Here is a 288,358-nt window from a genome sequence, read left to right as displayed (position 1 = left end):
ATAAGTCAGGGAAAGACAAGTATCATAAGATCTCACTGATATGAGGAATTTGAGAAATAAGACAGAGGATCATAGGGGAAGGGAGGGAAAAATGAAACAAGATGAAACCAGAGAGGGAGACAAACCATAAGAGACTCTTAATCTCAGGAAACAAACTGAGGGTTGCTGGAGTGGAGGAGGGTGGGAGGGATGGGGTGGCTGGGTGATGGACACTGGGGAGGGTATGTGCTATGGTGAGCACTGTGTGTTGTGTTAGACTGATGAATCACAGACCTGTACCCCTGAAACAAGTAATACATTATATGTTAATTAAAAGAAAGAAAGAAAGAAAAAAAGTAATTTGCTTTATTTGTGAAAGACTTTTCAGAGAAAGAAATCCGATATCATCCCTTGACTTGCAGTTGAAAGATTGAGTGGCTGGTTCTTGGTCAGTAAATGTTTTGATACTGCCATCCACCAAAAGAAAACAAAAATGAAAACATAAAGCTTTTATATTTCAGACAGCTCTTACCAACTTCAAAATATTTTCAATTCAATAAACTTGGTAAGCCTGCTCTGTGTCAGTAATATTAAGTAGGCATCTTGATTGACACCTTCAGAGCATAAAAGATTTTAAGGACTAATATAAATATTCTGCTTCATTAGCTTCTGGTCCATAACTAACTCATTCATTCAGTCATCCATTCACCCATATTTATTCATAGTTAATATACATTGCCTGAGCACCAACAATGTACTAAGCACTGTACTAGGCCTTGGGAAGGCACAGGTTGACAACTTAGAAATTTCTTCTCAAGGAATTTAATGGTAAAGACAGTACATAAAATAAGGATTTCAACAGAACATAATCATGAACAGTGACACAAAGTATGTAACCAGTGCATTTAAATTGAATCTTAAGTCTAGACTTCTTAGAGGAAGTGATATTTCGCTGAATAACGAGAAGCCTTGTGAAGAGGCAACCAAAGGGTTTGAAAGTACATAATAGTGTGGACTGAAGTATGGAGGTTTAAAGCCAAGCCAGTAATTGATGGAGGAATTCAATGTGGTAGATTTGTCCCAAAAAGGAGTACTGATGCCCGGGAGTAGCAGAAGTTGAAACTAGAAAGAAACAGGAGTCAGATTACAAGGGATTGGGTGATACGTGAAGGAGAATGAATGTTATCTTGAACATGATGAAGTGGCATGGAAAGAAATTACACAAATTGCTTTTAAGAAACACTTCTCTGAATCCCAAAGTTCATACAGAAACACAAAAGGCTCCAAAGAGACAAAGAAGTCTTGAGAAAGAACAAAGCTGGAGGTATCACAGTTCTGATTTCAAACTATGTTACAAAGCATAAAAAAGACACATAGATCAACAGAACATTATAGAGGGCCCAGAAATAAGCCCATGCATATATGGTCTTCAGCATATATCTTCAACAAGGCAATTTCGTACAGGAAATTTGTCCAGGAATTGTTCTGAATCAGTGTGTTTCTTAAGGGGAAGGAGGTCCAGAGCTTCTCACTCAACCATGTTGCTGACATCTCTCAGGGAAATAGCATGAATGAGAGTAAATATACTTGATTTTTTTTTTTTTTTTTTGTCCTCTAGTCATCTTGCTCCAAAGATTTGTTTACCTGCCCTAGTACCATGTTTTTACTAAATGCCAGAATCAGTACAGTACTATATGCTATCTCAAAGACATTAAAACAAGCAGGAAATTAACAATGTCCAATATTGGGAAGGGGCTGGCCTTTATTTTCTAGGGACATAGGCAAAAATGAAGAGAAATGTGAGAAACGCCAAAATTGTAGAGAGAGTAAAGGTGAATAAATTCATTGTAGTCACATACAGCAGGGTGGATTAGCTAAAGTCATTTTCAAATTGACTTTTATAGATGAAGATATTACATTTAGAAAAAGCTTAATGTTTTTGTTAAATTTATGCCAGTTCTTTAATGCAGTTTTTCAGGTTTATATTTGTATTTGTATTTGTGTGCATATATGCATTTGGATTTAGAGTTAAGTTATGTGGTTCTTTAATTTGAGGGGTTTCAGTTTATCAACAACAGGACACAGTTTAAACTCTGTATCTGGCCATACAGTGTGATGGTATCTGACTTTTGCCAATCCCTTTATAATCATATTTTGCAGCCATTCCCTGCCTTCCATAAGCCAACAATATCAAACTGTTTAGGGTTCCTTCTCTCTTGCTTTTATTCATGTCTAAAATCTCTGAATTACCTGGTTAACCTTAAGTGTCAGTTTTGCCATTAGGTGTTCCAAGAAGCTTCACTGGACCTTCCCAAGCTGAGTTGTATATCTCATCCTTAGTATCTCAATAACAATGGACCAAATCTCCATGACTACATTTTCTTTTTTTGTCCCCCCCCCCCGCCCCCCCGCTAAGCAGGGAGCCGGATGCAGGGCTCGATCCCAGGACCCTGGGGGATCATGACCCAAGCCAAAGGCAGACGCTTAACATTTTCTACATTATTTATAAGTATATACCTGTATTTTCCCTCCTCGTTTCAATTTATTGAAAATGAACATTCTGACACTCTCTACCATGCTTTAAAAAGCTGGGGATCAATCAATACCACCAAGAAAGTGAAAAAGTCCCACATAATTGGAGAAAAGTTTTTCAAATCACCTAACTGATAAGAGACTTACATCCAGAATATATAAAGAACTTTTGCAACTCAATAATAAAAAGACAAATAATCCAATTAAAAATAGACAAAGGATCTAAATGGACATTTCCCCAAAAAAGGATATACAAATGGCCAATAAGCACAAACCACAATAAGATACCACTTCATAACCAGTAAGATGGCTATAATAGAAACAAGCGCACGTGCACGCACACACACACATACTCTATCAAATGTTGAAAAGGATGTGGAGAAATTGGAACCCTCATATATTACTGGTAGAAAAGTAAAATGGTATAGTTACTTTGGAAATTGGTTTGGCATTTCCTCAAAATGTTAAACATAGGGTTGCCATATGTCCCAGTGGTTCCACTCCTAGGTATATACCCCAAGGAACTGAAAACATATATTCACACCAGAACTTGTATATGAATATTCATAGAACCCTTAGTCATTATAGCCAAAAAGTGGAAACAACCCAAATGCGTATCAGCTGATGAATGGGGACAATTAGATGTTGGTCAAAGGATACAAACTTTTCAGTTGTAAGATGAATAAGTTCTAGGCATTTAATGTACAGTGTGGTGATTGTAGTTAACAATACTGTATTGCATACTTGAAACTTGCTATAGTTATAGTTAAGTAGATCTTAAATGTTCCCACTATAACAACAAAAATGGTAATTATATGAGGTGAAGGATTTTGTAATATACATGTGTATCAAATCATTACATTGTACACCTTAAACATATACAATATTATATGTCAATTATACCTCTATAAAACTGGAAAAGAAAATCCTAAAGCAAAACAAAACAAAACAAAAACAATGGGCAGTGACTACTAATGGCAATGAGTTTTCTTTTGGGGGTGATATAAGTAGTAGGAAATCCAAATTTTATTTTGGTAATGATTGAACAACTCTATGAATATGCAAAACAACAATAACAACAACATTGAATTATACATTTTAAATGGTTGAACTGAATGGTTAAATGGTATGTGAATGGTTAAATGGTATATAAATCATGTTTCACTGAAGCTGTTTCAAAACAACTCATGACAAAACAGTTACATTTCCTCAAATACTCACAACAGATCAGTTATGTTCTCTGCCCTCTGGGAAAGTACATGGGAAGTTAAATTGTAATCAAAAGCCTGCTTGATAGATACAGATTTAGAACAAAGAATTTTGGTAATCTAAGCAAGCTTCTGGCACTTATCTTTGATTAAGGAAATAAACCTACCTGTCAAGGGTTTTAGTATCTGAGCCCCTTTGCCTAGTCAGACTTTTCCAGATGTCCAGAATGGAGCATAATTCTCCTTTCTCACTTTTTTGTCTTTTGTACTGTCTACGGACACTTTCATAGAAGCCGTTTTATTTAACGCAGCTTTCTAATAGCATAGAGTAAACCAGAGTTTCGAATATCCCCCAACAGCCAGACTTAGCCTGAGGCTATTCATTAATATCTTGATTAGAAGCAGCTTCTGAGTCACTCAATTGTCAGGATGCTATATGGTATTACACTCTGAAGGGAGAATCAACTTTTCTCTGTTTACCCAAGTCCAGGGCCTTGTTTGATACAGAACATTGCCCCACAAAAGATCATTTTGAGGATCATTTGGATGTACTACTAAGAAATGGTACACATTTTGTTCCTCTGAGGTGGCCCTGATACTTTCCTACTTTCCCACGCATCTTCCAGCCAACCTCATCCAGAAGCATGACCATTGGTTTGACCCCCTGGCTGGGACCAGGTGATCAGGGGCTTTCCACCCTCTCTCCCGACCTTGGAATGTACGTTCTGCCCACCATTCTCACACTAGGAGCTCTTTCAAGGACATTGTTTTGAGGGTGAACTCTCACTGGACCATCTGGACTAAATATACAGTTGAACCCAATTAAGGCTGCTCTATACATGTTTAAGATCTGAAGGATGGGTGTGGAGATCTAGTCATCTTGCAGCCACTCAAGAAAAGCCTTGTATGTAAGTTCCTTATTTGTTAAAACTGCCACCTCCTAGTCTGGAGTGGCCTGCCTCTTTCTCCCATCTCCCCCTGCCCTCAGTATAGAGTCAGCTTCAGATTTCATCCAGGGAACTCCCAAGGTTGCCAACCAACACCTTAGCTTCACCTTCACCTCCATTGCATCATCCAGCTCATTCAGATGTGTATTTTGACATTTACTTGCATTAACAGAAGGAACCAATTCCTTTACAGTGAATGGATATGACAAATATGTTTCGTGCATGTGAGAGACTACCACAGAAACAAAACGTTTGCTTCTCTTGAGTTTTGTTCAATTTCAACCTTAAATAAGGACTATTCCAGCATTTCCAAAAACTGACCCAGTTAGTGCAATCAGAGAATTATGAAATTCTGTCTTCTGTTCAGGGTGTGCTCGTGACATGACAATGGAGGGATTGGGAACGACCTGGCTGGAAAAGCCTGCAGCGAGTTAGAAAACAACCTGTATGTGCTTTCTAAGAGTTGGTAAATGCGTTAACCACATTTTAGAATTTTTTTTAAGATTTTATTTATTTATTTGACGAGACACAGCGAGAGAGGGAACACAAGCAGGGGGAGTGGGAGAAGGAGAAGCAGGCTTCCCACTGAGCAGGGAGCCCGATGCAGGACTTGATCCCAGGACCCTGGAATCATGACCCGAGTGGAAGGCAGACGCTTAATGACTGAGCCACCAAGGCACCTCTTTTTTTTTTTTTAAATAATATTTTGCATTACATTTTAAATAAATGATCTGCAGCTATGGTCAATAATCCAGAGAAAGCATAAGTGCTACAAGAAGATACATTCTCCTCTGTGGAAACCACCAGTGTTGGTTTTTCCCCTCAAGATCCTTGCCTGCAAGAGATAATGGTAGCTGCTCCCCATAATTCTTAGAGTAGCTTTATGCTTTTGCAGACTATACTGATAAAAGTAGAACATAGTTCCTGGAAATGTGCTAGGCAGTTGCCCCCTCTTAATTTAAGTTTCTGTTTTTGTGGTAACAGTATTCAGCTAAATGGTCCAAAAGTGTAATATGTTATGGAGACAATAACTAGGTGTTCTCTATATGTGTGTAAATATGTAAATTCAAGAGCTGGGTAATATGTGGGACTGGTTTAAACTGATCTTGTGTTCTCAATTATCTTAATTTTGCCACTTCAGTCTATGCTGTTAGATGTCAAGAACATAAACAGGTGAGAAAACCGAAAGAACTATACCATCCATAATGGAAAGGTTGGAGAGTCATGGAAACTTGGCTCAAGCCAATTTAAGAAGCACTTACTGTAATAGGCATAATGTTACATACAAAGACAAATAAACTTCTTGTTTTGTTCCTATCTAGCTATAGGATTTAGAAAAAATCATCTTGGGCGCCTGGGTGGCTCAGTCGGTTAAGCGACTGCCTTCGGCTCAGGTCATGATCCCAGGGTCCTGGGATCGAGTCCCACATCGGGCTCCCTGCTCTGCGGGGAGCCTGCTTCTCCCTCTCCCACTCCCCCTGCTTGTGTTCCCTCTCTCGCTGTGTCTCTCTGTCAAATAAATAATAAAAATAAAAATCTTTAAAAAAAATAAAATAAAATAAAAATAATAAAAAAAAAAAAAAAAAGAAAAAATCATCTTATACCTCTGGGCTTTTTTCTGCTTATTTAAAAAATGATGGTGTTGGGATAAGATGACCAACTTTTAATGATTCTTTTGTTCTTAAATGTTTAGAATCTCATGAGTCACTTCTCTGACTAACATGTAACATAATTGCCTTATGCATATATTTAGCAATATTTTTGGATCAGTTGTTACTAAGTCATGAAGTTTTTCAAAATTCTCAGGTTATGTAAAAAAAAACAAAAACAAAACAAAAACCCCACAAAAACAAAGCATAATGTACACAAGGTCAATTAAAAATGCACATTGCAAAATGATTTTGAACATTCATTATTAACCCAGCCTTAAAAAGAAAAAAAACACTCAAGACACAGATATATTACAAAAAGGCCTGATAAGCACAAATGTAAAATAAAGAAGTTGAACTGCCTGATCATTTCTACTTGTGCAGTGGAGAAGATATTTGTCTTTTTTGTGGGGGAGGGCTGCTTCTCAGAACCTTTACCTCTTCTTCTGTTTGAGGATGGAGGGAAGCAAAGACACTTCAAATAATAAAATGTGAAATTGCCTGAGAGTGACTTTGCCAGTCCCCTAGAGATGGCCAGAGGCTCGTTGAGAACCAATCTGAAGGCCAGCAGTGGCCACTCCAGAGGTGAGACTCACTTTTCCTGGGGTCCAGGGGAAGGGTGCCCCACTGGCAGCCTGTGTGCAGGGCAGGAGGGAGCCAAGGCCCTACCTGTGTAGAGCAGGGCTCAGTGCTCACAGTGCTGGTGGCCTCACTGAACTGGTTTTGTGATGTTTGATTGTGGATGTTGGTCTGCCTGCCATATTATTGATGATTTTCCATGTTGTCTGCTTTCCCGTTGACACTGTAAATTGCTTATAGCCTTTCTATACATTTCTTTTGCTGCTTTAGTGGGTTAGAACCAGCGCATGATGTACGCAACTGATACTCTGGACTGGCCCAAACATATGGTCACAATCACTTGTGCAATAATGTTCAAGCTTAATTTTATAATTCTTTATTTATAGGTCTTAAACATGAATTGATAAAATAGGCTGATCAGAGAAGATATCTATTTTAAAGATTTTTTTCTTAAGTGATCTCTATACCCAACATGGGGCTCAAACTCACAACCCTGAGATCAAGAGTCACATGCTCCACCGACTGAGCCAGCCAGGTGCCCCAGAAGATATCTATTTTAAGGCATACATCTAATGGTGTGTTTAGAGTGCTGAATTGCTCACTATTTTCTTAATGTGTGACCTTGGTTAGGTTCATTAACTTCTCTAAAAATCGGTTCTCTCAGTTATACAAAAGGGACAAAAATCCTACTTACCTAAAAGCTTGTTTTTAGAATTAAAAATGTATACAAAAAATATTAAGCAAAGTGCTTTGTTCAAGTAAACAATAAATATAAGCTACTACTTTTAATAAATACATTCTAATTCATATTTACAGTAGAAAAAGAATACTTTTTGGATTCAATATGAAATTTAAATTTGCTTCTGCTTCATTCTAATAATATAATGTTGATGTTTTTGTTTAATTTCCGTCTCAGTTATCTCAATGTTTAAATTTTTAGATGACCTCATTAAATTGTTTTGTAGACTTATATGTGTGAAATAACCCAGGCCAATGGTTAGAGAAATAAGAGAAGCTACCTATTTTATGCAATATTTTTGGAACATTGCATTTAGTCTTTACAAAACTTGATTTCATGAAAATGAGACTTATAGAGTTTAAATGATTGCCTAGAGCCACACAGGAATACTTGGAGTCAAACCCGAGCAACATGGCTTAAAACCTTTGCCTCTTCCAATTTTTGATTCATGTGTGAAGCCCCACAGTAAGCACTGAATACATTTTAATTCCTACCCACGTTCCCCTTAACTTAAGCAAGTATGTTTATATATGAAAAAGAAAAAAGGGGGGGAAAAAAGCTGAGTGTTAAATTATAATAAAGAGTGACTGAAGATAATTGGTGTCATGTTCTTTCTGTCCAATGATTAGAATCCTAAGGGTTATTTCAGGCACTGTCGGAAGGACATTTACATGCATTCTGGGAGAACTAGTTCAACTCCCCTTTCCTTCATTTCTTGCACTTTGATGTCTCTGGCTTCCATTTCCTTATCTGTATAATGGGGCTACTACCAAAGTTTTTATAATGAATGAAGGAAACACATATCTGCCTTACCTAGATTAAAAATAGAGGCTATTGGGGGCGATTGGGTGGCTCAGTGGCTTAAGCGTCTGACTCTTGATTTTTGGCTCAGGTCATGATCTCAGGGTTGTGAGATCAAGCCCTGTTCAGGCTCCATGGTCAGTGTGGAGATTCTCTCTCTCTCTTCCTCTCCCTCTGTCCGCACCCCCCATCCTGTGCACGTGTGTGCATGCTCTCTCTCTCTAAAAAAAAAAAAGCTATTAATTTCCTTTCATCAGAGAAAAACAATACACAGTTGGAACCGTCGATCCAACTAAATAGTATCTAATTCAGCCAGACTTGGGGTATCAGCAGAAACTGTGAACACCAACAATAGTAAACAAACCCTTAGGCTAGGTTTCTGCAGCTATCATGAAATTGGATCAAGACTCTGTATGTTTAGTTTTCTATGGTTTGTCAGTGCAGCAGAATTATAACACCAAGACTAGACAGTCTGGCTGCATTGACAACATGGCATTAAGACATCAGTTGGTAGGATAAACCCACCTAATTCATATCTTAGTTTCAATTTTCCAAGGATACATTTACATGTATTTGTACAAATGACTAATTTTTCTGCAATTTCAGTTTTTTTCATAAAGTAAGTATTCGGTTTGTCTCTTTTTACTTATTTTAGAGCCAAGAAAAAAGGCCATTCTGCAATTTGTTCTGCTTATTATGACATACGTGTTTTGTTGTTTTCTTTAGACAAGGTGTAGAAATATGCTCTGTGTAAGTAACTTAAAAGGAATTAATTTCCTTTTCATCATCCATTTAATCCCTTAGATAATAATCTTGGATTCATCCTTGACTTATCATCCCCCAAATCCAAACAAGCATACATTTCAAATTGGCCCTCTCCAGCTTTACTACACAATCTGATTTCAGGCTCTTACCATCTCTTATAACTAAAGCTTTCTGTGGCACCCCAACATCCAAACTTATGTTTATCAAGGGCAGTCTCCACACAATTTATGCAATCATCTATCTAAATGCAAATCTGACCATGTCATTCCCAGGTTTAAAACCTACAACTAGTTCCACGTAGTCCTGAAGCTAAAGCTAAATCGCCTTAACAGGACAGAAAATAAAAAAAACAAGCCACCATAATTTAACCCGTTCCTGCCTATCTGACCTCACCTCATGCCATTCTGTATTTTATACACAAGCAACACAGAACCACCGGCAATTCTGCAGACATGCTATTACTAGTTCTCACTCCCATGTCTTTGTTCATGCCATATCCTACCTGGCTAGATCTTTGGTCTAGCTAATCCTCTTTATCTGGTGAGATTTAGCTCGGTGTTACCTCCTCAAAGAAGTTTTCCTGACCTATCTCTCACCACCAGGCTGATTGGTGTGTACATATTATCTCTGCCACTACCATTTCTCCAATCAAAAGAAAAACAATTGATTAGCAAGTCTGCTTTCTTCAAACTATTCCAACAGTTCCTTTAGAACAGAGAATGTTTGTTCATCATCATTGATCTTAGCACCTAGAACAATGCCTGGCATGATGCCTAGGGGATGTTTGATTACATGAATAAACTTGTGGCATAATCTGCCAGAAAATCTGTTTTCTGGTTGATTATAAATGTCTTCCTGAAATTTCTCACATTTATGAGCTGACTCATATTTTGCTTCAAGTCCACTGTGAAACCACCACAGTCACAGAAGACTTAATAGCACCATCATACATAAATGCAGATGGACCCCTTGAGAGTTTGCCTTGCACTGAAAATTTCTAGAGGTGATTTGGATAGAATTTTTACAGTGAGTTCTTTCAACTTTGGGGAATGTGTACAATTAACTAATTTAAGACACGTTTAAATACATCCCCACCAAATTCTCTGGCAAGGGCAACGTGATCTTGCTAACAGCAAAAAAACAAGAGTCAGCAACTGTGTTGTCTAGGAGATTAAGAAAAAGGTATCCTTTCTCAAAAGAATCAGTAATGAATAAGAGACAAATATGGGTTTGTTAAAAGAGAAGAAAGGGCATAAAATTCAAGAAACTGTTCAAAAAGAACAGACTTCATACCAAAGACATAATGGCTTATTCTCATATAAATAGGCTCATTACAATGAAAAAAAGAATAACCCTTTTTCCCTTCTGAGTTCAAATCTCTCCAGCAATGGCTGAACCCTTATTCATTAGTTGACTAATGATAAAAGCTTCTGTTTTACTAATAGTATATAGAGACTAAAGGCAGACCTTTACATAGGTGAAATTCGTGTTCAGCATTATATGCTAAAGGAAACAAAAAATCACAGCAAATTAGTCAAGCGGAAAGAGCTTTCAAAGAGCAGCATTATCTTTAGCAGTGCTGAGGGTAGTTCCTCTTTTTTTGCGTCCATCTATTCAACAAATAATTACTGAGGGAAGTATATGTGAAGAGTACTCGGGGTGGGATGGGGGGAGCAGGGAGCATGAACAACAATAGAACAATGGAGCAATAAGATGCCAGTCATGGTTCGATGTTCTTTACTTGAATTAACTCATTAATGACCCCCACAACCCTAAGACGCAGGCACAATTATCCCCAAATTACTTACATGGAAACTGAGACACACAGAACTTAAATTACTTGCCTACTTTTCACACAGCTTTTGCTCTGATTGCAGCATCTATGCTGTGGGTAAAATGCTAGGGGAGAAATAGACATCGTCCCACAAGTGCCATTCATGAGAATAAAAATATTACGAGCGGGATCTAACGAGTGATCGTCACATGTTTGCCTTAGTCACCCACCACATTATCCCTAACATGGAGAACAGGGCTTGGGATAGAGGAGGAACTAAGTTAATATTTGCCATTTGAATTACTTGAGTGAAGACATCATTTCTAAAGGTTCAGAAAGGAAAGAAAATGGGGAGAGAACTATTTATTGGCTGTCCAATGGGATAGGCACTATTACTCCCCGACTATCTAGTCTCGTGTGGTGGTGACAAGCAAGAATTCTGGCACTAGAGTATTTGGCTTCCAATCCTGGTTCTGCCACCCTCTGGTTGTATGAACATGGGGACATCTACTTTTTCTGTGCCTCACTGTCCTCGTTTATAAAATGGGGATAGAAATAGTGACTATGCGTTGGATTAGTATGAGGCTAAAATCACTGAATTAGGCAAAATGCTCATTAGAATAGTGCTTCTGCAGGGCTAGCTATTATTGTTGTGAGTAAAATTTAATCATTACTATACTCAGTGCCCAATTTTAGTGACTGGAAGAGAAGCCACATCAGCTCCAGTTCAGATGTTTATGCCCATTAAGAAATGTTAGAGGAATACAGGGGAAAAAAAAAAAAAAAAAAAAAAGAGGAGCGTTCAGGGAAATCAGGAAGGGGAGGGACAGAGGGGGTGAATGTGGGGAGAACTCAGGCAAATAAGAGTATGGGAGAAAAAAATCATGGATGCCAAAGGGCAGAGATTATTTTGGGAAACAAAGAGTAGTAAGATTTACTTGAGAGGAATTCAACCCAGTAGTTAATCTTTTCTTTCTTTCTTTCTTTCTTTCTTTTTTAGTAGTTAATCATTTTATCATTTTAATTTCATTCCAGTGTATTGATCTCCTCAGGAAAAACCAACAAAGAAAACATACAAGCAAATTTGAAATGTGATACCTTTTTGTATATAAGTCTAGTTTCTCATCTATTAAAGAGCCTATGAATTTCCACAAACTATTAGAATATCTGTTTTTATCAAGACTGAGTAATATCAATTTTCCTTGGTAATAGCACAGATCCTGCACTCCTGGTTTCCTTATGTTTGGTTGAAATCTGTCTGAGAGCAATGGTAGTCTATAGGGAAGGAAAGCTTTTCCCTTCTTCCCTTCTAGTTATTTTGGCTGGCTCAATAACTAAATTGACATAAAACAGATAAAGAGGAGAAAAACAAATTTAATTACATAGCTATGGGAGATCCACAAAGGCATGAGAGGTTCCTGGACCGTCAGGCACTGAGGCTTATCCACCATCCTGAGCTGAGAGGGGCGTGGGTCTGGGACTTCCAAGGGGAGGAAGACAGTTCATAGGAAGATGGGAAGAACAAATGTTTGCTAAACAAATGTTCACCATACAAAGAGAAGTCTTATGAAACAACAACAACAAAAACCCCCCTCTTCATGGGATAGGATCCCTATTTCATTTATTTTTTTAGCCAGTTAAGGGGGAGGTAAAAACCTCTTCTTGAATCTGTTGGGCCTTGAACATCTTTACCTCAAAATAATCCACATGCCAAAATGGCATATTCTGGGGCAGCCAGCCCTGAGGCCCATCAGACCTAAAGCCATACTAGCAGATAGCTAGTGTAATGGCTTGTTGAGAGAACCAAACAGGCCGTAAGGCAGGGCCCAGTGAATTGGAGTGTGCCTTCTAACTGACATTGTAATCGAAGTTTTCAACAGAGCAGCAAAGTAAAAAAAAAAAAAAAAAAAAAAAATAGACAGCCCTTTAATTCTGAGCAGTGGTCCCTCTGGATCAGGACTCGGGCATGAGGACACAGTAGTGCAGGACGGCCTGCTTTCCTGACTTCAGTGCTACGTGCCTAAATGCTAAAGATAGGCCAAATGATGATCCATTTGACATCTCTTCCCAACCCTTAATTTTTTATTTGAAAATACAGATTATTATAGAAAGCATCTTTTGGGGCTCTGTTGTTTTGGTCTGGGAAGAGTTGTGGAATGGAAATGCTCTGGCCGTCTAATATTGATTCTGAGAGGGAGTAAATGCATTCGGGCCCAAGCTCTTACCAAACATATTTGTTCCATGTGGCAAACTAAAATACTCTTGCGTTCTATCTCCAAGAGAAGTTTATTTCATACCTGAATCGGAGCAAAGGGGACACTTTAAATAATGACCATGTGCTCAATTTCAGGATGTTGGACTCTTACTATTGACCGTTATATAGTAGCCTGTTTATGAAAACAAATCACGGGGAATGAAGTCAGCACATCAGGTGGCTATGAAAGGAGGAAAAGAGCTTCAGACTTCAGCAAGAGACTATGCTAAAAGCAGCTTGCTGCATAAATATATTTAGTCAGTAAGACAGTGAACCGGAAAATCAGATTAGGATCTTTAATATAAAAATCTAGGGCTTAGTGGGAAATGCTTAAAGAGAAAATTCAGTGAGCTAGTGGAGAGATATGTTATAGAGGGCAATCCAATTGAACATGGCAGAGATTTTCTTCCTAGTTTGAAAGAATATAGAAGACAGTTACAAGACCAAATAAAGCATCCACCACTCTTGACTAAGGATACTTGTGAGATAAACAGTCTATAAGAATAAATTTAAATTGGAAGAATGTCAATTTTCTGCCTTTTATACAAAGCTGGGAGAGAGGGACATGTCAAAACAATGTACACATTTAAATATAAAATATTGAAATGCTGTACTTATTATTTGCAAACCCAAGCAAGAATGGGATAAAACAAATGGTGTATATATTTCCAGATACTTGGCTGACGAGTCCTTAAAATGGATTTTTTGCCAAAGTGAAAACACAGAGATTATTAAATTGGAAGTTGGAAAGGGGTGAAGGATTATAGAATGTTGACCAAAAAGAGAAAGTTGTTTATGATGTTAATCATGAATCACGCTTAAGTAATTCTCATTAGAGAGAAAGTTCCAGTGCTACAGGCTATTATGTAAGTGAAGGCGCCTTCTCTGGTTTTAGGATTTCTTGGCGAGGCATGGCATTTGTCAGTTTGTGGCGGGGGGGGGGGGGTAGTCTGCATTTTTGTGTGGATTTAGCAACAGGAACCAAGAAAGGACAGTAAACAGAGTGGGCATTATCTCTAGGGAGGGAAGGAGAGGATCTGTTGCAGCAATATATCAAAGCCACAGAGATATTCATGGATGCCGAGATTTCCAGGTCAGATAATGAAAAGAAAAAAGGGTATGAGACCACGCTACGTACAAAGACACTAAGTTCCAAAAATAAGGTATGTGGCCAAAAGGAGAAGGCCAAGAACTGGAAAAAAAAAAAAATCAGAAACAAGTGACATTAGGTAAAAACTAGAAATCTGAATAAAATATGGACTTTAGTTGGTCATAATGGATCAATATTGCTACATTCATTGTAACAAATATACCAAAATAATGTAAGATGTTAATGGGGAAACTGCAGTGTGTGAGAATTCTCTGAACTATCGTCTCAATTTTTCTGTTAATCTAAAATTGTTCTAAAAAATAAAGTCTATTAAAATTTTTTAAAACCCAGTAAAAAATCTTATTTGTATAAGATATATAATATTACTTATGGGATCAAATAATATGCATACATTTTAAAACTGCAAGGAAGCAAGAAGACTTTTGAAGAAAGTGGAGTGGTCTGTGTAGGCTTCATTGAAAAGCTCACATTTGAATAGAAGCTTAAAGAAGGTCAGGAAAAACTATTTTTGGTGGAAATGGATATGGATGGATCTCTAGTAGAAGTATGTTTTCAGGAGAGAAAACATCAGGAGGAGACTCCTGGAAATGAGAGAATGCTTGACCTGCCCATAGAGAAGGAAGAAGCCAGTGTGGCTCTCATGGGTAGGAGAAGTAAGTAGGACTTGAGGTCACAAGTCAAAGATTATAATTATGGGTGGGCAGATCTTGTAAAGCTTTGGATTTTTACTGTTAAAGAAATAGGAGCCTTGTAGTGTTTAAGTATAGAAGTAACATGATTTCATTCATTTTTAAAACAAGGGAAAAATTTAGGGAAATTTGTTGCAGAAAAATGGGGAAAATTGAGGTGGTGTGGAGAGGAGAGGTCATACTGAAAGAGGTGTGTAAATTAGTCTAAATTTCCAAACCCTAAAGAGCTTGGAAATTAGTCCACTTGTGACAAAGAACAATTAAATTCAACTACTCAGTGTGAGTCACCTAGCTTCAGGGTTCTCCTCTGAGTTCCAGCCTCAGTGGGGAAGAATGTAGTCTTTTTAAACCTTACTGATGATAATGAGGCCTTCCAGTCAATGATGAGCAGAGACAGGTATACAGAACCTTGGGGAATCAGCAATTCTATCAGCCTCAGGCTTAGCAACCACAAGAGCATCCCATAGGCAACCCACCTCCAATAGCAGTTTTGGAGTCTTTTATTCCTGGTGGGGGCCAGGGGGTGGGAGGCACAAATAAAGCTTCCCTCTCCAGCAGAAAGTCTAGTGACCAGTATTGAACTCATGGAATAGGAGGCCTGAGGAGGTACTTTCAGTATATTAAGGAAAGGGATCTATAGGAGAGAAGAAAGGCATTATCACTGGGGCATAGAGGAACATTTGGTAAATTTTCTTCAAAGTTAAATAAGTACAACATTATTTTTTTAAAACTTTTTTTTTTTATTTGACAGAGAGAGAGACAGCAAGAGAGGGAATATAAGCAGGGGGAGTGGGAGAGGGAGAAGCAAACTCCCACCTAGCAGGGAGCCCGATGCGGGGCTGGATCCCAGGACCCTAGGATCGTGACCTGAGCCGAAGGCAGGCACTTAAAGACCGAGCCATCCAAGCAACCCCCCCTTTTTTTTAAAGATTTTTTTTTAACAAGTGCATTATTTTTATCCCAAACTAATGACACAGGTTGTATAATGTAAAAGATCTTTCTAAGAGAGCCACATGCATGCCAAGTTGAAAGAAGCATTATTTTAGTGAATAGATGTGCTGACCATTCTGTAATATAATGTAGGGTGTCAGCATGGTGCAATGTTTAAACACACATACATAAATTTCATGTCAATTTAAGCTTCCTATTCATATTGGATCCTTCTATTAAAAGAAATTCCCATTTTCTATGTTGGTGGGTAAGGATTAAAGGACAGTAAAACTGGCATATACAATAGTGGGTTCCCAATTTGAATTGTTGTCTATCTATCTTGCTGAATTTCAACCAGGAATCTAGTGGAGGCAGAGTCCATGGCTTTCACAATAGCTTATTCTGTACAATTCTTTTATAATGAAAAATACTTTTCTCAGGGAGTCCAGAATTATAGTGGTTAAAGAACTAGAGTGGGGAAAGTCGAAGAATACGGATGGATGGATGGATGGATGGATGGATGGATGGATGGATGGATGGATAGATAGGTCATCTGTTAATTTTTGAAATAAGAAAAAAAATGTATATAAGTAGGAACTTCATAAAACATTTATGGAATCAAGAATTCTTAATTAACCTCTGAGGTTTATGTCAGAAATATTTTCCTTTTCTACTTTTGTATGTAACCTACCTACTATGGAGAGGAGAAGAAGCCTCTCTCCAAGCTGGGGAGGAAGCTAAGAAGAAATATTTAATACCTCTAATGTCAACACCCATAAAATTATGAAACTGTGTTTTTATGAAGCAGGTTTGCACTGGGAATTTGTGGCAGAAAGTATATAATCAGATAACTTCCCCCAAATTAGAAAGATCCTGCCTCCCTAAGATTAGGGCACTGATACACATTAGGAGACAGGGAAAGAAAAAGCTTTCATTATGAGTAACAAAGATTAGACGACACTTGTTGTGATGAGCACTGGGTCTTGTATGTGAGTGATGAGTCACTAAATTCTACTGCTGAAAACTAATATTATGCTATATGTTACCCAACTAGAATTTAAAGAAAAACTTGAAGAAAAAAAAAAGGATTAGACAAAAATGCTTGTTTGTGACCCAAATGACAACTCATTAAAAGTAAGTTGACAACAATTCTTATTCTCATGCTAGTGTCAGGGAAAGAGAAACAAGGTGCATCACTAGCCCAAGAGGCTCCTTGTGAAATAGTGCCAAGGTGCCTGTCCAGGTGGACACAGAGTTGAGGAGGGTGCGTAGCTCGGTCAGTGGAATAGGGTGGATTTTGGCACACATGTCCTCTCTGCCATGCACCCATGAGTACCAGGCCCTGAATGTTAGGGAACCAAAAAGTGGGTGGGGAGAGCAATGTCCCTCCATCTTTGCTAACAGCAATGATTAGGTGAAAGTCTGAATAGCCACCACAGTAGCATCAGTCCTGAGCACTGGCCATGAAAGTTTAAAAAATAACTCTTCAGGAACTCAAAAAGGAGTGGAAGCTAACTGGGATACACAGGAAAGAGAGGAAGAGAGATCTTGGCTGTCAGTTAACTTTTGCAATCAGTTACCATTTACATGGACATCCAAGCTCCCGGGATGTCAGGGATGGTACCGACTGCTGCTGCTAAGTATAGCCCTTCAGCGTTATGACCAAGCGTTACACTTGAGATACATGGTTCATAATCAAGGAGACGTTAACAAGTATAAATTACTAAAGTTGCACAGGTGGGAGAAATGTGATTTCTTCTTATCCATACTCAGCATAGACTTCGGAGAGTATCCGTTCTTGTATTTAGTTCTCCAGGTAAGTGAAGCTGCTAGAGACCAGCGACAGGCCTACACTTGCTAGAATGTCCCTGAGTAGAAAAATAAGTGTTAGCCTTTTTCTAAATATATATTTCTTTGTTTCTCCATATTCTTAGAAACAGATATTGGTCTCAACTGTAGGAGAGAATTGAAGAGAGTGTAGAAGCAGCTACAACTTTGATTTTTAGAACATAGTATGTTGGTGGGACCTGAGGATAGAAAAAGAAAAGTGAGTTGAAAAATGTCACAGGCGCAAGTCCCCTACGCGTCGGACATCACATTATGCAAGGAGAACACAACAGTCAAGGAGATACTGACCCTTCTCTACAGAGCTTAGCGATCTGTAGTAGTAGATAAAGGTGACTTCCAAGGACCGTATACTCTCTAAGTATAAGGCAATGTGCTCACTGCTGTAGCTACATCTATGATGTAATGCACAAACCACCCCATGAGAGAGGTATTGACTCGCCCCCTTCACAAAGAGGACATCAGGGATGAGAGAGCTATGACTGGTCCTGTGTGCACGAGATCGAGCTGGGATTCAAACCCAACATTTCTGACAATGAAGTTATTCATTCTTTATTACTATCTTATAAGGTTGAGACTTCTTTTATTAACCTTCTAATACTTGGGTTTATATTATGACAATTATTGGTGCTAATTTTATTGTAAGACTGTGGCTCTGAATGGAGGTTCCATTCACCAATTAGCAAATTAATATAAAAGTACCCAGGATATTACATTTATCATGCTTGACCTCTGAGAGCCACTGCTAATGAACATGTTAGAGTGTCATCCAAGTTCAACTATTAAAATCCTAATTTTAAAAGTTAGATATAATTTTAGAGCTTGGGAGGAATACACGAGGTGACATTCCAGCTTTTATTCATGTCAATGAACATAAATAATCCAGTGTTTTTAAAGGGCAAATCTGACTGAATTAGTGCTCAGAAAGTAAGTTTATAGCATGAAGTTTAACTTTGAAGCTTCTGCTTTTTTGGTTAATACACCTAGGAGAGATTTGAAAGTGATCACTAGTTATTTGTTTTTACCATAGCATAACCTTAAAAAAATTTCTTCAAGTGACATATGAGTTTATTTTTTAATTACCATTCAAACCTAACATTCTTTGTAATGGCATTATTTAACATCTGAGTGCCAATAGTTTACCTTCTGTTGTGTGAAGAGAGGAAGGCATGATTTTTTTGGCTTCCAATCAACAATAAAGTGTGAGGAGTGTGACAGATGCTGAATACTTAGTCAAGCAGTTTGAGGATTGAGCCATGACATGAGTGTCCTAGATAAACAGGCTGAATACCTATGTGCAAGGCACATTTCAAATGATATTTTTCCCACATCCTTTGCAGAATGTGAAAACACAGACTCTGAAACCTAAGTCAGAACAGTAGGGGGAAGAAGTGACGTCCATATTTTATCATCATAGTTGTTCTGTTTAACTTTCTGTGACACTTTACCTATTACTCTTTCCCTCTGTGCTACTTCGAAGCATTCATTTCTTCAGATGGCCCACCACAGTGCAAAGACTGTGCCTTCTTATTTAAAAGGAGCAAAGTAGATAGAGTGGAATTCTCCAATGTAGCAATTGGTGGGATGTCCTAAAAAAAATCCAAGTTTATGATAAAGAGAGAAATACCCTTTCTTTAATATATTTAATTACCCTGTTGAGATAAAGGAGCAAAATTATAGGATCTCAGAACCTGAGGTTTCCTCATCATTTAACCTACTAGATTTATGGATGAGACAACTGAAGTCCATAGGGGAAAAGAGCCAGTAGTAGAATTAATTGACTTTTGTGGCTTCCAGTGTAGTTCTCCTGAGTGATCCCAATAGGCCTTTTTGGACATTCCAATTCCATCTCATTTGAAAGCACTGGAAACTAAGAAATCTTTCCTAGCATAAGAGAGACATTTCCCTCCAGTTCTAGAGGAGTCTCCCCTTAAGCAATGTATGGAATATTCAGCTTTTTTCATGAGATTCCTGTCTTCCTTCCTTCTTTGTGTTTATCAGTATAGCAAGACCTATATGACACCAATATATTTGATTTTAACCAAAGCACACACAACCAAGAGAGAGACTGAGGCCGGAGACCTGACAGAAATTGTTATTCTATAGAAGGAAATCTTAGGTGCCACGATTCAAGCTACTCTCCTTCCATAGCTGCTTTCTACTTTTTTACTCTTGAGTCAAATGTTATCAAACGTGGATGGTGTAAGTTAGAAATAAATTGTATTTTGAGGACTTTGTAATTTTTTTGCAATGTTTTGTTTAGGTATTTATTAGACCTTCTGTTTTACATTTGATTAACTCCATATCACATATTACACACATATTGCAAACATATCTGAGGTCCAAGGTGGCAATTTTTGAAGATGAAATGTGAAACAGAAGAGGAAGATTCTGGATCTAGGTCTCTTGGAAATTTTGATGAGGTTAACGATAAAGAATTAAAATCCCATGTGTCATTTCACTGAAGTAGTAGAAGAGGAGGCACAAAATCACATAAGTAACTTATGGGTACATTTCACTGGGTTGGTAATTCAGGTCTTCTATCCCATTGTTCATTGTCTGTGGAAACAACTTTCAAAGACACCACTGAATTCACAGACGTTTGATAAGTAAAGTTGCTGATCAGTTTAAACAGCTACTGGAGTCCCAAAACAAACAATGAAAACCTAGTTTTGGAAGGCCTGGGAAGCAATTTACTCAGTCGCAGCAAAACTTATTGCCCAGAAAAAGAAAACTAATAATGCCAGCATATAAAATTAGAGTGAGTAAAATGCTACAAGATGCAGTATGATAAAACAAAAAGGTTCCACTTTCAAATAGTCAAGAAGTTGATGTATTGATGGTGTGTCACATCATGCTGAAAAGGTTGGACATAATAAACTGAAAAACAACAGCTCCTCTCTCCAGATTGATGAGTCAACAGATTTCACCAATAAATGTCAGGCTATAGCATTTGTAAGACTTGTAAATGATACTGAAATTCAAGAAAACTTTTTCTGTTCCAACAAACTGCATGAACAGGAAGCAAGGACAAGATATACTTAAAGTTCTGTAAACAAAAGATTTATCTCGGAGGAACTGGGCTGACATGTGTATTGATAGTGCCCTTTCAATGACTGGCTTCAGGAAATGTTTCATCTCTTGTAAAATAATGTCACAACACACGCTTTCTTTACAGAGAGGGGCTGGAATCAAAAAGTCCTTAGAAATGAAATTTTCAAAAAAAGTCTGGATAATGGTACAAAAATGGTTAACTTTAATAAAACAATGACATCTCACTTGCAGATGCTTTAAAAACCCTGTAAAAACCTGGAAAAGAGTTTAACGCTCCTGCTGCCTACAGAAATCTGGTGATTTATTTATTTATTTATTTATTTTTTAAGATTTTATTTATTTATTTGACAGAGAGAGACACAACGAGAGAGAGGGAACACAAGCAGGGGGGAGTGGGAGAGGGAGAAGCAGGCTTCCCGCCGAGCAGGGAGCCCGATGTGGGGCTCGATCCCAGGACCCTGGGACCATGACCTGAGCCAAAGGCAGATATGCTCAACGACTGAGCCACCCAGGCGCTCCCAGAAATCTGGTGATTTAGCAAAGGAAGAATTCTTAACAGAGTGAGTTGGAAGGTAAATTGCAGATGTTGCTGAGTGTTTTGAAAATGAAGAATGGCTATCGAAACCTGTCTGCTTAGACACTTTCTTTTTTTAATCATAGAGAAGATATATAAAAACACATACGTATAGTAATTGTATAACTGCTAGATCAGTATCTGAGCCTCATTATGTCCTAGTCTTGTAAAAAATCTTTGGCTTAGCACTATATTTTTATTCATATTGCTTTGGAAAAAGGTTTTAGTAGATTTACTATTAAACATTGCCAATAAAATAAATAAATAAATAAATACATTGCCAATAAATTCTCCTGTTGAAAATAATATAGTCAATTTACAACCTTTATTTAATTTAAATCTACCTTTAGAAATAAGAAATCCCATTTTGACTTAAGCCAGTTATTTAAAAGAAATTCACTGTGTTTTCTTTATGAAAAGAAAAAAAAGAACATCATAAATTGCAAGGTACTTCTAAGTATCTGATTTTTTTCTTGGGAAAACAGGACTATAAAATTCATTTTTAGTTTTAAATAGGGGAAAATAAACTTCTGCACATGCCACACACCATATCTCATTAGCATTTCAAAAATAGAAATGTGTGATAAGACTTTCAGGCCTACTTGGAAAAGGCATTAAAAAAAAATCAAGTAGGAAATCTCAAAACAAAGAACAAAAATTGAAGTTTCCTTTACCTATACTAGTAACTTGCATTAGTGATATCTTTTGTGGGGAGGGTGAAGCACACAAAAAGAAGCTACTAAGTTAGCCAAAATAAGAAGATTCACAGAAGAAAGGACTATTCTTTAGTCAAAACAGCACTGATTCGTACACATATTAAATTTGCATTGTCCTGATTCTTCAAAGACCATCACAATGGGTTCAAAGTAGTAGAATATACAATGTATAATGTTGAAAATCAAAAAAAAAAAAAAAAAAAGTCACAGAATAGAAAAAGAAAGGGTTGGAAATACATTCATTTAGCATGTCCGGCTAAACTGCGACAGAAAATGCTGGAGCAAGTGTTTGCTGCAGGAATTCAAAGGAATCTAAGATGCTCCCTTATGTCTATACTCAAGGTGAGGACAGCAGTATTGCCATTTTACTATCGATCAGATTTTTTTTCTTAATCATTAATAAGTGCGTCTTTGGTGACAGTAAGATTAAAGGAATTAACTATAGTAAGTACATTGCTTATTCCTCATCTGTTTTATATCTTTTCTCCTCAAGCTTTACAGTTTGCAGTTGTTGGAGCCTTAAAAGGTTTTGCAAATGTAACACATCTAAAACAGGTACTTTTCACTTTTGCGAGCTAGTGGTATCAATTAGCAAAATTAATGTGACTATACTGTAATTTAAATATTAACCACATTTATCCTTATGACATTGATAGAGTATACAGCCATTAATTCTTTGAAAATTGGCAGCAATGAGATTTTGGTGTAGAGTCAAACAGAAATGAAATAAAAGGAATCATATAATGAAGAAATATTCCCAAACCAGCTTGGTCTGTGGTTAGAGGGGTGTTTTAAAAAATGTGAGAGATCTGAAGAATATAAAACTTAATGTGATTAATTAAGAAAAATAATCCTGCAGTATTAGTAATTCTTATATTCTGAATAATGAACACATACCATGAACACAATTTCCCCTTGATGAGCCTAGAATTTAATAGTCTTTCAAAGAGAAAAAAATAAGAAAGGAAAAGCAAATAGATTTAACCACTGAAAGGTGGTGTCAATGAGGCTTTAACTATGCAAAGTACTTCAGTTCTTCTCCATTGGTCTTGGTAATACTGATTACATTTCTTCAGTTAAGATCTAAATTGTCCTGCAAAAACACCTTAAAGAATGTTTAAAGATTTTCATCTATCTGACTCTGAAATGTTTAACTTTGTATAAACAACTCATTTATATTCTGAAACAAGTGTGATAAGGATAATTGCAGATTATAAAACCATGGTCTTCACTTCTACCCTGTGGTTTCTTTTCTTTCTTTCTTTTTTTTGTTTTTGTTTTTGTTTTTTGTTTTTTTGGTTTTTTGGTTTTTTTTGAGCGAGAGAGACAGAGAGATCGTGCATGTGTGCTGGGGGTTGGGAGAGCTGGGGGGGTTGAAGAAGTGGAGGTGGAGGAGCTGAGGGAGAGAGAGAATATTAAGGAGGCTCCATGGCCAGTGTGAGCCCCTCACGGGGCTCAAACTCACCACCCTGAGATCATGACCTGAACAGAAATCAAGAGTCAGACAGTTAACCAACTGAACCACCCAGGCACCCCAATCATGTGGTTTCACTGTAAAAGATAGCCTTTGATTATTGCCTCCCAGGAAGTGCCTCTGGCCTAAGTTTCTCCACAAACTGCCGTTATTGGAATATTAACCAGAGTGATAAATATAATCTCTAACTTACTTTGAAGACCATTAATTTATTTAGTTTAGAAAACTGATTTTGTGGGGTGCCTGGGTGACTCAGTCAGTTAAGCATCTGCCTTTGGCTCAGGTCATGATCCCAGGGTCCTGGTTCCCTGCTCAGCAGGGAGTCTGCTTCTCCCTCTCCCTGCCTCTCCCTGTGCTCGTGCTCTCTCTCTCTGTTGAATAAATAAATAAAATCTTAGAAAGAAAGAAAGAAAGAAAGAAAGAGAGAAAAAAAGAAAGAAAGAAAGAAAGAAGGAAGAGACAAAGAAAAAGAGAAAGGAGAGACAAAGAAACAGAGAGAGAGAAAGAAAAGAAAGAAGAAAAGAAAAAAGAAAACTGTGGTATGCAGTTCCAGCCCTGACTTCTTTCCAGAACCCCAGGTTCATGGGTAACTCACTATCTGACCTATTGACAAGGGTATCTACTAGTCTAACAAGCTAAACTCAGCTAAAACAGAATTCTTTTTTTGTTGTTGTTAATCAAAAAAAGTTGATAAAACATTATGTAAATTTAAGTTGTACAAATGTTATTTTGATACATTTATGTGTTGTAATAGGATTGCTATTGTAGTAATATTTATCACATAATTAAAGTACAATATTTTTGTCTATATTAGTTATATGGTGCCAGATCTCTCTGGCTTATTTCCTACTTGTTGCAGTATGTACCCTTAAACAACATCAGTCTGATCCCCCTCCCCCAGCCCCTGGTAACCCCCATTTAACGTTCTGTAAAACAGAGCTCTTGATCTTTATACCAACTTTCTCTGATCCTCTATTTTTCTCCATCTTTCCCACTGGAAGTAAATGGCATCATTCTTTTACCTCAGTCAGTCACCAGAGAGTCTAAATTCCTCATACTTGTACTACCATGTGAGCAAGTCCTATGGGTTCTGTCTCTAAAACATATTACTAATCTAGCAAACTACCTTGCCTCATAATTGTAATAGCCCTCTATATTCTCAACAGTCTATTTTTTGCATAACAGTCAAAGCAGTATCTTAAAATAGAAATATAATTATGGCATTCCCATATTTACTAGCTTCTGGCATCTGACCCTGTTTAGTTCTCTGACCTGATCCCCTGTTCAGGATCAGGCCCCCCCTACCTCACTCAATAGGAAGGCCCATCTCTAACCATCTAATGTTAGGTAACTATTCAATTATTCTCTACTATATAAACACGGCAATAGTTTTCATGGTACAATATTATCATTACCATTTATTTTGTTTATTTCCTTACTTACTTATCTTTTTCCTGGTCATAAGATTCATAAGAAAAGACAACTTATCTCTTTATTATTACTCTATCCTCAACATAAGAGCAACAAATATAAAACAAGTGTTCAATAAATATTTTGTGAATAATGTATAAATAAATAAAATGTATTGGCAATTTGTTTTACCTTGACACATTACTGTTCTCAGGTTTACATAACATAATGTAACATAATGTAACAACACAATGATACAATTTTTTACTTTGTACTGTGTCAGTACATGAGCTTAAAACTAAAAGTTAAATTAGAAATGTTGTAAACTGCACTCCTCCAAACTCCTAATCATCTTATTTCTATTTCTTTTATATTAAGAGCTTTTAATATGTAATATAAATTTGCTTATTTATTATGTTTTGCTTTTTTTTGTCTCCTTACCCAATTATAATATATATGCCATATGGTCAGGTTTACATATACTTTGCCATTCAAATACTGCCTGGTACATAATAGATGTCAAATACATATTTGTTGATAAATGAATATTTGACAATCTTAATTTTATTAGTTCTTGATAAGCAGGTAGATTTCAAAGAGCATGAGAGAAATGGTTTCTTGTATTTGCACTCTGATATTTCAACAAGAGTGCATATATTGGTGGTAACCTCCTTGGGAACTTCCTGGGTGAAATCTGAAACCAGCCTTGAAACTCAGAGGGCAAGGAGAGGCCAAAGAAAGTGGCAGGCCACTCTAGGTTGGTAGGTGGCAGTTTTAATAAACAAAGGGAACTTACATACAAGACTTGTCTTGGGCAACAGCAATGCAAGTGAACCCCCACCCCCACCTGCCAAATTGTAAATGTTTATATAGAGGACTTAACTGCATTTAGTCACATATACCGGGCAGGTGTTCTCAACACCACATCACCATCTCAAGGGTATATCCTTGGAGCAGCCCCTGGGAGTGGGAAAGGCAAGTGGAATCCACATTCCATGGGCAGAGGAGGGGGCTAGGAGCCTCTGATTGCCCAGGTCACAGGTCAACCAGTGGTGGCATCTTCCCCATGACCTCCTCCAACACAGAGTTATCACATTACACAATTTTTGGATCAAGATTTAAATGATGTAGAAAAAAGAGACAGAACTCTTTGTATTTAAACTTACTAGTATATAAATTAAGCTAGATTTATCCCAAAATGTACTGAGAGAGATATAGACCCTCTAAGTACTTCTTGAAAATAATCAAAACCTCTCCATAATAGTTAACTAAGGAAGGAAAAGCCTATTTTATTAAACTGAAATTATATAATTTTCTTAAGTATGACCTTCTGTACCTGCAATTGCTGAGTTACACAATCTCATATGATGCTTCAATTTCATAGTATCTTATTCATTTAAATGTCACATCTTAGTCTGAGCTATTTTAAGCATATACTTCAATTCTTATTTTAAAGTTATCCACATTATCCAATTAGACCTGTTATTAGAAAACTCTAGTTTATGTACTTTAGTTAGCAGTGTGAACAAGAAAGTACATTATTTGGTTTGTACTGGAATATTTCCTGGTAAGCAACTCACTGTACTGTACTATTATGAGACATTTAAGACTTGTCAATGTTACCTAGAAAATACATTTGGACTAAATATTCATTTGACACCTACTGTTTGCAAAGTTATCTGTTCGGTACAGTAAGAAATGTACACAATCCATAAACCATGTTCCCTGCACTCCAGTAACTTGTAATCTGCAGTGATCACATACAAACTTAACTAATTGCAATAAAAGACAATATGTAAATTGTTGCCCATGGGTGGTGCCGGAAACAAGTCCTGTAGGAGTTCAGAAGAGGCTTAGATGAGATAAAGGAGGCTTAGTAAGAGAGGTGGTGTCTAGGCTGGAACTTGGATGATAAATAAAATAGAAACAGATAAACCAAGACCAGAAATATAAGCAAAAGTTGAGCTGATCAAAATTAACATGACTGACTATAAGTGGACTCACCTTGGCAAAAGTGCAAGGTTGCTGCAGAAGAATGTGAGAAAGGTAAGTGAGGGAAGCATGACTTGAACGACAGGCCAAGGACATTGGACCTTAATTATAATCAGTTGCATGATGTTAGAGACATCCGGGGGATATTATTGTGATGCCCATATGAAGAGTGGTTTGGAGAAGCAAGAGTTTAAAAGCAGAAAACCAACTGAGAACCTTTGTCCATGGACTCGCTATGAATTAATAAAGGCCTTGACTAGAAGTATCAGTAATGTTAATGGAAAAGAACATTCTATTTTTTTTTCCTCTTGATTCCAAAACTACTCCTGGATGGACTTTATCAAAATATTCCTGGAACTTGAACCCCATGTTTGTCCTCTCTATATCCAATTCTGCAAGTCTATTTGAATAAGTGAAATGAGTTTCATAAACTTGATATGAACTCATTAACTTCATCAGTGAAGGTGTGAAAGGCTGCAGTCTTCCTTTCCCCAGCCAAGTGGGTTGTCTATAATAAAACACCTATCACTTCAGGGATTTTAAATTAGCAAGCCATCTGGCGGAAAAAAAAATAATGAGGACAGCATTACTCATGAGGGAGGGCTTGGGTTTGACTCAGAGGGCTAAACAGCACTGAGGATGATCTGTTTTTTCTTTTGTTTTAAGTTAAAGTTTCAGTTCTTATTAAAACACCACACCTCTAAGGGTCACATTTTTAAATAGATTCTGTCATAAAGCCAACAATATGCACGCAAGAGTGGGTAAGTGATTAGGAACTAGATGTAGACCCCATCGATTAGTTCAGATCTAGATAGTACTATGCGAAGGTCTCATTAAGTGTTCAGATTCATTGTTCTCATGAGGCACCTGTTAAGGTCCAGTAGTGCATGGTTAAAATCACTGTCTGCAATACCCTCTTAATATGGCTCCCCTGATAATTCAGGCCTATCACCAATAAAAACAAACAAACAAACAAAAAACTAGTACTGGTAAGTGTAGGAGGGTTTATTCACCACTAGCTGGTAGAAAGGGGATGATTTAGTCTTTGAAGAAAAGCAATCCAGTAATATTGTTAAAAACAAAAAGGTTTTCTAACTTTTTGCCTATTAGTCTCATTGTAGATTTGCCCATATAATAATAACTAATTAAAATTAAAATAATCCTGATAGTCTAAGAGTAGGCCAATAAATCACAGAATATTTGTAGGCTGAAATATTATTATCTAGCTTATGACAGATGGGGGATTTTGAGGAGACACTGGACAAGGAGTAAAGGAGCAGGGGACCAGATATCTGAGCTTCACATTCACAAAGAGTCTAAAATATGGACTTTTCACTTTATATCCACATATCATAAATACTGTCACAGATATATATTTATGGAATTGTGGAATTGAAAATATATATATATATATATATATATATATATATATATATATATATATATCGCACAACTTTAAACTTGTTTCACACTACGTGATAGAAATTCTTGGATGGTAGGCTTGCAAGTAATATTTCCATATGTTTATTCAAATTTTCTATGATGAATATATATCACTTTATAAATAGGAAAACACACAATAAATTCTGTATTAAAAAAGCACACTGAGGAGATAAGCGGCTTACACAGTTGTTCTGCTCAATCCCTTTTAATTTGGTACATGAAGCACAGCAATGTTGGATGGCTAATAATAAGCATCTTAACACAAATGACAGATGGACTTTTTCCCCAACAATAAAATTCTTACTGGATGTCCAACTTTGTAATGTAAACCTCTCTTTGTTGCTAAATAATTGTACTTTGCTATTCTTTGTCCTAATAGGCTTTCTAGACACCCAAGTTAATTGTTATAGGCAATCCATTATATGTCCATATCCTCGTTTTCTGAAGTTGCATCATAATTGTCTTAGTTTGAGTTATCCCATAAACTGAACCTAAGACACAAATTTTGGTACAGGCATTTTGGTTGGGAGTTCATTACAGAAAGTTGAAGTGAGGGAACAGGGAAAACGTGATGTGAACTAGGAAAATCCAATAAACAGCACCTTCTTGAGGTCACAGCTGTATGCAACAGGGGCTCAACTCAACCAGGTCCTCTGACAAATATATAGAGTGCCTCAAAACAGTGTCCATACAGAGGATGCCCAGGGCAGTTATGCATCAGATCCCGACCCCTGCAGCATTAACACTCCTGCACTGCCAGCCAATGCCTGCCTGTGAGCTGAGTGGGCTTCTGCACTGCCAGGGACAGTTATGAGACAGAAATGCAGCCAGATGAAGGGCGCATGCGTGAGGGCAGTGTCAGCACGCGCAGAAGTGTCTGCCGCAACCATAACTGAATGTGCAGGTGGGGTAAGAGGATCTTAGGAAAGCATCTCCTCCAACACCACTCCGCTCTATTTGTAACCCATGTTAATTTCACTGTCAATTACTCCTCGGGGTGGTAACCAATCACATTCTCTTAAAAAAAGACTCAGTACTAAGGTTTAATGAGACAAGCTATAGTACCCTCCGCTGCAGTTTTTCCTGAGGTCATAATGTTCATTATCTGCATCCTCTAGCAGCCATTCTAGATTGCCCTCTGTCCAGCACTGTCGCAGTCTAGATGTCTGTCTAGTCAGATGGTGGGGATCGTTCCCGAGGAGTCTGAGACGTTTGTTGCCTTTTTCTTATCAATGACTGGTTGCTGAGAAATGCTCTATTAAGTCTCCATATTCTAGGTGAGCTGATTCAGATCTTTATTCCCGAGGGGTCTGAGCATTTGGATGTTTTGTTTTTTTTGTCAAGCTGTGGGAGATGCAATTTTCCTTCCACTCTTATCAGTCAAGAAAACTCGAAAAGATGCTTCAATAACTCTCCAAGTTCCAGACACATTCCTCCCTATTCTGACTGTGTGGCAGTGGGTCTAGCTCCTGATGATAATCAGAGCTCAGTTTTCCCTTAGTAGAATGGTAACTGTTTTCTTTCTTAACTAGTCTACTGGCATATGATGTCCCAAATGACAATACAGCTGTCATAGCTTCCGTTTTACTGAAAACATCATTGTGTATGGTGGGAAATACAGACGAATTCAGCAGAGATTCAAGTTATAGAGAGGGGAAAGACATTCCCAAGTGGGTCTCTGAGAGTAATGGCAAGAGGCCTAATTCTATGCATACCCTTTGATTCCAGACCCATATATTATAATTTCAGGACTCAACAATATTATATCGGTGTTTTACCAAACATTCTAGAGATTGATGCTATTATAAAATAAATAAATAAACTGGCTAAAGGAGAAAGTAACAGAGTAGGTGTTCTACTTTGCATGGGGCAATCGAGGAAGACTTCTCTGATGAGATGACATTTAACTGAGTACAAAATAAAATGGAATGAGCCATTTGGAGAGTTAGGGGGAAAATGTTGATCTATACTGTCTGAGGAAGAGAGAAAGCACAGGAAGAGAATATAGAGTGGAAAGCAGGAAAGAGATCATGCAGGGCATTTTTACCATGGAGAATACTTAGAGCCCTGTTATGAGTAACAGGAAATGATTATAAGGTTTTAAACACTAACATGATTATACTCATATTTAAAAGAAGTGACCCTTGTTGTGTAGAGAGTGTATTGGGGATGGAGACAAGGAATAAAGAGGGAAAACCAGCAATCATGGTTAAAGAAAAAAATAAAAGTATGCTGAACAAGGTTGAGGACTGCAAACAGAAGAAAGAGGATCCTAGAACATATCTGTGGTGAGAAATAATAGACTTTACTAATTGTAGAAAAATTAGAAGGAGATAAATTTGGACTTGTTATAAGGAATAATTGTGTCTTTATGTCATGGATTGTCACTGTTCAAAATTATGTCCTTAAGAGGATTTTACTTCCCTACCCCATTAACAACTATATTAATATTAATCGTACCACTTGCTGTGAACATTCAAATGTGAAAGAAAGTGATGTTTGCTGCTTCTGAGCAGAAACCTAAGGAGCTATCTTATGGCTCTGTCACTGCTCTTTCCCTCTTCCAGAAGCACAGCACATCCTGACAGGGGCTCTCCTCTTGTCTGGACCCTGAACTGAAAAAAAAATCATAAGTAGAGCCACAGATGATCCACAACACACATGTCATGTGAGTGGGAAATAAGGCAGAGACTTGAGGCTTGTTTGTTACTTTAACATTAGTGACTGATACAATATATAGCTATTTAAATCTCACATTTTAAGTATTTTGTAACACTCAATTATGTCTATAACTTGATATTTTCCCATTCATATTAGTTATTGCATATCTCAAAGAAAAGTTTGGAAGATCAATTGATCTATCCTCTTCCAAAATTTTCCTAGCATCCAATTTATCAGTAGCCAGATATCTAATTTATCATAATTCCCATGATTCTTTCTTTATTGGGCAATGTGTTACTGAAGGGAAACATTTAGACTTTTCTGGTTTAGATCAGAATAAGAATAAACTGAATTCTTCTGGCATATAACCCACTTAGAAGAATTACTGTAGCCATGTTACTTTCAATATCACAAAATTTAACAACCATGGCCATTACCTCTCCTCATTCACTCCTCTCAGAAGGTAGGAAGGATTGGGATTAATGGGGACCAGGAAATGCTACCCCAAAATACACCACTCTGGCATAAGGGTCATTTTGAACTGAAGGCAATTAAGAAGAAGCAAATGTAGAAAAAACCCTTTGCCATCCCCCGTCTGTCTAAAAGCAGAACATAAACTTCCTTCATGAAGGTGTTCTCCCTCTTGTCTCCTGTACCAGGAGGAGGAAAACGACTCTTATTACTAGAGATGGAAAGGTAGCACCAAGATGGGTCTGCACAAACAAACCTTACTCGAATAATTATCTTCCATTAGTTTCCTCCATATATTTACATTCCCACAATTTATTGCCCTTACAAGTCCAAACTCAAATCTCCTTTGTTTTGTCACTTCTGCACAAATTTATCACTCTTTGTTAAGACAGTATATAAGCCCCAAATTCTTATCACCCCTTGCAGTTACTCATCACTGAGTTCTCCTGCATGTGTGTGTGTTGCATGTGTAAATAGTTTTTTTTTCTCCTGTTAATCTGTCTTTTGTTAGTCTAATTCACAAACCCCAGTGATAGAACCCACGAGGGTAGTGGAAAAAGTTTTTTTTTAAACATTAAAATGTAATAAAAGAACATTATTATTAATAGATCATCATCTCATATTAGCTGCAACTCTTTTTTTTTTTTTTTAAAGATTTTATTTATTTATTTGATAGAGACACAGCGAGAGAGGGAACACAATCAGGGGGAGTGGGAGAGAGAGAAGCAGGCTTCCCACTGAGCGGGGAGCCCGATGTGGGGCTCGATCCCAGGACCCTGGGACCATGACCTGAGCCGAAGGCAGACGCTTAACGACTGAGCCACCCAGGCGCCCCTTAGCCGTAACTCTTATGTACTTACCACATAGAGATAGGTCTCTTATATCCTTTAGCTCTTCACTAGTATCTGATTCATGGGGAGAAATCTGAAGGATGAAACAAATTCTTCACCATCAGTTTTATATTACAGAAGGAAGCTCTAAAAGTTGAAAGAGAAAATAATTTTCAATGATGTCTTATTAGCTAATGAAACAGATGATAATTCTGAAGATTATTACCTGGAGAGCACCATAGGGAATTAATATTTAGTATTAATTTATTAGGGCTTAGCTCCACAGGAAGAGGTTAAAAGGTACAACTTATAAATTTCTTCCAATCTGGCTATCCACATAGCTCTTGTTGGAGCTATACACAGAGATCTATAAAAAAAATTAAATGACATAGGAATTTTCCTTTAATTTTCCTTACAGTTTTTCATGTTCTCTCTTCTTGATCATCCTAGTTTCTATTGTTTTCTTTCAACACTAAAGAACATAAACATTTAATTCAAACAGCAAATAGTGTATTTCTATGAAGTATGGGTTATTAATTAGGATCAGTCATTATATTATCTCCATTATCCTTTTCTAATATTCAACTAAATGGAAAAATTGAGGCAATCTTCTGTACTGTAGGAAGTTGCATATTTAAATTCTTTATCTTCCATGATTTGCAAATTTGGGCATGACATGTTACTTCTGTTTCATTTATTTCATCTAGAAATGAAATATTTTTATCTATTTCATCTAAAACTAAGATGGAGGTATGTGAGATTATATCTTTTTAGCATTTACCAAAGGCACCAAATTAAAGGCTTTGATTCTATTAGACTACTGACCATATCTAATTGATCCAAACAGTTCATCAATGTGGACTTGCTACCTATTTTATACATATACAATTCCATAAGTTATTGAATTGTCCCCTCCCACATCCGGTTACACTAAAAGGTAAATAATTATTTAAAATATCATCATTAAATGGAAAAATCACATTACAGGGATACCTCTATGGTTCATGTTCTCTCCAATTTAATCGTAAAGCAGGAGATCTGTTTTCATCTCCAAATTAAAATAAGGCCTAGATCAGAATTAAGACATGAAATTAAGGAGATTAAGGGGATGTTTAATAAAATGTATCCTTAACTTTGTGGAGTTTAAATCTTTCATTTTAATAGTGATAATACTTCATTACCTATGCCCCAAATGTTTCTCCAACATCCTATCTTATCTTTGCAGGGTGCAGTTCAAGAACAATTATTTTCCCTAGTCAAGCTTAAAAGTTGATACAGCACCCCCCTCCCCACTTTATGCATCTCTGGTTCTTGTCCCTTGACAACTGACAACTATATAGCAGGTCAAATGTAATTCTCAAACTAGTTCCATAGACTCCCCCTACCCCAACATACACTTGTGTTTCTTGTGTTTTTGACTGGGGCAGTCCCTGATCCCATGACAGATGCGATCTCATTTCCATTCCCATAATTGCCTGCAGGATATTTTGGTGATTTAAGTTGGGATTGGATATTTCCAGTCAGACTTTTATAAACTTTTATTTATAACAAGCCAGAGTGCGATGATTTTCATAAGACATGCTTCAGTGCCCAACTGTATTACTGCAAGGCATAAGAAGAATTTCGGAAAACCTTCTTTAGGTTTTTAAGTGGTATGACTTCATTTCTTTTTAGGACTTAAAGAAAATAATCTCCTATTTTTTTAGTTACTTTCCTGCAATAGCTCTAACAGTTTAATGAATTTCTCCCATAGCTTTAAAATGTGGCAAAGTCTAATCAGCCCCAATTGTCTGGGTTCTCTCAGGGGTTACAGCAGAGATTGAAAGGAAAAAGTCAGCTTTAATGTCCTTATCTACAACCCTCTCTCTGACCTCGGTCACCCCAGGCCTATATTCTGCTAGTTCAGAGTAACAAAGATTTTCTCCAGCAGTGTGTTCCCTTCTTCCAATCTGTTGTTTTATGGCTAATTCTACTAGGTAGCTAGGTTTGATCCTTCTCTCTCCTCCGAAGGCAAATGAGAAGGTGTTATCTAAATAACTTATTAATTTCATCATTAGTAGTAATAAGATGAAAAATATAATTTTTCCCTTTCCAAAGTTGCATTTCTATTTGATTTCAATTATTTAGAAATCCAGTCATTTTGCTTTAAAAGAGGAATACTAATATTATGGATGTAGCAATTGGCATCTCAGAATTCTTATTAGCTTAGAATTGAATTGAATCTAGCACTTCAAATATGTCACAGAAATGAATGTAAAATACTATAATTTTATCCAAAAACCTACAGCAAGTATACAGATGAAGATGTAACTTTATAGAATCCCATATAAAAATGATTTGGGTTTTCTTGACTCTAATTAACAATGTGATATGTATGACTAAGAGGCTAATGTGACCACATGTTACATTAATAGAAGTAGAGTGCCCAGAAGAAAGGATGTGATAGTTCGACTGTTCTCTGTACTTCTAAAGGAATTCTGCATCACTCTGGAGACATATTTTGTCTAAGTGATCAAAATGATCAGATGACTAAATAAAATTATCATATATTTTAAAAATCATTAGAAAAAAAGACTATGAGATGAGGATGGAGTAGAATGAATATCAGAGTTTTTTTGAAGGACAGTTTAATGAGAGGGAGGAGGGTGAATATTCCATTCTTATTCTATTACACACTCCTCATGTCAAAATTCTAATTAAATCAATTGATGTTTATTGAGTGCTTATCCTATTGCTGGCAAGATAATTGGGTTGATAACCAGGAATAGATTCCAATTCTGGCTCTTTAATTCACTGTTTTGTGACCCTGGGCAAGTATTTTACTTTTCTGAGTTGCAATATTCTCAACTATAATGTGGGGTTGATCAAACCTATTTCAGAGATCAGTGCCAACTGTTAAATTAGATAATGTGTGCAATGTAACAGACACCATCCTACAGCAAGCATTTGACTTATTTTTGTGAGTGTTGCTACTATTAATATTCAATATATTTTGTAGGTTCCCAGTGGAATGAAGCAAGACCAAAGTGTTAAAATTGCTGGTATATTTTTATTCAAATAAGCAATAATTTTTTGTTTCCCACATTCTTATTGGCCCTTCTTAGGCTTTTCTGCTGTTGTTTACAAATGCTTTGGAAATTCTCATAAAAGCTGTGAGCTCCCTTTCCATATATATGTATATGCACAGACAAGCACTAACACATGAATAAAATTTTGTTAAATATTCATGAGTGGATTGGTTCATTAAATTCCTTCCCTTAGTATAGATCTTCAAGAAATAAAAATTCAATTGGTAAAACTAGAAATTTCACAGAGAAGGAAAAGGAATGTTCTGCTACTGAGGAAAGTATTTGAGAATCCTGTTGGGAACTCTGTGCTTTCTATCTTTCTTAGTAATGATGCAAGAAGGACAAAGGACAAGAGATTGGAGATGTTATCTCAAGTCTGATTAGAAATTAGAGCTCATTGAGCAATATCCAAAGGATTTGCTAAATATTCCCTAGATATAGAATGGCAATGAGTGAAAAGTTAATCCTTGTTCTTTTGCTGACTTTTAGCAAATTTGTTTGCAAGCATCACATTGGGATCAATTTCAGAGTTTATGTTTTGTCAACAGACAAGTCCTGTTACACTCATTTTCTAAACAAATCCATAGTCTCTTTTGGTAAACATAAAAATATTAATCTCCCACTTAATGTAATTTGAAATTGCAAAATAACTAAATATTTTAATAAAAGTACTGACAATGCTGAAAATATTTTTTTGAAATTAAATTGTCCCTCAGAGATTCCAACATGACTCTCTCTATGCTCACTCCCCTCATGCTTTGCTTCCATTAACCCCCAAATTTATTATGTTCTTAATTTTCTATACTTTTGACCCAGAGAGAAGCAAAAATAGAGAATTAAAACAGTTATTCAAATTATTCTAACCAACATTTTTTCTTTAATTACTGTGGGGCCTGATATTTTTGTTTGGAAGGAGTCCTCTTCCCTCTTTCTGCTAACAGAACCTGGCCCCTGATCCTGAGGGCAGCCATGTGACCCAAGTTGGGAGACTTGTAATCCATAAACTGAACAAATAGATTGGTCCGGGGTGGAAATAATAATACAAGAAAGGACAACTGGAATCCTCTTCTGGATTTTTAACTGGAACTAACATATCTGTGTGTTGGAGTTGGGGATATTGTGTACACAAGCATAGAGTTGTATGAATGTAACACCTGAGCATGTTGCTTCATCCCACAGAGAATGAAGATGCACACAGAGAAAAGCAGAGATGAGAAACAGCAGAGACTACCCTGAGAGTATCAAGTTTCAATATGTCAGAGATGTTCTACAAGTCTTCCTTCAATTATGTGAAGTATGCTCTGTCCTGTCAATAAATTCTCTTTTTACTTAAGCTGAATCGAGTTGGGTTCCAATCACTCACAATTGAAATGGTTAATACAATTCCTAAAAATTTCAGGTTATTATTTGTTTTGATCATCAAACATTTATTTAAAGCAATGAAATCTTTTTCAGTGAAATAGTAGGAGGACCTTCACCCCACAGAAAAAGTTGCTTGGCTTGAAGCAGATAGCAAAGGTCCTGGTCCTGTGGTGCCTTCGTGGAGTTCCCCTTGTCCCAGAGATGACACCTCTACTTTCTGCAAAAAGGCCTTTGTCTATGCAAAACACTGTCTGAAAAGTAACTGGGAAAGTACTCTTAGGACAAAGCATACATCATCCTTCATCTGTTTCTTTCTTTCCTTTTTTTAAAAAAAATAATTTCAGCTCTATTGAGGTATAATTGTCAGATAAAGTTCTAAGATATATAAAAGGTACACTATGATAATTTCATATACATATAAATTGTGAAAGGGCTGCCCCTATCTAGTTAATTAACACATCCATCACCTCACATATTTATCTTTTATTGTGTGTGTGTGGGAACATTTAATCTCTACTCTCTCAGCAAATTTTAATTATAAATACAGTGTTATCAACTATATTCACCTTGTTTTTTTAATTTAAATTCAGTTAATTAACATGTGTATCATTAGTTCTAGAGATAGAGTTTAGTGATTCATCAGTTGCATATAACACTCAGTGCTCATTACATAACATGCCCTCCCCAATGTCCATCACCCAGTTACCCCATCTCTCCACCCCCCCTCCCCTCCAGCAGCCCTCAGTTTATTTCCTATAGTTAAGAGTCTCTTACGGTCTGTCTCCCTCTCTGATTTTGTCTTGTTTTATTTTTCCCTCCCTTCCCCTATGATCCTGTTTTGTTTCTTAATTCCACATATGAGTGAAATCATATAATTGTCTTTCTCTGATTGACTTATTTTGCTTAGCATAATACCCTCTAGTTCCATCCACATCATTGCAAATGGCAAGATTTTGTTTTGTTTTGATGGCTGAGTAGTATCCCATTGTATATATATATACCACATCTTCTTTATCCATTCATCTGTTGATGGACATCTGGGCTTTTTCCATATTTTGGCTATTGTGGACATTGCTACTATAAATATTGGGGTGCAGGTACCCTTTCAAATCACTATGTTTGTATCCTTTGGGTAAATAGTAATGCAATTGCTGGGTTGTAGGGTAGCTCTATTTTTAACTTTTTGAAGAACCTCCATATACTGTTTTCCAGAGTGGCTGCACCAGCTTGCATTCCCAGCAGCAGTGTAAGAGGGTTCTCCTTGGTCCACATCCTTGCCAGTATCTGTCGTTTCCTGACTTCTTAATTTTAGCCATTCTGACTGGTATGAGGTAGTATCTCATTGTGGTTTTGATTTGTATTTCCCTGATGATGAGTGATGTTGAACATTTTTTCATGTGTCTGTTGGCCATTTGTATGTCTTCTTTGGAGAAATGTCTGTTCATGTCTCCTGACCATTTATTGGTTGGATTATTTGTTTTAGGGATGTTGAGTTTGATAAGTTATTTATAGATTTTGGATACTAGTCCTTTATCTAATAAGACATTTGCAAATATCTTCTCCCATTCTGTCGGTTGTCTTTTAGTTTTGTTGATTGTTTCCTTTGCTGTGCAGAAGCTTTTTATCATCATGAAGTTCCAATGTTCATTTTTGCTTTTGTTTCCCTTGCATTTGAAGACATGTCTAGCCAGACATTGCTGTGGCCGAGGTCAAAGAGATTGCTCTAGGACTGTGATGGATTTCTGTCTCACATTTAGGTATTTCATCCATTTTCAGTCTATTTTTGTGTATAGTATAAGAAAATGGTCCAGTTTCATTCTTTTGCTTGTGGCTGTCTAATTTTCCCAACACCATTTGTTGAAGAGACTGTCTTTTTTCCATTGGATATTCTTTCCTGCTTTGTTGAAGATTAGTTGACCATAGAGTTGAGGGTCCATTTCTGGGTTCTCTATTTTGTTCCATTGATCATGTGTCCATTTTTGTGCCAGGACCATACTCTCTTGAGGGTTCCAGCTTTGTAATATAGCTTGAAGTCCGGAATTGTGATGCCACCAGCTTTGGTTTTCTTTTTGAACGTTCCTTTGGCTATTTGGGGTCTTTTCTGGTTCCATACAAATTCTAGGATTATTTGTTCCAGCTATGTGAAAAAAGTTGATGGTATCTTGATAGGTATTTCATTGAATGTATAGATTGCTCTGAGTAGCATAGATATTTTAACAATATTTGTTCTTCCAATCCATGAGCATGGAGTGTTTTTCCATTTCTTTGTGTCTTCCTCAATTTCTTTCATAAGTGTTCAATAGTTTTCAGAGTACAGAGTCTTTACCTCTTTGGTTAGGTTTATTCCTAGGTGTCTTATGGTTTTTGGTGAAATTGTAAATGGGATCAATTCCTTCATTTCTCTTTCTTCTGTCTCATTGTTAGTGTATAGAAAAGCAACTGACTTCCGTGCACTGATTTTATATTCTGCCACTTTGCTAAATGCCCATATGACTTCTAGCAATTTTGGGGTAGTCTTTTTGGTTTTCCACATAGAGTATCATGTCATCTGTGAAGAGTGACAGTTTGACTTCTTTGCTGATTCAGATGCCTTTTATTTCTTTTTGTTGTCTGATTGCTGTGGCTAGGACTTCTAGTACTATGTTGAACAGCAGTGGTGATAGTGGACATCCCTGCCGTGTTCCTGACCTTAGGGGGAAAGCTCTCAGTTTTCCCCATTGAGAATGATATTCGCTGTGGGTTTTTCATAGATGGCTTTTATGATATTAAGGTATGTTCCCTCTATCCCTACACTATGAAGAGTTTTAATCAAGAAAGGATTCTATATTTGTCAAATGCTTTTTCTGCATCTATTGAGAGGATCATATGGTTCTCATCCTTTCTTTTATTAATGTGGTATATCACATTGATTGATTTGCGGTTATTGAACCACCCTTGCAGCCCAGGAATAAATCCCACCTGGTTTTGCTGAATAATCCTTTTAATGTACTGTTGGATCCTATTGGCTAGTATCTTGGTGAGATTTCTTTGCATCCATGTTCATCAGGGATATTGGTCTGAAGTTCTCCTTTTTGGTGGGGTCTTTGTCTGGCTTTCTGATCAAGGTAATGCTGGCCTCATAGAATGAGTTTGGAAGTTTTTCTTTCATTACTATTTTTTGAAACAGCTTCAGAAGAATAAGTATTCGTTCTTCTTTAAATGTTTTGTAGAATTCCACTGGGAGGCCATCTGGTCCTGGACTCTTGTTTGTTGGGAGATTTTTGATTATTGCTTCAATTTCTTTGCTGGTTATGGGTCTGTACAGGTTTTCTATTTCGACTGTTCCAGTTTTGCTAGTTTATACATCTCTAGGAATGCATCCATTTCTTCCAGATTGCCTAATTTGTTGGCATATAGTTGCTCATAATATGTTCTTATAATTGTATTTCTTCAGTGTTGGTCATGATCTCTCCTCTTTCATTTATGATTTTATTAATTTGGGTCCCTTCTCTTTTCTTTTTCATAAGTCTGACCAGGAGTCAATCTTATTAATTCTTTCAAAGAATCAGCTCCTAATTTTGTTTATCTGTTCTACTGTTCTTTTCATTTCTATTTCATTGATTTCTGTTATTATCTTTATTATTTCTCCTCTGCTGGCTTTAGGCTTTATTTGCTGTTCTTTCTCCAACTCCTTTAGGTGTAAGGTTAGGTTGTATATTTGAGACTTTTCTTGTTTCTTGAGAAAGGCTTGTATTGCTATGTACTTCCCTCTTAGAACCACCTTTGCTGTATCCCAAAGGTTCTGAAGAGTTGTGTTTTCAATTTCATTTGTTTCCATGAATTTTTAAAATTCTTCTTTAATTTCCTGGTTGACCCATTCATTCTCCAGTAGGATGCTCTTTAGCCTCCATGTATTTGTGTTCCTTCCAAATTTGCTCTTGTGATTGAGTTCAAGTTTTAAAGCATTGTGGTCTAAAAGTACGCAGGGAATGATCCCAATCTTTTGGTACCAGTTGAGACCTGATTTGTGACCCAGTATGTGATCTGTTCTGGAGAATGTTCCATATGCACTCGAGAAGAATGTGTATTCAGCTGCTTTAGGATAAAATGTTCTAAATATATCTGTGAAGTCCATTTGGTCTAGTGTGTCATTCAAAGCCCTTGTTTCCTTGTTGATCTTGTACTTAGATGATGTGTCCATTTCTGTGAGTGGATGTTAAAGTCCCCTACTATTATTGTATTCTCATCAATGTATTTCTTTAATGTTGTTATTAATTGGTTTATACAATTGGCTGCTCCATGTTAGGAGCATAAATATTTACAATTGTTAGATCTTCTTGTTGGATAGACCCTCTAAATATGATATAGTATCCTTCCTCCCCTCTTATTACAGTCTTTGGTTTAAAATCTAATTTGTCTGGTATAAGGATTGCTCCTCCAGCTTTCTTTTGATGTCCATTAGCATGATAAATACTTTTCCACCCACTCACTTTCAATTTGGAGGTGTCTTTGGTTCTAAAATGAGTCTCTTGCAGACAGCACATCAATGGGTCTTGCTTTTTTATCCAATCTGAAACCCTGTGTCTTTTGATTGGAGCATTTAGCCCATTTACATTCAGAGTAACTGTTGAGAGATATGAATTTAGTGCTATTGTATTACCTGTAAAGTCTCTGTTTCTGTATATTGTTTCTGTTCCTTTCTGGTCTATGTTACTTTTGGGCTCTCTCTTTGCTTAAAGGATCCCCTTTATACATCTTGCAGGGCTGGTTTAGTGATCACAAATTCTTTTAGTTTCTCTTTGTCTTGGGAGCTCTTTGTCTCTCTTTTTCTCAATGACAGGCTTGCTGGATAAAATATTCTTGGCTGCATATTTTTCTTAATTAGCAGCTTGACTATATCATGACAGTCCTTTCTGGCCTGACAGGTCTCTGTGGACAGATCTGCTGCCAGCCTTATGTTTCTACCTCTGTAGGTTTAGGACCTCTTGTCCCTAGATGCTTTCAGAATTTTCTCTTTATTTCTGATATTTGCAAACTTCACTATTATATGTCGAGGTGTTGACCTATTTTTATTGATTTTGAGCGGGGTTCTCTGTGCCTCCTGGATTTGAATGCCTGTTTCCTTCCCCAGATTAGGGAAGTTCTCAACTATAATTTGATCAAATAAACATTCTGCTCTCTCTCTCTCTCTCTCTCTCTCCTATTCCTCTGGGACCCCAATTATTCTAATATTGTTTTGGTTTATGGTATCACTGTTCTCTCAAATCCTCCTCTTGTGATCCAATAGTTGTTTATCTCTATTTTTCTCAGCATCCTTATTCTCCATCATTTTGTCTTTTAATATCAGTGACTCTCTCCTCTGCCTCTTTATCCTAGCAGTTAGAGCCTCCATTTTTAATTGAATCTCAGTAATAGCCTTTTTTATTTCGACCCGATTAGATTTTAGTTCTTTTATTTTTCTAGTAATGGATTCTCTAGTGTCTTGTATGCTTTTTTCAAGCCCAGCTAGTATCTTTGTAATCATTATTTTGAATTCTAGTTCTGACATCTTACTTATTTCCATATTGATTATATCCCTGGCAGCGAATACTACCTCCTGTTCTCTCTTTTGGGGTTAGTTTTTCCATCTCGTCATTATGTCCAGAAAATAACAGAAGAAAGAGAGAGAAAATACAAAAATAGCAACAACACCAGAAAAATATGCACTAAATAAATCAGAAGAGAACAGAACCCTCCCCCGCCGCCCCCCCTCCCCCGCAAAAAAAAAGAGACAGGGAGAGACTGAGAGAGAGAAATCCAACAAGAAGTAGAACAGAACACAACAATAAACTAGATCCTGGGACTATTTTGGTCTGTTTGTTAGAAGGAACTAGATACCAAAATAGGAAAGAAAGAAAAACTTGTATATATACAAAAATAAAGTTGAATACAATAAAAGGAAACCAAAAATGAAAAAAATATATATAACACAAATGTAAAAATGAAAATTAAAAGAGACTTAAAAAAGAATCACTAAAATAAGAAAATAGCTGAAAAGGAAAAAAAATATAAACTGAAAGAGTAAGGAATAAGAAGAAAAAACCATGAATGCTATATACTGTCTTCCCTAAGAGCTGGAGTTTGGCAGTTCTGCATGATCAGTAAACTTGGTATTAGCTGGATGTTCCTGCTGGTCTTCTGGAGGAGGGGTCTGTTGCACTGATTCTCAGGTGTCTTTGTCCCGGGTGGAATTTCACTGCCCTTGCCAGGGGTCCGGGCTCCAAATGTACTATGTAGCACTGTTTTGCTCCCTGAAGGCTTTCAGCATGGATGTTGGGGATGAAAATGGCAGTGCCCCATCTCCAGCCCTGGAGCTGAAAGCTCATGCCCCCCACTCTTCAATGAGCCCTCACAGAAAAGCAGTCAATCACTCTTGTGACCAGGGAGACAAGTTTCTGTCAGAATTCTGTGTTTATCCAGCCTGTGACCAATGGTTTTTATCTCAGGCACCCAACCCCATTTTGAGTCTCTACACTTTACAGACTCCTGCTGCATGTCATTCCTCCTGGGGGAGTCATTCCTCCTGGGGGAGAAGAAGGGGTTTCTCTGTGCTTCTGCCTCTTGCAGGGCCCCTGCTTGAAGAGCACTCGCCTGACTCTGCTGCAGTTTGTGGTTTATGGCAACACTGAGCAAAAAACTGGCACCTGGGCTCACTGTTTGCAGCCAACTCTCCTGCTCTGATGCTTGGGAACTCTTCTGCACACAGACACCCCCATTCTTTTTGTGATCCTGGGGGTCCTGAGACCACATTGTCCCACCTGGGATTACACTCACTTTGCCCCCGGAGCACCTTTCAGGTAGACTTCTAAAAGTTCCGATTTTGTGCTCTGCTGCTACTACTTTCTGGTAGCTGGCTTACAGAGGCTCTCTCCCCCCATAGTTTATCTTCCGATATATTGCCTCAGATTCACTTCTCCACACCTCCCACCTTGTAAAAAGTGGTTGTTTTTCTCTTTGTAGAATTGCAGCAATTCTTTTCTCAGATCTCCGGTTAATTTCGCAGGTATTCAGAATGACCTTCAGACCTTATTCATCTTATAAGAGAGAGTTTGTACCGTTTTACCAGCCTCTCCCATATCCTTCCTCCCACCCCAACCCCTTGGCAACTACTTTTCTACTTTTTGTGACTTTGACTTTTGTTTAGATTCCATAGTTTTGTTTATATATATACATATACTTATATATACAAACACATATACATAAAAATATGTATATGCACACTATTCACACACATTAGCATGAGGATAACTGCATATTTCTATCACACTTTGTTCTGTGATATCTCTAGACAACTTCTGCCTCATCACACTACTTTTGCTAGAAGTATCCTTTACCTAACATGTTATATGAAAAATTCTGTGAGAGGATAATTAGCTTTAGACAAATACATATGATTCTACCAATTTCCTAATGTAAATATAAAATTTTGGTAATATATTTTTCTGAAAATTATATTCAAGTGATTTACATTTTATCATTATGTTTTCAATGTCATTTTCATTTGCTAGAACATGGAGTCTTAATATTATATAAAACCAACAGACCCAAGCTTTAAATTGACTTCCTAATTTTATTATTTTTTGACTTAATTTTAAAAGAAAAGTTGTATAAACAATATTTGCAAAGAAAATTCTATGAAGAAGAAAATGTGGAAAATGGCTCTAAATAGATTTTCTTGTTGATAATTAAGCTTGAAGAGTGAAATATAAAAGTTTAACTTTGTTATAGTGAATACAGTTATGCTTTATAGTCAATTAGTCCTTAAAATGGGAAATGGTTAAATGAGTTTCCTCTTTGGGTAATGAGCAAACTTCATTTTAGCAGAGTGCCTTTCACATAGAAGTCAAGAAGGTTGATACGATAATGATAATGATGATGATGTTTTTAATTTAAACCTCATGAGGCATCAGTTATCACAATTAAAGCAAATTAAAAATGAAAAAACATAATCAATAGAAATATAGCAACTTGAAGTCATCAGTTTTTGGGTTTTTTTGTTTTGTTTTGTTTTGTTTGTTTTTTAATATAGTCATTTTTGTTTTTGCCTACCCAGTGTTCTCTGCTCTCTGGTGCAGCATTTCAAATTGCCTTTGGGGGAATATCCTCCACCCACACTCAGGCAACAAAGTTCAGAAGGGGCTCTAGCCAGGACTACATTTGAAACTTAGTCTGGTCAAACAAAGCCCTAAATTGCCTTAGACCCAGGGATTGGTTAAAAGAGGGGCATATGACCCAAAATCATCCAATAACAGAGAATTCCAGAGGTTATTGAGGGAGCTGGTAAAAGGAGAAGCTCTATGTTTTAAACTAGAATAGAGAGCCTAGAAAGAAATCTATGCATCTACAGTTAAATGATCTCCGATATGATACAAAGAACATACAATAGGGAAAGAATAGTCTCTTCAAAAAATGGTGGTGGAAACACTAGATACCAACATCCAGAAGAATGATGTTTGTCTCTTATCTCACACTATATACAAGAGTCTACTTAAAATATATTAAAGACTGATATGTAAGATCTGAAACCATAAAATTCCTAGAAGAAAATATAGGGAAATATCTTGACATTGGTCTGAGCAATGTTTTGTGGGGTTTTTTTGGGGGGGGGGCATATGACATCAAAAGCACAGGCAACAAAAGCAAAAATAGACAAGTGGGATTGCATTAAACTAAAAAACTTCTGCACAGCAAAGGAAATAATCAAAAGAATGAAAAGACAACCTATAGAATGGTAGAAAATATTTATAAACCATATGCCCAATAAGAAATTAATATCCAAAATACATAAGGAACTCCTACAACTCAATAGCTAAAATTAACCCAATTTGAAAAATGGCTTAAGGACCTGAATAGCTCTCAAAAGAAAACATACAAATGGCTAACAGATATAGAAAAATATGTTCAACATTACTAATCATTAGGGAAATGTACATAAAAATCATAATGAGATATTCCCTCATACCTGTTAGAATGGCTATTATCAAAAAGACAAAAAATTACAAGTGTTGGTGAAGATGTAGAGAAAGGGAAACTTTGTGTTCTGTTGGTGGGAATGTAAATTGGTACAACCACTATGGAAAGCAGTATACAGATCCCCCCCCCCCCAAATTACAAATAGAACTCCCATATGATCCAGCAATCCCACTTCTGTGTATATACCAAAGGAAATAAAATCAGTACCTTAAAGAGATTATCTGTATTCCCATGTTCATTTCAGCATTATTCACAAAAGACGGCACATGGATACAATCTTTTGACAGATGAATGAATAAAGAAAATGGAATATTATTTAGCCACAAGAAAGAAATCCAGTCATTGGACAACATGGATGAAACTGGAGGACATTATGCTAAGTGAAATAAGCAAACACAGGAAGACAAATACTACGTGATCTCACTTATATGTGGAATCTAAAAAAGTTGAACTCAAAAGCAGAGAGTAAAATAGTGGTTGCCAGGGGCTGGGAGGTGGAGTAAATGGGGAGATGCTGGTAAAAAGGTACAAAGCTTCAGTTATGAGGGATAAATAAGTTTTGGAGATCTAACATGCAGCATAGTAATTACAGGTAATAATCTGTACTGTATATTTAGGATTTGCTCAGTCGATCTTGGTTGTCACCTCACTTACACACATAAAATTGTAACTATGTGAGGTGATGCATATGTTAATTAGCTGATTGTGGTCATTTTGCAACATATTGCACATCTTAAATATATACAATTTTTTTTCTTTTGCTAAGTATACTTCAATAAAGTTGGGGGAAAAAAATCAGACTCTGGAAATAGTGACTTAACAAAGGGCTAAAACCAGAGATTATTAACCAGGAGACGAAAGTTTATAGAAAACTTTGAGTTTTATATCTTAGTTAAATGAGTAAGATAGAAGTTTTTAAGAGGAGTAGGGGACATTTGATAGGGAGCAAATGTTAGGAGTGTTTTGTTTTTTTAAGGACTTAAATCTTATTTTATTTGTCTACTCCAGATCTCTGTACTTGAAATAAGCAGAAGCCAGATAAATAGGCATGTATTGGAGGAAATATTGGGAGCCCAGCCTTTGGCTTATTGAAATAATAGCCTATGAAGGGCCTTATCCTCTACTTGGGGACAAAACACAAAAGAATAATTCAAATTTCTAATTTAACAAAAGAAAAGAGATCCACATCCCCACCACTGTTTATTTTCTGTCTCTGTGGTATTACCCAATCCAGGGGAGCTAGAAAATTTGGCTCAAAGATGATAGAATATGGGCTTAGTGGTGCAGCAGTGTCTGGAATCCCTAAGAGGTCAGAGGGGAAGGTGTCTGGAGCCCTACATCACAGCCATCAGAAAATGTAGGTGCACACACAGGAGAGTGCGGTGAAGGCGGGAGTTTGTAGAAGTTTCTATCTGATTGCCTTTCTTTTTTTTAAAGTTTTTATTTAAATTCCAGTTACTTAACATGGAGTATATTAGTTTCAGGTGTACATTATAGTGATTCAACACTTCTATATATTACCCAGTGCTCATTACAAGTGCCCTCCTTAATTCCCATCACCTATTTCACCTTCTTCCCCCACCTTCCCTCTGCTAACCATCAGTTTGTTCTCTATAGTTAAGAGTCTGTTTCTTGGTTTGCCTCTCTCTCTCTCTCTCTCTCTTTTTTTTTTTTCCCCAAAAAGGAATGTTCTTATGGCATTTTGTATGTGGCCATTCTACACTTTATCTAGAAAAAATTTTTAGCTTCTGGCACACTTACATAATTTTTCCCTATGTCAAATGCAAGTAGATTATTTTTCTTAGCCTGTTGATAATTTTATTCAAATATGGAATGGGTGCTATTAGATGTATATATTTAAGCTGCTAATCTGAACTAAAGTCTAATAATTAAGTCTTCTAGTATAAAAGTCCATAGCTGAAAAAGATTTGCTGAACCTTTATAAGTAGGAATTCATCAGGTCAAGGAATGAGAAAAAATATTATAGACTTAGGGAGTAGCATGAGGCAAAAAGAAATGGCAGATTTATAAAAATGAAGAGAGACCCATGTGACTATATTTTAGTAATTACAGAAGGATTTATTGAGAAATAAGTCTGGAAAGGAAAGTCGCAATAGCTAATGAGAATTTTAATACCATGCTCAGGACATTGATCTTTTTTCTTCACAAAAGAGAGTTCATTGAATACTTGCGAGAATGGTGGTTATTTGATAGAAATATAGCTAGAATGTGAATAAATCGTCATGGGGGAATAATGGAGTGGGGGATTAGATGCTAAAAATAGACTTTTAAGGACTTGTGTGAATTAGAACAGAGACCACAGATGGGGTGTGGTAATATTGGTGGAAATGGTAGAATACTGTTTAGTTGATTGTAGGTTTTTTTTACAATTGCATTATTTTTCATTTTTGTATTCTATCTGGATAAAAGTAAAAAAAAAAAAAAAATGCCATGTTCCTTCAGTGTACAAGTCAAAGCACTTTGACCAGTAAGTCTCTAAAAATGACCCCTAATCCCTCCCCCAATCTCATCTACAGCTTCTCTCCTTCACTCTCTCTCTTCAAGCTAGGCTAAACATCTTGCCCTTTCTTGAACTTGCCAGATGTGCTCCTCAGAACTTTCACACTTACAGTTTCCTCTGCTTGGGATGTTCTTCCTTCAGAAATCTGCCTATCTTGCTCCTTCACCTCCTTCATGTTTTTACACTAATGTCATCTTATCCACATTTTCCATCCTGTCCAAAATTGCAATCTCCTTATCCCATTCCCTGCTTTATTATTTTCCCTAGCACTTAGTATCTAACATAGTAAATTGTTTAATTTTTTTATTGGTTTCTCTAGAACTTAAGTTCCATGAGGTCTGAATGTCTATTTTGTTTACTATAAACTCAGCATTTAGAACAAATGTTTCTACAATTGTACACACTCAAATATATTTGTCAAATGAATAAAGTGGTATGTTTTACAATGTATGTAGCTGCTTGTGTGCTTTTTATAGTTTTTTTTTTTTTTTTCATTTCATTTATACCCCCTATCACCACCGCTTTGTGAATTTGGCCAAATCAGTGTACAGAAAACCTCTGGACACTAGATACAACTCACCTAATCCCACTTACCAGGCCTTCACCCCACCCCTACGCTCTCTCAGAGAATGTAAGGGAAGAAAAAAATATATTTTTTGTTCTGACTTAGTATCAGCGTAGATGATACTATATTACACAATGTTTTTCTTCTAAGTGGAAAGTATGTATAGTGCATTATGTCAAGTTCCACACTGTGCCAGACACTCAATATTCATCTGAATCTCACTTAGAGTCTTGATTGGTTAGAAATATAGGAAGGGCCCTTGAGCTCAGTGAAAACAGATTCTACCAAAGTCCCAGGAGAGGTATCATCACTGGACTCCAGAGTAGTCATGATAATTCCATTGGCCAGTAATTAGTTTAGGAGTGGTCACGTGACCCAGTGTGGCTAGTGGGATAGAAGTGGGAGGCTACTGAAATGGGCTTCAAAGTCCCTGCTTTCCTGATAATAAGGTCAAATCTAATTGGCATGGTGCTTAACTCTTCTGCAGTTCATCCTTTCCTCTTTCCCATTCGTCCTGCCTGGAATGTGAATGTGATGACTCTAGGTAGAGCTGTCATGAGGTGATGAACATGAGCAGAGCCAATATGCTAAGACTGACAGAACAGAAAATCAGAAAGACCCTTGGTCTCTGATGACATCATTCAGTGCCTGCAAACAGCCTACTTCTGGATTTCTTGTGATGTGGAAAATAAAAATCTATTCGCATAAGTCACTGTAATTGGGTTTTCTGTATTTTTGAATAAATTCCTAATTGATGCAGTAGTGAATAAGTGATTCAAATATGTTGATGTAATTACCTAGTATTAATACAATAGCACCATGTGACACATCTTGCTTATTTGCAATAATACATTCCTTGTGAAATACTTTAATAGCAATGAGTTATAATAAAGTAATAATGGAGGGGGGCGCCTGGGTGGTGCAGTCAGTTAAGTGTCGAACTCTTGGTCTCAGCTCAGGTCATGATCTCATGGTTGTGAGACTGAGCCCTGCCTCCTCTCCATGCTCAGTGTGGAGTCTGCTTGAGGTTCTCTCTCCCTCTCCAGCTCATACTCTCTCTCTCTAATAAATAATCTTAAAAAATAAAGTAATAATGGGTTGGTAGGGAATTTCATATAATTTTAATTTATTGAAATGGGCAAATGGCTTCATGAGGTAAAATTATATCCAAAAGGGAGGACCTTAAAAAAAGGGGGAGGAGCTCATGATAAAAATAATAGCTAATATATATTATTTATTACAAGTGAGACAGAATTGTAAGTGCTTTACATTTAATTTTCCATCCAATGCTATGTTTGAGTGAAATCAATTTCATTCTAGATAGGACTGAGTCAAGATAGCTTGTTAGTAGGTGAGATGGGCACAAATTTAATATCAATGCCCCACTGAATGTCCTTTAAATTAAGCATGTAGTTCTTCCCATTATCACGAGCAACACTTTTTAGGTTGGTAACTCTCAGAGCCATTTCCTTTATTATTCTGAAAATGTAGTTTTAATCACTAATTTGAAATAACATGAAATAACCTAAGAGTTCATGACAAAATTTAAAATGTTGAATTATGTCCTTGAATTAAAAATAAGTGAAAGGTGAGATCCATTTTAAAGGCAATTTTAAAAACAAAACCCTTCTGGTTTCCGGTCTGTTATGTAAAGCTTAGAAGTTGCCAGTCTGTCCTAACAACAGTGAAGAAGCTGAACAAACTAAAAAAAAAAATCAACATTTCTTCTTAGACCCATAAGAGAGGTGAGGTACCAGAGCGGACAGGGGCCCCCCAAATTGGAGAGATAGACAGGCAAATACGAATAATCACTACTTACCAAGCAGGAACCTATGAGCAGCATATTCCACAGGAACCAGTGCCAGAGTAAGAAAACCTGAACAGTAATTGACAGAATTGCTGAAGTCTCAGTGTAGAAAAGTCTGAGAATTAAAAACTCCAGGGGAGGGGCGCCTGAGTGGCTCAGTTGGTTAAGCGACTGCCTTCGGCTCAGGTCATGATCCTGGAGTCCCGGGATCGAGTCCCGCATCGGGCTCCCTGCTCGGCAGGGAGTCTGCTTCTCCCTCTGACCCTCCTCCCTCTCATGCTCTCTGTCTCTCATTCTCTCTCTCTCAAATAAATAAATAAAATCTTTAAAAAAAAAAAAAAAACTCCAGGGGAACCCAGTCAGAGGAGGGCCCCATACTTTTTGGGTTGTCCTCTAGGAGCTTTACTAGGTGCTCACAGTGACTATCAGAGAAAAACTCCCTCATATTTCTGGCAGGAAGAAGGGTAAAGGAACCATTTTGAAATACTCCAGAGCATTCTATTTTTACTTAACAAGGTCTGCCCTCAGAAGAAACTATTTAACCAGAGCCTAACCTGCTGGGGCTTATCGGAGCTTAATTGACTTGAGGGAAGGGAAATACCCAACTCCAGCTGGCTGTAGCCTTCTACAGAAAGGGAGGGAAATATCTAATTACAGCCCCACTCTGGCTTTCCAAGAAAGAGAAGGAAAATATTCAACTCCAGCTTACTCTAGCTATCCTGTCCCACCCAGGGTTGGGAGGGCGGGGAGGGAAAATAAGAAGAATGTGTGAATTACACAGTGCAGGGCATAGACTCACTAAAAGACTGAGACGTAATCATAGGACAATAAAAAGCTGCTTTTTCTCCCCCCCACACATCACATTACTAAAGGCTTACTCAAGCACTTCCTTCTTCCAGTTCCTTCTACCAACATCTTGTCTGACAATCAAGGAAAACATCTACAAGACGTACTCAAAGGCAAAAAGCACAGCCTGAAGAGGGAGAGCTAGCATCCAAACCAAACTCAGTTATGGTAGAGATGTTGAAATGATCAGACCAGGAATTTAAAACAACTGTGCTAAGAACTCTAATGGAGAAAGTAGATGGCGTGCAAGAACAGATGCGTGATAGAAGCAGAGAGACAGAATTCTAAGAAGGATTCAAAAAGAAATCCTAGAGATCAAAAACACTGTTACATAGATGGAGAATGCCTTTGATGGGCTCGTTAGTCAACTGGACACAGCAGAGGGAAAACATCTGTGAACATGAAGATATCTCAATAGAAACTTTCATAACTGAAAAGCAAAAAGAACAAAGACTGAAAACAAAACTGAACATCCAATAACTGGTCCTACTACCAAAGTGTAACACATGTGTAATGGGAATATCAACCGAGGAAGAAGAAGAGGAAGAAACATTTGAAATAATGATGACTAAGGATTCCCTCAATTAATATCGGATACCAAACAACAGATCCAGACAGCTCAGAGAACACCAAGCAGGATAAATGTTAAGAAAACTATACCTGGGCATGTGATTTTCAAACTATAGAAAAGTAAAAATAAGCCAAAAATATCCTGAAAGAATCCGGGGGTGGGTGGGGGGGGACACCTCTCCTATAGAGGAGCAAAGCTGAGAATTACATCCAACTTCTCTTCAGAAGCCAATCAAGCAGGAAGAGAGTGGAATGAAATATTTAAAATGTTGAGAGAAAAAACACCACCAACCCATAACTCTGTACACTGCAAAATTATCCTGCAAAACTGAAGAAGTATTTTTTTTTAAAGATTTTATTTATTTATTTGACAGAGAGAGAGACAGCGAGAGAGGGAACACAAGCAGGGGGAATGGGAGAGGGAGAAGCAGGCTTCTCGCTGAGCTGGGAGCCCGATGCAGGGCTCTATCCCAGGACCCTGGGATCATGACCTGAGCCAAAGGCAGTCACTTAACCAACTGAGCCACCCAGGAGCCCCAGGAGAAGTATTTTTTAAGATGAACAAAAATTAAGGGAACTTTTCGCTGGTAGGCCAGCCTTTACAAAAATGTTGAGGGCGCCTGGGTGGCTCAGTCGTTAAGCGTCTGCTTTCAGCTCAGGTCATGGTCCTGGGGTCCTGGGATCGAGCCCCGCATCGGGCTCCCTGCTCTGCGGGAAGCCTGCTTCTCCCTCTCCCACTCCCCCTGCTTGTGTCCCCTCTCTCGCTGTGTCTCTCTCTGTCGAATAAATGAATAAAATCTTTAAAAAAAAATGTTGAAAGAAGTTCTTTAGAGAGGAGGAAAATAATATGGGTCAGAAACTCAGGTCTATAGATAGAAAGGAAGGACATTAGAGAAAGAATAAGTAAAGGTAAAATACAAACTTTTATTTCTCTTATTCTTAATCAATCTAACATAACATTTTGTCTGAAACAATAGTAGCAACAATATATTCAATTATATATGTGTGCATATATACATATACACATAAATATGCCTCTATATAGTGACATGAATGACAGCAATGATATAAGAGACAGGAGGACAGAATTAGGATTGTTTTGTTATTACAAGGTATTTGCACTACCCATGAAGTGACAGTTATTTGAAAGAACACTGGTTTAGTTGTAAATGTATATTGCAATCATTAGGCAAACCACTAACAAAGAAAGGGAAAAAAAGGAAATATAACCAATATGCTAAGAAAGGAGAGAAAACGGAATCATATAAAATGCTCAATTAAAGCCACAAAAGGCAGAAAAAGAGTGGAAGGAACAAAGTACAAGGGCAACACATAGAAAATAGTAATAAATATGATAGACTTTGCTCCATCTATTCAGTTATTATGTTAAATGTCATTGGTCTAAATGCACCAGTTAAAAAGGAGATTATCAGAGTAGAACAAAAAATAAGACCCACCTATATGTTGCCTATAAGAAACTCATTTGAAATATGAAGGCCCATATAGATTAAAAGTGCATGGATGGAGAAAAATATACTTTGCTAACACTAATCAAAAGAAAGTAGGAGTAGCTCTATAATTTCAGAGAGCACACACTTTATTTACAGCAAAGAAAGTTATCAGGAATAAAGAAGGGTATTATATAATGATAAAGGAATCAGTTCTCCACAATGCTCCTTAATGTGTATGTCCTTAACAACAAAGGCATCAAAACATGTGAGGTCAAAACTGATAGAACTGCAAGGAGAAATTGATGAACCCACTGTTAGAGCTGGTGACCTTCAATCCTCTATCAAAAATGGACAAATGCTGGATCTCGCTGGCAGAAAATCAGTAAGGAAACAGCTGAACACAACAACACTATCAAGCAACCGACTATAATTGACATCTACAGGCTACTTCATCCAACAACGGCAGGATACACTTTCTTATCAAGTTTACATGAAATATTCACCAACACAGACCACATTCTGGGCCATAAAACAGACCTTAATAAACTTAAAATAATAGAAAGTAGGCAATGTCTGTTTTCAGACCAGCATGGTTTTAAACTAGAAATCAATTAACAGAAAGAGAACTTGAAAATCCCCAAACATGTGGGGATTAATCATCATGCTCCTAAGTAACACATGGGTCAAAGAATAAATGTCAAGATAAATTTAAAAATACTTTGTAATTTTACAGAAATCAGTTGTAGCTAAGGTAAAACTCTGGTGGGGGATGTTGATGATGGGGAAGACTATGCATGTGTGGGACGGGGCGTATATGAGAAATCTCTGTGCTTTCTTTGCTTGAACTTGAAATTGCTTTAAAAAAAATAAAGTCTACTTAAAAAAAGTTAAAGGAGGGAAAATAGGCTGAAAGTGGTTTGAGGGGCACTGCTGTGGTGCAGGTAATGTTCTCTTTTTAAACTGAGTGTGTTCCTTCTGTACATTCCTGAAAAGCTAACGAACAGTAGACATTCATTTCAGCCCTTAAGAATGATTTGTATTTTGGCTGTGTTTGACTTCCAATGACATTAATCAATTATGTGTATTCTGAAAAAAGTAGTACCCTAATATTTGAGCTGATGTTGGAAATTGTTTTGATTAGCATAGTGTAGCACAGCATTTAATGGTCCTTAAGAAAAAGCTGCAGATTTCATTTCAAAATTTAGCATGAACATTTATTTGTCATTTTAATTTCATTTTTTTAATTTAATGTGCAATACAGGTTTTTCTTGCATATTATATAAATATATATGCATGTACTTTCCAAGAAACAGCATAGGCCTGCAATAAAAATAAGTGAGCAATAAGAAATAATTAAAATACAATAAGAATAGAGCACAAAGGAACATATACAATGCTAAATTGCATAATTCAGACGAAAAGATATTTTAGTTTTGTGTGCTTCTCCCCATCCCCCCACCCCAAAAAGAAGAACTGAAGCTTTGTAGACAAGAAAACTTATGATGAATATAAATATTAGAAAATAAGTAGCACCTTTGGTCAATAAAATGATTGTCAACATTTATTTCTAGGAAGCCTAAGAGAGCATTTCTGATTTTGTAAATAAAACTAGTTAATATGTACCATGAAGTTTAACTGCTGCATATTTCAGAACTTGCATAGAATGTTTACTGATGGAATAAAAATGAAATCCTCAAAATAGAGTATCAATTTTTAGATAACAAAAATGCTACAGGTATTTGTTTTCTGTATCTTACTTTGAAAATTAGCTAAGAGAATTCCTCTAATATCCATTCATCTTGCATCACAGGATACTGTAGTATTAATTTAATAATCTAGATCCATCCATTTATTTCAATAAAGCAGTTTTTCTGTGCATGGCACTTTGCTAGGTATTAAAGCTGATACTATAACAAAGATAACATCCTTGTCCACAAGGAGCTCACATTCTAGTAAGATAGAGATGAATTTGAAAGTATATTCAAAACTGCACGCAAAATATGTATTCCCATTAAGGAATTCAACATTTGGTTTCAAATTAGTTGTGCAAAGAAACAGAAACTACAATTAACAGAGACGGTATAAATGAAAATTGAGTGGCAAATGATTCAGTAGTCAACAAGTTTGCTTAAAAATGAAGAAGTAGGAAAAAATGAAGTAGGAACATATTGAACTGAATATACTTTTAAAATAATCAACAATATAATGTATTCCTGATTTAAATAAATCTACATTGTTTAAAAACAAAATATGTATTTGTATGAAAATCCTAGTTCTTTCATTTTGTTAAATTTTCCCCATGTTTTATTTGCCAAGTTCAGAACTACTGTATATGCAAAAATTATAGAAATAAACATATATTCCAAGATCAAATCACAATCACTTTAAGTACATTCATCTGTAAGAAGGCAAAAAGAAGTGCATTCTATCTTATATTTTAAAACTTTGACTGGCATTTAAATTATTTCCTACCATATTGATTTTTTGAAAAATGAAATATGTACAGCCATGATTTAGGTCATGTAAAAATAACTGACTGGATCATCTCAGGTGTCAAGCAAATCTACCCTTTCTCTTCATTTCCCTATCATAGTTGATAGACCATGTGACAGTAGGATCATTTGTTCAGTGGTCCTTAAAGTGCCTGGAGAACAAACAAATCAACTACATTTTTTTCACTTAAAAATCATAAAAATACAGCCCAAGATACAACTTATATTTAAAAAAATAATTCTACAGATTAACCCCTAAAGAATGCTTGCAAAAGTTAGCTAGGTTGGCCGTTGCCAAGCGATGTCTTCTATCTGTCTTCTTAGCAACATGTCATTATGTATAACTTTTATCCCAATAATCTTACTTTTAATATTTGCCCAAACTTACCAATGGGATAACAAAGAAATATTTGATGAAGAATATAAGTAGTAAATGTTTTCAGAAATTCCTCAGAAATAGGGAATAATTCATTCTAGGGAATACTAATCAATAGAGTAGTTTAACATATTCGGAGGGAAGTGCTTTTAAATAAGAAGCTTCAAATCAAATGTAAATTTTAGCAAATATATCTTACTGTCCCATCTTCAACATAGGAATTTCTATACCTGACTCATATCTAAGTAATTTTGTGATCTCATTTTTATCATATTACCAAGAAGGGGCGTTCTATTGATTGACGTACTCACTGACGCTACTGAGGCTTGCCCTGTCAGAAAGACAAGACAAACGGAGTATACATGGATGTCAGTTTGGCTGAATCTAACCAAAAACATCACTAACTACAAGTGCATCATGGGCCCTGTTCATGAAAGATTTTACTGTGACACATCAGTTTATCAAAACTTTTATTAAAGTATGTTCTTAGGGTAAATATCCTTGATGAATTAAGCAAACAAATACCGAGTACAGATTGTTTTTACACTTTTACAGAGCAAATTCCTAATAGCAACCATTCTCCCCTTCACTAGGGATCTTTTATTTAGAAGTGATTTTTTTTTTTCTGAAATAGAATCAAAATGGAAAATCTGAAAAAAAAATCTATCAAGATGGGGACAGAGGAAGATGGTATCACAAAGATAAAAGATACTATAGTTCTACAATTGCCGGACACCTGTTGTCAGGTTTTATGTTAACTACATAGAATAACCATCTAATAAAGCAAGAATTTTTGAGATAGGTCTTATCCTAATAATTTTATTAACTCATCCTCAGATTCTTGGATCAAGAAATATTGTTGGAACATTCTTTTCAAAGTTATACAATGATGATAATTTCTTGCATACAACTTAATAATTTAACAAACTTGCATCACGTGTTCTGTGCTCTGGAATTAAATTTTTAGGAAACAAGTGAATGATGCTTCTAAAATAAAATAGGAACATAAAGAAAGGAGGAATTAATGGAATGTTGACACACAATTCTATAAACACATTATTGGCGAGTATTTTTAATGACTTAGATATTGCTATAACAACATATATAGTGCAAAATCATTCATCCCACCAATTATTATGTCCAGTTTACTCAGAATTATCTACTGTGGGGATCATTAAATACCCTTCAAATTAAATTTACAAACATGATTTTGCAAAATATGACTCAGGAGAAATACACTCATTTTGGAAATAAAGGATTTATCAAGCAAGGCTAGAGTAAGTGTTTCCAGGTAAATATGTATTCAATCTATAAAGATTACCATTAAAATAGGATGGCTTATACAGTGCAATGGGGAAAAAGGTGGGTCAGGAGTCAAAAGACTTGGGTTCTACTTCCTACCCTGCATTTACTCAAAAGATAGATATATGTTTAGGCAAAGCCCTTAACCTGTTCTAGTCTTATTCTGTAAAAATGTGCATATCTAACAAACCTAATTTAGAGGGTTGAGAAGATGAAATGAATTAAATATATTTTTGATACATAAATATATCAAAACAAAATACAATACAAATCAAAATACAATTACATCTAATGCTTAGAAAATAAACACTCTAAAGATTTATTTATTTGAGAGAGAGAGAGAGAAAGCGCGAGCAGGGGGAGGGGCAGAGGGAGAGGGAGAGAGAACCTCAAGCAGACTCCACGCTGAACATGGAGCCCAACTCGGGGCTCAATCTCACGACCCTGAGATCATGACCTGAGCTGAAACCAAGAGTTGGACACTCAACCAACTGAGCCACCCAGGCACCCCCAAAATAAACACTTTAGTTCATATGTCTTTTCTCACTAAATCCAGAAATCTTCATACTTTAGTTACAAATAGAAAGCATGTGGTAGAAAAATAAAGTCCTTTAAATAGTATATCCAAAATTCGTACTCTACTCTAATGCACAAGCTATATAAACTAGGTCTAACTTCAAAATCTTTTTTAGATGCATATGAAAGTAAAATAACAACCAACCCAGAATAAAAAGCTTAGAGGAATATGTTTCAAAATTCACCCTGAAATTCATATAAGAATTCCGATCTTTTGTTCATCACAGAACTTTTTACCAACTTATGCCTTGATAGAATATTGAGTAGCAGTGTTTTCATACAGAGCTTCTTTAGCTTCTTTTGCCATATTTGAGTTTTAAACAAAAAAAGCTTGTTTTGCTATATGAAGAAAAATATTTGCTGAAAGAGTAATTAATTAATCACCTACTGAAATACTCCTGAATGTTACTCACACTATTAACAAGTACATATGGAGACTGAAAAACATGGCATTCATGCACACAGGGGAAGCATAACTAAACCCACCAAAGGAACAAGAATTCTGTATTAAAAATGCCCAGAATTGATGAAAAATGCTTAAGAACCTGGCCTAGACATTGTGAAAAACAATGAGAAGAAAATATTTAAAAAAATAGTAATTATGAGAAAAAAAGGTGAGAAGGTAAGGTAGCTCAGGATTGGGATGGGAGAAATAATTCAGTCTAAAAAATTCCCATATGCTCTATTAACACCAAAAATTGTTTGCAATATTACTTTTCCTCTTAACACAGGGACCTAAAAGTATGATTCTCAGTACTATAACAATGCTTTCATGAACTGTTCATAAGTGAAATAAAGCGAAGGAAAGGCAGTGTGGGGGAAGACTAACATAAACCAGATTGCAGGATCTTGTAGGAGTTAAAAATTAAATAGTGTACAAACAACTGATAGCAAAGAAGAGAAAATGAGAACTACAAAAAATGATGTGAGCTCAGCAAATTGTTCATGTTTTAATTATCAACAAAGATAATTTCTGATTTTGATTATACAAGCATTATAATCACTGATAATGAGCCTCTCAGCTTTTAAGTGGAGGGAGACCATGCACATGGATGTGTAAAAATCAAAACCTAAAAGACAAAGTGAGTTGAATAAAGATTCTAATCTCAATTTATATCTGAATAATTTTGATGCTGCTTGGTACTATGAAGTGTTGTGGTAAGAAATCTACTTGGTAAGATGTATCTAGGATCTCGTTGCATTGAAAGAGCATACAGGATATGTAATGGCGCGGTGCTGTCCTGGTAAGTTTTGTTTCTCAAAGTCGTGAGGCCCTTTAAGAAGATTAGAAACATCCAGGATAGTTAGATACCAACGACAGGAAGATTGATTTTTCTATATTCCTAAAAATCATATTCACTTATGTATTTATCATGCACAAGGAAGACTCATATTAACAAAACGTCTTCTAGATTATGAGCACCTTCCTTATCCAGGATACCTTAAGCCTCCAGTCACAGGAGTTCCTTCACTTGTGAAGTTGAGAGATCATGGCCAAGAGTACATACTGTTGATTCCAGGAAGACAGCCATTCCTACAAATCACAACTAAATAAGACTAGATGCAGCACGTGTGATTTTGTGAAAGATGTAAGACACTAGAAGTACACCATCTAAAATAATGCTAAGGAGACCACTATTCTATGGAAGTCAAAAGTCTTAGAGGGAAAGGACAAAAGCAAGGATACTTGTTCTGTCTACAGACAAATGGACAGAGAGGACAATGGCAGTTACAGATGTTCAAGGAAGGCTGAAAAATGATTTAGAACGTAGGGTTAGTTGCATTAAATGATGAAAATAAATATATACTGTATAGATGAACCAAATCATTTATATCTTATAATCTTTTTAGGTTTCTTTGGTAGCTTGGATGATCCTATAAATGGGAATCCCTATAATTCTGAATATAATGTTTTGTATGAAGTACTTTTTGAGTCATAATAAGTAGCCAGCAATATGGGAATTACTTATCCATAAAGAAAATAACATTTTTCTTCTAAATCCAACCTCAGGGAAAATATATTATCCCTGAGTCATATAAATATGTCATTATTTTTGTGCAGAAAGTCGTATTAAAACAATTATGGCTATTATACAATCATTACCACTATTTGGGGTAATATGCATTGGCTAGAAAAGCAGGCAACTTGAAATTATATATTCAGTTTATAGCAAAGTCTCTAATGAACGCTAAATAAATCAGAATACAAATTGCAGTTAAACCTAATTGGTTTACTGTATAGGGTTTAAATTTTTTGTATCTATATTTTATCTACCTTTGCTTCTATAGATTCTATTGAAGGCAGCATGCTAGTAAACATGCCAGGGGCTCTTTCTGCTTTTAGATAAATCTGAGTTTTAGTTCTGGTTCTGTCACTTACTACTTTCACTTCGGGTAATTAGCTGAACTTTGTGTGTCTGATTTTGTTTTGTTTCTCTCATCTGTTATGTCAGGTCAATAGCCTCTACTTACAATTTGGTTTGAATATTAAAAGGTATTATGTAGGCAAAATATTAGTTCCTATTAAATGGAGCCTAACAATCATGATTTTTAATTTTGTTTTATTACAAGTGTGCAACGTTACACATATGAGAGGGCTTTTTTTTAAAAAAAGGTACTTTGGGATGGAAAATAATTTTCAATTAACTGATTAAGGATTTCTCCACATTTTATAATATCAATATAAAAACTTACATTTACATCATACATCTTTTTTCAGTATCCTCAATTGTCATGTGCAGCCAGAAAAGGAATAAAAAAAAAAATCGAGATTTTAAAATGCACATTCAAATATGTCAAACTTATTTTACTTATTTTCTAGTGTCCAGGGGTGGGGCATGAGATAAGACAGTTGGAACTTGATATTAAAGAAGTGAAACTCATGTGAATTTACACTGAGAAAACGTCATGTCTTCCAACGTGAAGTACACTAGAGCCTGGCCCAGTGCCTCTTAAATGTGTGTTGACTGGACCCCCCCCAAAAAAAACATTGGGAAAGAGGGTAGGGATTGGTCAGGACAAGTCTATACCCAATATTGTATTCTTAAATTAGTGAAGTCATATTTAAGGTTAAATTGTGAAAAATATGAGCTGCTAGTTATCACAAGCAGAAAAATACTTGAAGTAGCCAGTGATCATGAATTATTTTAGTGCCCTGGTTGATAACCTCCCTTCTTTACCATTCCCCCAGTGGGGCAAGGGGACGAAAAGGAATTTTAATGGTGTCCTCTGATTTTGCTTCATGACATCACTGATTACTGCACACACAGAGGCCAACTATACCACTTCCCCTAGACTAGGTGAATGTTCTGAGCTGATATTCTCTTCTTGGTCTTTAAAGATTCTCTGAAAGCAACAAATATTCTCACAGGTTCAAGGGAGTGGAGAGTGTGAATGACTAGAAAATTATTTTACCCTGGAACGATTCTCAATCCTGTATGTGAGTCTCTGTCGCTGTTTCAAGTGTGTTCTAAATTAATTTTCAACATTTAATATAGGAATTAATATGTGTGCATATTTGTAACTTTGTGTAGAGCTGTTGCGAGGCATGGCTGTATACATATCATGTGCTTTGAATGTGCAATTTTACTTCCCTTTCTTTTTTGACATTTTAATATACAGTGTTAGAAATAAAAAGTTAATGAAGATGACCAAAAACCAACAGAACTGATGCAAACCTCATCAGTAAGTAAATAAACCTCCTTCCATGGAGGAAGGCACTGTAATGCACCCACCAGCTTGTCTCTACCAGCAGGTGACAAAAAGGACTAAAGCCGTGGGCCCAAAACCCCACTATCATTACTTGGCTGTTTATTTCCCCCTGGGATCTGATATGTATATTAATTTAAATATGTATCCTCAGGGAATTGAAGACTTTTTGGAAATGTTTAAGATTGGAGAGCTACTACACAATTTATGATGTTGCATTTCTTATGATGAGTCAGAGTTGAATACAAAAGGACTAAAAATACGAAAGTAGCTCATTCAAGACTCAAGACTGGGCAAAACTAAATTAAAACAGCCATACACTGCCACATTTTGCCTAATTTATTTACCTATGGTATTGGCACAAGTTGCTTCATTTCATATTTAAAAAATACAAATTCCTCTTCATCTGCTAACAAAATGAATGCTAAATGAAATATGGGACTTCTTATAGCTTCCTAAATATGAGCCACATGCTTAACCAGTGCATAAATTTTACAAATCAAATCCTTAATGTTAACTATTACAAAAGCTTGGGGTCCAGGTGCAATCTTATAGGAAATAAGATAGCATCTGCCTCCACTGCAATTAAAAAAAATGAACAGCAAATTCCTTTTGACATCTTAAGAGTAACATCACTTCAATAATCAAGCACTAAATGTTTTTCATTAATCATACTCTTAATTTAAACTTCAGATTTACTGATGTAAATACTTATAACTTTAGCCATAAGGCACAAATTCTTTCTTGTTTAAAAGTATTGTATTACTCTAAGTGGTATTTATAGTTCTGAGTGCACAGTAACTATCATATGCCTGAATATTCAAAGCTGATTCAGATTCTCAGATGTTTTAACATCGTTATGAAAATGAGAAACTGCTAAATTAAACTGGCCGGCAATGTTGCAGGCCTCTTGCTATCGTGTGATTAACTATGCCTACCCTTCCCAAGTGTGTATACAGAGTTACGTGCGGTCTCCAGTTCTAGAAACCTTTTCTAACAGTCTCCAGTCTCCCGGTTATGTTCCCAGGCAGGAGGAAGTCTCACCAGGAGGGGGTGGGATTTTGAGGTGCTGCCATTCCCCACAGCGTGAGGAATTTCAGTGGCTGGGTGAAAGGCCTGTTTGGATTTCTGTGTTTTGCTTTTGCATTTTAGGGAGGGGCGAGAAATGACAGAACCGAGAGGGCTCAGTATAAGCACCTCTCCCTCTTAGTCAGCTTTACTCAGATCACTCATAGCAGTAATCCTCTGATCACTGTTATGTGTTGGGAAAAATTAGAATTTGGCTTATTTGTCAGCCTGTCAACCACGATTCCAGTAAATTCCATCTTGAAGTCTCAGTATGACAGTGAGTCTAGACTGAGTTCTGATTAAAAGAAATCCCTGGTTATCACTTTCTGGATTAGTAACAAAAATCCTTTTAAAATCAATGAACGTAGCTCATTGTGAGGAGTCACTTAGGCTTTTAATTTGATTTACATATTAAGTAAGAATTCTGAAAATTATTTGAGGGTTCTATTCTCTAGCACCAGGTACTAATGACCGTCCTCAAAGAAATCATGTGCATGGATTAATCAAATCTAACAGTGCTCAGAATTAATGGTTTAAAATGGAGCGTTTTTTTTTTTTTCAAATTTATTTTATACATGCAAATTTTTTTTTTTACACAGTTAGTTGCATTTTCAAATTAAGATCATTCTCATTTTCACCCATGTTCTTATCTTTAAAATTCACACTGTAAAGTAGTATGCAGATATAACACATTTCCTCATTCTCCATGGATTTATTTTTAAAGTTAAAAAAAGTGATAATATTCTTTTTGAACTTACTTGTCTTTTGTTCTCTGGATACTCTGTGCACGTGTGTACATATAGGTGAGTGTGTGTGTGCGTGTGTGTGTGTGTGTGTGCGCGTGTGCACACCAGAAGAAAATTAATTTTCCTTCAATTCTATTTAACACTAAAAAATGAAATTTGGACAGGGTATTCTTACAGGATTAAACATACACCTTCTAACTACTTAAACCAGAGGTTTGGGATTCAGATCTCTATAACCAAGACTGGAAGACTTTAGAATTATTTTAACCACGACAACCAGAGTCATGTATGGAAATAAACCCATTGCATGGATTCTTTATAGGCATAATCTCAAAATTGGACTATCCAAACAAGTGTTAAAAAACAAACTTATAAAAATTTGCCATTGAGGAAAATCTCATCTCCATTCTTCATTATGACTCCTCATTTCAAGTAAAAACTTCCCCAATATTTTGAAAAAAAAAAAAAAATACTCCTAAGAAAGTCATAAACACTGAAATCAGAGATGTGATTCTTGTTAAATATTAGTTTCTCTTTCTGAGGAATTATTCTCTGTTCTTGTACTTTTGACGTTAACATCATGATGGTTAGATTTGTTCAAGGGCTCAGACTCTCTGGACTCAGGTGTATGCAGTTTCTTCTTCCTTTCTTCTTCCTCCTTTTCCTTTGCAAGCAATCTGTAGTTTATAGCATTGCCGATCAGCAGCCACACACTCGCTAGGAACACAATAGCCCCACAGGCTATATACATGTATTTATACTGTCCAGTTTGATCCACCAATTTCCCTAAGAGACAGAGAACATCTTTTAAGACAGAATAATAAAACAGCCGTAAAATGATAACATTTTCCAATAAATTCTTCCACAAAGTATGTACCCATTTCTTATTTAAGTTAATATTGAATGAGTTTTTAACAAAAAATATTCTAGATTATGAATTCTATGTATGCATTAAAAAAGCATATATGTATACACAGCATTATATTACCAGTATATTAAATTTATTAAAGATTATTCCCCTCAATAACAATGTACAACTAAGACAAAATAGGTATATACCTGTTTGTGTGTATAGTCATAAATACATGTATGTGTGAGGCATGTTTTTTGTATCTATGTGTATATAAATAGATATATTTATCTATTAACTTTTATACATTGAGACTGCTTCATCCTTTCCATGCTTCTTTTCAATAAAAAGGAAAAAATTACATTTTTAAGGAAAGACCCAAAGGCTTATTTAAGGTTCTGACAGGGCATAATATTTACTCAATGCTTTTTCTATGCCTATCATTAGGCTAAACACTTTTTTTTTAAAGATTTTTAATTTATTTATTTGAGAGAGAGAGCAAGAGAGAAAGCATGAGTAGGAGAAAGGGGCGGAGGGAGAGGGAGAAGCAGACTCCCTGCTGAGTAGGAAACTCAATATGGGGCTCAATCCTAGGACCCTGGGATCCTGACCTGAGCTGAAGGCTGAGGCTTAACCGACTGAGCCACCCAGGCACCCTTAGGCTAAACACTTTTAAATGAGGTAATACCTTATTTAATCCTTACAAAATCACTATGAAGTAATTTGATCATAGTTACATAGCCAGTGAACGGCAGAATCTGGAATCTAATCAAGGTCTATCTGAATTGCAGATTCTTTTTTTTTTTTTTTTAATTTTATTTACTTGACAGAGAGAGACACAGCGAGAGAGGGAACACAAGCAAGGGGAATGGGAGAGGGAGAAGCAGGCTTCCCGTGGATCAGGGAGCCTGATGCGGGGCTCGATCCCAGGACCCTGGGACCATGACCTGAGCCGAAGGCAGACGCTTAACGACTGAGCCACCGAGGCGCCCCTGAATCTCAGTTTCTTTTTTTTTATTATTATGTTATGTTAATCACCATACATTACATCATTAGTTTTTGATGTAGTGTTCCATGATTCATTGTTTGCCCAGTGCTCCACGCAGAACGTGCCCTCTTTAATACCCATCACCAGGCTAACCCATCCTCCTACCCCCTCCCCTCTCGACCCTCAGTTTGTTTCTCAGAGTCTATCGTCTCTCATGGTTCGTCTCCCCCTCTGATTTCCCCCACTTCACTGAATCTCAGATTCTTAACTATTCTTCAAAAGAGCTTCACCATACCTCTTGGTTAAGAGTCATATCATAACTTTTTGGGCTAATCACAACTTTTTAGTTTATCCAAATCTAAATTATTAAGGCCACACTAATCAGGAAGAAAGTATTTATTACATTTGATTATTTAGACATTTAAAAACTAGCCTGATATCATATAACCTGAAGATTTATTGACCCTTTTTTTTTTTTTTTAGAGAGTGAGTGAGAGTGAGCCCTGGTGGGGGACAGGGAGAGGGAGAGGGAGAGAGGGAATCTTAAACAGGCTCTATGCCCAGCTCGGAGCCCAATGTGGGACTTGATCTCACAACCCTGATATCATGATCTGAGCCAAAACCAAGAGTTGGACGGTCAACCAACTGAGCCAGCCAGGTGCTCCGGTTCATTGACTTTTAAAAATATTTCAGTTTATACTTAATTTTGCCTCTTGCTTATACAGGCACCTAATTCTTAACAATGATAGTGCATGCAAATCCATATTATTTATTATATGCATATTTGAGGTGATTCTGTAGGCCTGTTTTTTTAATCAGAATCTCATTCATTCTGGCTAGCATCTAGTTAGCAGCTCAGTATTAAATTCAGCTACTTGTGAAACTGCCTATTTGAACGAAGTTCTCGGTTTTAATTAGTTAAATGGTGGAATAGGCTTATTTGAGTGTGCCATATACACACACATAACAAAAATGCACAATTTAAATTTCTATTCTAGCTTTAGTCAAATATTTCTATTCATACAATGATTGTTACACCTCTAAATACATACACATTAGGTCTGTGGCCCCATCAGAGTTGATACCACTTTGGGCTGCCATATAAACATACTTTCTAAATGTCTGGGGAATTTTTTAGCATCATCAAGAAGCCAGGTATGATTTCCAGAACTAAAGCTTCAGCTCTTGTGAGTGCAGCAGTGAAAATGTGAGCTGAAAAAAATAAAACTAGAAATGGTACTGTATCTTCCACTGCTCTGCTAAAAAGAGTAGCAGCCCCAGCAAGAGTGTGAGAAGTAACTACAATGGGGTACTCATTTACCGAGTGCCTACCATGTACCGGACACCATTCTATCAGTGATCAGATGCTACAGAGAAGAAGCCAGTCCAAAAGTCAAGGAGGATCAGGGAGAGCAGGAGACAGAAACAGGATGAAAAAAAAAAAATGGACTTATTATGGCTACAGCCTGAGAGCTTCAACAAGGAGCCCCAAATTGATTCCTGCCATTGCCCCTACTCGTGCAATGGTTTGGCAATATTAACACAAGAAGCACTCAAGAGCACTGAAACTGATATAAATGTTATTAATACAGGTTCTCAGCACAGGTAGGAATAGTCAAATCAGATTCCTTCCTTTTCATCCTTAGAGCCCGCCCACTATGTCTGTTGACCTGACTTAATTTTTTTTTTAATCCCACCATCGCTGGTGAAATACAATTTTCTCTGTTGATACTAAAAATTTTGCTGCTAATGAATAGGCTTCTAAAACACATTTGGCAAAACCCATTCTGTAGGAAAAGATAGGTCAGTTGTAGTTGTCTTATGCAACAAAATCAATTAGCTGATAAATAAGACCGACTGGCTTTCGTTCTTCTTGAAAACTGTTTTGGTGCCATAGTATATCCAATATTAAAAGATATACCACCCAAAACATCTGTGCTAGATACAAAAGGACAGCCCTGGTAGATAGAAAAATTCAGTAACTATGCCATTCCTGACCAAGTGAAAAAGCAAGGCAAAACGTCAATGATACCTAAAGATCAACAAATTAAATACAAATTTTCCCAATTCAAAGTGATTTCTTGATGTATGGAATTGTTGAATCACCATATTGTACACCTAAAATGAATGTAACACTCTGTTAACTATACTGCAATTTTAAAAAGTGATACCTTGATGTCATATAGGGAAACAGTTTAAAAACTGGAGAAATTTACGTTTAGCCTGGCCGTTACTGTAACCACTAGGGGTCAGGCCAAGAGCCTAAGTGAATACCTAAGTTTAGTATTAACCAAAACAATGTCCTGGAAAAGACTGGCCCACAGAACGTTTTTAATATTTATAACATTAAAGTCTAAGACTGAACAAAGTCTTAACTTGAAAAATGCCCTTATACATGTGTCGTGGTCTCCTTACTGTGTAATTTAGCACAGATACTTTCATAGGCATCATTGAAAATATTTCAGATCTTAAAATCTATAGGTAATCATTACAATTTATAAATGTGGAATATATCTGTTCAAAATGAGTTTCTTTTCCTTACTGCATTTCATATACATATATATATATATATATATATATATGGGTATATATGTACATATATATGGGTATAAATATATACATATATTTCTGTCGGCAATATTATAAAAGTATGCTATCCTTAGGCATGCAACATATTAATATAACCAATGTACTCCCAATAAAAAAATAGATCCTGACCTTTAGTATCATTATTTTAAACTTTTGACTCATTTTAATATAAGCAGAAGAGAAATTTGTTCATCAATGATAAAATGAAGAAAAAGTGGAATTTTATTATTATGACACATTTTTTAGAAGCGTAAAACAATGGATATGGGTAAAAACCTGAAAGTTATGTTACTAATTATCAGTCTAACTTAATTTCTTAAGTTCATAGGTCCTGGCTCTGAAGGAAATTTAGGTCTAAAATCAACTATTTATGAAATTTAAAAATACATACATAATAAAACCTAAAATTAACACACCCACAGTCTTTCAGGCTATTAGTATTTATTATTACAAGCCACAACATACAATACAAAGAATGTCCTGGCTAGTTGATATTCATTTTATGCTTTTTGCTTTTCTGGATGAGAATTATTCTTACCAGCAAGAGGAGGACCAAGAAGAACGGGGCAACACTCCACCACTGTGACAAGTCCTACAGCGCTGGAAAACCTTTGAGGGCCAACCAGGTCCATGAGAGTTTCAAAGAGGACACTGCTAACACTCCCAAATCCAAGACCAAAAAATATAGCATATAACACCAGGCTTGTGTAGTCCTCTGCCAATGGGCACAAGAGATGGCACACTCCATTGAACATGACTGCAAAACTGAAGAAGTACTGGATTCGGGGGCGGATAAGTTTGGAGTTTGCAATGAGTCCTCCAGCAGGTCTAGCAAACATATCAACAAAAGCCATAATAGACAGCAAGAAAGCTGCAGAATACTCATCAATTCCTTTGTCCTTAGCATATGGAGCCAAGAATATAATGGGAGCAAAAAACCCTAGAAACATAATGACATTTCCAGATAAGTATATCAGAAATCCCCGATGCTTAAAAAGGGAGAAATCTAAATACGTATTGACTTTCTCCCATACTGATTTCTTCTTATGGCTTTTCTTCACACCTGAATCATCCATTCTTATGCCAATCTTATTTTTAGACTTATTGGTAACTTGTTTGGGTTCAACGGGTCTCATGAGGGACCCAGCCACACAGGCATTCAACAGGATACCTCCCAAAATCAAGAAGCTTCCTTTCCAGCCAAAAGTATTAAAAAGGTACTGATTGAAAGGAGCCAATGTACTTAAGAAAACAGGACTTCCTGCCATGGCAAGGCCATTAGCCATGGGTCGTTTCTTATAGAAGTATTTGCCAATGATCGTTAGGGCTGGTTGCAGGTTGAAGGCTAGACCTAAACCTAAAAAGAACAGAACAAAGGGAACAAAAACACAAACACATTATGTCACTCACAAAAGGAATTACTCCTTAAAATGTACAGTCAAGTGGGTAAGGCAGAACTAAAAGTGCAAAAGCAGGTAATAATTTTTGACAATTTTAAATATCATGGAATTGTGCATAAACAAAGAGGTTCTCACAACTGGACACTTGATATGTATGACAGCTTCATATTCCTTTCATGTGAAAGCAGAAAAATGAAATCAAGAACATCTACTGATGTTTCCATAATCACAGAACAGGTTGAAATTAAGATGAAATTATTAGTTCTTAGTTATAATCACTTAATACCACAGATAAATTAATCCTCTCTATTTACATAAACCTATTTACATGCATTATATTTATATACGCATATATAGAATAGATTCCTCCTTTGTGGGCAAGAGTGCATTTAAATGGGAACACTGTTTTTAAGAGTGGAACAGAGTGAACAGATTAAAAAGGTTGCTGTTTATGAAAATCTTAGGTCTCTCCAGAGATATTTCTTTCAGAACTGAGCAAATAATAAACAAGAGTAATAAATTAATGCCATTAATGTCAGCTCTACATCTTTCACATTCCACAGTTCATGACTATAGATGCACATGTGGTGTTGACTAAAAAATAAAATTTTTGCTTTAAACATTTTATTTCAGAGATTAAAACTCATTCTTTATATGATTCAAAGGTTCCTACTATTCCTACTGATTCCAAGGGAATCCCTTGGCAGGGCTGAGTATCACTTTTGAGAGATGAATTATTTCTTATAGCTTGCCAAAGTATTACCTAGCAATAGTGATGATTAAGTTTGCTTATAAAGCACATAAAATTGATTTAGATAAGGTACCTCTCTTTCCCCTTTAACCTAGGCATTATTCTGTATTAGTTTAGGGGTTAGAGAAGTAAGAATTCTGCATTTACCAATTTATGTAAATTGAGACAGTATTGCAAAGTGGTTAAGTATTTAGACTCAGGGACAACTCAGTTCTCAGTACAAATACTTACTGCAAACCTTTGATACAAATATTTTCTATGAGTAGGAGGGTCCCTAAAAGCTGACACAAAGGAACCGAGAATGTGCTTTGGAGAGTAACAGGGTAGTATGCTCTCTGATACTATCACGGCCCGCACCTGTGAGACATGCAGGATAAGTGTAATTTATAAATAAGGAAACTGTCAGCCTATGGTCAGTGGCTTGTAAATGGAAGAATCCAAATTAAAACCCAGGAATTTTGTTTTGAAGTTCAAATTTCTTTACCTAATGCCACCCTCCCCTAACCCCTGGCCCCATTCGGTCACCTAGAATTTTGCCTTCGGGTGTTAATCCAATTTCTCCTTAGGAGATGGTGGCCATCTATTTCTTATTCTGCAGGGTAAAATGAACATGAGATTTGAAATCCAAAGATCTGAATTTGCCTTGACTATTTACCTATGTACAGTGTTGGACATGCCACTTAGACTTCCTGAGTTCTAATCCCCTCAACAACAACAAAAGAGGGTTCTGCCAAAGTCAAGTAAGTTCTAGAACTGTCAAATGTTATATAATGACATATGATGATAATTATATGCTAGTATTTATTTAAAAGTAACAAAATTCTGGGTACTCTGTGAAGTACTATGTATTCATTTTTTACATGAATCATTCCAGTGACTCCCAAAGTAAAGAGCTTATCATTTTCCCCATTTTAAAGACAAAGAACTGAGATATAAGGAGGCTAGTGTGCTAAATTAGGTTTAAAAATTAGATTGTCTACCAAAAAGTACTGGCTGATTATGCTTAAGATAAATCTCTCATGGCATATTTAATGGTTGACTCTAGAAGCACCAAAGCCTTCAAGACTCAAGAATTGAAGTTAGAATAACATATAATGCTGTTGAAATTTGTGGTATAGTAATAACAAAATCATCTTTTCCATAATACATCTACTTGTGGGCCCAACCTGACTTCTATGGTCAAATATACAGTATTTCTGCACAAAGAAAGGACATTCTCTGCAGTAAGAAAATTCCTAGATATAAGATTCTCATTCATAATGTCAAAAGGTGTTTTACCACATCAAAAAGGAAGACAGTCATGGAAAGGTTGTAAAGAGAAAGATTTTAACATCACTATTACTTTAGGCTTTAATACATCTTATTTTTTTCATCAAATGATACAAAGTTCAAGGTTAGATTGATCTAAAATTACTTTAAAAAGAGAATATATTTACTGTTTTTCTGTGAGCATAAGGAAACGATTCAGTTTCTTTATATATTAAAATCTAATTTTTCTTAAAATTTTGAGTGTAGATTTGTTTAATGCAGTTTACTGTTGAGATTAATAAAAATAGTGTTTTCCAAATGTACATATTTAGGTAGGTTTGAGTCAACAGACATTACGCATGAGGAACAACTGTAATACAATGACAGTATGACATTTAAAAACATGTGTTTAGTGGCATATGCGCCTTACAGAGCCTTTAAACAATTAGAATCTTTTGTAAGGGAAAGAAGGGACGGCAATACAGAGCGCCACCACTAACCAGAACACAGACAAAAGGAATTCTGTTAGAGCTAAATCAATGCATGCAGGAAATATCACCGGCATCATTTTTAACCTATAATGAATGATAAGTCAGATACTCTAAAAAGTAATAAGTAATAAAAATAACTTTTAAAAAAAATGAAGCTTTTTATATGCCGGGAAGTCTGTGTCCATAATACCATCTTAACTAGCTGATGAATAAAGGGTGAAATGGTAAAACTACATCAAAACTGTTTTCTTTTTGACATTGATATCATAGCACCTAATGTATCTGATAACTTGTTTTTTCCATTTCTTGAAATAAGTTTGATTGGCTATTCCAAGCTAGTATTTCAGTGTACTAGATGAAAATACTTTAAGATAGCATCTGATATAAAAAGTAAACTCAAAGAAAACAATACGAATTGTTCTGTTGTTTATGCTTCTTACAGAGCTTTGCAAACAATGGAAGTGTTAAGAAGAGAATAAGCAGAAAACAAAACTTAACTTACCACAAATAAATCCCATTGTGAGGTAAAGCTCTATTACGTTGGTACTAAAAGAGGCTGTGACCATTCCCAAACAGCATAATAAACCTCCTACCATCACCACTGGTCGGCTACCATATTTATTCACCAGAACACTACTTATGGGACCTGAGATAGAGAGGAAATTAAGAAATGTTCAGTTGCTGGGTCATTTACTTATTTTTAACAGTTGTTAATTTTGAAAGCACATTTTAATGACAAAAGAAAAATATTAGTTCACATAGAATATAATGAAGACTTTTCAATACTTCCTAATCACTTTGATTGGTTACCTTTAACCATATATATGACAGCACATAAAATAATAAATTAGAAGTGTTTAACATATAGTTTATGACCATAATCATTCGACTTTTGATGGAAAGGTTTTCAACAGGACATAGCTATACTATCCAAATATTTAATAAATGCAAGCAAATTTATGTAACAATCTAGAGATTATAAAAATGACTTGTCTGTGTAATAATTTTCTTTCCTAGAATAATATATTTGCACACACACATAGATACTCTTAATTAGAGCTTAAATTGTTTTTTTTTTCATTATACCACAGTATGATTTTTCTTTAATACCATATTTCCTTGACTCTAAGATACCAACAGTTTTCATATCTTATGTTAGAAATAAAGATGTCTCACACTTGATGTCTCTTAACAACCCCTGTTCATCAGGTGGTAGTCATAGATAGCAATGTAGTGATCACCGCTTACGCTTGCTTGAATTTGGTTGTTATTTCTGTCACTTGGTTGGACAATGGCAATTCCTCACACTTCAATCAAACCATTTAAGGGCCATTTGAAGAAGGGATATGAATATGAAGCCTGATTATTGTCTAAAAAATCTTCTGTTGGCACATTCTGATCATGTCAAGAAAGTACCAGCATCAAAACTTACTGAATGGGTAGAGCAGCTTAGATGAAATTACCAGAGAAAAAAATGGTGGATCTCTCTATTAAGATACGCTGCCTCAGGGGCAAACAGAACAATCTTACGTGTGAAACGTGTACACTGAGAACTCGGACTCGAAAACTAATTTAGGAGAGCCATATACTGAATGGGAAGAGGTTTTAAGAATGCTTTACTCAATTTATTTAATGTACATTTCCCAATGTGTGCGTGTGTGTGTGTGTGTGTGTACATATAAAATATGCAAGAGTGATTAAAATGATTAAAATCATCTGTTTAACTATGTCTAAAAAAGCTCTTTTGGTAGTTATAAAACAAAAGTTCTAAATATTAATAAAGTGTTGTGTTTTATTTTAATCACAGCATTTTTGTTTTCTAGTGGTGCATCATAAAATAATGGTGCAACTTAACAACTGAGGTCATCTTAGATTCAGTGAAAGTCCATACTATTTTATGAGACCTGTCAATGTGTAAATAGTTTAATTTGACACTTCCTTCTTAACTTAAAATTATATTTCATCTAAAACAAGGGCCATTGCTTTGAGGGAAAAATATTACATTAGGTCAGAATTCTCAGTCCAATATTTAGCCTAGAAAAAATTTAAATGATTTTTAGTTAATACTATAACTTAAAAATTTGCTAAGTGCGATTGTACTGCATTTGAGAATTTCTACATAGATAGTATTTAAATATATTGAGATTCATTTGTCAGTACAGCTTTATTCTTTCACACAACTATAGTTATTATTTTTATTCCTTAAATATAAGTTTGAAATAAAAACTTCATGGCCTAATATTACTCCACAATATCTTTTGAAAACATATTGGTAAAAACACATAATTTGACAAAAAAACCTCAAAAATAGAATACTACTTTTGCATTTAATACCCCCCCCCAAAAAAAAAACTAAAAAGGGCCATATGAAAGACAGCTCTATAAAAACAACAGAGTTGGGGGAGAAAAATCAATGAAAATTGTACAAGATAATGTGAAAAGAATAGATTTCTGTCCTAATATGGTATAAACTCATATGATTTAGGAAATTAGCATTTTCATTAAAAAGCACATACCTAAATTCAAATGGCCTTTCTGAGAAATGAATTGATTAGCCTTGATTAATTGTTGAACTTAAGTGTGGGTTCCTTTTCTTAAAATTATTTAACAGTTCACTTTACTTCAATTCAATTTAACTCAAATCAGTTCAATGCACTATTTCTTGAGCTTCTAGTATAAAACCAGTTGATAGATGCCAAGTATAAAATAATAAAAACACAACTATAATCATCAACCCATTATAATACAGAGGGAGAAAATATCAAGTTATTTTAAGAACTGTGATGGATGCTTTGATAAATACTAGACTATCAGAATGAATCCAAAGGCATTTATCAATTACTTGGACTAAATTTTTTCAGTACCATTGATATTATATATACCATTTTCTATGTGATGCCTGGATAACTCACAAATGTACTGATTACTAAATTTTATAAATGTGTTTGCCTAAATGGTGTAAATTTAAATTTGAACATAGGTGATGAATCACAACTTAATTTGCAATGTGCGGCAAATAATTATATCTACAGTTCAGAATAACCACATCAAGGCTTTTTTTTCCACGACTGTGATTAAGAGTGGCCACTAAAGAAAACATTTAGAGGTGCAGTTTTTTTTTTTTTTTTGAAGAGACTGATAATTTCTACTGTGGTATCAGTCAAGATGCAATGAGAGTTCTAATTTTAACAAATGATTTTACTTTAAATAACACACTTTAATTAAGTGATGATCTATTAGATAATCTATAAGGCATGTATTTACATAATTCATCTATAATCTTTTTCTAGCAAAAAAGATATACTTTTTAAGTTGATTTGTTTAGAAATAATCAAAGCTCCTTACCCCTTAATATGAAATGCTTATAAAATGTCATATAGAATATTTCTAGTTTGTAATAGTTGTAGATCTAAGTGAAATTATGATACAGAACAAAATATACTTATTTTGTAAAGAACCTTTAAATGCTTAACATTAGCTTGAGGAGGCATCTAACACTAGATATATAACACAATGCTATCCAATACCTCTCTCTCTCCAACCTACAAGCAGCTTGGTTTATTGTATTAACAAGAAAGATGGAGTTTCAAGAAAATAAATAAATTCTCATCACATGTGATTTTTGTTAAACATGAGCTAGCCTCACAGGTGTCCCTTGTTGATGAATCTTAGGCCCAATTATATCCTGAGGTCATTTATTCATTTATCTATTAATTCAATCAGGATGGAAGCTTTTACTCAGCATATGTTTTTCAAGTAATCATGATGTTTAATCATTAGTTAAGTCAAAAAAGAAAATTCTCTACCTGCTGAGAGTTACATCTGAGCCCATATCTAAATAGAGCAAAGGTGTACTGTTCATCCGAATGCTTTGTTCTATTTGTTTGTTGAGTGGTTAAAAAAAATGATGTGCAAGAATAATATTGTCTTATTTCCAAAAACATTCACGCAAGTATCAGACTATATCTGAACCAGACTGATCTACCTACTGATTTCTTCTGCTGAGCTTTCCAAACTATCTCAGAATTTTTGGTGTCAAGTTTAAGAGTCACTTTCATGCTAGCTGTGAAGCTGTAAAGGAGGACTTCGTCAGAGAGCAGGGGAAGGATCACAATGTTGTCACCCATACTTCAGCTGCTTCTTTGTTTTCTGAAAGCTACTTCTGTCTTTTAATGGCTGTGGCTCCAATAACACTTATTCTGTTAAAGAAGCTTATGTGTGTTCTTATAAATTATAGAGAGTGTTTGCCCATTCTTAGAACTCCTGTTGCACTTATAGTTGGTCACACACACACACCCCAGAACACTTATTAATCCTCTATTTCATTTGTTTGAGTCTTGTTCCTACATCCTATTCTAAGCTCTGGGATGGTAGTTGCCATATAGACTGTTATTATTCTATTATTATTCGTTAATTTATTGAGTTATTACTCTTTGCAGGCAGTGTGCTAAGAACTGTGCATGCATTATTGCACATGATTTTCATGGCAATCTGATAATTATAGCAATGTAACAGTTGATAAAACTGAGACATGCAAAGGGTTGATAACTTGTTCAAGGTCACAACAATATAAGCGGTAGAGGGGCGCCTGGGTGGCTCAGTCGTTAAGCGTCTGCCTTCGGCTCAGGTCATGATCCCAGGGTCCTGGGATCGAGCCCCACATCGGGCTCCCTGCTCGGCGGAAGCCTGCTTCTCCCTCTCCCGCTCCCCCTGCTTGTGTTCCCTCTCTCGCTGTGTCTCTCTCTGTCAAATAAATAAATAAAATCTTAAAAAAAAAAAAAAAAACAACAATATAAGCGGTAGAATGTGGATAGGAGCCCAGAGTCATCTGATTATAAAACTTGTACTTTTCACTACTGTGCAGAAAAGAATTAACGTATCAGGTATGAGACTTCCATCCTCAGAAAGGCCTGCTTGCAAGGCTGGCTCTTGGCTGGCACCTGGGAACTTGGGGTTTCAGAAGTGTTTCCACTATTCCCTAACTGATAAGAGTGGCTCACTGTGCCTAAACCGTTTCACAAACAATGTGGTTTATGCTGAATATCTGCCTTCCTTCCCAGAGTGTGGACTTTTAGGCATGCAAGACAGAGAACGCCTATATGGCCAGCAACCCAACAGAAACCTTAAGCACTTGAGTCTCTAATGAGCTTCCTGATAGACAACACTTCAGCTACGTTGTCACAACTGGTTGCTGGATTAAGTCTATCCTTTGTGATTCCATTCGGAGTGGACTCTTGGAACTTTGCATCTGGTTTCTCCTGTACTTTGATCCACGTGCTTTTCCCATTCCTGATATTGTTTTGCATTCTTTCATTGTAATAAACCATAGTCATGAAAAAGACATTGTTGAGTCCTGTGAATCTTCCTAGTGAATCATGAAACCTGAAAGCGGTCTTGAAATATCTCTTCTAATTTCGAGTTTTGCATATAGTTATAAGCAAGTGATTTTTTTTGTTAAATATTTTAAAAATGTATGACCAACAATATATATGAACTGGTCTATTCCTTTGTATACTGTTATTCTGTTCTGTAAACAAGAATTCATAGTGCTTGTTTTTCTTTTGTATATGGCATGAGTACATGAAAAATGCTGTGAGAAAATTTGGAGAATATGTTATGTAATGAACATTTCATAAAATATATCTGATCAATCTAAAAACATGAACTGGAATTGACTATCAATTTGAGGTATATAAAAATTTTATGCATAGCATAAACACTAACAGAAGAAATGATAAACTGCTATAATTTATTTTTCTTTTGCTTTATTTCAAATTTGTATATGTGGTATCCTGTCAAATCAAATGATAAAAAGCACTAGTGCAGGACTGGGAAAAAGTTGTTTGCAATTACAGAAATTTATCTGTGTTTACTACTGTAGTATTTTTCTCCCTGACAGGGGCTTTCAAAATTTGAAAGATCTTTCAAAGAGATTTTTTGAATTAAAAAACTGTTGCTATTTTAATTTGGCTAGAGGATGGGATCCTCTTCATTAACTACTTGTTTGCCTGAGGTTTATCCCTGAACTGAAGCTGTATTAAAAATTCACCTGGTTTCTCTCTCCATGTGATCTCTTTTCATTTAAGGTCAGTGAAAAACATGAGGGGAGAATCCCTAATAATTAGGAAGCAGCTATTACATTTGCCTTTCTTTACAAAGGATGGAGATATAAATGTTATCCAGGTAAATCATCTTCAGTTAGCATGTTGCTCAATGATGACTGTGCCAGTTTGATATACGAGAGCTCATCCAGAGCTTATAAGAGATGAATCTTTATGGCAGATACTCATAGTTTATTCACTCAGCATTCAACTAGTATTTCAAATTTTAAGTATATAAAGGTTTTGAATGAATGGTTTGAGTAGTTGTAGAAATCAAGAAAGGGGTTGATTAATATGCTGGGTATACCTGATGCACAACAGAGACAGAAGGGGATTGGAGGGTGGCATGGTCTATAAACTCATCCTTGCATTTGCTGTTCCATTTGAAATATTCTCCCCTTTATATATAAATGGCTTATTTTTCTCATACTCAGGTCTCTGCAGATATATCAGCTTCTCAGAGAGACTTCTCACCATTCCAATAGATAAATCTACCAAACCTTAATATGGTACTAAATGCTATTTTAAAATACACCTAAACATCAATAGCTCATTTTCCACACCTTCTATATTAAACATTTTTCTTTCTGCATGTATCTCAATACCTGTCTGTCATCGGTGGGGTTGTGAGAAAAGTTCTGTAGTATTACTTTAATGGGAAGATGGTTATTTTTATGTTCCCTCATCTTTTCCTCTCTCTACATAAATTTCTGCATTTCTGTATTCATTTGTATGGGGGGAGGGGGGAGTAAACAAATTGACATCTTATCAAAATCCTTTAGTACCTATCAAAGGGTTTAAAAGTGGGCATTCCGTGCCCATGGACAGAAATGCCAAACAACTTCGTTGGTGTCTATAGGTTACATTATTCCCAACCAGGAAAGACATTTTTACTTCTTTAAGGCTGGCACAATGGCTACATAAAACAAAAAACCAAAAAAAAAACAAAAAAACATTTCTCTAGGACTCGGCACATTTCTAAACTCTTCACATATACAATCACATGTAATCTTTATAATCTCTCTAAAAGTTGCCAGTATTTCTTCATTCCCATTTTAATACATAAGAAAACTGACGTGCAAATCACAGCTTGTAAGGATTGCTCAAGCACTCTGCTATGACTGCCTGGGCTAGAGCATGCCTCGCACTACTGTGAAGTGTCATTTTTCCTGGGAGAAGTGATTGCATCTCTTTTACATGTATGATGCTAATTTCTTCAAAATAAAAATTTATATTTAATTTATGTTATGCAATATTTATACTTTATATTGCCTGCTCTTTGGAATAATTTTTAAGAAGGCAGAAAAAATAAGACTATATTGCAGAAACTGCTGGTTCCCTCCCCAAGAGACATGCCCCCTTCCTTTTTCCTAAATGAATCCTGATTTTGTTTTATACTTAATCACTTCTCTGACACCCCAGGCCTAACTTTTGGGAGTGAATCATAAGTACTGTAAGCCAATCATGATAAGACATGAGCATTTTGGGGCAATTTATATAGGATAAAATTTTCTGGGGGCTTCTGGGAAAGGATGCCCTTATAAAGCAATAAAATGCCTCTGTATGTTTTCAAGAGAATGTGATGTCTTGAGGTGCCACAGTCATCTTTCTACTATGAAGGGTGCTTGAAGATAAGGCAGATATTTATGCCATTGATTAGATCAAAGAGACAATAAAATCAACCAAACCAGAAGCTACTACCTACAGACTTCTTGTGATATGACATCATAAAACTTAAGTAGTGGTTAGTTTACCAATGGACACTGGATTTTTGCCTGGTTGCAGTCTAAGACATCCTAATATAGTAATAGAAAAAACTCAATTCCTATTAAAAATTTCATAAAATCTGTTAATATTAGCTCACACTAAAAAGCTGTTAACATTGGCTAAATACCCTCTTTTCCTCTTAAGCTTGTAAGGTTCCTTAGTTTCACAGAATTATCTCGGTGTGATCTAACTGCAGAACATTTAAAGTGGTTCTGATACTTTTCCAATTTGTTATACTCAATTAAATGTTATAATAATTTAACCTCAATAGAATTTTTGAAATGTGGATATGTAATTCATAATGGATCTTAAAATATACATATTTCCATTAGGAAAATTCAATTTGTAAACTGATGGTTCATACCTGTCTTAGGCAACTAATTAGCAATATGACCATTTCTAAAGCATGCTAAAATATATTTCTGTTCATGGATATTTTTCCCTCATAACTCTTATTGTACATAGAATATTACATGAAGTCCTATGAAATTTTATATTCTTTCCCTCTATCTATTCTTCAAAATTGTTTCAAAAACCATTATCATAATGCATTCCATGAACCCATCTGTCTAATATAATCCTTTAACCTTCTGGCTGCTATACTACTTTTGTTCCTATCTCTTAAGTTAGTATTAATACTCTACTTTGTGATATATTTGCATATTTGTATTAATCACTAGAATTTCATCTCTTGGAGGGTAAAGGCATATTGTTATTCATTTATAATTTACTTAGCTTAAGACAAATTATTTTATATAGTAAATAGTAATTATTTTCTATTTAATTAGATTAAATTATTTTCTAAGTTGCTTTAGAATTGTCATGTGATGCCATCATCACTTCATTGGAATGATATCAGTATTTATTATAGTAGACAAAGTTTCAAAGAGGATATATAATCTACTGGGTTCCTTTTTCTCCTTCTCTAAATCATATATAAAACAAAAAATCCAACACATATGCCAGGTTAAAGATCATTTTAGTCATGTACATGATCTCTATTCATTTTAACTCTTCTCTTTAAAAGTGCCTTGGTTTATGAATAAAAACTAATTTTAAGCAAACAAAATTCCTCACTAAAGGTGTGAGGACCACTTACCCCAACATCCCTGCCACTACCTACTATCATATTTGCGTATAGTGTAGCTGTATGTAGATGTATTTGTGTGTGGATGGGTGTGTTTTGAACCTAAGGGACACAGTACCAAGGGAGTGTGCTCCCACTATCCTTTGTGCACATTTTACATAAGTTCTGGTATAAAGTACTATAGAGTGATAACAATCAGTATTCTCTACTTATCCCCGGGAATAGTCATCATCAGAGAAATAATAACTAATCTCTAAATGAGTTCGCCCTTGCCTAATACTTTTGGTTATGGACTCTGCATCCATTTCTTCCTGCTTTCTCTTTTGAGAAATACTCCTTTCAGGAGTCTGCTTTTCACTGCACAGCCATGTGCTAAGAGAATTATGGAGGTGGGAGTAAATCCTGATTTACATGAAGAGCCAATTTTGATAGTCTCATTCCTTTCTCCACTGAATGATTTAGGGCTGGGCTTATGACACAATTCTGGCCAGTGAGATACGAGTGGAAATCTAGCAATATCTGGGAAAAGTTCTCCTTTTCTTAAAAAGAGATATAAAGAAATCACTAAGTGCTTCCTCGTCCATGCATGTTACTGTGAACCACGGCAGCCGTCTTGTGACCATGGAGAGAGCTGGCTGAAGACAAAGCTGAAGCACAGAAGCTAGAAGTTCCAGGAGCACCACAGTGAAGTGCAGCCCTAATGACGCCATTCTAGGGTCACTCTATATTTTAAATTCTTGTTAAATGAGGGAATGTTTTTACTCAGGGCTTAAACCTATTGAGTGTTTAAGCTGAAAGCATCCTAGCAGATAAACCTGCAGTAAAATAGATGACTTTTCCTTAAATATTGGGGTATAATGAAGGATAGAGTTGGATATACCAAGAGTAATCACAACAAAAAAAACTTTGGTTCAATCACATGTCTCACTGAAAAGCTGTAATTTTACTTTGAAGATCTGGGTATTTTGTTTTATAGCTTGTTTTACAGCTTTCCCAAATAAGTGGCACTCATGAATTTATTGCACTACATGCATTCATAAATTAAATGAAAACTTTAAGCTGACAAGGGTTTACTGATGTTCTGAATTTCATGGGGGTTTAGATAAAATGTATGACGTTGTCTAGATAGGTCTTTGTGGTTGGTTATATTTTAACCTCTTCATAACAACTATATTTTACACATACACACATAATGAATTCAAAATAAAATTTCAAGAAAAGTTACTAATGGCTTCAGAGGGGCACTTGGGTGGCTCAGTCAGTTAACTATCTGACTCTTGATTTTGGCTCAGGTCATGCTCTCGGGATTGTGAGATGGATCCCTAGGGCAGGCTCTGCGCTCAGGGGGAAGTCTGCTTGTCCCTCTCCCTCTGCTCCTTCCCACTGCACTCTCTCTCTCTCCAAAATAAAGAAATAAAGTAAAAAAAAAAAAAAAAGGCCTCAGAAATCTCATTATTTATTAACTGTGGGACATATATTTCTAATCTATGTAATATTGCTATCTATTCAGGGAACAATATATATATATTTAGTCACAATAAGACATTTTATAGCCTTTGGCATCATCTAGAACCTCTATGAGTAGATCCAGCTATAATAGTGTTCACAAGGAAGTCTAAAATGAATGAATGAATGAATGAAACCAACAGTTTAGCAAATAAATAATGTATGCTATTCTTATCTTTCTGAACAAGGATCAACTTCCAGAAAATACCAGATGCTACTTGTGGTAACAGTACCTGCAGTGAAGGCCAAGAGAAACAGGAGTGAACTGAACATGAGCACTGAACACTGGTTTCCAGAAGAAACCTTGTCATAGTACTTAAGGAAAAAGGAAGGTATTTGCAGAATATTTTTATTTAAAACAGGGTTTTAAAATATCCTAGACAGAATGTAGGAAATAATATAAAAAGTGAAGGAGTAAGTGTAAATATCTGGAAATATGAGTTCAAACCAAAACCAAAAGATGGAGAAGCATACTAATCACTTGGTACAGAAAAGTAAGAAATTAGACAAATACAAAATAAGCCTAAGATCACTAAAACTGAAGACAAATGCGGATTTTTGGAAGGGAAAGGGAAACTCAAGGGAAGAGTGATACTACATCTCAGGGAATTAAAACTAGAGTCATGAAGAGAAACAGAGAAGGAAGGGGATAGGTATGAGATTCAAATCAGATTTTTATGGAGAATAAATATGGAAGAGTAAGGAGTTTTTCTCAGCACTGACAGATGCTGATGAGGTAATTAAATCATTGTGTTAAGATAAAATATAAAGAACAAAGAAGATGTTAGAGAAAAAGTAGAGTCAGGGAAATATACACCCATTTCTCAGAAACAAACAAAAATATGTTTTCCATAGATTAATGAGTAATAAATTCTGAAGGTTTCTAGAAACAAATTAGAATAGATTATTGAAAGATTTTTTTTTAAAGTCTAGAATAGAAAGCTATGATCAATAGAACCCAACATGTTTATCAATTAAAACTAAACTTTTTTCCTTCTGTACATTTAGGTCAAAGAAATATAGAAAATAGCACACCAATCTTTTTGAAGACATTTTACCATATCTGTAATGTAATTCTAGTACACAACATGAAAAATGTGAGCTGGCTTTAGGGATTAATGGGTATAATAGGATAATAGTAATGATTAATATTAACCAAATTATAGGAAATAACCTGTCTGCCAATGAAGATTGGCAAGTCCCACCCAGGTCAACATTTTTACACTGACTTCAAGTCATACAGAATTTGTGACTACCAAAAAAACAAAAAAACAAGATCTCCCTCCTCCCCAAATTCACCTACATTATCAGAGCTTATTTTTTTTAATTGTATATATTTAAGGTATACAACATGATGATCTGATATGTGTATATACTGTGAAATAATAACCACAGTCAAACTAATTAACATATCCATCATCTCTCATAGTTACCTTTTATAACTTTAAAAATTAAAAAATACCTTAAACCGTTCAAGCAGAAGTAATGTGACCACATATCAAGAATATTGTAGAGAGATTTAAAGACTGAAGGTTGGTCAGACATTTATGGTCTTTTAATCCTAAAATTTCCAAATAAAATATTTCATATATCTTACCAATAAAGCTGCAATTTAAAATGTTAAGGTAGAAAATATGTGTGTGTGTGGTAAGAATTTATGAAATCTATTTTCTTAGCAAAAGTACATTGTTATTAATATGTGATATATTAGATCTCCAGAATTCCTCATCTTATAATGGAAAGTTTGTATCCTCAACCAACATCTCATTTCCTCCACTCTCCCCTGACCCTGGCAATCCCCTTTCCCCACTTCTACTCTCATAGAACCCTGGTTCTATGAGTTCAACTTTTTTAGATTCCACATATAAATGAGATCATGCAGTATTTGTCTTTCTCTGACATAATTCACTTAGTATAATGCCCTCAAGGTTCATCCATATTGTCACAAATGGCAGGATTTGCTTTTTTTTTTTTTTTTTTTTTTTTAGGGCTGGATGATATCCCACTGTGTATATGTGAGATACACATATTCTTTAACTATTCAACTGCTGAAGGACACTTAGGTTATTTCCATATCCTGGCTACTGTGAATAAGGCTGCAATGAACATGGGAGTGCAGACAACTCTTGGAGACAGTGATTTTCTTTTCTTTGGATATATACCTCGGATGTGGGATTGCCAGATCATATTCTCTTTTCAATATTTTGAAGAGCTTCATATTGTTTTCCATAGTGGCTGTAATGATTTTCATTCTCACCAACAGTGTATAAACTTTCCCTTTTCTCCACATCCTTGCCAGCATTTGTTTTCTCTTGGCTTTTTTATAATAAACATTTTAACAGGTGTGAGGTGATATCTCACTGTGGTTTTGATTAGCATTTCCTTGATGATTAGTGATGTTGAGCACCTTTTCATATACCTGTTGGCCCCCTTTGATGTGTTCTTTGGAAAAATATCTATTCAAGTCCTTTGCCCATCAGAACTCTTAACTGAGGTAAAATCTATTCTTCACATGGGACATTTGGCAATTTTATAGAATATGTCTGTTCTCATGGGTATTTGGAGCACTGTTAGTATTTGGTGGATGGGATCAGAGATGCTAAACCTCTTGCTATGTGCAAGACCCATTACAGAAAGATTTGTCTAATCCTAAATTCCATTAAGCTCCCACTGAAATACCTTGGGCTAGATAAATAGAAGTAGATTATCTGAAAAGGAGAGTGCTTTCACACATGAACACTTGATACAATATTATATGAGGAATGGTTAGAAAGAAGTATATATTTAGCTCGGATAAAGATGATTTAGGAAAAACATAATGGCTTCCTTTCATGATATGAAGAATATTCAGTTGAGAGGGTTATTAGATAGGACAGAAGTTACAGGAGCTTGATTCTGTATAGAAAAGATATTCTTAATTCTTTGAGAGGTAGTTACTTGCCCTTAAACTGTTCAAGCAGAAGTAATGTGACCACATATCAAGAATATTGTAAAGAGATTTAAACACTGAAGGTTTGTCAGGCATTTATGGTCTTTTAATCCTAAAATTTCCAAATAAAATATTTCATATATCTTACAAATAAAGCTGCAATTTAAAATGTGTTAAATTATAAATTCATTACAAGACTAATTCCAATCTAGTTTTGAAATGATTTTTGAGTCTAGTTTGCAATGGTGAGCCTTACTTTTTTTTTTAATTTTTAATTTTTTAAATTTTTTAGAGAGGGAGAGAGATGGGGGGCAGAGGGAGAGGGAGAGAATCTTAAGCAGGCGCCACACCCAGCACAGAGCCCGACGCAGGGCTGGATTTCACCACCCTAAGATCATGACCTGAGCTGAAATCAAGAGTCAGAGGATTAACCAACTGAGCCACCCAGGCGCCCCGCCTTACCTTTCTTAAAAAAAGAGCAATGTAAATTACTTATCAAAACTAGTTTCCTGCAATAAACATGCAATCTGTAGATTCATTATTAGGTAAAGTGCTCTATCAGCTTTTCTACCTTCTGTCGATTTTGCTATTTTAGTATTAACAGTCATTATTCATGACATTTTTTATAATTTTATTTATAGCATTAAAAAATATTATTACAAAAGAATGCTAGGAAAGCAGAGCACTTTAAAAAGATGCAAGTGAATTTCAGAATTCTGGAACATACACAGTTCATTCCTGTTTAAGTTAATAAGAAGAACTGTCTCCATTAATTAATCGCTCATCAAAAATTAGATGTTGAGCACACTGTTGGGAAGGTAGTGAGAGGGATGCTCTTCCAAACGTTTTGTAATGGATAATTGGTTTTTCATTTCAAATGGAGAAATGAAGATTAAATGGCAATGCTGTTTAGTAAGCTGGAAAAAAAGGGTCATGGTTCTACAACCTTGAGCGCATCTCTGAATACCTCCAATTATCAGTCAGCCTTCTGTGCTTGAGCAGTCACGGAGATCGTACTTTGAAAGAGAGGCAGATTTTCAGATTTTCACATCCAAAAATGTTCTCAGAAGAAGTGAGTGTTTTTGTTTCTGTCAATGAAGACTCTGGTTCACTTGATTGAATGATTGTTGAAAACCACTAGGCTAAGTAATTTTTAAGCTTTCTTTATAATAGTTTGACAATCCTATGCCTTAGTAACTTGTTCTGGAATTCATTTATTCAATCAACAAATATATATAGAGACAGTATTGTTTATATGCCAGGAATTTCAAATGTTTCCTTAGTTGCTGGGAATAAAAAGGCCTTACCTACCCTAAAATTGGGGGTGGGAGAATCTTACTCCAAAAGATCTCAGAGTTTAGTAAATGAGGGTGGTTCAGACATATAAGGAAACAGAGAAAATTGCAATCCCATATTGTTATTATGGATGTCTCAAGACAGTTATGAGAAAGGGCCACTTAAAGTGGCCTCCAGGAGTCAGGGAAATGTAATAATGGGTAAGAGGGAAAACATTCTAGACATTGGAAAGAGTGGTATGATTCGATAAATTGGAACTTTCTCTAGATAAGTGGTTTTCAAATTAAGGTGTACTTACCCTTGTAGGTAATGGAAACTTTCCAAAGGATAGAGTAAGTGTTAGTAGCCTAAGAGATTCAATTATTTCAATCCATAATTTCCATATGTACTAAATCCAAATATCACGTAGATTCTTCTATCCTACCTCTGCTTTCATCAGAGTCCACTGCTTAGGGTGTTAAAACCCCCAAGGCACTAAAGAGACAATTGGAAGTTTCCCTAGATGCTTTTAAATGATTAATAAAGGTTCAAACAAACAAACAAATACCTTGAAGCCTCCTGACTTTCTTTGTCTTGTGCACATTAATGTTGGGGATAATGCAGGCTTGTACATGGGGTATCTGAGGTCTTATTTTTAAGTGTTCAGAAATCATATACATTGTAGTGTGGATAGCAGAAGTGACGGTAATTTACGTTCAGTGATTTCGGTTCTCCTAACTACAAAGAATGCATTGCTCTTGAGGGAGAGTCTGATGAGAACAATGTAAAGAGAACATTGATAAAAATGAATGTTTGTTAAAGATGACTGTTTCAAAAGTTAAATTAATTTTTTTCAGCTATTCTCTCTTCTCACTCCTAGGACGCATCTTTGGAAATAAAAGCACCTTTGAACAGATGGAGCAGTTTGAATCACTGAAGCATATTCCTTTAATTGTAACTGAAGTGTTTACCAGAGTACCAAATTTTTACTTTAAATTCATGAATAAATACTAAGATAGCTGTTGGGCTAATTATATTTCAGCAGCATATACTTTTGTTTGTTAAATTCGTAAGAAACGTTCTAAATAACGAATCTAAAAATAAAGTGAGATATTTCTGAATATTTACACCTGATTCTTAAAACACTTTCAAGATTTTATTTATTTATTTGAGAGTGAGAGAGAAAGTGAGCAGGAAGGAGAGGGAGGAAGAATCTGAAGCAGACTCCAAGCTGAACACGGAGCCCAATGCGGGGCTCAATCCCAGGACCCTGAGATCCTGACTTGAGCTAAAACCAAGAGTTGGACTGACTGAGCCACCCAGGCTCCCCTTAAAACACTTTCTGATACATATTTACTAAAATGATATTGTGTCTTTTGTCATATTCTGATTTCATAAATAAATAATCAGCTGCATATTATACTAAATTATTTCAAAGTAAGTATCAGTAATAGCTTATAGATTTGTTCTTGTTTTTAAGCTTTTCACAAAAACACTTAAATATGTTCCAATGTTATTTTAATTTTAACTTTTATAAGATGTATCCTGTAAGTGGTTTTTAGCGCTTTTACAATAATCTTCAAATGCATATTAAAATGTTTATTTGAACTTGAAAATCAATTCAGACATTCTCTGAAATTAAATCATTTTAGCTGATTAGTTTGAGTAGGGACTGGCTTTGCTAATTAAGTTAGTAGTTATCATTTTCCCACACACTGAACAAGCTAAGTCTGCATCTCCAACATTTTTACAAGTATATACATAAAACATATAACAAACCTTTTAATCACAAATACTCTCTTGAAAAAGGTATATATTTTAATTTCTCTACCCTTTATGAGTTTACTAGATTAAAAATTTGCCTCTAAATGATAAAAGAGCACCATAATGCTTTATGATTAAGTTAGTTTTGGTAAACATTTTAAGCTAACTTCTCAGAAGTTGAGAGATCTATTGACTGAAAAGTAATTATTTGGTAAGTGAGATGATTTTCAATGCTCTTCTTTTCATAAAATTGAGGGAAGACTTAATTGAATTGTTAGCCAATAGGTCATCACAATTTTTTATTATAAATCATTGTGTGATTTTTGGCAAATTCAAAGAGCTGACTGATATTGCTAAAAATCAAATACTTCCAATTGTGATCTACTTTATTATGTAAACAGTTTACTCAGTGCTTACATCTATAGAAACAAAACAGGAATAAAATTGAGACAAATCTGTGTCTATTCAGCTAGCATTAAAGAATATTCATCTGTGAAAACACAGGCAGCCCATTAATTTCCTTAAAAGACACCTTTCCACTAAATGCTTACTTTTGGTTTTTATTTTGATCAAATCTGCTGTAGTAATACTATAATGAAACTCAATCAGAATAATTCTGTTAACATGCAATGCCTTATAATCCCAGATAATTAAAAACAAATTAATTTGGATTTATATGCAATGTTTTTGCAAAGAAAGAAAAAAGGAATTAAAAATACTTAAAAGCATGAAAGTAATTTGCAGAAGTATAATGGAAACATAAGTTCAAATATGGATTGAATGCAAAATTTGTCATTTTGTGTTCGAATGCTCATTCACTTATTTTTTTAGATGAATCATAATGGCCAACAGATCATTTTGGTATTTAGATTTCATTGCTGCTTCAGAAAGAAGTCACTATTTCTATCCTTTTCTTGTACAAAAATTTTTAGCAGAGAGAAAATTCAAAGAAAAACCTCTGGACCTGTCTGAGTTCTGGGAATGGTTGTTTGATAGTGCTTATGTCTCTGAGGGACAGTTTGCAAGGTTACTGGTTAATTCTAAGCACACCTAGAAATAATACATGAGCAAAGATACAACTTTCAAAATTTTATGAAATCTTACATCCAATCCACCGTCAATGTCATGACTAAATACATTCTATAATAAAGGAAATGTAATTATGAATTTATCTGAGACATCCCATTTGAATATTCAAGGGTAGATTTCAAGGTAGAATATGAAACAACTCAATAAGGGAGCTCTCCATGATGAGTTCTAAGAGACAGTATAAAGAGAATGGTTCCTTGCTCACCCACAGAATTCTGGCTTAGGATACACAATCTATGGAATTTCTCCAATAATAGGTTAAGGCCAGAGCAACTCTGACTCTAGAGCGAGAGACAATTCATTAATAAAGCAGTAGATTGGTATAGCCTTTCTTCATTTACTTTGCTTGAGTCAGTTGATATGGGAGTACAATTCAGCTGAGCTCAAGTGTACCATCCCTCCATCCTATATGGTAGTTTGGTGAGAGCCCAAAGTCATAAAGAAAGAAGCCTCTTAGGAGGACATAGTGAACAAAATTGGTAAGATCAAACACAACACTGCCTAAGGCCCTTCCTATTCATTCCTCCCATAGAATGTCTACCTTTAGGACTCCTTTTTGAGTAAATATTGGAACTATGACCAGACACCATGCAAATGCTCTGAATTTATGTTTAGAGGCTTGACAACAAGGGAATAAATAGAGAAACATGTGAAAATATATAGCCTTGCCAAGAGTTTCCTTGGGCATTTTGGCATTGTTGTTTTCCGGAAATTGTGCCTCAGCACCAGGGCATCAGGCATTTTCTTCTGTTTCTTGCTAAGAATGTGTGTTGTTCACTTGAAATAGTTACTGTTTAACCTGAAATGCCAAATGACCAATATTCATTGATAGAGACAAGTACTCATGTTTTTTTTTTAGAGAACAATCTATGCTTCAAATAAAACTGTATACTATGATCAGCTAAAAATAAAAATAACTTATGATAGCCAAATAAAGGTAAAATATGTAAAAGGGTTGAATAAATAGACTCAGATGCAACAGAGTTTAAGGTAAATCGCTATTTCCTGTGTCTTTAGAACATAGATTGCTAGTGAGAGAATCACAAAGGCATTGAGGTTTTGAATGTTACCCATTATAAATAATAAAGAAAGCATTTGTATATCCCCCAAGTTGAACTTAAGCAGTAAATGTATCAACCAAATTTTCAAACAGTTAGAAACCTACTGTGGGACACTGAGAGGACACAAGTATTTCTAATGCAGGAAAAAAAAAAAAACTAAATCGTATCTACTGATGATTTAGCAATGAATAGTTCTATGTCTTTGAAACTCCCTCTGATTAAGGTGCACTGAATGAAGGCTGTAGAGAACAAGTTTTAAAGATTCTACCTGCAAACATATGTACATTTTGCAGTAATCCCTGAAATTAAGGAGCAGATTGTCAAGATACATGTGAATTTTTTTGCAAATAGAATTAAATATTGAGAGTATTGAGAACTAGCTGGTTAAGAAAATACTTGATTTAATATTTAACAGGAGAATCCATGTATACTGTCACAAAATATTTAACTAATGATAATGAAGCCATTAGCCCATCTGCTTCTTACTTCCTATCTCTTTACTATACCCAAATGTAGTTTTACTGTCAAACTAAAGAGCTTAAGCTCCAGAATCTTGCACTTGCATGGGTCTCTTGCAAGGCCCTGGAAAGGTCATTTAGTAAAATCTGAAAAGTAAGATATTTTTACATTTTTTTTCTTGAAAAGTTTCCTCCAGGACAACAAAATCTAGATCTACTCCTAGAAATGTTTTTTGGCTGCGATATAAATAAAAGTTTCAAGTTTAGACTCAGTTTCACAAAGTCTGGATTGTTTTGTTCTCCTAACAGTAGAGTTATCTGTGTACTTCTTAGCTACTATAATCTGTGATTTTTAAACTAATGTGATCCACAGACTTGGAAAAATTCCAGGGTGCTAAAAAACCGTAACATTTAGTTTCTTTAGGACCACTGAGAACACAGGCCATCTATTTCTGATCCACAAATAAATCTCATTAAAAAAACACAATGGCTAAGTTTAATGTCATGCTAATATTAGTAACCAGTACAACAACTGAAGAAACAAAGAGTTATAAGAACTGACCTAAAAATAATTCTGCTGAACACAGTTTTCAGTATTTGCATAATTTACCCCTAAATACACCACTACATTGTTCTATCATTCAGAGGCAGAACATGAAAGCATTCTGAATTAAAACATTTTCCTCTGAATTTATCCTAAATATATCCCATAAAATATTTCCTGTTGTGTCTTAAACCCATAAGTCTCTAGAGAGATGTCTATTTCCATTTATTTTTAAAAAACTATATCCTTTTTTGGATTCTGGATTATTTTTCTTAGCCTAATAATTTGTAGAAAAACAATGGAACATAAGTGGAATTTATAATTTCATTATTCCCTAATTATGTCAAGAGGCATTAAGAAAAACACCCATAATATGAAGTGAATTATACAAAGTGAGTAAGAAAATAGGATATTATTTTAATGACTCTTTAATGTTTCTGAGAATATAATCTCATATGAAAAATGGATCTTTACAGATGGACAGGCAGGTAGATAGCTAGATTGATAGATTTTCTTTTTTTTTTTTTTTTAAAGTAGGCTCCACACCCAGGCACGGAGTCCAACACAGGGCTTGAACTCATGACCCTGAGATCAAGACCTGAGCTGAGATCAAGAGTCAGACACATAACCGACTGAGCCACGCAGGTGCCCCTAGATTGATAGATTTTAATTTAGGTACTCTACCAGATACTTCTTTGCATTTTATCATAAGTACTATTATAGAATGTTTGCTTAGTTTCATGCTTCTGAAAGATAAAAGTTCCAAACTATAAGCTTGTATACTCATAGCTAGTAATTATCACACAACGAATTAAAAATATGTCTAGTTTCAGAATATACATTCAGAAGTCATTCCTTATGCAGAAAAAAAATCCATCCAGAAGAGTCATGATAAAAATTTATGATTGACCCAAGAATATCTTTTATATCAAATTATATAATAAAGCTGACAGCCTTAAAAATGGCAACAAGATGACACAAAAATGAAAAAAAATATTCATTAAAATAATCTTATCCTAAAGCAGCCTGACAAATGAAGATGTTTTTATTTTCCAGAAATAGATGCTCAAGAATCAGTTAACTATAGGGGCACCTGGGTGGCTCAGTAGGTTAAACATCTGTCTTCAGGTCAGGTCATGATCCCAGGGTCCTGGGATCCAGCCCTGCGTTGGGCTCTCTGCTCAGCAGGGAGTCTGCTTCTCCCTCTCCCTCTGCCTCCCCCCCACTCGTGCTCTCTCTCTCTCTCTCTAGCTTGCTCTTTCTCTCAAGTAAATAAATAAAATCTTTAAAAAAATCAGTTAATTGTAAAATATAGACTTATTTTAAAATGGAGGGAAACAGGGACGCCTAGATGGTTCAGTCAGTTGAGTAACTGACTCTTGATTTTGGCTCAGGTCATGATCTCAGGGTCCTGGGATCTAGCCCCATGGCCAGCTCCACGCTCAGCAGAGAGTCTTCTTGAGGATTCTCCTTCTCCCTCTCCCTCTCCCTCTGCCCCTCTCCCAGCTCACACATGTGCTCTCTCTCTAAAATAAATAAATAAATCTTAAAAATAAAATAAAATGGAGGGAAACAGAAATGTGCACACAAAAATGTAACATGATGGAAAATTGCCACAGTTGAGAAATGTGTTAAATTTGTAAGATCTAGAAATGGTATTAAAATCTCCTAACAGTGGACAACGGTTTACACATTATTTTCAAATATGTATTATATACATATAAACTGGAAAACCATTGGTGACTCAGTTCATATTCAACTTTGCTAAGTATTCCTTTTTTTTTAAGATTATATTTATTTATTTATTTAGAGAGAGGGTGCATGCAAGTGGGGGGAGGGACAAAGAAGAGGGAGAGAGAGAATCTCAAGCAGACTCTGCGCTGAGCAGGAGCCCCACACAAGGCTCAATCTCACTACTCTGAGATCACAACCCTAGCCTAAATCAAGAGTCAGGCGCTTAACCAACTGAGCCACCCAGATGCCCCTTTGCTAAGTACTCTTAAAGAGAGTTCACACACACACAAAAAGAATTCTAATCTTAATCTCAGCCAGTTCACCCACTGATCAGAAAAAACACCATATAGCACTTGTACCAAACAGTCTTTAAAATATTTATCTGCAGGTTGTATGTGTCAAAACCACAGGTTCAACCCAAAAGACAGATATGCTGTGTGTGATAGAAAGTGAAGTCTATTTGCAGTATATCACACAGCACAATCATGGATATAATTCTTTAAAAAAAAAAATCAGGAAACCTTTATGGTCAAATCTCAGATCAAATTTTTCAATTAGTGACTTAGGGTAATCATATAACTTCTGTAATAGAGTTTTCAATCTATGATCTATAGACTACTTCACAGGATCTCTGGAGGATCAAATGATGTAAGGTACATTAAAGAGTTCTGGAACAGTTAAAGAAATAAAGTCCAGTTCCTCTTCCTACACCAAGATCACCTCTGCTTACATCCTTTTCAGTTATACAACTACAATACCATTACCCATTCCAGGCCTGAAGAGAAAGAATTTTAATCTGATTGGTTAGAGTCTGAGAATGGATTGAATCTATTTGATGGCATCATCTGCTTTAAAATATATAAACTAGGCACCTTGCTTACTTCTATGCTCTTCATTTCCTACTCGATTTTGCTCCTCCATTTAGCAAGCCAAAAAAAGGTAAGATCACAAGTTCTAGATATGTGGTGGGGATTAGAGAATAGGAAGACACATCTAGTGTTAACTCATTAGAATAACAAGAAAACAAATAGAAAATCTTTCATAATTTTTATAATCAGAAAATAAAGCCATATTACCTTACTAGCTGCTTTGGCTCAGCTCACCATTCAGTGTGAAACCATCCTCTCATTCTACTCTCTAAGCTTTCTTTAGACTTTAATTACTAGAGGAGTCCCAAATCCAAAATTCCAGATCAAAATTCTTTAATGGTTATAGCACAGGACAAACAAGTTCTTTCCAGCATTTTCAGCAGTGTGTATCACTGACATTTAAAAATTAGTCAGGTCACGAATAGTGTTTCATTCAAGCCTCATAAATAAAATTTGCTCTGTTTCAGCATTCCTGATTTCATTTAGTGACATCACTATCCATTCAATCAAGCCAGAGAGCTAGACACCACCTTAGATAACTCTTTGTGTTTCATATCTTATATCAAAATAATTACAAAGTACTGCCAATTTTAGTTCCTAATTATACTTTGAAGCCATTTCCTTACCTGAAGCTGGTATCTCCTTTTACTAGACACAAATAGATGACCAGAGTGATCTTTCAAAAAGCATATTATTGATTGTGGTTTTTCTTCTCAAAACCCTTAATTGACTATCAGCTCCAGAATAAAGACCAAATATTTAAAAATAAGATACGACCCATTCATAGTATTACTTGTCTTTAACTTAACAATTTTCCACTTTGCTTTTTATATTCTTTCATGATCTATTATCTTTGTGAGTGTTATTTTAACACATCTGAGTGCCTACTATGTTTTAGGCAGTTTTAGACATTGAGGGTACAAAATGAATAAAAGAGAATTAAACTTCCTATTCTCCTATCACATTCATTTTAATTCTTTCTGCTTGGAATGACTTTTTTGCTAACATAGAAAATGTTACATAAATTCCTAATTTCATTTTGACTGTAATTCCCTGTGGACTTTATCTCTCAGGAAGAGATATTTTCTTCTTTACTTTGCATATATCACAACTGGTACAAGTTTGCATTATAACATGTATTACTTTGTTTCTGATACATCTGTCTCCCTCTCAAGAGTGTAAATTCTTTTGTGTCATTCACTGTGGGTTTGGTGACTAACCCACTGAATTTCTACTTTTTTTTGTTTGTTTGTTTATGTACAGAGTTTCTTCCATTAACATATTTGATTTAAATCTTTACTTGAAATTTAGCAACTTTTGTTTCAATTTCTAGGGCAATTACCCTTCCTCTGTCATTATCATCATTATCGTGGATGCTGTGGTTAACTCTCTAACATTCATTATAACCCCAGATGAAAAGTTTAGGACCCTAAGCCAGTGACAGAAATCTCATCCTTCTTGCTGGTACAGTATGGGGAAGATTAGAACTAAACTAATTCAAACCAATGAAATGGGAGAAAAGACTTTGTTAGGGCTTCTACAGTAAAATGCTCTTAAAAATGTAGAGTTTATCATGCAAGATTATGATGTCTCCTTTTCTCTTAGTATGTTTTTCTAGGTTAGAGATATTGCCTGAATGAATTTTAAAACCAAATGAAATTAAATGACAAATGACATGTTTTGTCAATATAACCTTGCTGTTTTTTAAAATCAATGCAGAAACATTCTATCAGTTTAGAGGTAATTTACAAAGTTTGCCTTTTATCCTGATTCCTTAGTAATTATTCTAAGTTCTCCTTCTCTAGTGCCCGCCTCCTAAATTTCTCTTTTTAACACAATGTTGCTAATTATTAGTAAAACAGCACAGTGAGTGCATTGAATAGCTGGTATTCCTGTGAATTTTTCCTCTGGAACATCAAGCATTGCTCCTCCAGCAGCCTGAGTGTTCTACATATTCAGCTCTGACAGTATGGTTCCTCCCTTGACAGAATACTTTCTGTGCATTAAATCATCTATTTGTTTAACAGTTTGCAGACACATATGATTTCTTGTAGATGGAAAGATCCTTTCTTAAATATCCAGTAAATGTAGCTTTAGTGACAAAACTAAAATAAAAATTATGATAAAAATTAACTGAGCTATGCAAGGATTTATATATGTAAACAAAACAAAAGGCAACAAGTAGAGAAATTAGAACTCTTATACTGTTGGTGGTAACGGGAAAAGGTGCAGCCCTTGGAAAATAGTTTAGAAGTTGCTCAAAATATTAAAAATGGAACCACCATATTATCCAACAACCCCATTTCTGAGTATTTATAAAAAAAAAAAAGAAAATCAGAATCTCGAAGAGGCATTAGCACTTTCCTGTGTACATTTAAGTACTTATTATTCACAACAGCAAAGATGGAGAAATAATCTAAATGTCCACTGATGGATGAATGGCTAAAAAAATGCAGTACATACAAACATTGCAATATTACTCAGCCTTAAAAAAGAAGGAAATTCCAGGGACGCCTGGGTGGCTCAGTCAGTTGAGTGACCAACTCTTGATTTCAGCTCAGGTCATGATCTCAGAGTCAGCTTGGGGGTTTTCTCTCTCTCTCCCTGAAATAAATTACTTATTTATTTCAGGGAGAGAGAGAGAGAGCAAGCATGAGCAGGGGTGAAGGACAGAGGGAGAAGCAGACTCCCTGCCGAGCATGGAGCCGATGCGGGGCTCGATCCCAGGACCCTGGGATCATGACCTGAGCCGAAGGCAGATGCTTAACCGATGCAGCCACCCAGGCCCCTAAATAACTTCTTTTTTTTAAAGTAAATTCCACAGTATGGGACAGCATGGACAAACCCTGAGGACATCACGCCAAGTAAAATAAGCTGGTCACAGAAGGACAAATGTTACATGACTCCACTTATATGAAGTATTTAAAATAGTCCAGTTCATAGAATCAAGAGTAGAATGATGGCTGCCAGGGGGAGACAGGGGAAATGGGGAATTACTAATCCAAAGGCATAAAGTTTCAGTTAAGCAAGAGAAGTTGTAGATATCTGCTGGACAACACTGTCCCTATAGCCTCACAATACCACATTATACATTTAAAAATTTGTTAACAGGGTAGATTTCATGGTAAGTGTTGTTACCACAATAAAATAAAACTTAAAAATAACTAAAAATTTAAAAAAAATCACAGGGGAAAATAAGATGAGGAAGGAGAATTTTAATGAGGACACAGCCCAGAGTAATTCTTTCAGAGATTTGTTTGAACCACTGCATTTTTGTTAGGATAAGATATCATGTTGACTGGTACTACCTTTCTGCCTTTGAAAGGTATTGCTAAACAAGTCAGTTATCTAACATCAGATCTAATAGCCAATAACTTAATCCCCCAATTTGATGACACTGCCAAAGTTTTCAAAGCAAAAAGTTTTCCTATCAACTTGCCTCACTTTCTAAATGCATGAATGCATTCTTTGTCCTGTTTCCAATAGCAAGCTGCCCTACTCAGATTTCTGACAATGTCACCAGTTACTCATTAGACCTGATGTAGTCATCTGACATTGACTAATATTTATTCCCTTAAGGTCTATTAAGAAACTGAATTGAAATTCATGGTCATCTATTTTATTTAAAGATGCCCATATCTCCAAGCCATTCAGCCACCCTATTCTAGTTCCAGTCAGGTCACTCACATTATATACAATGGCTATTTTATTTTTTTTCCAAATCTCTTCAAATTTTCAAGCCTCTCTCTTTCTTACTCTGCCATCACTCAACAGATTACCTTCCCAGACTTATGTAGAGAACACAGAAGGCATCAGACAAGAACTGCTTCCAGTGCCCAGACCCGTAAACTTTCTTGCAACCCACCAACTCAGGAAATATTAAGAAGAATAAGATTGAATATCAAGTATTTTTGCAATATTTAACACCCTAATTTGACTTTTCAGTTTGGCTATATCTTCCATACTCAGTTCCAATTTATGGTTGCATTTCATAAGCATTCACACATAGGCTTTTCAGAGTTATATTTTTGTTAGCAAATGATGGACTATCTTTGAAAATCTTACTGTATAGTTCCATACTTGGTGGAAAAATTTAAATGTATTCCTTAGAAGAAAGATTTTATTCTTGTGATGGTGTGACCTAGGCTGCTAAAGTGATTCTCCAAATCAAAACCAGAAACTTCCCAGATCAATTGTGGTAGGTGTGCTGAGAAGGAGAGCCTAGGCCAGATATCTGTCCTGGAAGGTGTTGTGAACCTATTGTTTTTCAAGTGCACTATTTCTGTGATAAAGCAGCAGGATAATGCATAGCCTAGAGCTCTCCCAGGGTTTAATTTTATATAAACCTCATAAACAGTGAATTGAAATATGAGAAGGGTGATCATTATTTCATACCATAGAGGCTGAGCATTGCTAGTTTTTGCAATCCGAGAGCTCTTCGGGTGTAGTCTAGTTTAGAGCACTGACTTATGGGACACAGGCTGAGACATTAAGCCATTAAAGAGACAGGGAGCTACTGCATTAGTTGGACTGGTTCACGAGTTGGTAGGGTAGAAACAAAACCAGAACCCAAGTTATCAGTCAATGCTGCTGTTCTACCAGAGTCAGGAACACTGGCTCAGAGATAACGGGGACAAATTTAGAGTCAGGGTGAGAGGCCAGGTCACTCCAAAGAAGCCTAGTTTCTTCATATCACAGCAATGGCATTAGAAAGACTAGGAAAAGTTTCATTAATTTATCCAGTTGCTCAAAAAGTCAGCTCCCTTTATCCCAGACAGAGCAATTAAGGAACATCAACAATTTGTTGGTAATAAAATTATTTAATGATGTTGCAAAAGGAATGGGGTTTTAGAGACTGCATTGATTATTTTAAAAGGCCCATTACTAAGCAATAATCACTTCTGAGAACTCCAATAAACTGGTCTGAAATTCCTCTTTCTCCAAAATGCAATCAGCCCGAATACTGGCATTTTAATTAGTTATAAAACTTCAATTTTAATTTGTCAATGATTTCATAGGATAATAAGCAGTCCCTTTATTGTTATTATTCTCTAAGCTTTTAGGTATGTACCAAAACTCTTTCAAAGAGGACAGCCTTCTGGTTAGCATTAGGTAAAGGAGGTGAAGTGAGTTGCACATCCTATTTGCAGCCGACCTGCAATGTTCTTTCTGCTTCACTGGCTCTCCTACCACATCTGCAATTGTGCCTTGGTGCATAAGCACAAATACTAAGTCTTGGAAGGGTGCGGGAGGGTGTGGGTGACATACTGTCACAATACTGTGGGACAACATGCAGCCACCACTTGAGAGGCAGTGAAGTCAGAGAAGAAACTAGGGCTGGCTTAGGATAAGGAGACAGAGGGCTTATTCACTGAAAGAGGCTGACAATGTAGAGACTAGAGAACATAATACATATACTAATACGTAGTATATAAAGGCAGTTCCAGAGAGCTCAGTGGGAAGGATTGGCAGGGATGTCAATGGGGGACTAGAAATCATTGGAGAAACATTGGTCAGCATGTGGAGGAAGGTATACATGAGGAGAACAGATGATCAGGAAAATTTATGCTTGTACTAAAGGCTAGACAGAAATAAGGAACTACTTAACTGTCTTCATTTCCAGGCAGAACTAGGCAGTGAAGTCTAATGAGGCTGGTCAAAAATTCTTTTGTTAGGACCCTAGAGTGATGTCTTCCCAGACTGCTGTTTGGAAGGGATTATTTAACTGCAGTGCTTACGGCATCTTCAGCAGTTCAGAGTGCAACGAGAGACCATCTGTAGCCTCCTGGACCAATCCAGCCTTGGTGTGATACCTGAACAGAAGGCTGAGGAGAAAATTAATTCACTACAGGGATTCACCCTTCAATGGACCTTAGTGGCTGCTATAGTTAGAAATTTGCATATTGTGTTTGAAATTACTTTTGAAGAGTTTTGTTTTTGGCGAGCATTTCACCCAAGCCTACTCTACCTTCTATTATTCCATATTTATTAAATCTCTGCTCCCAGATAAACCATTTGACATAACATCCAGGCTCTAAAAATTCTTCTTATTCTTTTGCCTCCACCATATTACATTATACACATGAGGTTCCTGCTCATATTTTGCTCTTCCTTTAAGACCAGCTTCAACTCCACAAAGTCTAAGGGTCTGTCCTAGGAGCTTTGCTCTCATGTTTCCAACCACTGGCGCCATCTATCGTCAGATGTGGGAATAAATCTCTTGGTTAGTGGAAATAAATCCCACTACCTGTTGCCTTGAATTCTTACTAAAACCACTCATTAAAATGTATTTTCCTACAAAAATCTTGTTATTTCAAGTCAATGGTAATCTCAATAGACAAATGAATGCTCTGCTTATCTTTTTTCCTATTGGACCAACCACAGAATATTTATAATTGATAAGTGTTAGTTTAATTTTATTCTAATGTTGATGTGTATTTAAGTATATGGTGATCTCCATTACACAAAATTGTTTAATATTTTACTTAATCCTTAAATATTTAATGACACATATATATTAAGAAACTGTTGGAACAGTGAAAATTATTGTTAAATTTGTTTAAATATAATGCAAAACTATCAATCCAATCTCTCATTTAAAAACAACTTCACGGGCGCCTGGGTGGCTCAGTTGGTTAAGCCACTGCCTTCGGCTCAGGTCATGATCCTGGAGTCCCGGGATCGAGTCCCGCATCGGGCTCCCTGCTCCGCGGGGAGTCTGCTTCTCCCTCTGACCCTCCCCCTTCTCATGCTCTATCTCATTCTCTCTCTCAAATAAATAAATAAAATCTTTAAAAAAAAAAAAAAAAATAAAAATAAAAACAACTTCACGGTTACCTATGATAAAGCACAGTGAAATGCATGATGAATGAGAACTGTTACACAGAGCTGGTAGACTTCTGACCTAAACCCACTTCACTACAGAGTTGTTCTCTTTTTCTACCTTTGGAAATGGGCATATATTTCCTGACATCAAGAAATAAAACCCACCACAAACAGAATTCTTATTCCCCATGAACTGATGTAAAGCAGCTTACTTCTAATGGCTGCAATGCATCATAAATTCAAAATAAATTAGTGGCCATTAAGCCACAGGCTCCTCATCATTTGTATTACAAATGATGCTTAGACATCAGGCATTACTGGAACCACCTTTCATCTGAAGAGTGATATTGATATTCTTCAGTCAGAGCACATTAAAATGATCCAATGAAATACACTGACTTCAGGAAGGATATAACAAGTTATGCTTGTGATGAGAATATTATTTAGGCTTCCTAGTAGCAAAATGCATTTCTTCCATTATAAAAACTATGTTTTTGAGGTAGAAATTAAATATGCCTCAAATCAAAATGACTTTTTCAGGAACCTGATAGTGGTATACTATTTATATCTTCGCTGTTTGCCACCTAAATCACAAAGCACATAGGGAGTGTTCAAAATATATTCATGAGCTATATAAAAGACAATTTTGCTTCCATTCTTGTATCATGTTTTAAACTCTTTTCAAGATGATTTAATTATATAGGAAATGCACTGGGCTTTATTGTTGGTGTCACAGAAAAGGAAATTTCAAGCTGAATTTTAAGAAACTAGAGAGTAATGCATGAATGTATGAATTTATAGCAATATGGGAGGATTTTTTTTAAAAATATGATTATAAACCTAATGAAACAACGTTCTTAATCTCTTCATAATTTTTCTTTGGAATGTAACATTTGAACAGTATCTAATTACAAAAATAAAATAAATTCAAGTCCCCAAATCCACATTATCACCTATATAATCTTTTTTTAAAAGATTTTATTTATTTATTTGAGAGAGAGCTAGAGTGAGAGAGAGAGAGCACACAAGCAGCGGGAGGGACAGATGGAGAGGGAGAAGCAGACTCCCTGCTGATCAGAAAGCCTGATGCGGGGCTCGATGCCAAGACCTTGGGATCATGACCGAGCCAAAGGCAGACGCTTAACTGACTGAGCCACCCAGGTGCCCCTCACCTATATAATCTTGAGGAAGTTTTAGGAATATTTGTGATTCTAACCTGAATCTCCCAGATTATTCAGTGGATTCCCTCTACAGCCAGAAAGTCAGGTTTGAATTGAGACAAGCCACAGCATCTTCACATCGAGAGTATGAAGTTACCACTCAGATATGTTTGTTCACCTCCCAGAGCCCTTGTGTCTCTCCTGTGTTGGCAACTTCAGGGCTATTTTTCACATGCAGAGAATGTACTGCATACTTTTTCAATAAAGACATTTTAAAAAGTGATCTCCTATGTAAACTTTATAGAAATCAGCTCTTTAACACCCTCTCTTTTGCAAAGTTGGTGTTGGCAGAAGGGGGTGAGGAGGCCTAGGGCTGACCAGGCTGGAAGTCTAACTGGATCGGCTGGAGCATGCAGGCACTTGAAAGGAGTGTATGGGGTGTGAGTCACACATGAAGGGAGACTCAGTATGGAATGTCGGTTCAACTTTTATGAAATTCTTTATAAAGCAGCAGAAAAATAGGAACCTTGGGTATTTGAGAAAATTAAGAAATAAAGGACGAAAATGGTTGTAACCCCCAGAGAATGGCAAAAGTTAAGCCAGTTAAAAATCACCCAATAGGCTTTAGTCCTGTAAGGCCTTCTTCCCATACACAGTACCCTTTCAAAATATACTTGCTTTGGCTTATTTCCTATAGAACCCATAAAGAGTTTGGAGCTGTTACATTGTCTGACATCAGGACTAATCCATGTAACGTTTTAAAATATACTACATATTAATGAGGCTTTTATACACATGTATGTATATTTGCATAGCACGTTCTCAGTGTATGAAGACCTTCACACTTTTATTTATTCTATTTGACTTCTCACATCACTGTAATGCATGACTTTCACTATAGTAGTGATGTCAATATCACTCAAAACCATCACTCTATAGGGGGCAAAACAGATTCTCACATTGTTTCAAGGACTTGCTGGGAATCATATAGCTCCCAGTGGTGGAGCTGAAGTTGGACCCTATGTCTTTACCTCTGGATGGAATCCTCATTACAAAATGCCCAAAGGTTACGGAATATCATGTGTTTACGTTTTAGAACAGTGGCACTTAGTCATTTTCAGAACACTTTCCCTTTTGAGTGCGGGTCACGTGCCCCCCGAGGGAGGAGCCAGGAGCCGCAGTAACCACATTACGTATGAAGGAGTCAGGCTCAGAGGGCTCAGGTGACGCGCAGGAGGGTCACGTGGCTAACAGTGGAATAAAGACTGGAATATGGTCTTTTTTATATTAAATCCAAAGTGTTTAGATAGCCAGTCAACTCAAGGATTTGAAAAAATAGAGATAAAAGTTAATGGGACTCGTATCTGGGGCTCTTAATCATGCTATCATACACTTCAAAGCCCTGAGCCAGGGGCTGCAAGGCTCGCTCTCCTGCAGACTAGTCCTGCGATCTTTCGGGAGTCATTTAACCTTGCAGAAGAGCAGTTCAGAAGTTCTGTAATCTAGAAAATGACGAGCCTATCATTCCCCAAACTCACAAGTTGTTTAAAATTCAAAGGAGGTAATTGGTGTTAAAGAATGCTATAAACTTTAAAATGCTACACAAATACAGAATGTTACTGTCTTTTGTCACTTAAGATTTCCTGAAAAACATCTGAAGGGTAGTTTCTTACTTGATTCATAAGTTTTGAGTGTACTTAAGAATAAAATGTAAAAGACTAAACATGTTTGAGCGTGAATATTTTGCATATAATTTCACTTGTGTTATGCATTATTAACTGTTTATTACATAAAAGGAACCAAACCAAGCCAAAAAAGAAGGCACCTGGGCATAAAGATATTTAGAACCTGTCCCAGCAGATATTTAATAAATGTGTTTGCTTTAGATTACATTTTCTCATGATTATTCATTTTATGGAGTGATATATTTTCCCCCCCTTTTGTTTCTAATCTATTACAAAGCTCTCCACAGGTCTAGGGATATGCGTGGGGAGGCTGGATGGATAAACACTATTATGGATAAGCACAGGTGGTGAGGAGACTTGAGAATTTGAAAGCTCCTGAGATCTATGAACAGAGTCATATTTTAGTGGAATAGTACTAACCATTCTATTCTGAAAAGCACGTATTTCAAGAGAGTTTCTGAACACAAAAAAATGCTACCTGGGATCTGAATACATGTCAAAATGAATTAGGAAAAGTAAAAGTAAAATAGATGGACTTTGCCCAGAAACTCAGGCAAAATGTTCTCTGTGATATGGCCACCAATCTGGTCCTCCTTAGCTAAGTCATTCCTTGTTTTTTTGGTGACTTCCCTTATTAAATAATACTGTTTTTGCTTTACCAGTATTTTACTCAGCTGTAGCTACCTAACAGTAAGTCTATAGATACTGCTAACAGATCTAATTCTCACACTAAAAATGTATTTATATACTACTACAGGAAATAGGGGAAATTTTGGAAACACCAGGAGTTTATCATTTTAGGAGCTGCATTTTCTGGTTATTTCTAATTTTAGAGAGCCCAATCTTCTAGAGCAGACTTAAGACTATTCCTTTGGATGTGGTTAGAAGATTAAGGGTTCTTTTGGTAGACGGTGCTGACAGAGATGTGCCTAAGTAAGTGTCAGAGGAATTTTCCTTTTGTGTGAGGGATCCCCAAAGAACACTGACAACAATAAAAAAATGTGGTGGCAATAAGTGGTGTGGACACCTGCAAGATAACACGTTAATAACTCCTGGCAGATCTTGAACTAATGACTGAGGACCTCTGTCCTGAAAATTCATTCTAGATTCTCACAAGTGGTTGGGTCATAACTGACCTCTGTGTGGACACTGAAGAATCTTTTTGAAAATGTGAAAGCTGGCAGGCCACCTACTACAACGAAAGTAGATCCTCAGTAATTATCAATAATTTTATTTATTTATTTATTTATTTCGATTGTATTTATTTATTTGACAGAGAGCTAGTGCACAAGCAGTGGGGAGCGGCAGAGGGAGAAGGAGAAGCAGGCTCTCCGATGACCAGGAGCCCGACGCGGGACTCAATCCCAGGACCCTGGGATCATGATCTGAGCTGAAGGCAGACACTTAACCGGCTGAGGCACCCAGGTGCCCCAATTATCGATAATTTTAAAGAAATCTCTTCCTAGGCCTACTTTTAACTTTTCCACAGAAGCAGACAACTGGATAGCACTATCTAGGTATCAAAGTCAGCTACATTGTCAGCAAGCTTCATTGTGCTGTTTGAAAGCTGTGTTTAGTTTGTCATGAACTGTCATTCTGTCTTCAGATGCCTACTTTTAACAGGCCAAGTTTAAGTGACAACAACTTGGTCTAGGCAAAAAAAAAAAAAAAAAAGATGAAACTAATCTGTTTACAAGGTAGGAATCTATCCACTTGTTGCAAGATTATTTTAAAAAGCCACAAAAGCACATTTTAGCAAAACCTATCTTTGTTGCTAAAGTTGAACTTCTTACGGAGAACGGTGAATCATAAAAGCTTTGGATTTCACAAATAAAGAATTAAGACTATAACATTTATAATCAAAGAGAGGAATGAAAAAGTTGAACGAATAATGATATAGGAATTAGAAAGTGACATTTAATAAAGAGAGAAATAAAAGAGACACAGAAAGACAGAGGACACCGTTCTTCTACACAAATAACTTTTTTGTTTTCATAGAACACTTACATGAAGTAAAAAATAAGGAGATGATGAGAAAAGGAAAGAAAATACCCATCTGACCAGCCTGGTAATCAACATGGTGACATAATACCAACAGATTCCCTTACCTCCTATGGATTCTATGAAATTGTGTAGATTTTAACAGTAAGCTCGATATTAAGAAGATATGACTTTAAGAGGAAATGTGAATAATTATGAATTTAATTATCCAAACTATGCACAGACACAATGAATGAGACTGTGTTGGATATCCAGTGACAATATATATGGGGCATGACTTTCACTCAATTTAATGGTACTACTAATAATCTGAAGTATTTTTGTAATTTTTAATTTATAAAAAATGAATTATAAGATAAAAGTTTAGACAAACTGGAAAAACAATCTCGGACAAATATCTACATAGAGCACCTATCTATTTGATATCTCCTTATTTCAGAAGCTGGTAAACTTTCAGAATTTCTAGGGTTCTATTTTCCTGTATAATAGAAAAAGAGAAGTATACCACAATATATAGAAGTGTGTGTCCCTTCCGGGGGACACATGGCTGAATATCGTACCATAGGTTTCACAGTGTGACATTCATTATCTAGAACATTTTTTGATGACAGGGTTTTAAGTCTCATAAACTCAAACACTAGTTTTGTCAGTAATCTGAGAGCATATCCAGCTTCTCAAGGGCAAACTCAGATTGACCATTTGCCATCCTAGTTCCAGCCACTGTCATTTACTAACAGACTGTTACATGCTGCCTAAAGAGCTGCTCAGAGCCATGAGGCTCATACCCAGGTGTGTAGCTAAGAGGAGAATATGCAATTAGTGTCACTGCATCACTAAAGGAAACGTTTGAGAAGAGAACTAGAACCAAGTGAGTGCCCATGCTCTTCCAGCTGGCCTGTTCCCATTATGCTTTTCTACCTTTCTCCTGTGCACCATGGAGGTGCTTTGTTTGTCTGTTTGTGTTTCATTGTTTTAACTTTTTTGAGTGTCATAGCTTTTCCATCACAAAACTACTTCCTTTGATACCCTTTCAGTTGGGAACTCTTTTATCCCCCCACCCAGGTACTTCAGGGCCAGAGGGCGGCATAAGGGTTCCCCCTGTTCTCTATCAAATTCTAAACTCCTTCTCCATCTTTACCCTTTCTTTTATAAATCTTTGTGCTTCTTGTAAGCTATTTCCATCAAGTTACAGCATTCCCTCCAACCTCCTTCTTGCATTATTGATTGGCACCTGGGTCTCTTACCCAATCACACTTTCAAGGCTGGCACATGGCTAGGGGTCTATCTCCACCTCACTGCCAATCACCTTTCTTAAGGGACATCAATATACATGTGACTTCTCATTTTTGGGGGCTTCCCCCCACCCGATCTTTTACCTTTGATTCTCTTTTTTGTCACATTCTATCTCAATGATACATCAAAATAGTCATAAGTTGGAATTTGTCATCAACCAATGTGGTTATTACTCTCCCCCCACAATTCAAATGCAAACGTCCCCCTCACCAACTTGGGCCCTTCATTTCATTTGCTCTATAATTTCTAATAATCTAGCTTTCCCATTGTCTGAGATTTCACACACAACTCTCTCGGTCCTCAAAGCACCAAATCTCCCTTAACTCAGACCCACCTCCCTATAGTCAGCAGGTGGTGAGACCAGAGAAGTCATCGCCAGGGACAAACTCATCTGAGTGGGACTACAACCCCGCTCTACCTAAATGTACACACTTATCCCTTCCCAATACAACATCTATAATCCATTCCGTATTTTCCATGATCTTGCTAAAACAGTTGTAATATTCTGTATCAGCTGGCTAAGGTTCCTGGACAGTGTTTGGATTGATACTGACAAGCTTTGCCTCATGACCCTCCTTTTGAACAACATTCTTATTTAGCTAAGTCATTGGATTTGGTATGGTTACTACTGCAGCTTAGAGTTTCTTTCTTAATATTTAAGGTGACTTTGTATATCTTTATTCTGATACACTTATGCATTGGCCATAAAGTATAAATCAATGGACAATCTTATTTCCAAATATTGTATCACATAAAATTCCTAACTTTTTCCCAGAGATGTAAGTAATGATTACTGGATGTTTGGAGGACTTGAACTGAGGGTGCTAAGGACAGGAGCCGGGGCACTGCTAGCACCATATGTACATCACAGCCAGCAGCCCCAACTGCCCAAAGACGGAGGATCCAAAACCAGCAGTCACGTTTCCTGGTGCCTGGTTCTGTATCCCGTTAATTTTCTTTTTTTTAATTTTATTTATTTATTTATTTATTTTATTATGTTATGTTAATCACCATACATTACATCATTAGTTTCTATTTTCAATGCTATTTACTAACTTGCTCACTGTTAACAGAGTCATTAAAATCTACTGGATCAGAAATTGGTTAATAAGATCTCAGACTATATCATTTGATTTCCAAGGTCAGTTAAGAATAGTGACAAGGTTGTAGGAAACAAACTGCCTGTCAAAGTTCCTGAAATCTGTATCTTCCCTTCCTTGTTTCCCTCCCTACCTTTTCATTCCTTTTTTCTCTTTTAAAATGGGATGTCTAGGGGCGCCTGGGTGGGCTCAGTCGTTAAGCGTCTGCTTTTGGCTCAGGTCATGATCCCGGGGTCCTGGGATCGAGCCCCACATCGGGCTCCCTGCTCGGCGGGAAGCCTGCTTCTCTCTCTCCCTCTCCCACTCCCCCAGCTTGTGTTCCCTCTCTCGCTGTGTCTGCCTCTGTCAAAGAAATAAATAAAAACTTAAAAAAAAAAAATGGGATGTCTACTTAAAAGCCATATACTTAAACGTCAACCAGTCTATACTTAAAAACTTTAACTACTCTGGGGCGCCTGGGTGGCTCAGTTGGTTAAGCGACTGCCTTCGGCTCGGGTCATGATCCTGGAGTCCCGGGATCGAGTCCCGGGATCGAGTCCCACATCGGGCTCCCTGCTCAGCAGGGAGCCTGCTTCTCCCTCTGACCCTCTCCCCTCTCATGCTGTTTCTCTCTCGCTCGCTCTCTAATAAATAAATTTAAAAAAAAAACAAAAAACTTTAACTATTCTGTTTTCAAAACAGTTTAAAATATTGATGAAAAAATACACACGTTGGCTAACTGAAAATAGCCATTCTTCATATTCCAAAGACCTTTCTCAAAGGAGTTGCAAGTCACGTTAGTTTTCCATATGAATGCCACTGGTATTCAGGGCTTTCTGGTAATCCATAGGTCCAAAGCAGCTCAACTTAGCCGCAGGTGCTGACTCCTCACTATTAAGTGAGATGACTTTAAACACGGTCGGGGTGGGGCGGGAGGGAATGAGTTAGAGGCTAAAAAATGCTTCTGAGCTCTACCCACTAATTGTTTGGATCCCTTCCTCATATCCCCAACTTGATCCACATTCCTTCTGTCTGCTGAGACCACACAAACAGCAATGTGGCAATTCAAATCACCTCTCTAAAGAGAAAGATGTTATGTTTTGAATGGTGCCAAGTAAACTGTCAACACTCAACAAATAAATTACAATAATAAGAACATGTAGGAGGCAGTTCAGGGAGAAACACGTGAAATGTCTAAAAGGCTTAGGGACTGATTTATGAGGGATGATTAAGAGAACAGAAAATAAGTAGCTTGGTCAAATAATACTAAGGAGGACGATGAAATAAGTGGTCATATTTTTTGAAAGGCTTAAATGGGTTGAAAAGTAAAAGCATTTATTCTTCACCAAGTAGGATAATAATAATACTCATGATACAGCTTATGTTTCTTGAGTATAATTTTCAAAATACATCTCACATATCTCAGAGTGTAATTAAGCGGTACAGAAATTTTAAGTCCATAAAACATTTTTTTTGTGTGTGGTGAAAAAATTTGAGGGAAGTTATTTCTAGTGGAAGAATGTTATGTACTATTTTTAATAGGAAGGCTAGAGAATGACCTAACAAGGAGAAAGAATCCTGAAAAATGACTTCCTGACATCAGACACCAATGCCCACGTCCTCCCACTGCTATTCACTATACGGCTTTCAAAAAACTCAGAACTTTCTTGGTCTGTTTTTATCTGTAAAGTAAAGCAGCAGTAAAGCCGAGGAAACTTTCTTCCACTTTGTAAAGGTCTATGAATGCATATAATTATGAAGCGAAGTGTGAAATGTTTCTTTAAATAATATTTAAATAATATTAAATTATATGGAGTTGGAAGTGGATTCTAGCTGTTTAATAATAAACTATTCCAATAACATAAGCTAAGAACCCACCAGCAACAGTCTATTTAGTTATGAATATGAGCAAATTATTAATGCCTGGATCCCTGTGATTCAATGTGGATGAGTTCTTGAGGGAAAGGATTCGTGCGACAGTATTTCTGGAGATGTACTATTATTCTTTGGCACTGGAATATCAATAGCTATCATTTTTTTTGGAATTGATTACACGGTGGGAAGTATACAACACTTTGTGTGATTTATCTAATTAACTGGTATTTTCATAACTAAAAGTTTTCTATTATCACCTTCATTTCACAGGTAAAAGACTTATATGTTGTCACTATACTCTTAAATGTAGAAATGCCATGTATATTTCAAGTTTAAAAAATTATTCCTAAAATACAAAAGCACCTCCATTCTTTAAGTATACTTTTAATGAAAATATTATGACATCATTAACTAGTTAACAATGCTCTGTGTAATTAAATTAGAATCACAATTATGTCTTAAATTCTAGCCCTATTCTGTTTTGTAACTTGGCAAACACCTCAGATATAAGCATCCAACCAGTTCCAGCAAGTCTACCATAAGTTCTATCTTATAAAACACAACATGTATTTACTTGGTAAATAATGTATCAGATTAGCAAGTTCAATTATGATTCTTTTTTTATTGTCTATAAGTGGTATAAAAGCCTGAAGACTAACCTCGAGAAAATCTTGAGATGTGGTTTTTAAAGGATATTGTTAATATTGTTTTTATTTAACAACTTTATTTTTTTTTCCTTATGGATATACACACCTGAAAACTGATACCGAACTACGACAGTAAGCTCTGGTTTCAGGAGAGATACCTGATATGTTCCTTGGCTGGTGTGAAAGGTGAAACAGCAACTTGCTTTACCAAATTAACAGTACTCTTTATTCCACTGTCACCTAATCCTCAGCACTAGAATAAGAGAAGGACACAAAAGCTGTATTGCACTGAGGATCTATGAGATGCTGCCCTGCACCTGACAGTCTTTCAGACTTTTCTGCTTTGAAGTTGTCTTAGAGTGTATATGACAACTTATGTAGCTGATATTAAAATCATATACATATATACATATACATATGTTATGTGTAATAACATTATGTATACATACATTTTTTAATCTCTACAATTAAATTTTTCATTGTCAAAAACAAATGAACAGAAGAAAAAACAAAACAAAACAAAAAGAAGAGACAAACCAAAAAGCAGACTCTTAACTATAGAGAACAAACTGCTGGTTACCAGAAGGGAGGTGGTGAGGGGGTGGGTGAAATAGGTGATGGGGATCAAGAGCACACGTATCACGATGAGCACTGAGTAATGTATAGAATTGTTGAATCACTAATTGTACACCTGAAACCAATATAACACTATGCTAAATATTTTGGAATTAAAATTTAAAACATCAGAAAAAATGAAACTATTGAAAAAGATTCTGCATAGCAGACAGAACTTGACCATAATCTTTGAAAGTAAAATAAAACATAAGTTTATCTAAAAAAAAAATTTACTTGTCAGTCTTTATAAACTGCATGCCTGTTTAGGAATGAAAGAAGAAGAATTTGTAAAATATTCACTAACTGTAAGCAAGAAAATATTTACGTACATGAAAAGACCAATGGAAATAAAAAAGCAATGGAAACGGGAACAGTTAAAAACAAATAATTATTGTTTCAGAGCTTTGTAACAAAACGTAGCTGAGGATTTCCAAATTTATGACCATATTCTCTGTGTATTTCCACTGTGACCTCATAATAGCACACAAAGTCCTATTATGCCATGCCTTGCACTCAGATATCCCACATTTCCACATTTTATATTATAGGAAGGAACTAATTTCAAAGATGATCTCTGTGGTCCTTCTACTAAAATGCTGACTTTTTCTAAACAGTTCAAATCCTCTCTACCCTCCAGGAGGCCGTATCATTCTCATTTCTATTCTTTTGACCATGAAGGCTATTTTTTTTAAATTTCTTTTCTTCCATAGCATTTCATATCTCTGTCTTTAAAATTATCACATAGATTTAAAAATTTTTACTTCTTTTTCTTCCCAAGTGGATAAAACTCCTTGTAAGGACCATATCTTTTTTGTCTTTGGACATCAATATCTACCATTGAGCTCAATATGTGTTTATTAAATAAAAGAAAAAAAAATCTCAATGAACGAATTTAGATTCTGAAAAAGTGACCTCTGAAAAAAATCATACCATTATAGACCCAGTTTTTCATGGCTTTTTTTTATGATTGTTACAATAATTTTGATAATGATCCATTTGTTCTTTCCTTTTAAATATTAAGCACCTATTATGTGCCAAGGCTTATCTACCCGCAGGGAACCCAAAAGTGAGCAAAACGGGAAAAAAAGTCCTTGCTCTCATGAGATTTACAGTACAGTTAGGGGCTGAAAGTTTACCTTCTGAACCTGCACTTCCCAATATGGTAGCCATTAGTCAACTGAAGCTCTTAAAATTTAAATAAAAGGAAATTTTTAAAAAAAATTTAGTTCCTTCCTCAAACTAACTTGGAAGGATTCTGCAACTCATGCATTCTCACTTCAGATAGCTTTTCTCAGTCTATTGCATTGAAATTGACAAGAAGGGAGGGGAAAGAAACCTAGAAGACAGAACATAAATCTGGTCTAAAGGTTAAATCATCTACTTTAGACAATGTCTAGAAGAAAGATAGGCAAAGTGTGGTCAAAGTCATAGAAAAATAGATCTTTTTTCCCCTTATTTTTGTAATTTTTTGTAGATTGACATCTAAGGCAAAGTTGGCATTATCATATGAGACTCTCTTTTCTTCTTAATCCATTTTTCCTAGTTTCCACACCAGAGATGCTGTCCAGGTATTTGGATAATTCTGATTTTTCAAAACAGCTTAAATAAGCTCAATGCTAGAACATTACCTTAACACACGTAGGTTTAGATGATAAGATATGTTTGCCCAGATAACCACACTGTTCTTCCTTATTGTGTATAATTAGGTGAGATGAAACTCATCAACAGAGAGTTTGGAAATATACTCATGAAAAGCAGCATGGATTTTTTATTTATAAGGAACTGAAGCTGAGAAGTATTAAGTAATTGGCCAGAGCTACTCAGCTAGTAAGCTGCAGCACTGGAATCTGAACAGAGCCAAATTCAAGTCCGTGCCCTAGAGCACTATTCCATTATGTTACACTACCTCTTTAAAAAAAAGGCATAAAAAGACTTCTTTTGTTTAGGAATTTAGTAAAGAAAAAAATCAGTTATTCATCTTTGAAAGTTTTTGGTATGTTTTGGAACAAGAATGGATCTAGACTCTTCACTTAAAAATCAATGATTATGCACTACAAAAGAATAAGTGAAACAGACTACCAGTGGATAGTTTTTTCTCCTAGAAAAAAACATGAACAGGGTGCCTGGGTGGCTCAGTTGACTGAATTTCCGACTCTTGATTTCGGCTCAGGTCATGATCTCAGGGTCGTGAGACTGAGTCCCGCGTGGGGCTCCACGCTGGGCGTGGAGTCTGTTTAAGATTCTCTTGCTCCCCACCCCGCCCCTGCATTCTCTCTCTTAAAGAAAAAACATGAAGAGTTACAGTTGGAAGGTCATGAATAACTATCATTGCAGGCAAAACTAATATCCAAATTTAGATAATTTAATTAAGGCCTATTATATTCATTCAATGGTAAAGAAATATTTATGACCTAGCTAAATTAACAACAAAAAAGTACTGTTGAAAACCAAACAGAAATTCAGATTCTTTGTGAGATGTGTTTTTCTGCTGCTACTGCTGACCCCTAAGGAAGAACGAATGAATGCTGAAGATAGAGAAAACAGAAAGCATTTCTGTTTTCAATTTTGATTCTCCACAAGTAGAGAGGAAAAAATACCTATATCTAATAGTTACTCAACATTAACTGATGTTTCATTCATTAAACCTAAGAGAATAAAATTAGTCAAAAAGACAAAATAAGAGGTCACAAATATGAACTTAAAATATGAAGTGAATAAAACTGTCTTCCTTTTTTCTCCCACAGACTTATTTTGGAATATCGGTAACATGTGGGTGGGTGGGTGGGGGCTGTTTTGTCAGGGACTGTAGTTTCGCAAGCACTTACAAATTGCCTCAAGCTTTTTAAACTAATATAGAAGCCAACTTTAAGGAGCAGAGGTTATGCTGCCATTGGAAAGTTTTATCCAGCTTCTAAAGCACATCATGCTTGATTTAAGGAACACCTCCAAGTAATATTATTGCCACAACATAAAGGTACTTAATATCCTTTCTTGTGTGAAGGAGTGTTCATGAGAAAGGCTTATCATTCATTTTATCAGAGTTAATTCCTTAAGCTTGTTTTACTTTATCTGAAAAGGAAAAAGTAACTCTACATAGATATTTTACATATATTTTAAACTGTGAAATACTTGTCTAACCCAAGCAGCGTTTGGAAGGTTAATGACAGCCTGTATGTGTTCAAGAGCACTCTAAGTAAGGTTATTAAAATTCAACCTTTTGCATATTTCTGATAGAGGGAAAAAAAGTTTGTCCCAGACAACAAGGTCATAGAATACAGAGAAGCTTTGAGAAGTTTCTCAATCTCTAGATTAATATCCACTCTTTGGAAGATGATAGAAATCTGTACCATTGAGACAGACCACGCTTTCAATGTTTCTGTAGCCCTGTTCTTGCCCAAAAGTCAAATAGCCAGCCAACCGTCTGTTCTTGATGCCACATGGATTTCACAACTTTCATTTCCACAGCACATACCATGTCATCTGCCCAGTAGTATCATGACAGTTTACACCAGTTGAGAGAAAATCTCCAACATTTTTAACTTACTCTCTGAATTCTTCTCCTAATTAATAGGATGTTAATTAATATTAAAATGATACTTTAAGTGCCTTGGGTATCTAGAGGATTCTTATACTTTCTATATCAATATAAGTCACGGTTATGAACATTGGATTACCTGGTGGAAGTTTGGAAAATCTGAAAGAAACTCCAAATCACTAACACACACATTTCTCCCTTTATTCCCCTTTGTTCATTATCAAGATTTCATTCATATTCTTGTTTACAGATTCTTTTTTAGTTATTTTCTGAAGAGAATGGATGAATCGGAAGTAGATCAGAGTTCTATTTCCTGGGCTTATTTCTTTTCAGCCTTCCAGGAGTGTACACTCATTCCTGGGGGTGCTGAGAAAATATATAGGTTGCTTCCATTTGGTCCTATGAATGAATCTCTAATCCAATCACTGACTGCATGAGTTGGTGAGCCCAAACAAGAACAATGTGAACCAAGAAAATCCTACAATCGTCAAATATACACAGTTTGCAGAACACATGCTCATCAGAATCATTCAAGGCTACGGAGCACCACCTTAGCATCAGTCTTCAAAAATCTACCAAAGCTTCCATAGCAGTTCTCCAAAGCTTTAGACTTAATGCCCTTCTAGTGATTATGATGATTCTAGGCGTAATTATTATTTCTTTAATAACTTGAGAAAGTTGTATTCCTTTAGGAGAACTTTGGTAAAATCTAGAGTTATAATCAATGTATATCTACATAAATGCTAATGTAAATAAAACAACTGTAATAAAAACACTGGGTAACTACAAATCATTTTACACAGCATGGGAAATAGCAATTCTATCAGAGAAAGTCTACAGGTAGGGTGGATCCTCCTTATTTTCAGATTTCATATTTAGGTGAACTTGCCTACTCACTAAAATTTATTTGTAACTGCCAAATCAATACTTGCAGTGCTTTCACAGTCATTCACAGAGATGTGCAAAGTGGGGAAAAACTGGAACCTCCCGACATGCAAGTTCCCAAGGTCAAGCAAGGTGACACTGCCATATTTCAGTTCTCATACTATAAGGAAGTGTTCTTTTCCTTATTTAGTGCCACGTTTTCCACATTTTTGTACTTTTTTGATGATTTTGCTGTTTAAAAATGGTCTTAACAGCCATGTGCCTTAAGTACGGGCTAGTGTTCCTCAGCACAAGAAGGCTGTGTTGTGCCTTATAGAGAAAATACATATGTTACATAAGCTTCATTCAGGTATGTGTTACAGTGCTGTTGCTGTGAATTCAATGTTAATGAATCAACTATTAAATAAGATGTCTTTGAGCAGAACACACATAAAACAAGGTTATATACTGATCAGTTGATGAAAATATGAGCAGGGGCTCAGAGGAACCTAACCTTGTATTTTCCCTAGGAGCAAGAGTTCAATATTCACTGATTCAGTGTCCACAGCAATTTCATAAAACATAACTAATGTGAATAATGAGAACTAACTGCATTTTAATACATTCAGAATTATGATCCTAAAATAGAACAAAAACAGGAAGAGTGCCCAAAGTTGTGATATTGGTATCCAAATGGCCATCTTCTGATTCTCTTCTTTTGTGTCTGCAAGGACACAAAATATGTTACCCAGGATAATTTCAGTGGATTGTAGACCATGAACTACACTTCTCTCCATCTTTTTATCATATGTCAATCACCTTCACTTCCTTTGGGCTACTAGAACTCTCTATGACCTTTCCCCCTTTAGGGCTTTCACTCATACCATTTGCTCTGCTTCAAATACTTTCCTTCCTTTTATTAATGCTGCATCTTCATCCTTCATCTTCAGAAAGAAACATTTCCTGATCATGCACTTATGAGATCTGTCTCTTTTCTATATAGTTTCATGGCAACTACTGTGCTTCCTCACTTATATATTTGAAAACTGCAATTAAATAAATAAAATTTATTATCCTGTAAGCCCAGCCTGTGTCTGATGGCTCTGTGTGACTTTCCTGAGCCAAGCCAGTACTTTGCACATTGCTTATGCCCAGTGTGTATCTGTAGAATAAATAAATGAATGAATGAAATTATATAGGGTTTTCTCCCCAGTTATGACACTGGATTACCCACATATCCCCACCTCTGATGATCACAAACAAATACTTGTGCACTAACTGGGCTGAACCAGAGTCTCTGCCACAGCCAGGGGCCCCATCTTAAGGTCAGATCTATGAACCCCATATGTGCATATCTATTTCCAACCAGCCGAGCAAATACTTACACAAGAACAGCCATCTAGATTAATCATTTAAAAACCTCTCTGGAGGGGCGCCTGGGTGGCTCAGTCCGTTGGGCGGCTGCCTTCGGCTCAGGTCATGATCCTGGGGTCTTGGGATCGAGCCCCACATCCGGCTCCCTGCTCAGGGGAGAGCCTGTTTCTCCCTCTCCATCTGCCTGCCACTCTGCCTACTTGTGCTCTCTCTATCTCTGTCAAATAAATAAATAAAATCTTTTAAAAAAATTAAAAAAAAAAAAAAAAAAAAACCTCTCTGGAATAGTGCAATTACTCTGCCAAAGTCACTACTGCCATGAGAAGAAAGAAAGAAAGAAAGAAGGAAAAAGAAGAAAGAAAGAAAGAAAGAAAGAAAGAAAGAAAGAAAGAAAGAAAGAGAAAGAAAGAAAAAAAGAAAGAAAGAAGAAAGAAAGAGAAAGAAAAAGAGAAGTAATCAAAGGATATTCAAATTTTCTGCCATAATCCATCAAACTTAAGTCACTCACAGCATATGAAAAAATGAAATTTAATTACTATTTTTATAAGGTCCTTTTAAAATAGTTAATTGAAAAAAAAAAGCTGTTGCATATTCTCAATCCTAATGCAAATGCTATTTGAGAGGGCATAGAATGGTTCCCTGTTTTGAAATGAATATTCACAGAAATAGTCTTCAAATTAATCAGTATAGTTCAGGAAAGTAATTCATGCTATACCTCAGTAGGACCTTTCAGGAACTTCACCTCACATGTATCTATTATATACCTATACTACTTGAACACATTCATGGGCGCCTGGGTGGCTCAGTCGTTAAGCAACTGCCTTTGGCTCAGGTCATGGTCCCAGGGTCCTGGGATCGAGCCCCACCATCGGGCTCCCTGCTCGGCAGGGAGCCTGCTTCTCCCTCTCTCACTCCCCCCTGCTTGTGTTCCCTCTCTCACTGTGTCTCTATCTGTCAAATAAATAAATAAAATCTTAAAAAAAAAAAAAAGAACACATTCAGTGAGGACTGACAGTAACTCACAGAATATTAAGGAAGATTAAGAAAAGTCCGAAGCTGCCTATATTAGTCAGCTTGTGCTACCATAACAAAATATAATAGACTAGGCATCTTAAACAACAAAAATTTATTCTCACAGTTCTGGAGGCTGGAAGTCCAAGGGCCATGGTGCCAGCCAATTTGATTCCTGGTGAGATCGGCCCCCTTCTTGCTGTGTATTCCTACTGCCTTTGCTTCAGGTATATGAAAATGAAGAGAGAGATATCTCCCTTCCTCTTCTTATAAAGCCACCAATCCTATTGGAATAGGACCTCATCCTATGACCTCATTTAACCTTAATTCTTCCTAAAAGCTCCATACCCAAATACAGCATATGAATTTGAGATTTGGTAGGCACATCCTACTGACTTCCAATAGTGACACCACTTTTATGCTGCTTCTGGATCATGGATTATCTGTAACCACCTCACCTGTATGTATTCCTTGAAGCATCCGTTCCTTCATGTCAGTAGTTTCTGAATCAAACCTGGCCTTCCTACCCTAGGTTGATGGGGCCTGGGTGCCCTAGATGCAAGGAATTCTGAGAAAGTGATTTTCTGGCTTTTTACCTGGGTAGGCAAGACATCATGAAGTTGAGAATCCCCTAACATAGGAAGGATTTCAAAGGTACATGATAGCCCAAAAGAATGACAAATGTCCACTCCACTACCTGAATAGCCGGAGGCAAAGGGAAATGCTACAGCAAATATGAGTAAACACCATGGAATTTCTTTTAGAACTGAGTAGTGACCTATTTATTTCTCACACTACCCTCTGTTTAAAAATCTTCCTGGCACAGGTTGTTCTAATCAGACTTACTATCTTCCTTGTACCTACTCTGTGGTTTCATCCTATAATGGCTAATATCAAGACCAATAACAACAACAACGGGCAAAACTCCCAGGAATCAAACACAAAAAATCCCTAGGCATGCAACTCCGTACTTAATACACATTGTAATCATTTGTTCATAACAATGACTCTGAGCAGTAGATACTGTATATACATACACATATTTTTTTTCTATGATTTTACAGATGGGGAAACTGAAGATCCAAGGTCAAATGGGTGGCCCAAGCCACAAAGTTGCCAAGTCCACATTTTATATCTGTTATTTTGGAGCTCATTATTTTAATGACAATGCTCTTCTGCCTCTCACTGGACTATTAAACAATTAATAAACCCTCCTGAGATCCCAGGATTTTCCATAGCTAAGCTCCACTCAAGGGGCCAACTCTTATAAGTGCAACTGAGTCCTCTAGAAAGTACTAAGTATCACATTTCATTACACGATCAAGTTTCTAAATATAGAATATGCATTTTGACATATATGTAACTAGCTACTTAGCTATAAAGAAACTATCTAAATCTAAAGTTACCCCTGAGTGATTAGTAAAAAAGCAACACGTGACTTTATTCTCGGGAAATCATATATTCGTCTACTTCAAAAATAGTAAAGTAGCGAGCACTGATTGTTTCGTCTCTTCACAAACCTTCCCTCTTCTGGGAAGAATGTCATCCTTCTATTAACTGCTCCTTTCCTGTCCCAAGTATATAGTTCCACTCAGGCTGCCAATGTTAGCCCCTCATTCATCCATCACCTCCAGGGGCTGATGCAAAGTGGGCCAGATCCTAGCCATCTTCCTTAGCATTTGTCAGATTATAACTTAGGGAAGAGGGGCAGTCTCATGTCAAATTTGAGATTGAGATGCTGGTAATCATCTTCCCTCTGTCAGGGGAAGTATACCAAAATAAATAAACAAAGCTGCCTCACTGTAAGAAGCAGAGGAGAGAGGAGAAAGAGCAGCCTGACAGTGGAGCTGGTTGACCTGGAAGACTCTGGTACCTCTGTGCCGCTTCTGATTTGTACGCAGGAACATTTCCCTTTAGACTCAGGTTTCTGTCATTTGCAACCAAAACACATTTGCATAGAATATGTAATAATGCAATAACATATTTTAGAGGAACTTAAGTCCAAAATCAGGAAAGATATTCTTACCAGGCCATAAATTAATAAGTAGGCTTTTTGTATACATTGGTCAGTGAAACGTTCACTGTCTAAAGAACACATATCAAAAAGGATTTAAATAAAGTTTCTTATATTTTTTTCTGCTGAAAATAAAATTTAGCAATAATCCCAAATTATTTGAATTATCAAGGACAGTATTTCCTGAATAGTCAGGACTAAGCATAGTCAAGATCTGTCCTTGATCCAGGCCTCCCTCCATTCCTGTCTTGGAAGGGACACAGAGACATTTAATCATAGAAAGCTCCACAGGCATGATTTGATCCCTATTTCTGTGCCTTGAAGTGCAAGTGCCTGCCTCTCACTTTTATCCCCACGAAAACTGGCAATGCTGATTTCCACGTCCAGCTCCTTTTTCATTTGAGACACTGAAGCCTTCCTCTTCTCTACCAGAGCTCTGAACCATGTACAAACCTCCTCATGTTCTCATGACATGAGCTAAGTGACTGAAGACATCCCCTCATCTGTTCTGGTCCATGCTTAGAATCTACATAATTTATATTGTAATCAAACAGCAATCTAAGCCTTCGTGTCTGTATTGATCAGGGTAATATAGGTTTTTCTGTTAAAACAAACTACAGAAGCTTAATAAAAATTTCTTCTTTAATTCTTCAAACTCTACAGTGGGTCAAGGATCGTCCCCTTGCAGCCAGGTCATATGAAACAAGACTTCTGCCAGGAGAAGAGGACAAAGGAAGAGGCACCCCAGCTGGAACTGTTTTGTCCAGGGGTCCAGGGATGACATATATCCTTCTACTCTTATTTCATTGGTCAGAACTAATCACTTGGTCTCCATCTGAGTGCAGGGAAGTTGGAAAATATATAGGAGCACATGAATATACAGTGAGCAAAATGATTTCTGCCACACTATACCATATTTCCTAGGAAAACATTAGCAATATCTATGTTCATGGATTAAAAAAAGTCTATCACAGTGTAGGTATAAAAGATGCACAGCCTGCTTGCTTGCATAGGACTATCCAAGTGTACTTTTGGGACTTTATAAAGCTTGGGTGAAAGCCCTAGGTAGATCTCAATCACAGGAATGAAATGAACTTTTTTTTTTTTTTTGGCTGCGGCTAAGAGACAGCACCATATGAATTATTTTAGTAGGCTCCTTCATTCAGCAACGTATTTAGAGCACAAAGCAAAATAATGTAGTGAGCTTAGACTTAGAAAAGAATAGAAAAATATACGTTCTATATTATGACCACCAACCTCCCATGCCTAAAACATTTTGCTTCTTGGCCTCCAGTAAAAAAGAAGGCTGAAGGGTCTGATGCTTGGCCCGCTGCGTAAAGTATTCCATCATCAAACCATCACCCTTACCTTAGTACAATTGGCAGTCACTGCTCACATAAAACATAAGAATATGTTACCATGGAGACAAAGCCAACTCTCTCCTCCAGAACGGCTGATTCTTCCAAGTCATAACAGATACCACCAGAAAAATAACATGAGGTATTCACAGAGATTGGCAGCCCCAAATCTGTATTCCGTAATTGTGTAGCTAAGCAGGTTCACATTATCTTTCGATAGAGTAACAAAGACAAACATTGTACTAAAAGATAATCCTATGTAATCACTGTTTATAAAATAAATCCCTATATCCATCTAAACAATGTGGAAAGTTTAATTTGTAATGTTTTCTGCCTCTACTTAGTGCTTTATTAATGGAGTGACCACTGTGTTTGACCTATTTGCTGAAATTTGCTAGAACTCCAGGAGACCATATGGATGACCAGATGGGTTGCTGTAATTTAATGTCATTATTCTAAGGATGAAGTAAGGGATAAACATAATTTGCATTCTTTTCCATCCTTCCTGCATACCTTTTATTAGTTCCATTTTTAATTCAGACATCAGAAGGGAAAATAATACCTTGCTACCAAGGCTCAGATGCCAACTAATTACTACAAGAAACTCCAGTCCTGACATCACAGGCCAGGCCTCAGAACACACTCCATCTTACCCAGTGACCCCACTGTGGTGATTAATAGGTTGAATGCTAAGCCCTAATGAGGGTGTCAGATCTTAGATGTTCTCTAGGCTAACGTAATTAGCATTAGGTTGAACAGAGTATTTCAGTTACTCAGTAGAGAGCCTCATTAAACTTCATACTAAACTATATGCCTTTTCACGTTATGGTCTTTGAATTTATTTTATAATCATCAACCTAAAAGGCCTCTATAAATAGAGGTCTTTTAAATATTAAGGGATAATTTAAATATTTTTAAATCAATTATTGATCTTCTTCTACAAGAGTGAATTCCTATGTTGTACATGAAGTGTTTTTCAGGGATACTTGCCGAAATGCAAGTTTCTGGTTTCCACCAACAGAAATTCTGCTAAAAGGGGGTTTGGGAGAAGACCTGCAACTATGCGTTTTTAACAAGACACACATGATTCAGAAGCAGAAAGTCTGTGGACCGCATTTGAAAAAACACTACCACTTTGGTAATAGGACTAACATCTGTGTCTTAGATTAATTGAGACTATCAGATTTTTTTTTGTTCTAAATAGCTATTATGTTTCTAAAAAAAATTATCTGCATCCACATAAGGGGGACTGTTTTCATATTGGGATTACAATTTTAAATGTACCAATTATTTCTTACTAAAAGATTAAAACCAATTATCAAGATAAGATTATCAAGATAAGACACCATGTAAAATGTAGTGAGTTCTCCATTAACCAGTGGATATGGCAGGTAAACATTTCTTTCCTGCGGGCCATCGGCCTAGGACTGCTTTTCCACTTTCAAGGGAAAGACCACAGTGTAGCAAAATTTCTACAATTACTGACTTTTCTCCATGGCCAGAGATGATAAACAAAATGTCTCAGTTCTGATGACTAATGACGCTAAGCAATATTCCAGCAACTTAGTGGATCTCACCTAGATATTACCATCATCAATTACTACATAAGTATCTTTATGTGTCTAGCATTTGCTTTCTTGAGACAAGCAGAAAATCCTCAATGATCTTTAATTTAGACAGATTTTTTCATCTATTACCCTAAACATTTTTTTTTTTTTAAGATTTTATTTATTTGTCAGAGAGAGAGAGAGCACAACAGGGGGAGCAGCAGAGGTAGAGGGAGAAGCAGACTCCCTGCTGAGCAAGGAGCCCGATGTGGGACTTGATCCCAGGACACTGGGGTCATGACCTGAGCTGAAGGCAGACGTTTAACCGACTGAGCCACCCAGGCATCCCCATTACCCTAAACATTTTAAGGTATTTTTTTTCTGAATTGATAACTACTTATTTAACCAAACTACTATTTTTTTTTTAAGTAGGCTCCATGCCCAGCATGGAGCCCAACACAGGGCTTGAACTACGACCCTGGGATCAAGACCTGAGCTGAGATCAAGAGTCAGATGCCTAATGAACTGAGTCACCCAGATGCCCCCAAACTACCATTTTTTTGATGAGCTTCAAAAGAGTTCTATTTTGTGCTTTTTATTTACTTATTGATTTATTTGAGAGAAAGAGAGAGAGAGAGTGAGAACAGAGGGAATAGGCAGAGGGAGCGAGACAAGCAGACTCCGAGCTGAGCCTAGAGTCCAAAGCAAGGCTCCATCTTATGACCCTGACATCATAACCTGAGCTGAAATCAAGAGTCAGACACTTAACCAACTGAGCCACCCAGGCGCCCCTCTTTTGTGTTTTTTTAACATGTATAATATGTATTAAAAATAGGAAAATAAGAACATGAATAAATTGAAAAATTTATTTAATAATAAATACATATTATAGGGATTTACATATTATTTATTTAATGGTTTGAGAAAAGAAATTATGTAATTCTTCATTCTAAACTTTTCTATAGATCCAGCCAGGGAGTGGAAGGCTATCATATGACCATGACAAGTCTATAAATATATCCTACTTTCATTGGATGAAGAATGATTGCTGGGGTATCAAGCTCTCTCTGAGACTTACTGGATGCTATCCTACTCTATTTCTTCCTCTAGGAATCCTGCATTTTCCAGCAATCCTGGCTCCTGTCTTTAGGTAGAGCAGCATGAGAATTCTGACCAGTAGAACATGTGCAGAAATGTTGTTTACCCCTTCCAGGCCTGGCCCTTAAAATATCCCACATGATCTTCCGTGCTGTTTGCGTTCATTCTGTCTAGCCAAGTGGAGCAGATTTTGGAAACGCCACAAAGTCTCATGCGATGGCATAGCCACCAGATGAAACACTGCTTGAGCAATAAGTAAACTTATATTCCTTTGAGGCACTGGGACTTTGAAGTTATTTGCTTTAAACTAATAAATTCAATTGAGACGACTTAACAAAAAAGTTATACAAATTTTTGTCTTGCTTATGAGTTAGTCAACTACCTATTCAACATAAAATTATGACTGTCTAGTTCAAATTCAGTAGACTTCTATGAATTCACTAGAGGAATCTGTTTCAGTTGTATTTAAAAGAGGGGGGGACTATGTATCTTAACATCAGCATATCTTGGAGCTCAGGACAAGATGACTTGTGTGTTGTTTTGGTAAAACATTATTAAATAACACCTAACCCCTGCAACAGAGGAACAAAACCAGGTACACAGTATTTATTGTTTCTACAGTCATCAGAAATAACACAGAATCCTTAAAGCAACTGTCCAAAGGAGATACTCAGAAAGTGCTTTAGAAGCAGAATTTTTCATTGATACACTCAAATAGCATTTTAAAGATACCTTCCAGTAGTAGAACAGAAATGCATCCATTTAATCTAACTAAAAAGCGTCAAGGGAGACATACTGGATTAATGTAAATCACTGACATATAGAAAGCAGAAAACACATACCAATATGCACACGTGTGTGCGCGCACATACACACACACACACAGAGGATCATTGGAGGATCACATTTTCACCTTGGTACTACCATAAAGAAACAATATCCTGTAGATTAATTATTATGTCATTGACAAATGACCTTGGTAGGGGTAGAACCTGAATCAGGTCTGTAGAAGGCCTGGCCTAGATCTGGCTCTCTCACTTTCTAGAAGTAAAGAGGAAGATATGAGAAAGGCAGAAGAGCACAGTGACTCAATATTTGGAGTCTCGATTTCTATCTGCCACTAATAAGCTGTTGTTCTTGGGAAACTATTTCATGTCTCTATTTCTTCAATTATAGAATGGAGAGAAAATAATACTTATCTCATGCATTGTTAAGAGGACTAAATCATATGACACATAGCAAGCATTTAGAGAGGACTTAGCTGAAAGTAAATACTAATAAATATTGGATATTATTGCTAATGGTATATCCCTATCACTAGGAGCAATATTATCCTCACCTGTAAGGTAAGAAATTGTGGTAGATGATTTGTATAATTTCTTTCAGTTCTTATATTCTGAGTCTACACCTGTCTCTTAAAGTCAAATATCCAGTTGAAAAATGAAAACTCTAAAACCTAAATATTTTACATAATGACTTTAAAAAATGTAGAGGCCATCTGGTCTGCTGTTGAGATTGACTTAAAGAAAATAAGTGACATAATAATGCATTAATAATTACATTTTTTAAGCATTCAGAAGTGATACGGTTCTTTGATTTGTTCTCCCTCATGAATCTTACCCTCAACTGAATATGGAATGTAACAGGATAATTGTCAGGCAACCATTTACATTTAAAAATGTCGTATTTAGGGGTGCCTGGGTGGCTCAGTCGGTTAAGCATCCAACTCCTGACTTCAGCTCAGGTTATGATCTCATGGTAGTGGGACAGAGCCCCGCATCAGGTCTGCACTCAGTGGGGAGTCGGTTGGAGATTCTCTCTCCCTTTCTATCTCCCTCTACCCCTTGCCCTGCTCTCTCGCTCTCTCTCAAAATAAATAAATAAATCTTTTTTTAAAACGTTATATTTAATGAGTACTACAGAGGTAAGGAATTATTTTGATCACACGAACTTGAATGGATCCAGACTGTACATGATAACACTCCATTTTTGCAGCTGAAGGTGAAGTACTTAGTAGGTTTACAGACTGTCAGCAACTGGAGTTTCTTTCTCATTAGGATGAAAGCATTTCTACCAACTGTAACAATGGTAGGAAATGATACTAACGCTATGGTATAGACTTTATTCCAGATTAAACGGAAAGGTGCCTCCCTTGGAAATTCCATAGTTTAGTAAACCTTACTTTGTTCAAAGAAATCCTCATTCAAATACTCTAGTCATACTAAAGAATGAAGTGAATATCTCAAGATGCAGAATGAATAAAATTATTAAAAATTCATTTGGAATTATATATTTGGTTGGTTTTAAGTGACTACAATACAAAAACAGAGCTTTAATATACCAAGACATTAAATGTAAAACACTGTGGCATGGAAGCATTGTTTTCTTAATCTGGAATTCCATTTATTCCCAGAAACCTTACCTCCTGCATACATAACAGCCAGCATAATGGATGATATCCACGCTATTTCACTGTAGGTAGTGTTGAATATTTGCTGAATTTCTTTGAAGAACACTGTGACAGCTTTGGGGAATGCATATGAAAATCCAATGGAGATAAAAGATGCTCCAACCACTACCCAGCCCCAGCCTCCATCGGGAGGTGGGTATAGGGGGGGGCCTACTGGTGGTGGCATTTCTGTTCCTCTATTCGAGATTCAAGTAATCTATTAAAAAAAATGAAATAATAGTTTAAACCTTATTTCCATTTTCAGATTTTACTCTTGATAGTCACCAAAATAATACTTTATGGTTATAACTATATAATTTCTCATGAATACTTTTTAATACTCTTATACTCAGAAAATTAACCAAAAAAATGGAATGGGGTATGTAACTTTCTTTTGGGCTAAAAAATGAAGCATTTAATTTGTTTATGGAAATAAAAACTACTCAAAAATAAAGAATTCAGATCTGTACTGAAGTACCAACCCAAAAATAAAAGCTATCTCTATCTGAATTCCAAGCATAATAAAAATGGAGCTGTCATCACTTAAAAACAGAATACTTTCTTAATCCAAATATTCAAGATTTTCTTTACAAATAAAAAGGACCATGGATCAAATCTGATAGATTTTAAAGAATTAAATAGTAGATTTTTTTAAATTATTAGAAATATTAGATTACTAGAAATATTTCAGAATTTTTCTACTTTTAATAATTGAGAATACTTAAAAATATTTCAGCATGGACCTATTTTCTAGACCCGTAGCACTAGAAGTTATACGGTTTTAATGAATTAATTTCACTGCACTTCTCAAAATGGTGCTACCTATTATTTAATGAATGATATATTTTATGCATTTTTTTCATAGCAATAAAATTCTTCCAAACAAATAGATGGTATGTTATAGTTTGTTAAAAGAAAGGACTTTCTCTTTGGATATGCCTAGGAACATTTAGCTGCTAGCTTTATGGTATAAGAGCACTCACTCTCCTGTGGAAGAAATGATCACATATAGCTTCACACAACTGAAATTAAATTAAAAACATCTTGGTTCCCTAAAATCAATGTTTCTTTGTGGAGTAATGCTGTTCGCTTAGCTTTTAGCTGTAACTGCCAGCACTTTTCAATATCTTCTTACTACTCTCATTTTATTTGTGAATATGTTTCAATTGAAATGTAGAAGAAAAAGAAACAATTTTCTATTGGTAAAATAATGTGGGAAATAAGTTAATAAAAACTAATTTTGCTGCATGTTTTCAGAAAACCCACCAAAAAACTAAACAGATATCTATGAAAACAAAGACTGGTTTAATTTTTGTTTACTGTCAAATTATATCAAGGGTATTTTCAGTGATCTTCTATATGCATTTTTTAGATTATGAATGAAAATATTCTCTACATTAAACTTTTCTAATTTGTCCATAGTTATACTAAAGGACTTGGCTTTCAGAAATTCATAGAGGAAAAATGATAAAAATGAAATTTAAAATAGGTAGAGAAGTTCTCTGCAATTTTCCTGTTTGCATAAAAGAACCTAACTGTCTTTCATTATTAATTCATGAGTTTAAACTATTGAGACTTTTATCACATCTGCTATTATAAACACTTAGAAATACAACTGGATGATTTGCTTCTCAGCCACTTCAAAAAATTTTTTCTAAATAATCTTAAATATATTATTTAAATATCATATCAATATGAATATTGAAATTTACTAATATTCAAATCATGTTATGAATATGAATACTGAAATTTACTAATGAGCTAGGTTGATGTTGCGATTTCTATTGTATAGACAGGAATCTATGCTCATAGAAAACTGAAGGCCTTAAAAAAGATTATGTGATTGAGCTATTTTTTTTCTCCTTAATCCTCCTTTTTTATATTGTTATTTTTTTCACCAGTTTATTTCTGTATGTAATCTTTTGTATCTGTTTCCAGCATATTGACTTGATTTATAAATGCATACTCCAGGTTGAGAGTCACTATTCATGCCTCTTCACTTCCTTATCTCCTAGCTGTTTAGTTTTTTCCATATAAATTGATATCTTATGATCTCTTAACTGAATTATTACAGAGTGGACCCTAACCAATTAACCCTTGAAAAATTCCATTTCCAAGATTACCACCTGTTCATTATTAAACAACTCTTGGGTTGATCAACAGTCAAGATCCAATTCATACACACTCACTGGTCTCATGTTATCTTCCTATGCACAACTCTGTAATATTTTCCACAACTTATACCTGTTGTGTCTTTCCTTTTATTTATGGAAATAATCAAGAAAAGCAGGAATTAAAAGTGTAATTTTACCTGTTGATAGATGCCAACTTGAACAGGTATTTTTGGATTATCCGTGGAATTTTACGTCTAGTCACTCTTCCTTGAAGTGATATGTGAAGGCAGTGCAAAAGGAGAGAGGTAGAGCAGACTCTGGATTATCTAAAGAAATGAAAAAAACAAAGGTTACATGTATAATAGAGTTCCATAGGCCCCATTAGAGCTTTAATTTATCCCAGGATATTGTGACCATGTTATAATAATTAGCAAAATTTCTTTGTCAATCCATTGATAGAATTGTTAATGTATGAACAAAATGATCAAACATGTATGCATGAGAAAAAAATTATAAGTATAAAATTAAGAAATAGGATTTTTAAAAAAATAAATAACATTAGATTGCATATCTACCATTATGAGAAGAAAATTTATTTGCATTCATTAGCTGTCCCTCAAATAATTTCCTATACTCATTTAAATAATTTACTCTAAAATTCAGTTAAAGAAACTATCCATTGACAATGGAAACAGAAAGTTTAAAAGATAATTATTAGAATATTATCAAACAAACTGAGGGTTTCAGAGGGGAGGGGAGTGGGAGTCGGGTAACGGTGACAGGTATTAAGGAGGGCATGGTTTGTAATGAGCACTGGGTGTTATACGCAACTAATGAATCATTGAACACTACATCAAAAACTAATGATGTAATGTATGGTGGCTAACTTATTAAAAAAAAGAAATATTATCCGTAATATATATGTCTCACAATGAGATAGACTGGTCATGAAAAGGACTAAAAGCATTTTAGGGATCTTCTGATTTAGAATTAAAACTTCCTAATCAGATCTGGGTGACAGATATTCCTAATACATCAAATACTTTCATTTCAACTTAAATCTTGTGCTGAATGCATAGAAGCTAGTACTTAGAGTTTATTTTGTTTAGCTTGGACATTCCTTTGCCTAGATTAAAGCTGAGAAAAAGTCGATTCTGAATTAAATAACCAGTTGCCTGCTTTGCATGTAGGGCCATGTATCCTAAAGTGTTGAAAAAGGCAATGCAGCCACCAGGCTAAATGAGATTTGTATGAGAGGATGAGGAAAGCCTGTGATCTAGTTGCCAAGTCAGTGAGAAACTGTGAGTAGGGACTAGAATGATTAGTCAGGGAATTATAAAGTCATGAATAAAATCTGAGAAATAGATAAGGCTGAAATTAAAGTTTTTTAAGAAGATTTATTCATTTATTTTAGAGAGAGAGAGAGAACCCGAGTGCGGGGAGGGGGTAAAGAGAGAGGAAGAGAATCTCAAGCAGACTCCCTGCTGAGCGTGGAGCCCCACACACGGGGCTCGATCCCAGGACCCTGAGATCATGACCTGAGCTGAAACCAAGATTCAGACACTTAACCAACTGAGCCACCCAGGCGCCCCTGAAATTAAAGTTTTAACTTGTGCTCAGAATAGAGTTTATGCTAAATGGGTCGCCTAGGTCTGGGGTAACAGGGGAGAGAAGAAATATCTGTTCTGGTCTTACCAGGAGTCTTGGGAACCTTGGTACTTTTTAAAGCCAGGTAAATCAGGGATGGCAGCCCCATCCTACTACACATAACCAGCCCAACCAAATGCAGAAAATCCTTTATATATTTTGAAGAAATACATTTTCTGTCAGTTTCCTCTGGCAGACAGAGATGCCCTGAGTTCAGGGCAAAGCCTCAGAGGAAAGCCTGAGGCATTTCTGAAAATTGGGCTCTGACCTTCCAGTCTATACTTAATTATCATCATGCTTTATGGAGGTCAGCGTAGAGGCCACAACAAGAGATCTTGACAAGTCCACATTGTAAACGCTCTCCAACATTTCTACAAACCTTTCATAGAAAGGTTTAACCTGACTAGCCTATTTTCTTACAGAAAGACCAACCCATACCCATGGCTTTTTTCAATAAATTGGCCAAAAATCCAAGAAGTTATAACTTCCTGCTTGGTAGTTATATAAATCTATTTTACATCCCTTTCTCTACATCTACTAAACTATCATATTTTAATATATGTTTATGCAAATATATTCATACGATCCATATATTGGTCTTTAGGTTTAAAAATGAAAAGAATTATTTTAGAATTGTGTGTCCTACTAAAAAAAAAACAGTAGATCAACTATCCTTAAGAATATGGGAAAATTTTCCTTTAATTTGAGAAAGCAACTATTTTGGAGATTGCCTCCTAAAGTCCAAGGAGGCATAAAGTTTATTTGTCCCTTCAAAACCTGTGTTAGTTACTACAGCTAGAAGTTGGACTATGCTCTCAGCTAATTTGGTTTCTTGGCAGTTTGCATATATGCCACTTATTTCATGATAACTTTTACTTATAACAGGATTCACGAAAAAAAAAATGCTTAACTTTTTTCCAAAGATTCAATTAATTATCATAATCCTATGAATGAAGAGGAAGTGATGTTTTTAATCATATTTAGAGATGAGGGCATAAAGAATCAGAGGTGCAAAGTGATTTTTCCAAAGTGTAAAGTCCAGTAAGTGATTAAATTGGTACCGAGACTAGTATTTTTCTTAGGCCCATTGTTACTGATTCCACTTTAACACAGCACCTTAGAGCCTGCTCTTTCTGCTTATTAATATACTCCTTCAGTTTTATTTCCAATGGTGAATTTCCAAATTTCAACTCTTGCACATATCCTTGCCTGTATTGTCCACCGGAATTCAAATATTTGTTCTTTGTAATTCTAAACCTCAACTATCCCTCAAAGTCTTTAGAAATTCATCATTATTTCACCTTATTTACATCTACGCTGTCTATAATTTTTTTGAGATATTCATTGTCATTGACAAAAGGGTGACTTAATGACTACTGAAAACATTTATCTATTTCAAGTGTTTTTAAAACACTTACGTGGTGGGATGTGCTAAAGCCCCAAACCTTGCCTTATCTTCTAGAAATCAATATGGGTTGATTAAGTAGAGGAAGATGTAGGACAAAGAAATAATAAAACTATTAGTGATGATCAATGGTGAGACTCTAGTGTTATATTTAAGGTCTTTTCTCACTTAGTTGTACAGAATATCAGAATTTCCTTTATATACTTTGTGAATAATTATTTCATCAACTACCCAAATCTAAATCAGGATGAATCAATTTTATGAACCCTTATCAATAGTCTAAGCCATGCAGAAGTTTATGTTTCAAAACATAGTCCAGAAATAATGTACTCAGCAAATTAAATCCCAAATTAAATCAATGGATGTTAGGAGACTATCAACTTGGCTATAAATTAAATCTAGATAGCCTATAGATAAAGCATGACTTGTTCTTCACATCCTACCTATAAAGTGGCTATGTTTTCACCTAAAGGAATTACTATGTTCCTTAAAGAATAATGAACTAGTCTTTATGCCTTCTACTTCCTTTTTCTTATACAAAAAGATACAGTAGTGTCAAATTAATGTACAATGTTTAAGTTTAGATGACAACTCACCCAATTTTGTAACAGGAATTAAAATAAATCAAATCTTCTCTTTTCCAACAGGTAATTGAATTAAAATTGGAATCTAATCCTGAGAGGTTATTTTATTCTTCCAGATGGACCATGTTTTAAATCCTATAGACTGATTTACTTCGACAACTAGACAAGAGACATATCAATAGTGGATAGCCCACAAAATGTCAGTAACACAAAACCTATTTTTAGATGTGAACTACTGCTGTAGCTAAAAGGACTCTGAGAATGCTAATTGATAATAAAGGTCAAACTAACTAAGACATTTTTATAATGGGCAAATTAAAAAAATAATAGAAGTCAGCACATATTTATAAGGAATTGGAAATGGATATCCCACACCAAACAATTCCTAATTTCTAATACTATACTTTAAGTGTGTAAAAGCAGTTGTCGTGGGCTGAATAGGGGCCCTGAAAAAGATATGTTCATGTCCTAATCCCTAGAACCTGCAATATATCTTAAAGGGTCCCAGAAACTGAGTGTTTGTGTTCCCTCAAAATTCATATGTTGATACCTAAGCCCCAGTTGTGATGGTATTTGAAGGTAAGGCCTTTAGGAGGCAATTAGGTCAGCAGGGTGAAGCCCTCATGAATAGGATTAGTGCCCTTATAATGAGGGCCCAGAGGGCTCCCATACTCCCTCTGCCAAGTGAAGACACAGTGAAAAATGGTTGTCTATGGGGACACCTAGGTGGCTCAGTCGGTTAAGCATCTGCCTTCGGCTCAGGTCATGATCCCAGGGTCCTGGGATTGAGTCCCACATCGGGCTCCCTGCTCAGCGGGGAGTCTGCTTCTCCTTCTACCTGCCACTCCCCCCTGCTTGTGTTCTCTTTCCCTCTGAGAAATAATAAGAAGAATAAATAAATAAAATCTTTAAAAAAATTAAAGAAAAAACTACACACCCACTTGGAAAAAAAAAAGAAAGGGAAAAGGAAAAGGAAAAGGAAAGAAAAAAGAAAAGAAAAGAAAAATGGCTGTCTATGACCCAGGAAAGGGCCCCAGCCAGACACTGAATCTGCTGGCACCTTGATCTTAGACTTCTCAGCCTCCAGAACTGAGAGAAATAAATTCCTGCTATTTATAAGCCACCTAGTGTATGATATTTTGTTACAGCAGCCCTAACAAACTAACATAAAAATTGGTACTTGGAGGGGAAGGCTGTCATAACAAACAACTAAAAATGTGAAAGTGGATTTGAAACCGGGTAGTGGGTAGAAGCTGGACCAGTTTTGAGGTGCATGAGAGAAAAGGGCTATTACCATAAATAGATCATTTAGGGTGATTCTGGTGACTAGCAATTAAGAAAAGAGGAGACTGTAAAGAAAGCCTGAGTCTTCTTCAAGAATACCAAAGTTAATCCTGAACAGAATGTTAGTAGAAATATGGAGGGTAAAGGCCATTCTGGTGGGGTCTGACGGAGATCAGGCACGTGTTATTAGATGGTGAGGGAAAGGCAATCCTTGTTCGAAAGTGGCTAAGAACTTGGCTGAACTGTGTTCATCTTCTAGCTCTACCGAAGAACTTGTGAGTGATGAAATTGGATATTTAGCTGAAGTTATTTCTAAGCAAAGTGTTGAAGGAGTGGCCTTGGTTCCTCCTGACTCATAGTAAAATGCCAGAAGAAAGAAATGATTTAAAGGTAGAACTCTTAATCAAAAAGGAAGCAGAATTTAAAGATTTGGAGAGCTTTCAGCCGATCCATACTGAAGAGATAAGAACGTGTGGTCAGAAGAGAACACTCAAGGTGTGGACAAAACCCTGTTTGGTAAAATTAGCCATCTCAACAGAAGCAGGGGCTATTGTTGAAGACAAAGGAAGAATCAACCCGAAGACAATTCAGAAATCATCAGAGCTGCCCTTTCTATCACAGGACCACAGTGCTAGGGCCCTGGGGGCAGAATGGTTTCAAAGGTGGGGCTGCCTGAAGGTGGTTTCAAAGGTGGGACCTTGGGGTGCATTGTCCAGTGCTGCCTCACATCATGGGCTCTGCTCACTGCACTCCAGAACTGAGCTCCTTGGCTGCCCCAGGTGTAGCTCTAGAGGACACAGGAGGCAAACTTTGGTGGTATCCACACTCCTCTACCATCTCTGTCAGTATGCAGAATGCAAGAGCCATGGGGGCATGGCTGCCTCCAACTGGATTCCAGAAGATGCCTGGAAGGGTTGCAGGATCAGAATCCTATTAAGGACAGCCATGGATATAAGACCCCATCCTGGCGGGGCAGAGCCCAGGCACAATACTTCTGCAGGGATAGGGCTACTACAGAAAGCCCCAATGAGGGTGATGCTCAATGGAGCCCTGGGGACAGGGCTGTCCCCAAGAACCCTGAGAGTGTTCACACTAACTGTGAGAGCTGCAAAGATGAGACCATAGCCCAGTGGGTCCAGAAGGCAGAGCATCCAATAAAAGATTATTCTTGATCCTTAAGATTTAATGTTGTTTGCTCTGAAGATTTAATATTGGGTTTTAGACTTACTTGGAACCCCTTCCTTCTTTCCTATTTTTCCCTTTTGGAATGGGAATGTCTATCCTATGCCTGTCTCACCATTATATTTTGGAAGATTTCACAGGTTCATAGCTAGAGAAGAATTTGCCTCAGGATGAATCATACTTTGAGTCACACCCATATCTAATTTTGATACTTAGATGAGACTTTGGATTTTAGACTTTTGAGTTGATGCTGTATCTTCCCAAAATTCATCTAACCTAATCCCCAATGTGATATTTGGAGGTGGGGCTTGTGGGAGGTAATTAGGTCATGAGGGTGGAGCCCTTGTGAATGAAATCAATGCCCTTATGAAAGAGGCCCATCAGATTTCCCTCACCCCTTCTGCCATGTGAGGGCACAAGAAGACAGCCATCCATGAACCAGGATGCTGGTTCCCACCAGACACAGAACTTGCTGGCACCTTCATCTTGGGCTTCCCAGCCTCCAGAAAGCCACCCAGCCTACGGTATTTTGCTGTAGCAGCCCCAAGAGACCAAGGCTTATGTCAAAAGAGGTGACTGAGTTAAGGATCTTGAAAGAGGAGCTGATCCTAAACTATCCAGGTGGTCCCTAAAGGCAACCACAGGTATATTTATAAAAGAGAGGTAAAGGGGGTTTAAAGCAGACACACAGAAGAGAAAACACAGAGAGGAGGCAGTGGTATGAAAATGGAGGCAGAGCATGAAGCCACGTAGCCATAAGCCAGGCTTCTAGGTACATGTGAAAAGCTATTAACAGCTGGTGCCTTTGGAAAGAGGTGACATATAATTCATATGTTTTTGAAATGTTTAAATGTTCTATAATGAGTATATCTTAGTTTTCTATTAATCTTTACAAAAATGCCCAACACAAAACTTTAGTATGCAAATATATATTCCCTTATATATTAATTTGGTTGTGAGTTGTAGCAGATAGTTCTATTTGTACTACATATAGGATTTTCATGTCTTTTTTTTAATGCTTTTTTTCCTGTTAGCTAAATTTTAATCATACTGCAGTAAAAAGAAATAGGCCCCTGTTTCTAGATCTTACCTAGTAGTTTTCACGGTGTGGCTCCTAGTGGAGGAGCATAAGCATTACATAGTAACTTGGTAGACACCTAAATTCTAGGGCACCAGCTCAGATCTGCTGGATGAAAACTCCACGAGTGAGACCTAGCAAACCACATTCAATAAATCCCCCAGGTGATTCTGATGTACAACATTGTTTGAAAATTGCTGGTTAGGCTTTTTCTCTAACACACCTGCAAGAATTGGCTGTAATTGTTGTAGTAAACTATCTACAGTTCTTGAGCTATCATGATGTTTCACCACTGCGTATCACACCTGCTATTTCTTCCACTGGAAGTTTTCTTCACCACTATCTTCTTCCATCTGACTACCTTCTGTCTATAATTTAAGGTATAGATAGACCTCAGCTCCCGTACCTGTGAAGTCCAACTGTAACCCCAATCCTAACTCCCTGTGCATACTTTTACCATAACACGTATATCACATAATAACATATATCACACTTCCTTGGCACTCTCCCCCATTCTTGAGGACAGAATCTATCTAATTTAACTTTATTCTCAGAACTTGGTAGTGTTCAATAAATATCCTCAAAGGAATGAAAGTGAAAGAGAAATGAGTGTCTTGGAAATAAGAATTTTTATCACTTATGAATTAGCATACAGCTATGCAGCACAGAAAAAAAAAAAAAGTTAAACACCCTTGTGTCTGAAGTCAAAACTCCCTGAATTCCCTGAATTTCCACCACATTTGAGATGTGACATTTAATTTCTTAGTCTCCACTACTGTAAAATGAGAATTTTAACAGTGACTATCGCACAAACTTAGTGATCAATTAAGCATTCAATAAAGCTCTAGTAATTATTAGAATTATTATCCAATAGCATTAACGGTATGCAATCTAGTTTGGATTAAGAGGAGTCAGCCCAAACTTTTAAATATGTTTTCATGTCTAGAGAAAAACTTACCTGAGTATTTTACCTATTAGCACGTTTATAGTCTTCTCTCCCAGAGCCATAAAATATGTATGGCTCCATAGTTAGGGAGGATTGTAATAGGTCAGTGTGGTTATACTCTGTCTCTCCTTTCCCTCTACAGTTTTCAAAGCCATAGAATCCTTTCTAGAAATAAAGTCTTACTCAGAATCCTAGTACCCAAACCTGCTACTCTGGTTTATGGCGGGTAGGGTGGGGGAGTCATAAAGATCCTAAATCTCTATCTATTATCATTCCCTGACTCCCTCTGTGAAATTGTCCCTAAGGTTCCTCTTAAAGTACTTAGAATTCCTTGGAGCATAGTTGGAAAGCCATTCAGATTATCTTTCTCACCTTTCATATTCAGTGACATTCTCTGGTCAACCTGGAAAAAGTGGAATTCTCTCTAACAGATTTTGGGTCTTCCATTTTGCATTTAGTCTTCAAAGATTTTCTGGTGTTTGTTTCTTTCTTCAATTTGAAAAGAAGGTAATAGACTGGCACTAAGGGGTGTTTAAAAAAAAAAATTCCTGGATTTTTCTAGGAAAATTACAGGGTCAGAGAATACCTTTCTCACTTTTCTGTTAAAAAGCCCATTTCAAAAATCGAGTAAAGAAAAAAAATCCATAAGATCTCATGCTACCAATTATGAGATTCAGAAATATGCTAGAATCCCCTAGAAGTTTCTTTAAAATACAATACCGTTGGGGGCAGGATTAAGAAATAGTAGCAAAGCAAGGTGAGTCAATCTGGCCTGAGGCATGAAGTAATATGGTCTTCCATTTCACCAACATAAGCTCCCCTGGTCTACTGATTCCTCTGCCCACCAGGTGGTTGAAGCTTCCTATGAAGCACTGCTCTTTTTAGAATCCTGAAAATATTTAGTTCCATCTATGACATGTCTCTTTGTCACCCAATGCCTTGTCAGCATAGTTTCATGATTCTAAAACCCCTGCCTCCTCTCTCCCTTGAGTAATCATGTTTATAGTATGGGGAAACTATAGACAACCTAATGCGCAAACTTGGGAAGTGGGTGAATATATTACTGTCATTCACTTGACAGACTGTTATACATATATTAAATGATAATTATGAAAATTGTGTAATATGGGAAATATTTATGAAATAATGTTCAGTGAAAAAAGGATGATATAAACTTGTATGATAGCAAACTTCAAAATATGTGACAAAAGAGATGAATTAAAAAAAGTATATACGGGGTGTCTGAGTGGCTCAGTCGGTTAACCATCCGACTCTTGATTTCAGCTCAGGTTTTGATTTCAGGGTTGTGAGTCCAAGCCCTGCATTGGGCTTCACACTGGGCATGGAGCCTACTTAAAAAAAAAATACATAGGCCATAGTCTTAGGGTGAGGTTTGTAGGAAAAAATGTATTTTTTAATTATACTAATTTGAAATAACATTTATTATAATATCTTAATATATAAAATAACTTAAGTTAATCTTACACATCTAATTATTTGCCCTAATTTTGGGGTTTATGTCTGCTTTGAAAAATAGGTTAACTCATCTACAACCAATTCAAATATGGTTATTGTAAGTAATACAGTGAAACTGGAAGCTATATTTTTAAAGATCTTACCTCCATTTTTGTTTCCTTTTTGTCTTGTTTTATATTGTTTTGTTTTTAGTTATACCTAAATGAAATTATGAGGCTTTTCTATAAGTTGTAGAGAAGATACCCAGAGATGGTCTCCATGCATCAATTTAGATACAAATGACATTTGCTGATTATCAATTACCCACATAAATAACATTTGTTAAAATGTTATAACATTGCCTCTGAAGCTACAAGTAAACATCACTGATTAAGACACCTGACACTCTGACATGTGTTTTTTCTATTCTGTGTAGTAGTTATTGTCTCCATCTTGCAGACAATGAAACTGAAATTCAATCATGTCGAGCATCTGTTTTTGAGTCTATCTGCAGCAGTGGTTTCACTCTAGGACGGGGCTCTCACAGAGTTGAGCACTGCACACGTCCTACCATCTTCATGTTACTCTGCAATCATGGACTGCTAGTGGCGTTCATACATTGCCACCCTTTCTCCATCCTACTAGATTTTACCTGTTCCAATCCTTGCCTCACTTTTAGTCACTTGCTTAGGATTTTTGCCCTCCCTCCCCCCATTTCAGCTGGATCCCTCCCCAGAGACTCCAGGAGACACTCAATTGGTTGGTAATTGCCAAAATAGGAAGAGGAAACAAAAGCTAGAGCCCACAGAAAATTAAGCATCCAGTGGATTCAGGGAAACGGTATCAGCAGTCAAGATTATAAAATTTAGAAGGGAAGGGCTGTGGAACTCTTAGGAACCTAATCAAGTTGATGGTTGTTTCTTCTACTATACATTTATGAGAGAATTCAATTGACAATTATATTTTTTATTCGTAAGTATCTGTCCTGGTCTACCGATCTTTGCCATGCTTCTCTGCAGGCAAAATATATTCCCTTCCCACTAACTTTGGATATGCTTTGTCAATGGGATATAAACCAATAAAGTTTAGGCCATATCCAAGAATCACCTTAAAGTATGTTTGCATGTTTTGACTCTATACCTTTAACCCTTACCTTCTAATATGAAAACATGTCCCTAGATCCGTGAAAATGAGAATATGTTTGAAGCTCAGCCAAGAGCCGAACAGAGCAAAAGTTGACCCATGTATCCAAGTAGTGTGAGTAAGAAATGACGTCTATTGTTGTAAGCCTTAAGATATTAGACCTGTTTGACAGAACAACAAAATCTGAGGTGGTGTGTGTAAAACAAAATCCTAAAATGTGTGGCAATGGCTGCAGGGATGGGCAGATGGTTGAGAGGACCCTGTTAGAAGAGATGAGAGAAATGACAGCTTACGTTAGGCAGAGACAAAACATTTGGTAAAACTATTTGTGTGTGATAACTTGGAAGGCAGAAAATGTACACAATGCAGTTGGGGTTTGGGGACAAGAGATATGGATAAAGAATGTTGATTGCATGAACTAATTTTTTTTTAAATTTTATTATATTATGTTAGTCACCATATAGTACATCATTGGTTTTTGATGTGGTGATCCACGATCCATTGTTTTCATATAACACCCAGTGCTCCATGCAGTACGTGCCCTCCTTAATACCCATCACCGGGCTAATCAATCCCCCCTCCCCCCTCCCCTCTAAAACCCTGTTTGTTTCTCAGAGTCCATAGTCTCTCATGGTTCATCTCTCCCTCCAATTCCCCCCCCATTTTTCCTTCCTTCTCCTAATGTCCTCCATGCTATTCCTTATGTTCCACAAATAAGTGAAACCATATGATAATTGACTTTCTCTGCTTGACTTATTTCACTTAGCATAATCTCCTCCAGTCCCATCCATGTTGATGTAAAAGTTGGGTATTCATTCTTTCTGATGGCATGAACTGATTTTAATTAGCTACATTTAATAAACACTAGCAGCGGCAATGAGGTCATTAATAGATTTTATCCGCTTGCAAGCAGAGATGAAAAGGAAGAAGGGACAATCCATGTATTACTGGGACTTGCAGGGTTATAAGACACACTTTCCCCATATTTAGCTTGGTAAAAGATTCTCAAATTAAGACACTGTCTCAATGCAAACACTGAATCAAAAGGTCACAAAAGCAGGGGAAAAAGACCAAACCGAGGGTGTAGCCTTAAAGAGATTTTATTAAAATCTCTTACAGGCTTAAGTCAGACACCAGTAAATTCTTTCAGTTAAAAAAAAAAGTTGGAAGTAAGGGTGGAGAAGATATGAATAGTGCTAGAAGGTCTAGTAAACTTAAATTGTCTATAATTAAGTGTATTTAGAGAGGCATATCTCATAAAGAACTGAAGAGTGTTCTTATTTATACTAACTAGAATCAAATAATTTAAAAAATATTTTTTAAAAAGGCTATATTATAAAATGTACTATAAGCCTAGATAGAAAGGAATAGTGTCTGTTGGACATGTAAAATGACCGAGTGATTAAAATGACTCATATCCTGTATCTTGCTTTATGTGACATACAGAGATGTAACACTGGAAAATTCAAATACATATATTACAATAAATGTCACTAAAGTGTTGTCACCCTTGAGCAAGTAACATTCACACTGGCTCTTAGTTTTTTTATTTGTAAAAAGACAGCAGGATTAAGCGTTCTCTGACGTCCCTTTCGGTTTCTATTTGATTCCATGACACTAAAATAGTTCTATTTTATAGACTTTCTTAGCCTGTGAAATACAAACTTCTTTCCTTCTCTGGAAAAATGCTACCACCATTCAAAAATAAGTAACGAGCACATAGTCATTATTTGGGCAAATTTTCCAAGATTCTAAAAACTATGGGCTGAATAAGGAAAGTTCTTTTGAAAGAAGGAATTCCATTACGTAAGGGGATTAGGCAGTGTGCTTAAATACAAGACGCTCCTAAAGGCCACGTATTAGCTCCTTAAGTGTGCTTAGAATTTTATTCAATTCCCATACCACAATTTAGTTTCCATAAAAATTATTATATGAGATCCTCAGAGGATCTGGTATGTGTTTGAATGGTTTTTCATTATCAAGTTTAAAATAGTGAAGCATATTTCCATGTTCTTTAACAGAGTATGTTCCCATAAATTTGGGACAATTTGGCTCAATGTTTCAAATAAATCACATGAAGATATTTTTCCGAGATAGAATGAAAACAGCACCTCCTACATTATATATTCAAAGTATTTTAAAGAACTATGTAATATTTCAACTCATAGACTATATATATTTAGTTCCCATATTAGTCCAATTTCTATATCCTTAAATAAAAAAAATTATACTATACAACTACCAAATGGGAATCATATCATCATATATTGTTCAGTAAAAATATCATGTTCGATAGAATTTTAAATAGTCACTAAAGATACCATTAATAATGCATAAGAACTGACTACTTACAAACACCAAAAGGTATTTCTCTTGTCAAACTTATATATAAATTTTCTGACACTGACATTGGTGGGGACCGTTAACTGCAGTCATTTCTTACAAAAGATCAATAAAACCTAGCTGAAATAAGAGACAGAGCTGAAAGTGAAAACTTTCATCCCGTTTTATGACATTCTCAAGATTCACTATGAAGATCTTCTCTAAGGAAGACTCACTATGAAGCTCCCCAGAATTCACAATTTCAAGCCCTCCTATTTAGAACCTGATGTTATTGTTATGTGATATGCGCTGAACACTGATAATGAAGTTGGTGCTGACTGGAACAAAAATGAACCCAAAATTAAATATAACCTAGATGAGAGCTACAGGAGTCGCTGAAAATAAATCAATTGGTTCGATCCTGCTTGTCACTTCTGGAAGGTCACCAGAAAGAAGCATCATCCCAAATGCAGAGAAAAGAAAATCAGCTCATTCCCTTTCTCCTTTCCTTACAGTACTAGTCAAGACTGTGAATCCCACAAAAATAAAGAAACAAACAAATGCAGTCCTCTGAGAACAGATGACATACTTGCACCACACCAAGTGAGAAGTAACAATATTATTAGAACCTTTTCATCTTTGCACACTATATCCGTCTTTCTCCCCCCTTAGCTTTCTCCTAAAGGCCAGGAGGCTTCCCTCTCTCAGGTTTTGCTGCCACCTGGCCAGGGAAGATACTGATAATTCCAAACAATTTAATCCTAATTTAATTTCTCTACCTTTTAATCATTTTATTAGTTTGATTTTGTTTCCACCTTGTCCTTCTCGCATAGATCCTGGCATCCACCCACCCTCTCAGAGCAGAGACCCTTCTGCCTCACTGGGTACCATTCTATTCCAGATGATTCACTCATATTTGTTCTGACTCTGCCCAGGCCAGGGAAGAGCTCTTAATTCCTTGCCCTGAGGCCTCCTTTACATTCCTTCCTGCTTTACCAGAGAGCGCTAAGCTTTCTTTTGACTTTTTGTTTGCCAGTCCCACACATGCCAGTCTAACTGACAGCACGACAAGCAGCCAGGGTAGGAACTGTGAACTGCAACCCTTTCTCACTAGGACTTTCCAAACCTGGGAACAGCAGAAAGGGGATTCCTATCTTTTACCCCCATGGCAAACAAACCTTTCCTTCTTGTTCTGTTCTAGACAAAAAGACATCCTTTTTTCTCATGCTAATTCATTTACTTGTCATTGTTAATGAAGTCTCTCTTGCCTTTCTAAGGGATTTGGCTCCGATAATTTTCACACTTCATTTTTAATTTTTAATGTATTGGTCTTTTCTGATTCTTTCCTTTAGTCTACAAAATGTGTATATCTCCTCAAGCCTAAAAAGAACAGGAAAGTGGGGCACCTGGGTGGCTCAGTCCGTTAAGCATCTCAGGTCATGATCCCAGGGTCCTGGAATCCAGCCTCACACTGGGCTCCCTGCTCATCAGGGAGTCTCCCTCTGCCCCTCCCTCTGCCCACTTGGGCTCACTCTCTTGCTCTCACTCTCTCACTCAAATAAATAAAATCTTTAAAAAAAAAAAAAGAATAGGAAAGCATGACTTTCTCTAGTTACTGTTTTTTCCTTGTACTGTCATTATATTTCTCTCATTTTCACTTCAAAACTTCATGCAAGGGCCAGCTTTCCTTATAATCTCTACTTTCTCACCACCTACTCATAATTCTTTGCTTTGAAACTTTCACTTGCAAGCTTCACTGAATAAATTTTCTCTTGAAAATGAGCTATGACTTCCTAATCTCCAAAACCATTGTGGCTCATCTCATTAGAATTTTCTATGGTATTTAACAATATTTAATTATACTTTGTACTTGAGACTTCGGCTTCTATTTCACTATTTCACTATACCTCCTTCTATGGCTAGTTTTCCTCTTTAGGTCAAACATATGTGGGTTCTCATAAAGGCTGTATTGTTGATTCTCTCTTCCCTTTCCTACTCTCCATTATATTGTCTACCTCTATAAATTCAGTTACCACTTTTATACGTGGTGTGTTCTAATTCTCTATCCTTTGTAGCAATGCTTTTCCTCAGTTATAATTCTTTATTTCTTACTACTTCCTACACATTTCAAAAGGATACCCCACTGAAATGTTAAATTCCCTTAAGTCTATTAATTGTAATAACAGTTCCTAGGCTGAAAAACCCTAAGTCCTTTCTTCTACATGCATAATTTTCTCTAATAGCTCTTGAATGCATCTTTCTTTCCATTTCTCTTTGAAGAACCATAGTTCACACCCCTGTTCATCTCACACTGTCCCCTAAGGAACTGTCTCATCTTCAGTATCCCATGCTTGCCTCCCATACCTCTCCACACATCCAGCTTCCCTTTGATGCACTTAGCAGGATTAATCTCCCAACAATATCCTCAGATTGGGTTACCCCATCACCCAAAAACTTCAATGGCACTGCAGAGTCTTGAATTCAAGGCATTGCAAATTTGACTCTACTAAATCTTTCTTGCTCATTTTTTACCATTCTCAATGCAATTTACCATTCTCTATGCAATTTAAAACATTCTCATGTTTTAAAATTGCATGATACTCTATCAGGAAACACCTGTCCCACAGGATGTTTACAGACATTACAAGGATATAAGTAATCAGGTAGATTTGAGGAATTCTCTGCTAAATGGTGTATTTATTTCACAATTTCTCAAAGTCTTCACTATATTAAAATGCATTTCAATTTGCTTTAGTTATAGGACAAAAAGCTCCCAGACTTGTTTTAGTGCAGAAAGTGTTTATTTTCCCCCCAAGAAATCTACCACCCCTTCATTTACCCAACCTTCCTACATTGTCACATGAAGAAATAATACCCATTCTTCCATACAAATAAACGATGCCTTTTAATATAAAATCATGAAAGTCAGTCTAATAATTTATGAGAAAGGAAAATCTACCTTCTCTAAACTCTCAAAGCTATTTGATTCTACCATGCTATATTTTATTTTTAAAATTATTCATGTCTATCTCCCATCCTGGACTGTAAGTATCTTGAGACCATGAACCATGAATAAATCTTATTTCTAGTCTCTATAGTAACTACCACAGTAACCTCAGATTGAGTAAATAACTTCATTCTAGGATATATAAAATTTGACACTTTTTTTTAATAGTATTTCACTTCTAGCCCTTTAGAATGAAGAAATTTATGTACATTCAATTACATAAACTAGCACTTAGTAATAACATAATAATCCTAACATGGTGTTTGTTACTCACACAATCCTAAAATAGATATTGGGGCTAGAATCTGCAGATAATGGCAAAATTTACTCAATGGATTTAGTTTAAATGGCTAAATTTATTTCAGTAAATGGAGTACAGGATTCACACAGCACTAAAAGAAAGTAGGTAAATTTTGGTCTCACAGAAAACTTTTTTTTTTTAAACTATTTTCTTTTTTAGATTTTATTTATTTATTTGTGTGAGAGAGCGAAAGCATGCACAAGCAGGGAGAGAGCGCATAAGCGGCAGGCAGAGGGAGAAGCAGGCTCCCCAATGAGCAAGGAGCCTGATGCAGGACTTGATCCCAGGACCCTGGGATCATGAGCTGAACCAAAGGCAGACACTTAACTGACTGAGCCACCCAGGCATCCCCTCACAGAAAACTTTTTAAAAGCCAGTCAAATTCCAGTCAAACTACATAAAATTCCTAGTTTCACCCAGTTCTTTTGGGGTCAAACATGTAAAATTAATTACCAAGGACCTTGGGGAATAAAGCTGCATCAAGGGATTCATGGAGTCTGGGACTACTTGGCTCTAAGCTGGCCCCTCTAAGTGATGGAAATAAATATACCTTTGAATCTAGCCCTATCTTGAGAGGAGTTCAGACTGACTACACCGTGTCCCTTAGAGACCTATGAAAATATAACCTGAATGTCACTAATGCCATCTATACCTAGAGCTGACTGACTCTCTCAAAGGAACCAGTAACAGAGATCCCCATCCAAATATAAGAAATACTATAGGCTGAATCACTATTTGAAATATTACATTCAATAATAATTGACCTTAAAAAGGGGCTGCAAAATGAGAACCACTCTTCATTCCCTCTTCATTCCCTACCATGCTTACACCTTTCTCTAACTAGGATGCATCTCTTGATAAACAGGGAGATTATTATAGCAGATAATTTGGTTAGGAAAAATATTATCAATAATTTTTCTACAATTTTTGAAGCAGTTCTATTTTTAAGAAAATGTTTATAATGTGCAATGGAGGCTTCTAGATTCAAAGGAGAACAGTATGTTTACACAGAGGATTGTTCTGATACAAGTAAAATGGAGGTTCCAAACTATGCTCAGAGAGCTAGTGAACTAAAGATGATTCTAGGAATCCATTTGCACGAATTGATTTTGTTTCATCGTTGTTGTTGTTTAGTCTTGCTTTGTGGCTACAGGCTAAGAGCTGAGTGCATGGAGGCCCACAAAAGAGTAAAATAAAGCAGTAAACAAGATGGATGGCATGGTACCCATGCTGTCCAGTCTGCAGATTCTAATGGACAGAGAGTCCATTAGAAATGTTCTCCCAAGATTTTGAAGCTCTATGCATACTGATGTTTTAAGATTCAGAAGATAAAGTTTGGTATAAATTTGTACAGGGGGCATTTTCGCCATTACTGCCTGCATCCCAACTTCAGGTCCTAGGTAATCAATTATTTTGGAGCATCAGAAGATAAGGTCTTTTCCATAGGCAATGTTTGTTTTTGTTATTGCTGTTGTTTCCACTGAGGGCATTAAGAATGGTGAGAAATAGTAGTGGCAAAGCTCACTTGAACTCTTTCTGATCTCATGTGATTCCCAGAAATATTTGGTAGAAGACTTTTCAGAGAATTCAAGGCCCTTGTGAAAAAGCAAAGGGTGAAGAGTCAGAAGAACTGGGATTATTAATATCAAACTAACTCCATATTCAGTTAATATTCAACAAATATCAACTGAAAGCCTACTATGGTGGCGCCTGGGTGGCTCAGTCACTAAGTGTCTGCCTTCAGCTCAGGTCATGGTCCCAGGGTCCTGGGATCGAGCCCTGCATCGGGCTCCTTGCTCAGCGGGAAGCATGCTTCTCCCTCTCCCACTCCCCCTGCTTGTGTTCCCTCTCTCACTGTGTCTCTCTCTGTCAAATAAATAAATAAATAAAATCTTTTTAAAAAGAAAAGAAAAGAAAAGAAAAGAAAGCCTAGTATGTGCCAAGTGCAGTGGCTACAGTACTGAACAAAATGAATTCCCACCCATAGATGTGTATTTCAGTGGAGGAGAGCTACAAAAAGAAAGTTATAAATATAGGAGGAGGGGGAAAGATGGCGGAGGAGTAGGGGACCCTATTTCAACTGGTCCCCGGAATTGAGCTGGATATCTACGAGACCACTCTGAGCACCCACGAACCAGCCTGAGATGTAAGAAGATCTGGATCTCTACAAACAGAATATTGCAGGCAGTTGGTTTTGAGGTAGGAAGGGGAGAGCCGTGATTCTGCGGGCAGGTATCAGAGGATAAATGGCGGCAGGAGGGTGCCTGGACATGAGGATCCTACACCGCCGGTGAGTGACAGCCTCGCACCCTGTGGACGGGGCACAGACTCGCAGACCGGTAGGGTCGGGAAAGGACTTTAGGGCAGCCCCCGGGGTGGAAAACCAGACCGGTGGGGTCACGCGCACGCGAACCACAGCCCCCCCCCCCCCCCCCCCCGCCCCGGAACAGAAACCGGAGCGATGGTCGCCGGCACGCGAACTGCAGCCTCCAAGACGGAAACCCAGTGCGCCAGGGTCTTGCCGGTGAACTGCAACCCCCAGAGTGGAAACCCCAAGTGGCGGGCGCGCGAACTGGGAGCGGCTGGCAGTTTTAGAAGCACAAAGGGCAGAGACGTGCCCCGACCTGGAGGCAGGACTGGGAGTGCTGCGGAGGGGCGCACAACCCAGGACGCTGCAGTTTATAGCAGCACGGACAGAAACGGAGACGGTGTGGCCTGGAGAGCTCACTGAAGAACAGACTAAGGTCTCTCTGCTCTGAGGCAGAGGGTTGGAAACGGTCTCTTCTGCTCTGACTCGCGGAAGAGATGCGGAAAGCCGCCAGGGAAAGGCGCCAGAGAACAAAAGCCCCAAAGACTGATTCCCACTGAGCCCATCCCCCGCCACAGGGGCGCAGGGCAACTCCGCCCAAACAGGGTTGCCTGAGTAACAGCCCGGCAGGCCCCTCCCGCAGAAGACAGGCTGGGAAAACAAGAGGCCAGCAACCCTAAGGTCCCAATAAAACAGGTGCATCTTGCTTGGGTTCTGGTCAATAATTTGGACTCTATACATTCCCTCAAACACCCATCAACAGAATGACTAGGAGGAGGAGCCCCCAAAATAGAAAAGACTCAGAGATTATGACTTATGCTGAAGATTTACAAATGGATGCAGATATAACCAAGATGTCGGAGATGGAATTCAGGCTAGCAATTGTGAAGACAATGGCTAGAATGGAGAAATCGATTAATGGCAACATAGAGTCTCTAAGGGCAGAAATAAAAGGTGAATTGGCAGAACTTAAAAATGCTATCAATGAGATCCAATCCAATCTAGATAATCTAACAGCTAGGGTAAGTGAGGGAGAAGAACGAATAAGTGATCTGGAAGACAGTGTAATAGATAAAAAGGGAAAAGAGGAGGCCAGGGAAAAACAACTCAGAATCCATGAAAATGGATTCAGAGAAATAAGTGACACCATGAGGCGTTCCAATGTCAGAATAATTGGAATCCCGGAGGGAGTGGAGAGAGAGAGAGGGCTAGATGTATTTGAGCAAATCGTAGCTGAGAACTTCCCTAATCTGGGGAATGGAACAAACATTTGAGTCCTAGAGGCAGAGAGGACCCCTCCTAAGATCAAGGAAAACAGGCCAACACCCCAGCATGTAATAGTAAAACTTGCAAATCTTAGAACCAAGGAAACCATCTTAAGGGCAGTTAGGGGGAAGAGATTCCTTACGTACAGAGGGAGGAACATCAGAATAACGTCAGACCTATCCACAGAGACCTGGCAAGCCAGAAAGGCCTGGCAAGACATATTCAGGGTACTAAAGGAGAAGAACATGCAGCCAAGAATACTTTATCCAGCAAGGCTTTCATTTAGAATGGATGGAGAGATGCAGAGCTTCCACGACCGGCAGAAGTTGAAAGAATATGTGACCACTAAGCCGGCCCTGCAAGAAATATTAAGGGGTTCTATAAAAGGAGAAAGACCCCAAGAGTGATCTACAACATAAATTTACAGGGACAATCTATAAAAACAACGTCTTCACAGGCAACATGATGACAATTAATTTATATCTTTCAATAATCACTCTCAACATGAATGGCCTAAAGGCTCCCATAAAACAGCACAGGGTTGCAGACTGGATAAAAAGACAGGACCCATCCATATGCTGCCTACAAGAGACTCATTTTGAACCTAAAGATACATCCAGACTGAAAGTGAAGGGATGGAGATCTATCTTCCATGCCAGCGGACCTCAAAAGAAAGCTGGGGTAGCAATTCTTATATCAGACAAATTAGATTTTAAACTAAAGTCTGTAATAAAAGACACAGAAGGACACTATATCATTCTTAAAGGGTCTATCCAACAAGAAGATCTAACAATTATAAATATCTATGCCCCCAATATGGGAGCAGCCATATACATAAGCTAACTGTTAACCAAAATAAAGAGTCATATTGATAACAATACATTAATTGTAGGAGACCTCAATACTCCACTCTCAGCAATGGACAGATCATCTAAGCAGAAAATCAACAAGGAAACAAGAGCTTTGAATGATACATTGAACCAGATGGACCTCATAGATATTTACAGAACATTCCACCCTAAAACAACAGAATACTCATTCTTCTCAAGCGCACATGGAACTTTCTCCAGAATAGACCATATACTGGGTCACAAATCAGGTCTCAACCAATACCAAAAGATTGAGATTATTCCCTGCATATTCTCAGACCACAATGCTCTAAAACTGGAACTCAATCACAAGAAAAAATTTGGCAGAAATTCAAACACTTGGAAGCTAAAGACCACTCTGCTCAAGAATGTTTGGGTCAACCAAGAAATCAAAGAAGAACTTAAACAATTCACGGAAATCAATGAGAACGAAAACACATCGGTCCAAAACCTATGGGATACTGCAAAGGCGGTCCTAAGGGGGAAATACATAGCCATCCAAGCCTCACTCAAAAAAAGAGAAAAATCCCGAATTCACCAACTAACTCTACACCTTAAAGAACTAGAGAAAAAGCAACAAATGACGCCTAAGCCATGCATTAGAAGAGAAATAATTAAAATTAGAGCAGAAATCAATGAATTAGAAACCAGAAACACAGTAGATCAGATCAACGAAACTAGAAGTTGGTTCTTTGAAACAATTAATAAGATTGATAAACCACTGGCCAGACTTATCCAAAATAAGAGAGAAAGGACCCAAATTAATAAAATTATGAATGAAAGGGGAGAGATCACGACTAACACCAAGGAAATAGAAACAATTATTAGAAATTATTATCAACAACTATATGCCAATAAACTGAGCAATCTGGATGAAATGGAGGCCTTCCTGGAAACCTATAAGCTGCCAAGACTGAAACAGGAAGAAATTGACAACCTGAATAGGCCAATAACCAGTAACGAGATTGAAGCAGTGATCAAAAACCTCCCAAAAAACAAGAGTCCAGGGCCTGATGGATTCCCTGGGGAATTCTACCAAACATTCAAAGAAGAAATAATACCTATTCTACTGAAGCTGTTTCAAAAAATAGAAACAGAAGGAAAACTTCCAAACTCATTCTATGAGGCCAGCATTACCTTAATCCCCAAACTAGGAAAAGACCCCATCAAAAAGGAGAATTTCAGACCGATATCCCTGATGAATATGGATTCCAAAATCCTCAACAAAATCCTAGCTAATAGGATCCAACAATACATTAAAAGGATCATCCACCACGACCAAGTGGGATTTATTCCCGGGATGCAAGGGTGGTTCAACATTCGCAAATCAATCAATGTGATAGAACACATTAATAAGAGGAGGGAGAAGAACCATATGGTCCTCTCAATTGATGCAGAAAAAGCATTTGACAAAATACAACATCCTTTCCTGATTAAAACTCTCCAGAGTATAGGGATAGAGGGAACATTCCTCAAGTTCATAAAATCCATCTATGAAAAACCCACAGCGAATATCATCTTCAATGGGGAAAAGCTGAGAGCCTTTCCCTTAAGATCAGGAACACGTCAAGGGTGCCCATTCTCACCACTGTTGTTCAACATAGTACTAGAAGTCCTAGCAACAGCAATCAGACAACAAAAAGAAATGAAAGGTATTCAAATTGGCAAAGAAGAAGTCAAACTCTCTCTTTTCACAGACGACATGATACTTTATGTGGAAAACCCAAAAGACTCCACCCCCAAATTACTAGAACTCATCCAGCAATTCAGTAATGTGGCAGGATACAAAATCAATGCACAGAAATCAGTTGCTTTCTTATATACTAACAACGCAACTGTAGAAAGAGAAATTAAAGAAACGATTCCATTTACAATAGCACCTAAAACCATAAGATACCTCAGAATAAACCTAACCAAAGAGGTAAAGGATCTATACTCTAGGAACTACAAAACACTCATGAAAGAAATTGAAGAAGACACAAAAAGATGGAAAAATATTCCATGCTCATGGATCGGAAGAATAAACATTGTTAAAATGTCTATGCTACCCAGAGCAGTCTATACCTTCAATGCCATCCCGATCAAAATTCCAATGACATTTTTCAAAGTGCTGGAACAAACAATCCTAAAATTTGTATGGAATCAGAAAAGACCCCGAATCACCAAGGAGATGTTGAAAAAGAAAAACAAAGCTGGGGGCATCACATTGCCCGATTTCAAGCTATACTACAAAGCAGTGATCACCAAGACAGCATGGTACTGGCACAAAAACAGACATACAGACCAATGGAACAGAATAGAGAACGCAGATATGGACCCTCAACTCTATGGTCAAATAATCTTTGATAAAGCAGGAAAAAACATGCAATGGAAAAAAGACAGTCTCTTCAATAAATGGTGCTGGGAAAATTGGACAGCCACATGCAGAAGAAAGAAACTTGGCCATTCTCTAACACCATTCACAAAGATAAACTCAAAGTGGATGAAAGACCTCAATGTGAGATAGGAATCCATCAAAATCCTAGAGGAGAACATAGGCAGTAACCTCTTTGACATCAGCCACAGCAACTTCTTTTAAGATACATCTCCGAAAGCTAGTGAAACAAAAGCAAAAATGAACTTTTGGGACTTCATCAAGATAAAAAGCTTCTGCACAGCAAAGGAAACAGTCAACAAAACAAAGAGGCAACCCACAGAATGGGAGAAGATATTTGCAAATGACACTACAGATAAAGGGCTGGTATCCAAAATCTATAAAGAACTTCTCAAACTCAACACCCAAAAAACAAATAATCAAGTCAAAAAGTGGGCAGAAGAGATGAACAGACACTTCTCTGAAGAAGACATACAAATGGCTAACAGACACATGAAAAAATGTTCATCATCATTAGCCATCAGGGAAATTCAAATCAAAACCACACTGAGATACCACCTTACACCAGTTAGAATGGCAAAAATGGACAGGGAAAGAATCAACAAATGTTGGAGAGGTTGTGGAGAAAGGGGAACGCTCTTACACTGTTGGTGGGAATGAAAGTTGGTACAGCCACTTTGGAAAACAGTGTGGAGGTTCCTCAAAAATTTAAAAATAGAGCTACCCTATGACCCAGCAATTGCACTACTGGGTATTTACCCCAAAGACACAGATGTAGTGAAAAGAAGGGCCATATGCACCCCAATGTTCATAGCAGCACTGTCCGCAATAGCCAAACTGTGGAAAGAGCCGAGATGCCCTTCAACAGATGAATGGATAAAGAAGATGTGGTCCATATATACAATGGAATATTACTCAGCCATCAGAAAAGATGAATACCCAACTTTTACATCAACATGGATGGGACTGGAGGAGATTATGCTAAGTGAAATAAGTCAAGCAGAGAAAGTCAATTATCATATGGTTTCACTTATGTGTGGAACATAAGGAATAACATGGAGGACATTAGGAGAAGGAAGGGAAAAATGGGCGGGGGGAATTGGAGGGAGAGATGAACCATGAGAGACTATGGACCTGAGAAACAAACAGGGTTTTAGAGGGGAGGGGGGAGGGGGGGTTGGTTAGCCCGGTGATGGGTATTAAGGAGGGCACGTACTGCATGGAGCACTGGGTGTTATACGAAATCAATGGATCATGGATCACTACATCAAAAACTAATGATGTATTGTATGGTGACTAACATAACATAATAAAATTAAAAACTACAAAAAAAAAAGAAAGTTATAAATATAAACAAGATAATTACATTTGATACCTTACATAAAGAAAATAAACAGGATATTACAATAGAAATTCATCATCCAGGGTGGGGTAAACAGAAAAAGAGTCTGCAAATAAAGTAGCCAGGGAAAGGAAAATGTGGAGGAAATTTTGTTTCACTTACTTCTAAAAAGCAGAAGCTGAGGAACCTTCTTCCTGACTTCTTCTCAATTCAAAACATAATAACAATCAAGATAAGTCATCCTCAGTCTAAGAGAAATAAGACTAGATATAATCCCTATGAAGTTCAAAGTTGTTTTTCAAATCTGGTTAATCATTATCTGGAAAACATTATATTGGAAAATGCCCCTCATTTCCTGTGACACTGAGCCCCAGGGCTCTTGTAAGCTCTAAGGATCCATTCACTTGCTCCCTGCTTCATTCTTTCTTGGTTATGGGTCACAGGGACTCAGCCTGTTTTGTTTTTTGTTTGTTTTTTACAATCCACATTGTTTTCATTTTTTTAGTTTTAAAGATTTTTTTAAAAATTTTATTTTATTATGTTATGTTAATCACCATACATTACATCATTAGTTTTTCATGTAGTGTTCCATGATTCATTGTTTGCATATAACACCCAGTGCTCCATTCAATACGTGCCCTCTTTAATACCCATCACCAGGCTAACACATCCCCCCACCCCCTACTCTGAGAAACAAACTGAGGGTTCAGCCTGTTTTCTAATCTTCTTGTCTGTTGCCTCTCTGTCCTAAGAGTTCTACTCTTGCAGTTTGACTGCAAAGTGGGATAGTCTCCCTAAACCTTTCTTTTCTTGATGGTCCTAACATTAGGCAGAAAACTCCTTTCTTTTTCAGGTAATTATGAATCATCCTTGTGGAGAAACACATGGGGATAGTAAAAATGATAAACATGGCTAAGTTCTACAGCTTACAGAGCATTAACTGTGCTGGTCTTCAATTACAGATCTTGCCTTTCTCTAAGATAAAGTAGAAATGAATTTCTATCTTGAGTTCTTATTCCTGAAGATAAGGAATAAGCCTCTTCCTTCATTCTAATTCTGCCCTTATAATAAAATCAAGATAGAATATTGTGTTTTCATATGTTCTTATTTCCAGTGTTCATTCATCCATTCACTCACTCAACATTACTGGTATCTCATTTTATGCCAGACATTAAAAATATAAAGATGACTAACACACAAAATATTGTCTCTGACCTATGAAATAACTCAGTATAGGAGGTAAATTATGAAGTAGATGATTACAACATAGTATGATAAACATCATTACATGGGTAAATTCGGATTTCTATGGAGAAAGACAAGGAAAACTGAGACTATATGGTGATAAGTTAAGGAACTATCCCAAGAGCAATTGAAGTCACAATGACCTGGGTGAGCTGAGTCTTGAAATTTGAATGGGATCCACTCCTGGGATAGACTGAGCAGGGTGGAATTGGGAGTGTTAACAGATGATAAGAAAATATACCAGTTGGTATGTCCCAGAAATAAGAGACAGCATAACATCATGATGCTGTTAGAGAGAAATGAGGTGAAAGGACATATAGTCTATTCATCTTAGAATTTTGAAATTTACATTCTGCTTTTTGAGCAAGGGAATGATTTAGTTAGCTTGCATTTTAGAAAATAATCGTAGAGACTAATATCCAAAATCTATAAAGAACTTATCAAACTCAACACCCAAAGAACAAATAATCCAATCAAGAAATGGGCAGAAGACACAAACAGACATTTTTGCAAAGAAGACATCCAAATGGCCAACAGACACATGAAAAAGTGCTCAACATCACTCAGCATCAGGGAAATCCAAATCAAAACCTCAATGAGATACCACCTCACACCAGTCAGAATGGCTAAAATTAATAAGTCAGGAAACGACAGATGTTGGCGAGGATGCAGAGAAAGGGGAACCCTCCTACACTGTTGGTGGGAATGCAAGCTGGTGCAGCCACTCTGGAAAACAGTATGGAGGTTCCTCAAAAAGTTAAAAATAGAGCTACCATATGACCCAGCAATTGCACTACTGGGTATTTACCCCAAAGATACAAATGTAGTGATCTGAAGGGGTATGTGCACCCCAATGTTTATAGCAGCAATGTCCACAATAGCCAAACTATGGAAAGAGCCAAGATGTCCATCAACAGATGAATGGATAAAGAAGATGTGGTATAGATATACAATGGAATATTATGTAGCCATCAAAAAAAAAAAAAAGAAATCTTGCCATTTGCAACAACGTGGATGGAACTAGAGGGTATTATGCTAAGTGAAATAAGTCAATCCGAGAAAGACATGTATCATATGATCTCACTGATATGAGGAATTCTTAATCTCAGGAAACAAACTGAGGGTTGCTGGAGTGGTGGGGGGTGGGAGGGATGGGGTGGCTGGGTGATAGACATTGGGGAGGGTATGTGCTATGGTGAGCGCTGTGAATTGTGTAAGACTGATGAATCACAGACCTGTACCTCTGAAACAAATAATACATTATATGTTTAAAAAAAAAGAAAAAGATAGTAGGAAGGGAAAAATGAAGGGGGGGAAATTGGAGGGGGGAGATGAACCATGAGAAACTATGGACTCTAAGAAACAAACTGAGGGTTCTAGAGGGGAAGGGGGTTGGGGGGATGGGTTAGCCTGGTGATGGGTATTAAAGAGGGCACATATTGAATGGAGCACTGGGTGTTATATGCAAACAATGAATCATGGAACACTACATCAAAAACTAATGATGTAATGTATGGTGATTAACATTATATAATAAAATAAAATTAAAAAAAAAATAATCCTAGAGATAGGGTAGAGAAGAAGATGGTTAAAGAGATGGTTTAACAAAATAGTTAAATTCTATTACAAGAATCTGGAGAAGACATGAGAAAGCAGTAGCCATGGAGACAGGAGGGCAAATTTATTAAAAATAACAATGGATATACAATATAAAACAGGTAAATTATGACATCAAAGACATAAAATGTGAGAAGGGAAGTAAAGGGTAGAGTTCTTATATGCAATTGAAGTTAAGTTGTTGTCATCATAAAACAGACCATTGTTATCTTTAAAATGTTTTATGTTAGCCTGATGGTAACCACAGAGCAAAACCTACAGAAGATACACAAAAGATAAAAAGAAGGAAATTACAGCATACCACTAAGAAAAATCACCAATTTATAAAAGAAGACAGCAAAAAAAAGGAAAAAAATAAGGGAGCTACAGAATAGTTAAAAACAGTAAGATGACATTAGTAAGTCCTCACCTATCAATAATTATTTTAAATGTATGGATTAAATTCTTAGTCAAAAGTCATGGAGTGACCAAACTGGAAAAAAAAAAAAAAAGACCCAACTATATGCTACCTATAAGAGACCACTCCAGTTTTAAGGATACACATAGGCTCAGAGTGAAGGGATGGAAAAAGATTTCCATACAAATGGAAATCAAAAGAAATTGGGGTGCTATGTTTATAGCACTCAAAATAGATTTTAAGTCAAGAATTCTAAGCAGAGACAAAAAAAGTTATTATATAATGATAAAAGGCTCAATTCATCAAGAGGATATAACAACTATAAATATATATGAAGCCCAAAATGGAGCACCTAACTGTAGTAAGCAAATTCTAACAAAACTGAAGAGAAGAAAAAGACAACAATACAATAATATTAGAGGATTTAAATACCCAACTTTCAACAATGGATAGATCATCCTGACAGAAATCAATCAGGAAACACTGTACTTGAAATATACTTTAGTCCAAATAGACCAAACAGCATATATAGAGCATTCCATCCAACAGCAACAGAATGCACATTCCACAGAACATTCTCTAGGGTAGATCATAAATTAGGTCACAAAAGAAGTATTAGCAAATTTAAGGCTTAAATCTTACCAGGTATCTTTTCCACCATAATGGAATTAAACTAGAAATCAATAACTGAAAAAAAATTGGGAAGTTCACCAATATGTGGAAATTAAACAATATACTCCTGAATAACCAGTGAGTCAAAAAAGAAATCAAAAATTATCTTGAAACAAAAGCAAATGGAAACATAACATGGCAAAACTTATGGGAAGTAACAAAAGTAATTCTAAGAGGGAAGTTTATAGTGATAAACATTTACATTGAGAGAAAAGAAAGATCTCAAATAAACTAACTTTGAACCTCAAGAAACTAAAAGAAGAACAAAATAAGCCCAAACTTAGCATAAGGAAAGAAATAACAAAGATTAAAGCAGAAATAAGTGAAACAGAGACCAGAAAGACCAGAAAAAATGAGAAAAGATCAATGAAACTAAGAGCTGGTTTATTTGAAAAGATAAAATTGACAAATCTTTGGCTAGACTAAGATAGGAAAAAGCACATTCAAATAAACTAGATCAGAAATTAAAGAGGAGACATTACCATTGATACCATGGAAATAAAAGGATCATAAGAGACCACTATGAAAAATTATATGCCAAAAAACTGAATAACTTAGAAGAAACAGATACATTCCTAGAAACGTACAACCTACTAAGACTGAATCTTGAGGAAATAGAAAATATGAACAGACTAATAACAAGTACGGTGATTGAATCAGTAATCAAAAACCTCCCAACAAAGAAAAGCCCAGGACCAAATTTATTGAGTGGTAAATTCTAACAAATATTTAAAAAAGAATTAATGCTAATCCTTCCCAAATGCTTCCAAAATGTTGGAAAAAATATCAGGATGGCTAAAATGAAAAACACAAGGAACAAGTTTTGGGAGGATGTGAAGAAAAGGAACCCTCATGCACTGTTGGTGGGAATGCAAACTGGTGCAGCCACTGTGGAAAACAGTATGGGGGTTCCTCAAAAAATTAAAAATAGAATCACCATATGATCCAGTAATTCCACTGCTGGGTATTTACCCAAAGAAAACAAACAAACAAACAAAAAACAATAATTCAAAAGATATCTGCACCCTTATGTTTATTGCAGCATTATTTACAATAGCCAAGATATAGACGGCCTATTTTTTTTTTTAAAGATTTTATTTATTTATTTGACAGAGAGAGACACAGTGAGAGAGGGAACACAAGCAGGGGGAGTGGGAGAGGGAGAAGCGGGCTTCCCGCGGAGCAGGGAGCCCAATGCGGGGCTCGATCCCAGGACCCTGGGATCATGACCTGAGCCGAAGGCAGGCACTTAATGACTGAGCCACCCAGACGCCCCTAGATGGCCTATTTTTAACAAGACAAGAGATAACAAGTGTTAGCAAAGATGTAGAGAAAAGAGAACCCTGATGTACTGTGGGTAAGAATAGAAATTAGTAAAGCTACTATGGGAAAGAGCAAGGAAATTCCTCAAAAATTAAAAATAGAATTATCATAAGATTCAGCAGTACCAATTCTGGGTATATATCCAAAGGAAATAAAATCACTATATCAAGGAGATATCTGCAGCCCCATGTTCATTGCAGCATTATTCACAATAGCCAAGACATGGAAACATACTAAATGTCTGCTGATGGTTGAATGGATAAAGAAAATGTGAGATATACATATACAATGTGTATATGTATACACACACACACACACACACACACTGTGGAATACTGCCATTTATGACATGGATGGACTTTGAGGGCATTATGCTAAGTGAAATAAATCAGACAGAGAAAAAGAAATACTGTATGATCTCACATATGCAGAATCTAAAAACATTGAACTCATAGAAACAGAGAGTAGAATGGTGGCTGCTAAGGACTGAGGGGTGAGGGAACTGGGGAGATGTTAAAGAAGAGTACTAACATCCAGTGATAAGATGAGTAAGTTCTGGGGATCTAATATATAGTACAGTGACTATAGTTAACAAAACCTCATTATATACTTCAGAGTTACTAAGAGAATAGATCTTAAATACTCTCACCACAAAATAAAAATGGTAATTATATAAGGTGATGGAAGTGTAAACTACCCCTATTGTGGTAATCATTTTACCATATATAAATGTATTAAATCATCACATTGTACATCTTTCATTTACACAATATCTCAATAAAGCTGAGAAAAACACACACAAAAGCAGTGGATCAATACAAAGTTTAGAATAACAGCTACCTCTGGGGTGCCTGAGTGGCTCAGTGGATTAAAAATTTAAGCATCTGACTCTTGATTTTGTCTCAGGTCATGATCTCAGGATCGTGAGACTGAGTCCTGACTCAGGCTCTATGTTGGGTATGGAGTCTGCTTAAGATTCTCTCTTTCTCTCCCTCTCCTTTTCCCCTTCCCCCTTACTCTTTCTCTCTCTCTCTCTCTCTTAAAAAAAAGAAAAAAAAAAAAAAACAGTTTAGAATAACAGTTATTTCCTTTGGGAGCAGGTTGGGGATGAAACAGGAGAGGGATAAAGTCATTTCAAGGGATGTTTCTAGTAAATTCTTAAGTTGAATGGTAGGTTTCTGGATATTCATTATATTAATATGCATTCTAATTTATGTATATATTACTTAAAACCTTTTGTATTTATCAAATATGTTTATGTGATAAAGAAAATACATAATAATAGTAATGTTATTTTATCTTCTTGGTAGATAAAAATACTGTAGGAAGGAATTATATATTATTTTCTCTCCCTCCATTTCCTGCATTTTGTTTCCTTTTCAAGGTGACATACTTTAATTCTTTAAAAAAATAATTTTATAACATTATAATAGTTGAAAGTACTACTGAGAAGAAAGAGAAAAGTTATTTCTTAGTTTTCTGTTTTCCAAAAATTATAAGCTCAGTTAGTGAGGGCTGTACCTAATTGTGTACGATTGTTTTTCAAGTACATTTGCTGTGCTCGAATAGATAATTGTAACAAAAATCCAATAATTAGTAAATGGATTTTTATATAAATATGAGGTTTACTGTTAGGTACAAATTAAAAAAAAAAGAAATCAGGAGCTACTTGACATCAAAAAAGAAAAGAGCAGGACCACATCAGTATACTTAAAAACACACTACTACTATGGGAAAGAGCAAGGAAATTCCTCAAAAATTAAAAATAGAATTATCATAAGATTCAGCAGTACCAATTCTGGGTATATATCCAAAGGAAATAAAATCACTATATCAAGGAGATATCTGGTTTTAATTTAAAATGATTAGTTTATTCAAAAGTCACATGTCCTCAATATAAAAGAAATTGAATTTTTTCATCCAATTAGTGAAAGCACATAGTCAAAATACTAAAAAATGAGGTAAATTGTTTTTTACCTAGAAGTATAATAAATCAGAAGCAAACTCTGTCAAATGTTAGTCATTGAGAACATCAATCCGTACAATGACTGCTGTCAACTTCAGGTTTGAGGCTTAATCATTTCAGAAGCAAGAAAGCCATGAGTCATATTTTACCCAAGAGACACTTGAGAACACATATTCATGCTGTTACTCTCATAAATTTCTTGACAATTTGCCTCAAGGTCAATTGGCAATGAAATAATAGAAATTTTAAATTTTGAACAGATTATGTGAAGGTGGATTTAATGAATACGTAGCCTGTATTGTCATTTGGTCTCATGTACGTATCCATCGGAAAGTATGAGACAGCCTGCAAAACTAGTAAAACATGTAATAGCCCTGAAGTACACTTCATAAGCGTGTGCATGACATATAAGCCCTGAATGATATCAGGATATCTGACTCCAGATCATTTTTTCTAAAGGGTTAGTTTTTGGGGTTTTTAAAAAATGTTTTATATCCAAAGAAGCATAATTCATTAATTTATGATACCTACATAAATTTTATTATATTATGCATCATATTTATTTAAAGACCATAATGTTAAAATGGTAATAATGCAAAATTGGCTAGAAGTTATTCCCCTCCCTGTATCTACCTTTCTAAATTGTTCCCTTTCATGTTTACTCTGGGCTTGGCCATGTGACTTATGGTGCGTGTATTAGTCTGTGTGGGCCATCCTAACAGAACACCATAAACTGGGTGGCTTAAACAGCAAAAAGTAATTTTTTCATACTTCTGGAGGCTGGAAGTCCAAGATCAGCATGCCAGCATGCTTGAATTCTGGTGAAAACCTTTTTCCTGGCTTGCAGAAAGCCACCTTTTGTGTGCTCACATGGCTTTTTCTTGATGCATGTGTGCAGACAGAAAGGTATCAAGCTTTCTGGTGTCTCTTCCCACAAGGGCAACCATTCCATCAGACCTTGTGCCCCACCCTCATAACCTGGTTACCTCTCAAAAGCCCCATCTCCAAATGCCATTACATTGGGGATTAGGACTTCAATAAATGGTATTCCGGTGGGGGGCCCAAAAACATTTGGTCTGCAACACTGGCCAATGGAACAACAGCAAATATGAAACAAGCAGATACTTAAAAACCATTTATGCATTTGAGACCCTCCTTTCTTGTTGTTCTTGAGACCTTGTCATCACTACCCTATAAAGGAACCCAAGCTGGCCTGCTGCTACAAAGGATCATATGGCCTTGTTCCATCTTCATTATTGCTGATCCAGACTATCTCAGTCATGAGCAAAATTACCTGAGAGCTGAGGATCAGTCTTACCACTCTCTGACACAATTATAATCACAGATTACCACCACTCTCCCCAACTCATTGGGCCTTTCAAATACTAACATTATTTCATATGTGACTTAGGCCCACATATTCTTCTCTGGACACTGTGATATTCATTAATGGTCACCTTAATCTGTTCTACCATCAGAGTTCTGCCAAAAGAAGCTGCCTTTATTCCAGCATTGAATTCACAAATATTTATCAAATAACTCCTACATTGAAAGAATTCAATAGACTAAAATTAGGGGCACAACAGTGGAGCAAGATGCAGCTCATGCATTCATACAGTATGTAATTCTTTGGGAGATAACAAGAAAAGGTGGAAAATTATAATACTCTGTGGCAGCTTTTCTCAGCTGCAATGGTCTGAACCAGCAAATACAGAAATGACTTGAGTGACTATTTCTTCAATTGTTCCAAGTATGTCACATAAACATTATGCACCTCAATGCAAAGGAGGTAAGTTAATTCAATCCATTCTAAGATTTATGGCATTAAGTTGTAAATTTCTCATCAAACCCTAGTTGAGAAAAAAACAGTATATGGTAATAACCATTGTATTAGGAAGTACAATCAATCCAGCCTGAGATTATAAATATATTTTGCTTTAATCTTTATTGAGGAACATGAATAGTTAAGTGAAAAGAAAAGAATAATCCAAAAAGAATATTTTGGGGGTGCCTGGCTAGCTCAGTCAGTAGAGCATGCGACTCTTTTTTAAGATTTTATTTATTTATTTGACAGAGAGAAAGAGAGAGAGAGAGCACAAGCAGGGGGAGCAGGAGAGGGAGAAGCAGACTCCCTGCTGAGCAAGGAGCCTGGGATCATGACCTGGGCCAAAGGCAGACACTTAACCGACTGAACCACTCAGGCGCCTCAGCATGTGACTCTTGATCTCAGAGTCATGCATTCAAGCCCCACACTGGGCGTGGAGCCTGTTCAAAAAGAAAAAAGAATAAAGAAAAAAAAAGAATATTTTGCACAGGTTCTTGGTAAAGAGATGCTAGTACACTTGGAGAACTAAAAGATAAAACTGACTTCCTCTTTCTGATCGTTAACCAATGATGCCCCAGAAAATGTCACAGCGAAGTCCAAAAGAGACTAAAGTTACTTGGAAGAACTAATAGAATGAAAAACACAGTTGTATCTTTATAAAGTGTTTCCAATATTAAATTCAGTGTTATGATAAGAAATGGATGTTATGGTTTTTTTCATTGTTGCTGACGTCTTCCTAGCCTATATGAGACAGTTATTCACTATTTCCATGATTTTCACCTATGCTAAGGAGAAAAAAAGAGTCTTAATTAAATATTAATATAAAATGTTTTATTGCTGAAAAATACAAAGGACTACCAGTAGACAAAAATAAAAACAAATACAAAAAATAAACATATTCACCGGTAACTTGTCTAGTCTATAAGTAACAGTGCATCCCTTTACTGAATTAGGTTTAATTTTGTTTCACATGCTGGGATTCTTATCTTCAGTATTTATTCTGTCTATGTTGATGACATGGTCTTACCAGGATATTTCAGAAGTATCCTCAAGAAACAACTGTATCTATTTGCCAATTACTGTCGGAAAGAACAGCTCAGTATTAATTATGCCAAACCTAACTCATCATTTTTGGTAGATGTTCTTCTACAACCAGATATAAAATGCTAAAAATTCTATCCAACAGGTTAGCTTCATTATATGTGGGAGTGTTATGTAGCAAAATCATCCTGACATGCTTATTACACTGCTCAAAATTCTAAGTTTTATAAGAGCCTTATAAGTTATTTTATGGACACTTCTTGCCTACAAAAGTCAGAGTCAACTCTTTTACACTTTAGAGTACAGAATTCTGCAGCTTTATTAAAGCTTTGGTTCAAATAGCTGACTAGATCCAAAACTGTATTTGAATTAAAGTCATTGGACTACTATAAAAGTACTCTTACAGAACCATATTGGTATGGAGATGGCACATCCTTCTTCTAGGTAAGAATACAAGCAAGGCTCTGATTTTTATATAATAATGTCATTTTTGCAACCCACACAATTAGAATATAAAGCGAGTCTATCTTATTGTAATAGGTGATACAGAATGGCCAACCACTTCAGTCTTTATTGTTTGCTATTCAACTTTAGTCAAAAGTCAGCTAACAGATCAAGATATTTCTGTAGGGTTGCTGGAGGGGAGGTGTTCTGGAGGGATGGCTTAAATAGGTGATGGGGGTTAAGGAAGGCATCTGTGGGTATTAAGGAGGGCACGTACTGCATGGAGCACTGGGTGTTGTACGAAAACAATGAATCGTGGATCACTGCATCAAAAACTGGTGATGTATTGTATGGTGACTAACATAACATAATAAAATAAAATTAAAAAAAAAAAAAAGAAAAAGGAAGGCACCTGTGATGAGCACTAGGTGTTATATGTAAGTGATGAATCACGAAGTTCTACTACTGAAACTAATATTACACGATATGTTAACTAACTGGAATTAAAATTAAAACCTTAAAAAGAAAAAAAAGGTATTTACTTAAATTTGCATTTGGATATAAGCCCTCTGCTGCAAGCACATGATGATGAAAAATAAAATCTGAAAAGAGAAAACCAAAGTAAATAACTAAACCTAATGATAATAATCCTAATAATAATAGCAACAACAGTAAAAATCTCCACTGACCAGAAGCACACTGTGGTGAAACATGAGTCTCCTGGAATCTGGAGCCAGAAGCAGTCAATGAAGCAAAAGTTTATGTTCTGTATAATAGAGAGGAGGACTTGAATAAGTGTTTCATGCAAGATCAGGGATGAGAGAATCACCCACTGATATAAGCCAGGAGCCAGTCTAGGCTTGTCTTCCATTCCCTTAATTCCTCCTGAGTGGAGGAAGAAAAAATAAAACTGTTGCCCCTCACCACCTGGGATAATATTTTTTTTACACTGGAGCCAATGGGTCACAGGCAGAACTTTGCAACAGAAATTAAATGAAGCTATTCCATGGCTGACATCTAGATTTCTATAGATTTCACACAAGCACAGAATGTGGAACAGTGAGAACTCTCCCACACATTGAAAACTGCTTGTTGAAGCTGTGCAAATCTTACAATCATCAATTTCTCTCCTATGTACACATGTTTGTGCACAAGAAGACAGGTAAAGAATGTTTATAGCTACATGAAAATAAGAGTTTTAAAAAATTGATAACAATTTAACTGTATATCAATAAAAGAATAGATAACTAAAGTATGTATATTCTTGTTAAAATGTCTATACTACCCAAAGCAATCTATACATTTAATGCAATCCTTATCAAAATACCAATAGCATTTTTCATAGAACTAGAACAAACAATCTTAAAATTTGTATGGAACCACAAAAAACTCCAAATAGCCATAACAATCTTGAAAAAGAAAAGCAAAGCTGTAGGCAACATAATTCCAAACTTGAAGTTATATTACAAAGCTGTACTGACCAAGACAGTATGGTACTGGCACAAAAACAGACACATAGATCAATGGAACAGAACAGAAAACTCAGAAATGGACCCACAACTATATGGCCAACTAATCTTCAACAAAGCAGTAAAGAACATCCAATGGAAAAAAGACAGTCTCTTCAATAAATGGTGGTGGGAAAACTGGACAGCAACATGCAGAAGAATGAAACTGGACCACTTTCTTACACCATACACAAAAATGAATTCAAAATGGATGAAAACTTAATTGTGAACCAGGAAATCATCAAAATCCTAGAGGAGAACACAGGCAGAAACCTCTTTGACATTGGCCATAGCAACTTCCTACTAGACACGTTTCTGGAGGCAAGGGAAACAAAAGCAAAAATAAACTATTGGGACTTCATCAAGATAAAAAGCTTCTGCAGAGCAAAGGAAACAATCAACAAAACTAAAAGGCAACCTAATGAACGGGAGAAGATATTGGCAAATGACATATCTGATAAAGGGTTAGTATTCAAAATCTATAAAGAACTTATCAAACTGAACACCCAAAAAAATAAATAATCCAGTTTAAAAATGGGCAGAAGACATAAATACATATTTTTCCAAAGAAGACACAGATGGCTAAGAGAAACATGAAATGATGCTCATCATCACTTGGCATCAGGGAAATACAAATCAAAACTACAATGAGATATCACCTCACACCTGTCAGAATGGCTAAAATTAACAGCACAGGAAACAACAGATATTGGCGAGGATGTGGAGAAAGGGGCACCCTTTGCACTGTTGGTGGGAATGCAAACTGGTGCAGCCACTCTGGAAAACAGTATGAAAGTTCCTCAAAAAGTTAAAAATAGAGCTACCTAGGATGCAGCAATTGCACTACTAGGTATTTACCCAAAGGATACAAAAACACTAATTCAAAGGTACACATGTACCTTGACGTTTATAGCGTTATTATCAACAACAGCCAAATTATGGAAACAGCCCAAGTGCCCATGACTGATGAACGGATAAAGAAGAGGTGGTACACATACACAACGGAATATTACTCAGCCATAAAAAAAAAGAATGAAATCTTGCCATTTGCAACAACATGAATGGAACTAGAGAGTATTATACCAAGTGATATAAGTCAGAGTAAGACAAATACCATATGTTTTCACTCATATGTGGAATTTAAGAAACAAAACAGATGAACATAAGGGGGAAAAAAAGAGAGAGAGAAACCGGGAAACAGACTCTTAACTACAGAGAACAAGCTAATGGTTACAGGAGGGGAAGGGTTAAATGGGTGATGGGGATTAAGGAGGGCACTTGGAATGAGCACTTGGTGTTGTATGTAAGTGATGAATCACTAACTTCTATACCTGAAACTAATATTACACTGTATATTAACTAACTGGATTTTAAATAAAAACTTGAAAAAAAATGATAAACAGAAAAAAATTATGTATATTCATGGAATGGAATATACAGAGTTAAAATGAATGAGCTAAAGCTACATGTTTGAGTGGCTCCAATAAAGCATATGGCAAAGGATTAATCTAGTATGATGCCAATATATGAAGTCTGATAACTCATAAAACTTTATAAAATATTATATATGGACACATATATATAGTATATAGTATAGTACTATAATATAGTATATACTATTAGTACTTAAGTAACTAAGACAACATTTAATTACTCTATCAATAAATATATTATGTACATACTATGTGCTTGGCACCATTCTAGGCACTGGGTATAAGCAACAATAAAAGAGACTAAAATTCCTGCCCTTACAGAGCTTATATTCCAGTAGAAAGAGAGGAGGAATCAGAGAAGTAACAAATAAATGAGATGTGAAGCTTTCCCTATGATGACTACTCTGGAGTACAATGAAACCTAAAAGGGAAATGTGGAGAGCTGAGGGTAGGGTGCTGCAATTGTAAACCTCATAGTCAGAAAATGCCTCACAGAGAAAGCCTCACTAAGAGAGAGACTTGTAAGCAAAGATGTAAGAAGGTGTGAGTACGAGAAAAAAAATTGTCTGGAGGAAGAACACATGCAAAGGTCCTGAGGCTGCAGTGTGCCTGACAAGTTCAACATGAAACAGATGTAGAGGCATACTGTAAATTATACACAGCTATACAAAGAATAGTTATGATGTAAAGTTATTTTAACAGAACTATCAGGATAGGTGGGAGAGAGAAAAATGCACTATACATGGATTCAGGTCTCCAAGAACTTCAAAGCAGCCTATATCACTCTGAGAATAAGCAATAAAAGAAGGAACGAAGGCTGAAGAGGCAAAAGATAAAAAGTGGAAATACTAGTTTCCCTAGAAAATTTCCAAATCCCCAGTCAACTTTTATCGGGGTTGGGGGGGGGCGCAGACAAAGAACAAAACACTTTGCAAAAAAAAAAGTACTTCCTTTCTCCTATACTCCCTACCTGTGATGGTTAATTTTATTCATCAACTTGGCTAGGCCATGGTGTCAGTTGTTTGGTCAAACAATAGTCTAGATAACTGCTGTGAAGGTATTTTGTAGATGTAATTAACATTTATAACCAATTGACTTTAAGCGAAGAAAAGTACCCTTCACAACATGGGTGGCCCTCATCCAATCAGCTGAAGGCCTTAAGAGCAAAAACTGAAGTTTCCCAAAGAAGAAAGAATTCTGCAGCTAGATAGTTATCAAACCATTCTGAACACCTACAAACTCAACAGGAGAGGGGCAGAAGGTATACTGGAGCAATTTTAGCAGAGAACTTCCCTAATTTGGGGAAAGAAACAGGCATTAAAATCCAGGAGGCACAAAGAAGCCCTCTCATAATCAATAAAAATAGGTCAACACCCTGACATCTAATAGTAAAACGTACGAGTCTCAGAGACAAAGAGAAAATCCTGAAAGCAGCTCGGGACAAGAGGTCTGTAACCTACAATGGTAGAAACATTAGATTGGCAACAGATCTATCCACAGAGACCTGGCAGCCCAGAAAGGACTGGCATGATATATTCAGAACACTAAATGAGAAAAATATGCAGCCAAGAATACTATATCCAGGGGCGCCTGGGTGGCTCAGTTGGTTAAGCGACTGCCTTCGGCTCAGGTCATGATCCCGGAGTCCCGGGATCGAGTCCCACATCGGGCTCCCTGCTCAGCGGGGAGCCTGCTTCTCCCTCTGACCCTCTCCCCTCTCATGCTGTTTCTCTCTCGCTCGCTCTCTAATAAATAAATTAAAAAAAAAAAAAAAAAAAAAGAATACTATATCCAGCTAGGCTGTTACTGAAAATCGAAGGAGAGATAAAAAGCTTCCAGGACAAACAAAAACTAAAAGAATTTGCAAACACGAAACCAGTCCTACAAGAAATATTGAAAGGGGTCCTCTAAGCAAAGAGAGAGCCTAAAAGTAACATAGACCAGAAAGGAAGAGAGACAATATACAGTAACAGTCACCTTACAGGGAATACAATGGCACTAAATTCATATCTTTCAATAGTTACCCAGAATGTAAATGGGCTAAATGCCCCAATCAAAAGACACAGCCTATCAGATTGGATAAAAAAACAAGACCCATCAATATGCTGTCTGCAAGAGACTCATTTTAGACCCAAAGACACCTCCAGATTCAAAGTGAGGGGGTGGAAAACCATTTACCATGCTAATGGACCTCAAAAGAAAGCTGGGGTGGCAATCTTTATATCAGACAAATTAGATTTTAAACCAAAGACTATACTAAGAGATGAGGAAGGACACTATATCCTACTTAAAGGGTCTATCCAACAAGAAGATCTAACAATTGTAAATATCTATGTCCCTAACATGGGAGCAGCCAATTACATAAGCCAATTAATAACAAAATCAAAGAAACACATCGACAACAATACAATAATAGTGGGGGACTTTAACACCCCCCTCACTGAAATGGACAGATCATCTAAGCAAAAGATCAACAAGAAAATAAAGATTTTAAATGACACACTGGACCGAATGGACTTCACAGATATATTCAGAACATTCCATCCCAAAGCAACAGAATGCACATTCTTCTCTAGTGCCCATGGAACATTCTCCAGAATAGATCACATCCCACGTCACAAATCAGGTCTCAACTGGTACCAAAAGATTGGTATCATTCCCTGCATATTTTCAGACCACAATGCTTTGAAACTAGAACTCAATCACAAGAGGAAAGTTGGAAAGAACTCAAATACATGGAGGCTAAAGAGCATCCTACTAAAGAATGAATGGGTCAACCAGGAAATTAAAGAAGAATTAAAAATATTCATGGAAACCAATGAAAATGAAAACACAACTGTTCAAAATCTTTGGGATGCAGCAAAGGCGGTCCTAAGAGGAAAGTATGTAGCAATACAAGCCTTTCTCAAGAAACAAGAAAGGTCTCAAACACACAACCTAACCATACACACAAAGGAGCTGGAGAAAGAACAGCAAGTAAAGCCTAAACCCAGCAGGAGAAGAGAAATAGTAAAGATCAAAGCAGAAATCAATGAAATAGAAACCAAAAGAACAACAGAACAGAACAACGAAACTAGGAGCTGGTTCTTTGAAAGAATTAACAAGATTGATAAAGCCCTGGCCAGAATTACCAAAAAGAAAAGAGAAAGGACCCAAATAAATAAAATCATGAATGAAAGAGGAGATATCACAACCAACACCAAAGAAATACAAACAATTGTAAGAATATATTATGAGCAACTATATGCCAACAAATTGGATAATCTGGAAGAAATAGATGCATTCCTAGAGATGTATCAACTACCAAAACTGAACCAGGAAGAAATAGAAAACCTGAACAGACCCATAACCACTAAGGATATTGAAGCAGTCATCAAAAATCTCCCAAGAAACAAGAGCCCAGGGCCAGATGGCTTCCCAGTGGAATTCTACCAAACATTTCAAGAAGAATTAATACCTATTCTTCTGAAACTGTTTCAAAAAACAGAAATGGAAGGAAAACTTCCAAACTCATTTTACGAGGCCAGCATTACCTTGATCCCCAAATCAGACAAAGACCCCATCAAAAAGGAGAATTACAGACCAATATCCCTGATGAACATGGATGCAAAAATTCTCACCAAAATACTAGCCAATAGGATCCAACAGTATTACATTAAAAGGATTATTCAAAACGACCAAGTGGGATTTATCCCCGGGCTGCAAGGTTGTTCAACATCCACAAATCAATCAATGTGATACAATACATTAATAAAAGAAAGAACAAGAACCATATGATCCTCTCAATAGATGCAGAAAAAGCATTTGACAAAGTACAGCATTCTTTCTTGATCAAAACTCTTCAGAGTATAGGGATAGAGGGTATATACCTCAATATCATAAAAACCATCTATGAAAAACACACAGCAAATATCATTCTCAATGGGGAAAAACTGAGAGCTTTCCCCATAAGGTCAGGAACACGGCAGGGATGTCCACTATCTCCACTGCTATTCAACATAGTATTAGAAGTCTTAGCCACAGGAATCAATCAGACAACAAAAAGAAATAAAAGGCATCCGAATCAGCAAGGAAGAAGTCAGACTCTCACTCTTTGCAGATGATATGATACTTTATGTGGAAAACCCAAAAGACTCCACCCCAAAACTGCTAGAACTCATACAGGAATTCAGTAAAGTGGCAGGATATAAAATCAATGCACAGAAATCAGTGGCATTTATATACACCAACAAGACAGAAGAAAGAGAAATTAAGGAGTCGATCCCATTTACAATTGCACCCAAAATCATAAGATACCCAGGAATAAATCTAACCAAAGAGGCAAAGAATCCATACTCAGAAAATTATAAAATACTCATGAAAGAAACTGAGGAAGACACAAAGACATGGAAAAACGTTCCATGCTCATGGATTGGAAGAACAAATATTGTGAAGATGTCAATGCTACCTAGAGCAATCTACACATTTAATGCAATCCCTATCAAAACACCATCCACTTTTTTCAAAGAAATGGAACAAATAATCCTAAAATTTGTATGGAACCAGGAAAGACCCCGAATAGCCAGAGGAATGTTGAAAAAGAAAACCAAAGCTGGTGGCATCACAATTCCAGACCTCAAGCTCTATTACAGAGCTGTAATCATCAAGACAGTATGGTACTGGCACAAAAACAGACACATCAATCAATGGAACAGAATTGAGAGCCCAGAAATGGACCCCCAACTCTATGGTCAACTAATCTTCGACAAAGCAGGAAAGAATGTCCAATGGAAAAAAGACAGTCTCTTCAACAATTGGTGCTGGGAAAAATGGACAGCCACATACAGAAGAATGAAACTGGACCATTTCCTTACACCACACACAAAAATAGATTCAAAATGGATGAAAGACCTAAATGTGAGACAGGAGTCCATCAAAATCCTAGAGGAGAACACAGGCAGCAACCTCTTTGACCTTAGCCGCAGCAACTTCTTCCTAGAAACACTGCCAGAGGCAAGGGAAGCAAGGGCAAAAATGAACTATTGGGACTTCATCAAGATAAAAAGGTTTTGCACAGCAAAAGAAACAGTCAACAAAACCAAAAGACAACAGACAGAATGGGAGAAGATATTTGCAAATGACATATCAGATAAAGGGCTAGTATCCAAAATCTATAAAGAACTTATCAAACTCAACACCCAAAGAACAAATGATCCAATCAAGAAATGGGCAGAAGACACGAACAGACATTTTTGCAAAGAAGACATCCAAATGGCCAACAGACACATGAAAAAGTGCTCAACATCACTCAGCATCAGGGAAATCCAAATCAAAACCTCAATGAGATACCACCTCACACCAGTCAGAATGGCTAAAATGAACAAGTCAGGAAACGACAGATGTTGGCGAGGATGCGGAGAAAGGGGAACCCTCCTACACTGTTGATGGGAACGCAAGCCGGTGCAGCCACTCTGGTAAACAGTATGGAGGTTCCTCAAAAAGTTGAAAATAGAGCTACCATATGACCCAGCAATTGCACTACTGGGTATTTACCCCAAAGATACAAATGTAGTGATCCGAAAGGGTATGTGGACCCCAATGTTTATAGCAGCAATGTCCACAATAGCCAAACTATGGAAAGAGCCAAGATGTCCATCAACATGGACATGAATGGATAAAGAAGATGTGGTATAGATATACAATGGAATATTATGTAGCCATCAAAAAAAAAAAAAGAAATCTTGCCAATTGCAACAACGTGGATGGAAGTAGAGGGTATTATGTTAAGCGAAATAAGTCAATCAGAGAAAGACATGTATCATATGATCTCACTGATATGAGGAATTCTTAATCTCAGGAAACAAACTGAGGGTTGCCGGAGTGGAGGGGGGTGGGAGGGATGGGATGGCTGGGTGATAGACATTGGGGAGGGTATGTGCTATGGTGAGCGCTATGAATTGTGTAAGACTGATGAATCACAGACCTGTACCTCTGAAACAAATCATACATTATATGTTAAAAAAAAAAGATAATAGGAAGGGGAAAATGAAGGGGGCGGAAATCAGAGGGGGAGACAAACCATGAGAGACTATGGACTCTGAGAAACAAACTGAGGGTTCCAGAGGGGAGGGGGTTGGGTGGATGGGTTAGCCTGGTGATGGGTATTAAAGAAGGCATGTATTGAATGGAGCACTGGGTGATATATGCAAAGAAATCATGGAACACTACATCAAAACTAATGATGTAATGTATGGTGATTAACATAACATAATAAAATTTTAAAAAAATAAAAATAAAAATAAAAGAAGAAAGAATTCTGCCTCAAAACTGTAACATAGAAACCCTGCCTGAGTTGCTAGCCTGCTGACAGGCCCTATGAATTTTGGACTCAAGACTGAAACATCAACTCTTACATGAATTTCCAGCCTGCTAGCCTGCTCTGCAGATTTCAGACTTGCCAGCCCCTGTAATTGCATAAGCCAAGTCCTTAAAATTAATCTTTCAGTTTTGTTTCTCTGTAGAACCCTGACTGATACAGAGGACAGAGCATGGAGACACAGAGAATTGTTCTCAAGCCTTAAAACCTAATGGAACTTGTTCTGCTAAGATGCAAACTTGCTTTAGACCAGTGGCCCTTTTTCCTTCCAATTTCTCCCTTTTTGAAGAGGAATATCTATTCTATATCTGTCCTACTGTTTTATCTTGGAAGCAGATGACTCACTTTCTGGGCTTCACAGGTCCACAAATGGAGTGGAGTTTTGCCCCTGAGGGCAAATACCCCAAGTCCCACCCTTTAACTGATTTAGATAGCATTTGGACTTAGAATTGACACTAGAATGGTTAAGACTGTGGAGGATATTAGGATTGGGTGGATGTATTTTTTACATGGGAAGGACATAACTTAGGGGAGGATCAGAAGTAGACTGTTATGGGTTGAACTGTGTCCCTCAAAAAAAAAAAAAAAAATACATTTAAGTCCTAAGCTCCAATACCTCATTATGTGACCTTATTTGGAAATAGGGCCAATGCAGATATAGTTAAGATAAGGTTATGCTGGAGTAGGGTGGACTCCTACTCCAGTATGACAGGTATCCTTATAAGAAGACGGCCAGGTGAAGAGATAGCAACACAGACAGAATGCCATGTGAAGACAGAGGCATAGATTGGAATCATGCTGCCACAGCCTGGGGCTGTCCGTAGACAGAAGAGGAAAGGACAGGATGGATCCTTTCCTAGAGGCTTCCAAGAAAGCACAGAGGAGTGAAAGCTCTCATTTCAGACCTCAGGTCTCCAGAACTGAGAGAGAATAAATTTCTGTTGTTTTTAGCCACCTACTTTGTGGTACTTTGTTATGGCAGCCCTAGGAAGTGCTCAATAAGGATTTATAGTCTACCAGGTAAAGTTTTATATAAATTGACATGATTCTCATACTAAACAAGTGAAGGAACACTATTATTATTGTTATAACCCCCATTTATAACTCACTTAACAGAGGCTCTTACAGGTCATGTGATTTACCCATGATTTGCAAAACAACTTACCTGTGATGCTGAGGCTCTGAGCAGTTTTTCCAACACCTACGCTTTACAGCATTGAAAACATTGGTACTCTCTGTTTATCTTTTAGAGAGATCTGGTATGTGTGTGTGCGTGTGTGCATGTGCACACATGTGCACTATCTATAGGTAACTGCCAAAGAGCCTTAGTGGATTTTTCAGCAATTCATGGGAGTACATCTGATAATGGGCTAAAGGAACAGAGACTGACTTTTTGATGGTAACTTGATTTGCGTATTTCCAAAGGAAAACTGAGAGGGTGAATATCCAATGGACACAGTGAATGAGAACAGCACCTACATTTTAATATGTGCAAGCCTGGTTCTGAGTATCTAATAATAAAAGATGAAGAGAAAAGTCTACTAAAAACATGATAAGAAATCTATACATACTCCACTTTAAAAGAACCACTGTCTTCATTGTCAGGGTCTCAAAATTTAATTTTTTAAATCAGCCTAAGTCAAATAATCGTTTTATCTCTGGATGGCATGCAGATTGCTTCAAAATTTAAATGAAGATAATTCATATTTATCTGCATATTTTTATTTTACTCATTTTTACATTTCTTTAATTAGTGAAACTACAGCCACTTAAACATTGTTATAAATTATGAACATGTAGGCATGGTTTTAGTGTGTATCAAACTGAGTATTGGCAACACTCTCTTCTCTAACCTTGAGAACTTAAATATACCTAAGCAAGTCCATACACAGAAAGAAGGATGAGACTATATGCACTATAATAAATGGACACACAAATTTTAGCAATGCCAAGGGTGAATCTGGAAAATATCACTAGAGAATTATACCTTAAATGCCAGTGCTTATTTAGCTACACCTCCAAATAAAAATGTATTAAGGCATAAATATGATTTTCCATTCAAAAACAGTAGGAACATGACTGATAAACCATTAACTGTATTGTCCCCCAGTAAATAGAGACTTTAGTTTTAGTCCCAGCTCTCCCAAAAGTTGTTACTTTCCCTCTCTGGACTCAGCTCCTTGTATATAACGTGATGTTCTTCAAGGTTCCTGCTAGCTCCAAATTTCAGCCCTAAGATCACTGACTGACATTTAATTGCAGTTCAAAAGAAATGTAAATGGAAAACTACCACAGTAAAATTTAGCTTTTAATATTTACTCATCTTTATCACCTGAATCTCAATACAACCTGTAAAACAAATTTTCTTGGCCTGGAATACTTGCTGAAATAAGATAACAATGGCCAGACACTCCAGAAAAAAAAACAGGACTCTAAATAAATTCTTCTAATTTGTGCTCTAGTGGCTTAAGCAATATCTCTCTTTATCTTGGGAACTCAATGCAGAATATGATTACTCTGTAAATGTATAGAGTAAATAATTTTATTTTTAGAAAAGCTTTGAAAACTGTAAAATTTAGTAAGCAATGTCTTTAATTACATCTCAACTACACAGACAGCATCACCTGCAATGTAACTGTCAATAACTTCTTATCTTGCCATAACATAATCCCAAACATTTGAGGAACAAATTACCTAAGCCCCATAAAAAAATCAATTTATTTTTACAATTTTTTCAGCAAAGTACACACAGACATTTATAAAACACAATGATTTAAAATAAGAAAAATTAGATTATCTTTGACATTGTTATATAACATCAAATAAAAATGAAATTTTAGTGATTAAAGACTGTTATTTTCAAAATGTCAGTCATAAGCAAATTTTAAAATCTTCCTTACTAATGAAGACTTGGCAGGCTATATAATATACCATATTATTTTAAGTAATTATGATTAATACATCTTTCAGCCAAGAGGTTTAAGAATGACAAGTTAGTTTTAGAAAAACATTTAAAAATCCTGTTTTCCTAAAGCAAGCACAGAATACCTCATTAGCCTTAACTCCATAAAACTCAAAAAGCAAAATCTTTAGAGAAGGACTAGTCAACATTTATAGTTTTTCATTGTTCTTTCATTAAGCCTAGAACATGTAATTAGTTGATATTAAAGAAGTGAAAAAAAATCCACATGTCTATAATCTAAAGAATAGCCTAACATGGGTACAATTTGTATAATTTAAAAGTTACCTGAATAGAGAACAGTTTTCCACTTTTCTCAGGGCTCAGAGCTGGGAACAGAGGCAACGGATCATTAACTTTTAGCCAGAAGCAAACGTGCACACATACCTCAAGAGACTCTGTGCTTTTCCCTTCCCTCTCTCTTCTCTCAAATAGGGGAAAGGTAGCCCTCTCTTTTCTTGAAGAACATGCTTTGACAGGCACAGTGAGTTCATACTTTTCACTGGGTAAAGTTAACTTGGCTTAGATTATATCCTGGGTCAAAGAAGGTAACCAAGTCTGTCAATTTGAACTGCTAAATTTAATCTTCTAATTCTTTTTCTCTGAGTTTATATCATGTAAAATACACATTTTCAAGTGTATTTACCACCATGTGATTTCATATTATGTCTAGAACACACTGCAAAAGTCCTATAATATATAAATTAATGTGCCAGTGAATCTTCACTGAGTCTAGGACTAGATAATTCAGTAAGGTATGAGCAATAATAAAGAGGCCAAGGTCAGGGGCATCTGGGTGGCTCAGTCAGTTAAGTGTCTACCTTCTGCTTAGGTCATGATCCTTGAGTCCTGGGATCAAGCCCTGGGAGCCCCGGGTGGAGCCCTGGGGCGGGCTCCCTGCTCAGCGGGAAGTCTGCTTGTCCCTCTCCCTCTACCCCTCCCCCCTAGCCATCCCCCTCCCTGCTCATGCTCACTCATGTGTGAGCTCTCTCTCTCTCTCAAATAAATAAAATCTCTTAAAAAGGAGAGAGAGGCCAAGGTCATGTGTTGAATTCCTCGAGGAGCAGTTACCTTCCTTTTGTTGCCTAATTATAAATCACACTATTTGACCAGCCATTCTGTAAATGCATCATGCCCTCTGTCAGAAAGGGTGACACTCTTATTGAACTAAGAGTGTGACAGTGATTCTGATGGTGGGTCAGTGTTGCCATCTTTGTATTTGAAGAAATATACTAACCTTTAGAGAAATGAAGAGCTATCATTTACTGGGTGTTTTTCATATGCTAGGTAGTATTTTACCAAATAATTTATATCCACAACCTCATTCTCTAAACCATATAATATAGACATTATGATACATACTTATGAGGACATTGAAGCTCACAGTTTTGATTACTCCTATATAAGGCCATTTGGCTGATAAATAATGGGTCCCGGATTCCAATATTAGTTTGGATCCAAATCCTCTCCACTGAATAGGAGGCCATCCTTCCTATCCATGGTCAGTAGGTGAGGGGAATTTGATTCCCCATGTAAAAGATTTCATTATTGAGACCTAGGCACTAAGCGATAGCTAGCTGTAAAATATGCTGCCCAAATATTTTAATTATTTAGTTAGTTCATTTTAAGTAGGCTTCACACCTAGCATGGAGCCCAACATGGAGCTTGAACTCAGAACCCTGAGATCAAGACCTGAGCTGAGATCAAGACCTGAGCTAATATCAGGAGTCAGTTGCTTAACTGACTGAATCAACCAGGAGCCACCCAAATATTTTATTAGGCTGATTTTCTAAATGCATATACTGGTTACAATAACCAAGTGATAACATAAATAGTTTCTGGACATTTCCTCTAATTTATTTAATGAAATAAAGCAAATGTCTTTATATAATATGACATGTGGTATTTTTCTCTCTTCTTTATTAAAGCTAAATTCAAAAAATAAAATAAAATAGTTAAGAAATTTTGCCTAATACAATATTAGATATACAGTGAAGCTGTAATACACTGAACAAATTGTACTATGGATTTCACAATTATGTAGTATATCTGATGATCAAAGCAGAGAACATCTTTACTGACAACTCTTCAAATACCTTCATTCCAACACAGCAGTGTTTAGAAGCTAGCAAACATTCAATTATATTTATTTGGGGTAAAATTACCTGATGGGATATAGGTGATTAATCAATTAATAATAACTTCATTTTGTACTCTATAAATATACCTCAAAGTAGATTATTTTTCAAAGCAGTGGAAGAATAAAATTTCAACAAAATCATGTGCTTTATCAACAGCTTTTATATATAGCAAATATGACAATAAGACTCAATTTTATGCAAAGAAATGATTATTAACTTTAAGTAAGCATGCTGTTAATTATACTGAGAATGCTACATTTAAAAAGCTCTTAAATGTATAATTAATATTTTCCACTTAGTATTATTTCTAAGGTTAAACAAAATGAGAAACACAAACATATATCTAAGTTTGATATGTAAAAATTATGTCATCAAGAAAGTAACATAAGGTCTAGAAAGATTAGAATTGGAAGGAGGCTGTACAATGTATTTTGTACTTATTTTGTATGATTTTGCTTATTGTTATCACAATATTAAATCCTTGAAAAATTACAATCCAAGTGATAGAACCCATGGTCTGTTAACTTAATAGAGTCCGTTGGAAAAATTTAAAGAGCTCTTAATTATAAATAATATATTTGCTTTCTCAATGTAGAATTTATTTTTCTGCATATAAGATATTTCTCCTATTTTATCATCTCAAATATGCATTTTTAGCAGATCTACCAAAAAGTCAAAATTACTTAATTTAAATTAGTGTTTGCTGAAGTAGAAAAAATGGCAAATATAACTAATAGGCTTTAATATGCAACTTTGGACACCTAAGTAATCACAGTATAACATTCAACAATTTGACTCTTTTTTTAAACGAGAAATGTATCTTGGTTAAAGCACAGAGAAATCATGTTATTAAAGCTGAACAACTAAGTTCTGTGGGGTGTGAGATAAATACAGACAGTCGTGTTTGCTACATAAACCTTTGAGAAAAGAAAAGCCTCATGCAAAACAGACTTGTGCATCATGAGCCCTGGGGATAAAAATGGCTGAAGGTGACTAACCTTTGCCAAGGTTACAAATTCTCAAGAGCAATTTCAAAAATATGATAATGTGAGACTTTTTTTTTTTTAATTCCAGTTTCTAGAATTCTTCAATAATGTGGGGACAGTAGAGAGAGGAAATATATTCTCAGGGGAAAACCTTGATGAATAGCATGTGTGCTCTCGGAACAGGTTATTAATTCTGCATTTGAAACATGACAATAAGTTCTTGGCAATGAATTTATTTATAGCATTATTCCCAAGTTCCATGCAGCATTTGTACATTTCCCTTGTGAGATTTTGATGTTTTGTGTATTATGACTAAGAAGTGAAAACTGAATTAATGTGGAAAGCCCAAGTTTGTCATCTGAATAAAATGTGCAAGAAATTCCACAGAGCTGAAAGTTCGGGTATATACTTAGGGTGAGAAAAGCAGACAGCTAGTCAAAAGGCAAAAAAAAAAAAAAAAAAAAAAAAATCAAATACCTCCCAAACATGATGGGAATCGTTTAATGGATTGCTTTTCTCATCTGAATAAAACTTTTTTTCTTCTTTTTTTCCTGGAAAGAGTAGCATAACCTGAACACTCATTTTGCACAACTGATTGTGATCCTATTATTTTCTGAATTCCAGAATTATAACAGAGATAAAAAGAGCACATAACAGAAGAAAACAATCCTGAGTTAATTATCCCACAGAATTACAATGTAAAAAGGAATCTTTTTTTTTTAACCTTGATATGCATAAAAGGGAAAAAGTCTTCAGTTAAATTTGCTTTCACAGAATAATCCCTTTAAGGTTTTAACATGCCGCAGGAAAATATAATGGAAGCAACGTGGTCCTAAACACAAAATAGACAAGTATTCTACCATTTCAAGACTTCCCCCTTTTTGTTGACAAGAGTGGCTCACTAGTTGAACAGAAGTATTGGAAGAGTGATTTGTGTACATGGAAACATTTAAGACCCTTCCTTCTTTGACTGTCATCCAGTCAATAGAAGATCCTACCATATTCAGCCAATCTAGGAAACATGTTCGGAGAAAGAGTGCTTTAAAAATACCTTTCGAGGGCGCCTGGGTGGCTCAGTTGGTTAAGCGACTGCCTTCGGCTCAGGTCATGATCCTGGAGTCCCTGGATCGAGTCCCACGTCGGGCTCCCTGCTCGGCAGGGAGTCTGCTTCTCCCTCTGACCCTCCCCCCTCTCATGTGCTCTCTCTCATTCTCTCTCTCTCAAATAAATAAATAAAATCTTTAAAAAAAAAATAAAAAAAAAAAAATAAAAATACCTTTCGAGTCCCTGGCCTTCGATTCCACTCAGCTCTCTGCCATTCCCCTCAGCATGCACTGGGATCTCACAGCTTTCTATTAAATATCCCAGCATCCTGCCAGGGACTCAGCTCAAAGTCTCAGAGTCAGCAACACTGTCTCCCTTTCTCTATCTGCCTCAAGGACTTAAGTCTATCTCCTTTTCTTCTTTCCCACAAGAACCATTTAATTTCAATAAATTTGGTAGCTTTCCTATTGTTATCCCAGCATCCAATCTACTTGACTAAAGCCTCAATAACTTTGTCTAAATTATACAGCTAATATAAGCTCAGACCATGGCACACTCCTAGTCAAAACTGGTCAGTACCTTCCTGCCTCCCCTTCCCAACACTGACACACCACAGCCATCTATATGTGTGCATACACACACACACACACACACACACACACATACACACACACACGCACACACACACATGCGCACACACACGAATACCAGGGGACAGGTTATAAAATAATATGATCAAGTGTGTAGTTTCCATCTATCACTATAGCCAGTAATACTAACATTGGTGTTTTAATTGTGCTCTGGCTTTTCACTGCCATTAGTAAATTAGAAGCCATTAATTCTCTTGGTTTTAAAAATACTACAGAGACATTAGACATTAACAAGATACAAATAAATGGAGTTTAAGGCAACACTCCATCTACTGGCCCTGTCATACCTCACCAGGTATGAGATTCTTCCACACCTCAAAATAAGTTTATATCTTTACTAAAAGTTAATAAAAACCTTAAAATTTTTGAGTTATTTTATTTCATTTTTAAAAAGATTTTATTTTTAAGTAATCTCTATACCCAGCATGGGGCTCGAACTCAGAACCCTGAGATCAAGAGTCACGTGCTCTACTGACTGAGTCAGCCATGCGCCCCTTAAATTATTTTAAATGGAAGTATAAAACCTTCAAATGTTGATGCAATGGAATATAGATAAGAAAAGTAGAATGGCTATGGCCAAAAAGACCAGAAATAAATGCTGGAGAGGATGTGGAGAAAAGGGAACCCTAGTGCACTGCTGGTCGGGATGTAAAGTGGTGCAGCCACTACAGAAAACATTACAGGGGTTCCTCTAAAATTAAAAATAGAACTACCATGTGATTCAGTAGTCCTACTTCTATGCATATATACCTGAAGATATCACTATCTTGAGGAGACATCTGTGCTCTTACATTCGCTGCAGCATTATTCACGATAGCCGAAATATGGAAACAACATAAGTGTCCATCAGTGGAAGAATGGAAAAAAAAATATATGATATGCCCATGTGCATAGAGGTGCACACACACACACACCATAAAAAAGATTGAAATTCAGGCTTTTATGACAACATGGATGGACCTTAAGGACATTATGCTAAGTGAAGTACGTCAGACAGAGAAAGACAAATAGGCATCATCTCATGTATATGTAGAATCTAAAAACATCAAACTCATAGAGACAGTAGGATGGTGGAGGGCTGAGGGGTGGGGAAAATGAGGAGATGTTGATCGAATGGTACAAAGTTTCAGTTATAAGATAAAACATTTGGGGGATGTGAGGACAGCATGGTGACTATAGTTAACAATACCATGTTGAACATTTGAAAGTTGCTAGGAGAGTAGAGTTGTAATTGTTCTCACCATAACAAAAACTGATAATTATGATAATTATGTAAGGTGTGTTAATCAACCTTATTGTGATAATAACTTCACAATATATATCTGTATCAAATCATCACATTGTACACCTTATACGATGTTCCATGTCAACTATATCCCAAGAGAGCTCAGAAATAAAGAAAAGTAATGTAAAGTCATACGGTAAAGGCAGTTTATAGGAGTTATAACCACTCCCTAGGACTTAATAAAAATCACATGGCTCCAATTTTTTTATTCCTCTCTGGTTTCCCTGTGTGGCCTCGACTTTCCTGGTGTCCCTCTGAGCAGCAGACAGGGACCTTATTTGCCTTTGGCTGGCCTTGTGAGACAGGCCCCAGCCTACTCACTAGCTTTCATCTGTCTGGGGAACCAGCTATTTCCATTTCCTACCAGGGTGCAGCACAACTCCTTGCTGTTCTTCTCTACACTACTTTAAAGGATTCTTTAAAAATAAGTGTTTGATTTAGTGTTAGAAAGTTTGGGTTCAGACATACACTCTATTTCCTACCTTGAACAAATTACCTAACTTCTCTGAGTCTCAGGTTTCTCACCTACCTACTGCTTTCCTATTTCCTTATGGAGATACTCCTGGTAAAATAACACTTCAGTTCATTCCCCATGTGATGGCTGAATTTAGAAGAAGAAAAAAAAACTAAGCAAGCTTAGTACAGACATTTCTGGGCTCTCTCTTAACCGTATGTGCCTTCCTACAGAGGAGAGAAATTCTGGTTTGGTCTATACCATGTGATAATTTTACTAGCGCAAGTTCTGTTCCTACAAAGGAAATGCTATGTCTTGGAAATAAGTTTAACTGGAAACCCCATTTGATGACATACCCAAGCCACATTTTCTAGTTTAGCATCATTTTTAAGAATTAAATAAATGAGTCGAAAGGAGTAGATGAATCTATTTCTTCCCTTGCGTTAATTAATCAATTTAGCCAACATTTGGTGAGCAGCTAGCATATGTAAGTTTTTGTATTATGAACAGTAAGGTAAGTAAGACAAGTTCTCTTTTCTCATATAGTCACTCTTCCATGATGGAAGACAGATTAATATACAGTTAACAAGTCTGAATTATTAAAGCTTAAATAGAGATAGAAACTCTTATTAGAGTTGTGATATACTATAGTTCTTGTATAATTTAACTCATTGCTACATACATTCACATACACTAAAGATAAGAACCAAAATCGTCTACCTACTCAAGGCATCTGCCATAACATCAGAAAGCTGTTAAATGTTAGGATTTGATAATCAGAACAGTATCATAGAAATGTATTCCCCTGTATCTGAAACCAATAGATTCATTATTAACTAGATTTTCCATGGACACATTAGCAAATGTGACTGAGTTGCTCATAGCAGGAACTCCCAATTTATTATTTCTGGACCATAACATGAATGGAGAAGACTAAATACTTAATTTAAAATTTTCCCTAAGTTTAAGATACTGCCAAGAAAATATAAATCTGGCCAATTCTGCCTGAAAGAAAAGCCCAATTATTGGTCATCACCATTGACATCAACCCACAGAAGCCACAGTTTGTATAAAGGAAATGAGGAGACAGTGAGTGACTTAGGGGAACGTCTAATAGGGAGAATATTGTCAGGCATGCTCAGTTTACCTCCCTACTGATTTCTTGATGTGTTTTCAAGGTAGAAAGGCATACAGAAGTAAAGAAAACATGACAAGGTATTTGGTATGTAATTTACTTGAAACCTTCCATTCACTCATTCATTCCAGTGATAATTTGTTCTTTTCTGCCACCCCCTGTCAACTGCTGGATTAAAGTTAAAGCTGAGGCAAGAGAGAGTGATATCCTTTGTAGTTTCAGTGTTCAAAAGCTTCTCTGAGGCCACACAATGATCTACCTATTTCCACACAGTTGAGTGCCTTGCGGACAGCCCCTCCTAATTTTCTGTGATTTTTTTAGCTATAGCCAGGCAAATGAGATGCCACTTAGTGAAGTGTGGGAGGAATGAGGCTGTAAAATAGAGGTTGAAAGAACTGACTAAAGGGTACCACTAAGATGTCAAATATATTTGAAGAAAAATAGAAATATTTAACTAAAAGCACACAATGTGAGTCTCGGTGTCTGTTTCTAAACCATATACTTAATTGGCCTGTGATTATAATTTTTAAGTATCCAATTGCTAGAGAAAACCTAGGGAGTTAAAAAAACAACAACAAGCAGAGATAAGTTATTCCGTAAGACCAATGCATGATCACAAACTATTTAAGAAATCACAGCATGTTCCTACCAGCCTTTGTGTGTAGGTAGCCAGACCAAGAGACCAGATCTCACATCCAGCCTAACTTCACCACTAGGACTCTACTATTTCAGGTATCACTGGTTCTTCCCCACCACACGAGGAAAGCCTTGAATAGACTTCATTCATCTGTTGACATTCAGAGGTACATGACACGTGTTGGCTGAATTAATTAATATATTGTGCCTTGGAATATAGCTACTATGGCCAAAGTCAAAAGGCTGACCTAATATATGCTATCAGGCCCAAAGAAGACCCACAACACCACTGCCAGACACAGAGAATGTCACATTGACAGAAGTAGCAATTTCTATCCATCCACTTGAGGCTCCTCTCTTAATGGAATGTCTTTGAAAATTCAACACTCAGACTAGCTGTTTCTCACTTGCAAAGTATTTTTTTTAATCTAAGACCTCTTTTTACAGGGTGCTGCATACTTTTCCTAGAACCAAGAAATGTGCATGCTTAAACAGTGACATCCAAACAAACCTAAAGACTTAAAATATGACAGGTAAAATAGAAATACACATGAATAAAATGAAGTGAATTATTTTAGAATATGCAAAATTTGCTCCATCCACATGTTAGTGATAATGAGAACAGACAAGGAAGAGAGTTACTTAAAAGTACAAGAGATTTTAAAAATTACCTTAAATAGCAAGTTACAAAGTTGACAGAATTTAGTTGCATTAAAATGCCTCTACCCCAAAGGCATTCACCCTAAAGTTTTGGACAGTTTCCTTACTGTACCTGAAAACAAAGTATGACTCTAGAGAGTACAATATTCAAGGAATAAAAGTAATAATAATAATAGCAGCTAATACTTATACAGACCCTGCTGTGGGCCAAGTACCCTTCCAAGTACTTAACATAAATTAACACAGTTAATTCTCACAGCGGCCCAATGAAGAAGATGCTTTTTACTCTTCTCATTTCACAGATGAAAAACATGATGCTTAGGCAGATTATAATTAGTAAGAATCAGGGCCAGGATTTGAACTCATCTACTCAGGTTCCATAATCTGTGCATTTAACTAATAAGAAACACACAGGGATAGCCAGTCCCCTTAATAAACCATGTATCCCAAAGGAACCATATGATGTATTATAACCTACCTCAATGGTTAGATGCTCAGTATGGACAAAACTTAACAAATCAAAGGAGCAAATCCCCCATGATTGACCTAATGTCCCCCTGGCATTAACTCACTCTACTCTCAGGCTTCCCCTATAGTTGCAGCATCAGCCTATATTAGTTTTTTATTGCTACTGTAATGAACAACCACAAACTTAGTGGCATCAAACAACACAAATTTATTTATCTTATAGCTCTGGAGGTCAGAAGTCTCCCTGGGCTAAAATCAAGGTGTCAGTGGGAGGCCAAGGGGAGAATCTGTTTCCCTGCATTTTCCAGCTTCCAAAAGTCACCCTATTCCATGGCCTGTGGCTACATTCCTTCATCTCCAAACCAGCAATGCCACCTGAAGTCCTTTTCATGCTGCCATTTCTCCTTCACTTATCAAGCCCCTGGTGATTACACTGGGTCCATGCATATAATCAAGGATAAGCTCAAGGTCATCTGATTAGCACCCTAACTTCTCCCTCACGAAGTAACATATTCATAGGGTGTGAGGATTAGGATGTGGGAGCCATGATTCTGCCTACCACGTGGACAAACTATGATTTGTTCATGAACTTGAGGTAAAAGACCATACAGTTGGTCTAGGAACTGTTCATGATAAACAGCTGACACAGAGTTGTAAATTTATCACACTCCTCTAACAATACAGCTAAAAATAGCTAGCAACCCAAATCCAAAAGGAAATTTGGCCAATTAAATATAATTCTGAAAAGAGTTACTGGTAATAAGAACATCTGATTTCAAATTATCTCTCTTAAAATATCATGAGTCTTGGTGCGCCTGGGTGGCTCAGTCATTAAGCGTCTGCCTTTGGCTCAGGTCATGATCCCAGGGTCCTGGGATCAAGCCCCACATCGGGCTCCCTGCTCTGCAGGAAGCCTGCTTCTCCCTCTCCCACTCCCCCTGCTTGTGTTCCTTCTCTCGCTGTTTCTCCCTCTGTCAAATAAATAAATAAAATCTTTAAAAAAAAATTTATGAGTCTTGATTCAGTGCTGAGCATCAGTTTTCTCATGCACACAGTGGGGTAATAACACCTGACCTGCTCTACACCAGGATTGTATTGAGAATCAAATTAGATTAAACCATGAATGTGGAAACTCTTTGTAGGAAAGCCTTATACAAATTAAATATAAGAAACCCAATATCATTATTTTTGTTCAAATTATAGTTATTTTTTAAATGGTCTCAAAAATAAATAATAAAGGTATATACCTATGATGTGGGAAACAAAAGCAGAAGGAAATGTAGATAAAATTAAATGTCCTTATAATCTGCATCCCATTGACAAACACTTGAGGCAGGCAGAGTATAATGTTCCTCCAGGAAGCTCCTACCTGTCTTAATGTTAATGCCTTGCTAGAGGAAAAAACAACCTTAGTTTGACAATAGCAAGCCCTCCTACGTCCCTGAGTCTTCTTTAGCATATGAAAATCCTTTTGGAACTTCCTTTATCTTTATTTACCCCAACCCCAAAGTATATAATCAGCTACTCCTCATAATCCTAGGGCAGCATCTGTTTCTGCCCATGGGTCCTGTACCTGTGCTTTAATAAAACCACCATTTTGGGATGCCTGGGTGGCTCAGTCGGTTAAGCGTCTGCCTTCGGCTCAGTTCATGATCCAGGGTCCTGGGATGGAGTCCCACATCAGGCTTCTTGCTCAGCGGGGAGCCTGCTTCTCCCTCTGCCTGCCATCCCCCTGCTTGTGCACGTGCTCTCTCTCCCTCTCTTTCTCTCTCTAGCAAATAAAAACAAATCTTTAATAAAACCACCATTTTGCACCAAAGGCATCTCAAGAATTCTTTCTTGGGCATTGGCTCCGGACCCCACCAAACCTTACCAAAAAACATGCAAAAACTATATCACCTATAGTCTCCACGTTTATTTTAAAACCAGCATTCACATTAGTAATAGTAGCATAATTCTTATTATTATTGAAATTTATCATTTATTACCTTTAAAATACTCTTCTGACGGAAGAAGTGTTTATATCCAGCTCTCTTTTATACACAGAGAAACTGAAGCTTCATCTCTTGACTGAGATCACACAGAATATGGAGTCATAGAAGGACTAAAGGCTATTAGTGCCAACTCTAAAATCCATTCTATTTTTAAAAACAGATTTAAACACCAGCCAAGTCAATATTCCCATTCACATTAACATCCACCAATTCCGCAAGCAGCATGACTTGGCATAACTAGACACACTGAGGGTGCTTACAAGTACTGTCGGCACTGAGTCCTCGAGTCCTTTGGTTTCCAAGATTCCCATGTCTAAGTTTTCACAAGAAAGCATCACATCTGACAGTGACTCCCAAAAGAACCTGAGAATAACCATCTAAATATTGAGACTCATGTTTAAAAAAACGAAAAAGGTATCCAACTCCATCTCTGAAAGTCTTAGCATGTAGCATTCTATTGCACTGGCTGAAACTGGTGTTTGCCTTCTCTAAATTTCCGAGGTTTTATTTCAAGGCCCTCTGTAGATATGGACGGATTTATTAAATTACTTCACATCACCACAAATCCTACATCGAAACTGTAGTGCCCGCCTTTGTGCCCTGCCTTTGTATTTTCTGCCTTAAGTCCTGTTTCCCAAAGTGCTAAGGAGTTCCTACAAAAACTTCAAAGACATTCACTTCAATTCAATGTATTCGGGATTTCAAAACAATAACCTGTTTTTAACTTTGGGGAGACTTTTCCCTCTACTTTTAGTAGGATAATGTATCAGTGTATGTATATGTCTGTTTATAAAGCAATAATTTGAAATTATTACATAAATACATTAAAATTCTATTTACATTAAATTTATTAATTTAAAAAATTAAAGCAGGAGTAAGATTTCTAAGCTCTAACAATAAATTAAGAACACTTTAAAAAGATCATCAAAATTTTTTAAAGATTATTTAAATATACTTCACAGAGCAAAGACTAAGAGGAAAGAATAGAGGAAATACAGTGTCATTTGGATAGCACTGGTATTGTTACCTCATTTCACCAGAGAACTCTGACATTATAGTCTAAAATGGAAGGAATTTGAGACTGGCAGTCAATTTGCTTATTGTGTTAAGTTCCAAGACTATAATAAGCAGACTACAGACATGTAATTTTCTCCTTTAGTAAATATCACATGAAAACTTGTCAGTTCTACCTGCAAAGAATTTCCTTGCAGTGACAATTAAATCCATTTGAACTTAGAATCAACATTAGAATACATTTTATAAAATTACTAGCATTATCATATCACAATAAGTAAAATTTATATGATAAAGTTAACATATCTAAGGACATAACATCCTACTACAGTTAATTTTCTTTCTGGCTTCAGTGACTATCACTGGAGTATGTAATTTTGAATTCATTTCATTTATAGATACAATGATATATTGGTACTATTCGCTACAATCCACTTTTGTCTGCAATAATTACATTCCTTATCCCATGCCTAAAAAAGCAACTTCTCTTATATTTTGATTCTCACATGAGATAAAATAATGCCACTCATATTTGAGAATGATGAGATAAGGAAGGTTTTTTTTCTTTTCTTTGTGTCTCAACTATAAACCTATTAAAATAATATGAGTTTAGCGGCCCCTGAGTGGGTCAGTCAGTTATGTGTCAGACTCTTGATTTTGGCTTAGGTCATAATCTCAGGGTTGTAACCCTCCCCCCTCCCAAAAAAAAGAATGTGTTTAGAAATTCTCTGATTTTTCTCTAGAACATTAGAATATCAGAGTTAATTTTAATTTACAGTATTTTGATATGCAAAAATAGGGCAGTAAAAGTTTTCTCATTTGCTTTAATGTGCACCCTTTTTTTTAACAGAAACAAACCTTAAAAGTATGTGTTTGTGGCTGATATGCAAAAAACAAAAGGACTAATTTGACAGTTATATGATCATATCCATTAACTATTTTTTAAAGAGAGGTAGTTAAAATGAAATAAAACATTTTCTATTTGTTTTGGCATGCCTTTTGACCTCCTGAGTAATCTTCACCTTGTACAAAGTTATGAAATAAGACCTTCTGAAACATGCAAGTCTATATCACAGATAAGTTTTACAAACGCTTTTACTAATTGGAAAAAAAAAAAAACTTATTTTATAGTCCCCTGAATATAAAATCAATACCAAATGCTTAGGTGTACTTCATGTCTAGAAACCAAGAAAAATTCCTTGATCAATTATGCTGAAAATCAACACAAATCAGAAGAGGAAGCAAAGAAAACAACAACAAACACAGGAATCTCTAAGCCTTTGGAAGGTTATGTTAATGTCCAATCTCTTATCCAATTATCAGATAGGAAAAAATAGGGTATTTTTAATTCTGCAACTTCAGAGGCCATTACTTAGGTGATTTAAATGGCCATACCTTTTAGGAAGAACCAGCAGCTATTTTGATATTGCTATTTTAATACTCCATGGTGTCCTAAAGTTCTATGTCTGGTGTATGGTCATCTCATAATTAATTGACAGGAATTTTCATTGCAACTAAAATGCATTACCCAAGGTTCATGGTCTTTTCTAACTTGTGAAAAAAATTAAGACATAAATAAAATGTATTTTTATAAAGGTGTTTATTAAAGGGGCTAAGTGTATGATGTAGAGGAGAGAAAAATATTATTCATGTTTATACATGGTTGGTTATTACCTCCAGAGTGATAAAAATGAAAAAGTATATTACCTGAAATAAGTAATTTTATTGATATATTTGACAAAATAGACAAGAATTCCTCCAAAAATAAGGAACTATTTTGGAAAACATAGCAAAACTAAAAGGAATATTTAACACTATGTAAATCCACACTCAAACTTTCAGAAGAAACAGCATGTAATCCTCTTCTCCTAGGAGAGAGTTTTCCCCTTAAACCTAGCAGCAGCATCCATTTATGTTTATAAACATTCAGTGTTCATTAGGGCTTAAGAAAAAGTTCTTCAAATGAATTATTCATCAGTCCCTCAATCAAACCTCCATACTTTATGACAGTAGTTAGCATTAGTAATAAAGCCAAAAATAACTGAGAACCCTTCCATTATTTTCCTTTAAATTTCCTTCTCTCTTCTTTTCCTCACAAGCCCAGAACACATATTTGTTTTGGAAGCAAGTGGCACATACTTAAAGGAGAACTTAAAGTAAGTTATTAATGATCAAGGCAAAAAATGTAAAATCACATCAGCTGATAAGTGGCTGACAGACCCAAGGTTGGAGAACAGTGAGGACATTATGGCAAAGCTAAAGAGTAACATTCCTTTTGCTTCAATGACTGGCATGCAGCACCAGGGCACCATGTCATACTCTTAGATATCCCAAAACAAATCCACTGTTTAAAGTTTACACAACCACCACACGTGATCTTTGAAAGTCAAAGGAGACAGAGTCGCCCAAGCCTTGTTACATACAACTACAGAAACAGTATTTAGAGCCACTGTATGTAGCCATTTTCATGGCCAACTTCAAGACATTCCATTGCACACCTTAATAAGCAGTATAATCTAATTAATCTCTAAACAAGTGTAATAAAATTACATGAGTAGAATATAAGGAAATGACTTATACCATCTCAGGATGAACATGAAGTGAGAAAACATTAAAACAAAAAGCTTTTGTTGCAGAACTTAAAAAAAAAATTTGAATCTAATCTCCTTCACATACCTTTGTTATGGAGATATAAATCGTCCTCCCTTCTAATTGAGGAAGTCAAACATGAAAGAAAATCGACTGGTATTGAAAACAAATATAATTTCTTTAGTATTGTACTGAAAATCAACCATGAAGAGGGACAAATCCAAAACACACTGCAGAAGCGTATCTTCATGATTGTGTCTTGTTGATGTGTCACCGAGTTTATTTCTATGATGCAGGTTGGGGTGGCTGTAAGGGGGCCTTGCATGGGAAATGTGAAGAGAGACAAACATATAGGAGCTTCTATTAGCTGTTTAGTTGCTGTCTCCCCAACAGCCAAATTTACATTTATCTTTCACTCTATGAAGCAAATTGTGCGCCAGAGCCTTTAGCAATATTATTTTTACATATGAGTAGGGTAGACAAATATGGTATGGTCCTCTTAAAAATGTGTCTCAAAACCTCCAACTAGAGGAAATGTAATTGACCAAAGGTCCCAAGCTGCTAAGCTCTGAAATCCATTGATGGATTTGCACGGAGTCCACACTTCCCACTGGCTGCTCCCAGCCTACACCTGAGCATAGCAGGGACATTAAAGCAGACTGTACCTGGGACACACTCCCCGTAACCAATTTTGGCCGGGGATTCCCACATAGTCTTGCCTGGCCTTAGTTGGGTATTCAATAGTTATCTTTGGGGAAAATAAACCATTATTACTAAGCTGTCAAACCCAGACTGCTTCATAAACATCAGAAATTGATTAAGTGTGAAACTTAGTTTTAAAGTAATTTTCAGCTTCCCAATGTTATTCCAGGAAGCTGAAGTACAACACATGAGTTAGAAAACTACAGAGAAAGAGATTTTTGTTCCATGTAAATATAACCTCTGATAGTCAGAGGTAAATGGACTGCTCAATCCTCTCAATTACTCTTTGATAATATTTATACCCCCATTTTACAGAACAGGAAACACTCGGCTTAGAGAAGCCAAGTTTTCAGGGTTACAAAAATTTAGGAGCAGGAGACAATATCAACCAACCTCAAACTTGCTCCAACTCTTACCATACAGTTAGAAGACATAACTTTCATGAAAAGATCTTGAATGTTTGCATCGGTCACCGAGGGATGGTCGAACTATGTGGTGTGTAAAAACACTTCCAGTGCTAAACTTTGATGAATTTTATGAGAAAATTCATGTGACAATGTCATAGCTGTTTTATTTCATATAAGCCAACTTTCTTTTTCATGCACTGTGGAACAAGGAAATGTATAGATAGAGACAATTTAAAATTCTTAATTTGTATTATAGTTGCCACAGTGCTAAGGTAAGACTATGTTGTTTTTAAATATAGCACAGGAAATTAATATCATTAATTAGGAATCTGTTCTAATAATCAAAAGATGATGACATATAAATCCTAAACACTAAATATTAAATCAATACAGTCTAATGATTTGATCTAGTGAAATATTACAAAGATATGTCTACAAAATATGTATTACTATCAGGTTTAGGATTTTTTTAGGTAAAATTCTATTAAGCAAGTTCACAAAACCAGAGGTATAAATCCAATTAATTTTATCCAACTCTTACATTGAACTGACCAACAAGGTATCAGCCCAGCACCTAGAGAACTTTAGACAGCACCACCCCCACTTAGTTCAAATGTTAATGTGGTTGAAGTCAAGTCATGGCACTATTTGGAATCAAAGAAACAAAATATCTTTATATCAAAGTTCCATTTACAAATTTGAAGCCATCAAATTCCACTGGTGCCTCTGGTCCCCATCACTCTCAAGGTCTAAATGAACTGTTCCTCTAATCACTAATCCTCTATCTCAATCTCACATTCCCAGGGTTAAGTATTTTTTCCCATTAGGTTTATGCTCTCACCCTACCACAGCCTCTTGAAGTCCTTCCTAACATTTTCCACCATATCTTCTTGAGCTCCCCTTTTTTTTTCTCCCGTTTTTTTTTTTTTTAATAAACAAACTTTCTTATTCCTAACATGGACATTGTGTTGTCTCCCTACATTCTTTTCTCCTTGAGGACCTGATTCACATGTAGTACTCTTGAACACATATCCATATCATCAAATCCAGAACACAGGCTCAGCAAAATCCTAGTTCCACTTTGTGGCTTTTGTATTGTTTCTTTTTTAACTCATACAAGGAAATCTTTCTTCAATTAAGTTCCTTTCACCAAGCTATATCACCCTGAATACTAGGACTCATCAGCTGTCAGGTCATTTCTTCAAAACCCATTTCTTTTCACTCTAAAGTTCCACCATAATCAATATGCATAATCAGTACCCATGCACTGCAACCATATCTTCTCCAGAGAATTCATGACCTCTATTCCCATTCTCATTTTAGTAACTCTCTTCCAACTTAAACCTAATGGCCAAGCTGAATGCCTCTACCACTGGAGTCTGAAACATTGAAAGTCTACATCTCACTTAGTTTCCTATCTTTCATGCAACCTTAAAAATGTTATTTCCATCAATCCTTGAAATTTTCCACTCCCTTGACACTGACATCTTCTCCCAAGTTATTAGTCCTTTTCTAACCTCCATTTCTTCTCTGTTCAGCTGCAATGCTGATCTTCATTCAAATCCCAGTTCTGCTATTTATTGGTAAAATATCTTGGGAAAGTTACTTAACTGGATCCCAGATTTGTTTTTTAAAGACAGGAATAGCACTTACGCCTCATCGTTAAGAAGGTAATAAATATGGCAACATATATAATGTACTGAGTATAATTCCTAGCACATTTTTAAGTACTCAGTAAATATTAACATCACCATGCCTTTGTCTTCCTACAACAAGGATTTTGAAAATTCCAAACTCAGAATGGGCCCTGTGACTATAGTGCTGAGTAGAACGGGGGAAAAAAATGGATTTACTGTATAGACTGATGCCACTACACATTTCAGTGTTAGCATGCTCCTCAATGCCCCTCTAGTAAGCTTTCCTCACACCTGCTGGCATTTCCCTTTCCTTTCCACTATAGTTCTATACATCCTCCCGTCCCCTCAAGTTCCCTACCCACCCCCAGTCATCACCTGTGGTCCATCTGGCTTCTTATCCTCAGAGAAAAAGAAGGCCATCAGACCCAGCATAAAGTCTCACAAAGTCTTATTCTCGCCTGTACATTCTGTATGCCTATTAGTCCTTCACTCATTCCCACCTCCCCTCACCTGAGAGGTGATCATTTCTTCTTGACCTTTGATGGTTTTGCCATCTGATCTAACCCCCCTCTAGTATCCTGTAATGCCACTTCTTCCCTTGCACTATACACTCTAACACTGAATTAATTTCAGTTTCCAGCTCGTTCCCATACTATTTCACACCTTTGTGTCTTTACTACCTTAGTCGGTGTCAATGCCTATTGAGGAACCTTCTCACTCCTGTTAGGCAAGCTCCTATTTATTCCTCAAGACCCAAGTTAAGAGTTCCTCCTCTGTGAGAGTGGTACACAAGAAAGACATGACGGAGAGGATAATGAGAAATATTGGCAGGATAAGAAACTCCCAGGAAAGGTGATAATAAGAAAGACCCACAATATCTAGAGTTGATAGATGATAATGACTTTCAATTACGATACTGGGTTTCATGCTTATTCACATGCATTTACACTTATTTCATGAAAAGCATTTCCACTGTTCCCTGACAGCTAAGAAATAGAGTCTTAAGCCTTTCAAATCTGCAGATAATTACAAAAATACCTCCAACTGTCAGGAAATTACCAGTTTTCCATCTGTTGATGAAGCGAGTTGAAAAGGGCAGGGCGGAAAAAGAAGTCAAGCTACAACACACTTGTATGTTGAAGAGGAAATCAAAATCAAATAAACAGACATCACTGATTTAGATTTTTCTGCAATTTTCACAAATTCCTTAACTACCAGTTAGTTATAATATCATTACAATACAGCCCTAAGGTAAATTCTGAAACTGAAATTTAGGGTTTTATAATCTTGAACTGCAATAAAGACAGGGCCTCAGTTGTTATTAACATCTGGCAACTTTGCATATTGTTTTGCTTTGCTTTGTTTGCATTTTTTTTTTTTGGTTGTTTAATTGTTTGTTTTATTTTGGCCATTCTGTTTTATTAAGTCCTATATGACATAAATTCTCCTAGCTTTACTGCTATTTAGATTTTATGCCAAATGTTAGCAATATCTGAGGCCAAATATTCAAACTAAACGCATACTCTCAGTATTTTAGTACAAAACCCACATGCTCAGAGTTGCAGCAGGATAGATACTACTTTTTTTTTTTTTTTTAAGATTTTATTTGTTTATTTGACAGAGAGAGACACAGCAAGAGAGGGAACACAAACAGGGGGAGTAGGAGACGGAGAAGCGGGCTTCCCGCCGAGCAGAGAGCCTGATGCGGGGGGCTCGATCCCAGGACCCTGGGATCATGACCTGAGCCGAAGGCAGACGCTTAACGACTGAGCCACCCAGGCGCCCCGATACTACTCTTTAAAGGTCAGTGTAATAATCATCTCCATGGATATTTATGCTTTTTTTGTGAACAGATGTAGGTCATTGTTGAGACAGATTCAAAGTCACCTTCCAACGCTGGAATACAGATTTGACATTTGGTAAATTTTCAAAACCCGTTAGTATAACACAATTTTCTTCAATTCACCAAAATTCCCTTTGTGCTGTGGAAAGGCCGCTGGAAGACCAATGTTTTCAAACTGTTCAGCTTGATTACCCTGGTGCGGTACAACTTATCTAAAGCTATTTTAAGCATCTTCTTGTGTTACAGTAAGCTATATTGTAAATCTAATTACATTTGCCCACAGGAAAGTAAGTACATGAGAATACTGCTCTGTAATCTACTTAATAAAAGGCTCTATATTTTTCTTCATAGCCTTTATCAAAATTGTTGTTATACAGTTATTTGTGTTTCTAATGCCACTCTCTGCCACTATAAATTCCACAGGGGCATGTGGAAGTGTTGTATATGAGTACCTAGTACAGTGCCCAGAGGACCAACCAATACATGTTTGATGAATGAATGAACGAATGAATGGTGACCATGTAAGAGATAACTAAATTTATATACATTTATGCTTGTCACTCTAAACTCAGGCTGAAAATATATACATATTTCAGGGACTTGTTGGGACATAGTGTGGTGTACTGTAATAAAGCATAGACTTTCAATTCTAATGGATGGATTTAATATCAGATCTGGTATTTAATATTTGTGTGATAAAGGCAAGTAGATTGAACTCTTTAACCCTTGGAGTAAGTATTAAAGATAATGCATACAAAAGTATGCAGCCCAGTCCATGGCACAGAGCAAGGCCTTAATGTGGTAGATAATATTGCTTATTTATATTTCATATAGCTTTTAAGTGAATTATATTAATATAAATTATCCCAAGGCTTTGTAAAATTGACAAAATAAATCTATTTTGAGCATATGTTGGCAGTGATAATTCATCAGTAATTTGTGGCACTAAAAGGAATTTTCCAACACCTTCATGCCTGTTTTCCCAATTATTATAAGCTGTTTAAGTAAGCTACTTTCAATTAAATTTCATCATTTCCTATTCTGTACACTATTTCCAAATCCTTCACAACTATTTGGAATCTCTCTCAATGGGTCTCCATAATCACAATCTTAATTCATGGCTAGTTCAATTCTCTGGCCTAGATTGCATGTTCTTTCTCAATCAACTTTCATTTCATTATTGCCCCTATTTTCCATAATTTCAATCACTCTCATAGCGGAAAAAGCAAATCTTCCCTAAATTGTGTTCTCCCTTCTGGACTGTACATTCTTTCAGGCTCTTTCTTCTGCATGAAAAATCAGATCCAATCTAAAGTCTTAATATTTATTTATTTGTTCATGGACATATACTAAGTACCATCCATGCTCTGGCATGAATGTTTGTGTCCCCCAAAATTCATATGTTGAAAACCTAATGTCTAAGTTAATGGTATTAGATGGTGTCGCCTTGTGGGAGGTGACTAGGAAAGGGATTAGTGCCTTAAAAGAGGCTCTAGAGCTACCTTGTCTTTCCCACCATTTGAGGATACAACACGAAATCCATGACCCAGAAGAGGGCCTCCATCTGACCACGCCGGCACCCTGATCTCAGACTTCCAGCCTCCAGAACTGTGAGAAATAAATGTCTGTTGTTTATAAGCTTCCCAGTCTATGGAATTTTGATATAGTAGCAAAATCTATATGCCAGATACTATGTTAGATTACAGAGTTACAAAGAGGAACACAGTATGGTCTCTAGTACCAAAGAGCTCACAATCTAATTAGGGAATGCAAACTTAGAAATAGTTATGAAAAATGTGGTAAGTGAAATAACTATGTGCATGGTTTTATGAAAACAGAGAAGGGATATCTAACTAGCCTGAAGTAAGTGATGGACAAGGACAGAATCCTGGAAAGCAATGGTTCTTAGAAAATAAAGAGGAAACAAGGGGCTAAAAGGACAAGGGGAGGTGTGTTCCAGGCCTGAGGGCCAGTGTGAAGCAATACAACAAACAATCATCTATTCATATAGCAAACACTAAGGCAGCAAATTTACTTTGAAACTCTTTTTTTAGCCAAACTGTGTAAAGAGTTGGGATGTCCTTCAACAGATGAATGGATAAAGATGTGGTTCATATATACAATGGAATATTACTCAGCCATCAGAAAGGATGAATATCTACCATTTGCATCGACATGGATGGAACTGGAGGGTATTATGCTAAGTGAAATAAGTCAGTCAGAGAAGGATAATTATCATATGGTTTCACTCATATGTGGAACATAAGGAATAGTGCAGAGGACAATAGGGGAAGGGAGGTAAAAGTGAAGGGGAAGAAATCAGAGAGGGAAACAAACCATGACAGACTCTCGACTCCGGGAAATAACTGAGGGTTGCAGAAAGGGAGGTGGGTGGGGGGATGGGGTATCCAGGTGATGGGCATTAAGGAGGGCACGTGCTGTGATGAGCACTGGGTGTTATACGCAACTAAAGAAGCATTGAACATTATATCAAAAACTAATGATGTACTATACATTGGCTAATTGAATTTAAATTAAAAAAAAAAAACTCTTTTGTTACATTAGTTCAAAAAGGTGTTTCCAGTATAAAAATGAGTAGGAAAGAGTTTGTTTTAGATTGTGTTTAAGAGGAATTAACATTATAATTTTTTTAAATCTGTAAATTCAAACATTTTTCTCTTAACACCATATAAGGCAATATTAGGAAATATCTGTTTTCTTGTATTTTATTCAGTGTTTCAGGTCACTTGGATACAGTCATAATATTCCAAAATGGTAGCATATTAGCATTACTGCACATTTCCCCACCAAACACAAATTCTAAACTGCTTTATTAGTGATATCCAGGAAAGACCACAAAGGTTCTCTATAAAGAGAAACTGACACACACGGGCAGACACAATTGATAACAGTTCATTAAGCCTTAGGTTATAGAAAAGCTTGGGAATTGGCTCCCTCTTTTCACAAATGGAGAAAGTAAGAACGAGGGAGGGATACCCATAATGTTTAGTGATTGTCTCCAAGTCAGAAATATGCACACTAAAATGACTCCCTTGAATGTAAAAATAAAAACATTATAAAGAGATTTTGAAAAAATAAAACAAGACTAATTTTATTTCCATTCTGATACATGTATAATAATAGCCCCAGAAGCTATCGCACAATTACAAAATAAATTCGGACCCATCAAAAAAGAAATTTACTTAATAATACAACAACTGCTTTTATGTCTCACCAGGGCAGGCCTTCAATTTTTCATCACACTTTCCCATCTCAATAAAAGTAAGTCCTAAGAGGGGCGCCTGGGTGGCTCAGTCATTAAGCGTCTGGCTTCGGCTCAGGTCATGATCCCGGGGTCCTGGGATCGAGCCCCGCATCCGGCTCCCTGCTCGGCGGGAAGCCTGCTTCTCCCTCTCCCACTCCCCCTGCCTGTGTTCCCTCTCTTGCTGTGTCTGTCTCTGTCAAATAAATAAATAAAATCTTTAAAAAAAAAAAAAAAAAGTAAGTTCTAAGAAATATTTTTGAATGAATGAATGAGTGAATGCATACTCTGTATAAGACTAACTCAGGAGAATTTGGTGGCAAATGAATACACAATGTCTCTGCCTTAGTAGGGGATACAGACAAATTAGAAGGATTGCTTTATATAAAGTAAAGGAGTGGGGGAAATGGCTCCTTGAGCCAGCTGACTAGGGAAGGCCTCTGTGATGGAGGAGGTGGGGGTAGGATACAGATTTACCAGGTAAATACTTCGTATGTTTCCCATATTTCTCATTACCATGCATCCTGGCAGCCTTCACATCTCCAATTTATAGACCGAGAAATTCAAGCTTACAAAATTTATATAAGATTGTTTCCAATAATATGTACGTGTATATGTTATGTGTAAGTGCATAAATACATAAACTAAAAAAAAGAATTTCTATACAGATGCTGCCCCCCATGTTTTGTTCAACTAGAAACCACGTTAGACTTCTCAGTTCGCCCATACAAGTCATTTTTCATACATGCAGTTCCTCTCAAAAAACTGGCACTATGTTAGTTTAAAGGTTCCCAAGAGAACTTGGACTGAGCACCAAAATATTCCCTTTTTAAATTAAAAAAAAAAAATTGGAAAAGACATTTAGAATATTAGGCTCTTTATTTTTTTTTATTATTATGTTATGTTAATCACCATACATTACATCATTAGTTTTTGATGTAGTGTTCCATGATTCATTATTTGGTTAGCCTGGTGATGGGTATTAAAGAGGGCACATTCTGCATGGAGCACTGGGTGTTATATTAGGCTCTTCATTAGACTGTCAAGATGAAAGGTGGGTATTTGCAGTTGTTAATACATGGCAGCACTTGTTTTTAAGGAGCCACCAGTGACTTCCATCATATCTGTCAATCAAATGGTAAAAAATTAAAATATCATTGAAAAAAATCCTACACAATTGCAAGCACTTGGCATGATAAATAGTTTTAGTAGCCAACGGTGGCAGGGATCCTCCTGTTATCTGGGTAGATAAAATCCAAGATTATTTTAGAGAAAGCACCAATTTTTTTTCCCCAGAATCTCAATCATTTAATTTCTTGTAGCAAACAAAAATAATGATCACGATGTTTAGAAAAATAAAATTCTAAAGTTTTTTTTTTTCGTCAGAATGCAGAGCTCAAGTTCACGTAAGATTTCATCTCAAATGATAAAAAGGGACATTCATCAAAATTTAAATCAAATGTATAAGTTGAAATCATGAAATTACCCCCAAAAGTTAAATATTAAAAACTAAGAACAAATCACAAATGTCGTTTTGGTCTGCTTATTTAATATGTAAGTCCAACGTCTCCTATATTTCTAGCAAGATTCCCGGGTTTCCTTACAACCACTTAAATTTGGCACAAGGCTGAAATACAGGTCAACAGGCTGCTGATGTTGCTCTAAGTAGAGATGGGAATCATAAGCCTATTGAAGAGAACGATCCAGTGAAAATGGGTGCTATTCCTTATTGGCAATCCTGCCTCTTGCTACATTACCTTGGTAATACAGCATGGTTTCAACTCCCTCACTATTGCAAAGAGTTTTGTGTTGTACTTTTAGGTTGTTTTGTGTTTGCTTTATTGCTTATAAACAGTAATATCTGTAAAAACAATATAAGAAAAGAAACAAGACAGTGGCACAACAACACTGTTCTGTATCCAAAAAAAAAAAAAAAAAAAAAAAATTGATGGAGCAAACTAAAAACTAATTTTCAGACTAGGGGATAATAAAACCAAAGAATGATGGTAACAATTACAAGACCATTATGAAAAATCAGCTTTCAAATCCTGAATCAAGTCTTGGAATTGCTAAAAATCTTTGGAAAATAAAATCAACATATTTTTTTAAAGGCTTTAAGGTCAAAGCCCTTGAACCAGAAGGGTTATAAAGTTTGCTCGGGTATGTATTGCCAAATTGGTACTTCTCGGTGATAGATTAAAAGCCAGACAGGATTACAAGCTGTTAAATCAGTATTTAATGCTGAAATAAGAATTAATTTTTCTAACTCAAATCATGTCAATATTTGTGGTATAATGCAAATCAATTATTAACAGAAAAGGTATAGAAATATGTAATAACCCATCAGGACACATGAAAATACCTACACTGTTCTTATAAATTGATATTCATCTAAGTAGTAAGTATCATGTTTCCTGCATTAATTATAAGCAAACAGAACTATCAGAGATTTAAAAAAAAAAGAACTATCAGAGATTCTGGGCCACTTTTTTAGAAACCTGTAAAAAAATTTTTTTTCTAAAACACTATCATGGAAAGATGTTGGTATTTATACTTGATGGACTGGAGTAAAGATTCAATCAATGTTTAATGCTAAGCTATCCAAGAATTGTAGACTATTTAAAAATTAAGAGTCAGGATCTTTTTTTTTTTTTCTTTAGTCAACCACTAATGAACATGTGAATTTGGAAAATTTAGGTAACCCCTGAAAATCAATATCTTTGCATTTTTAAAATGGTAATACCTCATAGGTCACTGAAAGAATAAAATGATATATTACTTGCAGACAGCTTAGTACCTGTATGACACATAGCATTATTAATTTTTTTCAGAAAAAATTATTAAGCCATTGTAATGGACAACAGAAAAGAGTATTGTTAAAAGCTTTATTTTAGGGGTGCCTGGGTGACTCAGTCGTTAAGTGTCTGCCTTCGGCTCAGGTCATGATCTCAGGGTCCTGGGATCGAGCCCTGCATCGGGTTCCCTGCTCCGTGGGAAGCCTACTTCTCCTTCTCCCACTCCCCCTGCTTGTGTTCCCTCTTTTGCTGTGTCTCTCTCTGTCAAATAAATAAATAAAATCTTTAAAAAAAATAAAAACTTTATTTTAAAAATTCTTCCTCTGTCTCGAATTCCATAAAATAAGAAACACAAGATTGGAAAATAATGGCAACTAAAAAAGGCAATGACCATGAGAGTAGGATACATTTCTATTTATAGAGGAATGCTAAAACAGAAAGAGGAAGGAGAAAACAGAGAAAGAGAATTTCTACCAAACCAGAAGAGACTAGATTTACAATTGAGTAGTGTGACTTGGTTGAAAGTTTCTTCTTTAATACGGAAAGGGCTGAAGCTGACTATTCTCAACCATTAGTATGACCCCAATTTTCTCTATGAAGAAATGAATAAAGAGGTCAGTGGTATTTGACTGGTATGGACCCATATAGGAAATAGGAACAGAATTTTGTAAATTATTTGCAATCAGGAATTATTTTCTCATAATATGCAAACTATCTGAAAAATAGTAAGTCTATATGGTCAGAGAATAAAATTCAGATCAATACATTGTGTCTGGTGCTACCTGAAAGCTGAAATCTCTGATCTTAAATTCATGTAATCAAATTCAGAATGTATATCCTTAAGTATGTACTACTATTTGTTAAGTTAATTAGACAAGGAGACCATTGGACTGAGGTAGCTCCGATACCATGGCGGCCTCCATAAGCCAACTGAAATCTCAGCCCCAAGGTTGCAAAATCAAATGTCATAGACAACCAACCACAAAGAGCCAGCTAGGCTTTAAGTTACAACCAGTCAATAATTTCCTTACTTTGCGTCCACCTTTTCTCTGTAAAAGTCTCTCCCCATATTCTTGTTGACGGAGTGCTCTTAACCACTTGCACTTTGGTGCTGCCCCCTTTCCACAGATTTTTGCTCAAATAAACTGTTAAATTTTTTAATGTGCCTCAGTTTATCTTTTAACATACCTATTGTCTCCAGGTGAATTTGCCCACGGTCCCTATAATTCTACCTAGGTCTTAATTTAGAACCTATACAGTGTTGATCATTTTATCTCATGAGCTCATGAAGCTCAAGTTCACTTATGTGAACTGTTGAATCTGTTTTTAATAGAAAGTAAATAAATAAAAGCCTAAGAAGAACAGAACTCGCATTCAGCATACCCTACACAATTATTTCAAAGTAAGTGCTATTTAACTGAGATTGTGAAATAAATGTTTAAGTATTTAAATATTTAAATCTGCACTGAAAACATAAATTACTTCTCAGTTTGCACTTAAGGTGGATCTTTGTAATACTGATTTCTAGTATATCATTATTAATATATGTAAAAAACCTGTAACAGGGATGTTTGAGTGGTTAAGAGTTTCTAAGTACAATACATAGGATCCCTACCTTGTAGGAGGAACATGGTATTAAACCACTGGGAAACCCACCAGCTTCAACAAATGACTTGAATGGGAAATATGAAGGATTCTCTCAGGGAAATATTTTTTTTCTCATAGACAGATGAATCAAGTCACAAACATTCTCTCTGCCATCTTTGGATTACACAAATCTTGCCAAATGAGAATCCACCTGAAATGTAGGTAGGTTTCAGGAAACTATAAAACAACTCCCTGGAAACCCTTCATGAAATTTGCTATTGTATACCTGACACTTGGATTTTCAAACTGTAAAATGACCGCTGAAAAATTCATGAAAGTATTTCTAGATTATTAAGTGAAAAAAAATGGCATGCAAGTAATTAATTAGAAAAGGATATTTTAATATCCTCTAATGGTAAAAGTATTAGACTGTGCGCTCTCATTCATTGCACTGCATGATTTGTAACGTGTTCTACCATAAGCTCAATTTGTATATAAAACTAAGGAATTTGTTTCAGCTGGATTGCCAATGGAAAGAGAATTGAGGAAATAAGTCACAAAGGCGATGTTAATACGGGGCAGAAATTCAAGCTCTGATAGTACATTTTGTACCTGGATATAGCAGAGAACTTTCCAATTAGGGCTAACAAGTAGAAAGCTGATAAGTCCAAGCTGAGATTTATAGGGAAAGGTCAGCAGCATGTGATGAGAATTTGGAGCACGTACATCCAGCCGTAACACCTTTAGTGTAAGTATAGTTTTTAATGGCAAAAGCTAATGGCTCCATGACAATAATAAATAATGGTGAGACAACATTCTAGCCTCAGGCTTCAGCAAAAGAACTCTGGTGGCACTATACAATTTTCACAAACACTAGGTATAGGAATAGTTCTAAAGGGGTACCTTCATTCTCAGTGCATCAGCGGCACTAGAATCTGGGGAAACACAATAGGCAAGGAACAATCTCTTAATTGAATTCCACCCTTTCCTCAATGAATTTACTGCTAAGCACTGTCCCTGCAGAAAGAAAGAAATAAAAGAAGGAAGGAAAAAAGGAAGAAAGGAAGGGAGGGAGGTGAGGAGGGAGGGAGACATTAGTGTCCCATCATTCACTAGATACCATTCGGAATAAAAATGTAAAAATAAGTAACACCGAAATGCATTGGAATTCACTGGGCACTTACTGTGTACCTACCAGTATAATCGCAGAGGATTCGCAAGGCATGTAACGTGTATGGGGCCACCTGGAGTACAATCTGCAAGGCTGTGTCAAGCTGCTCTGAAGTCACATTTAGTAACACAGACTCCAAAGTTGGCAGACCTGAAATCAAGTGATCCTAACCATGTGACTATGGGCAAGTTAATGAACCTTGCTCAGTTTAGTTTCCAAATCCATTAAATGGGGAATATTTTGTTCACCACCACTAAGTGTGACTGAGAAATAAATACAAATAAAACACAGAGGACACTGCCTGGCAGAAGTTTGTGAGCTGTGAAACTCAGCTGTTTAATTTGCTATTATTATGAGCACGTACCAACTTTTGCAGGAAGTGATACAAAAAATATGAAGCAACATGCTACTTGACACATCACTGGATGAGAGACTCCTGAAATTCCTGGAAATAAAGTCTATTGCTAAACATTAAGTAACTATATCACTCTTATTTAACCCTTACCATGGAAATAGACCGCATATGCTATGATGTGGCTTTTTGATCGTGCACTAACTGATACGATTAGCAGGCCACTAGGGTCTGATGAATCTGGAACCTTATCGGCAGCCGCACTGTACAAACTGCAATTGCCCAAGTGCCACAACTTCCCCGAGTCCAAGAAAATAGAGCAGGGAAGAGCAGAACTGATAATAACAAATATACATGGCATAATGAAGTATTAACCAAGAAGACTGCCTAATTTTGTAAAAAGAAAATAAAGTACCCAGCCCACTGTAGATTTTTTAAGCTTTGTACAAGGACCAGGAAAATGCACCTGGAAATCTTGTCACCTCCAACCCAAGATTAATGCAGAAGTATTCCTCTTCAATGCACCCAAGGCCTAGAATTCAGGTATATTATTAATGACAGGATGGATCCTTCACATGTAAGTAACCCAAAGATTACAAACCTTTGTCTATTTCTAATGCCAATGTCCATCAACCCATTAGTCACAGCAGTTTCTAACTTTTAAACAAAATTTTATTTATTATTTGAGAGAGAAAGAGAGAGCATGAGCAGAGGTGGGGGGGTAGGGGCAGAAGGAGAGGGAGAAGCAGGCTCCCCGTTGAGCAGGGAGCCCGATATGGATCAGGACCTAAGCAGAAGGCAGACACTTAACCGACCGAGCCACCCAGGCGCCCCTAGCAGTTTCTTTCCATAGCTCTCCCTGCAAATGCTTGCACTGCCCAAAATATACCTGTATTGCTACTTTGAGTACCAAGTGTGTTTCAGCCACTCATATGCTGCCCAAAATACACCTGTATTTAGTTGCTACCTTGAGTACAAAAAAGGTCACACTGCTGGCTGTTCTTCTGGACATTTTACAAATGAAAATGAAAATATGCTGAGTTATTCCAGTTAGACTGTAGTGGTTCTTAACTGCTGGCCATTTTGCTCCCCAGGGGACATCTGGCATTGTTTAGAGACATATTTGGCTATGACAACTGGGAAGGTGTTACTGGCTTCCAGGGGACAGAGGCAGTCCTAGACTCTGGTGAGTCAAGGGAGGTACCTAAGGCTCAACATTTAAGGAGACAATCACCCATTCTCAGGGTCATGGAAGCACAAGATTAAACTTACATGGCCCTGAGAACGAGTACTTCCTTAAATATTGTGGCCCAACCCGAAGTAGAGGCCAGGGATGCCTCTAAATGTGCCCCCTAAAAGAAATTGCCTAGTCCAGGATATTAATAGCGCTGAGGCTGAGAAACCCAGATTAGTTTGAAGAATCTAGAAAGAATCAGGGTTGGAAAATTGATTCCCGCCCTTTTCCAATTAAAGTTACAAATTCAAAATAACATTTTGTTAAATGTGCCTGAAAGTGAAAGAATACCAAACTCTAGCATTTAGGTTTAATTCACTTTACTCCTCTCTCTCTGTCTTGTATTACACTGCAGTCACGTATTTGCTTATTTAACTCTCCCCACATCATACAAACATGCATGCAAACGCACACACAGTAATTTAACCTCCTTATGGGCACAGACCAGGTTTTCTTTATTTTTATTTTCCCAACTGCCTCTATGTAACACAGTGCTTTGAATATGTAAAGCACTCAAGGTATGTTTTACATGATCAGTGAGGCAGGTGTATATAATAATACACAACAGACAGCATGGACCATAATATTTCCTGGCCTTGAATCCAGTAACAATTTTCTTTTCCTGCAGATGTCTCCACTTATCTCAGAGTCTTGAGTTTTGTCTCCGGTAGATAACTGTCTTGACATTTTGCTATAAACAAATGCCCAGAATGGAATCTCTTTCTTTCCCAACGTCCTATTCTAGCAGCAGAAGAACTCTATTTTTGCTTAAGCTCTGAGTCCAAATTCATAAGAAAACAAACTCAATTCCTAATAACAGTAGAAGGAATAGCCTTGTAGTAGGTCAAACTCCTCAGGAAGCCAAATTGATGTCGCTTGAAAGCACATTCCATCAATCCCTACCTCACCTTGACCTATTCTGAAACATTACTAATTTTGACTTTAAACCAAAAATAAGCTATGACTACCTAAGTGATTAATACGTAACTATAAACACCTCCTACTGAAAAAGAATACAACACATATAGCATACAATACAAAAGAATACAATACAATACAATACAATGCAGTCAAACTTTTTGGCTATTTGTCCTTGAAACAAATGTAATATATGTTTCTATATATCTGATTTAACAGAAAGGAAACTGAGGGCCTTCCCCCTAGGGATACCATGAAACCAATGATTTTAATCATTTTATCTTCTTATCAGAGAATTGGCATAACCTTTAACGAGTACCAGGAAAGATTAAATTCTGATAAGTTTATTATGAAATAGACACTGTGATACAATAATTCTACTAAAGATTAAATGCATACATATTCCATTGACATGATAACTTTCAAAATGCAAAGTCATAGAGACACTATATTAGATTTTCTCATAGTGCTATTTGGTTCTGTGCTAAGTAAGAATCATTTTAATTGTTTATCCATGGAATAAACAGCTGACTTGTTTTGAGCACCCAGTATAAGCCAAGTATTTTCTATGTGTGTCATTCAATACTTTTAACAACCCTGCTGAGAGGTTTTACCACCCACCTTTTGCAAGTGAGGAAAGAGCCTCAAAGAGGTTTAGCAAGTTGCCAATTTTCATACCACTGGTAAACAGCACTTCTAAAGCATGATCTTCCAACTATGTCAAACTGCTACTATCTGCAAAATGTTCTGGATTACATTTTAACCTATGAAAGGCAGACAATTTGCTCCTATCTTAAGAGTGTTCCACTAGTGAATTAATATATGCAACTTGATGTTAAGCTAGAATAATGCTCAAGGTCAAGCAAAGACTGTGGGTTTCCCAAGAGGAAATGCACATCAAGGAAAGTGACAACAGGAAGCTACCATTCTGCTGAGCTTTCAGTGGAGCAAAGAGAGAAGCAAAGGACAATCAGGAAGTATCGAAATCCCCACAAGGCCAATCCAGTTCATACTCCTTTGTTCCTTGTTTCAAAAACTGTTGCCTTGGACCTACTACATAGAAGGGCACTTTAGTGCCTCCTCCATAGCATAAAAAGAGGTCAATGTTTTTCTTCAGAAAGTTTACATGGAATGTATAAAAATTTTAAAAAGCAAGATAATATACAATGAGTTCTAAATATTATTCAATCAGTGAGTGTTATGAAAATTCAAAGGGGGAAATAGATTACTCTTGCTGGGGTCATGAGGATATGCATGATTAAAAAGGGTGGAAGGGAAAAATGAAGGGGGGGAACCAAGGGGGGAGACGAACCATGAGAGACTATGGACTCTGAAAAACAAACTGAGGGTTCTAGAGGGGAGGGGGGTGGGGGAATGGGTTAGCCTGGTGATGGGTATTAAAGAGGGCACGTTCTGCATGGAGCACTGGGTGTTATACGCAAACAGTGAATCATGGAACACTACATCAAAAACTAATGATGTAATGTATGGTGATTAACATAACATAATAAAATAAAATAAAATAAAAACCTTGGGGAAAAAAAAAGTGTGGAAGTTAAGCTGCCCTTGAAGGACAGGCATAGTAGCAACAGGTACAGACTGCAGAAGAAAATATACTAAATTGAGAGATCAAAAGTCTGCATACAGAAAGTTGTATAACATATTTGGGAAATGACAATAAAATGTGACGTTTTAAGAAACTCTACATAGGCACACATTCTGAAATACTTTGTGGAGGAAGGTTTTTATAGCAATGACATAAATATCATCAACCACTTCCATTTAAAAGTTGCTCATAAACAGGGGCATCTGGTTGGCTCAGTGGGAAGAGCGTGCAAACTCTATGAGTTCGAGCCCCACGTTGGGTGTAAAGATTACTTCAAGTAAATAAATAAATAAACTTAAAAAAAAATAAAAGTTGCTCAGAAAACTATTTTCTTTCATTGTATTACTTATGAGTAGATAATTTTTGTAATTTAATGTATAATATGGACATTAGTCATAATACAGTATTTTAAACAAATATGAGAAGGGCATATCATTTTAATAGTCAGGCACAGTGCTTCTAGATAGAAAATTTGATTATTATCATTTGAGAAAACTGGGAAGACTTGAGTACTGTTCTATCATTGCATATGGCAAAGATGGTGACAGACAGATACAGTCAGGTGAAAAATGTTATGGACTAAACGTTTGTGAACCCCTCCCAAATTCATATGTTAAAGCCATAATCCCCATTATGATGACATTATAAGGTGGAGCCTTTGGGAGGTAATTTGGTTTAGATGAGGTCCTGGGGGGTGCAAGGGTGGGGGTCCTCATGATGGGATTAGTGTCCTTAGAAGAGACCAGAGAACTTGTTCTTCTCCTCTCTCTCTCTTTTTGTCTCTGTGTCTGGCTCTCTGTCCCATCATGTTGTTCAGGGAACCATATATGTTACAGGATTACAGGGTTCTTGACTCACATTGTCAAAGAATGAATTTCAGGAACACAAAAGGGTGAAGTGAAGTGAAAGTTTACTAAGTGAAGGTGAGAGCAGAAAGGAAAGAAGCAGCTCTCTAGAGGGAGAGGGGTCCTGAATGAGTTGCCACTGAGGGCTTTTGGTGGCAGTATTTTACTGAGAACTGACTGGGAAGCTTGTGGCCTTGAGATTCTTGTGCCATCTTGGTTTGAGCGCAGACTATTGATAACACCCTTAGTGACTTAATTCTTTGAGGTTTGGTCATTTTCTGTGATACACTGTAGCTGCCAAAGAAAAATACTCCTGACCATCCGAGGCCAGGTGGTCTGTTTCCTTATTTCTTGTTCACTCTGTCTCAGCGCTTCTACCTGCCAGGAATAGTTTCAGAGCCTAGTCCCGGGCCCCCTACCTCCCTCTGCCTATACTTTAACTCTTTCCTTACTCAATGTGAGGACACAGCAAGAAGATGGCTATCTGGAAGCCAGGAAAAGGGCTCTTACCAGGAACCAGCATTTTGATCTTGGACTTCCCAACCTCCAGAATTGGCAGAAATAAATGGCTGTTGTTTAAGGCACCAGTTTATGAAATTTTGTTACAACAGCACAACTAACGAAGGCAGATGAATAGGCAGATAGTTTGACTAACAGACAAACTGACCTCCAAGTCATATAAATGAAAACAGAGAACAGTCTTTTAAGAATCAACATAGTCTTGAGAAATTGTTTCTATCTTAAAAAAAAAAAAGAAATTCTAATTCTTTTTTTTTTTTTTGGAGAGAGAAAGAGATCACTAGTTGGGGGGAGGGGGGCAGAGGGGCAGAAGGAGAGGGAAAGAGAGAATCTAAAGCAGACTCCAAGCCCAGCATAGAGCCCAACACGGGGCTCCATTTCACGACTCAGATGATGACCCAAGCTGAAATCAAGAGTCAGACACTTAACTGGTTGATCCACGTAGACACCCCGAAGAAAGAAATTATTTCTATCTTTAACGATGGAAAAATTTAATCTGAGTGCTGAGTAGGACACTAATTAATTGATTCATTTAGTCAATAATTGAGGACCTACTATATGTAAGGCCCTAAGCTAAGTGCTAAATTAAAACACACACACACACACACACACACAGAATATGATGCATTTTTCCCTTACTACATGGTGGGGGTGATGGATTATACAAGCATATAATTACAGTCAAAATTACAGTGCCAAAAGCTACAATGGGGGTACATTAATTAAGTTCCTATGAAAGCGATAAAGGCTCCCTTTACTTTGTGGAGGAAGTGACAAATGAATGTAGTCATGAAAGATAAGCAGGAAAAGGTTTAATAGGTCATTTCAGATATAAAGAGCAGAATACTCAAAGTCATAGTTCTTGAAGGGCCCTGAATCATTGGCTATATGATCAGAAGGGGCAAGAATGAAGACTGAAAATGTATAATAGTGCTTGACAGTAAAAGGAAAGCTAAGGGTTACAACAGTAAATGGAGGGTCAATTTTTAAGCATGGGCGGGAAATAATTAGTTTTATTTTTTGGTACAATGGCTTTGAGGGTAATGTGGAGAATTATAAAAGAGAGAAGAGGGTTATTGAGTCTGAAGGGTTTGATGAAAATTTGGATGTCGATAGTTAGAAGTGTCAAGAACAACCTTGTGTTTCCAATGTGGAAGATTGGGTAGATATTAATGGATGGAAGAACAGCAATAAGTAGGAGAACAGCACAGAGGCAATGGCCGTGCAGGACTGAATCAAAAGAGGTCAATTAGGGCAAGATTTGAAAACCTGGAAAATATCAGCTTGGAAGGGCCGAGCTGAAACTCTGAAGACAGGTGTGTCACTGAAAAAAGAAAAATGAGTAAGGAAAGAAAAAAGCAGATGTTTCAGAAATAAATGGTGTTGGGTGATTAAAAAAAAAAAGTGAAGTCTGTGAGGGACCCAAAGATAGGGAGGAAGATTGTCAGATGTATAAAAAAAAAAAAACAGGAACTAAGTAAAAATGATGGATTTATCCAGAGAGAGTCCTCATATCTTACTTCCTCTGCAGCTTTGTGGGCAAAAGTATGTCATTACTTAAAGGTAAAAAATCTTTCCTCAGGAGGCTAAAGTTTCTCTCTAGCAAAATTAATTACAAACATCTGACATGACAAGATAAATAAATAAAAAGCAAAAGACTAGTACATACACACACACATAGATAATTACATGATTACACAGTTTACATAAGAAAGAGATAAGTACTTTTCACCACACAAGAAATCTAAATAGTGACCTATCAAATTTTATGTACTTCTGAAAGGATTCATTTAAATTTTTCTAATTAAATGCAAAAGACATTAATGGATTTTTTTTATCATTGAGGTTATGACATAATGCCACAGGAAATTATTTCTGGTTTAATTCACCAATTGTGCATAAACTCTCTTGGGTGCCAGGTCAACATATGAAGCATAGCATGGTGTAAGTGATATGAGACCTACAGGGAGCTACAAGATTGGCTTCATTTCTAATGAGGGAAAAGTTTTATTTATAAGGCAACTCAGCTGTGAAACTGAAGTAATAACATGAATTAATTTATACACTCTGCATTTAAAGGTCAAGTACTTTAAACAACTTCTCTCCATGTTCTTGAGAGTAGGAAAAAAACTGTGTTAAGTAATATTTATAAATGTTGTAAAAACAAAGTCTCTTGTTGGTACACACTGAACTTCCACATGATATATATTCAGATGGAAAGCTAAATCTATTTTACTCACTAGCAAAGAAATTAAAACTGTCCTGGTTATTATCTATATACCCTTTTAGTTCTTACCAAACAAAATTTGTTTCCCCTGTTACTCAGTCCAAGCAGGTTGTCATCAGCTGTGAGCTTGAAAGTCCAGAGGCACTAAATATATGATAAATTGAAATTAGAAAAATATCAGCTGTGAAATATTATACATAATACACATCAATCAATGTAAAATTTTAAGAAAAATCTCTCTTCAGGTAACCATTTTATGATTCAAGCATATTTTTATGTAAAGGAAATTACATAAAAATTTTTTCCCCAAACTGACAAGTTGTCTTGTTTCTAATTCACCAGTCTACATTTGATGTATTTGCTATTGCTTCCCCTTCTTTCACTTTGCTTCTTGATGGTGATGATGGAACACACCTAGACAGGCTTGTACTACATGATCCTAACCCCAGGCCACAGCCAACTGGACCAAGGGTTACATCAAGTGAAGGGAAAGAAATAATATTTACTGAGTAGCTACCTTACACAAGGCATAACTCTTATTACTTTTCACAGGTAGTAATTCATTTATTCCTCACTACTATGTGGTAGTTGCTATCATTATCATCCCCCTTTACAGATGAAGAAACAGTCACAGAATCATTAAGAAAGTTTCCTAAGATTACAATGTTAGCAGGACTTGGAGCTGAGATTCAAATCCAGCCAGTCCAGCTGCAGAACCTGAACTCTAACCACTATGATATATTGTCCTGAAATAGTCTGCTGCCTTACTATTATCTATAGGTGAAGCTAAGACAATTTTATTTTCTATCTCAAGAATTTGAAGAACCACATGGAGAGACTGAGTCAGGTGAACTGTGTTGGACACTAGAAGTGTAAGGTCATTTAGCATTGCAATAAAATGCAAAATGGGTAGATCATGGGGGACAATTAGCCTTACATTACCATTCCAGCAAGATCTGATTATACTTCCTGAAATTGGGCTCTAAGAAATCCCTTTGTATTTCCAATTACTGAGTTTATTACTTGAGTTAATTTGTGCAAGTCTCTGCACTTTTTAGTATAAAAAATCCCTCCATGGGAAGCAATTAAAAATTGCACATAAAATAGGAAAAATAGATAGAAAGAAATATCCAGAGACTAAAACTAACTGAAAGGGGAAACCAGATGGTTAAGAGGAGTACTTTACTCGGGTTTTCTCCTGGGACATTTGATGAACGGGGTGGACTTGGACTTGACGTTTCACAGCCCAAAGGGTGCTTGTGATAGATCACAGCTCCCAAAGCCAGCCAGAGATGGAAAGTCCAAAAGGTGATATGCCTTCCTGTAATCCAATAAAACTATATCGTCATTGTACCAGAAATAAGTGTGCAACAGTACACACACATATACACACATATGCATACACACACACACACCCAACACAAAGCTGGCAACTGCAAAAAAACCAGTCTGCCTCTAAACCTGGCACCAGTGAAGGGGAACAAAATCAAAATCACCTGATGATTCATGACCAATAGTCATCTCTCACATGGCTCTGCAGCCCATTTCATATTATCGAGGTAGTTCAAATATCTAAAAACAGTTTACAGTGTTGGGTAATGCCCTAGGTCCTGGCAAAAGGAAACATAAATTCTCTCAACTGGGAACCCAGCTTAGTTCAAACTTCAAATAATTCCCACATGACAAAGATCCAAGCAATGCTTATTTATAATGCGTTATTAAGCAAGAACCAGGAGAAACTACAGAGGAGAATCAGGTCCATAAAGACATTAGACAACAAAATTACTAAATAGAAAATATAAATTAAGTATGCTTTAAAAAGGAAAGGAGTAAAATGTGATTAAAGAGTAAGAGGCCATGAAGGATTGTATAAGGACTGAACAATTAAAAACTTTTGCCCATATATTACTTACTATTAAAACCAAACCAAACCAAAAGAAGGCAAATGAATAATAAATATAAAATTTCTAATAGTGTTTAACTCTGAGAAGAGTCGGGAGGGGGGCAGAATGAGGAGCAAAGAAGGAGGCAAGGGAGAGGAACACAGCTAAGTTTCAATTTCTATTAATATTCTAATTCTTGAGTTGGTTAGTGGGTTCATTGGTTTTTCACTGTATTGTTAACAAATAATTTAAAATACATATGAATAATGAGAGCAGGTCACAAACTTGAGAGCGAAAACATATATTCATACATATATACACACATAAATATTTAAAAAACAATTACCATAATTCACTACATTAATAGAATCCAGGAAAAATCATAAATTCATCTGAAAATCCTACAACCTAAAAATAGAAGAAAAATTCCTTAGTCTCATGAATAAAATCTATAAAAACAACAAAAAATGAAACAAAAATCTGTAACATCATATTTACAGTTATCACTGTAAGAGATTAGGAACAAGACAAGAATGCTTGCTACTATCAGATCTATACAATGTTTTATTGAGTCGGAGGCAAAACAGTAAGGCGCAAGAAAAAGAAATTGTGTAACGGGTCAGAAACAAAATTCTTTTTATACACAGATTACAGATATATCTATCTGCACAGGATGCAAAATCTACAAATAAAACACTACAGTTAATTAGATAGTTTGGTCAGTTTGACAGATAAAATATGTAAGAACAAATTACAGTTATATATATGCACAAAATATAAAATACGTGATTTTAAAAGACAGCATATATCTTCATTATGTAGTTCTTTCTTAAAAATATGACAAAATATGGCAAATTCTTTTCAGATAGAGTTCGTAAAAATGCAAGACATGAAGGAAGCCCTAAGTGAAAAGAGAGATAAACCATACTCATGAACTGAAGGCCTCAATACCATAAAACTGCCAAACTGATGTACTGATTCAAATGCAATGAAAAATCCGATTTTTTTTTTTTACTTGAAACCTGAGTCTAAAATGTATTGAAAGACCAAAGGGCAGAACTGGCAAAGTCAGTTTTAAACCAGAACAAATTGAGAGGGATGTGCTTTACTAAATATCAAGGTTTATTTCACAGCTGTGGTGACTGAGCGGTGCTGGTGCCAGGTAGATGAATTCACCAAGAAATAGAATAGAAAGCCAGGAAATAAATATACACTCACACTCACACACACAGAAGTTTTGTATCCCAAACCTGGCAATATCAAGGAGTAGGCAGGGGCGCCTGGGGGGGCTCAGTCGTTAAGCGTCTGCCTTCGGCTCAGGTCATGATCCCAGGGTCCTGGGATCGAGCCCCGCATCGGGCTCCCTGCTTGGTGGGGAGCCTGCTTCTCCCTCTCCCACTCCCCCTGCTGTGTTCCCTCTCTCGCTGTGTCTCTCTCTGTCAAATAAATAAATTAAATCTTTAAAAAAAAAATAAGTAAATAAATAAATTTAAAAAAGGAGTAGGGAAAAGCACTGGTCATCCACACAGGAAAATATGACATGAGATTTTCCCCTCACACCATGCAGAAAAATGAACAGTAAATGAATCACCATTTAAGATAACACAAATCTGGGGCTGTGCTATCCAATCCAACAGCCACATGAGTCTATTTACATTTAAACGTAAATTGCTTACAATGAAATTTAAGAATTTGGCTCCTCAGTTGCACTCTTCACATCTCAGGTGCTCAAAAGTCACATGTGACTAGTGACTAGCATATTGGACAGTGCCAGATATAAAATATTTCCATCAGTGTAGAAAAGTCTATTGGACAGTGCTGAGAGACATTTAGGATAGGATCTTTATGGCCTTGGGGTTGAGAAGGATGTATTAAGCAAGATATGAACAAATTAAACCAAAAAAAAAAATGGAAATAACCGATAAATTCAGCTGTTAAAATTCAGAATGTATCAAAAGACACTATACAAAAGATGAAGAAGAATGCCTTTGTCTGAAGGAAGGTGTTTGTAATATGTATGTACAGAATATTCGAGATATATAAAAACCTATCTAAGCAATAAAAAGATAAACACTCATACAGAAAAAATGGATAAAAGACTTATCAGGTACTTTATTTGATGACAGAAAATGATAATTACAGTCTGACTTATTTTATCATATATGTAGACTAAAATGTTTGACAAATTTGCATGTTTCATTTTAAATCAACATGAGTAAGGAGGGGAACAAAAACCTATTTTCTGGCCTGGAAGGAAGATTATACTGGTTTAGACAGCAGCCCAGCAACATATAAGTAGGCCGATAATAATGTTTGAACGTGTAGTTAAGTAGATACTTCTAATGTTAGCTTATCCTTCATTAAAAGATAGTTTTCTAGCTCCCTTAACAATTTAACTTTACCTTATTTTGAGCACACAAAAGTACTTGGGAGGCACAAAGCATATTTATACCACCTTCTCACTCTGGGTGTAAAATTTGGTGGTGACTATGACATTAATTTCATATTTACTTCAATCAGAAGAATTAGAGAACACAAAGGTGTGTGTGATTGGTGGGTGGAATGGAAAAAGTAGATTAAGTTATAAACATATGAGGAAATACTGAAAATATAATTGAAATGCACAGTTTCCTCAAAGCAAAGCAAATTTCCAATCCTGAATTAATATGAATAAGTATTCAATGCACCATCCACTTCCTTACCACCACCTCCCCTGCCAAACAAACAAACAAACAAACATACAGGATAAAAAACAAATCACAATTTCCTAGCTTCTATATGGAAATTTTTTTTTATATTTTAATAAAGTGAATTTTAAAAGTTGATGTTTACATACCTTAAAACTTGAAATAAAACTACACTTATCCACATATCCAAGTGGCATAGTTTGCACCAAATCTTAGTTTTTACCAAATTCTAAGAGAAGCATTAGAGGATTTTTGACCTTCTATTCTGGCATACTATTAAAGAAATAACAATATTAAACAACTTCAAAATAATTTATTAATTAGTATCATGAAGTGCCAAATACAAGCATGGTAATTTGATCCCACTCAGACAGGGCGGTGTGAGTATGAGCCAATGATTCTACAAGTAGACTTTTTAATTTGTCAGAAAGAAATAGACAATGGGAACACTTTGTGTGGATCCCAGGAGACTAAGACATGATTTCACCTCTGAAGGGCTTTGTAATCTAAGAATGAGAGGAAAGCAATTAGCAGTTTGGCAATTCTGGTACAAGGTGAATATGTTAGACAGTTGCAGAGAGAGAATGGGACATTCAAGTCAGAGTGATCAATAGAGGACATAAGACAATCACTAGTAATAATTAGGAAGAGTCCATACCATGAATCAGGATCCCGACCCAATAGATAGTGCACGATGGGAGATAGCCTGAGTCTAGGCCAGCTAGAAGCTACCACAAACATGATCCACTTTAGGGTAGCAGGACTTTAGCTCCTGGGCTGAGGTTCAAGGACTCCTCCCCCCAGGGAAGGAGACTATAAAACACAGGGCTGTGCCCCAGTTCTCATAGAGGACTGGGGAGTCAGAGAATTCTACAACCAATAATCAGTATGTGGAGACAGGCATAAAGTAACACTAATAGCAGAAGAAAATGAGGCTGGGAAAACCAGGCTCATAAATGCGGGCATGTAACACGCATTATTAAAAAAAAAAGAAGAAGAAGAAGAAAAAAAGAGAGAGAGAGAGAGATTAGACTTGAGAGAACAATGGTCAACCATGGTACACCAATTCTTGAATCAGACTTGCCGTTGAAAAACACTGCTAAAAGCTAAGCCCTCCAACTGTCAGTAATGGGGCACCCAATTCCAGCTTAGCCTCACTATTTCCTACGATCCTAAGCAGAGGCTGTTTAATTATATATTCTGCCGCTATTCAGATTGGCCTGTCAAAGCAGATCATGTTTGAGCTGGCCTGTAAGTACAATCAGTGGGCCAACTTTGCACAGCTAAGGAAAGGAGACAAAAAGCCGTAAGATTTGGGGTGGGGTGAATTTTTGTGCATAATTTTATATTTCTGATTAATAGTCCCATATGGTTCTCTTTTGAGGTATGCTTGATTTCTCTTCCTCACAAACGCATGCCTCCTATTCCTCCTCTGTTACACAGACTCTTATTCCTTTTCTCTTGCTAATTTCCTATGTTCTGTTCCTTCCAAAGGAGACACGCAACCCTAATATCCTTTTGTTACAGAGGTGTAAGTATAGACAGCATTCTTTTTGCAAAACCAAGAACAGGAACTGATGACAAGAGCCTTAGTCATTGACTTCCCAAGATAATGAAAATGCCAAGAAATGTTATAACTTGTTGAGCACCGCATGGCAAAAACTGCTTTCTAAGCCCATAGGTAAGACCACTTGGTTGATGCCTGCCTCCTTAATATTAATTCTAATGCAGAACATAGTGTGATATCTCTATGTGCAATTTTTCATAAACATACTTGATTATAAATTCAGTAATAACTTGGACGTTTTCAGAGGAAAAGGTTTTAACATGAAGCAGTAGATATTTTCCAAGGTGGTATGTTTTGCTTTGCATCTACAACCTTTTTCAAAGGCAGGGATCCATGGCTACAAGAAACCAACCCACTCAGCATAGTTTAAGGAGAAGAGGAGAAAAAAAAACCAAAAAGAGTATAGACACAGAACTCAACTGCAGAACTCTCGTGTTGTTAGGCAGGTGCCTGCCCTCTCTTTCTAGGACCCTGAACAGTTAGTTCAGATTTTAGAATATGCTCTAAGTATTAAAATGCAGAATCTGGCGTGTCTACACCCAAACATTATCTCTATTATTTACTAACTTTGTGAACTTTGGTGAGTCACTTAATGTCTCAGTACTTCTGTTCTTTCCTGGAAAAAGAAAGTAATAATGGTACTTATCTTCTGTGTATGAACTAAACAAGATAACACATGACATATTTAGGATAGTGCCTGAGACAGTAGGCATTAAGTAAAATCATTGTGATAATATTATTATAATTGCTTGTTTGGGGCATATGTGCCATTCTTCTCTCTGGCTGCCTTTCTGATATGAATTTTGCCAATTTCTAGATTAAGGAAAATGTAAAGAACACAATTCATAGGAGCTTTTTCTCTCAGGCTAAACTTACTAACAAACGAAGCTGGCTAAGAAACCTATGAGCTTCTTGTAAGATGGTGAGTTCACTCTATGCCTGCAAATCTTTTAATGAAGTTGGGTAATCACATTTCGTGGATTCAGTAGATAATATTAATACACTGGGTGAAATATTGGGCTAAACAACTTCTAAGTTTCTTTGAGGGCATGATTCAATTTATACAGACATTGTGTAAAATCCATGATACTAAATTCAAATAAAGACTTCAATGCAAATCTTGAACTTAAATTTTCCTTTAAAGGGTATATACCTTGTAAATCAGATTTGGTAAAGGCTAAATGTCCATTTCAAAAGAAAAATATTTGGTAAAATCTTTATGTTAAAGTGAGAGCTCACCCAAAAAGTTTAAATGCTCACTTTAGATACATCTAACAAACAGAATTTTTAGTGTGGTTGAGAAATAAAATGGATCCGTGGAAGTGTTCAGGTATTGTAATGGGAAAGTACAGGAGTAGAAAAATCACAAAATTTTATCAGCATAAAATTCTACATAGCAAGTGTAGCCAGTTTCCAAGTAAAACATAATTGCTACTATCAAAGATGCCATTTATTGCACAAAAAATTCAGTATAGATAGATAGGTGATTCTCACAAAATCAAGAAAAAAGTGAGTTGTAGGAAGGAAGAAGGGGATGGTGGTACCAGTGATCAAAAGTAACAACCATTTCTCTTCAGAATTTCTTGACCTTAATATCTTTGTGTATGTTATGACCAGACCCATTACTAAGAAGGGAAAATCACACACCATAAGAGCGTGTGTTGAACAATGAAGACTGCTAATTGTCATGCATTTTGGACTTGGAAGGGATCATTCTACTTTAAAAGGACTGGCTTTGCATAATCTTAATTTTCATTACCTCAAAGGGTGTAGGAAGTATGGAAGGAAAAGTCCAATGTGCTGTTTTAGTAGCCTGGCAAACATTAGTCAAAAGTCAGGAAACTTGCTCTTGTGCTTCTTAAATGCAGGTGATTTTTACACGTCTTTTAGCCCCATTATGTAGTGCAACAATATTTTTAGGTTCATTGGTCTCGATCACACTAGAAAGAATGGAATGATATTATATGCAAAGATAACTAGCAAAAAATACTAAACATCCATATTTTAAAATCTATAACAATATAACAATTTATGTTGGTTAGACATGTGGTTTAATAAATGTTTGAGTGTGAGGTATACAGAATAAAGCTTTAGAATGTGGTGAGAAGAGTAATTTAGGGATGCTGAGTTGTGTGTTTAAGGAAATCTGTAAAGTCTATTCAGCAGATAAGCATATAAATGGTATTGATAAGCATTTCAGTGATAGGCTATAAGCTATAATACTACACTATAGAAGAAAAGATAATTTGGGTTACAGATAACAAGGGATGGTTTCAGTTTTCTTTCTTAGTATTCCTGCAATACACACTACATGTCTTTGCCTCCTATAAGGCAAAACAAAACGAAACAAAAAACCCTCAGGATTACACAAAATTTGGACAGTCAACCATCATAAAGTAAAGCTATATTTCAGTAACTAAAAGCTTTCACCAGCAAAGGAGTTCAAAATTTTAGAATGCCTCTATGTATGATGTGGCAATCCAGAGAAACAATGAGAATGAGATGTCAGTAAAATAAATGCTTTTTCTAATGATTAAAAGCCCAAGATTTGGAAAGGCAGAATGACTGGATGAATAATAAACAAGATAACCACAGTATTCTCACATGGGAATTGTTCATTTAGTTCATGAGTTAGACTTAAATTATTTTGAGTATATTAGGAAGACCCCAGGTCTCAACAACTAATTCCCCACCTTAATAATTCCATTTATCCCTTTGCTTTTTATTGTTGTTTATCATATCAATATTAAAATTTTAGGAACTCATAAGACCTTGATGTTTTTCATTTTCTTATGAAAACAGGGACAACGGCTACCTGATTTGCTATGCTTTGTAAGACACCTAGGAATATGTCACATGTTTAGAACTGTGACAATGAAATCCAGAATTTAGTTACTCTTCAGGCACACGGAGGGCTTTATAAATAATTCTTTCAAAATTCTATTTTGTCTTAAACACAAAGGTCTTGCCTCAAGGCACCGTTTCCTAAATGGTGCTCCATTAAATTACAATGCTATGAAATTCTGTTCAAAAATGGCATCTGCAATCAAGTAAGTTTGAAAATTTTGAACATCGCCTGAATAGACTATAGATTAGAGGCCAGTGCCTGTCCAAAGCCAACTAGAAGTTTATGAGTATACTAATAGTGATGGACGAAAAGGGTGCATGTGTTTTAATAAGAAACCATTTTGCCTTTATAAATCTTATGAAGGTACACTAATTTAAGTAATACATTCACATGACTAAAGACTTGCAGAATAGAGCAACAATATATGCAGATTAAATTTTTTTATTACATACTTCATGGTGAAATGGGCCTAACAATAATGCTTAAAAAATAGAAGTGATTTTCTCCTCACACTACATATTAACACAAAATATCATGCATGAGAAAAAATCTAGATTAATTATTTATAAAGTTAGCCAGCCACCTCTCCAAAGAACGTATTTGCGCCAAAACATATGCCATATTAAACTCTATGAAATCTCACTCATGTTAAGTAAATTCTCAGACAGAATATGACTTTTAACCAGGTAATGAAGCTAGAAAATATACTATTAAGTGTAATAGTAGAGATGAGTTTTAGTTGCCTTTTAAATAATAATGTCAGGGAAATGGTGTAAATAAATAACATGTATCTAAGTTCTCCTCATATAGTGGGCTTATTCTGAAAATGCTGAAATTCCTTTTTATCCATGGATGATACTTTCTTTCCAGAATAAAAGTGACTCAGTTCCCCTTGCTCATTCTACTGAACATTCTTTATTTTTTTACCCTTACAAATAGTTGACTTGAGATAATTGAATAACTAAGAAATAGAATCAAGCAGAGTCTTAAGAAGATGATGGAGTTATTTTTACACATGCACACACACAAAAATAAGGTAACTTAAAAATCAATTCAGAATGTTTCTTTTTTGTATTTGTGAAAAATAACTAACTCAATATTTTTTTCATTAACAACTAAAGCAGCCATCAAAATTTAAAGTAAATTCAAGAAAAACTATGAGCTTACTTATAGAGATTTTCAGCACAAATTTAGACACTTTTAGTGGTCTACCCAGAATATCTCAATTGCACGACAAATGATTTTTGTTGTTATTATCTAATTTTTTAGTTTTGTTCAAACTAAATGATAAAATACTTTGGTCAGAAGCAAAAGAGCGAATTCCCATAAAATGATATCATTTAGGTACTTTCAGGACACTTCCCACCTTCAGAGAATACTTTAGTAAGCACCTCCAACTCTTTCATTATATGACAGGTAGGATACTATACAATAAAATCCCCACCCTTTGTATTTATACTAAAAGGTTGCAAGCACAGGGTAGTAAAGGTAAAAGCCAGTTTCTCTAGGCATCATGCTGTTGCTTGTCCATTAGCCTTTTCTTTCTCAGTCTCACTTTTGGCAACTGTTAGGTTCCCATGACTATTATTTGTAGTTTCCCCTTCCAGTAAAACTGAAGGGCATTTCAGGGAACAGTCCCTAGGTCCTGGCCAAAGTCAATGCCAAGATCCAACAGAGTCAAGTCATGGAGCAGGATGCAGGCCAGGGTCCAAGATGAGGCAATAAGCAAGCTCCAACAGGTTCATCTTTTTAGACTCTGGCACTGTAGAATTCACAGGATAAATCCACATCTTACGAGCAAGGTAAAATCCAGAAAGTCCAAGTGTCAGCTATACAAGTATCTTTATGTTGCTTAGGACACTTTCAGCAACAGGCCAAAGGCAGATTTCTGGGGCGATGGCAACACCATCTATGACACTCCAGGAACAGGAAGAGTCACCAAAGATAAGAATGGTAACTTTGCTGGCATTATTACTGGAGCAATTGTGTGACTACACAAGTGTGGTGGTTTCAAAGAGACAGCAAATTCAGCATCTGAATGTTTACCAGTCTTGGTACACACACTTCTCTCCATATACCTGTTTTCAACCCTATCAGGAAATTCCTCATATAAAAGATTATAAAGGGAAAAAAAAGTAAAAGTCAGTGTCAAGCAAAGGACGTTTTTATTAGTGATCACTGGCATATTTAAAACTGAAATTAAACTGAAAAATTGAGAAATGATGTGGTTACGTGTGTTTCTATTTTCAGATTTCTAAGAATTGGAGACTTCCCAGGAATGTAGGAAGGGGATGGCTGTACAGGCAAAGAATATCTACTTTTTAAAACAAAGTTTGATTCCCTAATGAAATAAAGTTAAAGAATCACGGCACTTTGATCATCATATATTATTTTGATGCGTTTTAGTAACATGGAGAGCACATCAGAACAACTTCTTTTGAAATCATTAATAAATTACAAAAGATGGTCCTTTTCAGGAGCCAAAATAGTCCACATAGAAACTTTTCTCACCCCAACAGACTATAAGGGGATATCATATTTGTGATTCACAATTAATACTCCTTAATAGGTCAGCCTGAACCCACTTTTGTGGAAGAAGCCCTAGGCATAGAGAAATACCTGATTTGCATAACTTCTCTTTGTTTGAATTATTGTCTTTAAACTCTTGATTTCGGTAAACTGCATATTAAATACTATAGATTGTCTGAAAATAAATGGTCTATGCTCTTAATCTGTCCATAAAAATGTTCAAATAACAATGGAGCATTCCCTAGTTTACCCATCAACACTCCCCTGTAAAATACTATCCAGCAAGTGTTAATAATACCTGATAATGTTCCCATACCTCCTTAATTGGGTATCATTTTGGAGTCAGGAGGGATACAATGCACAAATTATATCCTTTGTCATCTATAAAGAAAAGTCCCACTCACACTGAAAGAGCATTAGACATAATAAAACTCTGATAAAAAAAGACAGTGTTCAACTCAACTGCCTCACATTTTGAAACATGTAGTATCTCAATCATGTATTTTGAAATTGTTTTACTATGAAAGAAACACATTTTTAATTATTTATACTGTTATTCATTATAGCATCATCTTCTAGGTACTATAGCTGAATGTATGTGAACTTTGATGCTATGGTTAAGAGCTAAATTGCATATAATGAAGGTCTTCCTAAATCCCTTTGAAATGGGCTTAAGATGGACTCTTACATTGAATTCAAATCATGATGAAGTTCCAGGATTTTAATGAGCCAATTATTAGTAAGATTTTGTTTTTTTAGATGTGAATAGTTTCCCATTAACGTATAACTGGAGAATCAATGTACCTATTTAAAAAACATAATCAAGTACTCAGAAAAAAAATAAAACAATATTCAAATCTCAGTTATTTAAACACAGTCCTAATTTAATAGTGTTATCCATGTCTCTCATTTCTTGATGCTAACCTCAGTCACAACATACACAGTTCATAGAGTTGACATTTTTTGGAAGAAGGATGTGTACTATGGTCTGAATGTTTGTGGCCCCTCAAATTCAGATGTTGACATCCTACTGCTCAATGTGATGATATTAGAATATGGGGCCTTTGTGAAGGGCTTAGGTCATGAGGGTGGAGCCCTCATGAATGGGATTAGTGCTCTTGTAAAGGAGACCCCAAAAAGCTCCTGCATCCCTCCCACCATGTGAGGATACAACTAGAAGTCTGCAACCTGGAGGAGGAAGGCCCCCACCCGACCACATTGGCACCCTGATCTCAGACTTGAAGCTTCCATAACTGTGAGAAATAAATTTCTATTGTTTATAAGCTACCTAGTCTGTGGTATTTGTTACAGCAGCCTAAACATACTAAGACAATGTGGAAGAGAGGCAAAATAAAATTTTATCAACATTTTTCTTATCCTTTTATCTTTTGGGTTTTTTTTTTTGAGAAAGACTTCCATGTGTGATTTTGATATTTAGAAATTTTTTTTTTTAATTAGCACAATTTAAAAGGACAGAATCCTAAATATTTCTCTTTTATCTTCCCTATATTTTCCTTTACTAGAAAATGTGTGAGGGCAGGAAGATTCTACTCTACCCAGGAAGACTATATGGAATAGGACAAATATGGATTTTGAAAACAGAGCTTTGTTATCCAACCCGCCTGCTTCATCTCCATCCTAAATTAGTGAGAATGATGTACACATTACAGGGCTGTTGAAGTTGTCAGATAATAACTTTCAGGACCATGTGAGGTAATGCGTGTAAAGCTCCCACACCTTCTCTCTGGCGCACAACCAGCACCGAGTCTGCTATTTGCCTTCTCCTTCCCCTTTTCTAATTCCAAAAATCTGAGCGAGTAAATCTTTTTGGAAATCCTTAGGACACAAGAGAATAATTTAAAAATTACATTTTTAAATTTAGATTTTATAGACCACAACTCAATATCTGAAAAGCTAGTAAAATACGAGGCCTGATCAAATGTGAAATAATTTAAATAGCTTGTAGACTAAAAAATTTGGATGGGGCATTCACTCTTAAATGAAAGTTATAGACCAAATATGCCTAATAATTTTTATCATAAATAGTGAAATATCCCAACGAACAATAATTAAGTTTCTAAGCATTTAAAATAAGATTGTATTTTTGGGGGCACCTAGGTGGCTCAGTTGGTTAAGCATCTGCCTTTGGATCAGAGCATGATCCCAGGGTTCTGGGATCTAGCCCCACATTGGGCATCAGGCTCCCTACTGGGTGGGGAGTCTGCTTCTCCCTCTCCCTCTGCCACTTCCCCCACATTCCCAGCTTGTTCTCTCTCTCTCTCTCGCTTGCTCGCTCTCTCTCAAATAAATAAATAAAAATCTTTTAAAAAAGGGATGCCTGGGTGGCTCAGTTGATTAAGTGTCTGCCCTCAGCTCAGGTCATGATCCCAGGGTCCTGGGATTGAGCCCCACATCAGGCTCCCTGCTCAGTGGGGAGCCTGCTTCTTCCTCTCCTACTCCCCCTGCTTGTGCTCCTGCTCTGTCTGTCAAATAAATAAAATCTTTTTAAAAATCTTAAAAAAACTTTTAAAAATTTAATTAAAAAATAATATTTTATTTTTAATTGGTGATATGTCTACAGAAGTGTCTCTTCCCCCTTCTTATTGAACATTTGAAAACAAATGTAGATAATGGGCCCAGGTATTTTACTGAGATAGAGTAATAAGTCTATGTTATTGATAAAAATAAAATAACAATAAAAATTTACATGTCTCCTCACTGAAGCAGCTTTTTTCTTAAATTAACAGCATTTATTACTTAGAAACTTAATGATAAAAAAGGAAACAATTTTTAGTGAGATTTAGAACTGGTATCTGTGAATCCCGTAGTAGGCCATTACCGTGTGTAATTAATGTTCTTTCCATGGCACAAGTGGCCAGATTACTCTCCACAGAGATGTTAATGTGGCCCATGAGGGATGGATTTACATTTTCATATACTCCCTGCAGCTTCTTCTGAATCATTCACCTTTTCCTATCTACTTATTATTTTGTCATATCCATTAGTGATATGCAAATATTGCTGCAGTATCTGCTGCTTTCTAAGTTCAGGGAAAAAAAAACAACAACAACCGGGTATTAAGTTGCATTGATTCTTTGTTTTTCCTTTCAAAGAGGCCATTGCTTTAGGAAAATACATTGAAGCACTTTATTGCTACACTGAAGACACCGTGGAATAAGCAAGTGGGACTTAGATGAGTATTAGGAAGGGTTACTACAGAAAAAGGAGGAAAAAAAAAAAGACATTATAACCAACTAAACATTAAGAAGGAAAAGAGAGAAAGGATTGTAAACAGAAAGTAACAGAAACAAAAGAAATAAAGAGGATATAGAAAGTTCTGGGTCAATAAAACATCAGTATTTTCAATAAAAATTTGCAGATGCATTTGTAGTGAAAGCAGACTCAGCTTTTACAAAAATATGGTACAATGCTTTTAACAGAATTCAGTCACACGATAGAACAAATTGGCAAATTCACTTTTTTTAATTTATTGAAGTCCATTCCTATCTATGTCCCAGCTCCAAAAATTTCCTTTTAAAAAAGTCAATTTCTTGATTATATTGAATAATGGTGATCTGTTTACTAGTATTACAGTCTTAAGCCAATTACCTGTTCTATCTGATCCTTAGTATTCTCTTCTGTAGAATGGGAACAACCACATCTACCTCATTGGGCTATTGTAAGTTTTTAATGAGATAGGGTATGAAATGCTCTTGACACAGTGCAGGCACTTAGTTGTATTCTCAATATCTAGTACTTTTTTTTACTATAACTAGTGATTAGTAAAAATAACTAACACATGTCTAGCATGCATGTACTTTTTGAATATTGAGATAACTTGTGAGAAAAAATTTCTCTGTCCTCTACAGGAAATAATCAATTTTATCAGGTGAGTAATATTCTGGATCAGTGATTTTTCCACATGGACTATACTTCAGTGTCACAGATTATTAAGTAAAACAAAAATCTTATCTTTAAGTAATTCACCAATTGGGGGCACCTGGTGGCTCAGTCAGTTAAGCACCTGACTCTTGGTTTCAGATCAGGTCATGATCTAGGGGTCCTAGGATAGAGGGTCACAGTTGGGCTCCCTGCTCAGTGAAGAGTCTGCTTGTCCCTCTCCCTTTCTCTCTGTTCTACTCCTCCCCCTCCACTCTTCCCCCCACTCTGGCTCTGTCTCTCAAATAAATGGATAAAATCTTAATAAATAAATAAATAAATAAATAATCCACCAAGTGGTTCAAAGGTCTCATCAAGTTTAAGAATCATTGTTCTAGATGAATACTTACAAAAGGTATACTCACAGACAAATGGTTATAATATTATAGGAATTATATACAATGCTATGATCCTTATTTAGCAGATTTTTGTATTTATCCATGTGTTTGCTTTTGCTTTTGAGTTTTGTGACACTTAAACTTACCATCTCCTCATTTCACTTAAAGACTATCTTCTCAGCTCTAAAACATTTCTACTTCTTTCATTAAAGTTTTTTTTGATTCCTCCATTACTTAGTAAAGTCACCCTCTTCTAAAATCCTAGAGCAGGGATCAAAAAATATATTTTCCTTAAAGTGATAGATATTAAATATTTTAGGTTTTATAGGCTTAGTTACAACTATTCAACTCTATCCAGCAGCAGGAAATTAATTGGCCACTGAGAATGTAAAAACAAATGGGTGTAGCTGTATTCCAGGAAAACTTCATTTACAAAAACAGGCAGCAGGCTAGATATGGCCCAAGGGCTACAGTTTGTCAACCTCTGTTGCAGACTATTGCTGCTGTCTACCGTTTATTTTGACAATTCTACTCTGGATTGTACCTATAACTGGTACACATACTGAGAATGTCTCTGAAATTACAGTCTCCTCAGGGTGTCAGGAAGGATATCTTACACATAGTTTCAGCCCTCTATGTAGAGTACTTTATATAGAAATGCTAATTATTTACTTATTTGAAATGATTTAAGATACGCGAGCAAGATTTAGTTACCATTAACATCTTAGCTGCATTAAAACATCTACTGAGACGCTGACTCTTGGGGTTCCCTAATGGGCATCCTTATCTTGCTGAGTCTTTAGTCTCTCTATCTGTAAATGAATATAATCTATCTTACATGGTAATAATGAGAATTAGAAATATATATAAAAAATCAGACACACAGGAGGTGCTTAAATAGTATTATTAAAATCAAAAACATCAGAGACCAGCTTTGAAAATTCCTGAACAGACAAAACCAGTTTAGTCATACAAACAAAGCTTAATTTAGCTTATTTAGCAAGACCAACTTGGCCTGGGTCAGTTCTTGCTTATGCCTCTGAAAATCATAAGCACAGCTTAAGCTGGTTTCCAAGGTTGATTTGAGGTAACTACTCACCAATTTCTTATCTAGACTTTTCTAAACCTGAATGCCTCCAAAAACACAGTGGCCCTATCCAGGTTACAAAACAATAGGTAGAAAGCCTGAATATGTTAAGTTGATAGAGAAAATATAAGACATGTAAACTGTCACCAAATATGTACAGGCTGTCAATAAAAATGAAAAGGGATTTATTTTGTGTGGCCTCAGAAAGCTGAGTAAGGACTCAGGTAGAAGCAAGAACTTTGTCACAATTGGAAATGCCTTAAAAAGAATAGACTGCCTCAGTCTATATACTTAAAATAAACAATAGATGGTGGTTTATTAAAGATGCTAAAGAAACAGTACATAAAAATGGAAGGAAACAGATGTGCTCTAAATTCCTTGCACCTCTGTATTCCACTAAATTGTTAAAAGATATATTAATACAGATAATTATACCTGGCCTCCAGAGATCTGTATTACATAGAGAAACTAAGGACTTATACAAATGCAACAATAATAAAATGTTTAAAACAAATAAGACAGATTACAAATGCAACTTTACTAAAATTTTTAAAAAGTTTCTTCTACTTATCTAGAACCTTCAAAGGAAATTTGAACATGGTACTTAAGTTCAGTTATGAAGGTGAGGTTAAAGCTAGAAATGGAAAGAGCAGAAAGTTAGAGCATTTTAAGATGAAAGGACAACATGGCCAAAGGTATGGTGGCAGGAAATAGAATGCAGATGAATGAGACAGAGGGGACAGTTCAATTGGACTCAAGTATGATGATGGTGAGAGATGAGCCTGGAAAAGTTTTTTGCAATTACAGGGACTGAAATGCTAGTCATTAGACCCAGGAATGGGAGTCACCAAAGTGTTAGGAACATATCAGAGAGGGAGGTGTACTTCAGTAAGACTATCTGGTGGCAGGTACAGAATTAAGTGGTATAGTGAGAGGCTAGAGGTGAGAAGAGCCACTAAGAGACTGACATGATTCTAGGTAGTATGTCAAAAGTGCCCAAATTCTGTGTCAGGCAACATCAGAAAAGAGCAAAGTTTGAAAGATTTTGGTTGTACAATTGTCAGATCTCAGCAACTGACTTGGAGATGCAAGACCAGGAGGAGGTCTCAAATCTTCTAGACTAGGATGCTAATACCAGTAACAGCAGTAAGAGCAAAGCAAAGAAGGAAAACAGAGTTCAGAGGATGTTGTTGAAGGTGTCAGTGGCACAGGAAAGGGGAGCTGTCCAGCAGGCACTTGGAAAGGTCGGCCTGAAGCTTATGTGAAGGTCAAGGCTGAAGATAATGATGTGGGAGTTATTCCCACCAAGGAAAATGGATGAGCTCTGTCATTCAACAGAATATACACAAAAGAAAAACTGAGCAGGAGGTGAAAGAAGGAGCTGCAAATAAGCAGTCAGAGAAGTAAGAGGAAAACAAGGAGTACCTGGAAGCCAAAAGTTTAAGAAGAAACAGGTGCCAATATTGCCAAAGGCTGATGACAGGTTAAAACAAATGCAAGCTTGGAACCTAGGATAACATGATTATTACATGATTATACTTAATATATCTTACAAGAAAGAACTTATTCCCTCAAATCAAGGTATTTTCACATGAGATTATCTTTTGAAGAAAAAAAAGAAGACACTCTGATCTCAAGGATAATTTCCTTAAACATTCTCAATTTGATCCTATTGCCCAATAATTTTCAACCGCATCTAGTACCATTCTTCCAAGAGATATATTTAAACATCAGGGGCGTTTTTGGTAATTATCATGGCCGAGGGGAAGCTATCAGCATATAGAGGACAGGGGTCATAGACACTAAATGTCCTGCAATGAAAGAGGCATTCCCACACAAAGAAGAGGGGTCCTGCCAAAATGCCAACACACCTGTTGAGAAACACTGTCACGTGATGCTGTTTATCACTTAATACACCTTTGGCATAGTTGAGAAGAACTGATAGAACATTGGATTCTTACATTTTGGAGAATCAGACTTAAAGTAAGGCAAATATCATTAATACAGTTCATCCCTTAGAAACTGTTAAGTAAATTCATGCCTTTTAGCTTTGCTGTTTATTCATATCTAATCTAGTTCCAAAAGAAATGGTCTTCAAGTAAATTACTTAGCAGGGCAGCTTCTTCTTACAAATTATAATTTGTCTGTGTATTAGCTCTAATCAGAATCTGTTTAGGGGTATAGATGATTAATAAGAATACATTTATTATGTTATTAGGTGAGGAAACAGCCAATGTTTGACATAAAAAGCTTTCTAAAAAATACCAACATTTTATGCAGATCTTTATTTTTCTAAACAAATATTCCTCTTGTGTTCACCACTTGTACTAAATATTTTTAATTGAAAAATTGCTGTTTTAATGCCAAATATTATCAAAAATTAATTCCCAGTTCAGATAATTGAACCACATAAGTCAATTTTTATAGGGCTATCCTAATTGCACAAAACTTTTAACAAAAGCATCTTTATACCACCATTACGTAGCTGTCACTCAAATGCCCTGTAAGATTTTCATGCACTCATTTGGGATTTAAATGAATATTAATGAAAACATTTGCAAGAGGTTTTCATAGTAGGACAGGAAAGTGTTTTCAAAAATATTGGCATCACTTGTTAACACTAATATTTATGAATATGTTGAAAACATCTCTGATGTACCCAAGCACCAATTAATCCAGTGCTAGCTGGACTAGTTTTATTACAGTCAAGTTCAATTTGTTTAACTTGTGGTTAATTTTTCCCCAGTGCTCTTGATTATTACAGTTTAGACATAAATGCACATACCCCCTTCTTGTTTACTAACGGCCATTTATATGGGGTAAATTTTTTTTCTCTAGACAATGGTCCATATTAGGCTATTCTCTCACATTATGATTGTAAACTATTGGATCTCCCAAGTAGGCAGACTAGGCCCCTAGGTTCATCATTTAAGGGATCAGCTGAGAAAACAAAGATTTCTCTTTAAAAAATTTTTTAAGTTCTGTTTCTCACTGAGACTTGGTGTACAGTTGTTTCTCAACACATTTCCTAATCACTTTGATCCAATTTTGAGAAAGGATGTGACACACCAAAATGACCTCTCAGACAATGAGGGTCCATGTAACGGTTTACGATGCAATCCAACACCGTTAGGCCATCTAATGGGAAACACGGCTTTTACAAGGGTTCTCAAATATCTGTTAAGAAGAATAAGCCAGAGATCCTTTAACAACCTCACAGCCTCAAGGCCACATAATTAATATGTACCACTGGCTGCCATTATGCATGTGCTTGGCACGGTGCTAAGCATTTCAGAGGTATTATCTCATTCAAGCTTTACTCCCAATATATGAAATTGAATATTATCCTCTTTTTGTACATGAAGAAATGAAGAAACAGTTTTTGAGACGTTTTCACACATGAAGAAACCAAGATTTCGAGAGGTTTAGCAATTTGTCCTAGCTTGTAAATGGCAGAGCCAAGATCAAAACCCAGACAGAAGAGACTGCAGAGGCCCTGCTTTTACCCTCTTCCCTCCTTTGCCCCAGAGACCTGGGCCTCTAGCTGTGCAATCTGAGCATGTTACCTCTTGGTGCCTAAATTCCTCTTCTGCAAATGTAGATATTGATAGACATAGAGAGTAGTGGCACAGTGCCTAGAACTTAGTAACCATTACAGAAATGTTGTTACAGTACTATACTCGGGCTTTTCAGAGTAGGTGGATTGTAGTCTGCCCAAAGTGTAAAATAAATTGCAGCTCAGTCTCTTCTTCCAAAAAAAAAAATGGAAATCGATTATTGGAAAAGATAATTTCCAGGGAAAGAGTGTCTTTCTCTCATAGCAAGAAGAAAATCCTCCATTTCCTGTCTATACAGCGTCACCCATTAGGCAAAGGATGGGGCTGAATACACCCATTTCTGAGGTGAGGTGCCCTTCTCAAACTGCCTTTTAGCAGTTCTTAAAAACATTTCTTACAACTGCTAAATCCCTTTCAAGTTATTTAGGATATATGTCTCTTATACTGAGAAGGAAATTGAAAGCTAATAGGATATTGTGATGAGCACCAGGTGTTGTATAGAAGTGTCAAATCACTATGTTGTACACCTGAAACTAATATTACAATGAATGTTAACTAACTGGAATTAAATAAAAACTTAAAAAATTTAAAAAAATTAAAAAACTTATATCTAACAACAACAACAAAGCGCTAATAGTACAGGAGGAAGATTAACCTGGATAACCAGATGTGAATTTTTTGAGAGCAGAATTCTACCCTCATCCATCTTGGTAACCACAGTGCAGTGTCTGGAATGATTCCAGGGGTTCAAAAATAGCTAGTCTATGTTTTAGGTGTTTTCCATACACGTTACTCCTCATAATAGCCCTTCAGGTAGATACCACCAGCCACATTTTAGAGATAAGAAAAACTGAGGAGGAGATTGTTAAATAATTACTCAACCTTAAGAAAGTACAAAACTGACCTTGAAGTCTATGTCTAACTCTGAAGTTAATTACTTTTTTCCATGTGAATGTCTCAAAAAAAAACCAAAAACCAAATAATAACAACAACAAAAAACGTTTAGTGAATGAATATAGAAGTAAAAGTAAATGCAGGAGACTTCCTTTTATTCCAGATTCATGATTCAGGAATATGACTGTGGATAAGGGATATTTCTATAGGTCACTCTGCCCTTCTTCCTTCAGGAGGGCTCAAGGCTGAGAATATAAGCCAGGTATTACGAAAGGGTAAATACATATCCAGAAATAAACTGAGCATTTATAGGAGGATTCAAGAACTTGGGACACTAGGAAACGGGTGTTAAAATTTCAGATCACTTACCATTATTAAAACACTCCCTGGGGGCGGAAAGCAGTATGTAATTGCAAACTGCTGATGTGAGTTTTGCAAAAAAAGTTTCTGACTTTATGAGTTGTTACACAACACGTTGAGTTGCTTAAGGTAGTAATCCTTCCCTTTCACTGAATCATTCAGTTGCCCGTTCGCTTAGATTGCTTTAAATGCAATGTGTTCAGAAGCAGAAAGTGGAGCTAAGATTGCTTCACCAGGGCTAAATAAGGGTCACCTTGTTCAACCCTCATCTACTCTCTGTAGCCACCACCCAGCTTTGATTTCTTAGCCACACTCCCCAGAAATGCACACTTAGTACTTGTGGTTCCAATGACACTGACTTAATGCAACTTTTAAAAGTTTGCAGCCCTCTTGAGCTCTCAGCTTGTGTTTAGCCATAAAGCACGCGGTGCCAGGAAAGGGCATCTAGCGCCCACTGTTTCCTCCTGCCCAGTCTTTTTCCCCTCACCCTCATAATGGCTCACTATTTTAATTCTTTACTGTGTCTCTTTTTTGGACCAGGAAAGGGAGGAGGACATGAAATATTAGTTTTCCTACAAACACCAGCCAGCCCTCAGTCAACCCAACCCACTGAGTACTACTCCTCCAGGAAGGGATGATAGAGTCACTTGTAGAGAAACCGCTCATCATTTCCTGTGTGTGTGTGTATTTTAATATCCCTTGAGTAAACCACAAAGTGTATGTGTGTGTGTGTGTGTGTATTTTAATATCCCTGGAGTAAACCACAAAGTGTGTGTGTGTGTGTGTGTGTGTGTATTTTAATATCCCTGTAGTAAACCACAAAATCCCCTCGCCAGCCCTACCAGGAAAGTGGCCTTGGTCATGACCGCCCTTGCCAAGGCAGTCTGCAATCCTTTTCGCGGAAGTAAGGAAGAAAAGGGGCTGCAGAGGGCAGCAACTTGGCAGCACCCTCCGAGAGGAGGCAGTTCGCACCGGAGCCGCGTCTCTAGCCTCCCGCAATACCTGGCCAGGCCTGGAGACCCCAGCGTGGCGCAGCGGCCCAGAAAACCGGCGTAATACAGGGAGGCGCAGGCCCTCCTCGGCCCCCGTCCAGTCAAGCTCCCTTCTGCCCGAACGCAGGCCTCTCCCGCACACATCTTTCCATCCGCCTCCGCCCCACTATGCAACCTGGGGACCAAAAAATTAGGAAGACGACACCTCCTCCTCTTTTGTCCCCTCCTCCCAGCCTCTCCGAGCCCCGATCGTCTGCTACAAGAAAAGACCCTGCCTACACACACTTTCACCACCACTCGTCCGCAATCGCTGCGGCAACGAGGCCGCCCCAGGGTGCTCGCGGGCCTGGGACGGGATGCTGGCGACAAGCGCACCAGGGATACGCCTGTTGGGAACCAGCCCCGAGAGACTCGTGGGCCAAGGAGAGGGGGAGCTCCGCGTGGGCAGAGTCTCCGCGCTATCGCCCAGACCGTCGGCACCTCCCAGCCAAAAGCACGCGGGCGCGCGGGCGCTCCCCGCCCGAGACCCCCTCGGGCCCACCTCCCCGACGCGCGCGCGCCCGAGCCCGCGCCGGCTGCGGCCCCCTCAGCTCCCGCGCAGCTGTCCGCGCGTCTCACTGACGCGAGCTCTACTGCTGCGGCCGCTTTGGGGGTTTTTGTCTATAAAAGGGCTCGCTGGCCAGCTCTGCGTCGGCGCGTTTGTCACCGGCTAGCCATTATTTTTACACACGCGTGCGGCTCCGCTGGCAGCTGGTTTGGCAGAGACACGCTCGCCTTCCTCTCGGCCGGCGCCGCCGCCTCCCCCCCTTCCTCCCGGGGTGTACTTACTTTACCCGGTGTCTGGCACGGGGTAGGCGCTGCAGCAATCCGTTCCGCCCCCCCGCCGCAGCCGGTTCGCCTCGCTGTCACCGGGTGAATGGAATTATTTATTTATTTATGTCCCTAGACTTGTCCTCGCCCGCCGCTGCCGGGGGAGGAGGGGGAGGAGGGTGGTGGGGAGGCGCGGCTGCTGAGCGCCCTAGTGGGTGCCTGGGAGCGCGCGCCGCTGGGTGGGGGGAGTGGAGGAGGAGGGCGGGGGCGAGCGCTCTGGGCTTTCCGCGAGCCGGCGGGCCGCGGGTGGGGGCGAACCCCGCCCTGTGACTCAGGGCCGACTGAGCATGCTCCCAGCGACTGTCACCGCTGTAGACACTCTCTGGGGCTCGGGGCACACAGAGTTTAGTTTGGGCCAAGGAAGAAAGTCAAGAATCGGATAGGCAGAACTGTTGTTCGGGATCGGTCATGACACGTTTTACGGAAGCACTTTGGCGGCGAACCTAAGCCAGGTGTGCAGGAGCTCTGTTTAGATACCCTCTGGGAGTTGTGCAATCTATATGAGAGGGAAAGCATGCATGGGAGAGGAGCCTGCACAATGCAGGGAGATTTGAAGATTCTCATTGTGAGTGTGGCAGGAAAGTGTTGGGCTGTTTTTCCATTGAGGTCTTTTTTTGTAGCGAAAGCATGCAGTGTTGGAGATTAGGCTCACCAACCAAAACACTATAAGGGAAAAATAAAATTTACACCGTGGGACAAGGAGTACAGAAAATAGTACAAGAAGAACTTAAAAACAGGAAAGAAATGAAGGAAAGTCACTTGTAAATAATTCCTTCCATTTTTAGTTTCTCAAATTATTTAATTCTTCAAAGTAGGAGTTAGTATTTGTCAATGAATAGTGCTAGGGATAATGGTAATTCCACAACCATTGGTTTGGTTTCTTCTGCCTTTATTTTTTTATTTTTTTCTCCACTGTCTAAAACATGTTTCTTGAGGAAGCTGGAAAGAGGAAGGGCTGGAAGTGAATATTTAGTAACACCAAAGATTGGGTTCCTTAAATGTCTTTACAGTTGAACTACTTCTTAGAAGAAAAGGAACAAGAAGAAATGTGGGCTTGAATTTGAGAATTGGTATTGGCGTTTTTCTGCCAATTTAACAGACCCTCACCTACAATACACACACATCTCTGCTCCTGAAAAGTGGAAAAGATACAAAGTTATGTTCACCTTAGATATTAATATAACTTCCTGGAAGCTTTTCTTATTTATTCTAGAACTGAAATCATTTATAAGAAGCCAAGAAAACTTAGTTGAAATAATTGAAGCTTTGAAGCTACAGGGACAGGAATCAAAATGGTAATAACAGTAACTGTAATAATAATAATAATTACACTTATTTACTAAGTGTTTATCATTGTCAGGCACTGCCCGAAGCACTTTTATGGGTTATTTCTATTAATAAAATAACCCTATTCGATGAATACTGTGATTTTTCACATTTTACAAATTTGGAAATAGACAAGTATGGGGAGGAAAACTTTTTCCCTCTTACCTTCTATGTTCTTTGCTTGGCCTAATAAGTAAACTGACACAAGGCAGATTAACAGGAGAAAAACAAATTCATATGTCTAGGAGCCCATAAATATATGAGACACAAAGAAGTGACCAAAGCAGACAAGGTTTATTTATACCTCCCTCTAGGCCCTGAATTCTCTATCTCTGGTGATAGGGATGTCTTTCTACCTCCTGGTACTGGGAGGGTAACTTCACATGGGAGATTTACTTCCTGTTTTCAGGGGGACAAAGGAGGGTCAGAGTGTCCTTCTTGCACTGGCTGTTTCCCATGTAACTTTAATTCAAAATAATCAATATGCCAAAGTGGCATATTTGAGGGTGCCATTTTCTGCCCCCTTCACAAGTTAAAGTCATTTAGCTAAATTCACATTGTCTTGCTTCTGCCACAGCTAGTTTGTAGGCTTGTACAAAACTTGAATCTTAGTTTCTGCAGCTATAAAATAGAAACAATATCAACTTGTTATTGCTGTCATAAGATTTAGGTGAGATGATATATGTATAGTAGATGGTAGATAATACAAGGGAATAAATGTTGCCTATTATTAGTAATTTCAAGGAGTTTGGAAGACAATTTTACAGAGGAAGGGATGTTGGAAACTAAGGAACTAAGGAAGGCAGAAAATTGCAGAAAGAACTAGCTTTTTTGAACTAAAAATGTGTAAAGTGACATTTATATAAAATATAATAGGCATTTGTTAGTGATAGGATGTCCAGCAGTGACTATAAACATTTCGGTTTCATTACGAAAAATAATGTTAAATTTTGAAAAGAAACAACACTAGGTCACACATCTCTAGGTCATGTTCTTGAATGTTTGCTATTGACATTTTTCCTATTCATTCATCACTCATTTCCTTTCAAAGAAGAGAAAGAAGAAAGACCATATATTCCCTGAATTTTGACCCCATTCTCCATTTTCCTTCTTTTTGATTTTTTTCTTTTTTTTCTGTTTTTGTTTGTTTGCTTGTTTGTTTTTACAGCCCAACGTTCTTGTTTATTTAACTCATTGTCAAATTCCTAAAATCACTACCCATAGCATGAATCATAACTGTAGCAAATTTTTTTTTGTTGTTTTTTTTTAAGTCTTGTTTTTCCAACAATTAAAACTCTGGATCCAATTTACCTACTGCCCCAGTGTTAGTATTTGGGGATTCATCTTTAAGTTGCCTTATTGCTATGGCTAGGCATGCTATGTAGATATTTGGTTGGATTAGAAAGGAATCTGAAAGGAGAATTAGATGGGAAAAAATCTAGTCAATTTATCCCATGACATAGTGTTAATATTATTCAGAAGTTGAGAAAAGAATACAATTAAGGGAAAAGACAATCCATATGATCAGAACTTGAAATGCTTTTGGTAAAATTTTTTGCCTGGATTTCTTTTTTTTTTTTTTAACTTTTTTTTTTTTTTTAAGATTTTATTTATTTATTTGAGAGAGAGAGAATGAGAGAGAGAGCACATGAGAGGGGGGAGGGTCAGAGGGAGGAGCAGACTCCCTGCAGAGCAGGGAGCCCAATGCGGGACTCGATCCCGGGACTCCAGGATCATGACCTGAGCCGAAGGCAGTCGCTTAACTAACTGAGCCACCCAGGCACCCTTTTGCCTGGATTTCTATTCATAAAATGAAATAACAAAGAATAGCAGTGGAAGAAACAAAGAATAGCAATATACTCAATATTCTAGCAGCCCATTTCCACAAATAAGTAAACTAGTAAATACATAAATGGCCTATAAACTAATAAAGCTCAAATGTCTTGCACTGTCTACCTACAGCCTCTATCCTCAGCTATGAGGTTCTCTACCCTCAGCTATGAACCCTCAGATTCTTCATTCCTCAGCCATGCCATATCTTCTCACATTTTGCTGACTTTTTGCATTCCCCCATTTTCTTTTGTCCATGTCAAACTTGTCTGAGCCTTGTTTTTCCTTCAGGTCCAGCAAATGTGTCATCACCTCTCCAGCATTTCAAGGATTCCTTCAATAAGAATTAATTCCATCTTCCCCTGTGTTCTTTTTCATAGAACATTGTGTGTGCCTCTATCTGGAGCATTTTCTTTCTGCTTTATGTTATGGCTATATTATAATTTTTTTTCTGTCTCCCCATCTATTAGGTTGTTGGAGGACAGAGATGACATTTTATTCATCTCTGCAGTCTTCCAGTATCTGGCACAAATTCTTGCAGACAGAAGATAATAATGTTTGCCAATTGGAGGAAAGAAACGATAGTGTGACTTTAAGGAACAGATATATGGTAGAGGTTGTTGGTGCTCACAATATCCATGATCTGCATGATATTACATTTCCCAACTTCTCTGACAGTTATATTGGAATCATGTGACTAGTTCTAACAGAGTATGAATGAAAGTGACATATTATCATTTCTGGGCAAAGGGAGTTAAGAGCCAGTGTGCTTCCTCCATTTTTGCCTTTCTCACTCTCATGTTTTAGATAGAATAGCTATAAAACAGAGTCATTAAAAGATAAAGACGGACTGCTTATCTTACACTGGACTTTGTGTGAGCAACAAACCATTACTGTGTTAAGCCACTGATATTTTGGGCATTATTTGTTATGAGGACCTAGCCTAGCTTATTCTGACCAATACACGATGTTACTTAAGAAGACTATAAATCATAATGGAATAAAGACCCAATGAAACGTTGAGATTAAGAGAATGCTTTAATATGTTCTTAAGTCAAGGCTAAAAATAGATATTTCACAACCGAAAATTGATATTTAACAGCTTTTTTCCATGGCAAGACTTTGTGAGACCAAAGTAGACTCTGTGTGTGTGTGTGTAAACTACACACAATAGATTGATTTTAACTAAGAGCAAAAGGCCAAATGTCCAAATATTTCCCCATAGCCTGAGTGAAAAGAAGCATGTACCTGCCATCCAGTGGCGGCATACAGTGACTGAGATTGTAGGCGACTAGCAGCTGTGAATATGATTGCTCTGACCTGGTTTCATAGAATGTACAAAATATGAAAGACCTCTGTCCACTGCTTGTAGATTTATATCTTGAGTACATCCATATAGTCTACTCTGGAAATACCTTCTATGGAAGCTTCCCATTGAATTGTGGAGGATGCAAATCTCATCTCCTTTTACAAAGAATAAAAAAAGAGAGGGACTCCTAGGTGGCTCAGTCGGTTAAGCATCTGCCTTCGACTCAGGTCATGATCCCAGAATCCTGGGATGAGCCCCACATAGGGCTCCCTGCTCAGCGGGGAGCCTGCTTCTCCCTCTCCCTCTGCCACTCCCCCTGCTTGTGCGCGCTCTCTCTCATAAATAAACAAAATCTTTTTTAAAAAGAGAGAAAGAAAACATTGTGTTGGACATTGCTGTATGATGTGACTTTCCATAACTATACAATAGCCCAGAGAGGTCTTTTGTCAAAATAAATGACCTTTGGAGCTCTAAAAATCTCTTGATGGATTCTGCATTTAAACTCCTGTCCATTGATATTTTTCTAACTTTACATTTTATTTAATGCTATCTGTAAAGTGAGCTGAAGGGATTCTAATTGTAAGTGTCTTTTAAGATTTTATTTTTAAGTAATCTCTACACCCAACATGGGGCTTGAAATTACAACCTGGAGATCAAGAGTTGCATGCTCTACCAACTGAGCCAGCTAGGCGCCCCCGAATATTTTAATTATTCTGAAGTATATAAAAGTTTTCATTATAAACTGTAAACCTTTCTGGCAGGGTTCTTGTAAATAGTGGCTTATAATTATTTAATACTTAATGAATTTTATGAAATAAATCAATGAGGACTGAATATGGTACCAAGGAACCTAGGTTTCAGTGCCTTTTCTTGTGCATATAGTCTTGGGTGGGTCACTTAATCTTAGCTTCACTTTCTAAACCTCTATGGTACTTTCAAGCACTTCAAGGGTGCAAAGATCCACAGAATTTTGCATAATTTTAACAAATGAAAATATTTATGTATGGTAGAGTTTTTTTCCTAACTAACCAAAAAATAGGTATTTCCTTATATTTTGGACAGCAGTATTGATCAGGATACGTTTTATAAAATGCAACAATAAGGTTACCTGCTTAACTTGTAACATTGTGTAACTTGCCCTGTGCCTGGAATGTCCTTGAAGATTGAGTCACTGTTTGCATTTACATAATGCCTCCCAGGTCACAAGAGAGTTTCATGCTAAAATACTCTCAGCTACCTGCCTCTCAGTAAGCTAAATTTTCAACTGCCCTTACTTTATTTCTTGGCTGAAGTTCAGGCCATATTGCCATTTCGTTTTTCATTCAGAAGCTCTTTTTCTGCTTTCTCTCTGCCAGGAATTGACCCAAACTGCATATTTGTTTTGTGCCATTTTGCTATGTAATGGTAATTGATTTCTTAATGTTGGCTAATTTTCCTGGGATTATGTTGATAGTGATCTTGAACAATCACTTGTTACAAATTTTTTTCCCAAGACATTATCTGTATGAGGTCAGTTACACGAAATGTGGTATCAGTTTCAAATCCACAAAATGTGATTCTGCCTTTAGCTCTATGATTTGAGCTGGAGCCTAGCAATGTAAGTTGTCGCCTGAGGTTTATTGATCTTGTATTTTTTTTATCTTGGTCCACCAAAATTTCATTTCTCAACACAGGTCCAGAGTCAAGAAATCCAATAATGACTTTGAAATATTTATCTTCATTTATTCGGCATATTTGTTAAGCAATCTGCCAGGCACTAGGATAAACTTTTTAGTTTTAAGTAGTGCTTCTCTCAAGAAGCCTATACACTATTTATTTAATTTTCAGACTGATTCTGATCCTAATGCTGTGATTACCTCCACCGCATAATTATGTTTGTTCATAGATACACACCAGAGTATAAATATTGGGATATTAGGTTTTTTGAATGATATTCTTTGCAGGTTTTTTTTTTTTATCTAAACTGGAATAGACCACCCTAGTCATTGAGTTGAAGAGTTATCTACAGACCCAGAAATATGTTTCAAAAAAGACATAGAGAGTTCTTCCTCAGTAGCCTTTATGGAGGAGAATGAGCTTTTTTTTCATGATGTCAAAGACCAAAACAGAAATTGTGGATTTCTTTGTCAATATACCAGGTTTATTTCATGTTAAATACACTTGTATTGAAGCATAACTTACATACCTTAAAATGCTTGCATCTTAAGTGTATAGTTAGATGAATCTTAACTACTACTCCCATCAAGATTTAGAGAACTTCCGCTATCCCAGAAAGTTCCCTCTTGCTATTTTTAGTCAATCTGCTGTGCAACCCAGGCAATCATTGATCTGGTTTTTATCATCATAGACTAGCTGGTTTTGCCTATTCTAAATGTTATGTAAATGTAATAATTTAATCTGTATGCTTTTGTAACTGACTTCTTTCATTCTGCATATTTATCTTTAATTCATCCATTTAGTTATGTGTATGCTTTAGTAGTCTGTTCTTTTCATTGCTGAGTAGTGTTCTATTGTGTGGAAATGCCACAAATTCTTTATCAGTTCACATGTTGGTGGATATTTGAATGAATTTTATTATTTGCTTCTATAAATATTTAAACACAAGTATTTCTGTGGACATATGTTATCATATCAAGTTTGATTTTTAATACATACAATAAAAACTTTAAAAAAAGCAATACAATGTCTGAAATGAGTATTTCAGATACTCAGCATTTGAGTAACTGGATGTCGGCCTACTTGGGCACTTCATTAATGCACTAATTTGTCAAAGACACAAATCTGTTTAAACTTTACTTTCTTCATAAGTAGTAAAAATTTGATTTGGTTATTAAGAAGGGTCAAACAGACAATGTAAATGGAATTGCTTTCTAAGTTATAAAGCTTAACAAAATGAAAGGTGGTATTCCCTTATGTAAAATATGTACATATTTAGGAAATAATCCCTCAGAAATAAAATAACTAAGTAAAATAAACTGATTTGACATAATTTGAATTATGAAAACAATCAAAGACAATGTAAAATTAATTAAGATTTGATATTTATCTCCTTAATAATTTTTTAAAGAACAAATCAGACGATTGCAAAATCCAGAAATAGTTTTATAAAGAAAAATTAATCACTTCTTGGCTTCATACTTTAAAATAAGTTTCTGTTTAGTTAAGATTACACATATATGGGGCGCCTGGGTGGCTCAGTCGTTAAGTGTCTGCCTTCGACTCAGGTCATGATCCCAGGGTCCTGGGATCGAGCCCCACATCGGGCTCCCTGCTCGGCGGGAAGCCTGCTTCTCCCTCTCCCACTCCCCCTGCTTGTGTTCCTGCTCTCACTATCTCTCTCTCTGTCAAATAAATAAATAAAATATTTTAAAAAATTAAAAAAAAGATTACACATATACATTTGGGTAACTATAAGAAAAATCATTTATTATATAGGAGCTGCAGACCCACTTGTAGAGTAGTACATAAAATGATATTCTTTCCCTCTGTCTTTCAACCAAATTATAACTTGAGAATAAAATTCTTCCTCATAACTATTCTGAAGAATTTATCTCTTTTCCTAGGTATGGATCTGGGTATGAGATTTTTAAAGATTATCCCTCTTTTTATTTGAGTGGTTTTTCTTCTTTCCTTTCTACTCTGGTTACTATTTTTATATAAAAAGTTTAAAATTATACTATAAATCAACAATAATTTCATTACATTCATGGATTCTGTTTGCAGAACAGGGATGGCTTGTCTCTGCTCCATAATGTCTAGAGCCTATACTAGAAAGAATGGAACACAGGGTCCTAATATCATTTAGGGGCTTCTTCAATCACATGTCTGGTTCCTGGGCCAGAATGAGTCAAAGGCTAGGCTCACCCGTATCTCCTTACTGGAGCACTGAAACATGGTTTCTCCTTATGGCTTGGGAGTCTTACAGTATGATGGGTGTCCAAAAAGCCTCATGAGAGCTAGGCTTTTACGACCCAGGTGGAATTTGACCTAAACTCAAAAGTTACTCAGTGTCTCCCCCCTGCATTCTATTAACTAGTGAGTCACAGTCAGTGTTAGTTTTCTATGGTTGCTGTACCAAATTATCACAAACCTTGTGGTTTAAAACAAAACAAATTTATGAACCTTTGGTTCTGTAAGTTGGAAGTCTGAGTGAGTTTGACTAGTTTCTCTGCCCTGGGTCTCACAATCTGGGGGAAATTTTGTTTCCAAGGTCACTCAGGTTGCTTGCACAATTCAGGTCCTTGAAGTTGGAGGGCTGAGGTCCCCATTTCGTTGGTGGCTGTTAGTTCCTTAAGGTCACCTCTATTCCTTGTCACATTTACCCTCTATCTTCAAAATCAACAGTGCCTGGAATATGTCTCATGCTTCAAATCTCTCTGACTTTCCCTTCGTTTCGTCTCTTCTGCCTCCAGCTGGCGAAACTTCTCTGCTTTTAAGGTTTCATGTGATTACATTGGGCCCACTGGATAATCTCCCTATTGTAAGGCTCATACCTTACCTATATCTGCAGTCCTGTAACAACGTATTCACAGGATCCAAGGATTGGAGTATGGATATCTTTGAGAAGGCATTCTACTACCACATAAGAGAAGAGGAATTAGACTCTACTTTTAGACAGGGGCAGCAAGGATATATTTTAGGAAAGCATGTGGGATGGGAGGTGTTGTTGCAGTTTGGCAAACACAACCCGCCACACTTTACTCCTTTGCTCTTTTTCTCTATCACCTCCTCTATTTGGAAAACAATTAGAAGAATATTAGCAGGAAAATTGCTAAACAGTAAGTGGGTAAGTGGACCTGCTTATAGTTTTTCTTAGGAAAATCGGGCCTGAGATACAGGGAAAGAACCAAGCCGTTTGTTGTTTGCTTCTTGATTGGGTTTTGTTTTATCTACTGTTTTTGAAAACTTTAGACTTTGTGGGAGACACCTTTGTGTTTCCAAGATCCCACAAGCAGCTCGGATGCACAGTGTGGTCAGGCAGCTCCCAGATGTCAGCAACTTCATGTTCTGCCTTAGCTGCAGGAAGTCACATCTTCTGATGTCACCTCCTTTTTTGGGGTAGCCTGCACCTGTTGACTGAGTGTGGCAGATGTATAAAAACCCAGTCATTTTGGCCCAGTGTGAAATATTCTTATGGGTAGTACTTGCTCCAGAGATCCCTGCTGGGTTTTGTCACAGTTTGATTTCCTCTTCTGCCCAATCTTGCTAACTCCCCTTTCCTTTCTTAGGTGTCCATTCTTAATAAATATGTTGCACCCCAAACTTCTCAGAATCTGCTTGTAGGTAATCCAACCTTTGAAAGTTGGTATCAGGAGGGGTCTGCGAACACAGCTGTAAGTATAGGCTTTTAGAGCTGCATTATCCATCACCTCGCTGGCAGTGAGGACCCCATCACAAACAGCTTCTGGAACAAGGTGGTAGTCCATTTGTTAAAACTTTTTAACAGTGCTGGGGGACATGCCAGTGGAAGGTATGCACTAGTGAGAGCTAAGTATCAGACTGTTTAGATGTATGGAGAAAACAGTATCTATTAGGATAACAGGGCCCTACTCCAAAGCAGTTATGAGACTTAGCCAGTGAAACTGGGGGAGTGCTTGTGTGACTGGGTTCTAAGGTCGCTTAATCAAGGGGGTCGAAACATAAAAATTAAATAGTAAAGAGTTGATTGACTTGGCAGTTGTGATATTATGATTTATAAGAGATATGTATATTTGGTCATTCAGATAACCATGTATACACGGTCTTCATTCATATTTTCTGGCTCACAGCTCCCCAGACCCTTGGAATTTCCTGAGTGATAAGAGTGATGAGAGCATCTTTTGTTATACTATTTGGTCTCCACTTCTCAGCTCCTGAAAATGCCTCAGAGCCATAAAGGTGAAATGGGTGTCTTGTTATAACATGCCCCTTTCTACCATAACTGGGTTTATGTTAATGAAATGACATTTGGAAAGCACCTAGGGATGGGGGCTGGTTGCCAGGGGGACCAACCCTGAGTAGAGGGTTGGAACTTTTAGTCCTACCCCTGATTTCCAGGAAGAGGGAGACATTGGAGGTTAAAGCAATTTAACTTTTTTAATCATTCATACCATTCATGAATGGTTGAGTTGAGTTAATCATTCATGCCTAGCATGAATGAGTTAATCATTCATGCCTATGTAACAAAGCCCCCATAAAACCCAAAAGAAAGGGGGTCAGAGAGCTTCCAGATTGAGGAAATGGAATGCTTCCAACTTCCGTGTGCCACCATGCCGAGTCCCAAGCTCTACAAGGACAGAAGCTTCTTTGTTCAGGACCTCACCCTATTCATCTGGCTGTTGATTTGCTACTTTAATATCCATTGCAATAAATTGGTGATCTGGTGAGCTAACAGGTTTTGTGAGTCCTGTGAGCTGTACTAGCAAATTAATCAAACCCAAGGAGGGGTCATAGGACCCTCTGATTTATAGCCAGTAGTTCAGAAGCATGGATAACAACCTGGGCTTGCTATTGTCATCTGAAGTGGAAGGCAGTCTTGTAGAACCACACCCTTTACCTGTGTAATCTGATTCTATCTCTAGGTAGATAGTTTCAGAATTGAGGTGAATTCTCTGATACTCTGCTGATGTCTGAGAATTGCTTGTTGGGTGTAGGGAAGCCTACACACACACACACACACACTCACACACACACACACACACACACACACAGTGGAATTGTGTCCAGGAACCCAAAAGAGCATTCTCATGATACAGGATTTACCATAATGGCACCCACATCAGGAGCTGGTATGAATTCTCTACTAGAAAGGCTCTTAGAAAAATAGAAAAAGCAATAGCCCATGATGAGTGTTTAGCATTCTCCAGAGAAGCTCAAGAGAATGTAGATAATCTACAGGAAGGCCCCTACAGCACAGTGTTGACCAAGGGCATGAGGAATATGCTGGTAAGAGGGGCACCAGCATCACTAAAATGTTCAGTGGTAGCTCTCCTCTGTAGTTCAGGCAAGGCTGTTCCAGAACTAGGCTCACTGTTAACAGTGGGGCTGATATGATCCCAAAATAACATAATCTAGATAACAATGCTTAACTTTCAGAACTCAGGATATGCTGATAATTTTAATGACTAATAAGTTTGGCCTGGCATCCTGGTGGGGTTCATTCATAGCAAGTTATTAAGACAATTAACAGAACATGACATATCAGTGGGCATAACAGATGGACAGCTGACAAGGGCACTACCCATCTTGAACCAGAAGAAGAAATCAAAGTTGGATCACTGGTAGGGGAAGTGGAGGGCAGTCACCTCAAAACAAAAACAAGAAACAAAAGACCACAAATAATTTCTCTATTTCCAGACCTGGAATTGGAACACTGATCACAGAGGTGGCTGGTTCCTAGGAGAAACAATCCTGCAACACTATAATAGTTATACTTGGGTGGTTTCCCCCAGTCTTTCCACAAAGGAGCCATAGCTTCTTCAATGGGAAAGAGGGAAGCCTAGATATCGTGAGGACTGAAGGAAAGAGTTAGTGTGGACACTGACACCTAAAAACCCAATATATCATCACACTCCTTAGATTTTGGGCATATGGACTCCAGATAATAAATTAAGTATTGCCAACATCAGGCTTACAGTAAATTCACTGAGTCAATGTACCCATTCATCAATGGTCATTTCCCATCTAGGATTTAAACACTGAATAGTTGGGGAATAACTCCCACATTGAACCCTTGGTCTTTGAGGTGAAAATTATTAGAGACGGAAAAGCCAAGTAAAAGCCCTAGAAACTAACCTACCCCCCTCCCACCAAGATTGGAAATAAAAAACAATAGCACATGGTAAGAGGGAGTGGGAGAGCTAAGGAGATCAGTGGCACCCTTAAAGGCCTAAAGGATGAAGGGATGGTGATGCCATAATATTTTCATTTATTTAGTTGAATTAACTTCTACAGAAAATAAATAATTTCTGAAGGATGATGATAAACTACCACAAGCTCAACCATGGAATAGCCCTACCTGTTTTCACCATACAGAAATGGTATCTTTGCCTGAGCAGAGGAATCCAGCTTCAAATACATGGCATGGTGTCACTGATTATGGTACATATATTCTTTTCTATGCCATTTAGAAGAGGATGAGAAACAGTTCACATTCCTATGGAATGACCAAAAATATGCATTTAGAATTTTGTTTAAATTCTGCTACTCTCCTGTCCTTTCTTACGATATGGTTTGAGGAGATCTGACCATCTGGATATTATCCTACAGAACAGCATATTGATCTATTACATTGATAACATTAGATTTATCAGGCTGAATGACCAAGAAATGGCAAGCACACTAGAGTTCTTGGCAAGACACATGGGTGGGAGATAAACACATTTAGGAATCTTCTACTCTGTAAAATTTATAAGGGTCTAGTGTTTCACAGTGTGACAGGATATCCCCTCCAAAACAAAGATAAATTATTACACTTTGCACCTCCTACAATGAAAAGGGAAGAATGCCATCTGCTGGCCTCTAAGTTTTGGAGGCAGAATATTTTACACCTATAGATAGTGCTATGGCCCATAGACTGAGGGATGTGAAAAGCTTGCTGTCTTTGATTGGGGCCCAGAGAAAGAAAGGTCCCTGCTTCTTGAGAAACACAATTCAACATTCTCTTTGTGTTGGTGGTATCTGTGGTGGGAAAAAAGATCATACAGGGTTTGTGGCAATCCCCAGCAGGAGGAACATATTGAAGGTCTTTGGGGTTCTGAAGCAAGATTATGTCATCTGAGGCAGAGTATTTTACACCTTTTACAGCTGTTGATAAAGAACTCCTGACTACTGAGGTCCTGTTAAAGATAGAATGCCTCTTCATGGGACATCCAATGACTATGCAGATGGTATTGCCAGAAATCAGCTTAGTTCTAGCAGCCCTACCAAGTTATGAGGTCAGCAAACCCAGCAACAATCTACTATAAAATAGCAGCGGTGCATCTGAAACCAAGCATAAGCAGCCCAGAAGGTACAAGCAAGTGATAGGAGCAGTTAGCCCAGACTCTTATGGAACCCACAACTGCTACTTCAGCACACTTCCCTTCACCCACACTTACGGCTGTAGGAGCAAATACTGCTCTATGAAGGAGGAAACAAAAGGTAAAACTTGGTTTTATGGGTAGATCCACTCAATATGGACAGTTGTATTACAGATCTATTCAGGGACAGGCTTGAAAGACAGGGATGAGGGGAAATCCTGCTAAGAGGAAAAGTTTCAGGTGGGACACCTGGTCATCCATATTGTGTAGACAAAGTTGTGTCTCACAGACAAAATATATACAGATTCATGGGCAGTAGCAAGTGACCTGGCTGCTGGTCAGAGGCCTGAAAAGAAAATGATTGGAAGACTGGGGACAAAAATGTCTGGAGTATAGGCATATGGATGAACATAGGAGAGTGGTCATAAAGTGTAAAAATGTTCACTCCACATGTTAATGGCCCAAGACAGCATTCACCACAGAACAGTTACTGAACAATCAAGTTCTCAAAGTGACCAGCAGGTTCTTTCATTGGCCCCTCCAGTGAAGTTATGATGGCACATAAACAAAGCAGCCATTAGGTGAAATTGGAGGTCATGCCTGGACTCTGACTCACTAGGGCTGATTTCAGTACTGCTTCTGCCAAGTATTCAATATCCCAGTAATAGAGACCAATGCTGAGGCCTGATATGGCACCATTCCTTAAGGAGACCAGCTGACTGCTCCATATCAAGTGGACCACATTGGGCTCCTTCAGTCATGAAGAGCCAGCATATTTCATATATGGGTTTGCCTTCTCTGCATTCAGGGCCTCAACCACCACTATTATCTGAAGACTTATGGAGTGTTTGATCTACAAGCATGTGATCCCATATAACAGATCGATCAGGGAATGCCCTTTTTAGCAAAGGAAATGCTGGAGAGAACCCTTGACCATGTTATCTATTGGTTATTACACTTACTGCATTGAAAGGTTGCTGGCCTAATAAAGCATTGCAATGGACTGTGGAGGACAGAGCTGGAGTGGCAGCGTAGAGGCAACAATCTACAGGATGAAGTGCCATCCTCCAGAGCGTAGTATATGCATTAAATCAAATATTCTTCAATGATGTTATAGTCCCCAAATAAAGAACAAATGGGACCCAGAATCAGAGAGTGGAAGGACAGGTGGCCTCACTTGTGATCATTCCCAATGATTCTGTGTTTTTGTCCCCACAACTCTGGGCCTTACAAAGCTCAATGTCCTGGTTCCCAAAGAGGACACATGTTCTCCAAAGGCCATTGCCAGCGTCTCATTGAATGATAACCTACAGCTGCTGTGTCGCCATTCTGGGTTCCTTATGTCCAGGGACAAACATGAAAGAAAAGAAATAATTTTCTTGGCAGGAATAATTGACTCTGATCATCAGGAGGCAATAGGACTACTTTCAATGCACTAGGAGCAGGGAGAGAATACATGTGCAACTCAAGTGATCCACACTGGCAGGTGATAACCCCTTACCCAAAGGGGACAGTAGACAGGTACATCAACCCCAGGCCGAGGAGGGCAAGGTGATCAGGGACTCAGGCCTGTTGAAATGAGGGTCTGGTTCACACCACTAGGTAAATCACTGATGTCAGCAGAAGGGTAGCGAAGGTTGAGGGAAACCTAGAGTGTATAGTGGAGGAGGGAGAAGATCACAACTGAATATCAGCTGTGGCTCCAAGCACAACCGCCATTTCAGGCCTGTCATTTGTCTCACTAACCTCCTACTTTTAAGAGTCCTTCAGGAAGAAAGGCCTGCCAGTTCCTGCCCCACCAAGAGCTGATTTTTGAACCTATATGGAGAATTATATGCCAGTGGTGCAAAGGGTGAACGGTGATAAATATGAAGATGCACCACCCAGGTGCCCTTCAAATAATGACTTGCCGTAGGGAGAGCAGTCAGCAGACAGCCTCAGGGTGAGCTTCTTCAGGGTGGGCCTCAGCTACAGCACACTGTTTCACCTGCACCTAGTGATGAAGTAAGGCAGGAGGGGGCAGGGTGCCCCACCACTGGACTGTTTAGGCAGCCTGGGGTTTACTATCACAACTGGGTAAGGGAGGACCAATAGATGCCCACGAGGATCACCTGAGTTCTCTCCAGAACTCCATGTCAAATTGGCCAAGGCTTTGTTGAGTTCATCACAGCTGGATTTCTTCATCTGCCCAGTCTTGCTTACTCCCCCTTCCCTTTGCTAAGAAACACCTTGTTGACTAGATGCAGTGTCACTGTTAGTTTCTGGAGAACCCAACCGATGACATACCAGTTTAGAAAGGCAAACCTAGCACCATCTTTCCTTATCTCTGCCATCAGGATCCACATTCAAGACACAAAACTATGTGAAAATCCAGCACATAAAGAATACACAGTATCACTAACCCAGCAATAACAAAATCAAGTTAATATGCAATTTCCCATTCCCTTCCTCTTTTTAAACTCTGATCATCTCATAATCCACATGCTGTAATTTAAAATTGTCCTGGATTAAATCTCTCCATATGTAGTTTCGGGTTTTTTGCTATTAGCATGTCTACTTTTCTTTTTTTAAAACAAGATTTATTTATTTGAGAGAGAGAGAAAGCATGAGCAGGGGGAGGAGCAGAGGGAGAGGGAGAGAGAGAATCCCCAAGCAGACTCCCCACTGAGCATGGAGCCCAATGCAGGGCTCCATCCCAGGACCCTGAGCCGAAATCAAGAGTTGGCCACTTAACCGACTGAGCTACCCAGGCACCCCAGCATGTTCACCTTTCTAAGTTAATCATGTTTGTTTTTAATATTTTTTGTTCAAGTTTAATGAGGTATAATTCACCTTCAGGAAGTTCATGCTTTTTATGAAAATAGTCTTAATGACTTTTGACAAATGTGTAGTCAATCCACTCCTTATACTCCCAGCCCTTGGTAACAACCAATTTGGGTTTTTGTTTTGTACTTTTTAACTTTCTTTTCCCCACTCTGTAACTTTCTTTTTCTTTCTCTTAACACTCTATCCCCCTTCATGCCTGGTATTTTAGGCTAATTCCAATGTGGAGACATCAGGGCAACCCCTCAGGAAATAGCTCCCTTGCATCTGCTGGAACATCTTACATTCACCTCAGGAGAATTTCTGCTGCTGCAAGACATGACGTGTTAATCCAGCTTCCACATTACCTACTTCCGGGGCTTCACCTTCTGCCTTTTCCAATCAGTTGAGCTAGCTCCTTTTTTCCTCAGAGTTCACTGCTTTCAGGTTCTCAAAGATTGCCCACTTGAACTGAGTAATCACACAGATGCTCCAGGACTCATGAAATCAAATGAATTTATGTTTCAACTCTAGTAACTCTGAGTATATCACCTACTTTCTCCCTATAAGTTTCAGATTTGAATGGCTTACTGCTTCATTAAATTGTGAGTCCATTTGATGAGAAACACCTTTACAACTAGAACTTGAACTAAAAAGTTAAAAACGATAAAAAGCTTATTTTTAGATAACAGAAATTCAAGACTTCATCAAACTATACCTGGATGATTAATACACTTTTCTAAATGATTTCCCTACCTCTAATCTTATTTCCCCTTCAGCATTTCATCCTTAGTAAGAGCATTGGTATTATCAGTATTGTATTAAAGTCTTCTGAGAGAGTGAAGGTTTAAGAACGTGAAGGGTAAAGAGAAACCACGTAGGTCACGTTTGGCATTTTAAATGCTATGCAGATTCATTTAAAGTAATGCCTCCGCTCCCCACCTAAAGTAATACAATAACTTTCTTTTGGGGAAGTCTTTTTGAGAAAGAAATACACATATCTAATATTTGCATTTCCAATATAGCAACAATTTGTAATTCATATAACATTTCCCATCAGCCAAAAATAAATATGACAGGAGAGGGTGATTTGGAGATTAGGGGAGTCATATGTTCTTATATCTTTCAGTAGTCTGAGGAAAGAAATTCAAGTATACAATATTACTCACCTGATTAAGTAGTAATTCACTTAGTGTTTCAACATGAGAATCAAAGGAGGGCGATCTATAAAGATTACAACCCAGGGTTGGATGAAAATAATTATCTGCTACCTATTTCTTAGAAAACATCTGGTTTTCTTGTTGATATTTAGAACAATAAACAGCTCATAAACCCATTTGTTCTCAGTCCCAATTGATTTAATTTGAATAATTATGTTTAATATTTCTTATTTTCATTTCCTAAATTACAAAAATAATTAGCCTTAATCTTGGGTTTTGATTTATTATTCACTTACAGATGGAAATATTGCAATATTCTGGGTAAGTTTTCAAATAAAGCTGCCCCTACATCTTCCCTATCTGATATTATCTTTTGAATGTTATTTTTATATGCATAAGAATAAATAAACTACTGGGTAATAATTGACAGCTATTCCTTATTAGTTAAAATCTGAATGGATAATTAGTCACTGTAGCTTGAAGTAAAAATACTTGATTGCAATTATATTTTAAGACACTTCTCTTGTGACTAACTAGATAAGGCCTCTTCTGTGCTTTTTACCAACCAGATCCATACATGATCTCAAAGACAGAATCAATAATTCAACAAATACTTACTGAGGCTTTATTATGTCCTGGGAAAATGGAAATAATAGATATTTTATGAGTGCTTACTATTGTCAGGAGCTATATTAAAACTTTTATATACATTATCTCATTTAATCTTTAGAACAAACACAAGAGAAAGATTTTTAGTCCATTTTGCAAGTAAGGAGACAGGCATATAAATTCTAGGGGCTGTGCTCAAGTCATACAGCAAATCAGTAACATCTAGTCTACTCAAGACTATGTGATTCTAGGGTTTGTGCTATTACCCAATAAGCGATAGTGCTATGCTCTTTTAGGTTGTAGGAACAAAAATGAATGAGAAGCCTTGCCTCGGAGAACTTTAGCACCTAGTAGGTAATCTAATTAGAACATTTATATAAATAAATATAACTCATGGTGGCTAGAAATGACTGGCTAGAAGTCCAGATCAAGCAGTATAGAAATTCAGACTAAGGCGGATGAAGCAATTTATTACTTGAAGGAATCAAGGATGACTTCTTGTAGAGAGAAAGGTAGGAAAGTATAGTAATTAAAAACATAAATCTCTTTATGGTTTCCATTTCAGTTAGAATATAAAACTATTAATGTGTCTTTTGCAGGAATTGCTAATTCCCTACCTGATATCTACTCCCTCCATTTGCCTTAATAAGAGAACCCCTATTTTATTTGATGAGGTGGCAGTATGCTCAGCTAAAAAACTATACTTTCTAACCCTCCTTGCAACTTAGTGACATCATGTTACTAAATTCCTGCCAATGAAACATAAATGGAAGTTTTTGAGGCTGTCTTTGGTGAAAGCTGCTTAATAGGATATAGAAAGAAAATAAAAAGCAAAGGATGTATTACTTTGGAATACATTTACCAAATATTTGAAATTTTCATGCAGTAATACATGCATATGATTATTAACATATTACATACAAAGGTATAGCATGGATCTAATAATAACCATATTCCAAAGAAGTTATGGGCTTAAAGATATTTCAAATATCTATAATAACTTACATATAATATAAATAAATCTATGATTTTATTAGAGTCAAAGTTATTGATACAACTATAATTTATGGTTTGAAGACAATGCCAACTTTAGTCAGAGGTTAGTGAAAATTAAGTAAATATTTTTTGAACCAAGTTTGCTGACCCACAAATTCTATCCATGGACCCCATGGGGATTCAAGGACCCTAGGTTTATAATTCCTGCTTTAAAGCATGCTCAATCTATAGCAAAAAGCCATGCAAAGAATACATCCATTCCATAAATATTTATCATATTTGATAATGATTATTCTGAGCATTGAAGTCTATGAGTGGTTCTTGAGGAATTTATATTCCGGTAGAGACAGACATGTAAACAAAGTATAAAACCAGATATAAAACTAGGTTGTTATATGCTGGCTTAAAAATTCTCTGTCAAGTGGAAGAATTATGCAGTAGTAGAGAACATTAAGCCGGCAACTATATTATATACTCAGGCTTGCTTTTTAAGAAGGGAATTTTGGTGGTATTATAGAGAACAAAATTATTTGGAAACTGCTGATAAGAATGGTAATGGTGATGATGATGATGATAATGATAATGATGATGATGATGATGATGATGACGATGATCTGTGTGTGTGTATAGGAGGAGAAGGTTGGTAATGTTGCTGAAGGAGAAAAAGGAGCTAAGGGAATTTCTCAAGATTTCTAATTAAATTACTACGTGCATAATTATACTGTTTGCTAAAATCAGATATGTAATGTAAGAAATTCTGATTCCGAATTTCTGATTTCAGAATTCTGATTCTGAACAGAAAATTTATGTATTCCTTTTTGGAAATGGAAAATTGAGGAATTGGGTGGAAATATCCAGTATGCAATGAGAACAACAGAAATAAGGACTGTGTTTGGAAATCAGTGATATGTAGGTTATGTTAATCACTAGAAAGGATGGAGTTACCAAGGAAAACAGAGGAAAAATAGAAGAGGCTGAAGGATTGAACCATGGTAAAGATGTACATTTGAGGGATAGCAAAGGAGCAGAAACCCCTTAAATAAGGAATTTTCATGGAAGTAGGAACAGATGGACATTGATTCCTTAAAAGATAAAGAAAAGAAAAATGTTACTTTGACCATTAAAAAAAATTCAACTGAATAAATTTTAAAGATCTCATTGGCTTTATTCAATGATTCATGAATCAGGCAGCATCTAATTCTGCAGATAGAAAGGAACTTCAAGGAGCTGTCTAAAATGAAAGACTTCTCATAGGCAGAGGGAAGCAGGGATAGGAAGTTATACCAGGTGAAATAGAAGTTGGTTATTACAAGGTTACTTTCCTTTGGGAAATGGCAGCGGTCTATCAGACTATTCCTGATTGTCTGGAAAAGATTCCATTTCTGGGAAAACTGAAACCATAATTAAGTCAAGTCTCAGTTTGGTGATGAGGGCTTTGCATAAGTGACTCCATTTTGGACCTGTTGTCTTATTTTTAATAGTTCTTTACTATTCACTCTACTATATCACTCCTTTTTTCATCCTCATGCAACTTTCACACTTTTTATTATAAAGAAGAGTTAATATTGTGTATATTTACAATTTTTTCTCATTCTTAAAGAAATGGACAGAAATTCCACACACACTATGTTTTAATTCCATATCTCTATCTCTTAAAGATATGGTATGCAGATTTTCATTGTTCTCTTTTATCATTTTCTCTGCCCATTTTATTTGATGTATTTTACCTTATTGGTCGGTGTTGAACAGCACATTTATAGTCTGAGATTCTCCCTCCAGTCACTATTTAATCATAAAATATGATTCTTTATTACTCCTCATTAGCATTTACCATTAAAAAATAATATTAATGTCACAAATCCTTTTTCTCTAGTTGTTGCTTCTTTACATTTATCCCTCTTATTTTACTTCCCAATCATTCTTTTTCATAATGGAAGACAAATTAATTTTCTTGGGTGCACTCAGAAGTAGGAATTGCAGGGTCTTTTTCCCACATGCTCCTTATTACAGGAAAGTTAGTATTGACATAAATTAGAAGACTGAGACTTGAGAAACAAAAACAAAGAATCTACTTCCCAGATGTGTCAAGTCTTTTAGGATTTCTCCTATGGTATCTTAAGAGTGTTTTAAATGTTCTATTCAAATAAGGTATCAATTTTTTTTAAAGATTTTATTTATTTATTTGACAGAGAGAGACACAGTGAGAGAGGGAACACAAACAAGGGGAGTGGGAGAGGGAGAAGCAGGCTTCCCGCTGAGCGGGGAGCCCAACGCAGGGCTTGATCACAGGACCCCGGGACCATGACCTGAGCCGAAGGCAAACACTTAATGACTGAGCCACCCAGGCACCCCAAGGTATTAATTTATATTTTTATATCTATCAACCTCCTTTGAAATATGTCATATAATTTTTTTGTTTCTCTTATTTTCTTAATCTTTATACCATTTCAGCTTTTTTCGTCTAACCATTTGATTTCCAGAGTTCAGCTATTTCCATTAACATTTTTATCTTTTTAAAAATGTGATACAGTTAGGGCGCCTGGGTGGCTCAGGTGGTTGGGCAGCTGCCTTCAGCTCAGGTCATGGTCCTGGAGTCCCGGGATCGAGTCCCACATCAGGCTCCCTGCTCAGCAGGGAGTCTGCTTCTCCCTCTGACCCTCCCCCCTCTCATGCTCTCTCTCTCTCTCTCATTCTCTCTCTCACATAAATAAATAAAATCTTTAAAAAAAATGTGATACAGTTACACACAGAAAAATTATACAAAACATATATGTATACAGTTTCAAATTATTAAAAAGTGAACAGCAATTGAACTACCCAGGTCAAGAGAACTTTGTGAGTTCCCAGAAGTTCCCCAATTGTTCTTTTCTACTCCACACTTCCCTTTCTTGACTTTTATGGAATCACTTCCTTGTTTTGCTGTGTATTTCTACACCCCAAAAATGCATTCCTAAGCACCATAACTTAGTTTTTGCTATTTTAAAACTTTATACAAATTAAATCATACAGAAATAGGTACAGCCACTTTGGAAAACAGTGTGGAGGTTTCTCAAAAAATTAAAAATAGAGCTACCCTATGACCCAGCAATTGCACTCCTGGGTATTTACCCCAAAGACACAGATGTAGTGAAAAGAAGGGCCATATGCACCCCAATGTTCATAGCAGCAATGTCTGCAATAGCCAAACTGTGGAAAGAGCCAAGATGCCCTTCAACAGATGAATGGATAAAGAAGATGTGTCTTCAGACAATTTTGGGGTGCTTTTTACGAAGTAGTCATATCAGTTTATATTCCTAGGAGCATTGTAGGAATTCCTCTTGCTCCACATTCTTTCTAATGCTTGATGCCATCAGATAAAGAAGATATACAATGGAATATTACTCAGCCATCAGAAAGGATGAATACCCAACTTTTACATCAACATGGATGGGACTGGAGGAGATTATGCTAAGTGAAATAAGTCAAGCAGAGAAAGTCAATTATCATATGCTTTCACTTATTTGTGGAACATAAAGAATAGCATGGAGGACATTAGGAGAAGGAAGGGAAAAATGAACGGAGGGAAATCGGAGGGAGAGATGAACCATGAGAGACTATGGACTCTGAGAAACAAACAGGGTTTTAGAGGGGAGAGGGGTGGGGGAATGGGTTAGCCTGGTGATGGGAATTAAGGAGGGAACGTATTGCATGAAGCACTGGGTGTTATACGAAAACAATGGATCGTGTATCACTACATCAAAAACTAATGATGTGTTGTATGGTGACTAACATAACATAATAAAATTAAAGAAAAAAATACACGTATTTCTTCCATGTTTGACTTCCATTGCTCTGTACTGCTTTTACAATTTCGCCAATGATGTTTCAGTTCTGTTCATTCCTTTTACTTTATTTGATTCCATTGTATGAATGAATTAAAACATATTTATCTATTTTGCTACTGATAGATTTTTAGTTCACTCCTACAATGCTGCTATCCACATACTCATGCTTATTTCCTAGTGTGCCATATGCCCACAATTTCCACAGCTCAATATATAGGAATAGATTTGCTCACCTTAGGCTTTGCATATTTTCAACTTCAGACAATTTTGGGGTGCTTTTTACGAAGTAGTCATATCAGTTTATATTCCTAGGAGCATTGTAGGAATTCCTCTTGCTCCACATTCTTTCTAATGCTTGATGCCATCAGATACTTTTATTATATCCATTTTGGTGCCTGCAGAGTGATAACTCATTATGAATTTGATTTTAATTTCCCTAACTTATAATGAGGTTGTACCTTTTCATGTGTAGGTCAGCCAATTACATATTTTCTTTTGTGAAGTGGCTGTTACTCATCTTTTTCTATTTTTCCATTGGGTTGTCTTTTTCTGTTTAAGATTTGTAGGCATTCTTTATATGTGCTGGATACACACCCTTTGTCAATTATATATGCTGTTAAGCATATTCTCTTATTATGTGATTTGCATTTTTACACCCCCAGTTGTGTCCTTAATGTAACTGAATTTATAAATCTTCTCTTTATTATTATTTTTCTGTCCTGTTTTAGAAATATTTTCCTGTCCTAATATTATGAAGATATTCTTCTTTATTATTTTCTAAAGTCTCTATTGTCTATTGTTTTCCCTTCTACATTTAGTTCTAAAAATATTGGCAGTGTGGAGGAGGGTCCTATTTCATTTTTCCACTCAATTGTCTGAGGACCATTTATTGTTGCACTGTTATGCAAAACCACTTTTGTCATATGCCAAGTGTCTATTCATCACCAAGTCTGTTACTAGATCCTCTATCCTACTGATCTATTTCTGTATCTCTAGGTTAATACCACACTATATACTTTTAAATGCCATGAAACATTATTATTATTATTGTTATATCTATTAGTTTACAAGCCAATGTTAAATTAGTTGTTCCACATATTTGGTAGTTTCTGTACTCTGTTTTTTCCCTCATTATTAACTTGTCATCTGGTAGAATTTCCTTTAGCATCAGTCGGCTAGTACTGAATTCTTTCATTTTTGGTTTGAGATGACTTTATTTCAGGTCTCATTCTGAAGGAGATTCTTTTAGATAAAAAATGCTTAGTTTCAGCATATTGATCAATTATTCCAGTCTTTTGATTTCCTTTTGTTATTGAGGAGACAGCTGTGAGTCTGTTGCTACTTGTCAGAGTACTGTTGTTACCTCTTTATATTTGAAATATTTTGTATAGTTTTAGAATTGTCTTATGTGTAAGTTGTGGTCTAAATTACACAGTCCGCATTGCATAAAGCCAAAAATCTATCCATTCTTTTTGAAAAAACCATACACGCATTTAAAAATATCCATATGCCATTATTCTCCTCTTCTGTACCAGAAGTATGTAAAAATTGAATTTATATCCCAAAAATTGTTTTCTCCTTTTTTATCGTTGAAACAAACAGCAAATTCTTACTGGATTATGCCCATGCCTCCTTTAATCAGTCATAGATACTGATTTGACCCTTAAAATAATTTTATCACCAAAAGACTATGAGTTAGGAAGGACAAAGGTGGCTGTCACTTAGAGGTAAAAAGAGGAAAGCACAGAAAGTAAAAGTTATTTTTCCAAAGTAACCTATAAGATGATTCTGGGACTAGAGTTCAAATTTTCTAATTCTAGTCTATGAGTTTTATCATCCTTCAAAGGGAGTAGACCTTAGAAAACAAATATTTTGTAAATCATTTATTCAATATAGAATTTTGACACTTTCCTCTTAAATGACAGTTGGGAAGATGAGGACTGTTTTTAACCAATCCTGAAACAAACCAGGGACTGAACTAATACATTATCTATCAGTCTATAGTGATTTGTGTTTTATTGTTTGGTGCAGAGTCAAAGGAATACCCCATAAGAATTGGAATTTATTAAAATAATTGTAGTTGCTAAGGTATAGTAACTTTTACCAAAATTAACTTAGTAATTATTAAACATATATAGCTATAACCTTTGTTAATACATATTTCATCAGGATTGGATTATTAAAAATGTGAGTATGAGAAATAGAGGATTAAGAATATTACTTTAAGAAAAGTTGCTATAAATAGTACGTTAAATTTGCTTTATTTGAAAATTCACATCGTCTTTCTCATGCAACTTGCTGACACAAACTGACAACTTTATGAGTATTTCTACTGGAAGGTGTAATTCAATTGGAACTTTTTAAATTAGAGAAACTGAGTTTTCTTAAATTGCATCAAATTTCCATGGAAAGTTGTATTATTATTATCTAAAATAAATAAATTGGAACTCCTGAGTGTCAACATGAATCACTTTATAAATGTCTAATAACATCTAGCATGATATTCAAAGTGGTCTAAATGGGTTTTTCATACCCTGGACTCTGTTAATGTCTACTTATTTCCCAGTGAAAATTCTTCAATAAAAGTTCATGTGAAGACCATAATAATGCCCTGCATTGAAAACCTATTGAATTGGATTCCTTTGAAACAATATTCCTATTTCTATAAGCTTGGGACAATTTTAAATCAGTAGTAAATCAGTAATATATATATATATATAATTATATATATATATATATATATATATATATATATATATAATTACAATCCATGTTTTCTGGGATACCTGCATATATTTATTTTCAAAATACAATATATGGTAATCATTGATTCTCTTTTGAGAAAACCTATTATATAAAACACAATTTTATGAAAATACTTGTGAAACATTCTAGTATAGTCCTCTTCACAGAGAAATTATTGCTTATTTCACTTAAAAATACTAAAGCAAAGTATGTTAAAATAGAAGTACCAATTATACATTTAAATATTTTCATGTAATTAACTTCTTGACAAGGTATGAAGAAAAACCTTATCTGTTGGTAGCTAGAAATTACTGTCAAAGGAAGATTAATCATAAATTAAAACACTCTTTATAGAATATATCAATAAGAAACTAAGTCAATATACAAATCATTTGCATGAAATAGTTCAGTGTTACACTGTGTGAAACAACATGCTGAAAAGATGTTCCAGTAATGGATATCATATCACTGAGTAAACAACTATAAGAAGTTGCTCATCACATTTAACACAGATCAGTACGTTTCTGACATGACAATGTTACAATTACTACCTCTTCTTTTTTAACCAAATGTTACTAACATTGTAATAAGTCTTCATTAATGTTTAAATTTGATTTAGCCAATCCTTATGCTACCTACTTTTTTTTTTACCTACTTTACCCACTTTTGCTTTTTCTAGCTTTTCTACATGTCTGCTTGCAGTTCAAAATAATATTTTGAAAAGAGAGTATCCAGCTTCTATATTGAAAGGTAGGTTCTGCTTCTCAACAAAACTTGGGAGAATTTCTGTAAATGTAGAAATGGGGTTCAGATGATGAATGGGTACAAAGATGAACAATGTCTACTACTCCACTTTATTTTTTATTTTGTTTTTGATTCATCAGTCTTATATAATACTCAGTGCTTATTATACCACATGCTCTCTTTAATGTCTATCACCCACTTATCCCATCCCCCCACCCTCCCCTCCAGCAACCCTTCTTTGGAGAAATGTCTGTTCATGTATTCTGCCCATTTCTTGATTGGATTATTTGTTCTTTGGGTGTTGAGATTAATAAATTCTTTAGAGATTTTGGATAATAACCCTTTATATTGTTTCAAAGGAATCCAATTCAATAGGTTTGCAAAAACATTTGCAAAAATCTCCCATTCTGTAGGTTGTCTTTTGGTTTTGTCAACTGTTTCCTTTGCTGTGCAAAAGCTTTTATCTTGATGAAGTCCCAATAGCTCATTTTTGCCCTTGCTTCCCTTGCCTTTGGCGATGTTTCTAGGAAGAAGTTGCTGTGGCCGAGGTCAAAGAGGTTGCTGCCTGTGTTCTCCTCTAGGATTTTGATGGACTCCTGTTTCACATTTAGGTCTTTCATCCATTTTGAGTTTATTTTTGTGTATGGTGTAAGGAAATGGTCCAGTTTCATTCTTCTGCATGTGGCTGTCCAATATTCCCAACACCATTTGTTGAAGAGACTCTTTTTCCATTGGATATTCCTTCCTGCTTTGTCGAAGATTAGTTGACCCTAGAGTTGAGGGTCCATTTCTGGGTTATCTATTCTGTTCCATTGATCCATATGTCTGTTTTTGTGCCAGGACAATACTGTCTTGATGATTATAGCTTTGTAATAGAGCTTGAAGTCCGGAATTGTGATGCCACCAGCTTTGGCTTTCTTTTTGAACATTCCTTTGGCTATTCGGGTCTTCTCTGGTTCCATATAAATTTTAGGATTACTTGTTCCAGCTCTGTGAATAAAGTTGATGGTATTTTGATAGGGATGGCATTGAATGTACATATTGCTCTGGGAAGCATAGACATTTTAACAATATTTGTTCTTCCAGTCCATGAGCATGAAATGTTTTTCCATTTCTTTGTGACTTCCTCAATTTCTTTCATGAGTATTCTATTGTTTTCTGAGTACAGACCCCTTGCCTCTTTGGTCAGGTTTATTCCTAGGTATCTTGTGGTTTTTGGTGCAATTGTAATGGGATTGACTCCTTAATTTCTCTTTCTTCTGTCTCATTGTTGCTGTATAGAAATGCCACTGATTTCTGTGCATTGATTTTATATCCTGCCACTTTGCTGAATTCCTGGATGAGTTCTAGCAATTTTGGGGTGGAGGCTTTTGGGTTTTCCCCATAGAGTATCATGTCATCTGTGAATAGTGAGAGTTCACCTCTTCTTTGCCAATTCAGAAACCTTTTATTTCTTTTTGTTGTCTGAATGCTGAGGCTAGGATTTCTAGTACTATGTTGAATGGCAGTGGTGATAGTGGACATCCCTGCCATGTTCCTGACCTTAGGGGAAAAGCTCTCAGTTTTTCCCCATTGAGAATGATGTTTGCTGTAGGCTTTTCCTATATGGCTTTTATGATATTGAGGTATGTTCCCTCTATCCCTGCACTGTGAAGAGTTTTAACAAGAAAGGATGCTGTTTTTTGTCAAATGCTTTTTCTGGGCATCTATTGAGAGGATCATATGGTTCTTGTCCTTTCTTTTATTTATGTAGTGTAATCACGTTGATTGATTTGCCCTTGCAGCCCAGGAATAAATCCTACTGCCCTTGCAGTCCAGGAATAAATCCGACTTGGTTGTGGTGAATAATCCTTTTGATGTGCTGTTGGATCCTATTGGCTAGTATCTTGGTGAGATTTTTTTTGCATCCATGTTCATCAAGGATATTGGTCTGTAATTCTCCCTTTTGGTAGGATATTTGTCTGGTTTTGGGATCAAGGTAATGCTGGCCTCATAGAAATATTTTGGAAGTTTTCCTTCCATTTTTATTTTTTAAAACAGCTTCAGAGGAATAGATATTAATTCTTCTTTAAATGTTTGGTAGAGTTCCCCTGGGAAGCCATCTGGCCCTGGATTCTTGTTTGTTGGGAGATTTTTGATTGCTGCTGCAATTTCCTTGCAGTTATGTGTCTGTTCAGGTTTTATATTTCTTCCTGTTTTGGTTTTGCTAGTTTATGTGTTTCTAGGAATGCATCCATTTCTTCCAGATTGCCTAATTTGTTGGCATATAGTTGCTCATAATATGTTCTTATAATTGTTTGTATTTCTTCAGTGTTGGTTTTGATCTCTTTCATTACTAATTATGATCCTTTCTCTTTTCTTTTTGATAAGGCTGGACAGAGGTTTATCAATCTTACTAATTCTTTCAAAGAACAAGCTCCTAGTTTCATCAATCTGTTCTACTGTTCTTTTGGTTTCTATTTAATTGATTTCTGCTCTAATCTTTATTAATTCTCCTCTCCTGCTTGGTTTAGGCTTTATTTGCTGTTCTTTCTCTAGCTCCTTTAGGTATAAGGTTAGGTTGTGTATTTGAGACTTTTCTTGTTTCTTGAGAAAGGCTTGTATTGCTACGTACTTCCCTCTTAGGACTGCCTTTGCTGCATCCCAAGGTTTTGAATAGTTGTGTTTTCATTTTCATTTGTTTCCATGAATTTTTAAGATTCTTCTTTAATTTCCTGGTTGACCCATTCATTCTTTAGTAGGATGCTCTTTAACCTCCAAGTATTTGAGGTCTTTCCAAATTTCCTCTTGTGATTGAGTTCAAGTTTCAAAGCATTGTGGTCCTAATATATGAAGGGAATGATCCCAGTCTTTTGGTACTGTTTGAAACCTGATTTGTGACCCAGTATGTGGTCTATTCTGGAGAATGTTCCATGTGCACTGGAGAAGAATGTGTATTCTGTTGCTTTAGGATGAAATGCTCTAAACACATCTGTGAAGTCCATCCGGTCCAGTGTGTCATTCAAAGCCCTTGTTTCCTTGTTGATCTTCTGCTTAGATGATCTGTCCATTGCAGTGAGTGGGGTGCTAAAGTCCCCTGCTATTATTGTATAATTATCAATGTGTTTCTTTAATTTTGTTATTAATTGGTTTATATAATTAGCTGCTCCCATGTTAGGGGCATAAATATTTATAATTGTTAAATCTTCTTGTTAGATAGACCCTTTAATTATGATCAGAAATTCTTTTAATTTCTGTTTGTCCTGGAAACTCTTTATCTCTCGTTCTATTCTCAATGACATCCTTGCATATTTTTCTCATTTAGCACCCTGAATATATCATGTCAGTCATTCCTGGCCTGCCAGATCTTCTGGATAGGTCTGCTGCCAGTCTAATGTTTCTAATCTTGTAGGTTATGGACCTCTTGTCCTGAGCGCTTTCATCATTTTCTCTTTGTCTCTGAGATTTGCAAGTTTCACTATTATATGTCAGGGTATTGACCTATTTTTATTGATTTTGAGGGGGGTTCTCTGTGCTTCCTGGACTTGAATACTTGTTTCCTTCCCCAGATTAGGTAAGTTCTCAAATATAATTTGCTCCAATATACCTTCTGCCCCTCTCTTTCCTTCCTCTTCTTCTGGGATCCTAATTATTCTAATATTGTTTTGCTATATTTTATCACTTATCTATCAAATTCTCCCCTCGTGATCCAGTAGTTGCTTATCTCTCTTTTTTCAGCTTCTTTATTCTCCATCATTTTGTCTTCTATATCACTTATTCTCTCTTCTGCCTCATTTATTCTAGCAGTTAGAGACTCCATTTTTTATTGCATCTCATTAATAGCTTTTTAAATTTTGACTTGATTAGATTTTAGTTCTTTTATTTCTCCAGAAAGGGATTATCTAGTATCTTCTATGCTTTTTTCAAGCCTAGCCAGTAAATTTATAATCATTAATCTGAACTCTAGTTCCAACATCTTACTTATATCCATGCTGATTAGGTCCCTGGCAGTCAGTACTGCCTCTTGTTCCCTTTTTTGAGGTGAGTTTTTCCATCTTGTCATTCTTGCAGAAAGTAGTCACTTTTCTAATTGTAGAGTTGCAGCTATTCTTCTCTTTGATCTCAGGTTGAGTTCACAGGTGTTCAGAATGATTTGTTAGCCATCTAGCTGAATTCCTGGGACCAGAGAAAACTAAGGTTTATTATTCTACTGTAAAAGTTTGAATTTTATTCTGTACTGGCTATAGGGCCTTTTAAAAAAAATTTGAATGATAAACCTATAATGTTCTTTACTGTCTTCTTATGGCTCATTATATAACCTTACCAGTTAATACTACATATAAAGAAAGATTTGGACTTCTATATATTAACTTTTAAAATGATGTAATGGGTATAATTAAATGATATCAAATTTGAAAAAAAGAAAACAATTCCTGTTAGGAAATTATTACTTTCAGTCATTAAAGCAATGATTTATTCACTATATTTGAGAAACTGTTAATGTTGTAATAGCATAAAAATATAAAGATATTAGACACCCTAATATAAAACAGTATTACTTAAAGTAGGGTCAATAAATTTTTGCATGACCATTACCTAGGGTTTATTAAAATTCTTATTCTTAAACTCTACTTCAAACCTATTAATGTATAATCTGGGTTAGGCCCCAACAATATGGATTTTTAGTATAGCATTTGGGAGATTTTATGCACAATAAAATTTGAGAAGAACTGTACTAAATATTAGGTATCTTTTACATAACATTTTTGAGAATTTCTTTCCTACATTGCTGCTATAGTTAAACTCAGGCATCTTTGTAACAGCTGTACTCTTATTTTGAAAACAATAAATGGCAAATTGGTGTCTTTTTAGACACTCTTTTCTTTCCTCTTTTCTTTTTTAAAGTAGGCTCCATGTGGAGCCCAACACGAGGTTTGTATTCACGACTCTGAAATTAAGACCTGAACAGAGACCAAGAGTGGGACACTCAACCAACTGAGCCACCTAGGTTCCCCTATACATTTTTTAACATTTAATTTATAAAGAGATATATAGTTATTATTCTTCTTCCACCCCTGTTTTCATCCTCTTCATCACTTTTACTAGTTTATTGGATATGCTGCTAGTGTTTTTATATTGATATGTTTATTTTCCCTTCTTTCTTTCACAAAAGATAGAAATCATACACTGTTCTGTGCCTTGCTTTTGTCACTTTAATATATCCTGAAGATCCTTTCATATTAGTGCACATTAGCACTCATTAAATATTTTCAACTCTACTTCTTAGCCTAAAAAGTTTTCTCTATGTTACTAAATTAAATCGCCTTACTGATATTTGGTAATACTTCATATTATGTTACAGCATTAAAAAAGAGATCATTAGGAGTAGATGATCCAATTAAGAAAGCTGAAGTTCAAAAGAGACTAGTAGTCAATTTTGTTTATTATAAAATCTAAGCCTTTATTTTGTGAAGGAGGGAATACTAGAAGACACAGAGATGAAAGCAAGACTTAGATAAGAAATAGAGAACATGTCTGAATATTTTCTATTTTTAATGATAAAGATTGGCAAATGGAAACAATTTAAATTTTCTATGTTATATGAAAATAAAATGACCTGCTTTTATTTCAATCTACTCTTTGAAACAATAATGTATAAATTAATTTTGTTTTTATAATTATGGTTATTAAAATCAAGATTCTTTAAATTGCACCTACTAATATTATAAGTTGAACATTTGAAATTGCCATTTTGGGGGGCGGCTGGGTGGCTCAGTTGGTTAAGTGTGTGACTCTTGATTTCAGCTCAGGTCATGATCTCAGGGGTGTGAGATCCAGACCCACACTGGGCTCCATGCTGGGGTGGAGCCTGCTTAAGATTCTTTCTCTCCCTCTCCCTCTGTTCCTCTCCATTCTCCCTCTCTGGAAAAAAAAGAAAAGAAAGAAAGAAATGGCCATTTTGTAGGAAAAAAAAATGAATGGACATTGGCAATTTTGAATGGTTCAACCTGATAATAACATAGGCCATTGAGATCTGAGACAAGTTTCCGTGACCATCAGGCAGAGTCCTCACAGACACATTACAGTCACAACATAACCTTGGCTACCTGTGCTAACCTTGGCTACCTGTGCTAACTTTGGCTACCTGTGGGAAAACAAAACAAGGAAAACAAAGACATAAAGGAACAATGGCAAGCTATCTTATTTCTCACTTCAGTTATCAACTCTAATCTGGTGTCACCATTTCAGGTTTAGGTAAAGGCAGATTATAGAAAGGTAAATAATAGAGAATGGACTGTTCACAGACATTTATACTCCTACAGAAGTATACATGCATTTGAAGCTTCAGAAGACTCAGGGTTCTCTGTCACATGCCCATTTCTTATTTTTCAAGCACTCAGCAGTGTCTCCTACTGCTTAGACTTGGAAATCCTCCCAGGTACTCTGCATATCACTTTTTTATTTTTAATGCCATTTGGTAGGAGTTCATCAAACATTTGATACATGCATATTTTGTCTTCCTACTTGGTTTTCTTTCTTTCTTTCTTTTTTTTTTTTCCAATTCCTATCACTACACAAGGCACAAAAGTCTGCATATAGTGAAAAATTAAGAGCTATGGCCTGAATAAAGATATCAATTTCTAGTAAGATTAAAATAAAAATTTTTGTACACCTTGAGGGACATGGGGAACAGAGAAGACTTCAAGGTTTTAAGTGGGCAACTTGTAAATTTGGGAACATTTAAACGATTATATAACCATATTTCCCTACTAGTTTCAAAACAAAGCAAGGATCAGCAGGTTGTGGTTCACAAAAACTATTTACTTTTCCCCCAAATAAATGCAATTATGTTAATATTAATATCTCATATTTTCTAAATTTGTATATTCTCTTTTCTCTTATACCAATAATTCTTCTGTAAAATGTTCCTATAATCCCATACATGGGAGTATATAGCAAAATATTCATGTCTGTTTGACTAAAACTACCCTTTCTACTAATTTGTTTGAGTTTTGAACATGTTATAAGATGCTTTTAAAAATTTTTCCCTCAACTCTTAAATAAAGTTCAGCATGAAGAAAACATATTTCCTTCTCTTCCCTTAGGTATCAACTTTTACTTTCTCTAGAGCTATGCTATCCAATATGTAGATACTGAAATTAAAACTAAATACATTCCAATTCAGTTCCTCAGTTAGTGGCCACACTTCAAGCATCATGGTAGGGCACCCTGCCTTTAACAGAGCAGGATACTGTATTTGATGAACTGCCAGATGTATTTCAGATGCTTTCATTTAATTAACATTTTCTTCATGGCTTCATTTCAGAATATTTTAACACCCATCTTCTCTTTCTCCATAACAAAATACAAGATGGTAAACACAGCTCTTTTGTTCACTTGGCTTCTTTGGCTCTTTGTTAGTTTTTGTTTTGGGGTTTTTTTTGGGGGGGGGCTCTTTTTGATAGTTTGGTGTTGTAATTTCAGGCTTGGCATATACTTAAAAGAAGGGAGAGTTACTTTAAAACTGCACTAAGATTGGGGAACATTTTGAAAATGGTTGTACACTGTCCTTCACAAGTTGATATTACTGCAGGGTAAAAAGGTAATTAAAATAGGTACAACCCCCCCTCACTCTCCCCATCTTAAAATCTGGATGTAGCCCTTATTTTTTCATACTATGGTAGATAATTAAGGATACTTTCATGCTGGATCTTGTGGCAAACGTATTTCCTAAATGATTGTGCTATTTAGAAATTATGCAAGCATACACATCGGAGACATTCATCTTTAAGAAATTCCTTTGAATTTACAAAATAAGAGTTGACTGCATAATTTGGGAAATGAGTACTCCAAAATTTCTCCATCTTAAAAGGAATTCCTCTTGTTTTGAAACATCTACTTAAAAACAGAAATGATTTGTCATAGTCACTGGGTGGGGTTAAATGACTAGCTTTATTTATCCCTGCTTAATATAAGTACTTAAAGAGGCAAAAAGAAAAAAGAGAGAAAAAAAATAACTCCTTTATTAGCCTAATATAAAAATGTTTCATTTTATTCTGTAGTTCCAGTAACTGGATCTTTATCTTCTCTCCCATAATTGACTCCACATTAATTTTCCAGTTTCTCTGGGACATCAATCTTGCCCTCCCCTCTCTCTCTCTCTCTGTCTGTCTTTCTGTCTGTCTCTTCCTCTCTCTCTCTTTTTTAGCTGTGTCCACAGCTACTTTATAGTCCAAGGTACTCAATAAAGCCCCCTGGACTCCCAACTTACAACTTGCTTTTTCCTCTGTTAAACTGTGGCTATACTTCCTAAAACCTTGTTCTATCTTGTCTGGTTCTACTGAAGACCCTTCAGTTGGGATCTAGGTTTTGTTCTCTAACCATCTTACCACTTTCAATATATAGGCCCAACTCTGTTGACCTTCTGAGCCATGCAGGATGATGTCTTCATTTCATCTTTCCTCCAACCTACTGTGAAAACCTGCCACACCCACTATCTCACCCAGTGTTTGTTCCTGACAATCAAGGCCAAATTGAAAAGCTTGGTTCCTGCTCATTTGGGAAAGGAGGTCAATATTTTCCCCAAAGTATCCAAACATTTGAGAGATTATGACTTCTGCCCCATGCTCCAGTCTCTATGGATGAATAGTCACTGTTTACTAATAGATAGCCCTCATATCCATTACCTGGATGATTTTCTACCCTTTCTCCTACTTTCTACTATTTGGACCTCAACTGAATTTCCTTTGTAGAGATCTGAATCCTGCCTATGAAGAGTTTGGTCTATCCTGTTAGTCTCCCAGTGAAAGTCAGTTATAACAATATGCCAAAACCTGTAACTTCTTATCGCTCATTTGGGGACCACCAAGAAATCACTTTTGGGAAACAGGGTGGGTTAACTAGGATAGACAGATGTCCTACAACTCCTGGCTCCTGCATCCTTCCTTTTAAATATTTATTTGGCTTCAGACATGAAACAGTTACAGTGAAAAGAATTAGCATTACTATTTTTATTGATTTTTTAAATCTTTGTATTTTTAAATTTTATCTGAATGTACACATGCCAGGTTCTGGATTAAAGATAGACTCCTTTATATATATATATATATATCTCACAGAAAATAATGAAATTATGTCTCATTATTAGTCCTTACATCTAGGACAACGGGACGAAAGCCAAATCAATTGTTCTATGCAAGTAGCTAGATACCCCATAGATGAGAGATAAGGAAAAAAATAATTTTACTCTGCTTATAAAGATGAAGGAAACAGTCATCCTCTTCTCTTCTAAAAAGGTCTCCTTCCTATTCTAGCCATTTAATGTGAAAATAAAATCTCAAGGAGTCAGATAACCCCATGTGTTCTTGCTTTTTAAGACACTCGTCTACAAGTTCTAGGACTCATTCCATGATGAACTATAAATACCTGGGGAGATCATGCTCCAGTCTTCCTGGCACACTGGAGGCCTAATCTGAGTATCTAGATTGGCTGTAATCATTTGGCCCGCTTAGGGAGAAAGAAGTTTTATTATCTTTTTTGTGTCAGAGCAATTAACTAAAACAGATCAGATTCTCAAGGTATATGAAGAGTAAAATATTTCTGGAGGAAGTGAAAACAAGCATTCCCTATCTTCATATCATATACACTTCATGTCATAGGAGACTAGAGCTTTTAGAAGGAGCACTGATAAATCTAGTGAAGTTTTATTCCCTGGAATTCAGAACATATAAATAACTTCTAGAAATCAATAAGAAAAATGTTACTCAGAAGAAAAAATGGCTAAAGGATATTACCAGGCAAATCATAGAAGCAGAAAAGCCAATGCCCAATGCACTTAAGAAAAAATTGCTTAATTTCACAAGTATTGAGAAATGAAAATTAAAACCAGAATGAGATCCCATTTCACATACATCAAATTTATAAGTAATAATTCTAATAATGTTGGTAAGGATATGAAGCAATATTGATACTTAAGGCCAATTTAGCAACGGCTATCATAATTGCTTATTTCCTAAGCAATCACACTCCTAGAAAACTCTACTGTGTGTGCATGTAGTAGTCAGAATAATGCCCCCCTCACATGTCCATGTTGTAATTCTTGGGCCATATGAATATGTTAGGTTACACAGAAAAGCAGAATTGCCATTGTAGATGGAATTAAGATTGTTAAAAAACTAACCTTAAAATAGAGAAATAATTCTGGATTATCCACTTGGGTCCAAAGTAATCACAAGCATCTTTAAACACGGAAGAAAATGTTAACAGACCTGAAAGGAAAAATAGGCAGCAACATAATAATAGTAGGGGGCTTTAATGCCTACTTTCAACAATGGATAGATTATCCAGACAGAAAATCAATAAGAAAACTTTGGAATTTAGATCAGATGGACTTAGACATTTATAGACCATTCCATCCAACAGCATCAGAAAACACATTCTTCTCAAGAATGCACACATGAAATATTCCCCAGGATAGATCATATGTTAGGCCACAAACAAGATTGAAATCCTATCAAGCATCTTTTCTGACTATAATGGTAGGATACTAGAAATCAATTACAAGAAGAAAACTGAAAAATTCACAATATGTGGAGATTAAATAACATGCTACTGAACAATCAATGAGTCAAAGAAGAAATCAAAAGATAAATAAAAATATACCTTGGGACAAATGAAAATGAAAATACAACATGCTCAAACTTAAGGGACGCAGCAAAAGCAATCTTAAGAGGGAAGTTCATAATAAAAATGCCTACATTAAGAAAACAAAATATCTCAAATAAACAACTTACCTTTACACTGAAAGGGACTAGAAAAAGAAGAATGAAGCCCAGAGTTATTAAAGAGAGTAAATAACAAAGATCAGAGGGGAAATAAATGAAATAAAGACTTAAAAGATAATAGAAAAGATCAGTGGTGGGGCACCTGGGTGGCTCAGTCGGTTAAGTGTCCAACTCTTGATTTTGGTTCAGGTCATGATCTCAGGGTTGTGATATCAAGCCCCACATTGGGCTCCCCACTGGGGCATGGGGCCTGCTTAAGATTCTCTCTCCTTCTCCCTCTGCCCCTCCCCCACTTTCCCTCGCTCTCTTAAAAAAAAAAAATCAATGGAACTAAGAGCTGGTTTTTTGAAAAGTTAATCAAAATAGACAAACCTTTAGCTAGACTCATCAAGGGAAAAAGAGTACATTTAAATGAAATCAAAAATGAAAAACAAAATGATACAACTGATACCACAAAAATACAATGGATCACAAGAGACTATTTGCACTGCAGTAAAATTGTATTTTCCTCAGCTTCATTTTAAAAAGGAGCTAATTGTACACATACATACATATTTGATGAACAATTATACACCAAAAATTGGACAATCTAGAAGAAATGGATAAATTCCTAGAAATACATAACCGACCAAGATTGAATCATGAAGAAATAGAAAATCTAAATCGATCAGTTACTGGTAAGGAGATTGAATCAGTAATCAAAAATCTCACAACAAACAAAAATCCAGGACCAGATGGCTTCACTAGTGAATCCTACCAAACATTTAAAGAATTAGTACCAATTCTTCTCCAAACTCTTCTAAAAAATCGATGAGGAAGGAATACTTCCAAACTCATTTTATGAGGCCAGCATTACCCTGATACCAAAACCAGACAAGAGCACTAAAAGAAAAGAAAATTACAGGCCAATATTCTTGATGAACATAGATGCAAAAATCCTCAAGAAAATATTAACTAGCCAAATTCAACAGTACATTAAAAAGATCAAACACTATGATCAAGTGGGATTTACTGAAGAGATGCAAAGATGGTTCAACGTACACAAATATAATAGAGCTCAGAAGCAGACCTATAAGAATATTCATAGAATCATTGATTGTATTATTAAGGGGAGAAAAGATTGAAAATATTTAGCCATGAAATAATATATAGCAGCAAAAATGAATGAACCAGAGTAATTCATATCAACATAGATAATTGTTGAGCAAATATGAGCAAGTACAGTATAATGCCATTAAATATTTAATATGTTCTAAAAGTATAAAGAAATGGAAATTATAACTACCAAATTCAGAATAACAATTATTTGTATATGAGAAGAATGGGATAGGAGGAGGATCTGATCAGGGAAATGTACACAGGATACTGCAACTACATTGGTTAAGTTGATTTCTTAAGCAAATGTGGGAAATGAATATTGCACCATTTTTGTCCATAAATTTTCAGGTCTGAATTTTTTCCCAATAACACTCATAAGCACTCTTCTTAAAATATGAGATCATATCAAGCCCTTGCTCAAAACACTCAATTAAAATTCAAACTGCTTTCCAGTGGCTACAGGGCCCTATAAACCTATAAAATTTTTGCTCCAAAATTTTCTCCTACTAACATGCTTTTTGCTCACTTTGCTTTGGTTACACTGACCTTTTATTATTACAAAATTTGCCAATCTTATTCTGATCCCAAGGCCTTTAACTTGTGTTACCACTGTCTAGACTACTTCTTTCACCAGAATATTATAGTATTACTTGTATTAAATTATTATCTGAGTATTTGAGGACAGTGGCGGACATGAGAAGAAAGGAAAGCACCACTCCTTAGAAGGACCCTCATTTCTCAGGTAAATCAGACTTCCCATATGTTGAGGTCTCCATCTTCCTTACAACTGAGAAGAGCTAAGTGCTTCTATGAATGATTTATTGAAAGAAAGCAGGCCCTTGGGTGGTATCCCTGGGTAAGAAAAACAGTGGTTGAAGTTTTTTTTAGGCTCGACTTTTTCTGGGCAGAGAATCTCTTGGGCAGTGAGAGTTCAGGGGAATAGGATGGCTAGGGGTGATTGCTAAAAAGAATGAGCATTAAGGGCCAGGGTAGAGGTCAGCCAGGGTTGAACAGATTATAAAAGGAAAAATATCCTCCAGAGAACAACCCCTTATAAGGAAACTGAGGCAAGTAAGACTTTACTGCAGTGCAAATAGCATCTTTGGAAAGATGGCAGAAGACCCGTTTTCTACAACAGTGTGGCAGCAAGGAGCAAAGGCAGGTTTAGCAGATGTGGGCTGACCAACTCAAACGTTCCTCCTTGCCTGAGAATGGAAGCCTACTGAGAACCCATTTTATGTTCTATAGGCCCCTGAGTTACTTGGATGATCAAGGCGAAGATGCTGGCTCCTGGCATTTGGCGCCAGCTTTTCTCCCAGAAAGGAATGTGGTAGTCAAGTTGGTTCTAATCAAATGTAGACAAATGAAAGTATGAGAGTCCTTGCACCACATGTGAGGAGCAAAAATAAATAACCGATTGGTTGAAACACCTATAGTCCAACAGGCCCAAAGATCCCATTCTTGTCAGCATCTACTGTAGCAACATTTCTCTTTGCCTTTGTTATCATTTACATGTCATACTACTAAATTTGCACTAAATAAAGAAAGTATTTCCTAAATAAGGGAATGATCTTTAATCACAGCTATGAATTTCTGCTGTCATCAGCATGGAGGTCACACAACATCTTGATTTCCTTTAATAAGAACATGAATACCTACTATGTTCATACTGCCAATTGTCAGCAAATGAATAGCTTCTCTTGCTGATGAACCACAATGTCTTTTTACAGAACTATTATTATCTTATCAAAAGTCAAAGACTCATGAGTGAACCAATAAAATATTAAATGCATTATTATATAATTTGGCAAACTTGATAATCCTTGCTAAAAGATAAGTATTTGGTGGTCTATTCCTCTGTTAATAAGCATTATTAAATTAGATTAAAATGCATGTATAAGACTTTTGAAACAATTTGCATTTGAATTGAAATATGCACACTCTAACAGCTGGAACAATGGACAAAAGTCATTTCCTCTAGAGGAAAAAATGGAAAATTGCTTACCAAGATGATATCAGCATGAACAGATGATAGTTAAAGATCTAGCTCACTGATTATAAGCACTATTTTAGAAATCTCATTTCTGCACATTCCCTGTAGCATTATCAGTATTCGAGCTTTTTCATAAACTACACATGTGTGGCTATGGGAAGGCAAAAGTAATTTGATATCCTGCTGTTTCACATTCAGGTTTGATATGAATGGGGATATGGAAATTTTATGGCACTGAAAACAATTTGCTGATTCTATCCTACCTGTCTGGATCAGTATGAGTCTTGATATTAACACTTTCAGCTTATTTTAAGATATATAACAAATTCATTAGGCAATATGACGTAAAAGGTACAAATCTTGTATTATAAGCAACAGTAGACAGGACAGTTTGACTCCATAGTTCACTGTTTTTAAAGAATCATATGACTCCATCTTTGTTTCTCCACACATGCCATCTACATTTTTCCACCACCTCCATCCATCCCCACCTACATCACCTATAGGTCTGAACACTTATATAGTCACCCAGCCCTAAAGATAAAAAGAAAACGCTCAACGTCTTTGGATTTCACTTTGCAACGTTTATTTAAAAATAACAATGTTATGTTATAATATTTATCAGATGCATAATAATGTTACCATAGCAGCAATAAATAAATAAGTAGAAGTTAATTTGTAACATATAATCAACATCATGATGTAGAGATTGTGGTGATTGGGACATGATTTATATATACAGTGCAGGAAAGAGTTGCAGCCTTCTGACTTGCAGCTCCTCTTCTGCATCCACAAAAAATTATGCTTCTGAGCTGCCATTTGTAATTCAGGTTGGCACCAATCAAATTGGAAACATGAATTTTGCATTACCATTTCTGAGCAATAGGTGAATATTTAGCCTCCAGCTTGCTCCAATGAATTGGCTAATTCTTTGTGCCTTCCTATTAATATCCCCATCTCCTAGTTTTGTGTTTGCATCTGCTAAAGAAAGGAAGAAAGAAGAGCACTAAAATCGTGTCTCCCAGCCCCAGAATAGGATATGCTTGTCCATGTTCTCACTTCTTTCTTCTTTGTCATGATTTAACTTTGTCATTCATTTTTTTAAAACTGGGTGGTTTCCCTCCCTTAGTTCTATAGTAAACATCAACTTAATTTTGCCACTACCCCTTCCAGAGGAGGCTAGTACATTTATAATAGGATATGGGACCAACAGAGAAAGAAGTGTCAAGTTTTAGCTGAGTGTCCAGAGAGTCCACCTGTACTTACTGAGCACTTGCTCAGTAAATTGCCTCATTCAATAATGAGCACTGTGTAAGATAGGGTTATTTTATAGCTAGATTAGGAAAGCTCTATGCTTATGTCTGTGGGTGCTGAAATCTGGAACTGATCTTTGGACACGGTAAGGATGAGATGTGTTAGTCATTTGTGATTTGATGTTGAAAGTTCAAACTTCTCTGGAGGCACCTGGTGCAAGCTTGTCTATGCTGTTTAGAAATGTTTCCATTGATGTTTTAGACCTGTTTTATCTGGTTACACAGTGGTTTTGCTTATGTGAGTAGCAGGTTATAAAGGGCTCTGCTGTAAACTTTTGCTTGGGTTCCCTTGAAATCAAGATACTTTGTGCATATCTTGGTGGTTCATAATCTGAAAACAAAGCACATTCTGTGTGCTTGAGAAAGAATCCTGGGACCTGGAACTCTTTGATGATTGTCTGGTCTTCCTCATGTTATACTGTATCTTTTATATTTAACAAAGCTTATGTGAGTACACCTTGAGGGGTCTTGTGCATCTTTCAGTTATCTGACCCAGTGTAATCAATGCAAGCACATACTCTGTAAGATTCTTTTAAGGAAAGAAAAAAAAAACCAAAAAAACAATAGCCACAGAATTTCTAATCACCATTGTTTGAAATAGTCACTTGAGTATGAACACTGGCATCAAAAGATTTTATTCACTAAAAAAAGAGTGATACTATTTGGAGACTATATCTCTCACTTTGCTTTTTCGAAGGGCATCATTTCAAATTAAACATACAAACACATATGTGAAGCATAGACATTAAAATAATGTGTCTATATATGGCATATGTGGCATAGTAGTTTCTGGGGTCAGAATCCTGGTTCCAACATTTTTAAGTTATAAAATCTTAGTCACTTCATGTTGGCTATCGGCTTCAGTTTCCTTATCTGTAAAATGAAGATAGTAGTAGTAGATTAAATCAGTCCATGAATGTCTCATAATAAGTGGCCAGTTAATGTCAGCTACTGTTATCATTGTTATTATAATTATTTGTTTTTTAAAAGATTTATTTATTTATTTGTAAGAGAGAGCATGTGTGTGTGGGGGGGGGTGGCATGAAAAGGGATAGAGGGAGAGAGAATCTCAAGCAGACTCCTCGCTGAGCACAGAGCCCAATGCAGGGCTCAATCCCACCACCCTGAGATCATGACCAGAGGAGAAATCAAGAGTCAGATGCTAAACGGACTGAGCCCCCAAAGTGCCCCATTTTTATGTTTAAAGTAAGGTATCAAATGGACAAAAGCATATTGAAAATAAGTTAGAACTAGTCTCCATAAATTAGAGATTTTGCACATCAGGAGTAAGTTTTAGAACCACATAACTCTCACTCTTTAATATTTGTCTTCAACATTTTTAAGTTCATGATTAGAATAATAGTAGCACAAAAGTAAGCAGGTGAATATATTCTTTCAATTGTGAATCTCCTTGTTCCTTGATCACAGAGAATTCCATTTAAAAAAGGATGCTGTGAACTCTAAAGTGTTGTACAAAGATTAGTGTTACTACTAATTTGAGTGTGGTTATTGGTTTCAGCGTAAGAGGATGCTCTTGTTAAGAACTAGTTCTCTTCTTCAGCACATCATTTGAGTAGAACAAAGGTGTGTGAATGGTACTCAAACTACTACAGTGTGATAATCACTGAGACTGGACTGGCTCAACATCTGATGCTTCGATTTCTTGATAAATCAATCTCCAAGGTTCAGTTCATTCACAGTGTGAGGCTACTTACCTGTTCAAAGTACATCAGTTTTGTCCTCCAGTTTTCATATTGGCTTCCTGTCAGGGTTTACATTGATTTTAAAGTTTTATTGTTGACGTTTAAAGCACTTAATGGCCTGATACCTTCTTATATTAATGATTTGCTTATCCCCACAGGACAAGAATAACTTTTGAGATCTTCTGCTAGCTGGATGTCAGTCTTAAATGTCACCTTGAGATTCAGAGTGCAAAGGCCTTTTGTCTTTTGTTCATGTTCTTTTTGAGATAAGACATTAGAAAGAAAATATCATATCTTTTCTAAAGGTCAGCGGGCATCGTGGAAAAATATAATATTGAGACCTTTGACTTATCAAATTAATGTATGTTTTCAAATTCTCAATAAGATCTGTAACAGACCAAATTCCCTACAAATGTTATAATAAAAATATTTAATCTATAAAATGTGGAAATCATTAAAATAACATTCTTATATATGTTTTTTAAAAGTTGGAAAATAAGTGCTATATTTCTGAGTGAAAGAATACTTTACTTGCTCTCATGTAGGACATAAAAATAGTCATTTTATTTTCAAAGTCAATCTCTCAAAATGCAATTTTTTTCATATTCTAAGATATTTATGATAAACTTCATGAATGGAAACGTGCTTTAAAATATTTTACAATCAATCACAAATAGTGTTTTTGGATTTAATGTTTAATTATGAAGACTGGGTTATGCTATGTGTTTGTGATAGACAGCTTTGATTAATAATATGATTAATGCCAAGAGCAATCTATATTTTGCGGAAGGAAATAACTCTTTTACATGAGTATAACTGTTGAAACATAATATCGAACATTAACTATGACTGCACACAGCCTGTAAAAGGAGTGTTAATTCATGATCTCGACAAACCAGTTTTTATGCGCTAGTATACTCTATAAAGGAAATCTTTATCTATCACCTACCTACCTACTTATCTACCTATTAGTTTGCTTTGTATCTCATTCGATCCAATACCTTTGTCTCTCATTTGCCATACTGACATCTGATGCTTGATCATTTAGTAATATATAAAATCCTCTGCACGTAAGATAAAGTACAAGGAAGTATTTTGAAAACATTGAATACTAGATAAATGTGACATATCACCATAATTTTGCTATTATTATTTTATATGAAAGAATGTTTTCCCTATGAAAGTGACCTGACTTCAGAAGTTCTCTTTCCTACTATGCCATTTCCCCTACATCCTTTCTCCCTGCAGCTAGGTAATGGGATTCCCTCATATAGATATAACAAAGGAAAAAATTTAATTGTCTACAATATGGTGAAAATAAAACAAAATATCTTTCCTAGGACATTGTAGGTGAGGGCCTTTGCTGATAGTTCAAATAAAAACATGAAAGGTAAAAGATGAACTGTTATATATGGTTAAAAGAAATTTTAAACTATATAGCCATAAGGCCCAAATGTGAATTTTTTATTATTTAGAGTTACGTTTCTATTTCTTCAGAATATGAATGACTTGATTTGTAAAATAGGTTAAAAAATGGACAACCCATTGTTTTAACCCAGTTCATGGTACAATTTTCTTACTTGTTTGCAAATAAGTTCTACAGTATATGAGGAAAAATGTGGTTAATATATCTGATATTTTGGAATTCATTATCACTGAGAAATTTACAAAAATCTACTTCATGGCATAATATATAAAATACAAATATATCATGTTGTTGATGTTGATTTAATGAGGATATTGACAGTTTTATGACTAAATCCCTAAGTAGAAGAAATACTGAAAGTTAGATTTTTAGCAGGTTCTTCCTTAATTTAAAATGTAACCCATCGTCTCAGAAATACAGTTAATTTTTTAAAAATATTGTTAACTATAAGACTTCAATAATGGGGAGGAGCAAGATGGCAGAGGAGTAGGAGACCTAAATTTCATCTGGTCCCAGGAATTCAGCTAGATAGGGATCAAACCATTCTGAAGACCTACGAACTCAACAGGAGATCGAAGAAAAGAATAGCAGCAACTCTCTGAACAGAAACGCGACCACTTTCTGGAAGGTAGGACGTGCGGAGAAGTGAATCTGAGGCGCTATATGGGAAGATAGACCGCGGGGAGAGGAGCCTCCATCAGCCAATACCGGCAAGTGATAGAGCAGCAGAGCACAAAATTGGAACTTTTAGAAGTTCCAACGTCCCACTGAGGGACGTTGCTCCAGTGGCTAAGTGGGGGCTGGAACCCTCGCTGGGACAGTGTGGTCTCAGGACCCTTGGGGTCACAGAAAGACCAGGGGGCCTGAGTGTGGCAGAGCTCCCAGGTATCAGAGCAGGGAAGCCGGCTGCAAAGACAGAGCCAAAGAGTGGGCTCTCAGCTCGGGGATGCCATAAACTGTGATCCGAGGCACAGTCGGACCACTGCTCTTCCAGCAGGGACTCAACAAGTGGCAGATCCAAAGAGACTCCCCTTCCTCCCCCAGGGAGAAAGGGTGCGAGAGCTCACCACAGAAATCTGCTGGGTTTGGAGACTCCAAATGGGGTCCTGTGCCAGAGATAGAAATGCTCAGTCACAGGCCAGGTGAGCACGGAGTGCGGACGGAGACCGGGGAGAGAGGAGTGATTGACTGCTTTTCTCTGGGGGTGCATTGAGGAGTGGGGCCCCAGGTTCTCAGCTCCTCCAGGGCAGAGATTGGGAGGCCACCATTTTCACTCTCATTCTCCAAAGCTATACAGAAAGCCTGCAGGAAACAAAAGCTCCTGAGAGCAAACCCGAGCAGATTATTTAGCCTGCCCCCTGGGAAGGGTGGTACAATTCTACCTCAGGTAAAGACATTTGAGAACCCCTGCAACAGGCCCCTCCCCCAGAATATCAGCAAGAACAGCGAGCTAAGACCAAGTTTACTGATCAATGAGAACGGCAGAACTCCAGCACTAGGGGAATACAGCACAAAGAATTCATGGCTTTTTTCCCCATGATTCTTTAGTCTTTCAAAGTTAATTTTTTTCTTTTCTTTTTTTTCTTTTTCTATTTTTTTTAATTTTTCTTTTTCCTTTTTTCAACCAACATCTTATCAATCCTTTCTTTAAAAATCTTTTTTTTTTTTTCATTTTTAGAGTTATATTCTATCCCTTCATTGTAGTTAACCTTATTTTTGGTATATATATAAGTTGTTCTCTCTTTAAGATTTTGGGATAAAGTTTCATCTAACAGACCAAGATATACCCTAAATCTCTAGTGTACAGCTTTGTTCTAGTCTCCTGCCTGATCACATTCACTCCCATTTTTTTTTTAAATTTCTCTTCATTCTTTTTTCAACCAACTTCTTATCTTATCAATTCCTTTTATAAAATCTTTTATGATTTTCACCTTTACAGTCATATTCCATCCCTTCATCATATTTACCCTTATTTTTGTACATATATAAGTTTTTCTTTCTTTAAAATTTTGGGAGGCACTTTCTTCTAACAGAACAAAATATGCCCAAAATCTAGTGTGTGGCACTGATCTATTCACCAGCCTGATCATAATTGATCATATGCTTTTTTTTTTCTTTTTCTTTCTTTTTCTTTCTCTTTTTTCTTTCATTCTTCTTTCCCCCAGTTTCAGGTCTCTTCTGATTTGTTTATTGTATATTTTTCTGGGGTCATTGTTACCCTGTTAGCATTTTGTTCTATCATTCATCTATTCTCCTCTGGACAAAATGACAAGACAGAAAAACTCACTTCAAAAAAAAGAACAAGAGGCAGTACTGACTGCCAAGGACCTAATCAATATGGACATTAGTAAGATGTTGGAACTAGAGTTCAGAATGACAATTATAAAGATACTAGCTGGGCTTGAAAAAAGCATGGAAGATACTAGAGAAATCCTTCCTGGAGAAATAAAAGGACTAAAATCTAACCAAGTTGAATCAAAAAGGCTATTAATGAGGTGAAATAAAAAATGGAGGCTCTAACAGCCTGAATAAACGAGGCAGAAGAGGGAATTACTGATATGGAAGACCAAATGATGGAGAATACAGAAGCTGAGAAAAAGAGATAAACAACTACTGGATCACGAGGGCAGAATTTGAGAGATAAGTGATACCGTAAGATGAAACAGTATTAGAATAATTGGGATCCCAGAAGAAGAAGAAAGAGAGAGAGGGCCAGAAGGTATATTGGAACAAAATATAGCAGAGAACTTCCTAATTTGGGGAAAGAAACAGGCATCAAAATCCAGGAGGCACAGAGAACCCCCTCAAAATCAATAAAAATAGGACAACACCCTGACATCTAATAATAAAACTTACAAGTCTCAGAGCCAAAGAGAAAATCCTGAAAGTAGCTCGGGACAAGAGATCTGTAACCTACAATGGTAGAAACATTAGCTTGGCAACAAACCTATCCACAGAGACCTGGCAGGCCAGATAGGACTGGCATGATATATTCAGAGCACTAAATGAGAAAAATATGCAGCCAAGAATACTATATCCAGCTAGGCTGTCACTGAAAAGAGGAGAGACAAAAAGCTTCCAGCACAAACAAAAACTAAAGGAATTTGCAAACACAAAACCAGCCCTATAAGAAATATTGAAAGGGGTCCTCTAAGCAAGGAGAGAGCCTAAAAGTAACATAGACCAGAAAGGACCAGAGACTATTTACAATAACAGTCACTGTACAGGCAATACAAGGGCACTAAATTCATATCTTTCAATAGTTACCCTGAATGTAAATGGGCTAAATGCCCCAATAAAAGACACAGGCTATCAGATTGGATAAAAAAACAAGACCCATTGATATGCTGTCTGCAAGAGACTCATTTTAGACCCAAAGACACCTCCAGATTCAAAGTGAGGGGGTGGAAAACCATTTACCATGCTAATGAACATCAAAAGAAAGCTGGTGTGGCAATCCTTATATCAGACAAATTAGATTTTAAACCAAAGAGTATAATAAGAGATGAGGAAGGGCACTATATCATACTTAGAGGGTTTATCCAACAAGAAGATCTAACAATTGTAAATATCTATGCCCCTAACATGGGAGCAGCCAATTATATAAGCCAATTAATAACAAAATCAAAGAAACACATCAACAACAATACAATAATAGTAGGGGACTTTAACACCCCCCTTACTGAAATGGACAGATCATCTAAGCAAAAGATCAACAAGGAAATAAAGATTTTAAATGACACACCGGACCAAATGGACTTCACAGATATATTCAGAACATTCCATCCCAAAGCAACAGAATACACATTCTTCTCTAGTGCACATGGAACATTCTCCAGAACAGATCACATCCTGCATCACATATCAGGTCTCAACCGTTACCAAAAGATTAGGATCATTCACTGCATATTTTCAGACCACAATGCTTTGAAACTAGAACTCAATCACAAGAGGAAAGTTGGAAAGAACTCAAATACATGGAGGCTAAAGAGCATCCTACTAAAGAATGAATGGGTCAACCAGGAAATTAAAGAAGAATTTAAAAAATTCATGGAAACCAATGAAAATGAAAACACAACTATTCAAAATCTTTGGGATGCAGCAAAGGCAGTTCTAAGAGGAAAGTATGTAGCAATACAAGCCTTTCTCAAGAAACAAGAAAGGTCTCAAATACACAACCTAACCCTACACCTAAAGGAGCTGGAGAAAAAACAGCGAATAAAGCCTAAACCCAGCAGAAGAAGAGAAATAGTAAAGATCAGAGCAGAAATCAATGAAATAGAAACCAAAAGAACAGTAGAATAGATCAATGAAACTAGGAGCTGGTTCTTTGAAAGAATTAATAGGATTGATAAACCCCTGGCCAGACATATCAAAAAGAAAAGAGAAAAGACCCAAATAAATAAAATCATGAATGAAAGAGGAGAGATCACAACCAACACCAAAGAAATACAAACAATTATAAGAACATATTATGAGCAACTCTATGCCAGCAAATTAGATAATCTGGAAGAAATGGATGCATTCCTAGAGATGTATCAATTACCAAAACTGAACCAGGAAGAAATAGAAAACCTGAACAGACCTATAACCACTAAGGAAATTGAAGCAGTCATCAAAAATCTCCCAACAAACAAAAGCCCAGGGCCAGATGGCTTCCCAGGGGAATTCTACCAAACATTTCAAGAAGAATTAATACCTATTCTTCTGAAACTGTTCCAAAAAATAGAAATGGAAGGAAAACTTCCAAACTCATTTTATGAGGCCAGCATTACCTTGATCCCAAAACCAGACAAAGACCCCATCAAAAAGGAGAATTACAGACCAACATCCCTGATGAACATGGATGCAAAAATTCTCACCAAAATACTAGCCAATAGGATCCAACAGTACATTAAAAGGATTATTCACCACGACCAAGTGGGATTTATCCCTGGGCTGCAAGGTTGGTTCAACATCCGCAAATCAATCAACGTGATACAATACATTAACAAAAGAAAGAACAAGAATCATATGATCCTCTCAATAGATGCAGAAAAAGCATTTGACAAAGTACAGCATCCTTTCTTGATCAAAACTCTTCAGAGTATAGGGATAGAGGGTACATACCTCAATATCATAAAAGCCATCTATGAAAAACCTACAGCGAATATCATTCTCAATGGGGAAAAACTAAGAGCTTTCCCCCTAAGGTCAGGAATGCGGCAGGGATGTCCACTATCACCACTGCTATTCAACATAGTATTGGAAGTCCTAGCCACAGCAATCAGACAACAAAAAGAAATAAAAGGCATCCAAATCGGCAAAGAAGAAGTCAAACTCTCACTCTTTGCAGATGATATGATACTTTATGTGGAAAATTCCAAAGACTCCACCCAAAAACTGCTAGAACTCATACAGGAATTCAGTCAAGTGGCAGGATATAAAATCAATGCACAGAAGTCAATGGCATTCCTATACACCAACAACAAGTCAGAAGAAAGAGAAATTAAGGGGTCGATCCCATTTACAATTGCACCCAAAACCATAAGATACCTAGGAATAAATCTAACCAAAGAGGCAAAGGATCTGTACTCAGAAAACTATAAAATACTCATGAAAGAAATTGAGGAAGACACAAAGAAATGGAAAAACGTTCCATGCTCATGGATTGGAAGAACAAATATTGTGAAGATGTCAATCCTACCTAGAGCAATCTACACATTCAATGCAATCCCCATCAAAATACCATCCACTTTCTTCAAAGAAATGGAACAAATAATCCTAAAATTTGTATGGAACCAGAAAAGACCCCGCATAGCCAGAGGAATGTTGAAAAAGAAAAGCAAAGCTGGCGGCATCACAATTCCGGACTTCCAGCTCTACTACAAAGCTGTCATCATCAAGACAGTATGGTACTGGCACAAAAACAGACACATAGATTAATGGAACAGAATAGAGAGCCCAGAAATGGACCCTCAACTATATGGTCAACTAATCTTTGACAAAGCAGGAAAGAATGTCCAATGGAAAAAAGACAGTCTCTTCAACAAATGGTGTTGGGAAAATTGGACAGCCACATGCAGAAGAGTGTTCTAGCTCATTTGGTCAACACTGATGAAAAAGCTCTGAACTGACTAAGCCTTCTTTTAAGGCTCTGAGAAAGTAGATTTTTATGTTGAAAACCAAATAAAAATACTCTAAGAACTAGTTTGGAGGGAATGTGAATGACTGCATCCTGTAGGATACTCAAAGACAAATCCTTTCTGTGCTTTATCTCATCTCTTCCTTCCTTTGTTTTATTTTGTTTTGTTTGGGCTGATATAGCAAAAATGCCATAGATTGGGTAGCTTAAATAAAAACATTTCCTTCTTGATGTGGGAAACAAAGGCAGAAGAAAAATTATTAAATTTCCTTACTACTTACAGCCCATTGACAAGTCCTTGAAACAGGTAGAGTGACATTCCTCTAGGGACTCCACTGCCTCGATGTTAATACTTTGCTAAGGGCAAAAGGCAATCCTAGCCTGACCCCACCCCCCACCCCCTGGGATACTGTAAGTCTACTTTAACATATAAAAATTCATTTGGAAACTTCCTTTATCTCTAAATCCCCCAAGATACATGTTGGTAATCATCTCCCAAGCATATGGCCCACTGATAGACATCTGAAGAGTCTCCTGACTAAGGTTTTATTAGATGGCAATAAATGACCTTTTCCCAACAATAGCTAGCCACCTCAAGGTCCTGGAAATCTTGCTTCCAAAATTCCTTAGAGACTTACGCTATCCCTAACCCCCTCCCAACTTGAAAGTATATAATGGGCCACTCCTCATGACCCCATTGCAGTTCTTTCTGCCCATGGGTCCTGTCCCCATGCTTTAATAAAATCACCTTTTTGCACCAAAGACATCTCATGAATTCTTTCTTGGCCATTGGCTTCAAACCCTAACATTTTTCCTGCATCACTTCTCACATTTCTGGAGATGGAAAGTCCAAGATCAAGGAGCCAGCAGATTCAGTGTTGGGTGAGAGACCACTTCCTGAATCATAGAAAAGCAATCTTCTCACTATGTAACCTCACATGCAGGAAAGGGGATAAGAGCTCTCCGGGATTCTTTTATAAGAGCACTAATCCTATTCATGAGGAATCCACCCTCATGACCTAATCAACTCCAAAAGGTTCTACTTTATAATACCATGTTGGGGGGTTAAGGTTTCAACATATGAATTTTGAGGGAGATAGGATTCAGTTCATTACATCAACTGAGTTCAATTTAAATTCACTGGATTTTATTTGGCTCCAGGCACTAGTCTCAGAACTGGATATATGATGCTTGGAAGAATCTGGTCCTAGGTCTTATAAAGCATATAGTGCTATAACACTGAGAGGTAAAAACTGCCTGAGGAAAATAGACAAAGAAACTAAATCAGTCTGGAGAACTGGGAAGTAATCAAAGAGGTACATTTCAGGAGAATTTTGAAAAATAAATATTTTGCCACATGTGGGGACAGGGAAGTGGTATCTAGGAAAGGGGACACCACATGTGCAAAGGCACAGAAGCACATGTTTATGGCCCATTAAGGGACAAAAGGCATGGTGTTGGAGAGGCAGATGATGAATGAATCTGGAATTATAGGTGGAGCCATCTTGTGTCATATGTGCTTTGTTTAATCTCTATCTTGAGGAGCTTTTGGATTTCTGATTGACCATAAGTCTCATTATTATACCAATGGAATCAGTGGCGTATCTTGATATATAAATTCTACCAACTCAAGGCTATTGTGGTGTAGATCACTATGGAAACT

The 288,358-nt window shown here is 36.5% G+C and overlaps 1 protein-coding gene across 7 annotated transcripts; it reads right to left on the bottom strand.

Moving 5' to 3' along the window:
- Positions 1 to 56,929: 56,929 nt before the first annotated feature.
- Positions 56,930 to 236,077, bottom strand: SLC16A7 (solute carrier family 16 member 7). Of its 7 annotated transcripts, none has more exons than XR_013449244.1 (7): positions 235,890 to 236,077; positions 129,119 to 129,247; positions 126,781 to 127,024; positions 72,696 to 72,839; positions 68,842 to 69,660; positions 61,049 to 64,662; positions 56,930 to 57,463 (listed from the first exon to the last, which is right to left on the bottom strand). XR_013449244.1 is itself a non-coding variant. In XM_078076195.1 (7 exons), exons 4-7 carry the CDS (start codon positions 126,992 to 126,994, stop codon positions 64,394 to 64,396), a joined length of 1,446 nt encoding a protein of 481 aa, XP_077932321.1. In that variant the 5' UTR covers positions 126,995 to 127,024; positions 129,119 to 129,247; positions 212,450 to 212,524; positions 235,890 to 236,077; the 3' UTR covers positions 56,930 to 64,393. The 7 variants fall into 7 exon arrangements, 6 of the variants coding, with proteins under 6 accessions (XP_077932321.1, XP_035929739.2, XP_077932323.1 ...); XM_078076195.1 differs by adding an exon at positions 212,450 to 212,524 and having other exon boundaries at positions 56,930 to 64,662; XM_036073846.2 differs by having other exon boundaries at positions 56,930 to 64,662.
- Positions 236,078 to 288,358: the final 52,281 nt, after the last annotated feature.

This window comes from Halichoerus grypus, chromosome 6 (assembly GCF_964656455.1).
Source record: "Halichoerus grypus chromosome 6, mHalGry1.hap1.1, whole genome shotgun sequence".
NCBI classification, from domain to species: Eukaryota; Metazoa; Chordata; class Mammalia; order Carnivora; family Phocidae; genus Halichoerus; species Halichoerus grypus.
Note: the sequence above shows the minus strand (reverse complement) of the source record. Positions and strands in the feature narration are given on the sequence as shown.

What these genes read in the sequence shown, in the direction of transcription:
- SLC16A7 (XM_078076195.1), bottom strand. Translation starts at nt 126,994, where the DNA reads ATGCCACCACCAGTAGGCCCCCCCCTATACCCACCTCCCGATGGAGGC. An exon ending in CACAATGGGATTTATTTGTG is followed by an intron (nt 69,661 to 72,695) that starts GTAAGTTAAGTT and finishes TGTTCTTTTTAG; the next exon opens with GTTTAGGTCTAGCCTTCAAC. An exon ending in TCTTGGTCCTCCTCTTGCTG is followed by an intron (nt 64,663 to 68,841) that starts GTAAGAATAATT and finishes TCTGTCTCTTAG; the next exon opens with GGAAATTGGTGGATCAAACT.